General features: G+C 45.1%; 3 protein-coding genes and 1 long non-coding RNA gene across 12 annotated transcripts in view; 1 reads left to right on the top strand and 3 right to left on the bottom strand.

Annotated features, from left to right (window-relative positions):
• LOC142008887 (uncharacterized) overlaps nucleotides 1–4,278 on the bottom strand; it is a 4,615-nt gene extending 337 nt beyond the window's left edge. The window contains exons 1-2 of the long non-coding RNA XR_012644257.1: nucleotides 4,249–4,278; nucleotides 1,335–1,469 (exon numbers count right to left, since the gene is read on the bottom strand). This is a non-coding gene — a long non-coding RNA (uncharacterized LOC142008887). The remainder of the gene's footprint in view (nucleotides 1–1,334; nucleotides 1,470–4,248) is intronic.
• A 46,969-nt stretch (nucleotides 4,279–51,247) lies between these two features.
• On the bottom strand, nucleotides 51,248–60,246 carry TFPI2 (tissue factor pathway inhibitor 2). 2 transcript variants are annotated; one of them, XM_074984732.1, is made up of 5 exons: nucleotides 59,736–60,246; nucleotides 59,363–59,545; nucleotides 55,933–56,112; nucleotides 54,489–54,662; nucleotides 51,248–52,470 (listed from the first exon to the last, which is right to left on the bottom strand). In XM_074984732.1, exons 1-5 carry the CDS (start codon nucleotides 59,833–59,835, stop codon nucleotides 52,388–52,390), a joined length of 720 nt encoding a protein of 239 aa, XP_074840833.1. In that variant the 5' UTR covers nucleotides 59,836–60,246; the 3' UTR covers nucleotides 51,248–52,387. The 2 variants fall into 2 exon arrangements, with proteins under 2 accessions (XP_074840833.1, XP_074840832.1); XM_074984731.1 differs by having other exon boundaries at nucleotides 51,248–52,473; nucleotides 59,736–60,245.
• A 10,032-nt stretch (nucleotides 60,247–70,278) lies between these two features.
• On the top strand, nucleotides 70,279–271,461 carry LOC142007992 (putative acyl-CoA dehydrogenase 6). 8 transcript variants are annotated; one of them, XM_074984725.1, is made up of 9 exons: nucleotides 76,059–77,198; nucleotides 102,821–102,941; nucleotides 199,045–199,174; nucleotides 214,915–215,021; nucleotides 219,315–219,482; nucleotides 224,978–225,151; nucleotides 229,724–229,885; nucleotides 230,022–230,172; nucleotides 237,326–242,148. In XM_074984725.1, the coding sequence occupies exons 1-9, from the start codon at nucleotides 76,992–76,994 to the stop codon at nucleotides 237,408–237,410; spliced, it is 1,305 nt and encodes a 434-aa protein (XP_074840826.1). In that variant the 5' UTR covers nucleotides 76,059–76,991; the 3' UTR covers nucleotides 237,411–242,148. The 8 variants fall into 8 exon arrangements, 5 of the variants coding, with proteins under 5 accessions (XP_074840826.1, XP_074840827.1, XP_074840828.1 ...); XM_074984726.1 differs by lacking the exon at nucleotides 219,315–219,482; XM_074984727.1 differs by lacking the exons at nucleotides 199,045–199,174; nucleotides 214,915–215,021; nucleotides 219,315–219,482.
• Nucleotides 244,834–257,115, bottom strand: BET1 (Bet1 golgi vesicular membrane trafficking protein). Its single transcript, XM_074984730.1, has 4 exons — nucleotides 256,881–257,115; nucleotides 250,334–250,449; nucleotides 248,112–248,168; nucleotides 244,834–247,012 (listed from the first exon to the last, which is right to left on the bottom strand). Exons 1-4 carry the CDS (start codon nucleotides 256,897–256,899, stop codon nucleotides 246,857–246,859), a joined length of 348 nt encoding a protein of 115 aa, XP_074840831.1. The 5' UTR covers nucleotides 256,900–257,115; the 3' UTR covers nucleotides 244,834–246,856.
• Nucleotides 271,462–288,358: the final 16,897 nt, after the last annotated feature.

Below are 288,358 nucleotides of genomic sequence, written 5' to 3'. Positions count from 1 at the left end.
AGAACTATCGTAAATCAGAGGAAATGATTTATATCATGAATGGATTGTCTGTACAGCTATCAAAATGGACAACATCGGCTAACTAAAGTTAAGTTTGGAAGTCAACATACAGGCATCTAAGTAAGTGACCTTAATTTCAAACGATGTGTGCACCTACCACCTCTTATGGAAGCTCTGTACCTCTGAAAGAGGACTAAGACCTTGTTTAGCCTGGGTTTTTAGCTTGATGTATAGCTGGTACATGGAGTGTAGCCACATTTTACAGCAAGGCAGCATGATTGACAACTTATCCCTATTTGAAACAGGATGCAGATAGAGTATAAACTGGGCGAATGCAAACCACCCTGCATTGGTTTAAACTGTGGCTACAGGTTGAACCTCTCTCATCTGGCACCCTCAGGTCCTGACCAGTGCTGGATGAGAGAATTTACGAGACTACGGGAGGTCAGTATTGTCTAGCACCTTACCAACATTTCCACTGCTTGCTGGGCTTTTAGAAGCCTTGCAGGGGTAAATTACAGCTAAATAACAGCACAGAACACTGAGAGCCAGAACTCATAGCCATAAACAAACTTTATTGGACCACGGAAAACTTGGCCACACCCGTGATATGTGGTTGCCCGGCTAACTAAAATTATGCCAGATTGCGGATGCTGCCGGATGAAAGAGTTCCAGATTAGAGAGGTTCAACCTGTACTTCAGTGAAGCTACACCACAGGAAATTCTCTGTGCAGACAGCCCTCAGCTTGACATCTCTATTGAGGGCACGTTAGCTAGAAAAATGAATGGGAGAGACACCTCTTTGAGAGTGACTGTGTATGTGAATGAACAGTGCAGGCTAATGTTACTTGATGTCTTTTCTAGTATTGGTAGCAGTCACCATTTGGGATGAGGAATTCAGAAATCAATGGGTTCATTTTTAGTGGGACAATCAGCCAATGGGTCACATTATTGATTGACAGAACACATGACGAGGATGGTAAGAGTATTCTAGATTTCAGGACAACAGATCCCTAGGGATTGCACCCTTTGCCGGTCAAGATTCCTCATCAGTTGTCGAGCTATGGCTCCTGACACTTTTGGAACTGGCAAGAAGTTGCCACAAGGGCATTCAGATACTACAGACCTGATCTTTCCAAGTCAATAGATCTTAGAATTACGGAAAGACTTTCCTGCATTTTGGCAAGATACATGGTTTCTCCAATGCACTATGGATTGGCTGCATCCCCCAATATTGGCTCAGCTTGGTGGCTTGTTATTTTTGCTTCAAGGTGGCAGGATTTGTCATGCCTTGTCGAGGGTGGTTCTTGAGGACATAAAAGAGCAAGAAGCACCTGTAACCATGAAGATTTGGCAGGGTTGTTAGCCATTTTCCTCAGGTAGGCAGTTGTTAGAGGGAGGTGGTTCCATGTAAAACAGCTTTCGTTGGGTTCTATTTTTGATGTTCTTGGAATTAGTGAGTTTGTGACCTGGGGAGCAAAAGACAGCTGTTTATGAGCGCTGGGATTGGCAGATGTAGTTTTCACAAGGAGCAACATATTTGAAACTGAATAATTCCAGAACTCAGTACAGAGGGAGAGGAGCTAAGGAAATGCTCTGAGGAGCAGACAGGTCCCGTGAGCACTCTCTAAGCCTTTTTAGCCATATGAATCCAGCACATTGGCTGACTATTTGTACACAATTATGGCAGTTATCTGAACAGAGCCCATTTTGCCACAGTAATGAAAAAAGTCAGTGGCCCACTTAAGTCTCAATCTGACAAATATTGAAACTTGTTTGTGGATGACTGGGGCAGAGATATTGGCAGCATCAAAGATTTTTGGTCCCCAGAGTGTCTACACAAGAGGGTCTGGAAATCGGTTACAGCCCACATGGGTGCATCTGCCAGTAGCTTATTGGAGCCCATGAAGAATGTGAACTAAATTCATCTGTTTGTGACTGAAGGAGGCATCAGAGAATGTCTGGGACTGTGGGCACCACAGAGGGCAGCAACATTCACTGTAAACTGAGCACTTGAGCAGCAGCTGCCCAGGAGAGATTCAGGTGCTGCCCAGCTGATTAGCAGAGCACCTACAGCCCCCATAGCTGGTAGCTCATGTGCCTACTGGACTGCATCCACACATGCCTTAGTGCACTTAAGAAAACGTATTCCATCCATGGATGGAAAAAATAGAGGGAACGCTGGAGGGCAACCACATCAAAGAATGGCTCACAGCTGAACTTACGGCTGAGGCCATTCACCATAAGTGTTTCAGCAGAAGGGGCAAGTTTGGAGATCAGCTCCTGCCTCTTTTCTATGTCTTGGTGGGTGAAATAAACCTCCCAATTCTCCCATTATTCAGTCTGGGACAATCATTTTGGGGTGGCACTGGAGTAGGTGTGGTAGTTGATGTTCACATGGATATTGGGTGGATTAAAAATTCATGTCTGAGCAAGAAATTAGTTTGGTTAGAAATGTTCACGAGGTGAGTTTGGCAGGGAGCCTGCATGGACAGGACCAGAAGTATGTGAACCATGAGGCTGACAGTCTTCTTGGCTGCAGGTGGCTCAGTGATCGCACACAGGGATATTCAGTACAGTGTGCCAGAGCTTCGTAGGGACCATCCAGTAGATTTGTCAGAAACAGGGACTGTTTTGCTGCAAGAACCTTTAGAGTCTGGATTAGGCAGAAAATATGTTCAAGGCAGTGAGGGTGGGCCATGGGACCAAACCAGTCATTGGTGCCTGCAGTGGCTGACATCTGGATGAAGATTAAAAGGGTGTCAGGGACCATGAATCTTGAATGCTGCTCCACAGGGGTCTTTGAAACCAGTAAGAATCAGCCTGCCATCCAGCAATCCGTTAATTGCTGTCTGAATCACAGCTGAACTCTGACAGAGAACTGCACTCTTGGAATCCTACTGGCAGAAAGGTGGAGGTCCTGACTGGTTCACAGCTTCCATATAAACCCAGAACAGCAACAAGAAGTTACCCATGCACTGTGCTTTCCCTGCACTGGGCTGTTTCCCCTGCAATACCATCTCCTGCTGTTGAACTCCTGACAATCTGCCCCTGTCCGATGCCTGATTTCCAGTTTGCCCTCTGTCTTGGTATCGGACCTGGCCTGACTCCTGCTCCAATCCCTAGGTCACACCACCCTGCCCCAGCCATGACAAAGGGCATGTTACCAGAGTTAAATAAGGTTTGGGATTTCTTGCTGGTGGCCTTTGTGTCATAAGGGGAGCCCGAAGTCTTCAGGTTATCTTGGCATTCGAAAAAGTTCAGAAAAGGGCCACAGAAATTATTAGGGATTTGGAACGGCTGCCATAGGAGGAGAGGTTAAAAGAACTGGGGCTTAGATAAGGAGAGAGGAGACTAAGCGGGGGATATGATAAAGGTCTATAAAATCAAGACTGGTGTTGAGAAAGTAACTTAGGAAAAGTTATTAACTTTTTCCCATAACAAAGGAACTAAGGTCACCAAATGAAATTGATAGAAAGCAGATTTAAAATAAGCAAAGGGAAGTATTTCTTCATGAAACACACGGTCATCCTGTGGAACTCCTTGGCAGAGGAGGTTGTGAAGAGCAGGATTTAACAAGGTTCAAAGAAGAGGAGGTTAGGTTCATCAATGGCTGTTAGCCAGGATGGGTAGGAATGGTGTCCCAAGCCTCTGTTGGCCAGAGACTAGAAGTGGGTGACAGGGGAGGGATCATTCGAAGATTACCCGTTCTGGTCAGTCCCTCTGAGGCATCTGACATTGGCCACTGTTAGAAGACAGGCTACAGGGTTAGATGGATCTTTGGTCTGATCCAGTATGGTCGTTCTTATGTTCTTAACACAAGACTCCCCTTTGGTACTCACCTCTACAAGGAGGGAGGGTTAGAGGACTTGGCCATGAGCTGAATCCAGGGGAAGGTGAGTGCTCTACCCTGAGTTATTTGTGATACGATGGATGTACCGTACCCCTGCCATGGACCTCGTTAAAAGCCTGCTCTGTGAGATCAGTGGCACAACACAATGTTAATCTAATAAAAGTTGCGATCTGCTGTTTAAAATCTATTCCAGTGATTATTTTTTTCACCTGTTTGTCCTGTGCAAAGACGGGTGCTGTCTCTAGGAATGTGAGACTTTTGCTTCTTTTACAGCTTCTAAGTCAAAATATTTTCTCCTTATATTCCTGACCATACAGCACGATATGATAAACCTGCCTTTTTATTTTTGCTTTAGTCTGACTTTCTATTTTCTTAATAAATCTTGTAATCCATACCAGTACCAGAGTATCCTGACGTGAAGTCACATTGCTTCTTTGAGAGAAAGATGGATCCCTCCTGAAAGGGAATCAGAAAGAAACGGTGTTGATCCTGAGATAGAGGAAAGATGTGACGCAGAAGTGCTGATAAGAGACTGCTATTTATTTCTTGGCTCCACTTACTGGGCCTCAGTCAGGATTCTCCCCAAGTGATTGCAAGTGTCCATTCCACTGTAGGGACAACGGGTGCCTCATGCAAAGCTGCTGGACATTTGGCTTTCAGCTCTTACTTCCTTCAGAGTTCATTTGGCAGCTATCTCAGCTTTACATTCTCCTATGGATATGGGATCAATTTTTTTTCAAGCGCTATGCCTACAGATTATATCCACGTGTATGTAGTTCAGTTCCACCGTCATGTTTAAAGTTAGTTCTGTCAAAGCTGGTGGAGTCTCCTATTGAGCTTGCTAGTGATTTGTTCTGTTACACCTGCCTCTGAAGTTGGCTTTCTTGACTACTGTGATCTTGGCCGGGAAAGTAAAAGAGCAGAGGGCTTTAGTATCAGAACCTCCCTCTGCAAATTTTCTTTAAGGACTAGATTTTCTTTCGACCTACTGTGGTTTCCATTTTTCACATTAATCAGGCGAGTTATTCTCCTATGTTCCTCTCGAAGCCTCATTTGAGTAAATGCAGAGGCGGGAAAAGTTCTATAATCTGGATATTGGAAGAATTTTGCCTTTTTAACTGGACTGGACTAGGCCCTTCAGGTCTTTGTCTAAACTCTCCATGGATGCTTCAGACAGAGTGAAGAGCCGCCCAGTATCCTCCTAGAGGATCTCTTCCTGATTTCTGGCGAAATTAGTTTCTGATACCTATTGGCTGATATCACACTTCCGATTACAGTGGTAGCTCACCCACCCATGCGGCAGGCAGCTCCTGCAGCCTTTCTCACTCGTGCACCCAACCAGGCCGTTTGTAAGGTGACATCCTGGCCACCTGGCCATACCTTTGCCTCTCACTGTGCCACATCTCATCAGTCTAGTGCTGATGCCAGATTTAAGCACACAGTGCTAGGGGTCCCTGTTCAAGTAGACTCTGAGCTCACCTCCCGCTCAAACTGCTTGTGAGCCACTCACAGTGATATGGACAAGTGCAATCACTCAAGGAAGGAATAACAGCTACCTACCTTTCCATAACTATTGGTCTTTGAGATGTGCCGCACTTGTCCATTGCTCAACTTGCCCTCCTTTCCCTCTCTGTTGGCGTCTTTCTGCCAAGAAGGCATTGAAGGGATTCAAGGACAGCACTGCCCTTCCTACCGGCATGCAACGGTACAAGGCGCCAGTGGGCACTCATGGTGCCTCGATGGGTGTTGCCGAGGGAAAAATCTCCTAAAATTCTGCACAAGGCCGAAACACACCTCCAGGGGAATGGGCATGTGCAACACACCTTGCCAAACTACAGTTATGGAAAGATGAGTAACAGTTTTTTACCCAAGGTTAATATCCCAGTGGAAAGGCAGGTGGCAGGGACCGCTGACATTATTATAAACAGTGCAGGGCAATAATACATGACATTTTGGGTCAGGCATATGCTGTCCATTTAAAACAGGGAGGATTAGTATCCTTGGAATGTGGCTGCTCCAATCTAGCATTTGGTCAGGGCTCTGGGGTGGATACTGTCACGCTAGAGGACCAAATTTAATTTGAAAAGAAGATACCAACTGAATTTAAATGTACATTTGCCTTTTTAGTTTTAAAGGTCCATTAAAGAGACTTAACTCAGATGTCACAATCCAAATTATTTGCTGCCAACTTTTGAAATTTGCATTGATGAAAATAGTGGGGGTTCTATGACAAACGTGTTTGCACTGTGGTCTCAAGTCCCTGGGAGCTCTGACTCATCCTTCTGCCTTAACAGCCTGGAATGAGGTAGCAAATCTCTCCTGCTTGAGGAAAAAGGTTCAACTTTTTCTTACAGTGTTGTGTGACTTCTATGACCTGTATCATTATTCCAACGTGAACCAAATTCAAGCTGCATTTTTCTGAAGAAAAAAATAAAAAAATAAAACCAAGTATCTCCCACTGATCATCCTGAAAATCCTCTCAGAATCAGATACGTATCATCTCCTTGAACAGACTTTTTCACTAACACAAAAGTTCAGGCATTTTGTATTACTTCAAAAATTCATCTCTCAAGTCACCAGTCTATGCCCTGTAGAAGTTAGCAGTTCATTTGCTACAAAGGGAGCTCTGAGCTTCTGAGCCTCCTCATAGCTAATTCTGAGCCATTATCCCAGTAGGCAGACACAGATTTTTCTTTGACATTAATATTGGATTTTTTTGGGGGAAGGGAACAAGAATGATGTAGTAATGTTAAAATTAGTTTTCAGTGCTAGATTTGATTCGTACAATTTCTAAAGTGACGTGTGCATTTTCCATTGAGCTTTGTTATTGAAGGATTGTTGTGATTGCTCTTGACAGTTTGACAGTTGGAATGTCAAAGGAATACTAGTTGGCACATTTCTGTTTAAAGTGCAGCATCCTAAAATAACAGAGCAGTGCCATTTACACATCAGTGCTTAGAGGCAGAGCAGTATTTCCATTATGAATCCCTCGAGTCAGAGGCTTAAAAATTTACCAAAGACTGAAAGCCAAGAGCTAAAAGAGAAATATTTGTATTCTCCACCTCCACTGATCCTCTTCCACAAAGAGTCTTCCACTGTTTAATTAGCTGTACATTTTTATTGCATTCTTATGTCATTTTATATAATGAAGCTATTCACCTATAGACTCCTAAGATAGATTCTACAGGTTGAACCTCTCTAGTCTGGCACTCTCAGGATTTGACTGGTGCCGAAAGAAAGAATTTGCTGGACCACAAGATGTTCATATTGTCTAGCAGCATACAACGCTTCCACTGCTTACTGGGCTTTTAGAAGACATTTACTGGCAAATTACAGCTAAATAACAGCACAGAAAACTGAGAACCAGGACTGGTGGCTATAAACAAACTTTATGGGACCCAGGGAAACTTGGCCACACCCATAACTAACTAAAATCACGGTGGCCTACAAATGTTGCTGGACGAGAGAGTGCTGGACTAGTGAGGTTCAACCTGTACTTATTTTTTGTAGCATTAACTTCCTGCACTGGATGCTGATTTACCCCTTTAAATTGGATATAAAATGCCACTACTGATCAACTTGCACTCTCTTTTCAGAGGGCAGAGGAAAACATAAGGTACAAGACAGTGGAAACCTGGTGGGCATCACAGTAAATGGATGCCATGAGCATTGAGCCCATCTTAAGAGATGCTACAGGGGAGAATCCGTGGGAGAGATTGGTAAATGATCAGCAATTACACTGTCTCAAGGGTTTTCCTGAGGATCCACCATTTGTCTTGATAGTCATCCTAGCTCAGATTAGACTCTAATTACATTCACATATCCAATAAGTGGGCTCTGGCTCTCTTCGCACCTACAGCAGTACAACAGCACTGATTCCTAGTATATACTGATAGAAATATGAGGAGCTTGTCACTGACATTTTCACAGGTTTCTTCCCAAGAATTTCCTATCTTTGGCCACCTTTAATTCGGTCAAGGGCAATGTGGGTCCAGTGGAGGAAATCACACTTACCTAGCAGTCTGCTGGAGCTCTCTGAAGGTATATCGCTGGTTTGACAGACATGGAAAATTCCGTGAATTTTCCAAAAGCATTCAGCAAAATTCCACAGCAGAGGTTGTCTGAGGAATCACGAAATGCGAAGTGAAGTAAGGTCCTGGGTAGAAAGTTAGTTGAAAAGCAGAAGTCAATGGGTAACAAACTTTGCAAGCCTGGAAGAGGCTTCTGGGTGAAAAGTTGTCTGAGATCAGTCTCAGGACCACTCCCATTTTAAACTATGCACTGCACGAAGAGGATCACTGAAGATGCCCTACTCACGTCTGTAGACTTAGGTATGTTAAGGCACACGGGCTACATCTACACGATGAGATTTTTTTCAAAATAATTTACAGAATTTTCTAGAGGGGGCTATTCTGAACCTTCCGTTGCCCCTCGTACGACGAGGCGTACCCGACCCGGAACAGTGTGCCCACAACAGAAGCACTGCTTTGGGCACTGAGAAGAGCCACAGCATTGCTATTTTGGAATAACTTTGTATCGTGAAATAGCATCTGCTCTGTAGACGCAGCCACGGAGGGCCGAAGTAAGTTTGTAGTCACATGGTGGGGAGGAACAGCTTACAGCATGAATCTCACTAGGTCCGCAGAAAGCTTGGGGTGCAGGATTTTTAGTGAGTCTGAACATAAGGGAACGTCTTTTCAAAGGCAGACAAAAGTGATTGTATATGCAAGCTGCTATGCACGCCTAATATTTTTCAGTCGGGTATAAATGTGTGTTTGCAAATCAAATAACCCTCTAAGCACATGACTGGTCAGTACCTGTTAATACTTACAAAACATGCAAAGCAGGACATTCTCATAACAATAATTTAACAATAATGATTAAAACTCTGTAAAATTTGGTGCATTCAATTTTCAGGTTACATTATCAATGTTGGATGTTATGCAACAAACCCCTCTGCCAGGTTTGTCCGCGTATTTATTCTGGGGATACCAACGCTGGACCTAACCATGTTAGTTACAAGATCAAAGGCACATTCTCGTGCACTTCCAGCAACATTATGTGTGCCATTACGCGCCAGCAGTGCCCCGACACAGTGCACATTGGACAGACTGGGCAAACCTTCGCCAAAGAATAAATGGACACAGAGCAGACGTCAGGAAACCCAGTACACGTAAGCTGGTCAATGAACACATCAATGGAACGGGGCCATTCTGTTAAAGACCTGAGAATTTGTGTCCTGGAACACAAAGAATTTAACAACAGATTAGAGTGAGAGACTTGAGAGTCAGAGTTCATATTCAAATTCGACACATTAACAGGTAGTCTGAACAGAGACATCAACTATCTCATGCATTGCAAGGACTGCTTCCCTTCCTTTGACGTTTGTAATTATCTCAGACAGGCCAGCTAACATCCCCCACCCTTCACCCTCTTCCTTCAATCCTATTTGATTTGTCAGTTTTTATTGCAATTTTTTTTTTGGTCCTCTGTACTTATAAATGTCAGTCTGTATTGGAAATTAAATTGATCTGAAAAAGTGGGTCAGTGGGTCTGTACCACGAAAACTCATCATTAAATGACTCATTTTGTTAGTCTTTAAAGTGCTACATTTCTGCTGCTTTGTTCTGTTGGTTGTTATGGTTTACCTGGGCTTGAACATCTTGGGCCAGAGTCTTTATTCTAACCAAGCTGTGCTCCATGGAGGACAAAAGGGAAGAAAGGTGACTTTATGCCAATTTTTCATTCAGTCCTGGGACCAACTGGAAACCAGTTCAACCTGTGGTGTCATTTAGAGCAAAATCAGGGCTGTGCTAAGTTTCTCCTGGCTGTCCATGGCCCAGAGGTGTCCATGTCACCTTTCTCCAAGCATGCCACGATGTGTGTTTGGAAGCTTGGTCAGGGTGTGATGCAGAGCATTATGCTACTGTACACCGCTACAAGGATTGTCCTGCACAGGAGAAATCCTCAGAAAGCAAGTTAAGTTGGTGTTATTGCCACATTATGCCATCAGAGTACTTCCCAGGGGCCACAGCCATCCCAAGAACTTCCTCATAGAACTTTACTGGCTCCAGATATTAAAAATAAAGCAAAATTGAGCCAAAGTACTTGAGCTGTGTCTGATTTCACAAAAGTGGTTTAGAACTGCCTGCTTGAACTGTAAGCATAAATTCCTCCCAAACATTCACAGGCAACTCCCTCTATACACTCAAACTGTGACCCAGGTGTATTTAAGATACTTGTAAACCTGGGGACGTTTTAAATAAAACTCGGCCAAATTTTGGTTTAGTGTGAAACCCCGAACAGGCGGGCACCTCATTGTTTCAGTTTTGTAATGCCAAGTTCTCGCAGCTCTGACTCTGCAAATCTCAGGGGAAAGTTAAATAAATAGCTTCCTTTTATATATGTGTGTGTGTGTGGTACAAATAGGCATGTCCTGCACCTTATTGCCCAACTGAAAGAAAGAGATACAATCTAGAATATATTTTGGGGATGTCTGACAGCTTCTGCAGCCCTGCCAACCATGAGGGTGGGGTACAAAGGGGGCAGGTACCCCAGGGCCTGGCATTTCAAAAAGGGCCCAGAGCTCTGGCTGCCACCACTGCTATTTCAGCTGTCTGCAGTTGGGGCATGGGGAGAAAGTGCAAAGGGCTGACCGCCTTAGACCCCAGCACTTCTCTCTTTGGCCCCGCACCCTCTGGGGGCACGGAGCCAGCCCCCTCCCCCACTTTGCCCTGGGGCCTGCACTGGCTGTCGGCCCCACTGAGTGTCTGTTATAGAGCAGATTAGACTAGATGATTACCGTGATGTTCTTCCAGACGTGTTGCATGTGTCCAATCCACTGGATGGGAATTTGGACCTTGTGCACAGCTGTTGGCGATTTTTCCATCAGCAATACCTTCTGGCCGTGGAATCCATGGGTCACTTAGTCAGCACACTGACTCATGGTCACACTGAGACTTCAGTTGACCTATTGCACACAAGGCCATCCAAACAGCTCCTGAATACAGCACCTGCACCCCACTGCAGATCCAGTTAAAATGTTTTTAAGTGCTTTATTGGCTCCCATTTCAGAGTTTCAACTTTAGATGGCCTAGTAAGACTTATGACGTAACGTGCAACCCCCCTTGGTCCCCTTGTGAACAGCCTCATGGCACAGTTTATAGGAACCCTTTGGCGTGTTCTCTTCCTGACACACAGAAATAAAGGTTGCCTGGCAGTTTCTGTTTCTCCAATGTGATTGGATCTGACAGTCTGCTGGGACCAAAAAGTCAGTCTTGGCCTCTGGGTATGAAATGTCCTGAATCACTCAATAGACAGGTCAGGGTTTATTGCATGGTGCTCAGCAGGCATTAATAGGCAATATGCTAACCAGAACTGTGTACAACTAATAAAATGCCTGAAGTGCCATGTGTTTCCCTCACTCCCCTACCTACAGACTGGAATACAGACGTTTGTTTCGGAACTGAAAACTAAAAACCATATGTATTTAGAGGCATCTGGTGACAGGGACTCTGGGGAGGCACCAGCCATGTGCCCCCCTCCCAGCCCAGGGAAGGACCAAAACAACCTCCCTCCACCCCAAGTCCCAGCAGCATTGGTCCACACCATCCCCTGCGCTCACCAGCGGTCATGGGGGGAAGCATGGCAAAGCCACCTCAGCTCACGCTACTCTCCAGCCGCACTTTCCCCAGACCCACTAGTCCCCCCACCAGCAGCGGCAGAGAAGGCTCAGCACAAGATGGCTCCAGCTAACATTGCTTTCCAGCCAGGGTGCTCTGGGGGAGAGGCAGGACTGCCCCCACACTCCCCAGAGAACAGCGTGAGCTGGCTCCCCTTGTTGCCATGAGTGCAGGGAGGAGTGGGATCCCTGCTTCTGGCACTGGCCCTCTGGCCTCACTATTCTCCCCACTGGCTACTGGCTGGCCTCTCGCACCTTTGGAGCTGCATGTGCATCCTCAACATGTTGCCCAGTATGTATTTATAGAAGGACATCTGCAGCAGAGTTTACTAAGACCAGGGAAGTAAAAGAGGAGAAGACTCCATTAAGTCCACTGGGAACATCACATGAAGATATAATACAGTAGAACCCCAATTATCTGACCTAAACAGGACCAAAGGATAGCTGGATAATGGAAACGTCAGATAATATGAAATACTAATGAAAAAAACCAGGTACAAATATCTATCTAAGCTTATTACTAATTACAATGAAAACACAATACAATCATTCTTAAAAATTCTTATATTCATCATGTTGGGTAAAGCGGAGTGTTGGAAAATCAAAGGTTGGGTAATCAGGGTTCTTCTGTACCTCCAAGAGAGCATTTACTACTACCATAATGAAGATATAAAAAAGCTCAAACATACATTGATTTGAGAGCCTTCCCAAGGACAGATCGGTCAATGAGGTGGTAGGAAAGCTTAGGGCTTGAGAGGTGGAGACAAAGAGGAGTAATTTTTTCATCGGTCTAAAATATATGGAATAGTGAGGCTGGACATACATACCTCTAGCAAAATTCTCAAAGTCATCAAAGTGAGGTAGGAGACAAAGTTCATTTCTGAAAAGTGACTCCTGACATATAAGATCAGATTTTGAAGGTATCTAGGCATATAAAGATGCAGAAAGGTACCCATCAAATGAAGTTGTTAGCTTGGCATTTTGTCGTATTTGACCTGATTTTTTTCCCAGATGGTGAAAATTTAGTTCTCCATTTCATTTTGCTCTGAATGGGGATCAGCCCCAATTATCTGACCTAAATGGTACCAAATGATGGTTGGATAACAGAACTGTTGGATCATATGGAATACTAATGAAAAGACAGGTACAAATATGGCAAACTAGTAAGATGAAGCAAACACATACAGCTCCAAGCCTGCGCTTGAGCATCCATACTGCTTGGCAAACCTGAGTTTCCTTTGCTGGACCCAGGTTTCACAGCCATGCTAACATATCCATAGTGCAGTATGCAGACCTTTTGACTTGGGGTAGCAGCTTGAGCTGGGTCTTCACCGAAGAATGAGAGGGCTTGAACAGAAGTTCATTGGGGCTGACCCCCCAAATTGCAGCAGGACTCAGACTACTGGTGTCATTTTGAGCATCACCAAACCCAGTAAGGGATTTCAAATACATAGAGATATAACTATTTTATAGAACTGAAAGGAACCTTCAGAGATCATCAAGTCCAGTCCCATCCCCTGCACTCACAGCAGGTCCTATCACCATCCCTGGCACTTTTTTTTTAATCTATTTGCACCAGATTCCTAAACGGTCCCCTCAAGGATTGAGCTCACAGCCATGGCTTTAACAGGATAATGCTCAAACCAGTGACCCATCCCTCCCCACTGTAGCTAGTCTAGCCTGCCTGTATCTATGGAGTGCCTAAATGATGTGCTGCTAAGGCTCAGATCCCTGACTCCACTAGCCAGCCTCCAAGCACCAGATCTCACCATGGCACTCACCAGCCCTCCAGGGTGACAGCAACAGCCCTTCCAATCTTGGGTCTCCTCTGATCCATTGTCCCAGAGTTCTTCCATACCCTACCTTGGGACTGTTCCCTTTGGTTCATCACCCCAATTATCAATTCCCTTTGGTGCGCACACACACTCCGCACAACAGAGACCTGCTTGGAATGAAAACATATAAAATGTATTTAGAAGAAAAAGCATCGATTCAAAAGTGAACTAATGAGACAAAGCAAATGCATACGACTTACACAGGGAATGAATATAAAGATGCAGCATCGGCCTTCACACAATCCCTTTTCTGATACAAGTTACCTATTGACTTTGAACAATTCCCCAGTGCGCCCTCTAACCACAGGGGGACCTAGTGGATCATGGACAAATTCCCACCAGGAGGTGGTCCCTCAGTTCTGGATGCCTGCCACTTTGAAACCCTTCCATTAAAAAAGGCTGCGCAGTTATTTGTGTCTTCAGTCACTATAGATATTCAAAGCAGGGAGAACACAAGTGACTTGATATCTTCCTGTGGAGCCATTATTGTCTTTTCAGGGATTGTACAATGGAGCATTACTCAAGTCTGGTTTTGTATTAACACCAATCTTAGGAGCTGCTTCTTCCTGTCTGATGATTCACTGTCCTGATGGGAGGAGGAACCAAAGTTTATCAGCAAAATGCTCTCTCTATACAAATATTCAGGTTCATTACCATAGCCTGTTTGCATATCTCCTAGTGATAATGTTTAGAATGTTACAAGCTTTCATTACAGACCTCACCTGAGCTATTTTCATTGTTAGAGTTACCAACTTTCTGTTCGAATGAAACCAGACACCCTTGCTCTGCTCCTTCTCTGAGGCCCATCCCTGCTCGCTTCAACCCCTCACCTTCTGTCACTTGCTCTCTCCCATCACCCTCCCTCACTAGGCAGGGGAGGCTTGGGATTGTCCCTTTTCAAATGGGCGCTTGACTGAAAACCAGACACCTGATCACCCTATCCGTAGTACAACAATACCACGTGCCATCCATTGATTCAGGTGCTCTTTTTTTGAGACCTAAACCTTCTATCCTTCTCCTGAGATGGCTGGACCCTTTTTATCACAACTGTGCACTGCCTGGGTCCTCAGTGCTTGTGGATCCAAATCAGATTGATCTGTTTGTGGACAGAAGAGGGGGTTGAGTTCCAACCTCATCCAGAGTTGGGTGGTGTAGTGTGGCCATACTCTGAGACCCAAGTCCACAAAGGCGCTCAGGATGAACAGTCAATTGTGGGAAGGTGGGGGCGTGGATCTACCATGCACTAGCCTGCTGCACATTAGCTGTACATGTGGTCTCCCCTGATATGCATTAGCAGTTTGGCAAAGTGCTTTGATCTCGTTCCATGTCAGAGAGGATTAGATTAAAGTGCACAAACAGCAGAAGGGTCCACATAGGTGGTTAGTGGCAAGCTAGCACAGGGTAAATTCCCACACCACTAAAGCCCAAACCAAATTTTCAGATGTTCACAAAGACAGCTGGTCTGATGCAGGTTTATTCAAGGTAGATCTATGCCTCAGTTTGCTGTGAAGTAATTGTTCATATAGACAAGCTCAGAGAACCTTTGTGCACCATGTAGGCTGATCTTCTGTATACCACACAGGCCGTAAAACTTCACCCAAATAATTCCTGTATGAACTAGAAGAGCTCTTTTCTTTAAAAAATCCAATCTAGATATGAATGCCGGCTGTGATGGAGAAGCCACGGTAATCTTTGGTAAACTGACAAAAATAGTTCCATCTAGAAAAATAAAATTTAGAAATAAGCAAAGTAAGAAAAATTCTGCTTGAGAGCTTATTAGCATTTGATTGTCTGCCTGACCCCTCCTACCATCTCACCCACACCCCCAACCCATAGTCTCCTGCAACTGTGAAAATTTAAATCAATGAAAATTTAAACAAATGCTTAAAACTCATAATTTTGCACAATTGTACAATTAATTTGATAAGTTAAAACATGCTTAAAATGAATATTTATATTATCCATTAAAGTTATAAACAGAAAAATTAATTCTAGCTATTCTGCTTCATGTTCTTGCCCTTCTCCACTCTTTCTAAAATTAGTTTTTCTTCATCTTTAATTTTTCAGTTAAAAAAATAATAGCTTGAGACTGGCTTGTGTCAGCTATATGGTGTCTCTTTTACTACTACAGTAGCTGAAATGGAAAGTATCTGTAGCAAAGCCAAGAAACTCCATGAGGTTGAGCTCAGTAAACTTCCTACTCGTTATAGGTCAAAGTTTGCCCCACATGAAGAGGACAGGTAAGGGGGATCAAAAGCCCAGTGCAGAGCTAGCAAGAGTGGCTGTGTCTACTGTACACCTCCATTTAGAAATGATGGCTTTTGAAACTTAACATCAAAAGACGGCCTTTCGAAAGGGAGCATCCACACGGGCTAATGGGAGCAAAGGTTCAACCTGCCCTTTTGCATGGCCTCCACCACAATTTCTAAAGACAGCGTCCACACGTCCCAGGGTGCTGTTTCCAAAGTACCAGGGCAGGAAGTACCACAGGCAGGGCTGCATGGTGGATGAGCCATTCCATGGCTGCCGTCTGCCACCCCTTTAAAGGATCTGCCACTCCAAGCCTCAGCCTGCAGCTGTCCCCAGGCGTGCAGACCAATGGAGGGCAGAGGAAGCATCCTTGGCCCCCTGGACCCAAGCAGCTCTCCCTGCTCCATCAAGGCTGTGGCTGGCGCACTGGCCAGAGTCCTGGCCGCCGTACACCAGCAGCTCCGGGTGGCCACCCTACTAGCCATCCTCCTGGAGGCCGTCCTCAAGGTGCGATGTCCCCACCCGGTCCCCCGGGTCATCCACTGCCTGTGGGGCTTCTGCACAAGCAGCGACTGGTGGGACTGGCTGGTGCTGGAGTACGGGGGCGATGACCACTGGCTACAGAACTTCAGGATGACCAAGGGGACAGTCTTGGTGCTGGGCAACTGTCTTGCCCCAGCCCTCCAGCACCATGACACCCACATGAGGTCAGCACCCCCATTCCAGAAAAGGGTGGCCATCGCCCCCTGGAAAATGGCCACCCTGGACAGTCACCAGTCCATCAGCCACCAGGTCCTCAACAAGGTAAATCATACCCAGGTTATACCCACACCGCATTCAGGGGGCAGGGGGTACCCTGGCAGGGGGCACTGTTGAGAACCAGAAGGGTGGCCCCCACTGGGGACAGAGGTGCAGGAGGCAGGCAGGGATGGGGACAGGTGGGCACACAGGAGGCAAGGGAAGGGAGCCCCAGGGAGGCCTGCCCTTCAGAGAACAGGGGCAGGGGAGGGGATGGGGATGGGGATGGGCAGGCATTCCGCACCCCACCCCACACTCACTAGTGCACCTCCCCGACATCCTGCAGGTCATCCAGGCCGTGAACCAAGTGCTCCTGAGGCAGCTGATCCATGTCGGGGACCTGGATGATGCCATTCGGGGCTTCAAGGAGTTAGGCTTCCTGAACTGCTTTGTGGCCCTAGACAGCACACACGTCACCATCTGGGCCCCGGAGCACAGCGGCAGGGCCTATATAAACTTCAGGGGCTACCACTGCATGGTCCTGCAGGTGCTCATCGATACTAATGGTAACTTCCACGACATCTGCATGGGCTGGGCTGGCCGCACCCACACCACCAGGGTGTTCCGGAACTCAGGGCTGGGCCGCCGCATGGCCGAGGGGACCTTCATCCCTTGGTGGGAGCTCCCCGTCAGGGACACCACATTGCCCCCCTGCATCATGGCAAATGCAGCCAACCCCCTGCGGGCCTGGCTCATGAGGCCATACACAGTCCTAGCCAGGAATTTTTTAATGAGTGGCTGAACCGAGCCCACAATACGGTTGAGCGGGCATTCAGCTGCCTGAAGGGGCACTTTAGATGCCTCCAAACCAGGCTGGAGGTGGGCGTCCACACTGGCGTGGCATTGGTTGGGGCCTGCTGCACCCTGCACAGTCTTGTGGAGGAGAAGCACAAGCCCTTCATGCAGGGGTGGGCCACTGAGGCATGGCACAGGTCTGAACAGCCCCCTGCCACTCCCTGCCACCAGGCCCAGCAGGACACAGTGCACTTATGGGAGGCCTTGCACCAGGCCTTCGAGCGGGGGCCACCACCCTGCAAGTAACTGTCTGCCTCTGCATGATCGAGGGAATTATGTACAGGCAGGAGGGGAGCAGTTAATGGGGGGTTGGGAGGAACTATGTATAGGGGCATAGTGGCCCTGGGTGGGTGCCCTGCAAGACCCAGGGGGCTGAGGTTGAGGCGGGGAGTTTTACCCCTCAATGAGGGGGTCAATGGCCAGGATTCCTGTCACCTGTGCCTGCCCCGTCCCCCCACCAATATCTGGGGGCCCCATTGGTGCTAGGCTGGGGCCAGTGGCATGGGGAGGTAGGGGCGCGGCTGGGGCACAGTCCCTGCAGCCCCACTGGGGTCAGCACGGGGAGAGCAGGGGGTGGGGCTGAGGCCTTCACCTGGCCAGCCCTGGCAAGAAACATGTGGGCCAGCTGCACAAGGCTGGCTAGGGGGAGTTGTGGTGGGACCAGGGATGCAAGGTTGGGATTGCGGGGGTGGGTGGAAGGGGATCGAGGCAGTGGGGAGCTCGGGGGGGGGACTGGCCTGTGACGGAGGAATGAGGGATGGTGGGGTGGGGGCAGGAGGGGCAGGTGAGGGAGCAGCTCATGATGGGGTGGCAGCTGAGGCCAGGTGGCCAACCAGAGCCTAGGTCAGGTTGGCTGCCAACTGGTCCCAGGCCTGCCACTCCATGGTGGTGTTGGGGCTCCCCGGGACTGTGACGGGGCTGGTCCATTTGCAAGCTGCTGGAGCTGTGGAGACAAAAGAGGGGAGAGGGACAGGCCATTAGTCCTGAGCAATGACCCCTGTGAACCCCCCTCCCCCCCATATCCCGGGGGCCCTGCGGGGACCGCATCCTCAGAATTTCCTGTCTGGGTGCCGTGGTGCTGTCTGGGAGGTTCATAGAGCTGTCCCGGCTGTGCAGTGCTGAATGCCATGCGTTGGCCCTCTGAGGCCAGAGGAGCGGGGCCGTCCAGGCCCCATGTTCCCCAGGCAGGACTGCACACCTCCTCCCCAACCCCCACAGTGACTGGCATGCACAGCACATACCTCTGGGTCCCTCCAGGAACTCGGGTGAGGCACGGGTGGAGGGGGTGCAGCTGAATGGGCCAGACAGGGCGTTGATGACAAGGGCCCCTTTGCTCGAGCCCTCCTCATCGCTGATGGTCTGGAGCCTCTGTGGGTGCCTGGTGCTGGTTGCCAATCCTGGGTGGTCCTCCCCCAGGTCCCTCTCTCGGGCTCCAGCTCGGTGTCAGGGTCCGCTGTGTCAAGGCTCAAGGCCGGAGGACCAACCTCCTTGGGCACAAGGAGGTGATCCAGGTCTTTAAAGTAGGGACAGCTAGTGGATGCTGCCACTGACCTCCGGGCCATGTCCCAGGCCCTGCAGTTGGTGCTCCTTGACCTTGGACCTCACTTGGTCTGGGGTGTGGGTGAGGTGACCCTGGCCGGTGAGGCCCTTGGACAGGTGTTCAAATGCCACGGCATTGCAGCACTGTGCCCCTGTCTGGTGCAGGACCTCCTCATCTTCCCAGAGAGCTGGTAGGTATCATGAGAAGCAAGACTGAGAGGAAAACAATAGAGGAGAGTTGGCAGTTTTTCAAAGGGACATTATTAAGGGCCCATAAGCAAGCTATCCCGCTGCGCAGGAAAGAGAAAATAAGGCAAAAGACTGCCTTGGCTTAACCAGGAGAACTTGCATGATCGCAAAATAAAAAAGGAATCATATAAAAATTGGAAACTAGGACAAATTACAAAGGATGAATATAGGCAAACAACACAGGAATGCAGGAGCAAGATTAGAAAGGCAAAGGCACAAAATGAACTCAAATTAGCTATGGGCATGAATGGAAACAATAAGAATTTTTATAAATACATTAAAAGCACGAGGAAGACCAAGGATAGGGTAGGCCCATTGCTCAGTGAGGAGGGAGAAACAGTGATGGGAAACTTGGAAATGGCAGGGATGTTTAATGACTTCTTTTTTTCAGTCTTCACTGAGAAGTCTGAAGAAGGAATGCCTAACACAGTGAATGCTAGTGGGAAAGGGGTAGGTTTAGAAGATAAAACTAAAAAAAAAAACAAGCTAAAAATCACTTAGGAAAGTTAGATGTCTTCAAGTCCCCAGGGCCTGATGAAATGCATCTTAGACTACTCAAGGAGCTGATGGAGGAAGTATCTGAGCCATTAGCTATCATCTATGGAAAATCATGGGAGACAGAAGAGATTCCAGAAGACTGGAAAAAGGCAAATATAGTGCCCTTCTGTAAAAAGGGGAATAAGAACAATGCAGGAAACCACAGACCAGTCAGTTTAACGTCTGTGCCAGGAAAGATAATGGAACAAGTAATTAAGGAAATCATCTGCAAACACTTGGAGGCTACGTCTACACGTGAAGCCTACATCGAAGTAGCCTATTTCGATGAATAACGTCTACACGTCCTCCAGGGCTGGCAACGTCGATGTTCAACATCGACGTTGCGCAGCACCACATCGAAATAGGCGCAGCGAGGGAACGTCTACACGCCACAGTAGCACACATCTAAATAAGGGTGCCAGGCACAGTTGCAGACAGGGTCACAGGGCGGACTCAACAGCCAGCCGCTCCCTTAAAGGGCCCCTCCCAGACACACTTGCACTAAACAGCACAAGATACACAGAGCCGACAACGAGTTGCAGACCCTGTGCGTGCAGCATGAATCCCCCGCTGCAGCAGCAGCAGCCAGAAGCCCTGGGCTAAGGGCTGCTGCCCACGGTGACCATAGAGCCCCGCACGGGCTGGAGAGACAGCGTCTCTCAACCCCCCAGCTGATGGCTGCCATGGAGGACCCCACAATTTCGACGTTGCGGGACGCGGATCGTCTACACGGTCCCTACTTCGACGTTGAATGTCGAAGTAGGGCGCTATTCCGATCCCCTCATGAGGTTAGCGACTTCGACGTCTCGCCGCCTAACGTCGAAGTTAACTTTGAAATAGTGCCCGACGCATGTAGCCGCGACGGGCGCTATTTCGATGTTAGTGCCGCTACTTCGAAGTCACGTGCACGTGTAGACACAGCTGGAAGGTGGTAAGCTGATAGGGAACAGCCAGCATGAATTTGCAAAGAACAAATCATGTCAAACCAATCTGACAGCTTTCTTTGATAGGATAATGAGCCTTGTGGATAAGGGAGAAGCGGTAGATGTGGTATACCTAGAATTTAGTAAAGCATTTGATACGGTCTCGCATGATATTCTTATCAATAAACTAGGCAAATACAACTTAGGTGGGGCTACTATAAGGTGGATGCAAAACTGGCTGGATAAGAGCACTCAGAGAGTAGTTATTAATGGTTCTCAATCCTGCTGGAAAGGTATAACAAATGGGATTCTGCAGAAGTCTGTATTGGGACCAGTTCTGTTCAATATCTTCACCAACAATTTAGATATTGGCATAGAAAGTACACTTATTAAGTTTGCAGATGATACCAAGTGAGGAAGGGTTGCAACTGCGTTGGAGGATAGCATCAAAATTCAAAATGATCTGGACAAATTGGAGAAATGGTCTGAAGCAAATAGGATTAAATTTAACAAAGACAAATGCAAAGTGCTCCACTTAGGAAGGAACAATCAGTTTCACACATACAGAATGGGAAGCGACTGTCTAGGAAGGAGTATGGCAGAAAGGGATCTAGGGGTTACAGTGGACCACAAGTTAAATATGAGTCAACAGTGTGGTCCTGTTGCAAAAAAATCAAACATGATTCTGGGATGCATTAACAGGTATGTTGTGAACAAGACACGAGAAGTCATTCTTCCGCTCTACTCTGCACTGGTTAGGCCTCAGCTGGAGTATTGCGTCCAGTTCTGGGCACTGCATTTCAAGAAAGATGTGGAGAAATTGGAATGGGTCCAGAAAAGAGCAACGAGAATGATCAAAGGTCTAGAGAACATGACCTATGAAGAAAGGCTGAAAGAATTGGGCTTGTTTAGTTTGCATAAAAGAAGATTAAGGAGGGACATGATAGTGGTTTTCAGGTATCTAAAAGGGTGTTATAAGGAGGAGGGAGAAAAGTTGTTCTTCTTGGCCTCTGAGGATAGAACAAGAAGCAATGGTCTTAAACTGCAGCAAGGGAGGTTTAGGTTGGACATTAGGAAAAAGTTCCTAACTGTCAGGGTAGTCAAACAGTGGAATAAATTGCCAAGGGAGGTTGTGAAATCTCCATCTCTGGAGATATTTAAGAACAAGTTAGATAAATGGCTATCAGGGATGGTCTAGACAGTACTTGGTCCTGCCATGGGGGCAGCGGGCTGGACTTGATGACCTCTCAAGGTCCCTTCCAGCCCTAGCATTCTATGATTCTATGACTCCCCGGTGTCCTCGGTAGGGCGGGCCGGCACGGCTGCAGGTCCAGGGTGTTGGCTGTGGTGCTGGAGAGTAGGGCAGGTTGCCGGGGGCCTCACAGCTGGGAGCAGGTTCAGCAGCAGCATGGGTTCCCACCTGCCTGCACGCTCTCACCTTCCTTCCTGAGGCTTTGTGGGAGCCTGCTTTCTTAAATGCGGCCAAACGCTGGCGCCATAGAGCTCCCCGTGTGCTGTGAGCAGCGCTGCCGCCTGCCATCTGATCGCCACCATGGAGGACTCCCTCTTTCGAAATAGCCATCTATGGAGCATCTATACTTGCTCTCTTGTGAAATAATCTTCCGAAAGGGGATGATCTTCCCTGCATGGGAACGGACGACCAACTTCGATGGACTGGCCCCATTCTTTCAAAGTTACTTTTGAAAGATCGCGGAGTGTGTGTAGACACTCCATGGGTTATTTCGAAAGAAGGACATCTTTCAACCTCACTTTCGAATGTACTTACTAGTGTAGACACAGCCAGTGTGTTGCACTCTCAGGAGCACCCTAGAACTAAGAGTTTGTTTGGGTCAAGAGGTAGAAAGAAAAAGAGGTTAACTGCTGAGGCCTTCCCCCATGTTTGCTGACTCACACAGAGCCATGCTGTCATAGAACCACTGGCTGTGTCTGGCTCAAACAGCCACTCAGAAGAGCTTCGTATCAAGCCAGTTCTGAGAAGATCACCCATTCCTCTGCAGGTGTGGGCGGGTCATGTTGTGTAGAAAGCCAGTTCCATTGGCTATGTTAAACCAAGTTGCTACCGTGACCCTGGAGTCCAACGTCATGCAACTGAAGCTTCCACCACTCTCAGTCTGCACAAAATTGTCCATTTTCCCAGCCCTCCAAAAATTTAGTCCCCTGTATTTTATTTTTGTTCTTCGCATCAATCATTTATGCTTTACTGCATGCTCTTCACTGCACATATGGTGGTAACAGGTGTATCTTCCTGCTTTAAATTTCTCAGGTGTGCTTGCTTGTTCCCTCGCTCACCCATGCACCAGCTGGCAAGGAGTCTCAGCCTTGCTCGGGATTGCTTTCAAGTTTGGGGGTGGAAGAATAATTATTATGTATGAAAAGCCCAGCTCTGGGCCTGTCTTGGCCTACTCAGAGGACTTTTACCTTCAGGAGGCTCAGGGGGTGCACTAGTAAGCGTATTACTCAACCTCACCCTACTCAACCTCACCCACACCTGGAGTATTACTTAGAATCATAGTCTTCAGGGCTCAAAGGGACCTCAGGAGGTCATGGAGTCCAGACCCCTGCCCAAATCAGGATCAACCCCAACTAAATCATTCTAGCCAGGACATTGTCCAGCCAGCACTTAAAAACCTCTAGGGAGAGAGATTCTGCCCCCTCTCTAGGTAACGCATTCTAGTGCTTCACCACCCTATTAGTGAAATAGTTTTTCCTAATATCCAACCTCTACCTCCCCCTCTATAACTTGAGACCCTTTCTCCTTGTTCTGCTGTCAGTCACTACTGAGAACAGCCTCTCTCCATCCTCTTTAGATCTCCCCTTCAAGAAGTTGAAGGCTGTTGTCAAATCACCCCTCACTCTTATCTTCTGCAAACTAAATATATCCAAAATCCCTCAGCTTCTCTTCATAGGCCATGTGCTCCAGACCTCTAATCACTTTTGTTTGTCCAGGGCAAGTTTATAAACATCATGATTTTCCCCTCTGCACTCCTGAGTGACTTGAGATGGAAAACACACAATATGCTGTGCATGGTGGTTTCTTCAAAACTGATCAGCTAATATCAGTTACTAACTTAAAACTTTTATACATTTCCCTTTTGTCTGTGAAACTCTCCCTCAAACAACAGTAACAGAGAGATAGCCATGCTAGTCTATAGACTATCAAAACAAGGAAAAAAAAGCAGTCAAGTAGCACTTTAAAGACTAACAAAATAATTTATTAGGTGATGAGCTTTCGTGGGACTCACCCACTTCTTCAGACCATAGCCAGACCAGAACAGACTCAATATTTAAGGCACAGAGAACCAAAAATAGTAATCAAGGTTGACAAATCAGAAAAATATTATCCAAGTAAGCAAATACTTGGCTTTCTCTAGTTCTTGACCCCCCCCCCCGCCTCCTTCTGCCCTTCTACTCTCCGATTTGCTCACCTTGATAATATTTTTCTGATTTTTCAACCTTGATTACTATTTTTGGTTCTCTGTGCCTTAAATATTGAGTCTGTTCTGGTCTGGCTATGGTCTGAAGAAGTGGGTCTGTCCCACGAAAGCTCATCACCTAATAAATTATTTTGTTAGTCTCAAACGACAGGGTACTCTGTAAAAATGGCAACCCTGCTATAACACTTGTGGTCAGTCTAAGAAACTCTCTTTCTACCACAGCTCAGTGCCATCATAAAACTTGTCTTGTTTTGTTTTTTTCCCCAGGAGATAGTCATTTGAACTGTCTAAGGCCTGATCTACACCACAAAATTAGGTCAATCTAATTGTTACTCCGGTGTGCAAAACATCCACTCCACTGCAAGAAGAAGTTACACCAGACTAACCCCCAGTATAGACAGTGCTAGGTCAACAGGAGAAATCTCTCTTCAGCCTAGCTACTGCTTCTTGGGGAGGTGGCATACCTAAGCTAATGGGAGTAGATAGCTTCTTCACTGAAGCACTACAGTGGTGCAGCTTCACCGCGGCCACAGTGGATGTATAGACAAAGCCCCAAGGGTATTTCAACATTAGAAATGCTACTGTGAAACAGCAGCAATAGTGTAGCACTGTAGTGTAGATACTTACAGAAGTGATGGAAGAGGTTCTCCTGCCACTGTAGTAAGTACAAGCTGTGGTAGCCAGGGCAACAGAAGAATTCTTCCATAGACCTAGCGATATCAGGGATTCGATCAGCTTAAGTACATTGCACGGAGTGTAATGAGCTATGTAGCTAGGTTAACCTAACGGTCATGTAGAACAGACCTTAATCTGCAAAGGATCCTGTATCTGATGCAATTACACATTTCACTTCTGTGAGTAATATCCCCCCTGCATCTGAGCAGCAGAGCTGCTTGGCTCTGGAATGTAGGAAAAGTTCAGAGAACTGTTCTTGTGCAATATAAGGTCTATTTCAGTTCACGTTCTGGGACCTTCCTTTTGAAGAGCACAGCAGGCATCTGTGCACCAAAGTGTTCTTCTAGCAAAGCCCAATGACTCCAAGTTTAGGAGAATCAATGTTTCATTTTTAAAACATAGTGTTACAGGTTTCCATTGTGCTCACCTTTCTACCAAAATTATGAACATGTTCTGCACATTTACTAACCCAATTGAAGGATGCAGCAGAGAGAGAGAGGCACACAAACATTCCATACCTCTAAAGCATAATTAGCCCAGGACTGTCCTCAAATTAGTCCCCCATGGCTGGCAAATCTGGGGCTCTGAGCAATCCCCCGCAGACCCACTTCCAAGACAATTATTGAAAACTGGGTCAACCTGCTAAGAACAGCCACTTTTAACAATGAGACTGTTGAGGAAGGGTCAGATAGGGCCAGTCACCTTGACGTGGAGCCCAAAAGGACTCTGTGCCTTTCCTAGAGGCAGCCAATTCTGGTCTGCCCTTGTGGTGATGCAGAACCAAGTGGCTTCCTCCGTGGCTTTCATGGGTCCTACTCCTTTTCCTGCAGATGCAGGTGCAGGCAGAAGCCCTGCAGAAGCCACGTAGTAGAGCAGGACTGAAATTCAGAAGACCTGGATTCTGTTCTCAGCTTTGCCTCTGACTTGATGAGTGACTTCAAGCTAGTCAACTTTCACTTCTCCATGTCTCTTTTCCTACTCTGATCTCTTGTCTGGAGTGTCTACTCAGATGGTAAGAAAGCACTTCTGATTCCACTCCTACACCTTGGAGCATAGGCCTTTGATGACTATTTGCTAGTGTCCCCTGTCCTAAGCAATCTATTCTAGTTCTGACCAGATGTATCACATCTTTTTCAACTCATACTCCCTCGAGATGAGGGCCCTTTTTCTCCCAGGAATGGAATCTGGTAAGACCTGCTGTAAGACCTGGGGTCTGGCACACCTACTCCAGCTGTGAGCTTTTAACAGCTGGAGAGTGACTAAAAGTTTATAAATTATCCCTAGGACCTGTGATATAAGATTGTTTTTTTAAAAAATGCAAAAAGGAGACAGCAAGGCAATATTAATTGAAATAAAGAATTGTACTAAGACCTGTAGTAAGAACACAGCTGAACAAGAGGAAGGTGGAACCAAAAATTAGCCCTAATTGGTGGACAAAATGAGAGGATGGGTTAGTTTGCCCACCATTTATCTGGACAGTCCTTAAATACAGACTAGGAAGAGAAATGGAGAAGAAGCTTCTCCCACAACTGTGGCTGCAATGGAAGGATTTTTATCGTGACACCGAGACCTTGACTCTCTGCTGGAAATGCTTGAACCCAGCTTGGCAAGGGTCTCTTCTCCCTTCCCTCATGTGTCCCTTTCCATCCCCCTCTATCTTACTTCTGTCCTCTCTCTCTCCCTCTCTTTCTCTCTCTCTCTCGGCTTTTCACCTGATCTTGAAATCAGCTACACTGACTGGCACCAGCATAGCATGAGGTTGGCCAGAAAGCTCTGCTCAGCCTGAGAAGGAACAGTGAAGGAGATGGCCCTAGCTAAGGAAGATGGGGACCTGGAACAGTAGCTAACATGGCTGACCTGTCTGCCTGGAGTATCCTTCTGTGACTGACTAGAAACCTGGTACTCTGAGAACATCAACAGAAGCTATATCTTCCCCATCTTTACTATCCTGTCCATTCTCTCCATTCTCTATCCGTTCAGTTTGCCGAAAGCAGGAAAGTGACTATCATTTCTCTCTCCAAATTAAACAATAAAACTAATCCCTTTCCTCCCCACCAACAAGGATTGCTTGACAGAGTAAGAGGCTCTAACCAATATCCTCCTTCTGTGATGTTTCAGTTCAGCTGCAGTATGACCTTCTGACTTTGCAGCAGAAGGTGAACCTTCTGTTGCTAGTATGTGACAAGAAATAGAGATACAAATGTATCCTGCCAACCCTTGGCTAAGGGGAGATAAGCCTGTATATCTGCTGGGTGTAGATAGAATTGTGCACAGAATGACAAGTAAATTTTGATGCTATGATGTAAATTTGGCAACGTTTTATTTATTTGCAGACTTGATGATTGCCTAAGCAGATAAAGAATACAGGCACATGGACAGAAATGCCAAAAATCCCTGTACAAACTGTTTCCTAGTCCTGAAATACATATGCCTTGTTTGCACTACAAAAATAACTTCGAACTTACTTACTTTAAAGTACAACTTCAAAGTAACAGACTTCAAAGTTGAGCATCTACACATACCCTATTTGAAGTTAAACTTCAAAGTAGGGTACTACTCCACTCCTAGGAATGGAGCAAGGACTTCGAAGTTGCGCTCCCTACTTCAAGTTAACTTTGAAGTAAGAGAAAACATGTGTAGACTCTCTGCAGGCTATTTTGAAGTTAGTTCCCAGTGTAGATGCACCCATTGGCTACGTCTACACGTGAAGCCAACATCGAAATAGCTTATTTCGATGTAGCAACAACGTCTACACGTCCTCCAGGGCTGGCAACGTCGATGTTCAACTTCGACGTTGCGTGGCACCACATCGAAATAGGCGCAGCGAGGGTACGTCTACACGCCAAAGTAGCACACATCGAAATAAGGGTGCCAGGCACAGCTGCAGACAGGGTCACAGGGCGGACTCAACAGCCAGCCGCTCCCTTAAAGGGCCCCTCCCAGACACACTTGCACTAAACAGCACAAGATCCACAGAGCCGACAACGAGTTGCAGACCCTGTGCATGCAGCATGAATCCCCCGCTGCAGCAGCAGCAGCCAGAAGCCCTGGGCTAAGGGCTGCTGCACACGGTGACCACAGAGCCCCGCACGGGCTGGAGAGAGAGCATCTCTCAACCCCCCAGCTGATGGCCGCCATGGAGGACCCGGCAATTTCGACGTTGCGGGACGCGGATCGTCTACATGGTTCCCTACTTCGACGTTGAACGTCGAAGTAGGGCGCTATTCTGATCCCCTCATGAGGTTAGCGACTTCGACGTCTCGCCGCCTAACGTCGAAGTTAACTTTGAAATAGTGCCCGACGCGTGTAGCTGCGACGGGCGCTATTTCGATGTTAGTGCCGCTACTTCGAAGTAGCGTGCACGTGTAGACACAGCTATAATGTATAACAAAGGCATTTATAAGTGAATTTATTATCACCCTGGCAAAACAACATGCTGTAAATTTTCACAGGTGGCTACAGCAGATAACCAGATGTCTATATCTATGCTGGTGCACGATGATCCTATCAAAATTGGACGTGGACATTTGGAAGCTTTTCACAATGTCATTTGTACATTGCTAATCTAATGCTGGGAATTAGGCAGTTTATCACTATTCAGTTCTAAATCTTTTCTTCCACGCTGAGGAATGTTTCTAAGGCATGAATAATTATACACCATAGAAACAACTGCATCCTGTAAAGGCCTTAGTTGTGATTCTGAGTGTTCCCTGGATCACCCCAAAACACCTCTGTCGGGTTTAACTGCATCTGAGGGAGGCAAATTGACTTTCTACGTCCCATCTTCTCACTTAGCCTGGCCTTGCTTAATATTAATGCTTTTATAAGGAGATGAGAATTCCTACAGCATACCATGTATGTCTTCATCTTCAATAAGACGGGTAGATGGATGAGCCAACACAATCACGGCTCATTTAGAAGTGAATAAATCTCTATATTTACACTGATAAATTTACCAGCAACCCGAATCATATTTAAAATGCTTATTTAACTCACCTTTAAGAGTAGGAAACCCCACAAGCTCTCCAAGCTGAAATATGAAAGTATTTTATAGGTAGTTGGAGTCTTTGTCTCATCATATTCCAAATTCCAAAACAAGCAAGTCCGGGGGTCAGCAACCTTTCTGAGGCAGAGTGCCAAAATCTGACCTTTTGACTTCTACGTAAGGCCCAAGTGCCAGCGATACTTTTTAAAGTCCCTAATAGTCCCACTTACAATAGCTTCATTAATAAATAAATAACGATGCAGAGCTTGACTGTTTAGGTGGTGATTGGCCGTATCAGCTGGGCTTTTGTTAATCCACAGGCAGTATATGGCTTTGAGCAAGCCCATGGCTGCCTGGGGAAGGAGGAGTAAGGCCAAGCTCCAGCCTCATATGCTGATGAAAATGGGCTTGCACGCCACTCTTGGCACCCACGTTGGGGGTTGTTGACCCTTGGCATAGTCCATCAGGTAAAGGAAGCCAGGGCTTCCCCTGACCATGTCCATCGTTGGCCATCCCAGTCGATCCGTGTTATCTGTCATTGTCTTTCTCAGACCTCAGGGATGGTTTGTCCTGCATGTAGGTGGGGGGGGTTTAAGACTCAGTCAATAAATGTGTTCATGGGTGTCACCCGTATTGCAAAACAAAGTCTTAGCCTCCAATAAAGTCTACAGGTTCATGGGTGGAGCATGCCCTGTGATGGGATCCATCCTTTGTCCTCTTCAGTCCAGCGATCCTCCTGAAATAACAAACCAGTAAACATGGTCCATCAGCTAAAAGAAGCCAATGCTTCCCTGACATCATCCTCCATTGGCCATCATAGTCCTTTGTCATGGGCTATGTCCCAAAGTGTAGTCCACCAGGGAAAGCCACAGACGCCTCATTCTCATTATTTACTGGAAATGTGGCAGGAACTAGTTGCCCAATCATTGGTTAGGACCCCATTGTGCTGAGCGCTATACAAATAGAACAAAAAGAATTCCTGCCCTGAATAGCTTATTTCTCGCAGGCGCTCTCCCTTTCTCACCAACCTATTCAATTGTTCTAATCTATTCACTTGCATCCTCATTCACCCATCTCACCATGCAGAGGGGGGATGGGTTTGCATCTACATCCCTGTCAGCAGCTGGCTCAGTCTGGGAAAGCTAATGATAGAGCTGCCAGATCAAATTCAACCCTGCCTCTTGGCCCCATGCCACCTGAAGCATCTTGTGCCTATGCTCAGAAGAACGTTCACAGATTCATCCATTGGCCTCCTTTATGGTGCAGGCTCATGGAGTTACTTCCATTCCCTCATTCCACCAGAGCTCTTCCAATAGCCTACAGCCCTCCAGACTTGTCCTTCCTGGTGCACTAGCTCCACCCCTTTTGCTCCATCTCAGACCTAGGTATTCAAATTGCCTTTAATCAGAATCTGCTAGGCAACTCTGAAGCCTTTCCACCCCTTGTTCCTTCCCACGTGCGCTAATACTCTCTATAGTGCTTCTCCCCACCACACATTTCCTGTACCTTACTCCTGCACCCTCCCATTGCATCCAACCTACTGTCACCAACACTCACTCTTCCCTCCGTCTCCAGTTCTCCCTTCCTCTAGGGTTTTTAACTTTACCCAATGCTTCTGATTCTTCCATTCCTTCCATCGGCCAGCTCCCTGCCCTCTCCACCCGCCTCCAGTGAGAATGTCCCCAACAGTTATAAAGCAGATCAAATGGTTGTTTGCCACACAAGAAGGTTGTGTGAGGTGTGTTATTACACTCAACGAACTTGCCTTCCATTCCCTGCCAGTAAGATAATGCGAACAACCCCCAACACTCTGAGGCTATCTGACTCTTGACAAAACTTGTTTCTATTTTGGCTCTATGAGGAAGTGACTGGAGTTTCCTACAGGAACTAAAGTTACTGGAAAGTAATTAATGCAAAGGTTGAGCTATGTAAACATGCCAAGGAAAACACTATCTGCCTGGGGGTGATTGTGTCGCCTGGGTTGAACTGCTTGAGGAAGGATGCCAAATAAAGAACTGAGAATTGTAGGAAGTGACCAGCCTGTCTTAGGCATGAGGAAGTCAAGAAGGAAAGTTATCAGGAAGAAGTGAGGCTAGTGAAAGAAACTCATGTAGATACAATTTTTGTCATGGACTCAGACACAGCACTACAGACAGTTCTTTCTGGGTCACCAGCAAGGAACTCAAAACTAGCTGACTTACACCTAGGTTCTAGGATGTGCACGCTGATGCCAGCACTATCGACCGGCAATTTTTAGGATAGGGGTTCTGAGCTGCATGCCACCCCCCACTCACCTTACTCTGCCTGCACCCATCACCGCTGCAGGCTGAGGCCATATGTAGGGGTGGCTGCAGAGCCCCAGGTGTGGGACTGACAGATGGAGCTCCAGGCCCTGCAAAGGAGCTGCCATAATGCTGGGGGGCAATGGAGCTTCCAGGGGTTAGGACTCTGGGCCCAATAACAGAGCTTATGGGGCCAGCAGCCAGAATCCCCTGAAGTTGGGGACCAGGTCCCCTGGCAGCAGTGGGGCCCCCAGGCTTGGACCCCCACATGGGGCACAAAATCTGGGGGATGCTGCAGCACCCCTGCAGTCCAACTACCTGTGCCTATGCTGTAAACGGGCTGAAATTACATTTCAGAAAGATCTGGGTGAGAACCAGAGCATATGTAGTCCCATAAAGTGTGTTTACAGCCACCGGTCCTGACTCTCAGTGCTCTGTGCTGTTATTTAGTTGTAATTTACCCCATAAATGTCTTCTGAGAGCCCAGTAAGCAGCGAAAGTGTTGGTAACGCTGTTGGACGATATCGACCTCTTGTGACTTGGCAAATTCTCTCATTTGGCACTGGTCAGACCCCAAGAGTGCCAGGCTAGAGAGGTTCAGCCTGTACTGATATTTCATCTGTGATGTATCTGTCACTTTTCTGTGACCCTGCATAGCAAGTCTGAATCTCTATGCATAAAACATGTCTATCATCCAAAGTATCAGTTTTATGGGTCTTGCCTGAGAAGCACATTTCTCTTCAGTGCCCATATTAGCATGCTGTATGCCAACCGCAGTTCTAAGGAACAAACCAGAAAGAGGGGTGGGGGGTCAGGTGCTTTGCACAGTTACCTTACTGCAAAGCGTTCAGATGAGTCAAGAGGAGATACTATTGCTGTGCATCAATGTAAGTGGCAGAATAATTTGTCCCAAGATCTATAGTGCAACTGTGCTTCTTTCACACCGCTGCCTTTAGCACCTTAAAATGAAAAACAGCTTAATGTGAAAATCCATTCCGAATACATGGGTAATATGTGCACTGGGACAATCTCACGTTCTCTAGCTCTGGAAAGACTATTTTCCTGCACACCACTCTACTAAGTCCAGGGGTATTGTGTCTGGCCATATACTAAATTTCCAAAATTGTGAAAAAAAGAATTCATACTCGCAATGTTATCCTGAGGGTCAAAATTAATTCAAATTTGAGTGAACCACCAAATTCCTAACATTGGGGCTGGCCTGAGTCTTTTCTGAAATGCTATTGAAGTCTATGCAGTACCACTGGTGATGAAATTTTGTCCAAATGGTGTGTTAATCTTGGGCTGAATCAGCTACAGCTCCAAGCACTGCAAGGAATGAATTATATGGAAGGGCTGTAAATATCAAGGTCTTTTTTATAGTCACATATGCATTAGTGACTTCTGTCTTTGTAAGCCCAACAGTTTTCCTTTTGAACTCTAGAGCTCTCTTACTTTATCTATTTAATTTGAGAGGCCACCAGCAAGTTTGTTGTGCCATATTAAACTCATTGTGCAGCAATCTAATCCTACATGTAAAATCATCTATTTCCATTAAAAAGAAACCTCAGGCTCTAAAATTTTGACTCACTCATAATCTAAGCCTCCTGTTAGAAAATATACCTCTGTCTTTTATACCCTAAATCAGATTTTACATTAGTCATATTGGTTGGGATTGTCAAAGGAAAGTAAGGGATTTAGTTAGGCATCTGTATCCCATTCAAAGTCCATGGGAGTTAGGTGCTAAACTCTTTGGCCCTGTTGAGAGGCCCAGTTGTTATTCTTCACATTACTTAAACCCTGATTTCTGAGAACAGAATTGCTCCTCTGCCTCCATTTGCTCTAATAGTTCACAATGATTGCAATTTTCTTGTTGAACATAGCTCTCTCTATTGCTTTTAAAGAGGGCTGGTTGGAAAATTGAATTTTTAGCTGCAAAGGACAATATGTTTAAAAATGAATTTCAAAATAGAAAAAAATTAAAATTTTTGACTTGCTTGCAGCATGGAAATCCTGAAAAATGTTGAACGAGAAACTTAAATGTTTTGAAGATGAAGCTTGTTAAGTTATGAATAGCATTAGAACAGGTGGCCTGTGGTGGACAACCACTGGCCTATGATGGCAGGAGACTGGCAGCAATGATCTAAGAGGTCCCTTCCAGTCTCATGTTCTTATGGAAGCCTCAGAATGTTTCATTGTGATAAAGTTGGCATAATATAAATTATATCGATATAATATTAAATAGATGCTAACTAAGCCAAAATAGTTAATAGAAAATTCAAAATGAAAATTAAATGTTTCAGCATTAAACACAATATTTTGATGTTTCTGGATAAAAATGAGAAATTCAGAACAAATCCTTGAAAGTTTCCAAAAGAAAGTTTCGTCAAAATCCACATGTTCCTGAAATGTTTCAGTTTCAACAAGACTACATTTTGTGGCAGAAAACTCTTCTCTTGCAAAATTTTAGCCACCTCTATTTTTAAACCTTTTGAAGTGATGACATGTTTCCAATGTTCAATATTTCTCCGTGCTGAATCTGAATGATTGCACTGAACTGCATTTTGCTCTTGCATGTCTGCACTCTTTCTCTCATTCTAAGCAGACTTATATTTCTCTCATCTCTGCCAGCAACTCCCCATTAATAGTTCTAAATGTGCAGCTCTCCCTCATCATTCACTCATTTGCTGGCATGCATCCCTCTGCTGGTTGTGGTTTTTTTTAATAACTCCTCATAAAAATTGTGGCTGATATTTGTAGCATTGTTATTTTGTTTATTGGAAGCTCTCTCCAGATCTGGCAGTTAACCATGGCCCTACAAAATAATAGGATTTTTACCCAAACTTCTTCCTGGCTGAGTGCTCTCTTACTGTGCTGTGCACACACTGTTATGTGACCCAATAGCTGCCAGGTGTCTTCATTCTCAAAGGGAAGAACAAAAGGCTCATTACATGCTTCACTGATATCAAAGCATTCTTCCCTCTCCAACATCCCATTTGCTTGGGCACCTTGACTCCATATGATCACCTCCTTCTGATTTATCACTTTACCTGTCAGCCCATCATAAAATAATTTATTGAGAATCCTCTGCCATTAGTTCAGTCTGCTGGAAATTTTCTGTGTTAGAAACTATAACTGAATCAAATATAGTTAGCCCAAATATAAATGAAGATGCAAAGGGGATGTGATGGGGTAAGGCAGTTATTAACACACTAGTAGATTTACCAGGTAGGTTTGCTCGGCTTCTTAACTCAGTGAAGTTTCCTTTTTAGAAAATAAAAAGAAAATGTGCATGTTTTATTTAAATTAATGAATTTTTCAAACCTGAGGTGCATCCTTCACATCAAATGGCAAGACTTTGTCACAAATGAGGAGCTTTAGAACAGAGCAGGGCAAGAACCACTTGACATTCAAATCAAGAGAAGAAAGGGGGGATGGCTAGGCCACACTCTCAGAAAACCCTCATCCAGCCTAGTCCACCAAGCTCTCACATGGAACTTGCAAGGAAAACATAAAAGAGGAAGGCCTCAGACAACATGGAGAAGATCTACTGAGACTGAAGGACAACAACTGGGGTATTCCTAACGTCAGCTAGAAGTCTTGTCTTGAGACAGAGTGAAGTGGTGGAAGCTTGTAGATGACCTATGCTCCATTCAGAGTACAAGGGTTTAAATCAAGTCTTTTTTTAAAAAATACAGTGTTATTTTTATTTAGTTAATTTTTATTCAGGGCTCCTTAAAAAAAGCATTGTTAAACATTTTTCTGTTTAACATTTTTTAGTAATTTTTAAATGCGAATTCCATCAAATGTATTTTTATTTCATCCCTACAAAGTCTTAGTTATCATTTGCTATGTTTTAACAAAAAAGGGCTGTTGTCTATCTGTTTTCCAATAACTATTTCTGCTAATTTTTAACCTTAAGCATTGGTTCTGCATGCCTTTTGAGCCCAGAACTTCAGTATTCTACAAGAATTGTGAGAAATTAAGGCAAAGCTTAGAGAAGCTGCAAACAAGCTGTGAGTGTAAGTAAATGCTGATGGGATATTTCGAAGTGTCTTTTGTTTCCCTGTCCATATGGTGCCAGCTTTTTAGCTTGCCAGCCTCAGTGAAACTTCATCCAGCTTTTTAGGCACCACAATGATAGTAATTTTAGATAGAGTGATGATCATTTGCTTTGGGGACTGAACGCTAGATCAATTATTTCTTTTATTTAGTAAATTAATCATCTCCTTGGATTTAGCATACACTACAGTCAGTATATAGTTGTTTGTCACAAATCAGTTTAAGGTTCAGTCTAGAAGAAAATATTATGGTTCCAGTAAATTATATGTAATTATCTTGAGATGAACAATCATCCAATCATTTTTACAAGCTGTGGACTATCAACTGTGATTTTTTTTCTTTACTTTTAAGGACAATTCATGAGAGCTGTGTGTTCACTTTTAGAAAGCTTTCCTGTGATACACAGCCTTGGTGCCTTCACTTTGTGACTTTACTCATACGAAACACAGCAAGGAAAGTGGTATGAAAGCAGGGACAGAAGAAGAAATGATGGTCTTCTGCACTAATTCACATGGGCACCCAGGGAACATTGTAGACTGGAGCCCCTAAGTAGTGCATGAACACTACCAAAGAATAAAAAAAATAAGCACCAGAAACTGAAATATGCCACAAATATGAACAAAACTTCATTCTTCCTTTTATCTGAATGTTTTTGCAAGGGTATAACTCCACTGACTCCACAGGAGGAAGAGAGTACAAAATCAGGTCCACAAATATGTCCCTAGAGTAAGGAATAAACAATGGCTGCATCTACACTAGCAAGTTCTTTCGAAAGAGTTTCCAAAGCATCCCATAGAGCACCGAGACACAAAAAGTGCTCTTTCTAATATAAAGCGAAATAATGTGGTGCTTCTTTCGAAATTGCTCTTCCTTTCCTGTTTCAGGAAGCGCGCCCCCTTTCGAAAGCTTATTTCAAAAGAAAACGTGTGTAGACACTCTGCAGGGCCCTTCTTTCGAAAGAGCAATCCCAATGGTACCTGATTTTTCGATCCCTGGCCTGTTCTTTCAAAACAGCAGGGACTGTGTGGACACTCTCTTTTGAAAGAGCAGATCTCTCTTTTGATCCGCTTTTTTGTGTGTGGATGCGCTCTTTCGGAAGAGTTCTTTCAGAAGAGATCTTCCGCGGAAAGGCCTCTTTCCAAAGATCTCTGTAGTGTAGACGTAGCCAATATGCCCGCACTTGAGGCCAAATGCTCAAATGTGTTTAGGTACACAACTCCATGGATGTCAGTGGGAATTAGACAACTAAAACCAGCGAGCATCTGGGCCCTTGTAAATTTCTAATCCTCTTAACTTTCACTGCAGAAGTACCCTCTGTACAGTAAGCTCTCTTTTAACTGGCATTCAAACAAGCAGACTTCTTTATTAACCGACATTCCATCACGGTCAGTGGCTCCTCCACTCTCCCATCCACAGCGGCTCCCTACATGGCACGGCCATGCTCAAGCTGCCCAGAGCAGCTCCTCATGTCCCCATGTGCGAGCTGCCCATAGCGGCTACTCAAGTGGCATGGCACCCCACCCAGAGCATATTGAAATATCCCATATATCTGGCATATTGGAATATCCAGCAACTTCTTAGTTCCAGGGTTGCCAGATATCAAAGAGTTTACGTTAATTCTATTTTACTGCAGAAATCACTCAATGATTGGTTCAGCCTGTTCACTCCTGGCTGTGGAGAACCACCATTTGATAGTCTGCAAATCCGGATAGTCATATAGGCCCATACCTTGAGTTGCTTCAGTTTGGAATGAAGACACCACAACACAGAAGGGGCTCTTCAGATTTTAAAATATATTTGAGCTTGTAAGTGGGCAATTTGAGGGTTAACCCTGACTCCTCATAAATCTAAATGCAAGATTGTCATTACAGCTTTTTTTAACTTGATTGCTATGCAAATACTGTGCATCCAAGAAAAAAAAATAGTGTAAGACATACAGAAATCTTAAGCACCAAAAGGTAAACAGGTAATAAATCCTACACATTTACAATATACATCACAGATTTAGCACAGTGCTGAGCTTCTTCTTCCAGTTATCTTCTTGCTGCCGTGAGTAGAAGCAGGCCTGCAAGCATCAGCCCTCAAGGCAGAGATCTTCACTTCCCCTCTGCTGACTCCCTCCAGGACTGGCTGTACTAATTGCAAAGTTTGGACCCTTTTTTATTTATAGTTGTGAGTGAAATTGGCTCCCACCCTGGGAGATGCCTTACTGAGCAGGCTCTTGGTGTTCATGAACTTTTCCCCTTTGTTTACTTGTTAGTCCCAGGCTAGGTCTACACTAGAGAATTTCGCCAACAAAAAAATCTCACGGAGTGTCTACATGCAAAATGAATTTTGTCAACAGAACTCAGCACTTCTGCCAACAGCGTTCTGCCTCTCTGTGATGAGGAATAATGCCTTTGTCAACAGGTTCTGTCAACAAAATGCTGTGTAGATGCTCCAGGAGGCCCTCTATCGACAGACAGGGCGTCCCATTCACTGGGCAGCCCTGTCTGCTGAGCTTTCGACTGGCCGTTCTGTCGTGAGAGCAGCCAAGCAGTCTGGCCGCTCTCTGTCAACTGAGTGGATCGCTGTGTCAATCCACTTTTGTGTTTGGACGTGATCTGTCAAGAAGTTTTGCCAGAAGATCTCTTACAAACAGTGACTTCTGTCGACAGATCGCTGCAGTGTCGATGTAATCCCAGAGAAGCTGGAGGCAGTGGACTATTGCTCCCTTTCTGGGAAGAAAGAACTACCACCTACCACACTTGCCCATATATAAACTTGGCAACTACTTTTTAAAAGGAATAGGGACAGACGTGTGGATGACATACACATCAGTGAACAAATGACTGTAGCTTAATAGTGTATAGCTATGTCTACACTGGTATGCTACATTGAAATAGCTTATTTCGATGTAGCAAAATTGAAATAAGCTATTTCGATGAATAGCGTCCACACATCCTCCAGGGCTGGTGCCGTCAACGTTCAACGTCGACGTTGGGCAGCACTACATCGAAGTAGGCTCTGCAGGGAAGCGTCTACACACCAAAGTGGCCCAAATCGAAATAAGGGTGCCAGGAACAGCTGCAGACAGGGTCACAGGGCGGACTAGCACTTCCGGGGCAACAGCAAGCCGCTCCGTTAAAGGGCCCCTCCCAGACACACTCAGCCTGCACAGCACACGGTCTGCAGAGCCACAGGCACACATACCCCATGTAAGCAGCATGGACCCCCAGCAGCAGCAGCAGCAGCAGCAGCAGCAGCCAGAGGCCCACACACCCGCCCCTGCAGGAGCAGTGCTTGCCCTGCTCAGTGCCATGCAGGAGGCAGCTGACCATCTTTTATTTGAGGAAGATGAGCTGCCCCCAGGGGATGAGGAAGCAGCCCCAGACCTTGCTGCCCTCCCACCCCCCCGCCCCCGCTGCACACACCGCCAGCTGTGGAGATACCCCACGAGCAAGGACTGGTGGGAGCGGCTGGTGCTCAGCAAGTGGGACAATGACCACTGGCTCCGGAACTTCTGAATGAGCCGGTAGACATTCCTGGAGCTCTGCCAGTGGCTCACCCCTGCCTTACGGCACCAGGACACACCCATGTGATGTGCCCTCACCATAGAGAAACAGGTCGGCATCACTGTCTGGAAGCTCGCCCCTCCAGACAGCTACCGATCCGTAGGGCAGCAGTTCGGCTTGGGCAAGTCCACCGTCGGGGCTGTCCTCATGGAGGTAAGAGGACCTAGGGGGAGAAGGGAGAGCCCGGGGGAGAGCCCTGGGGGGAGGAGGGGAGCCTGGGGGAGAGCCCGGGGGGTAGCACCAGACACACCCTGCACACCCCTAACCGGTGCTCTCTCATGTTCTTCCCCTGCAGGTCGTCCGCGCAATCAATGCCCTGCTCCTCCACAGGCTCATGTGGCTTGGGGACCCGGATGCTGCCATCTCGGGGTTTGCCAGCCTGGGCTTCCCAAATTGCTTTGGGGCTCTGGATGGGACCCACATCCCCATCCATGCCCCGGAGCACAGCGGAGGACGCTTTCTCAATAGGAAGGGATGCCATTCCGTGGTCCTCCTGGCCTTGGTGGACAGCTGGGGCTGCCTCTTGGACATTTATGTTGGCTGGCCTGGCTGCACCCACGATGCCCGGGTGTTCAGAAATTCGGGCCTGTGCCGCCGGCTGGAGGCGGGGACCTACGTCCCCCAGCGGGAGATCCCTGTGGGGGACACCACCATGCCCCTCTGTGTTATCGCAGAGGCAGCGTACCCCCTCCGGCCCTGGCTCATGCACCCCTACACAGGCCATGTCACAGCCAGCCAGAAGTGGTTCAACACGCGCTTGAACCATGCATGCCAGGTGGTCGAGCGCACTTTGGCCGCCTCAAAGGGCGCTGGAGGTGTCTCCTCACCCACCTGGATGCAGGCCTCACCAACATCTCCCAGGTTGTGGGCGTGTGCAGCACACTCCACAACCTGGTGGAGCGCAAGGGAGAGGTCTTCTTCCAGGGCTGGGCTGCGGAGGCTGGCAGGGCCGACCTCCAGCCACCCGCTGCCCCCAGTCTCCAGGTCGACCCTGAGGGGATCCAGGTCCGGGAAGCCCTGCGGGCCCATTTTGACCAGGCTGCGGGGTGACTGCTGGCAGGGCCAGCTGCAGGTGAGCCACCCACTGCACCCCCCCATCCTGCCCCCTGCCCCCCACGCCCACACCACAGAGAACCCAAGAGCACACCCCACACACACACTTCTGTGCAATAAAAAAATGGAATTTTTTAAACAAAACCCTGCAACCCTTTGTATTAATAATATGAAAACAGAAGAATAAGGGGGGAACTATGTACATGGGGGGGCAGTTACAAAACAGGTGTAGAACAAAAACTATTTACACCAACATGGGGCGAATGAGTCCAAGGGAGGGAGCCTTGGGGGGCAACGTCCTCGGCCATGCACCCCTATTGTCCTGCGCCTGGTGTTGGGAGGCGCGACCCACGTCTCGGCCAGAGGCCCTGTCAAGGCTGGGTGGGGGCCGGGAGAACCAGCAGATACGGCCGGGCGGTGTCCGGAGGCCCATGGTCCCCCATGGTGGCAGGCCCCAGGACGGCAGATGGTGGAGGGACGGCGGGTGGAGCGGTGAGTGGAGTGGCAGGGGGGGCCAAGTGTCACGCAACGTCCTGGAACGTGCGCATGAAGGCCCCCCAAGCCTCCTGGTGCCAGGCCAGTGCTCGCTTCTGGAGGTGGAGCCGCCGCACCTCCACCTGCAGGCGCCGCTCAGACACCTCCAGCTGACGCCGTGGACTCCCACAGATGGCCCCGCCGCTGTCGGCCTCATACTGGGGCTGGTCTGTGCTCCGTCAAGGGGCTGGCCTGGTGGGATGGCCCCGGTGGGCTCTCCGGGACGACAGACTCCGTGCCGGTGCTCTCTGGGCACTCCGATGGTGCAGCTGCGGAACAGAGGGGGGAAGAAGAGTGGTGACAGCCGTTAGTCTGGGCCCTGACCCGTGGCCCTTGTCCCCCCACCCCTCTGCTGCTGGTTCCCCATCCCCGTTCCCCGGAGATGCTGCTGCTGCTGATGATGGGTGTCCAACCCCCCCCATGGGGGACCCTAGGTTCCGCTCCCTCCATCCACAGGGATGGGGCATGGTGCTGTCCTGCTGGGGGGCAGGGGCTGATGGACTCTTCTGAGGGACATGCCACTGCTGTCCTCGGGGCCATGGTCACCTGGGTGTGTGGAGGGCCCTGGTCATGTCTCTTGTCCCTGCCCCTTAACTCCAGGGGTGTGCACCAGGGGGGTGCATACCTGACACTCCGCTCCCACGGTCGGGGGACAGCCATCGGGTGGATGCCCTGCTGGAGCTGTGGGAGGGGAGGGCGATCTGGAGCCCCCCATCGCTGGAGGCCCCCTCCTCCTCCTCCTCCAGTGTCCCGGGGTGGGCTCCTGGGGGGGCCTCTGGGGTGCAGGGCTGGCCTCCAGGGCGGACTCCATCTCTGGGGCCTGCTGGGGCTTGTCAGCCGATGTGTCAAGGGTGGCTGGGGGGGAGGAGGTGTACCGGGGGCCCAGGATTTCTCTCAGCTCCCTGTAAAGGGGGCAAGTGGTGGGGGCGGCCCCAGATCGGCTGGCCGTGTCCTGGGCCCAGGCGTAACCCTGCCGCAGCTCCTTTACCTTACTCCTGACATGGTCAGGAGTGCAGGCAGGGTGACCCCGGGCAGCCAGGCCCTCGGCCAGCCGAGCGAACACATCCACGTTCCGCCTCTTGCTCCCCATTACCTGGAGCACCTCCTCCTCGCCCTAGAGCCCCAGCAGGTCCCGGATCTCGGCCTCCATCCAGGAGGGGCCCCGCTGCCTCTTCCCCCACTGGCTGGCAGGCTGGGAGCCCTGGGTCCCCTTGTGGGGGTGCCCTATGGGCGCTTGGGGGACTGGCTGGCTGCCAGGGGGTGCAGCGTGGTGTCTTGGGGCTGCCGAGGGACGTGCAGGCTGGCACATGGCTGTGCTGCTGCCTGCACAAGCTCTCAGCTTCCTGCACAGGAAATAAGTGGGCGGGGAGCTTTAAGGGGCTGCTGCATGCGGTGACCATAGAGCTCAGGGGCTGGAGAGAGCGTCTCTCAACCCCTCAGCTGATGGCCGCCATGGAGTACCCTGCTATTTCGATGTTGCGGGATGCAGATCGTCTACACGTGCCCTACTTTGACGTTCAGCGTCGAAGTAGGGCGCTGTTCCCATATCCTCATGAGGATAGTGACTTCAACATCTCGCCGCCTTATGTCGATTCCAACTTCGAAATAGCGCTCGCCGCATGTAGACGCGGCGGGCGCTATTTCGAAGTTGGCCCGGCTATTTCGAAATAGCCGGCTAGTGTAGACACGGCTTATGTGAAAGCATTTTTCTTTCTTTTGGTAAATCAACGTTCACACACGAGGGTTGCTAAGCAGTTAAACTTAGTTAAAGTTCACCTCTTCATTTCAAGTGCTTTTGCTTTGCCTGCTGACCAGCCAAACTCCCACTGTGGTACCTGCTTTGCAACCAGCAGGCCAGAACATGAAGGGTTTTTTTAAGTGTGATATTCATGTTGCTCCATTAATTGCCTTGTGGGTGGCAGTAACATGCTTAGTATCCTCTCTCCAAGGGCCATGTGAATCATCATGTTAATGTTCCTGAACTTCATTAGCCCGGTGAGCAGAAATCTGAAGATAGCTCTGAAATATAGACCTCCCACAGGATAATGCTGCAGGCTGCCATCATGCTGCCCAATGTAGCTATGTTTTTAAAGTCATAGAGCCACATTACTGTAGCAGCAATGGCACAATTCACACAACTGAAACTCTTTGCGGGTTCCTTTCTGACACTGCGAGGTCCAGTGTAATGATGCATCAGTGCTCCAAGGAAGACCGATCAGATGGCAAGCAACTTCCATTTGAAGGCCGCATACAGGCTTTTCTCCCATCTGGAGAAGCAGACCTGTGTCCTCCTTCCTGGTCAGCCCCAAACCGGTTTTAATGCTCCTCTCCCTACCTGATGTTGGCTGCTTATTTAGCAGGAGAGGGTCAAATGGGTCCTCAAGTTTTCCTTAACTCCCTCGTTCCCAGTGTGGGATCTCTACCCCGTCTCAACTTACATCTTTTGTTTGTTTTTCAGCTCAGAATAATGATTTTTTTTAACCAGTTTCTCTCCTTTTTGAACATACATTTATCTGGTCACTATGACCAGGAAAAGTCTGGTTAAATTCCAGAGGTGGAAAAAGTACCCAAAAAGTTACTTGAGTAAAAGTACAGATGCTGAGGGGGAGGGTCTGTGTGGAAAACTACTTGAGTAAAAGTACACTGACAAGCACACCTCACATCTTTACTGTATTCAAGTACCCAGAAATGAAAGCAGCTGCACTTTTACTCAGGTAACTTTTGGCGTACTTTTTCCACCTCTCAAATTCTATAGGTAAAAAGGAAATTGCAAACTGCCATTTAAACAGATGCAAAGCTGTTACACATTACCCTCTGCACCGCTCTGAGTAATGCCTCCAGTAAATGAGAGATTAACCAAAAGCACGTCGGACTTGTCATTCCCCACAAGAAAGGTCACTCTTCTTGTTGAATCCATGTATTCTTATTACCACTGATTCGGTTTCCTGGCAGGGGTTTACTGTTGCTGGGCAGTGACCTCAGAATTTTGTCATGGGACTATTTCAGAATAAAGCTAGACCTGACAGGAGGACTCCTGTTAGGATTTACTGTTGGATTAACAGGAGCCTCTTACCTTCTTACAGCAGGACTTGCTATTCATCGTCTCAGGGGGCAGTCGTGTGAGCCTGTAGCTTCACAAATAGCAAGCAGTCCTGCAGCACCTTAGAGATGAACAAATCTGTTAGATCATGAGGTGTCATGGGTAAAACCCACTTCCTCAGATAAATGGAGAGAAACAAACAGCATCCAGGATTTATATGCGGCAAGGAGGAAGAAAGGGGGGTGGGAAGGGTTACCTGTTGCTATTCTTTGGTATATCAAAAGAAATGAGAGAGAGACAGAGAGAGGGAGGGAGAGAATTAACCTGTGTACTGCCTGTTTTTGTGGCACTTATTTGAGATACGGGGTGGAGTTTCTCAGATTACTTGTATTTCACAGAAAACACAAATTCAGATTATTTTTTAGAAAAAAAAAACCCTGTGCCTATGATACGGTAGCTTAAATAATGTTCCAGACATTTAAACCTCCTAGTTTGGAAGAGTTTGAGATGGTTCATAGCAGATTACCCAATTCCTTGTTTTAATTGATTATTGAATCAATGAGTTATTGAAGTGGACTCAATGCACTACTTGAGAGCAACAAATGTTGTAACTTTGTTAAAATTAATAATGTCACCAAATCAATGAAGCTCTAATTGCTCTAATTGCTCTAATTGCTGCCAAACGACACTAGCTGGGGATCTGGACTGTTTACAATGACCATATAAAGCAGGGGAATAAATGAAAATTGGGGAATCATTGGTGTCTGAGGGTAAAGAGAAAAGTCTTTTTTGAAAAAATGAAGGAGGAAAGATTTGTGTGATTTAACTCATTTTTCTCCCTTTGAAAAACAAGCGTTCTGAGCAAACTCTGCTTTTCTGTTACTCTCACATAGTTTCAAGCAGCAGCAGATTTACAGTTCTCCAACAATAAGCAAAATGATACCAGGAGTGGGATCTGCCTGCTCCATGTTGCACAATTAGCAGCATGATGCAATAAGAAAAATGATCCTAGTGCCAGGGTAAGATCCGCTCCCTCCTCGACCTCCAAACTCCTCAGTTGCTCTGATTACCAGAGTGCGATGTGACTGGTTTAGTCAAACCCAGTCCAGCAACACTGAAACCCATTTTCAAGGAATGCTTAGAGGGGGTCACTTCCTTCACTGAGTCAGTTGCCAAAACTTAATGAAATAAAAATGAAATTTGAACCAGAAAAGCTGTGCTTCACAGTATTTAGAACAGTAGTGTCCAATAGGAATTCAAAGATCACTCCACTTGTGATTGTTGTCCTTCCATATGCACCACAGCCAACCTCCGCCCCCCCCGTGCTTTAAATAAATGCCCTCCCCCTTCCCCAAAGCCAGGCACCTCCAGCCCCTCTGTTCTAAATCAATTCCAGTGACTCATCAGAGTTGTTGGAGCTGCCGCTGAGGCTGCCACCACAGGAGGCACTGGGGCCAGGGCCGCCGGGGCCACCGCTGGAGCCGGAGCCACTGTTGGGGCTGAGACTGCAGCCGCCTCTGCTGCCATGTGCTTCTCCCGCCAAGCAGTGGGGCACATGCACAGAGCAGGTGGAAGGCACTCCCAGCGTGCGGCTCTAGGAAGAGCTGCACTTAACGTCTCCAAGAACTGCCTGTCACTCCCCAGCCGCAATCATCACATTTCGGTGCCCTGTTTGCCGCATGTGGCGAGTGGCAAACGTATTGGACACCATGGCTTTAGAACAAAGAAAACGGAGAACATCTGAAGTGACTTTATTTGACAGAGCAAGTTTTCTGCCTCTGAACCATCAACATGCTTTTTTTTATAAAGTTGTATTGAAAGAGAACAGTTTGACATATGGGCTACGTCTACACGTGCAGCCAACATCGAAATAGCTTATTTCGATGTTGCGACATTGAAATAGTCTATTTCGATGAATAACATCTACACGTCCTCCAGGGCCAGCAACGTCGATGTTCAACTTCGACGTTGCTCAGCCCAACATCGAAATAGGCACAGCGAGGGAACGTCTACACGTCAAAGTAGCACACATCGAAATAGGGATGCCAGGCACAGCTGCAGACAGGGTCACAGGGCGGACTCAACAGCAAGCCGCTCCCTTAAAGGGCCCCTCCCAGACACAGTTGCACTAAACAACACAAGATACACAGAGCTGACAACTGGTTGCAGACCCTGTGCCTGCAGCATAGATCCCCAGCTGCCGCAGAAGCAGCCAGAAGCCCTGGGCTAAGGGCTGCTGCCCACGGTGACCATAGAGCCCCGCAGGGGCTGGAGAGAGAGCATCTCTCAACCCCCCAGCTGATGGCCACCATGGAGGACCCAGCAATTTCGACGTTGCGGGACGCGGATCGTCTACACGGTCCCTACTTCGACGTTGAACGTTGAAGTAGGGTGCTATTCCTATCTCCTCATGAGGTTAGCGACTTCGACGTCTCGCCGCCCAACGTCGAAGTTAACTTCGAAATAGCGCCCGACGCGTGTAGACGCGACGGGCGCTATTTCGAAGTTGGTGCCGCTACTTCGAAGTAGCGTGCACGTGTAGACGCAGCTATGGTGAAGTTACAGAATCTGTGCATTTATGTGACTTGAGTCACTAGAACAGTGGTGTCCAAAACAAGTGTAATGGATCGCCACAGCCCCCCCTCCTGCCAGGCACTGGGCTCTCCCCCATCTGGTGCTGCCCACCCCCTCTCCCATCGAGCGAGGCACCCCTGTAGACAGGCACACCCCGCACCACAAGATTACTCACTGGAGCTGTCCTGGAGCTGAAGCCACACCACACGAGCCACCCCAGGTCTGAAGCCACACCGCGCCATGTGAGCCACCCAAGGGCTGAAGGCACACCCCGCCATGTGAGCCACCCGAGGGCTGAAGCCACACCCCGCCATATGAGCCACCCGAGGGCTGAAGCCACACCCCGCCATATGAGCCACCCCAGGTCTGAAGCCACACCCCGCCATATGAGCCACCCGAGGGCTGAAGCTACACCCCGCCATGTGAGCCACCCGAGGGCTGAAGCCACACCCCGCCATATGAGCCACCCGAGGGCTGAAGCCACACCCCGCCATATGAGCCACCCAAGGGCTGAAGCCACACCATGCCATGTGAGCCACCCGAGGGCTGAAGCTACACCACGCCATGTGAGCCACCCGAGGGCTGAAGCCACACCCCGCCATATGAGCCACCCGAGGGCTGAAGCCACACCCCGCCATATGAGCCACCCCAGGTCTGAAGCCACACCCCACCATATGAGCCACCCAAGGGCTGAAGCCACACCCCACCATGTGAGCCACCTGAAGGCCGAAGCCACACCGTGTGAGCTGCCCTGGGGCTAAAGCCATGGCACATGAGCCATCCCAGGACCTAAGCCATGCCACGCAAGACGCCCTAGGGTTGAAGCCACACAGTGTGAGCCTCTCCAGGGCTGCAGCCATGCCATGTAAGCTGCCCCAGGGCTGAAGCTGCGCTATGTGAGCTACCCCAGGGCTAAAGCCCACCAGGGCCAGAGGAGCCGCCTGCCCCCATGTGGTGGCGCATGTGCACAGAGCAGCTGGAGGAGCACCCCACATTCACCACATGTGATGACTGGGGAGCGTTTTGGACACCGTGGCACTAAAATAAAAATGAACAAGTAAATAACGGTTGAGGACAATACAAAGGGTTTTCGTAATTTTTGTCTCTTACAGCTCTAATGCTAGAAGTGTTTTAATGCAAATTGCATGGCTTTTTTAGTAAAGTTGATACCTTGTGTCTGATTTTGTACATGAAATGTAAATGGTCTAGTTATTAGTTAGTCCTAGTCTGAGTGCAGGTTCCTGAACTAGATGTCCTATTCAGGTTCCTTCCAGTCCTACACTTCTATGGTTCCATGATGGGAATAATTAAGTAATAAAGTAGATTAAGGTGCTTCTACAGTAAAGGCAATACATCAAAAGTTAACCGGATTCCAACAGCACAACCCTAGAACTTAGAGCATGTAAACTAATGAAACTAAGATGGTACATTTTTATGAATGATGTTGTTGTCTTATTTGGTCACAGTAGGAGATAGTTGAAGTCTAAACTGCTGAAGCAGATGGAAAAATCCATTTGGTTAAGAAAGGATTTTAAGCCAAGTCCTCCAGTGCTTAATTAGTCCATCAGCTAAAACTCCCATTGATTTCAGCAAGATGTTTGCATGAGAAATGCTGAAGAATTAGTCTTTTGCTCAGTACTTGAAACACATTTTTCGTTTCAGTGGGAGCCGTGTCTTTCATGGCCATAAAATAATAGACCACAAAAATCAAAAGCACAGATGCAAGTAAAATATAAACCACTGTTTAAAGACCCTTGTGCATTTTAATTTCTGGGAGAAATGCATCTTGGGATTGGGAAGCAAATGAACATCTATACTTTCTATAAATATCTTCAACAAGTTTGTAATTGAGTGAAAAAGACAAGAGTGAAAGGAGGCTGGCTTTCCACACCAAAGTACATTTCTTTCTTACAGAGTAAGATGACTGCTCCTGAAAACATGATACTCACAGAGATATTTAGTTTTGCTTGTCGTGTATTGTTTCCAGATTATTTAAAAGAAGAAAACCTTGCTAAGTTATTCAGAATGGCTTTCCCAGGGTGACCTGTGTTCAGTGCATGTACATTTTAGAACCTAAGATCTTTAGGGCCAGAGCTGTTTCCATTTGTGTGCGTTGTACAGCCTCGAGCAAACAATTGCTGGTAAATACAAAATGTTGGCAATATAGGAGTGATAGATAGAACACTGGGAAATGTCATAGAAATCTCTGCAGCTACAGATGTTCTTTTGAAAAATCAAAAAGAATCTTTCCTTGAATGTAGGAGTCAATTGTGGGAGCCCAGAAGGCATACTCGAGAGGAAGAAGCAGCATAAAAGAAGCCTGCAACCCAGTAAGGCCTGTAGTAGGGCCAGTTACAATATGTGATCATCCCAGCTACTCCACTGATGACTCGCAGTTGTTTGCCTTTCAAGCCAAAGATCCTATAACAGGACTCTTAGACTGCTGGTCTGGAGGTCATGTGTGGCCCAAGCACTTCCCCATTGTGGGCAGGGGTGCAGGCAGCATGCAGGGACTCATCTCACATACAGCTCCCAGCAGGACCTAGGCAGGGACCCTTCACATGGCATGTCTGAGGTGTCAATGCCCTTGTACGTACCTGGTGTGCCCATGATCTTCCCCTTATGGACACACAAATCTTTAGCAGAGTGCTTAGTGCTGCACAGAGGTGAATTTCACCCATTGTGTGCATTGGTCATTCCTTGACCTGTTGATGACTGTTAACGTTCTTCATTCCTTTTACAGTCCAGGGAAGATTTCTCCCCTCAATAACTATGTGTTTTCTCTAGAGATATTTCAGGTGTAACATGGATGACTTCAAGGAACACATTTTTGGTGGTGGAATATTTCAGGAGAATTGAAGAATAATCACCAGTTATACTATAGACTGCCTCAGTACAAAGAAAAACTTGCTTGCTGGGTGACATGGGGAATAATTTAATATCTGTAGTATTTCCAGTCACTAAAATAATTCAGAAAGTGGGCGCACCGACAAAGGACTTGACAGATACTCTGCATTCATCTTAGTCCTAACTCTGAGGTTTAGCAGGATGACACCAGGATGTGTGATGTGAAGGGGGACAGGGACAATATATTTTTACATCAAGAATAAAAAGTTTTAAAATGAGGAATTAAAAACAGCCTTTGTAGCCCGTTTGATCCTTTCAAAGCATTTAAAATTAAGAGCATTGTTGTGAGTAGAAATGGCAGTCCATCTTTCAGATTTTCCTTTCAGTGCCATGGCAAAGGCAACTTTAATTACAGATCAGAACTCACAACAAATCAACACTATTACCTCAGACAGTTTTGTGCATGCTTGTGTTATGGCTTTTTTAAGTTGACTTGACAATCTCATCCTTAGGCATTCTTTATGGCTATGGTCTGAAGAAGTGGGTCTGTGCCACGAAAGCTCACCTAATAAACTATTTTGCTAGTCTTTAAAGTGCAACTTGACTGCTTTTTGTTTTGATAGTTTCTTCACTATTGCTTTTTCTCTCACACTCTCTGTCTCTCACTCACTCACACACACACACACACACGGAGAGCATTTCCTAGTCTAAATGAATTTTAGTGGTCATGAAAAGGACTATACCGATAGTTCTATGGATTAGAGAATACTTTAAATGACTGTCACCTTCCATACCCAGGGCAAATAGGGTGCTTGCTCATTCCTTGTCCAGCAGTGATTAAAGATACCAATTAGTGCCAGTTGCAATTATGAGTTTGTTAAAGGGAAAACATTTGTTCTCTAGCTTCTAGGCTGAGGCCAACCAGTCGGCCGAGACAAGTTATCTGGTAGCCTTCACAGAGTAAAAACTTTCACTCACCCCTGACTTGGGCCCTATTTGCACTGGGGACTGGAAGGTGAAAGGCTGTGTCCCATTAATCTTATCTTAACTGTCCAGTCTCCTAACAAAATCTAGGGGGGGTTTCACATCCGTAAATGTGTAACCAGGACAGTTTTAAAGCTCTGTTTTTGCACTGCACCTAGCTCAATGGGACTTGTTCATGACTCAATGTTATGATAATACAAATAAGTAATAACAGAAAGCGCTGTAAAACCCATGGTCTAACACTTTGGATAGTGCCAACAAGAGCAGAAAGTTCTAGCTTGAGAGCTCTAGGTACTACATATTTGTGGGAGTTTATCTGTCTGTCCATCAGCGTGTTATTTATTTTTTAATCCTCCTCAACAATAAGAGCTAGGACCACCAAATTTGGTATGCAGTGGCCTCTTATGACTAAAGCAAGGTGAAGGTTAGGTTGTGCCAGGAAAATGGGATATGCCCAGAATGGGATTTTTTTCCCACAACCCCATACAGAAAAGAGGCAGAATCACCAGGCAGATGAAAGAAGCTGCCTGGGAGGGACTCCCCTGCACTCTGGGACAGGTCCAGCCCTAAACCTCCCCCTGCAGCCCTCTTTAAGGAAGGCAGGGGGCTGAAGTCCCCCCTCTCTGTGCAGGAATGTTGCTGGCTATTCTTCTTTGTCAGGCAGCAAAGGGGAAATGCACAGTTTGCTGCATTCCTTACTCTGGCTGCAGATGAACTTGGACGTGCCCCAGATGGGGGACATATACCCTCCCCAAGCTGTGCCTGCTGTAGCTGCAGTAGCCCTAGAGATGTGCTTGTTACCAGGCCCTAAACTGCTATGATGAGACAGTGCTGAGGTAGTCCCTTTCCCAGGGCAGCCTGCATACTGAACCCCTCATCCCCATCCCAGAGCAATGATTTAAATGAAGAAAACCAAAAATTAATGTAAAAACAACCATAAATCCTGTGGCGCCTTACAGACTAGCAGAATATTTGCAGCATAAGCTTTCAAGATCCAGCACGGTGCACCAGCTGTGCTTGAAAGGGCCTGGGGTTCCAGCCACTCCCACTGCTGCTGTAGTGGTGGCTAAGAGCATCTGTAATGCAGAAAGATTTTAGTTAGCCAGATGACCACTCACCATGGGTGTGGCCAAGTTTCCTGTGGTCCCATAAAGTTTGTTTACAGCCACCAGCCCCAGCTGTCAGGGTTCTGTGCTGTTATTTAGCCGTGATTTACTCCAAACAGCTTCTAAGAGACCAGTAAGCAGTGGAAGTATCCACATTGCTGATAGCCAATATTGACCTCTCATGGCCCAGCAAATTCTCTCATCCAGCACTGGTCAGGTCCCAAGTGTGCTGGATTAGAGAGGTTCAACCTGTACATGGTTTTCATCTGGGTACAACAGCTGGCAGCACTCCCACTACACAAATTGTTCCAGATCCTCTGTGCAGTTGGCTGCAGATCACTGTTCCCTGCCAATGGGCAGGACTGGAAGCAGTGGCCCCGTCTGTGCCACTTCCCACGTCTCCCATTGGCCAGGAACGCCTACCCATGGCCAATGGGAATGGCAATCACCCATGCTTGCGAAGGCCTGGTTAAGTGGTGGCAGCCCACCAGGTGCTAACCCCGGTGAACTGCCCCCATTTTATTGCCCACTCCTGCCATAGAGTCATGCCTGACATGTTTAGTTTGGCTACACACGTGCATATTTACGCACATTTATAAATCCATCTGAGGATAATTAATGGCATTAATAGACAAAATATTTCTTAAAAATAGAAAGATGTTTATTAATGAACTTACAATAAGAATCAGTTGTAATTGTAAAAAAAAACATAATTCATATTTGATTTTGTAAAACAGTCCACAAAAGAAAGCATAATAGCTGTTCTGTCAACATACTAAACACAACTATTACATAGTGACACAAAACACGAACAATGGGAAATGTTACTGAAGCTCCCATTTTTCAGTGCTCTAACAGCTCCCTTGTAAACTGAAAGGGCCAGACAGACCATCTTCTGAAATAAACTGGTTTAGATCCTTTGAAGCCTACTCCAGTTTAGGATGTGACCTAGAGTTCTGCAGCAATACCACATAGTGGAGTGGGAGGGGGGATGCAATTACTACATCCTCATTTCAAACACTTCCATAGTTTATGAATTGCCTTCTGTTAAAACAAGAAGTTGTCCAAGAGACACCGTGCCTAAGATTTTTGTGCAGGATGAGCCAGGTTTGAGCTTATATTATTTTGAGTGTTACCTATACCAGGACAGACTTGGAAAACCAAGGCTGCTTTCATTGAAGTTGGATTTTTTTTTTTTTGAAGAACCAGACTGCTATCTCTTTGCTACATTAATATAATTGTCACTAGTCTGATTCTTTTACTTAAATATGATTCCCATTAAGGGTTTGACTGTGTAAATTAGAATTTAAGAAGGATATACGAGAGTAGTATTATAGGTGTTTGTATGCAGTCTTGGAAGGCTCCTGATGTTCAGTTTAGTAAACAAATAATGTTGAAAAAATAAGGGCACAGTTCTAGTTTGATGCACGCGTTGGTTAAACAAACTGATGAAGGGTACTTTGAGCTTCACAGATTTGTAAAATTTAAACCATTTTCCAAAAACAGTAGTAATATTTCTCAGTAAAAACACAGAAATTCAAATATTTGGTTTTTAAGTAAAGAAAGAATTGGAGAGAACCAAACAAATAATTCACATTACAAATAACAGCCACTCCTCCTGTAAAACATAGTTAAAGAGTCTAGTTTTCAGACCAAACTCATTTGAGAAATTTAAATTGTGTACATACATATTACAAAAAGAGTAAAAGCGTATTGTAGGAGGTTCTCCAAGTCAAAGTAGTGCATTTAACATTGATGGGCTCTTGAGATTTAAAACATTTAGACTGATGATTTTTTCTGTAGTTTTCTCATAGTCTTCCAAAGTTTATTTTTTGATCTGTAGATGCTTTGCTTTTTCCTCCCTGCTTAAAAAATTAAAAAGTGGAGTTAGGAAAAATAGTTTGAGAGAGTATCATCATTCCTTACTTGTTTCTCCATCATGTTTATTATAGGAGTCACCCTGGTAGCAACTGTTGTAACAAAGGTTGCAGAACATTTTCCATCATACCTCCTTGTTTATGCATGTTCTAACCTTTCCAAAATATTCACCTTTGAGGCTGAAATTTTCTTGGACTGATCTTAAGTATCAAGCTGGAAAGAACTAACAAAATCTCTTCAGCTATTTTTAAGTTATAGCAGAAACAGATATTTTCCCCTTCAGAATATTTTTCTAACCACATTTCTTTGAACAGCAATGAAGCAAACAGAGCCAAAGATGAAAAGTTAACTCATGTTTTTGCCAAGTTAAAAAAAAAGTTTTGATTTCATACAGAGTTCAAGGTATTTGAAAACCACTTACTGTGTGCAGTCAATCTATTTTTGTTAATCCAGAGCACAGTAAAGGCTAGGTGCAGATCCCATGGGGGTATTATGTATTTATGTAAGCAGAGTTAACAGTTGAAATTAAGCAGGTGCTTTTTCTATACACTGCTTGAAGTGCCCCAAGGTCATAGGCCCATTGGAAGTACAGATACGTATTTATTCAAAGGAAATGAAACAGTCACAATTTTGGACACAACAATAAGATAACAGGAGAGTCTCCTGGGGGAGTGAAGATGCTTAAACTGCCTAAAAGTTGCCCACAATAGCACTCTCAGTCTGTACACTACAAACATGAAAATTCACAAGGTTTGGCAGTGTCTACTGAATCTCAAGATACAGTCTGATGAAGAAGCTGCTTTGCTTCTCTTGGGTTTTGCCAACTAGTGCCTGTGTGTTAGAGAACTTAGGATATTTCTATATTGCTCCCACACACACACTTTATTAAACAAGAAACCTGTATTAATTAATGCAGCATCACAGGTGCTGATGAGCTCTCAAATTGTATAAATTAAAGCTAAACATGCTACCTTACTGCTGTCTAACTGTGCATATCCATCATGACACTGTCTTACCTTCTGGGCATGCTGTTTTGCAAACTAATAAAGTATAGCTCAAACTCTTGTGTCCAGTAACCATACCACATGATTACAGACCATACCATGATGCACACAGATTTAGAGGCAATGTTGCATGGTGAGCCTTGAGGTCTATTCATGCACATACTACCATGAAAAAAAAATGATCCCAATAAGTAGTCCTACTGACTTCATGTTTACTTCCATGGACTATTTCTGGGGTGAAAGCTTAGCCCCATTGCAATCTGTCACAAAACCACAACCAATGTGAATGAAGTGAGAATTTCACTTCACGATGCTTACAAGATTAGATCTTTACTTTCCACGTTTCCTGATCTTGAGTCCTTCACTGTTCAAGCTACGTGTTATATAAACAGTCCTATTTGCATTAAATGTTTTAAAGGGTCAAAAACAATCACCTTACTGTTTACTTTTGCTCTCCACAAACAATGGCCTATGTAAGCCCCAGAGCCATCTTTAGACCTTCCCATTGAATAGAATATAGCATATGGAATCTGAACAGATTGTTGAAAGGTCTGATTCTGTGAACAACTTAGAGTCAGCAAATAATAAAATGCTACCATAATATGGTGCTTTTTTCAAAGATTTACATATAACATTAATGAAGCAAAATGGGAAATGTGAAAATCAAGTATAACATGTATGAACAGTTTTCTAATTTATTCTTACAAGTTTCAGTCAGGATAAACATTGGGTCCTTCTGAGAACTCCATAAAGTTATTTAACCATTTAGAGTTCACCTTCTATTGACTTACCCAATGTATTAGTCTCATGGACGTCAACGGGACTATTTTTAAAAGGAAAGTAGGATATGCCCTCCTGGGTCATTTTCACCCAGGGCACATTGGTGATAATACTGGCCCCAATCTACTGGGAGCGTGATAGTTTGTAAAGTCGGCTAGGATTGAAAAGCTTTGTACAAATGCTTCTTTACGAGCACATTTTAAGAATAAAATTATTACCTTTCCTGCAGACATTATCACAATCTTTTCTGCTGACAAAATTATTGGCATTTCCACCACAACCTGTATAGCTGAACTCCTCACACGACCGACTCTTTGGGTTGTAGTAATAGCGGGTCACAGAAGATGAACACAATCCTTCATCTTTGGGGCTATAGCATAATAAGGGACCAGCTTAAAGAGAGACAGACGGACAGACGGAGAGACAGAGAGAAAATTACCGTACTATTCAGTAGATCTTACTTGCCATATGCCAAACAAAACTTGGGGTCAATGTGCACCCATTGAAATGGTTATGATGACCATTGACTCAGTACTGACACTCCCCATCAACAAATCATATACTCATCTCTGATATAGCATAAAGAGCCCTCACACAATCACACGGCATGGGAGATTCAGCAGTTCTCTGTAGACATACTGTGCATTGGATAAATATGAATGATTTAGAGCCACATGCTGCTTTCTTACACATTTTAATAGGAATAACTTCAATAAGACTAGTCCTGTAAGGAAGGCAGAGTTTTGACCTTTTTCTGCTCAATGATTTGACAAGTACAACTAAATAAATAACTCCTATAAAATCTTTCAATTTACAAGAATTTAGTTAGCTTTTTTCTTATCAGAATTGTGTATTTGTTACTGGAGATATTTGCTTTTTCATTAGATGTGCAAGAGAAAATAAACTAGATACTTTTCACCCATTAAAATGTTGCCAATTCCAACATAAGCCAAAACTAATGAAGATGTCATAATGCTTGTTGTGATGGCTGCTTATTCATTGGATGTTAGCTTTATGCTTCTTGGATACTTATAGGGGTCTATTACAAAATTTAGACATAGTACCTGCTTACAGTAACTATCTTTTTCAGCAATGAAGCAATGAAGAGTCACCACTCTCAATTAAAGTTCTTTGCCTTCTGAGATCAAATCAATGCCAAAAGCAAATAACAAGGCTCTCACCTCTTTAACTTTACTATAGCGCCTGTTCCCTGAACTACAGGTGTCATCTATCTAATGCCCAGCAACATACTGTGTTCATTGAAGTGAGGCAACATGCATGCATGACCAAGTTTTGCCCTCAGTTACACCTCTACAGTTCCTCAGAAGTCAAAGGTTGCACGGGTATAACCATTGCACAGGACTCAGGCTGTAATAGAATATTGTTAGATTGGTGGCTGGGGCCTTTACAAAACAGGCAGTGGAGGTTGACCCTACCTGAAAATCTGTAGGCAAAAATTACATGCACAAGACATGTTCAGGAACACTTTCTAGCACTGAGCAAATATCAGATTTGACAGAGTAGAGGCAAAGCCTACTTTAAGCAGTCTTTATAGGCTATAAGAAAAATGACATTTGTATCGATAAACACCATCCTTTTTATTGAGGGCACTTTAATTATTATTTCCACATTCTACTAAAATAACTTATTTTTAGTCATTACTTTTTTCAGGTAAACAGTAGTCCACACAAGAATCTTCATCTTGGAAGATGTTATCATTTCCATAGCATCCACCATAGATAAACTGTTCACATTTCATTGAGCTCAGATTGAAGAAATATCTTTTCAGGTAACCTCTGCATGGTCCTGGATCAGCCTCCAGCCTGCATATTTTGGGCACTTCTGTAATAAAGAGGATTTAAGCAAAGCACAGTTAGGTTAAACTATTAAATTTTTTCTGATATGCTTTCCACTAGCAAAGATAGTTCTCAACTTATTTAACTTCTGCCAAAATGCTTAAGAGATATATCATTATAGATTATTAAAATACAATGGACTGAGCAACTAGTGAGTTAAATGAAGTCTTAACACATAATGCATTTCTTAAGAACACTGGGGATGGACCATGATGAGCTCCAAAAAGCAGCAGAGCAAATGACACTAAGCTGGAGAAGAGGTAGATACACTGATGGTAAGGATAAGGCCCAGAGTGATCTAGACAAACTGGAGGGTTGGTCCACAAGAAATCTGATGAGGTTCGACAAGGACAACTGCAAAGTCTCACACTTGGACTTGAAGAACCCCATGCACTGCTACAAGCTAGCGACCAATTGGCTAGGCAGCAGTTATGTAGAAAATGACCTGGGGATTACAGTAGACGAGAAGCTGGAGATGAGTCAACAGTGTACCCTCACTGTCAAGAAGAAATGGAATATTGAGCTGCATTAGTAGAAGTGTTGCCATCAGATTGAGGGAAGTGATTGTTCTCCTTTATTTGGCCCTGGTGAGGTCACATATGGATTATTGCATCCAGTTTTGAGGACCCATACTACAGAAAGGAGGGGGACAAATTGGAGCGAGTGCAGCGGGGGGCAACAAAAATGATTAGCATGCTGGGAAACATGATTTATGAGCAGAGGCTGAGGGAACTGGGCTTATTTATTCATCAGAACAGAAGAATGAGGAGGGATTTAATACCATTCTTTAACTACCCAAAGGAGGTTCCAAAGAGTATGGAGCTAGACTGGGGTGGGAAAGATATGATCTGGTGGTCGGATCCAGCCTAAAAAGTCTTGTAAGCTTCTATTCAAAGCTGCTCCCCGAGGCTCTCTGTGCTGTGGTTTCAAACCAATAGGAGCTGAGACATTTTGCTGGGGGAGGGACCAGCATGGGAAGATTCCCCCCTCAGCACTGAGAGGCACATGGAGTTGTCTAGAGCTGCTAGCAAGCCTGGAAGTTTGCCTGAGAGTGTTGCTGCTGGGAACTGCTTAGGTAAGAACCTCCTTGCCAGAGTCTGCCTCTGGCACTCCCTGGCCACCCGGACACACATACAATTCCCTCCCAGATACTGCACCGCCCCGACACTCCTCTCAAAGGCCAAAATCCTATTCTGCACCCATACCTCCCCCAGACCCTGCACCCCAATCCATTGCCCCAGGTCACAGCCCTCTCCTTCATTCACACTCCCTCTCAGACCCCCAACTTTCTCCTGCACCTCAGTTCCCTACCTCAAGCTCCCTTCTGCACCCAACCTCCAACCTACACCCCCTACATATTAAAGTGCAGTCCTTGACCACTTACTAAAATCTTGGAGTGGTCTGCCCTCATCAAAAATTATTGCCCACTCCTGAGCGAGGCTATTCTCAGAACAAGAAGCAGTGGTCTCAAGCTGCAGTGTGGGAGGTCTAAGTTAGATATTAGGAAAACTATTTCACTTGGGCTATGTCTACACTACAGTGATCCTTTGAAAGAAATTCTTTTGGCAGATCTCTTCCGAAAAAAACTTCTTTCAAAAGAGCGTATCCGCATACAGTAAAGCAGATTTAAAAAAAAAAAAAATCAATCTGCTCTTTAGATAGAATGCGTCCACACAGACCCTACTCTTTTAAAAGAAGGGGACAGGAATAGAAAAATCCGGTGCCATGAGGACTGCTTTTTCGAAAAAGAGCCCCCCGGGCATCTACACACATTTTTTTCTTAAAGAATCTGGAAGCGGAAGAGAGATGCCAGAAAAAAAGCTGTGTTCTTCCAATTTAATATTGAAAGAATGCATTTTGTGTGTAGATACTCTGTGGGATTTTTCGAAAGATGCAAGGTTTTTTAAAAAAAACTCGCTAGTGTAGAGGTAGCCTAGGAGGTAGGTGAGGCACTGGAATGAGCTGCGTAGGTTAGGGAAGTGGTGGAATCTCTATCCTTCTAGGTTTTTAAGTTGTGGCTTGACAGACCCTTAGCTGGAAAGATTTAGTTGGGGTTGGCTCTACATTGAGAAGGGAGTTGAACTAGATGACCTCCTGAGGTCTCTTGCAACCCTAATTTTCTATGATTTATGAAATACATCCACCCAGTTCAGTCTTCTCCTCAGTGGAACAATTTTAGTGGTTTAGCCAAAAAATTCCTATGAAGCCTCCATTCCGTGGGAGGTATTATAACAGTAAGGGTTGCAGTATCAGCCTGAGTACTACGGATGAGGTTACAGCTATCATTGGCAAAAAGAAATCCAGGAGAAAAAACAGTCAGCAAGATCCACTGAATAAAGAAGCTGTCACTTGATCCCAGGATCTCCTCAGTGTGGAAATTTGTGATGGTATCACATCTGAGAGCTATTGGTTAATGGATCACTTTGCTTCAAGTGATGAATATATATGCAAGCTTAATGTTACCATATTTGAACTTTCAAAAAAGAAGACCCCCAGAGAGGTAGTGTATCTGTATCAGTATCTAACAACTCAGGTTGTATTAATGTGTTATAGTATATATTGTACATTAATACAGCGTGAGTTGGTAAATCCTGATACAGATACACTCCCTCTCAGAGGGGTCCTCTTTTTTGAAAGGTCAAATATGGTAATCCTATGCAAGCTACAACTTTTATTAAGTCATGCAGCTGAAAGGAAATGCTTTTAAAATAGAATTGAGGGTGGATGTCTTAAACTGCTGAAGCAGCAAACCTGGATAGGATTCAACCTTCCAGGATGCTTTTAGTTAGGGTAATGAGTGTTGACTTGCATAGGAAAAGTTTTTAGTGGTACAGCCCTGTACAGGATGCATAAAAACATTAGGGAGACCCAACTGGTGCTGAGATAGTCCACAGAAACTGAGCCACTCCATACTGAACAGGGAAAGATAGAAGGAAATAGTGAGGGAGGCATCAGACACCAATGGGTGCTGACCCCATGGTTGTTGATGATGATAATGATGATGATGATGAACCCGGTGGGGCTTTCTGACCTCACAGTCTCCTAAGCCTCCCTCTACAGAGGGCACGCACCTCAGAAGGAGTCAGCAGGGACACTGGGGGATGTGCTGGGGGTAGGAGGAGAACTCAGCAGTCTGCTTCCCTTCTTGCCACCCTGGGCAGTGAACCTAAGATACCCAAGCCAGGTCTGGGGTGAGCCCTCCTGGGTCCAAAGAGCACCAAAGCGGAAGAACTTACTCCGGATCATCCAGCAGCTTTTCTCACATCTCTCCGAGCTCTCGAAGTTGTTGGCATTGCCGTGGCAGCCCCCATAGGTGAACTCCTGGCAGGTCTGTGTGTATCGGTCATAGTACCACCTCGGGAGCAGAGCGCGGCAGAGACCTTCCTCTGGAGGCAGCAGGCAGAGCGCTTGGTTTGGGGCTGTGGAGGGAGAGAGGAGCTGTCAGGGGCCGTCCCCGCTTTGGCGCGCAGCAGGGAGGAGAGCTGCGCGGAGAGGCGCAGGGGAGCGGCAGGGCTTTGATCCAGCGGGGGAAGCGCCACGGGATGGGGGAGCCGCAGTCCTTGCCCCGTGCCGCGCTGCTGCGCAGAGCCCCTTCCCCGCCGCGGTTACCTGTCAGTGCCCCGCGAGCCCCCTGGCCCTGGCCCTGCCCCAGCAGCAGCAGCAGCGCACCCAGCGCGAAGCAGCTCCGCAGCCCGGCAGAGGCGCTCATGGTCCGGAGGGGAGAGGCGGATCCGAGTCCTGGGCGCTGTGGCTGCAGGGCAGTGACGGGCCGGCGCGGGTCCCCCCGCCCCTTATATCCCCTCCTCCGGGGCGCGAGGCCGGGTGTGGCGCGCGCCGCGGTTCCCGCCTCCTTTGGGCAGGGGCGGCGATTGGAAGCTGGGCGCCCCTTCCTCCCGTTCGCGCCCACGCCGGCCGGCTCCGCGCGCAGCCAGGGGCCACGGGCGCGGGGCGCGTCCCGCTGCCGAGTAAGTGCGCACGGGCGGGGGCGGGGATCGAGGGGGAGGGGAGGAGAAACCCTGCTGCTCCAGGAGCGGCACACCGGGGGAGCCGGGCCGCTTCAACGCCCTCTGGAGGGGTGCGAGGCGAGGCTGCCCCACCGCCACCTGGCGTATCGGTGGTGAAGCCCCATGCAACAGGCCTGTCCCACCCTCTGCTGGGGAGAACCGGGGGCGGGAGGGTCCGATCTATCCTAGCGCGCTGATGACGCCAGTATGAAAGGGTACTGCCCCCACCCCACATCTCCTTACTTTTCCAGTCCCTGGTTACTCATTGTTTCATTGGATGGTGCCAAAGCGGTGCTCCTGCGGGACTGTAGGTAAAGCTGGCAATAGCCGCTAATTTCTCCCCAAACGGAGGAGTTTGTGGTGGCTGCGGTTTTTTAAGAAAGGAAAAGTTGAGTAAAAGTCCAGAAATACGGAAATTGGCAGCTGCTGGAGGAGCTGTTACAGGGTGACCGGTAGGCCACTGCATGGCCCGGCTGGAAGTATTGAGTTTGTTTTAAAAGCTTGGTGGAGGGGTGTGACTTTTCCACTGGTCACAAGTACTTACCTAGGGAGCGGAAGTTTAATAAGAGAGGATTCTTTAGTCTAGCAACAAAGCTAGAGAGATAGCCATGTTAGTCTGTATTGTGTCAAAACGAAAAAGCAGTCAAGTAGCACTTTAAAGACTAACACAATAATGTATTATGTGCTGAGCTTTCTGGGACAGACCCACGTCTTCAGATCATAGCCATACCAGAACAGACTCCTAACAAAGACAGCAAAAGCCAGTGGCTGGAAGTTGAATCCAGACGAATTCAGGACAGCAATGAGATGCATTTTTTAACCAGTGAGGACAATTAACCACTGGAACAATTTACCAAGGGTTGTGGTGGCTTCTCCATCAGGGCATGTTTTAAAGTCAAGAATTTGAGCCTCGTTGTAAAAGTTATATTTTTGTTCAAACAAGAATCAATACAGGGAAGTTCTACAGCATGTGCTGTGCAAAGGTCAAATCAGATAAACACAATGAGGCCTTCAGGCTTTATTGTCTTTGCAAATTACAGTGAACGTGACAATATAGAGAAACAGTTTAATAAGATGGAGCTGTTGCATCTGTGTTTCTCTGCGTTTCTCTGCAACATTTCAATGGACTTTGCAAATAAAACATTATAGTTGTGTCTGGTGAGTACTTTTTAATTTCAGAAGGAGGCCTCAGGGAACTTTTCACCCCTGTACATATACCTACTTACAGCTTTGAATTAAAATATATTCTATAACATGTTGAAATCTACCTCAAGGGACCCCATCCTGTCCTAGCAGATGATAAGCTCAATTGTCTAATAGAGCTTTTTAATCTTTAGAGCATGCTTTCCCAAACTGGGGGGCGTGCTCCCCGGGGGGGGGCGGTGAAGAAATTCCAAGAGATGGTGTGAGGCAACCCAGCCCTCCCCCATCATTCCCCACCCCCACCTGAAGAAAGATTTGGCCTTTGCTTCTGGCTCTCAGCCCCTGCCATTTTATGTGGATGAGCCGGTGCTGCCCAGCTAAGACCCACGCAGAGCTAGCTGCCTTCTGCAAAGATGAGTGAGTGTGGGTTGGGGGAGGGGGAGACAAGGATTAGGGTGGGGTTAGATGAGAGGCTGGGGGTGCCTGGCTCGGGTGAAGGGGATGGGGTAACAGTGGGGGGCAGGTGGTGCCTGGCTTTGTGGGATGGGAGGGGCTCAGGTGAGCAGCTCACAGGGCTCAGCCATAGGGTTGAGCTGAGCTGCCCAAGCACCACAAGTCCCGGCCGGCTTGTGGGACTTGTGGTGCTTGGGCAGCTGGCCCTGGCATCACAGGGTCAGGCAGCTCGGGCTGGCGGCTGGCAGCTGGCCCCAGCAGTGCAGGGCATGGGTGGCTGGGGCTGGCAGCTGGCCCTGGCAGTGCAGGGCTTGGGCGGCTCAGGCTGGCAGGTAGGTGGCTGGCTCCAGCAATGTGGCTGGCAGCATGGGGCTCAGGCAGCTCAGGATGGCAGGAGAGCAGCTGGGCCTGGCAGCGCAGAAATGGGGTGGGTGGGTTGGGCAGCTGCCCCATGCCTGGAGTGGGTGGCTGGTGGCTTGGCAGTTGGTCCCAGCAGGGCGGGGCTCAGGCAGCCAGCAGGCGAGCAGGCAGCTGGCCCTGGGCAACTGGTGGGTGGGTGGGTGATTGGCCGACCCCAGCGGTGCAGGGCTTGGGCGGGCGGCTCTGACAGTGCAGGTCTCAGGCAGACAGACAGCTCTCGCAGTCAGCTCTGGTGGCCCACAAGGGGCCAAGAAAAACTATTTGTGCTTGTTTATAATTTTAAATAACATTTTATATCAAGTTTTTGTGTTTATTTTAAATTACTAATTGAATTTTTTGTTAAAAGGGGGGTTGGATGATGTAAAGAAGAGGCGGGGGGGCATTGGGTTTCTCAGAAATCAAAAAGGGGGCGTAATGGTTTCGGAACCACTGCTTTAAAGTATGAAGCAGGTCTTTGCCCATGAAAGCTTATGCTCCAAAATATCTGTTAGTTTATAAGGTGCCACAGGACTGCTTGTTGTTCAACTACATTTAGACCTTTCATTAAGTGATATTTTCTCCAGATTTAATACATTAGTTGAGAGAAAAATCAAATTTTATATAATAATCTTCCTCTGTTGCCCTCATTCCCTTTTACTGTCATCCTTACTGTGCTACGTCAACCTAAAATAGCTAGTTCCTTGGAACAATGAGGACTTGTCATTTTTATTTATTTGCAAAGTGTGATGTATATGTACAGCCTGTATAAATAAAATATATACAAATAATTACAGAGGTTTTTTTTTATATTTTAATAAACAGCTTTCCTGCAGTAGAGTATATGCAACCCAAAGCCAATGCAAGAAGTTTTCCAGAAAAGGAAAAAAGCAAAGAAGAGAAGAAAATGTATACAGTGTCATTATTTGCTCACAAGACCCCTAATTTCTAGTACTCTCTTCCTTCCTATACTTCTTTCCTATATTTCTATCATCCATATATGTTGTCTTTAAAATATATCCTTTAAATTTCATATCTACATACACACACAGATTTATAATCAGATTGCTAAGGGATAATAAAATGATTTAGTGACACAGACCAAACTGCCTAAATAAATCTGAACTATTAACACTGTCATGTTCAGTAATCCGTTACTGAGACAGTTAATAACAGCTGTCCTGGGTTTTAGTTAGGGTTATCAGTAAGTATAGCTGTAATGCAACTTGGCTCCCTGAAGTACAAACATGCCTTTTCCATTTCTTGAAAAGTCAAAATGTAATCTTCCTACTACAATAAGGTCTCAGAGTACGCAACCCCAGAGTACATGATGCCGCTTTTACGCAGCTGACCTCGATTCCTACAGTAAACCCTGGAAATGCACAATTTCCAGTTGCACTTATCTTGCTCTCTCCCCCGGCTCCTCACGGCCCCAGCTCAGCTCCCCACCCCCCACCCCAGCTCCACTCACCACCCATGCATAGCTCTTGCCCACCCCCATCTCTGGCTCCAGCTCACCACCCCTCAGGCAAGACTCAGGCTCAACCTCCCAGGCCCTAGTTCAACCCCTCTGCTGGCTCACCACCTGCATGCAGCTCTGGCTCACCCCCCACCCCTGCACCCATTTGGCTCCGGCTCACCATCCCTCACAAGTGGCTCCAGTTCAATGCCCCATGCATGTCTCTGGTTCAAACACCCTCCCCCACCCTGGTTGAAACCCCTCGCACATGGTGCCAGTTCCATCCTCCTACCCCGGTTTAAACTCCCCATATGCAGCTCCAGTTCAAACTGCCCCCCACCAGCCCTGATTCAAACCCCCTGCGCATGGCCCTGGATCAATCCCAGCACACGGCTCTGGTTCAACACCTCCACCCTGGTTTAAAAGCCCCACACGCACCTCTGGTTCAAACCCACTGTGGCCTGGCTCACCACCTGAGCAGGGCTCCGGCTCACCACCCCCACACACAGCTCCGGCTCAACTCCACCGCTCTCCCCCCTGCAGCCCTAACCCACCCCATGCTTAGCCCCCCCACCCCCCGCCTGCCTCCTATGGCCCCAACCCACCCCTAGGCTTAACCCTCCCCAACTGCCCCCCCACCTCAGGACTGACCTTTCTGCTGATTCCTCAGCTGCAGAACATGTGTTCGGCTGGGGAAAAAGCCAGACCCCCACTTACGTGAAGGTGTGTGGAACCTACCCCTCGCATAACTCAAGGGTCTGCTGTATTAACAAAGTCTCAACTGATTTAAAAGCCACTAGACTGATGTTGCTTAGAATGCATATGTGGTTGGAACTGAAAACAAAAATATACTAAACAAAGAGCAAAATGAATGCACACACTTCCACCATCATGCACACATAAACAAATATTTAATTTAAACCTGTCTATCATTTTTGCAGTACAGTTCAATATTCAGTCCACTGCACTCTCTGTTCAAGAAGACAATAAACTTAAAATGTTCTTAGTAAGAAAGAAGACACTAATAAAATCACCATAGCAAATGGGTGTCTGTTTTAGGGTATTGTGTGATGAAATGTACAGGTGTGGTAAAATCTTAACTGTTTCACATTATTCCACAGAGTGTAAGGAAGCACTGATTGTTCCTTTAAGAACTCATAACACAATAACTAGGAGCCACTCAATGAAATTCATAGGCAGCAGATTGAAATCAAACAAAAATAAAGTATTTCCCCTCCACCCCTGCCCCCCGGTCAACCTGTAGAACTCTGTACTAGAGGTAGTGGCATCAACAGTTACCATGGGCTCTGGAGCAAGGCTGGCTCCACACCCTGGAATGGGTGGGGCCAAGTGCAGAAGGGACAGAACTTAAGGCATTTGGTCCTCAGTGCCACCCAGATCATGGCACTGCCTCCACCTTCACTCACACCTGCATGCAGCAGCGCTGCTGTGGCAATTCTTAAGGGTCCAGAGCTCCAGCCACTGCCTTCATTGCCAAAGGAGCAATGGCAGTAGCTGGAGCTCCAGATTCCTTTGAAATGCTGGGCCTGGAGGCTACTCCCACCTTTGTTTCCCCTCAGTGGTTTGAACCTTGGCCTGCTAAAGCCAGAGTTGTGAGCTCAGTCCTTAAGGAGGCCATTTCAGGCTCTGGGGCAAATAGATTTTTTTTTTTTTTTTAAAAGGGATGGTGCTTGGTCCTGCCAAGAGACTGGGGGACTGGACTCAATGACCTCCCAAGGTCCCTTCCAGTTCTAAGAGATGTGTATCTCCATATATTACTATTATTATTGGTGACCCTGACCAGAGGATGCTGTGAAGGCCAAGATTATAACAGCGTTCAAATAGAAGTAGGCAAGCTCATGGAGAATAAGTCCCTAAATGGCTATTAGGGAGCGTGGGCAGGAATCGAATACCACGTTTTGTATATCCCTTGCCTCTGTTTGCCAGAAGCTGGGAGTGGGTGCCAAGAGATGGTGCTTGATTTTACCTGTGCTGGTCATTTCCTCTGGGACATCTGACATTGATCACTGTTAGAAAACAGGATGTTGGGCTAGATGGAACTTTGGTCTGGTTGGTATGGCTATTCGTGTGTTCTTATGACATCAGTAGAACTAGTCATGTGCATAAAGTAGTAAGATTTTCCTTCATTATTGGAGTCATGGAGAATGGCAAGAACCATAGCTTTCTTGAACACAATTTACATGTGACATATCTATAAAAAGAATATTTTCATATCCCACTCCTGCTTCATGCAAATTGGCTTATGAATATGAATAACTCAAAGACACTTTAGGCAAAATGCATCATGTAATATGTTTTTAAAGATACAGTGTGCTGAATGTTTATATTCTATTTCTATGCATGTATCATTCTTGTATGTGAAGTTAGAAATATGAAGTGTGAATCAGTTTACAAATTTAAAATTTGTTGTGAAAGTCATTGATGGTACTTAAGAACTTAATGGCCTGACACTCAAGGTAATGATCTATAAATGGGTTTGTATTTCCTATCAACCCAAGCTGTGGTTGGTTCTCCAAAGACATGCATCCACGCCCCTTGATACCGAAACCCATTTTGGATCTTGTATTTTTCCTCTCAAGGTGAGAAAATCTTGAATTTAACACAAAGAATGCCAACCTTGAGCAAAACGGATATAAAGGTGGGAAACCAAACAATAGGGGTAGTGGCCAGATGCCAGGATACCCTGCTTTGCCACCCAGGATGCCAGCTGGATACACTTAATACTGAACAGGGGGAAAGATTGGGTCCAGCTAGGAGACTACCTACCTTGTGAAAGAGATAATCAGAACAACTGTTAGGGTAAGAATTTGCATTTAACAACTTTCTCAGTGTATTAGAATTACCTGATGTATTTAGTTTATTTTAGCTTAGTAACTTACTTTAATCTGTCTGTTTTCACTTGCAATCACTTAATTCCTAATGAAATCATGGCTGTGTCTACACTAGCTCTCAACTTCAAAGGGAGCATGGTAAGTAGGGTGTTGGGAGATTACTAATGAAGTGCTACAGTGCATATGCAGCACTTCATTAAGCTAATTCTCTCCCACAGCAACTTCAATGTGCTGGCTTGCGTGTAGCCAGGGCTAACCCACCAGTACTTTGAAGTAACCCAACTTCAAAGTAGCCCAGGTACTTCAAAGTACCAACAGGTTAGCTGCGGTTACACGCAAGCCAGCACTTTGAAGTTTGCTGCTTCAAAGTTGCTGCGGAGAAGAATTATCTTAATGAAGTGTTGCATATGCACCACAGCTTTTCATTAGTAATCTCCTGACACCCTACTTACCATGCTCCCTTCCAAGTTGGGAGCTAGTGTAGACATAGCCCATGTTTGTTTATTATCAAGCCCAGTGTAAATAAATGTTAGCTGGAGGGGAACAACCACTCTCTTTCATAAGGTCAACCCCCTTTACCAATGAACTTTCTTTATGTAAAACTTTTATGCAGAATAACATGGGTTTATTTGGGGGTTTGGTCCTCTTTGGGTCTGTGTCCCTGGCTGCTATCAACGGCCTTATAACTGAGCCTTCCCAGAGCTGAGCTGGTTCAGCATCTGTGTTGCTTTGCTGGGGCGGCTGTGCCTTGGCAAGGTGGGAGACCAGAGCTTCTGGCCCAGCAGGAAAAGGTGGTAGGGTGACCCAGAGGGCAGGTAGTTGGGCTCTGTGTCATGACCAGCACACTAGGTGACCGTCCCAAGGGGACCCCGGTGGTCCAACCTATCACAAAGATGAAATGAAATGTTTCACAAAGTCCCTACCAGTCCACACTTGCTTTTTACCTGTTAGATATGAGGGTAGGTAAGCAGAAACTCTGCAAGGTACAAAGTGTGCAGTAGTGATACAAGTAAGAAGAAGCACTAAGATACAGGCAGCAAGCATGGTAGTGGACAGTGTTTTGTAATGAAAAGCAGAAGCTTGTATTTGATTCTGAAAGCAACACATAGATGGGTGGTGAAAATAAGGAAATGAACACTGGGAAAGGGAATATATGTTAGCAGCTACATTCTGGGGAAACTGATGGTGGACAACGTGAAACAAAACAGGTAGGTCAGAGTGGGAGATTTCAGTGGCTGCCTCAAAAGGAGACTGAAGCTTTGAAAAACATTTCAGTGCCAGGATTCAAAAGAAAAAGGTGAAACTAGGGGATTTTTTTATAAGAGCTGATAGGAGCTGCACAGCAGGTAAGTGTGGGGAGAAGATTAAAGAAAACATGACTTCATAGTATTAAGCTGTCCTTGTTACATGTGGTCACTTATCACCTGTCAGATATATAACCTTATGGATATAGTAATGCAGCCTAATTCAGAAGCAGGAGACATGGCTATATGTATTAATTTGTACCGTATTATAGAAGCAACCAGAAGTCCCTACCAGGATCTTGGACCCCTTTTGTTAGACCCTGAACAAACACACTGACACAGTTTATGCACCAGAGAGTGTCAACTCTGAAGAAAAAACACAGGGGCTAGCGCTACACTCATCCCTAGTACCAGCAGCTTGATGCAAATGAGCAGTTTCAAAAATGTAAAATGGCTGCTTATTTGCATATCCGAGTGTATAATTTGCATATTTGGGGCATGAAACAAGCAGCATGCTAAAAATCAGGGACAAGGGGCTGCCAACATATGGGGTTTTTGCTGGCAGAACCACGTCTTCAAGGCTTGTTTTCTTCCATGAATATGCAAATGAGCTGCTCATATATGCAAATGAGTGGCCATTTTGCATTTTTGAGACTGCTCGTTTGTCTCAAGGGGTGAGTGTAACACTAGCCAGGGAGTATAAGAAATGGTGAAAGTTAGAAGAGAGGGAAAACAATTTCGCTTCTGAGACAGTCCTCACTCTGGGATGCGTTGGTAGAGTAGCATTTCTTAGTGGTCGGGGCTAAGACCCATGCCTCACACAGAGCACTTGGTAGGGGAGCAGGTGTCTCCCACTTCACCAAGCTCTGACCCAGGGCTCTTTCAGAACTATCAGCGATTGGGCAGCCAGGGCAATTTAAGGCTGCCATATCTAGACCAGTTGCTATCACTCCCCTGCAATCGTTCCTTGATCACCATCCTAGTATAGCCAGCTTGATGGTCGTCTGCTCAACACAAAGCACCTTCTGCCAGCACCTTCATGCATACAGCATGTTTGCTTTCTTCCTGGGGTGGCATCTGCCTCTTCCTGCATTATAGCCCACTCTCCTGGGCAGATCAGTCACAAGGCCCTCTCCTGCTGGGGTAGTCCAAAGAAAGAAAAGGGAAATTAACAAAACTCAAAGTCCACATCAGAGGGGAAGAGGAATGGCTCCTTCTCAGGCCATCTCTCCAGCAGCTCCTCCCTCTAGGAAGGACCCTTTGGCAGTTGTCATGGAGACAGATTCTGCCTTTCTTTGAGCTCTCCGCAGTTGACATGGAAAGTCACAAATCTGCTGTCCTCCCTGGTCTGCTCCCAAATGTGCTGCCCTGCCTTTTAACTCCTCCTCCAGTTGGAGCACTTCCTACTGGTGTGGGAGTGAAGGGCTGGCTCAGCCTAGAGTAGTTCTTCAACCCCTTGTTGCTCAGTGTGGAGTCTGTGTACCCCATCACACCTTTCTATTTCGAACCCAGCACTAACAGCAACCAGACAGACCAAACCACACTCATAGCTCCAGCAGCAAGCCTGATGGCATAGGGTTGGGCTGGCTGAGCTACATTCAGAACTGCAGCTTTGACTGGTTTAAGCACAGCAACCCCATGGCCTCAACCAGCAGCTTGTCCCACTGCTACCTCTTCCACACCTGGCAAAGGAGCTGCATGCATGTTGGACAAGAAAGTTCCTTCTGAAGGTGGGATGCTCCTGCCCTAAGCTTGCTGGGGCAGAGGACAGGGACAAAGTGGCATTTTTAATGAGACCAGGTGAGCGAGATACTATCTTTTACTGGAGCAACTTCTGTTGGTGAGAGAGACAAGCTTTGCAGCAAGCTCAGCTCGCCTCTCTCACCGGCAGAAACTGACCCAAGAGAAGATAGGACGGAACCCACCTCCTCCCTCTAACACCTTGGGACCACAGGGCTAGGAACGCGTTCAAGACAGAGTATTTTAATGCGCTTCGTGCCTTCTGGCTGAGTAACTGACCTGCTTGTGCAAACCGCTCTGCTGGGAAGGGGAGCCTGGCAGGAAAAGGGAGAGAGAGGGAAGGAGAGCAGGAGACGGCGACGGCCAGATGGTGGAACATTCCCCTCCATGACAGGAGTCACAGGGCGCAGCTCTGTTCGCAGAGTTCAACATCTCCTATTCGGAGCACTCAGCTGACCCAGGAGTTCTCAGTGTTTCCAGCTGGCTTCAGATTGACAAAAGGAAGAAACCATTGTCTAGGGCATTCCATAGCCCTTCCCAGAGCTGTTTGGAGCGGGGTCACCCTGCCTGTCTTTAAACCGCGCCCTTCCTCAGATGGCCTTGTAATCCGGTTCCCCCGCGAATCTGACCCACCAAAAGCCCCCGAAAGGTCATGCCCCAAACTACCTGTTAGTCTCTAGGGTGCCGCAGGGCTTCTCCTCGCTTTTGCAGATACAGACTAACGGGGCTGCCCCTCTGAGACAGAAAGATCGGCCATTTCCTCGGCAACCCCGCTTCCTCTCACACCACGTGCGCCCTAAACCGGGCTGGCTTCTTCCTTGGAGAGAAAGTACTCAGCGCTCACATCCTTTCCCCGCGAGCTTTTTCCCAGAACAGGCAGCCCGGCTCATTTCCGCCCCTGCCTCCGCGCTGCGCCTCGGTGGCAAAACTCTGTGCTAAAACCAGATTAAACACCCGGGGAGTTGGGTGGGTTAATCAATGATACCAGACCGCCCCCCCCCCGCCGCCCCAACTCCGTTACTGGCCGCCCAAGAGTCTATACAAGAGGTGATCCCCGTTTGTACAGCGCAGGAGAGGACCGAAGGTTTGAATGGAGGGAAGGGGAGGGAAAAAGCCATCGCTGTGAGTTATCGGACACGTGCCGTGCCGATGTGAATGTCCCCGCGGTCCGGGTGGAGGGGTGGGGGTCACACTGCCGGGTCTGAGCCGCTTAGGGGGCTTAGGCTGCTGACTTAAAGCCCGGGAGCCGCCAGCGCGAGCAGCCGGAGCAGCCTGGGGAAGGTGCAGGAGGGAGGTGGCTGGAGAGGAAGTTGCCACTTCGGAGAATCAGGTCCATCTCGGCCGGGACAACAGTAAGTCATGGCCTGGGAGTGGGGCGGCGGGGGCGGGTGTGCAGGGAACCGCCGCGCCCTCCTAGCGTGTAACGCCGCCTGTCCCCTTGTGACCCCCAGAACATGCCCGCCATCAACATAGAGGACCTGAGCGAAAAGGATAAACTGAAAATGGAAGTGGAGCAGCTCCGGAAAGAAGTGAAGTTGGAAAGGCAACTGGTGAGTCCCCCGCCCCCGCCCCGCCGCGCCTGAGCAGCCCCTGACCCGGCGTGAGCAAGTGCTTAGCTCTCCGGGGCCGCGCGTTGGAAGGAGTCACTCGGCTTCTGGTCAGCCTGGCCCGAGACAGCCCCTCCGCGCAGCGCCGCAGTGCAGCCGGCAGCGCGGAGAGGCGCTTCCCACGCCCCGCGGGAGCGCAAACTCCGCATGGGAGTGGAACGCCTGAGCGGTGCGGGCACGTTCCACCAGCTGGTTAATTTCACCTCCGCGCCCTGAAGGGGGGGGGGGGGGCTGCAGGAGCGCGATCCCAGCCTGTGGGGATGGTCGAGCCCTCGAGCTCTGCTCTCCCTCTTGCCAAGCGATCCACCTCTGTCCCAGCAGCAGAAAGGGCGACACAGACCCGGGGGCCCTGGTGTCTGTATGTGATTTAGAAGATATTTAACGCTCAGTAACTTTTAGTGGGTCTTAGCGTGGTTTCTCCCCACGTCGTTTAGTCTGGGGTGACTCTGTGCCTGCTCCCTCACTGAAATCGGAGGCAGTGCCAATGCCATAAAAGGAGGATCCGGGCGTATGGAGGTTAAATGTGAGTGACACAGCCAGAGAAATGTCCCTGTAATTGTAGAGGTGGGGTGGGGGGGAAAGGAGGGAAACACATTAAGAAGCTAATCACAGGGTGGCAGCGCTAAATGCGGCATTCTCTGCTGCTAAAACCCAAAGGCTGAGCGAGACTGGGTGTGGTGCAGTTGGCACAAGACATCTGAGCTGCCCTCTAAAGAGGAAATGAAAACAAGGGGCCATTCAGAATTTCAAACTGTGGGATAAAATATCCGCTGTGGGCCGAACATCGGAATCCCTGACCTCACCCATGGGATTTTTTTCTCCCACTGAATATGACAGGAAATTTGATGTTTTGGAGATGTTCTACAACAGAATAATCTTGCTGGCTTCTAGAAACAAAATCTTATCATTCAAAACAGCCTTGTACTAGCTAAAATAAAACCGTATAAACCACTGGTTCTCAGACTCCGGTCTTCAGAGTTTTTTTGGGAGAGGCTTGCAGGGCCACCAGGCCAGACACAGATTGGTTTCAGAGACTTGGAGGAATTCACCAGTTTCTGCTGTGAAGTAGTCCTCCCAAGTACAACAGAGAACTGCTATTATACAACTGTGATCTATAAGGACTGAATCAAAAGTTACAGGTGTTTAGTTTTTGTTGCTTTTGTTACTTGAGGAAGTACTATATACTCACCAATGTGCAATGTATTTTTTTACAACACACATTTTCTGTAGATGAATATTCATAATCAAGAGGTTTGGTATCTGTTCCTGCTCCTGCTCCCATTGGAATCATTGAGGAAACTCCTGTTTACTTTGGTGGGAGCTGGATCCATGATCCTGCCTCCACTTAAACAGCTGTATGACTTTACTCACATGCCAGTGGAACTATCCATATGAGTAAAGTTACAGCAGCTTAGCCTGTAGGTCCAGGGACTTTTTCAGAAAAAAAATATTGATGTCAGAGGTGTACTTTAGTACACAAAATAGATGTCGGTGTTTTTATTAGATTGATTATAGTTATTTACAACAGAACTCAGAAGCTTCAAGAGGAACCAGAAGCTGTTGCAATGTATAAATACATAAGGACCTCCTGTCCAATAGGTAAATGCATAATATCTGATCCCTTCCTCAGAAAGCAATGAAATTCTAAAAAAGACTCCATAGGATATACATAATCTAGTTTGTTTAAAAAGAAAGGGCACTATTTTATATAATCTGAGAGTGTGAAAAGTTTAGTAGAAGGCACAGATAGGAACCTCCATAATGCTTATACAGAGAATGTATCAATGTACAGTAAACTCTTTCATACATGGTAGTCCCAGGGCCAGGAGTTTGACAGATACTCCAATATTCTGGATAATAGAGAGGTATACCTAGCAATGCATAACAGTACAGAAAAACAAGATTAGCTATTAAGAAACAAATAAAAATGTATGCAGAGTACTTTATTTACCAACAACAGTAGTATTGTACACTGCAAACTTATACTCTATTTACTGTATTTATCTGCATTTATTTCACTATACTGTACTTATGGAAAATGTATCTAAAATATACTTATGGTTAAAATGTTGGTTATTTGAGAGTTCTGGGTGATAGAATGCTGGATATGAAAGAGTTTACTGTAACTAGTAGATTTCATTGTAATAGAGTCGAGTCTTTTATTTCAAGTCAGCCATGTTTGCCATTATCCATATGCATAAATCACACCATTTGAAATGAGACTCTTGTGGAGATGCAGAGCTACATCCCCTACTCTTCTCATGGACAAAAGCATATAAGCCTATTAAAGTCCTTTTGACTTAAACTGAATGTAAAAACCAAACAAAAAAACCTCCTTATCCATTTGACATCATGTAGTTAGGAAATTACCTTTAAAATAATTCCCCTGGGTGAATAAAAGTACACAGATTCATACTTTTCTCAGAAGCCAAAGTAATCTTCCTTTTCACGATCCAGACAAAATAAGCTTTAACTCCATGAACAGTCCAACTGAAATCAATCATGGTAGTAAAGCTAAATATGTGCAGAAGAGTTTGCAGGGTGGGGTCCAAGTTATTAATCACAGGTCTTATGTTTCTCCCTACTCTGACTTAGTTGTAAATTATTGGTAATTAGATCTTATTTGATATGCTCAATGGCAAATGGCAAACTCTGTGTTCTTTGTTATGGCCTAAGACAACTTTTCATGACCAAGTAGAATCTCTCTACTGTAAAGAGGCAGCTAGGCCTTCACTGTTCTATTTACATTTCTATTATAAACAAGTTCCTATACCATACTCCTCAACTTAGTAACTGAACATTTTCCAGTAGTGACTATGCACCTATCATTTGTTGTTTGTTTCTTCATTCTCTTTTCTACAGGGAGAGAAGCATGTGCTATGGAGTGTCCTTCTTAGGCAGGTTTGGGTTTGTTTGAGCAAAACACAGTAAATGAGGCAGAGGAAGTGCCCACATCCACTGAAAAGGGGGAAAAATAGTTAGTGTGTTAAGTTTTCGCCTTTCCAGAAACAATAGAAGTCCCTTCCTGGGGACTCCACCTAACTGTGCCTGTGCAGAGCTCTGTTGGAAGTGGGAAGGGGAAGACCTGGGAAAAAGCAACTCTATGCACAGTGCAAACTTTCCAAGTACCTGTGGTACCTGGGAAAAGCTGTTGCTTTTATAGACGAAGCCATGTTCTCCAGTGAGGAGATGTGCTCAGGCAAAAGAAGGATGGATAAGCAAAGGGGATCTACAGAATCTGTGGGATTTGCCCTGGGGTCTGGAGACAATACCCTTGGCCTTCTCTATAGGGTTTCAAATCTCTCCCCCTTGGGCAAACAGAGCACAGACATTTCTTTAGTTTTCCCCCTTCCATGGCACTCTAAATAGACAGGGAGAATACAGTCCCATTAATTTGTCACAAAACATCACACAGCATATTACAGTAGATGCTCATTAGTACAGGCTGAAATTCTCTAGACTGGCACCCTTGGGACCTGACCAGTGATGAATAAGAGAATTTGCCAGACCATGGGATGTCAGTACTGTCTTGCAGTTTTACCAAAACTTCCACTGTTTACTGGGCTCTTAGAAGACACGTAGGGGTAAATTACAGCTAAACAACAGCACAGAACACTGAGAGCCAGGACTGGTGATTGTCGACAAAACTTGTGGAACCATGGGAAAATTTGCCACACCCATATTAAGTGGTCATCTGGCTAACTAAAATCGTGCCAGATTATGGATGTTGACAGACTACAGAGGTTCAACCTGTAGCTGCATATATGTACCTTTTTGCTACGTTGCTCCAAAGCAGCAGTTGTTAAGGGGGATGTTGACAATTCACAGTAGGGAAAGTGCTCACAGGGGAAAAGCTGCTCAGAAGACGCAACAACTGCTCTTACAAGGTATTGCTGCAAACAAGCACCCATGGGAAATCCACTGTATGTTTGAAAGGACAACGTCAATATGTTTTTCATAACTTTTAGGATGTTATACTAACTGCTGTTTATTATAACCCTTTGTAACCGGCAAAGGAAATATGTTTCCTTGCTGGGTTTTTTTCTTCCATTCACAATGCTTGTTATTGTAGAACTATGCCTTGACTGTTGATGTTTGTTATAATAGAAACAAAACTACTGAACACATTGGAAAAAATGTTATATTGACTTTGGATTCAAATTCTATTGATTCTGCAGCATAAATTAAAGTCAGTTGTGTGGGAGCCTAATTTAATTAATCGGTCTGAGTTTTTTAATTTTGAAATCAGCAGAGGACTTTTATGTACAGTAAATGCAGGACAAGGCTGTATATTATCCACAATATATGTTTTCCCACATAAGTTTATGTGGCTGTGTGATACAATGTTAAATATCTTGGATGCATTTTTGCACGGTTCTATGCATATTTTTTAAAATACAATTTTTTAACCTTTCCTGCTTATTTTGAAGTGCAGCTTGAGACATTTACAAGTCTGATTTTCAGAAGGCAGACGCTCAGTATTTTGGAAAAACGAGGCTCCTAACGCATCTCTCAAGGTGGATACTGAAGTATCGCCATAGAAATGCATGCTTCAGATGAGATCAAACAGTTCACCAAATAAACCTTTTACTGACTGGTTCAGAAGAAAAAAAATACAGCTTACAAAACAGTAATGGAAAAATAACAGAAACTTGATTTTAACATACCTTCAGTTGTATTTAATATTAGAGATTGTTGTTACTCAAGTATTTTCTTTTGTTTCAAATGTAAAGCCTGCATTGGTGGTGCTCAGTGGTCACATGTAAACACTTGCAGCAGTGCATCCTTTACATATAGTGTAAATAGAATAAAAAGAATATCATGAACTGTTGACTTTTTGTTCTAAAGAGAACTGAAATAGTTATGTACAAAACAGAACTTTATTTCTTCTCTTATTTAAGGTGTCCAAATGTTCTGAAGAGATAAAGAATTACATTGAAGAAAGATCTGGAGAGGATCCTTTGGTCAAGGGTATTCCAGAAGACAGGAATCCCTTTAAAGAAAAAGGAGGCTGTGTCATTTCATGAAAGAAGAATCTCCTCCAACTGGAACATACCTTGTTATCTTTAGTAAATAACAGTTTGTCCTGAGTTCTAGAGGTCCTTGTTGAACAAGTACTGTCAATGGATTAAAAACAACCTTAAACAAAAATACAAAAAACAAACCTGTTTTATTTCTTTACCATTTTATATGACCTGATTATATCCCAGTACTTGATAATACTTTGTCTCCTAAATATTATTTCCCCAGAGGGGATTCCTGCTTAATGTACCAATGGGCATTTGCTTGTAGAGACTGTTTAGCATGTAGTTTCTTGACTTTTGCCTTTACTAGCTCGTTTTAATAAAAACTGACCAGTACCAGTGCTTCAGTGTTACCTGAGCAAAAGATATGCAAAGAGCCTGGCCAAAGGTTTGCATCAGCATTGAATGTGCATGGCACACCCTGACCTACCCTGCTCTCTTCTGCCACTAGAGCAACAGCTACGTCAGGGCCAGTTGAAGGCAGAGCAATAACAGGGTCAAAGTGCTAAAAAAGATGTTTTGCCCCCAAATTAAAGCACATGGGGCAGCAGGCTGGGTCCTCCCCACAGGCAGGGGGCAGATGCTGCTTGCCGCTAGGCCTAGCCTTAGGGCAAGGCAATTGCTTTAGACCCCATGCACCAATTGACAGCATTCACCACCCACCCTCCCAGGCCTACAAGCCCTTGCCTCGGGCTCCGGCTGGGCCCGCTCTGCTCGCAGTGCCTGTCTCAGACGGATAAACGCCCAAGCGCAGCTGACAGACTAAGTCCGGGTGGGAGTGCGCGCGTGCTACACTGTGATTTGCTCCCGCCCCAGGGGTGCCTCTTGCCGCCTGCTGGCTGCAGAGGCGGCCCCAGGCGCGCCTGACCCGCTCAAGTGACCCCCCCTAGCTGCGCCCTCAGGCCATGCTCCTCGTGGCGGGCGCCGGCTGCTGCTGCTGCGCATGTGTTGTCCCCTGCTCCCGGCCGGCCCCGCCATGGCTCGGTGCTGGGCTGGCTTGTGGGCTCGCGCAGCGTGGGCCAAGGGGCGCTTCGTGCTGGGCGGCCCCGCACGGGCGGGCGACTTGCGCCGGGCCTCAGGAGCCGCGCGGGCAGGAGCCCACTGGCTGTACACGCGGGAGCACTACGCCGTGCGGGAGTCTCTTCGAAAGGTACCACCAGGCAGCCCTGTGGTGCGGGGGGTATTTCCCCGCTTGGCTGCCGGCCGCGGGAGTCGCTGCTCGCCGTGCCGCCTACGTGCGGGGCGGCTGGGTCCTGCCTGAGGAAGCCAGAGTCAGGCCCCTGAAAAGCTCTGCCTGTGGCTGTGACCCTCCGCCGCCTGTCGCGCAGGGCCTCGTTTCTGACTGGGGGTTGGGTGAGGACAACTTTAACCATGAGTCCACGGGCCACTTAGACCTTGAAAACCTTTATTTTGGGGGAGATAACTTAGCCGTTTTAGCTGCTGATAGCCCTGAATCAAGCTAATTCCCGCACAAAAGAAAGATACATAGGAGACCCGCTCTGCTCTAACGTAGCTGATTTTAACATTTTTCAAAGTTATCAGACAACAAACTTTTGCATATTACATGTTTTTTAAATACACTTTTTTTCTTGGAAGGCTTTGTATTGACATATATTGGTCCAAATCTCCCCTGGAGTAGTTCTGGTGAAGTTAGCAGACTTACAATGGGGGCAAGATTGTGTCCTTACAGCAGTGATTATCAGCCAGTGTGCCCTCAGACCTGTCCAAGTTTGCCTTGAGGTGTCATCCAGTTTCCACTCACTGTGGCTCTTTGCAGTGCCACCAGAAGGAAATTGAGCACCCTCACTAGCTGCCCCTCAAGCAGCAAAGCTGCCTGAGTCCTAGGTGGTGTGGGGTTTGTCAGTTTTCCCTCTGTGCTGTCTCTGCAAAGAGCTACCCTGAGGCAAAATGCCAACCCTGCAGGACTCTGTGCTGGCGGCCACTTTCAAAATGTGCACCACCCATGTAGCCAGGGGCCTTTTGAAAGGACACCCTAATTTCAAAAGCCCCTTCTTCCTATTTGGTTTTAGGAAGAAGGGACTTTCAAAATCGGGGATCTTTTCAGAAGGCCCCAGCAACCTGGGTGGCTTGTGTTTCGAAAGCAGCATTTTTGAATTGCACGTGGCCACCATTATGCCAATGAGGCTCTGCATAGTCATGTCAGTGCCTCATTAGCATCATCTGAAATCCCTCATTAACATGCCCCTTCCAAAAGGAGGGGGCTAGTGTGGCCACAGCCTTAGAGTACGGAGCTGAAACCAGAGGTTATGACCTGCATAGATCTATGTGTATTGCCAGAGCTGCTCTTTATAATAAGAATGTTGTAAGTAGGGAAAAAATAGATTTTTCTGAGTTCCTTTTTGGTGGCCCAAATTCTGATATCTAGTTCAAGGCTGATTCCCGCCCCCTTCCCCATAGCTAAAACAAGGATAACTCAGGAATAATATATTGATGTTTGAAAAACAGAGTATTTTCTCAGTCTCCCTATGCACTCAATTACAAATACTTCCCACATTGATTTAGAAATCATACCATAGACTATACCACCTTTCTCATCCTGGAGCTATTTCAATCTTCTTTATATTGTAGGCTATCCAGAATATGCTGTTTGTGTCACTATTCAAAGCAGAAGAATAATTTGAAGAAGAAATCCTTGATATTTTCTTTACATTCTGTTGTCCTAAACACTTTCAGAACTAGGTGATGTTGTTATGCCTTTTACCTCTATATTTGTTTTTGGTAAATTAAATGTCACATTATATATTTGAATGGGATTGAATGGATGTTTTTGATCTTTTAAATATGCACAGGGTATACAGAGTACATTTTTAAACCAAACCAGTAATATCTTGGTCATAGTTGGTGTAATAGCACCTGAATTTAAATTCTTAGCAAATGAAAAATTCTTTTCGAACTCATTGAACATAATAAATGTCCAAGAAATACAGGATAGTCTCTTTTGTATATACATGTGGTGTTCTTGAGAGAAATGTTAAGGGACAGTGCAAGACCAAATAGTCCATCAAGACAAATTAAGGGAGGTAGTTAGAAGAGAATAAAATTGTAAATAAATACAAAGTGATAACATTATCTAATTATGGAATCAGTGATCTTAGCGTATTATCAAATCTCATGCTCATCACAGCCTGCTAGCTATATCTATATCACAAGTAGAAACTTTGACCACTTTCTCTACACTATGCCTTGATTTTTAACCAACCAACCCTGGATAAAACCTAATATTTTATTTTACAGGCCAGTTCTGATGCATATATGTAACTGCCTGAATGAGAACTTGATGTACACACACAAGTTTCCCTCATGTAACTTAAATCCATTTTTAAACTTATGTAGTTAAGCCTGTACAAAATCCTGTGTGGACACTGGTTCCCAGTTGATTTAAGCTAAATAATATCTATACTAGAGGAACATAACTGCTGTGCTGTAGCTAAGGTGGTATATCTCCATATAAAAACATAGCCTACAGCTTCAGAAGGGGTTGTTCATTTCGGGTGTGTCTACACTTGCATTCCTCTTTCGAAAGAGGTAAGGGAAGAAGGATTCTTTCGAAGATGGGTTTACTTTCGAAAGAGCAGCATCTACACTGGCTTTCTTCTTTCGAAAGAAGCTCTTTTGAAATTAGAATATGCAAAATATACAAATTTATACCTCATCTGCATTTTCAATTTACCTCATTTGTATACCCCTTTCGAAAGAGGAATGCAAGTATAGACGCATCCTTACTTTAGAAATCCATCTCTCTGACAGATGGTAACTTTGCTGATGAAATCATTCTTCCCCAGACCAACCTCTATTTACTCTGGGGGTTAGCGCCACATAGATATGTTGTTAGGGCATGTGAGTTCTGAACCTGTATTAGCCAAGTTTTCAGTGTAGAAGAGACTCAGCTGCAATAAATGACTGGCCTTTAGCCCATGTGGTAGAGCACAGGGCTTTAGCCCCTCTAATTGCAGGTTCAGTCCCTGGTGCCAGCAATCTGGGTCTGTCAGTGTTACACAGGGAAAGTTCGTGCATTGCCTCTTAACTTTGTGGACACTCTCTTATTTTATTCGTGCCTATTTAAAATAATATCTTTAGTTAAGTTGATGTGATTTTCTCCTGGGTAGACAAACTGTAACATTCACAGGAGAAGTTACAGAAATAACTATTTCTATTCCATTACTCAGAAATTATGTTTCCATTATTTTTTGCTCTAATCTATTTATTACAATGTTGTATTTTTATGATTTTCCAATTGTTTGAGCATGGAGAGGAAGAGCGACTAAAGTAATTCCACAGACCTGTTTTTAGCAGGGATATCGAAATCGTCATGTGAGTGGCTTCCTTTGTTACTTTTTAAGTCACCACCCTTCCTGTTGGAAATCTCTGAGAAATAACTTTTATCCTTATTGTACAAGTTCTTAGTGCAATAGTATTCGATAACTGGTTGCAATAAAGATTGATGACGTTCAGATTTAACCAAGACAGAGGAGACAAATTTTAATGTGACATATTTGAACTCAGCATTTTTTTTTTAATTTTGTCTTGGTGATTGGAGTGAGAGCCTTGAGATGTGAATCTGTGCAGTTCTGCATACATGTTTGACCAGAGCTGCCTCCACTGTAAATCAGCTTTCCATTTATGCTATGTGGTCCAGTTATGCTTATCACAGCCTTGCTGTTATACTATAATGGAAACACTGTAATAAAGGAGAACTTGAAACCCATGTTCTTTGTGGTCCTCATTGATTTGTAGCTTTGCTATAAGGATATCAATGTGGTAACCAGTTCTTATTTATGACTCTTCAGTTAGTATGGTTAAGGCCCTGTGTATTCTGTGGCATGCTGGACCTATGTTTGGCACAAAACCCTCTGATTTTCCTGCCTTAACACCAGTGAAATCTATAACATAATTATATTAAATAAATGGATATAACATCTGGCCATCAACAAGTTGAGGCTTTAAATTTAGATAAAGGTTTTTAACCATCAGAGGAGTGAAATTCTGTACCAGCATTCCAAGGGAAGTGGCGGGAGTGGAATGGGACGAGCTATAAAAGCCTAACTGGCTTAAAGACGGAGCTTGGCAAATTCATGATAGGGATGGTATAAGGGATGTTAATGTTTAATCAGTTAACTGGTAGGCGCTGGAGCTGCTGCAAGCAGGGGTGTCCCAGTCCAGCTGGGGCGGTCCTTGTCCATGGCAGCTGGGATGACTGGGGTGGTGATTGGTGCAGAGAGGGTTAGTCCAGGTGGGTGGGAGGAAGCATCCTTGGCTGCAGTATGCCAGGGACCAGGGCTGCTCTGGCTGTGCTGGAGTGCCCCTGACTCTGGCATTCCTGGGCTGGGCTGCTCCAGCTGCACAGGAGCATCCCCCACCTGTCCCCTTTTATTGGTTAAACCTAGCATTTAACCAGTTAAAAGGTATTTTATATCTCTAGATGGTATGATGAAACACTCTCTACAATGGTTTGTAGTTGATCTGTGATTGCTAGTAGCCAATGAGACACTGTGGGGGAAGGCTCTGAATTACAATAGAGTTGTTTTCCAGGTCTCTACTGAAGTGCTCAGGATCCATCTGACTGTCATATTTGGGGTCAGAAAGGAATTTCCCCCCAGATCCGATTGACAAAGACCTGGTGGGGCATGGAGCAGGGAGGGATGGGGTGTCGCCTTCCTCTGCAGCAAGAGGCATGGGTCACCTGCAGGCTTAACCAAGTGTAAATGGTAGATTCTCTGTAACTAGAAGTCTTTAAATCATATTTTGAGGACATCAGTAATTCAACCAAAGGCTCTTGGTCTATTATAGGTCTGTTTGACATTCTGTGGCCTGCAGTGTGGAGGAGGTCAAATGAGATCATCATGATGGTCTCTTCTAATGCTAAAGTCTGTGAGACATTTTCCCAGTGTAAAATAGAAAGCATTTAAAGAAATGTTTTCAGTGTGGTAAATATGAGAACACATGATCCTTGGAGAGGATTCTTTGCCTTCTGCAAAATACTGCAGCGTGCCTTCAATTCCCATTGAAACCACTTGAATGAAGTTAGTTATCTTTATCACAATCCCTAAGTCCATAGGACATCAACAGAAGATGACCGTATGTTGGGCTTTTGGTATTACAAATAAATCATTGGAAAATAAACACTTCGTAGCTTAGCCACGAGTAATAGAGAAGGAGGTGAGAGGTTGCAGTCTTGTTGGCATCAAGGGGGCTATTCATTGATTATTTATTTAGAGGGAGGATGTTCATTTATTAAAAGGAGAATGCATTATCTAGGAAGTAAATTATTGTACTTTTAAAGAAACAAATTAGTCTGTCATCAGGTTTCCTTTTGCGAAAATTTGCAGGAGGGAAAGGATTTAGAACACTAAACCTGCAGAGCCTCATCCGGGAGGCATTGTATGCCCTTCTAAGTAGGGGAAGTTCATTCTGGCATAGTGCTTCAGCACAGGCTGCATGGAACGCAGCATTCACAAAGAAAGTATGTAATATACCCACATATCCAGGGCTCTTTGTTCTCTTCTCTGACTGCAAAATTGCATACATATTATGTGGGGAATATCCTCAGTTAATTTAAATCAAGATGCTATGCAATACTGTGATAGAGAGGAAATTTTCATGATGCATCTTGCTGCTTGGAGTGGCAGTAGTGTTATGCACGTTTAACAAAAAGTTTTGTCCAATATGTTGTGAGTGCTGCAAGAGCAAAGAATTCTTTTAAGTTGTAAATTTGTTATGTGAGAAGTGTGGAAAAGTAAACTGAGCTTCAGGATGATGTAATAAGAGTTTGAAATTTTTTTTCTAAGATCACATCTGATATTGAGATGATTAACATGTAGCCAGAACGTAGTAGTGGCAATTTTTGTGTGTAGGTTCATGCCTTATGTTTTGCTTAGTCTCAAAGTATGTTACACAAATCTGGGATGACTGCAACTGTATATCCAAGTACTAGATCAGTGTTTTTCAGACTGGGGTCTGTTGACCCATGCTGCCCCACAGATCAATTGCTCCTCCTTCGAATGGCAGTGCAGTGAGGCTAAGGCAGGATGGTTGGCATGTCCCTAAGAATGTGGGGGCGGGGCAGCGATGGGGTGGGGGATAGCTTAGCTTTGCTGCTAACTGGGATCCACCTGAGGTAAGTGTTGTCTCCCACACCGAAAATTACTCCCAGAGCTGGCACTCCAAACTCTTTCCTGTACCTGGAACCCCATGCTCCAGCTCAAGCCCCCTTCTGCACCATTCACTCTCTTCTGCATTGTAATCTCCTGCCCAAGGCTCAGCCCAGAGTCCGCTCCCACACTCTGAACATCTTCGTCCAGCCCAGAGCCTGCATGCCCTTGCACATCCCAACCCCCGATGAGAGCTCTGCTTGGGAAGCCAGCAAACAGGAGGTGGACATTCAAATTCCCAGGGCTTGTAAAGAGGAGGGATGGATTATTTATGTGGCTGCAGGGCAGTGGAGTTCAAACTGCTGATTGGAGCAGACACCATAGACATTGTGGGATACTTCCTAGAGGCAAATTAAAATGATTAAAGCAGGCATGGTGTCTACGCTGGCTCTTTGTCAACAGTAAAGGGAAGGGGAAAAGAAGAAATTTCTTGTGGCGGTGGAAGTATTTTATCACAAAAAGCAGGTGGTTTTCCCAACAAAATTCACATTGCAGTGTGTACACATTCATTGTTCTATAGCCAGAAGGCATTTTTGGTGACAAAATTTGGTACTGTTGACAAGACCTTAGAATAATTCCTCCTTGTCCACAGAAGAGAGACGACACACCCAATCTATGGAAGTAAGGACAGCAGTGCTGGACAACAGGGTCTTCCTGGTCCATTCCTGGGGCTCCTAAATGCTACTGCAGTATAGATAAAAAGAGCAACACTTTGGGGCTCACTGCATATTTATCCTAATTCCATTAATGGGACTCCCAGTGATGCCAAGGGGAGTTTTACTTAAAGATACAATATGGTCAGAAAAGAGTGAAATCCTGACCCTATGGATGTCATTGGCAAAATTGATAGGCTGTTTCTACTAATGCTAATGAGGCATGGATGCAAATTTCCTGCACCTCATTAGCATAATGTCACGTGATTTGGAGTCCAGAAGACGTTCTTCCAGATTCCAAAATGCTGTTTAGAAGCACGGCCCCCCGGGGGAGGGTGATCTTCCAGAAGGAAGTCTTTCTTCCAGAGGCCCCTTCTTCCTGAAAATTTTTGGGAAGAAGGGGTTTCTGGAAGAAGGACTTCCTTCTGAAAGACTCCTGAGGGGCCACGCTTCTAAATGATGTTTTGGAGTCTGGAAGAATGTCTTCCAGACTCCAAATCATGTGACTTTATGCTAATGAGTATGGGGAATTTGCATCTGTGCCTCATTAGCATATTTGGGCTGTTTATTAGCATGTCACTTTATAGAAGCGGCCCTATTAACTTCTTTGGAGCTAGGATGTGATGCAAATTTTAACCCTTTTCTCCTGCCCCCCTAAAATTCTTAAAGTATATTTTATTTATTTTTATCATTTTAGATGGGGACAAAGAGAAATCCCTTACATTGGGAGGAGAGTGGGGGTGGAGGGGGTGGGAGGGCAGGAAGACAAACTGTAACAAGATGCTGTTTTGAATCCTTTCTTCCAAAAGCAGAAGCACAGGGAAACTCTTGTCTCTTGCTCTAACTTCCATTAGTTGACTAACTGAAGCCTTGGAGAAAAGTTACATGACAAGAGAGGAAATATTATACGTTTACTAATCCAATGAGCTAGGACTGATGGGTAATCATAAAGGTTTCTATGAACTCCCCCATACGTACAATTTGCTGTTGTAACAGTGGTGTACTGGGGTCTGTCTAGTTCTTGCAGGAGGAAGACCTCCATGAGTTGCACAGAAAAGTCACTGAGAATTTCCTGTAGTTGGATCAAATGATAGACAGTCCTACATTGGCTATAAAAGCTAGGAGCAGGCAGAAGCCAATCTGGATCCAGCAGCCCAGTTAAAAAACTGGTGTCTGCTTATTCCAGGGGCCAGTTCTGGTAGAAGTTGTGGCATAGGAAATCTAGAGTGGTCAGAGGCAACTGACTGCACCTTTTTGTTTGAGTCAACACAAGACTGGAATGTAAGGCCTAGGTTGGCCATTCTATTGTTAGTGTGTTGAATGTTAATGTGACTGCTATGGGATTAGGCAAAGTCATTTTCTGAGATGCTGCACTGGCTTATGTTAGGGCTGACAACTTTCTAATTGCACAAAACTGAACACCCTTCCCTAAGGCCCCTGCATACCCCAGCCCCACTCCTTCCATCCCTTGCTGTCCCCCACCCTCAGCCACTTTCATTGGGCTGGCGTAAGGTGTTGGAGAGCAGGAGGAGGTGAGGGCTCTACAGGGGGGTATGAACTCCAGGATAGTGCCAGAAATGAGAGGTTCAGGTGCAGGAAGGGAATCTGGGCTGGGGCAGGGGGTTGGAGTGTAGTGGCTTGTGTGAAGCCTGTGGGTGCAGGCTCGAGTTTGGTGCAGGTGGTGCTCTCTGTGTGGGACAGAGAGGTTCAGAGTATGTGAGTTTGGAGGATCAGGACTAAACCAGGTGATTGGGATTTCAAGAGTGCAAGGTCTGAGTTGTGCTTACTTCCTCAAGCAGCTCCTGGAAGCAATGGCATGTCCTCTTCTGTTTGGCCCCTTTGTAGAAGTTTAGCCAGGCAGTTTTTTCTGCTGCTTCTCTCCCCCCCCGCCGCCCATCACAAGCACTGCCCTTGTGGCTTCCACTGGTGGCAGTTCCCAGCCAATGGGAGATATGGGGGTGGTGCTTGGGGTAGGGATAGTGCATGGAGCCTTCTAGCTGCCACTTCAGGTAGGAGCCAGTGGTGGGGATGTGCTGACACATGGAGCTGAGCAACTCCTAACCCCACTGCCCTGTGGGAGCTTCATGGCCTGATTAAAATGGCTGATGTGCTGGATGCAGCTTGTGGGTCATAGTTGGCAGCTATGCTCTAAATAGAGGTGATGCTGGTTGAGGTGTGGGGGAACTTTGAAAAATGTATTGCCTGTGTACCACTGTCCTGCATGAAATATGCCCACTCCAGGATCATAAAATTAGCCACTATCTGGCAGCTCAGCCTGAGTTCCTCACTGTTTCTGGATACCCAGTAAATATACCCAAAAATGGGTTTTACATTTTGTTCCAAAAGCAATGAGATTTGCAGTCTTTCCATCCACTTCTGGAAATGAGTTCCATAATCCTGGATCCCTTAGCTAGGACCTTACCATTCAGGGCTTTGAAGAGAACTCTAAACTTGAATTTGACACTGTATTTGATAAAGAGACAGTGAAGTGAGTGAAGCTATGTGGTGACATGTTCTTGGCAGTTTGGTGGTAGGCAGACAGACTGATTCATTAGGAACCAGTGGGGCTCCTATAGGGCTTCTGCTTCATTACTTGTCATAGAGAATTACACTTAAGACCAGAATATGTGGTCACTATGGCAAAGTCTGAATCCAGCAGAATAAAGAGCTCAGTTTCCTGGCCTGTTGTATGTGGAAAAGGGAATTTTTGTGACCTGACTCTTCCCACGGTAACACTAAGTACAAAATAATACTGCTGACTGAAGTAGAGAGGGTGAAAAAGAGAACAAATTAATAACTATGTGGGGCACAAAATAGCACAGTGGTTGGGGAATTAGGATCTCTAAAGATTGGTGTTCCAGTATGTAAGCTATTATTCCAAAATCTTTAGGTTTTTTTTTTCACCATTCTCTTCCCCCTATTCTCATGTTAAAAATGTTTGACATTCAGAAAGACCTGAACTCATTTATTGTCCTCAGTATGTGTTGGGGGAATATTGCAGCAACATTGAAGTAACACTTAACTCTGCATTTATATGGAATATATCAAGCCTGTGTCACTTACCACATGCTCTCTCTGGAGACCATCGTTAGATCATAGTTTGTATAGTGTCTATGTCCATGAATACAGATATTATAGAGCTAAAGTGTGAATACAAACACATTTTCTGTATTCCAAGCAGAGTTTTCAATTTTACAAAATTTTAATCTTAATGATGATGAAATACTTTTGTCTGTACAGTTAAATTAAGAAGAAAACAATGTCACATGTTTTGAAAGTTGCAGACTTGACTACCACAGTGATGTAAGGAGAGCCTAATCTAGCTGCACGATATGTGTAACTTTGATCATTGTGGTCAGGTTTTGCAGAAGTTGTAATTGAATTTTACCATTGATGAGGTGGAGAAATTGCTGTAATAAAATATGTGTTGTTCAAAAAGGAATATTAGGATACTGTGTAGGTCATGAGCAAAATAGTAGTATTTAACAAATTGGTTGCCCTCAGGACATTTCGCAACTGGCTATTCCAATCTATGCTGCTTTTTATTAATCCTTTTTGTGTTTTTAGATGAACATCACTGGATCAAAGACAAAACATCTTTGATGTAAATGTGGATCTTTATATCTTCCTAACATACTTGATGCATTGTCAATAATTGTAATTAAAAGTTGGAGATTGCATTGTCTGCTCAAATGATCTTATGGAATGGCAGTATCTTTGCACACAAGAATGTATCCTAGATACTAGAAGTTAATTCATAATACAGGTTGAACCTCTCTAATCTGGCACCCTCAGGATATGGCTGATCCCAGATGAGAAAATTTGCTGGACCATGGAAGATAAATATTGTCTAGCCCAGAGGAACCCAACCTTTTTTCATGTGTAGGGGGACACATGGCAATTTTTTACATGTTCCAGGGGATGACATAAACTAGTCCCAAACCACCCCCCCTCCCCCAAACATCACGGCAGGGGCAGCTCCCTCTCTTGCTGAAATAATAGAACTCAATTTAATTGATTTAACAGCCAGATCCTGCCCGCTGGCCTTTAAACCAATTAAATTGAGTTGTATTCCAGTGTTTCTCAAGCTTTTTTTTTTTTAAATCTCCCCTTTTAAAAAGTTGTAAGTACCCCAGTACCCACAATTCTCAGACATGCAAAATTCCCCCTCCAGAGCCAGGCCACCGCAGCCCTCCACCTTAACACAATCCTCCCTCCCCCAGAGCCAAGCACCCCCCAATACTCCCCCAGCTCTAAATAAATGCCCTCTCCTTCCCCTAGAGCCAGGCACCCTCAGCACAAACTAAATGCAGCGACTTGCCAGATTCGCCGCCACCTCAGGAGCGGTCCATGTCCCTGTCAGTGCCCAAGCTGGGGCCAGCGTGAGCTGTGCCAGCCGCACCAGCAGGAGCCACACCAGCCAGAGCTCCGCCAGTGTGAGCACCACTGGAAAAGCTGTGGCACTTCTGGCAGCTTGGGCGAGATAAAAAGGCTGTGTGGGCTGCAGGTTGGACACCCCGGTCTAGCAGCGTTTACCAACATTTTCGCTGCTTACTGGGCTCTTAGAAGACATTTAGGGGTAAATTACAGATAAATAACAGCACAGAACACTGGGAGTGAGGCTGGTGGCTGGAAACACACTTAATAGGACCGCGGGAAACTTGGCCACACACGATAAGTGGTTGTCCAGCTAAATAAAATCATGCCAGATTATGGATGTTGCCAGACGAGAGAGTTATTACCTGTAGTAATAAAACTGAATTGACATTTGTAGTGCCTAAAGTCATTAGGGAGCTTTATTTGAAATTCATTATATTTATTTTTTATAATGAAAATTGGTTGATTGACCTATAGGAACAGGAGAGTTAGACTATTCAAACCTCTGAATTAGCATTCACAAATTTATTTTGTGTCCGGGGTACTGAAACATACAGAAGTAGAAGGGAAGATACTAAATGGTTTAAACAGAGCTCTGTCCACTTACTGCTGTATGAATGGAAAAGTATTACATAATCTTTGCTACAGGATCTGCGCATGTGCATGTCTGTTGAAAATGTTTTAATTTAAAAGAAAAAAAAGTGTATTACATTATGGGTTTGCCCTCTTCATTTTTCTCTTAGAATTAGAAAATAAAATTTCATTCATTAACAAGTTGTTCCAGAGGTTGCTGCTTATTGCATTTTGTTCAGTTAAGATATTGGTAGTTGACAGTATTTAAGGTGACCGTATTTCCCTGTGCTGAATATGGGGCACCTGATAAAATTCCCATTGAACTCACTTGAATATAAGTAATCAATCAGAACTGTGGATTACAAATGTTGAAATTAACATCAAGTTGACTGAGCCCCTATTTAAACAAAAAAAAGCCATGTAGCTGGAGTCTTTTTATTTACGTTTTTCACATTTAAGGTTTGTATGGGGAGATCGATCTCTCTCACTCACACACGGAGGGTGTGACTGATTTACTCAACCCAGTCCTTGCCACCCAGTGCTTTCCACCGTCCATGCAGGGATGGACCCGCCTTTCCTGGAACCTGGTGCCATGTCTTCTTAAGGGGTCCTGCTGTGAGTGAAGCAGGTTAGACTCGATGACCTCAGAAGGTCCCTTCCAGTTCTGTGAGATAGATATTTCTCTATATATTTATACGATGGAGAGGTAGCTCAGTGGTCTGAGCATCAGCCTGCTAAACCCAGGGTTGTGGGGTCAGTCTGTGAAGGGGCCATTTACGGATTTGCAGTAAATACATTTAAAAAAAAAAATTCTGTCAGGGAAGGTGATTGGTCCTGTTGCGAGTGCAGGGGACTAGAGTCAGTGACCTCTGAAGGTGCCTTCCAGCTCTGTGATATAGGTATAGCTCCATATATTTATTTAAGGTACTGTGGGGCGGGGTGTGCTGTCCACAGTGTCACAAGCTCTTCTGCCCAGATGTATGATGGGATTCATATCAACACATGACAAGGAGCAGCCTTTTGGCACTGTGAAGGAACAGTGCTTCCAGCTGGAGGGGTCGTGGGGATAGGAGGAGAGATGACCTACTTCATGTTTTTGCAGAGATCATCTCTGCCCTCCTGCCTCTGCTCCCATGTGACTACAAGCAGCTTGTCCCTTCCTGCCCACACCGTGCACAAAGGCAGCTAACACCTTGAAGCTACTGCCAGCTGTAGAGTGGGCAGAAAGAGATCAAGCTTTAAGGATGCATGGAGCACCAGGGCCCAGGGAAGCTGTCTGCAGGGGCTTCAGGGAACTGGGACAGGGAGGTCGGTCAGTAAGCCCCACTCTCTGTGAGGGGCAGGACCTAGGGCTGGGGCAGCATGTGAAAAGAGTGCTAAGTTCCCTTGCGTGAGGTCTTACAGGGTCAGGGCATAAACAGGCTGGAAATAGCTTTCTTCGTGCCACTCCACAGCTTAACTGAAAGGTAGAGAAGCTTCCCTGTATGAGTGCTGTGTGGAGCTTTGTCACGTGCAGGGGGCTTGTCTTCTCATGTTCAGTGCTCCAAGCCAGAGGCTGTTGAGCTTTCCTTGAGTGCCAGCCATCCAGAAACAGTGGGGGAAGGAAGGAGGGAAACGTAACAAAGGGATTAAAGATCTAGAAAATGTGATCTATGAGGAAAGATTAGGGGACTTGGGTTTCTTTAGTCTGGAAGACAGAAGACTGAGATGGGACATAACAGCTTTCAAGTTCCTAAAAGGTTGTTCAAAGGAGAAGGAAGAAAAATTATTCTCCTTAACCTCTGATGATAGGATAAGAAGCAGTGGGCTTAAATTGCAGCAAAGAGGGGTTAGGGTGGACAAGGAGAAACTCCATAACTGCCAGGGTGGCTAAACATTGGAATAAATTTTCTATGGAGGTTGTGGTATCTTAGAATCATAGAATCGTAGAACAACAGAGCTGGAAGAGACCTAAAAAAAGCCATCAAGTCCAGCCCCTGCCCTAGGCAGGACCAAACCCATCAGATCAGCCCAGCCCAGCCTGGGCTGTGTCGAGAGGAGACTTAAACACCTCCAGGGATGGAGACTCTACTACTTCCCTGGGTAGCCCATTCCAATGCTTCACCACCCTCCTACTGAAAAAGTTTTTCCTAATGTTCAACCTGGACCTTCCCAACCGCAACCTGAGACCATTGTTCTGTGTCTGCCATCTGTGACCACTGTGAACAGCCTCTCTCCAGCCTCTTTGCAACCTCACTTCAGTAAGTTGAAGGCTGTTATCAAATCCCCCCTCAGTCTTCTATTCTTCAGACTAAACCAGGCATGTCCAACCTGCGGCCTGTGGGCCTCATGCGGCCCTGGACAGCTAGTAATGCAGCCCCACAAGATCGTAAACTTTTAACATTATTATGTGATTTATATACATTAACTTTATTATATATTTTGTACACGGCCCAAGACTATCTTCACTCAATGCAGCCCAGGCAAGCCAAAAGGTTGGACACCCATGGACTAAACAGTCCCAGTTCCCTCAACCTTTCTTCATAGGTCATATGCTCCAGCCCCCTAATTATTTTGGTTGCCCTCCACTGGACCCTCTCCAGGGTGTCCACATCCTTCCTGTAATTGGGGGCCCAGAACTGGACACGGTACTCCAGATGAGGCCTCACCAAAGCCGAATAAAGAGGAATAATCACTTCTCTGGATCTACTCGCAATGCTCCTCTTGATGCAACCTAATATGCTGTTATCCTTCTTGGCTACAATGGCACACTGTTGACTCATGTCCAGCTTCCTATCCACTATAACTCCCAGGTCCTTATCTGCAGAACTACTACTAAGCCAGTTGGATCCCAGCCTGTAACAATGCTTGGGATTCTTCCGGCCCAAGTGCAGGACTCTGCACTTATCCTTATTGAACCTCAACAGATTACTTGTGGCCCAGTCTTCCAATTTGTCTAAGTCACTCTGGACCCTATCCCAACCGTCCAGCATATGTACCTCTTCGCCTAGCTTAGTGTCATCCGCAAACTTGCTGAGGGTGCAAGCCAACCCTTCATCCAGGTCATTGATAAATATGTTGAACAGAACAGGACCCAGAACTGAACCTTGGGGCACTCCACTAGAAACCAACCCCCATCCTGACATCAAGCCTTTGATCACTACCTCCTGGGCCCAACCTTCTAGCCAGCTTTCTATCCATCTTACTGTCCATTTATCCAATCCACATTCCTTTAACTTGCTGACAAGAATATTCTGGGAGAACGTATCAAAAGCTTTGCTAAAGTCAAGATAAATCACATCCATTGATTTTCCCCTATCCACAGAGCCAGTTATCTTATCGTAGAAACTAATCAGATTGGTCAGGCATGACTTGCCCTTCATGAATCCGTGCTTACTATTCCTGATCACTTTCCCCTCCTCCAAGTGCCTCAAAATGACTTCCTTGAGGAGCCCCTCCATGATTTTTTCCAGGGGCTGATGTAAGACTGACCGGCCTATAGTTCCCTGGATCATCCTTCTTCCGTTTTTTAAAGATGGGCAGTACATTTGCCTTTTTCTAATCATTCGGGATCTCTCCTGATCTCCACGACTTTTCAAAGATAATGGCCAAGGGCTTGTCAATGACGTACGCCAACTCCCTCAGAACCATTGGATGAATTAGGTCCAGGCCCATGGATTTATGTACGTTTAGCGTTTTTAGATAGCTCCTAACTTGTTCTTTCCCCACCAAAGGCTGTCCACCTTCATCCCACAGTGCATCACTTATCGCATTAGTCTGGGAGTTGTCCTTGTCCGTGAAGACAGAGGCAAAGAAAGCATTAAGGGCTGTCATTGGAGATTAAGAACAGGTTAGATGAACATCTGTTGGGGTGGTGTAGGTCAGGGGTGGGTAAGATGGGCCTCCCAAGCCTTTTAATTTGGCCTGTGGCAGGCCCCTGGGGCTGACGAGGGGGTGCAGCTTCAAGTGGTGCCTTTTGCTCTCAGGAAATTCTCAGCTCCTATTGGCTGGAAGCTGGCTAATGAGAGTTGAGAAATTGGGCTGTAGTGCACTCTCCCAGCAAAATCTTTCAGCTCCTATTGGCTGGATGTACAAAAATGGACCAGTAGCAGCTGAGGCTACGTCTGCTCTGCGAAATAGTCAAATTTATCAAAGTCGAATTTGTAACACTGGATTTTATAAAGTTAAAGTTGAGTGTTCACACCTGCCAACAAAGTTGACTTAGTGTGTCCCCAATAATCACCAGAGTTCATCTATTACCACAGCGCATTGTGGGAACATATCCCACAGTTCCCTGAGCCTCATTGCATTCTGGGTTTTTTTGTTGCTGCATTATGGGGAAAAATTCCCTGCAAATGGTTGTGGAGTGTGATGTTACCTTCCCACACTGCATTGCCCTCCAAACAAATTGCCATTTTTCAGAAGTCTCTTTTCCCAATAAGACATTGTTTGAGTTGTCTACATCATGGAACTTTTAATCATATGTGCCCTGATAGCGCCCCCTGTTATCTTCCAAGACTGCATTGCCCTCAGTCCTCTCCCTTTGAAATCAAACAGACAATTTTCAGAAGGAGATTAGGAAAAGTGGGGAATCCCAGAGGGCTTTGGTGTCCGGGAGTTAGCATCACTCAGAAGAAGAAAAGGTAAGGCAGAGTACCTCACTTTCTAGTGGTTAGACTCTCTTCCTCCATTGTAAATCCTGTGAATAGGCACCTGGTGAAAGAATACTCTCAATCTCATAGTGGATTAAAGCTGGATCACATGCAGCAAGATAGGGAGAGAATGCCAGAGGGCTTAGGTGTGTAGTAAAGTAACTGCTTGGGTGTGAGAGGGAAGGAAGAAAGAGAGCACACAAGCTCTGTTCAGAGTACAGCAAGTCAGGGAGTGGTCAGTCCCACACATTAGGGTATCTGTTCTCTGGGTGTCTGTGCCATGCTAATGAGAACCTCAGTGGTCCCGTCTGGTGAAAGAACACCTTTCACAGGGCAGAGCAGCAAGTCAAGGAGCTGTCATTCACATGTGTGAGGGTATCTGCTCTCCAGGTGTCTGTGCCATGCTGACAGGAATCTCAGTGATCCCCTGGGGAAAGAACACCTTGAGTGTGAGCGTCCTGAGAAAACTGTGCAGTAATCAGACAGAACAGTAAGGGTGCTCAGGCTACAATAATCTGTGAGCATTTCACAAAATGTGTCAATTTACTTATGCTCAGTGGTGCCGGACACCTGTTGTCCCCACTCAAGAATTATTCCGCCTGTGAAGAGCAAGGATGCTCTCTGCTCTGTGTGTGCCATGCTAACAGATACCTCAGTTCTCCCCCCAGGAAAAGAACACATTTCATGGGGCAGGGCAGCAGGTTAGGGAGCTGTTTCCCCTGTGAAAATGAAGCAAACCGCATGTTTTAGGAAGCAAGGGGCAGCCTACAATATGGCTATTTGCAGGGCCAGCTCCCCCAAACCTCAGGAGGTAGTGGCTCTTCTGAGGCTCCTCTTAGCATGGTGAAGACACATGAATATAGGGAAGGCCTTGCAGGGTGAGCAGCCTGGGGCTTCTGTTGATGATCAAGACGACAGCCCCCCCAAAATCTTTGCCATGAGAGGAGATGCTTCCCAGCAACAGCCTCCCTCAAATCTTTTGCACCTTTTGAGCCTTCCCTACACGTAAGCCAGGACATGCTGTTGTCTGGAAGCATGGTCCGCACTGCACTGCAGGCACGTGTTTTTAGGGGACTGGGGCTAGCCATGTGGTGGGGTGGGGGCTGGCCTGCTATATGGTGTCTGGGGGGTTAGCCATATGATGAGTTAGGAGCTAGACCCCCCCCCCCAGCTGCATTGTGTCTATGGGGGAGCGGGGACTCCAAGTACAAATGCAAAGTGCTGAAAAAATATCTCAGCCTCTCCTGCTATATCCTTTTCAGGGAAGCAGCCTTCATCCTGCATAGAACATGATGTCCCACTGTCTCATGTGCTGTTTTCTGGTCCTCACAGCCAAGCTGCCATGTGCTGTGTTGGGACGGGGACTAGCCCACCAGATGAACTGAGACCCTGTTTCTCCTGATGACTCCATGCTGATACTCTCTAAAGTGGCTAGATGTGATCACCACACTGATCGTAAATGAATTCAAAATGCTGGGCTTCCTATTTCCTGCTCACCTGGAGTGATGACCTGAAAGGACATCTCGAGGGGCATTGTGGGACAGTGTGTGGGGCTAATAAAATCGGTTTTAACCCTGGTTAATCTACACTGTTTTAGCTCAACATTGCAAATTTGATTTTTTGAGTAACTTCATTGGGAAGTCAGCAGTACAGAAGTTGGCATTACAGCCACTTAGAATCAACTTACTGTGCACTGGGGTGTAGATGGAGAGTTTTTAAAATCGACCATAGAGTGGTCAACTTTATCTCCTAGTTTAGACCAGGCCTGAGAGATTTTGCTGAGGTTAGGGACAGTGCAGCACAATTTCTCAGCTCCCATTGGCCAATGCCTGTCCAATAGGAACAGAGAGATTTTGCTGGATGTGGGAGCAGGGAGCCCTCCCCCCAGCGCAGAGACATGTGGAGCAGGTTTGGGCTGGGGCTGCTGGCATTCAGAGACGCCTGCCTGAAAGTGCTGCTGGCCAGGAGCTGCTTAGGTAAGCACCTTCTGGATAGAGTCTGCTTCTGACACTACACCCCAACTGTCTGTCAGACCCTGCATTCCCCTCCTATACCTCTCCCCAGATCAAAATTGTCTCCCATATGCCCTCCTGGACCCTGCATTCCAATACCCTGCCCCAGCTCACAACCCCCTTATTCATTCCAACTCCCTCTCAGACCTCCCATTATCTCCTCCACCCCAGTCCACTACCCCAAGTGCCCTTCTGCACCAAACCTCTGTCCCAGACCCCACACTTGCGCTATAAAAATGTGACCCTTGACCACTTACAAAACCTTAGAGTGGCTCCCCATTGAAATTTTTGCTCACCCCTGGGTGTATGGGACTGGACTCGACATCTTGTGGTGCCTTCCAGTTCTGTGATTGGGTGTGATCCTGAAGCCTGTTAGGCTGTGGCCACATTACCCCTCTTTTTCAGAAGGGGCATGTAAATTACGGCTGTTCGAAAATGCAAATGAGATGCTGCCATGCATATGCAGTTCCTCATTAGCATAATAGCTGCTGTGCAAATTTTGAAGCTGCAAACTTTGAAATGCTGACCAGCAGTCTAGCTGTGGGCACTTTGAAACACGCACCTAACTTGTTTTGGGAGTAAGGGAGTTTTGAAGTTGGGTGTGTATTTCAAAGGGCCCATGGCAGGACTGCCAGTCAGCACTTCAAAGTTAACAGCTTCAAAATTCACGCAGCTGCCATTATGCTAATGAAGTGCAGCATATGCATGGCAGCGCCTCATTTGCCTCTTAGGATGGCTGTAATTTACATGCCCCTTCTGAAAGGGAAGGGTAATGTGGCCACAACCTTACTAAGGTAAATGGCGTTGGAGCATTTGCGTTCAGTATATGTGCATGTATTGAGATGTCATTTCATATTTTTGGCAAAACAGATAAATATTATAAAATCATAGGCACAGATCAACTCCCTTCATTCCCATCTGCCTGATAAAAGGGTCTTCCACATGGGCATCTTACCTTTCTCACATACAGGACTACCATGGAACCACATTGTTTTACTGAAATCCCAGAGGGCTGTCTCCAGTATCTGGGAAGAAGCAGTCCACTGGGAAAGGAATCTGGGGGAGGTCACTAATTGTACCCTACAAGCTCCACAAATTTGCCTGAAATGGCCCATGCTGTTATTTTTTTTAACAGCTCCTATATACAAGAGGATCATTTTAAGGGGGATTCCAGGGAAAGCCATGGCCAGGGTTTAGATTTGCGTGATCTGGGACCTTGGTACTCTCTGGTACCTGCGCAATCCTTTCTCTCTGGAGTTTCTGAAGCTGGAATCTGCTGCTTGTTTAGTAGGAAGGCAATCTTCCCTCAGAGAGCAAACCATTTAAAGTCCATGAAAGCTCAAGAGGCAGATTCTTCCTTTCACTAGACAACCTTCCATGAGTATGTCAGGTATAGTGATGCTCTGGGTTATAGCTTCACTGCCTGCTCCATCGCGCTGCTAGTGCAACCCATCGATACAGTCTATATTCCAAGTTCAAAATGGTAGTGCTGCTCCGCAGAACTTTTGTGAACATTCGGGGTTACCCTGCATATCTGAGAAAGGGAAGTACTATGTATGCTGTTTAATCAAATCCACAGGAAACACTTTCGTCGGTGGCTTTATATCAGTTAGTAGTGGTCTGGTCTAATAAAAATGATGATTGCCACCTAGGAAGCTTTTCTGAGCCCTTGATGCATGTGTGAGTACTTTCTACATTTAAGACTGGTAGCTATAGTGTGAGTAGAACAATTATAATGCATTAGCAGCTCTTAAAATGTTTCTAAGTTATGTAGGATGTGACAAAGAAAAACATTACATTATAGAATTAAAATTTGTTTAATTATTGTCCTTAAAGCATGCCCAGTGCTAAAACTGAAGGGCTCTGTAGCTTGTTGCCAAACCTACTGAACTAGCCAGTTCAGTAGATTTACTTGTTTGATATTTTTCTAAGTCAGTAAGTTACTAATAAAAATGTTTATTAGTTTAGTTTGTTGTTTTTCTATTCATCTGGATTTTTCAGTAATTAAGTTACGGAAATGTCTTTGATTATGTTGCACTAACAGGAGAGCTTTTTTTCTAATCAAGTTTCAATCATTCAGCTATAATCTGTTAATATCAGAACTAATATGGTACAATTGTGCTGCAGCACAGAATGCAATTAAATAGCCTATTAAATCATACAATATCTCCTAGCTTTCAAATTCTCTCTTATTTTAGTTGAACAGTGCTCACTGGAAGACTTAATGATATTCCTGAACGTGTGTAAGAGTTATTTTGCATTCAGTATTTTTATGTGAGAGTTCTACTCAATATAATGTTATCCTGCTAATCACGGACAAAAAATGCACTGTACAGTAATAGTATAAAATGAGGGATTAGAACTGGTAAAATGAGGGATAGGAAGTAATAAGGACAATGCTTATAAAGATTGAAAGTTATGGTTTATAGATTGTTAGGGTTCTGAATTTAAAATTGCTAGATGGAAACGGTGGTCGCTGGTGACACACAGGAAAAGATCTTTAGTGACTAAACAACGTTTATTTTTACTCAAGTGCACAAGTTCATTTAATTACTTTTTTGCTCTTGTTGGAACAGTATACTTGTTTCACAATGCTGTGAGAATTTAACAAAGAAAGTTGAATAATTTTTCCTAGGAGTTGCTGGGATTGCAACAGAATGGTTTGAGTTTATTTATTTATTTTTTTTCAGTTTAAGAAATACACTGTTGAAATTTCTGAGGAAAAATTATTTTCATATGAAGTTTTGGCAGTGATCTATACTACATTATCTTAAAATGCTGGATTAAGGTTTCCTCCCTTGCTCCCACAGTCATTGCCGTATTTAGCTAATTTTGAGCCTGAGGCAAGAACATAAAATTGGACTTCCTCATGTTGCAGGGTCTGTGTCACATTATTGCCACCTTTACCCCTGCCCTGACTGCGGAGCTGGGCTTCCAGAGAATGCTGGCTGTTAGTTGGGCACCCAGCTCTGAAGGCTGAGCCCTTTCAGCAGCAGTGCAGAAGTAAGGGTGACAATACTATATCATACCATGCCCTCCGTTTGTCTGCATTGCTGCTAGCGTTGATTCTGCCTTCAGAGCTGGACTCTATGCCAGCAACTGCCCCTCTCTAGCTCCTCAGCTCTGAAGGCAGCATTGCCAGCAGCAGCAATGTAGATGGGTCACTGTGCTACAACCTGTTTCCTGTAAGTTGGGCAGCTTCCCAGTAACCATTGCTCTGGGATTTAGGGCTGCAAGGGGGAGAGATCTCTCTACCTAAGCCCTGAAGCTGCCAAGGCTGGTGGAGGGGGGCAGCCTTCCTCACTGGCCACAGCTGGCAAGAGGGGAACCCTTCCCTGCCAGCCCCTGCAGACATCTGCCCAGGTAAACCTGATCCCCAAACCTTACCCCACCTAGTCCTGAGCAGATATCTTAAGAACAAGCAACCCCTTACAAATGAAATGTGTTACAGTGTACATTACTGTCAATGACTCTTTCCATTTGTAATGTACTGGTGTCTAAGAATCATAGTAAATGATCTGGCCGTAGAAGCAATTGGCAGCTGGGGAGAGACCAACTAAAATGCCATTAATTCCTGAGCTGCTGCTTTTTCTGTAAGTGGCACATTTCATTGCATGGCCTAAAAGGTAACACAGACAAGATTCCATTACCTGCAAGTAGTCATCACCTTGTGTGTGCGATGGAAGAGATTAGAGCGACGCTTTTACCTATAAAGTGGCAACCATGTAATCATTTTTTTTCCTAACACAGAAATGCCTGTTTTTAAACACTCTGGAAAATAATTAACTAATTCCCCATTAGCATAAAATAACAATGAGTCCTTTTTTAAGGCTGCATCTACACTAGCAAGGTCTTTTGGAAAATTTGGCTGTTTGTCAAAAGAACATGTGGCGTGTCTACACACAAAGGCTGTGTCTACGCTATGTTCCTCTTTCGAAAGGGGAATGCAAGTGAGGGAGATCCAAAATGCAAATGAAGCACTGATTTTCAGATCTCGTGCTTCATTTGCATAATCTCATGTGATCACATTTCTGGACGATACCTTTTTGAAAGCAAAAACAGCCATGTAGACAGCATTCCTTCAAAAATAAACCCTGTCAGGAAGAAGGGTTCTTTTGAAAATAGGGTTTATTTTTGAAGGAACCCCATCTACATGGCTGTTTTTGCTTTAGAAAAAGTCTCTTTCAAAATAGTGATAGTGTGAGATTGTGCAAATGAAGCATGAGATTTGTAAATCAGTGCTTCATTTGCATTTTGGATCTCCCTCAGTTGCATTCCCCTTCAAAAGGGGAATGTAGTGTGCACATAGCCAAAATGTGCTCTTTCGATTTGAAATTGAAAGAACACAGCTCTTCTTCTAGAAGCCCTTTCATCCCTGGATCAGGAAGAGCACCTTCGTTCAAAAGATTCTTTTAAAAAAAAAAAAAAAAAGCATGTATAGATGCTTCATGGGCCCTTGTTTCAAAAGAGCGGTCCTCGTGGCACCTGATTTTTCAATTACTGGCCCGCTCTTTCGAAGGAATGGGGGCTGTGTGGACACTCTCTTTTGAAAGAGCAGATCACTCTTTTGATTTGCTTTTTTTTGTGTGTGGATGTGCTCTTTGGAAAGAAGTTCTTTTGGAAGAGATCTTCTGGTAGGACTTCTTTCGAAAGATTGCTCTAGTGTAGATGTCGCCTAAGAGTTTGAATTAATAAATATCTGCCATTCAGTAGTAGTCCCAACCTGCAAAATGAAGTGTCTTGTCTTAACTGTCTTCACTTTCTAACCAAAATGGTAGATTTCACTGCAAAAAAATAAATGTAGAAAGAACAGCACATACCAAAATATGGCTGTGTTTAACAGCAGAAATAGTATAATATGGAACAGACTGCCTCCAAGTATCAATTGGCCAGTAAGGGTGACCAGCAAAAGGCATAAATTCTAAAGGTGAATATAAAGCCCCACCACAGATGCATCTGTTTTTTTTTTTACCACTGAAAGCATATGCCCAAATAAATCTGTTTGTCTTTCAGATGCTATTAAACACGCACAGTTAATGTCAGTATAGTAATATAGAAACTGTTACTCTTCCAGACCTGAGGTCCATAAAGTCCAGCATCCTATTTGTGACAGCAGTTGTGCCAGGTGATTCAGAGTGCATTTGTTGTTGTGTACTTTGTGATATCCCACCACCCTTGCAAACAACCTATTGTGTGTTGATCAAATTAAATTTCAGGTGGATTGGTTTAAATAAAGGTAATTTAAATTGATTTAAATCACAAAAAATCATTGATTTTAAATCAGGTTGCCAAAAAAGCTAAGAGTGACTATGCTTAGAGTGCACTTACTACAAAGTTAAGTCCCACTGAACTCGCTGGCACTTCTGTTTTGAGTACACTCATCCCTCCTTAAACGAGTACTTTATTTATGAGTACTTGCTTAAATGAGGGACACACATACCTACCCTAGTTCACTCAACAAATGAACTTCCCCTGGCACACGCCCCCCCCCGCCGCACCCAAACTTCTGAGACTTAAACTCCTCCGCTGGCCCCGCACACCGGGACTACCAAAATTTAACCCCCTTGCCACCTCCATGCACCTGAACTGCCAACATTTTAACCCCCGTTGGCCCTGCGCACCCCAAACCGCCGATATTTAAACCTCCCCACCGCCCCCTGAACTGCTGAAGTTTAACTCCCCTGCTGGCCCCACGCACCTCAACCACTGAGACTTAAACCCCTTGCCGGCCCCGTGCATCCGAACTGCCAAAACTTAACCCCCCCCCGCCAGCTCTGTGCACCCTGAACTGCCAAAATTTAACCCCCCTGCCACCCTCGCACACCCCAAACTGCCAAAACTTAAACCCACCACCGGCCCCATACACCCAAAACGCTGCAGCCTTAACCCCCGTGCCAGCCCAAAGACCCAACCTGCAGCAGCCTGAACCCCCGCCTCCGCCCCAGCCTCACACCGTGTTTAAACCCTCCCTCCCACTCATGTTCGCAAACTGCCCTAGCCTGTAACCCCCCACAACCCTAGGCTCACTTACCTTTCAGAAGCAGCGCCATCTGCTGCCACTCTGAGCACTTGGAACCAATCAGAGACTTTTACAAGTATTTCAGTAGGAATTTAGTGTCCCTCTTACGAGTTTTCGCCTACGAGCAAAAAGTTAGGAACCAATTGTGCTTGTAAAGTGAGGGATGAGTGTGAACAAGCATAGAATGGGGATCCTGTGGAGAGGCTGAATTATGCTAAAGTAAAACAGGGAATAGACTAATAACATCGCCATTATGGTCTGTGGCCATGGTGTTCCAAAATAAGGGGAATGTAATATGTAGTATAAAGTAAGAAAATGACACTCAGTGCAACTGACAACTCTAGATTTCTCTTACTGCAGTTTTCTGTGCTTTATACTTAGGTGATAGATTCTAAACCTAATTACAGTTAAACAAACCATAAAGATTAGCTAAGCTAAACTTTTTTTTTTTTTTACTTTTTTCCTAGTGACATCCAACACAGCAAACAGCTTGGGAATTTTCTTGTCAAACCACACTTATGTAGGCTACAGTTATGCTACAGTGCTCTGTTGATAGAAGTCACTGTCAGAAGAGGTTTCCTGACAAAACTTCTGTTGACAGAGTGCAGCTGCGCAAAAAAGCCAATCGGAAGAGCGCTTCACTCTGTCAACAGAGTGGCCAGTCTCAATAAAACAGGCATCCAGAAGCACAGCGCCTGATGTCAATCAAGAGAAGGCACCCCATCCGCCCCCAAAGCATCCACACAGCTTTTTTGTCAACAGAATCTGTCGACAGCAGTGTTTTGCCTTACTGGCTGAAAGGCCGAACACTGCTGGCAAAAGTGCTGAGTTTTCTCTACAAACTGTCGACAAAACTGGGGTTTTGTTGACAAAGCTCGCTAGTGTAATCATAGCCATAGAGGGAGTATTGAAGAATGATGCATTACAAAGTGAATTATTTGTTACTAACTAGTCGATCCACTTACCTCTTCACTCTTAATCCGTCTAATCTTCTTCCAATAAGCAGTTTTCCTTATGATGTTTATTCTTGAAACTAAGCCCTGCATCTTTCTTGCATTTCTTACACTGGGTATGTTTTCCCTTTCTCACTAGGGAGTGAATTTCTTCAAAATATTCCCAGAAACAGTATATCTTATGCGTAGAAGCCGTGACAGTTTTTCTGTGGCAAAAGTTGGGGGGAATATAGGAAGCGGTGTGTGTACATTTGACATATTTTTATCCCTTTTTATTATTTAAAGCTAAAAATAAAAACATTTTAAAATTATTCTCCAGAGCATTTGCAGTTTCTATAAAAATCTCTTTGATTTAAGAATGCTTTTATTTGTATTCCAAATGCAGATTATTGACAAGGATATTAATCCATTTGTGGACAAATGGGAAGAAGAAGGACAGTTTCCAGCACACAAAATATTTAAAATTCTAGGACAAGCTGGATTCCTTGGAGTTAACAAACCAACAGGTGGGAAAATCTTTACATTCATTTTAATAGATATTGGCCAAAACCAAAACCTGCATCTGAAATGCTGGGTAAAATTTTCAAAAGTGTCTTAAATCTCGTTTTCAGACATATTTTAGGCACTTTGAAATACAGCTCGGTCAATTATTTTGGTTGAAATTTTTTTCATTGTACAGGTTGAACCTCTGTAGTCCGGCAACATCTGTAATTGGATATTATTTTAGTTAGCTGGATGACAACATATCCTGGGTGTGATGAAGTTTCCCATGATCCCATAAAGGTGTTTTTGGCCACCAACCCAGGCTCTCAGTGTTCTGTGCTGTCATTTAGCTGTAATTTTCTCTTAGATGTCTCCTAAGAGCACATTAAGCTGTGAAAGTGTTGATAATGCTGCTAGACAATATTGACCTCAGGTCGTCGAGCAAATTGTCTCATGAGGCACTGGTGAGGTCCCGAGAGCTCTGGAGTAGAGAGGTTCAACCTGTAGAATGCAGATTGAGATTGATAAACATTTTGCAAATTTGTGTCAAATGTAATAAGATATTTTAATTGAAAATAAATCCTTCAGAATGAAACAAATCATTTTTTTCAAATTGAAATGAGTTCCTATTTAGAAATTTTCTTCAATTTAAATTTAATTTTTAGTAAGTTTCAAAAACTCAAAAATTAAACATATATTTCCTTTGACTCTAAATTAATTTTTTCTAGTTTTTAGTTTTGTGGAACATTTGAGAAAACTTCATTTTGGGTTGACTCACAATGCTTTTTTTTTTTCCCCATTTTTTTCAGAACACCCAGTAAATCAAACAATCTGTTATTTGCATGGCTCTGCTTGGAAAACTAAGTCCCATTGATTTACACATTTGAAAATGGGCCTCCAGCTCCTAAATCACTTAATTTCTGCCTCTCATAAACTGAATCTGAACTTTCTCTGAACACCTTGACTTTGGGAAAGTTCAGATTCAGATACAGATATTGTATCTGTGTTTAGTCCCTACTCTCACCACTCTCCCCAAGTTGAGGTGTGTTCAGATCATCCGGAGATTTGGTTTTGCCTGGTATGGAGATACTAAGTTGGGATTTTGGTTTAGGTCCTTGAAGTGTTATAATATGGAGCAGAAACCCTTAAAGTTAATTCTGATACTAAGGATATTATTCATTCTAGTGATTATTCTACATATTTAAAATTGGAACTGGTAATATAAATGAATGTTTAAATGCACCTTATTGTACATGTTGAATGAACAGGATATACTAGGAAATCTGTATGTCTGTATTTAGTGTAACAAGCTCTCTGTGGATTGCTGGAAGAAACTATCTTAAACACAGAAACCTGGAGCCAAAATATTCAGATGCAGGTAGATAAAGTAAGGCATCAAAGTCCACACTAAGGAACTTCAATAAAAATTAACCAGTTTTTAAAAGGCTTGAGTAGGTCAGCAGTTCCACTAAAGTTATTAGGAGTTGAGGCTTCTCAGTATTTTTGAAAATCAACCTATATTCTGTTTAGGTTTCTAAATATAGATTTAAATGCTTAACTTTTGAGTATTCACATGTAGAAATGTTGGCCTTTATATACAGTAAATTGTTTTTTCTCATACATTTAGAGAATAAAATGAAACGAAAACTTAGGAATTAGTATACTATGTGGGGTTTATTTTTCTGTTGTCACTTCTAGGGGTCCCAGCTTTTAGCATAATTTAAATTATATGATTCATAATGCATCTTACATTTTAAATTACACAAAATTGAGATTGAATCATTCTGCTTCTGAAGTAACATTCAAGTGACTAAAGGGATGGCAGGAATTCAGGAAAGAGGCATATATTGATAAATGCGCTATGTGACCACTCCTGCAGGGGGGAAACATTTTCAAAAATTGTGAAGTTGCTACTCTTTGACCATCAGTGTAATTTGTTTATACTTATTCTCCATATGCATGCTATGTCATAATTTTCTGTGCTATTTGCCAGCTTGATTCCTGTTTTCAGGCAGTAATGTGAATGTTATATTGTTTTCCATTCTGAAATTCACAGTAAGCAAATGCTTGTTTTTTGCTTTTTTGGCTGCATGCAGATCCTATGCTTTGATTTTTCCGTACAGCATCCACAATTGGGACTGTTACTCACCAGATGCACTTCTGCTTATGTACAGTAATCTCTCCTTATTAACACTGCTTCTGCTTCTGAGAGATATTGAGTATTCTCAGTCTTCAATTCATTTTGAGGGTGCTCTATACCTTACAAGGTTGGACCCGTTATAGCTACCTATACAAATACTTTGAGTGACACGTATAACATTCACACTTATTTTACCTGCACCACTTAGAGTGCATCTATACTTGCATTCCTCTTTAGAAAGAGGTATGCAAATGAGGTATACATTTGCATATTTAGTACCTCATTTGAATATTCTAATTTCAGAAGAGCTTCTTTTGAAAGAAGAAAGCCAGTGTAGATGCTGCTCTTTCGAAAGTAAACCCCATCTTCGAAAGAATCCTTCTTCCCTTTATTTAATGGGAAGAAAGATTCTTTCGAAGATGGGGTTTACTTTCGAAAGAGCAGCATCTGCATTGGGTTTCTTCTTTCGAAAGAAGCTCTTTCGAAAGTAGAATATCCAAACGAGGCACTAAATATGCAAATGTATGCCTCATTTGCATTTTTGATTTACCTCATTTGCATGCCTCTTTCGAAAGAGGAATGCAAGTGTAGATGCACCTTCAGTAGAAAAGATAGGTGTTTCAGTTGGCAGCTGTGGCTGTGTGTACACTAGCCAAAAACTTCGAAATGGCCATTTGCATGGCCATCTTGAAGTTTACTAATGAAGCGCTGAAATACATATTCAGCACCTCATTAGCATGCGGGCGGCCAGAGCACTTCGAAATTGATGCGGCTTGCCGCTGCGTGGCTCGTCCAGACAGGGCTACTTTTCAAAAGGACCCGGCGTACTTCGAAGTTGCCTTATTCCCATCTGCTCATAGGAATAAGGGGACTTCAAAGTAGCTGGGGTCCTTTCGAAAAGGAGCCCTGTCTGGACGAGCCGCATGGCGGCAAGCCGCATCAATTTCGAAGTGCCATGGCCGCCCGCATGCTAATGAGGCGCTGAATATGTATTTCGGCGCTTCATTAGTAAACTTCGAAATGGTCATTTGCATGGCAGTTTCGAAGTTTTTGGCTAGTGCAGACGTAGCCTGTGTGTTTAAAATTCACTCCTCTGAAGATTCCAGCTCATGGATAGCAGTACAAAGTAAGCACTCGGTGATCTACATAGCAGATACAGCAAAAATTCCAAGCTGTGCCTGCATGATCATCATTATTTTAAAAAAAATTAAAATAGCTCATAGGAATAGGAAATGGTGTATTCTGTTTAGTTTTTTAAAAAATATGTATTGTAAAGGAAGTATAGATACTGCGATTGTACACATTCTTCTGGCTCAGATTTTCTGCTCTGCCCTTTCTTTCCTGAGTGCAGTACAAGAGAATTGTCAGGGATTTTTCCATCCTTCGGGCATTATCGCCCCCGTGGGTCAGGGGAAACAGGCCTTTGGCCATTTAACAACATTGCGGGCACAGGTATAAATCAAAAACCCCATAGGCTGCCTTTAGCAGCCCCTTGTAACGGTCTCTCTGAGTCAGTTGGTCTCCTTGGTAACCCTGAACTCATACACGCTTCAAAACTAAGCCTCTGATTGGACACTGGTAAAAACCTTCCAGAAACATCCATAACCTGAAGGACCTGATTGAAAACCAGGGGCAAACTCATGAATATTTAAATAAAATCATGAATAAACATAAGGACACCAGATATAAGGCGGCGCAGCGCAGCCCTCGGGGGCAGTCTGGGGGGTCTGGCTGTAGACGAAGATCTTTGCGAAGAGCTCCAGCTTTGTGAAGGGCTCCAGCTTTGCGAAGAGCTCCTGTCTCACTAGGAACTCCCGACTGGCCTAGTGCCGCCTCCAGTCCCTAAACAAAAAGAGCTGTTAGGCCAAGGGCGAGGCAGTCAGGTGGCGAACTGGCCTCGCCTTAGAAGGCGAGGTACTGCGTACCTGACAAGCCAAACCCAGGGGGCCTCTGTGGAGCAGCAGCCGAGTGTCGAACTGGCCTGCTTTAGCAGGTACTGCGCGCTTGGCTGCTTAACCCAGAGGCCGCCATCTTGCCTTCCCAGAGCAGCACCACCGCTCCGTGACGTATCCGTACCTGATTGGACAACCAAACGCGACCACCGCACCCAACTGGGCAACTAGACACAACCTCTACGCCTGATTGGACCACTGGACACGACCATAAAACCTGACTGGACCACCGCTCTGAGACACGTAAAAACCCCTCTAAGCCCTGGGTACAACCTGGGACACAGTCACCAGAACTTCATACTCCTTTAAATAATTCTGATCTTGTAAAAACTGTAGATCAAGCCACGGTTCTACTGGACCAATTAAGGGCTGTAACTCGGAGCTGAAATTGTTCGCTCCAGGCTGCACCATTGATTAATAAGCCCCATAGTCAGGGCTTAAGTAGGTAATTGTTAATTATTATTATTTGTGTAAAGACCTAACCTTTCTATCCCCTTGTCTCTCTCTCCCAACTTCAGGGTCCCTCTCTCTCCAATCCCCGCTGGAAAAATTTGTCATTTATTGACCCAGTTGGGAGGAGGCCTTGGTAGGCTGGACCTCTAGGTCTCCAATAGGGTGGTTTAACTAGCCATCTGGAGCATAAAGGGGATAAGGCTAGTCTGCTTTCCCTAGCTCGGAGAAATATTTACCTCCAAAAATCTTTGGGACTCTCTTAACTATTTCACTTTCTCTGTTCTGTAAGAAAACCCTCACATAGACTCCCTTCATGGAATTCCTGTTGCTAATGAGTGTAAGTGTTTAAATAATGTATTCTTTAGGATAAATAGGTTTAGTAAAGTTGGTTGTTCATATTTCTTCTAATGTTATAATGAATAGTTGTATGAGTTTAGTTTATATGCTGTGTTGTTTGTTTGTATGTTGGTGTTTTTGTTAATAAAAACGGTTATCATTTGATTTATCTTCCTCTTCTCGTCTCACCCTTGCCTCTGTCGAGCGAGTCAGCTTCCTGCCCGCTGGGAATTAGGTTCTCTCCAGCCTTCCCCCTCTAATACAGCGCTAGTCTCTAGGCCCCCTGCCGGAGGTGGGTGGGGTTGGCCTGCAGAGGAGCGGAGCGGCCTTTGCCTGTCGGCGGGTTTCTGCCGTCTCTTCGTTACCCTCGTCCGAGGCCCCGTGGGGATCCGAACGGGACGCTGGTGCGGGGTCAGCGGGGGGTTTTTTCCCGCGACTCTGCCCGCACTGACAAGAATGTGTTTGTGGGGCTGAGGGAAGAAACAGAAAAGGTGGGTCCTCTCATGGAGCTGATGTTGAAGCCCTAGTGGAGTTTAGAGCAGCCTGCTCAATGGATGACAACTCCAAAAGAAATATCTGCTAAGGATAGTCCAAACTATATTGCCTTGGTATCTGATGCCAACATGATGCTGATTGGTCCCCTTTCCTGGGAGCTTCAAGAGGGATGGCGTAGGAACAGCTATTGCAACTTTAGACGAGCCAGTGACTCGCCTTGAACTGAGGAAATCTTTAGCAGTGAAAGTGCAGGCAGTTTCTATTGTTTCTGCGTATCGGAGCAACCCATAGGCAGCAAAGTAGAATTAGAGAATCTGGTCCTGCATCTTAAAAATAGGATGAACATATTTCCCAAAGAGGAAAAATGAGATATGGTGCAAGGCTTAGTGAAACCTCTTCTCCCCGGCACCAAGCTAGCCCCATGTACTGTGCTGGACTTAGGCCCCCCACATCTGCACACCAGATGGCCCAGGCCCCCTGTATCACTGCTTACCTGAGCCTCGCTATGCTGGGGTGGTGTTGCTACTTGCCCTCACCCCTTTGAACGTTCTTCAAGGCCACATGGAATGTGTGGGGGAGGGGAGGGGCTATGCCGCGTTTTGCCAAACCAAAAAAAAAAAAAAAAGGAATGATGGCGAATGGTTCAGCCAAAACAGGCTTCATGGTCTTATTAAAAAGGTAATTTATGTAAGAAGAAAGGCAGAAAGTTAATTTATTTAACAAAGCACAAGATTAGGAGACATGAGGTCTAGGATCTGATCCTATCTCAGCTACAGATTGTACCTCTTTGATCCAGCCCCTTTGGAACTTGAGTGATTGCTGAATGAGGGAATTTGCCGGACCAGGGGGAGGTCAGCCCTCCGGGCTCACCCGGGAGGAGAATCCCTCCTGACTGCCACCAGCTCTCCACCCCCAGGCTGCCTAGGGGCTCATCTCCTGGCAGGGCTCCCTGCTGCTGGTCTGTTGGAGGGCTTCCAGCCCAGATTCTGGCTGCTGTAGTGCTGCCAGCAAAGGATACCTGTCCCTTGCCAGGTTTTTAGCTGTGGGGCTGCTGGTGGGGTCCCTGCCTTGGCTGGGCTCTCCAGCTGGGCTCCCTTAAGGATTTCCCACTGCTGTGGGGCTTATGATGGGGCTCCCCATCCCTGGCCTGGCTTCCTACTGCTGCAGAGCTGCCAGTGCGACTCCCTAGTCCTCGTCTGGCTGCTTTCCCTGTGGGGATCTCCCAACCATGGCTGAGGTCTTCCCAGGGCTCCCTGCCACCATGGGACTGGCAGGGCTCCCCTCCATCAGGGCTGCTAGAGTTGCTCCCTGCCAGCAGAGGTAGCAGCCTGTCAGTCAGTCCAGCTCTGGGCAGCTGGGGTTCTTTAGTCCAGGCACTCTCTGGTCTAGCAACATATGTGGTCCTGCTGGACCCTGAATGTTGTTGGATGAGAGAATGCCAGACAAGAGTTTCAACCTGTATAGTCTTCATGCATTTTCTAGGAAAAAGTCCTTAAACTTTTTGTACCTCTATTGTCCCTGGTATTCTAGGGATAATAATTACCCTGTTTTAATCCCAGTCTTAAAAGGCTTTAAAATCTTCCTGCAGAAGGCACTACAGAAATGCGAACTATTATTATTATAATTAATTAAATAGGTATATCCTAGGATTATATATTGGCCCCTTTCATTAAATTATATTTTTACATTTCTGTCACGACAGTTACAACTAAGAGATCACATTGTCTTTTCTATCAAAGTGCTTGTAAGAACAAGAGATATTGAGCCCTAGATCTTTGTCAAGTCAACGAAGAGTGAAGAATTTATTTTTCAAGGGTAAGGTGAAATTACGTGAGACTCAGTTTGTGATTTAACTGAAATTGATTGATCATCTGCACAAAGATTTTATATATTACCTCTCATCTTAGCTACAAACATCACCTCATTATGTAGCTAAGAAATTGGGTTTGAATCATGGAACACATTTTTTCACAAAAGACTTTTAGGAGGAAACAAAACAGCAGAAATGTAGCACTTTAAAGACTAATGAAATGATTTCTTCGGTGATGAGCTTTCGTGGGACAGACCCACTACATCTTGGAAATAACATCTGCGCTGTAATATATTTTAACCAGAAGGTCTTTCTGTAGCTGTTCATAGTTGTTACAGTTCACGAAACTGTTAAGCTCTGATCGTTTGACAAATCCAATTAGTTCTGAGCTGCTGCTTCTTTGTAAAATGCTGACAGTGTGAAGAGAACATTTAAGATTAACATTAAAGGAGAAATAGGATTATTAGGTGCAAGAAAAATGCAAAGCAAAAAATCCCTCCCTGTAAATGAGTGTGATGAGAAAAACTGAAATATCCCCAAAAGCTATTTCCACACAAGTTATTTCTTTCAAATTTCCAATATTAATATTGCATCTTCGGTAGTGACTGTATATTTCATTGCAATCAAATTATACAATCTCGTTATTTGTATTAAAATAGTGTAGACAGACACCAGTCAGAGTTCCATTGTGTTGGTTATTTTCAAAGCATAAAATAACACAGCCTCTGTCCTATGCATTTTACAAACTACATAGGAATAAGACAAGACAGTTTGGTGTGGAACAAGAGGAGGGAGCAAGGTAAGGAGGGGAAGGTAGGACAAAATGGTTATATGTATTTTGAGTCAGGCAGAGAAGTAAATTTACACCTTGATTTGAGGAGGTTACCCCGTGCATAAAGGCACTAAGATGCTTGTGGGAGAGACAGAGAAAGGGATGATGGAGGCTGCTATTAGTGGAGTGAAACAGGCAGGTCATGAAGTGTTATTTGCATTTTTCATATGGTTTTTTAATATTTATTTTCTCCAGTATTACTGTTCCAGGAAGTACTCCTGCAGTCCTTTCAGATAGGGAGGTCCAAAGAGAAAATGTTTAAGGTGCACAAAAGACACCCTCAGTATGGGTGATATTTATGGCACCTGGGTTTATAGACTTTCTGTAGGGAAACTAAAGCAAATGCTGGGTAGGGGATTGACTCCAACCTTAAGCTATAGGGCAGTAGTGCTGCCCTCTGCATCTTTCAGTTGAGATTATGGGCTAATATAGCAGCTGTTGTTCCTCCAAGCCAGATAGAATGACGTGCCTGGCCCCTGAATCCATGTAATTGTAGATCCAATGACCACTCCTCTAGCTCAGACTCAGGACTCCCCTCTGTGTCATTCAGAGATTCTCCTTCCCAGATCCTGCAGGATTTCTGTAGCATAGAGAGCCTTGAGAAGAACTCTTCCAACAGACACTTCACCCCAACTCCTGGCAGTCAATACAAGTCCTAGTGACAAATGGTAAATATTCCCTTGGAAACAACCTTCCGGGAACAACGCCAAGAAATGCCTTGTGACGTATGCTCATCACTCGAGTTAAGAATTCTTCTGGTGCTTGGGCCTCAACTCTTGAAAAATATAAATTTAATTATAAATGAGACATAAATACTAGTGCAGAGAATCTCACTGTCGCCCAGTAGCACTGAAATCTTTAGTAACATTTTGAAAAATAACCAGGGTGAGATCCTCACCACTGCACCAACCCCTTTGTGCCAGGTAGAAAGATTGAGTTGGCATAAAAGACTATGAAAGCCCCAGATCTGCCTGCTAGAGGGTTCCTCCCATACCATCACGGTAAAAACAGCTATAAGGCTGCCCTCCAGGGGCTGTCTTCCAAGGACCTGTGCAGAGGGTGTGTTGGGAGCTGTGGTGTGTCTGAAGCAGGGCTCCTGTGCAATGTACTGTTGGAATTCTGGGTACCACTGGAGCCCCTACAGGTGCGTCTGTGCTGTACTTAAACACCTGTGGCTGGGCTGGGCCAGCTGACTTGGGTACAGACTAAGGGCTTGTTCAGTTGTGATGTAGATGTTTCGCTTGGACTGTGCTCTGGGACCCTCCCCCCTTGCTGGGTCCTGAAACCCAAACTCCAGCCTGAACCTCTACACTGTGGTTAAATAGCTCTTTAGCCCCAGGCCTACAAGCCATTCACTGGTCCTGGTCAGCCACCAGTTTTTATTTGCAGTGGAGACATACCCAGTAAGGAGCAGCATGTAACCCTCCCTCTTACTCCTCTACTTTAAAAATGTCCTGGAACAGGGGTCAGCAACCTGTGGCTCCAGAGCTGCATGCGGCTCTTTAAGGAGTCACTTGCAGCTCCAGATCCTGCTGCCACTGACTTCTCTTGTGGCTCTGTGCCCTGCTGTGCTGACACAGGCTGGCTAACATAGTGAGGAGGGCTTTAATCTAGGTTCGACGGGGGCAGAGGAGCAAAGCCTGCAGGTAAGTGGAGAGCATGGATACCTGGGAGATGAACTTGAAATGGGAGGGAGTATGGGCTACACTGGGAGAGTAAAAAGAGGGCCAGGGCAAAACTGGGAGGCAAGACCAAATCAATGTCTGAGATGCCTATATACAAATGCAAGAAGTATGGGAAATAAACAAGAAGAATTGGAAGTACTAATAAATGAATACAACTGTGATATCGTTGGCATCACAGAAACTTGGTGAGATAATACTCATGATTGGAATGTTGGTATTGAAGGGTACAGCCTGCTTAGGAAGGACAGACAGGGAAAGAAGGGAGGAGGTGTTGCCTTGTATATTAAAAATGTACACACTTGGACAGAGGTGGAGATGGACGTAGGAGATGGATGGGTTGAAAGTCTCTGGGTTAGACTCAGAGGAGTAAAAAACAGGGATGAGGTCCTACTAGGAGTCTACTACAGCCCCCCAGCCAGGTGGAAGAGGTGGATGAGGCTTTCCTTAAACAGCTAACAAAATCATCCAGGGCCCAGAATTTGGTGGTGATGGGGGACTTCAACTATCCAGGTATATAGTAACAGAGAGTAAGCCGTGCTAGTCTATACACTATCAAAACAAAAAGCAGTCAAGTAGCACTTTAAAGACTAGCAAAATACTGAGTCTGTTCTGGTCTGGATATGGTCTGAAGAAGTGGGTCTGTCCCACGGAAGCTCACCTAATAAACTTTTTGCTAGTCTTTAAAGTGCTGCTTGACTGCTTTTTATCCAGGTATATGTTGGGAAACTAATACAGCGGGGGAGAGACTGTCCAATAAATTCTTGGATTGCATTGCAGACAACTTTTTATTCCAAAAGGTTGAAAAAGCTACCGGGGGGAAGCTGTTCTAGATTTAAATTTAACAAATAGGGAGGAAATTATTGAGAATTTGAAAGTGGAAGGATGCTTGGGTGAAAGTGATCATGAAATCATAAAGTTCACAATTCTAAGGAAGGGTAGAAGGGAAAACAGTACAATAGAGATAATGGATTTCAGGGAGGCAGATTTTGGTAAACTCAGACAGCTGGTAGGTAAGGTCCCATGGGAAGCTAAACTGAGGGGAAAAACGGCTGAGGAGAGTTGGCAGTTTTTCAAAGGGACATTATTAAGGGCCCAAAAGCAAGCTATCCTGCTGCGTAGGAAAGATAGAAAACATGGCAAAAGACTGCCTTGGCTTAACCAGGAGATCTTGCATGATCTCAAAATAAAAAAGGAATCATATAAGAAATGGAAACTAGGACAAATCACAAAGGACGAATATAGGCAAACAACACGAGCATGCAGGAGCAAGATTAGAAAGGCTAAGGCACAAAATGAGCTCAAACTAGCTACAAGCATAAAGGGAAACAAGAAGGCTTTTTACAAATACATTGGTAACAAGAGGAAGACCAAGGAGAGGGTAGGGCCATTGGTCAGTGACGAGGGAGAAACAGTAACAGGGAATTTGGAAAGGGCAGAGATGTTTAATGATTTCTTTGTTTCGGTCTTCACTGAGAAATCTGAAGGAATGCCTGACATAGAGAATGCTACTGAAAAGGGTAGGTTTAGCAGTTGAAATAAGAAAAGAACAAATTAAAATTTACTTAAAAAAATTAGATGTCTGCAAATCACCAAGGCCTGATGAAATGCATCCTAGAGTCCTCAAGGAGCTGATAGAAGAGGTATCTCAGCCTTTAGCAATCATTTCTGGAAAATCGTGGGAGACGGGAGAGATTTCAGAAGACTGGAAAAGGGCAAATATAGTTCCCATTTATAAAAAGGGGAACAAGAATAACCCGGGAACCTACAGGCCAGTCAGCTTAACTTCTGTGCCAGCAAAGATAATGGAGCAGGTAATTAAAGAAATCATCTGCAAGCAGTTGGAAGGTGGTAAGGTGATAGGGAACAGCCAGCATGGTTTTGTTAAAAACAGATCATGTCAAACCAATCTAATAGCTTTCTTTGATAGAATAACGAGCCTTGTGGATAAGGGAGAAGCAGTGGATGTGGTATACGTAGACTTCAGTAAAGCATTTGACACGGTCTCACATAATATACTTATCAATAAACTACGCAAATACAACTTAAATGCGGCTACTATAAGGTGGGTGAACAACTGGCTGGATAACCGTACCCAGAGAGTAGTTACTAATGGTTTTCTATCCTGCTGGAAAAGGATAACTAGTGGGGTTCCGCAGGGGTCTATTTTCGGACCGGTTCTGTTCAATATCTTCATAAACGATTTAGATATTGACATAGAAAGTACACTTATTAAGTTTGCAGATGATACCAAGCTGGGAGGGGTTGCAACTTCTGTGGAGGATAGGGTCATAATTCAAAAGGATCTGGATAAACTGGAGAAATGGGCTGAGGTAAACAGGATGAAGTTTGATAAGGACAAATGCAAAATGTTCCACTTAGGAAGGAACAATCAGTGTCACGCATACAGAATGGGAAAGGACTGCCTAGGAATGAGTACAGCAGAAAGGGATCTAGGGGTTATAGTGGACCACAAGCTAAATATGAGTCAACAGTGTGATGCTGTTGCAAAAAAAGCAAACATGATTCTAGGATGCATGAACAGGTGTGTTGTGAACAAGACACGAGAAGACATTCTCCCGCTCTACTCTGCGCTGGTTAGGCCTCAGCTGGAGTATAGTGTCCAGTTCTGGGCACCGCAGTTCTGGAAGGATGTGGAGAAATTGGAGAGGGTCCAGAGGAGATCAACGAGAATGATCAAAGGTCTAGAGAACATGACCTATGAAGAAAGGCTGAAAGAATTGGGCTTGTTTAGTTTGGAAAAGAGAAGACTGAGGGGGGACATGATAGCAGTTTTCAGGTATCCAAAAGGGTGTCATAAGGCAGAGGGAGGGAACTTGTTCTTCCTTGCCTCTGAGGATAGAACAAGAGGCAATGGACTTAAATTGCAGCAGGGGAGGTTCAGGTTGGACATTAGGAAAAAGTTCCTAACTGTCAGGGTGATCAAACACTGGAACGAATTGCCAAGGGAGGCGGGAGAATCTCCATCACTGGAGATATTTAAGAAGAGGTTGGTTAGATGGCTTTCAGGGATGGTCTAGAAAGTGCTTGGTCCTGCCATGAGGGCAGGGGGCTGGACTCGATGGCCTCTCGAGGTCCCTTCCAGTCCTACTCTTCTATGAAGTAATGGAACTCAATTTAATTGATTTGATGCCTGGCATGGCCGCGGGAGAGATCCGGATGTTAAGCCAATTAAATTGAGTTCCATTATTTCAACACAGCAGGGCAGGGAGCCACCTGTGCTGCAGGTGGAGGAAGTGAGCAGGAGAGTTGTGGGGAGGGGAGGCTGAGGTGCCCCTGCTGGAGCCATGCAGCTCTGCTGAGAAGGAGGCAGGGGAGGAGCAGCGGAGGGCAGGAGACGTGGCGGCAGAGTCTGCCCTGCTGAGAAGGAGGCAGGGATGGGAGGAGCAGTGGCAGCGCATGCACAGGTGCAGCGGGAGGAAGTTGTTGGATGAAGCAGGTTACTCCTGGGTTTGGGGCTAAGAGAGGGGTTAATCTTGGGGAGGGTAGGGGGCAGGTTTGGGCATAGAGGAGTTAATCCTGGGGATGGGGAGTGAGGTTTTGGGCTGAGAGGGGTTAAGCCTGTGGATGGAGGTGATGGGGGGGCAAGGATGTACCTTAAACTTTCTAACTGGTACAAATTATTGTGTGTGCACTGCTCTTAAAATAGGGGTTACAAAAAGTATGATTTGAAATTATTTAGTAAGGACCATCTCGTATTCACACGCATTGCGGCTCTTGAAGTATTAATTTTGTAACTGAATTTGAAAATATGGTTCTTCTTGCTGTTTTGATTGCAGATCCCTGCCCTAGAGTATAGCAAGCTGGTGTGTATGTATTTATATAAAAATCCAAAGCAATTGTAAAACAGTAATATCATTTATATTAGAGCTCCATTGTGGACCTGATCAATGTTTGTTGAAATAAGTGGAAAAAAGAGAACTTGAACAGAGAATTTTAATTTGAGTGGATGCACACATACTGTATATTTCATGTGTCTTTGTCATTAGCCACGCACCATTTTTTTCCAGCATGAACCAGAAGTGTAATTTTCATGTTACATCCATCCTAATCTAGGTTTAAGTTTTCATTCAGACAGCATTCATCACAAAGTTAAGCTCTACCTCTATCAGAACAAAGAGGCTGTCCTAAGTTGGTTTAATTTTTTTCCGAGTTATTTAGTTGAATAACATTTATTTTTAACAGACCTAACTTTCAAGCATTTTTGGTAGGGCAAAGAAGTGGTTCATGTATCAGGCATGTACTTGTTTTGCTCAGATAATAGGAAACATCTGTTAAACTATAGATATTTAGTGAAACTGGCCTTTATTTCCTTTGTAAACACTGTCCCATTTGTGAACAATGAACTGCTTAATGGGATCAGGATTTTACAGTGCATGTTCCCTACAAATGTACAGCAATTGCCAGTACTGGAAATAACTTTCTGTGTACAGAATTGATTGCAATAGCATTTGTATTGTAAAGGCACTGTCAATTTTCATCTGATATTTATTTCATAACTGATATTTATTAGCTTCTCAATATCTCTTTGGTACAGTATTTTCTGTTCATCTGGATATTTCTTATTTTAATTCTGGTTCTGTTGTGGGAACTCAGTGTTAGTGAATGGGTCATGTGATCAGGGTAGCAACTGTAGATAACCGGATAATTCTAAAAATAAATAGTCGAAGTAGCATATCTTATTTACTCCCTGTTCAGAGAAGGATTTTCCCTTGCATTATGTTTTTGGGGTTTTTTTGCCATGTTTGGTTTTACCTAGCTCAAGCCGTGGGGCTTTGGCCATATCCATTTAAAAAAGATATTCATTCTATTGTAGCACTGTAAGAAATTTTTTTGTATATACAATACATAGTAAAATTTTGATACTATTTAATAAACCAAAATAAATTCATTTTTTCTGACATTAATTCTTTAAGCAAAATCTATTTGTGAGATTTACTCAGTTCAGTCTTAAACAGAATAAAAGCAGTGAGAACATCTCAGTGTAACTTATTGCATAATTGTTCTTTTCATTTCAGTTTACTGTGAGACTCTCAAAACAACTACAGTGTTTAGATTAATGTGATATTAAAACTCTCCCTGAAACTAAATCAGCTGTCCCCAGAACTACAGATAAAAAATATTAGGTTAGACCTCAGGAAATATTTAACCATTGTGGGAGAAGTGGTCATTGGAGTTGGTTGCCAAGGGAGCAGCGGGCAGTAGTCAGGGCACATTCTTTGCCAGTTTTCATGTGCAGATTAGAAACTGGAGTGAAGTTTGAAAAGATGTAAGAATAAAAGATTCATGTGATTCTTTCTGGCCGTATGGTTTAGGAACCCAGGTTTAAACGGCTAAATTTTCTCGAAAGTTTGCTTAAGAGGAGTGCCTAAAATTACCAGTATTGCATGTAATTGTGCCTGCCAAACACACCTCATCCACTTACTGAAAATGGTGACTAGAAGAAATATTACTACATGCCTCAATTAAGGCAAAGAAAGAGATGTGGACAGGCAGAGGGCATGGACAGCTAGTGCAGAATGCAAAGGAGAAAAGCACCCTGGGTAGAGGGGCAGCTGACTGTAGACTCCAAGTAAATCTCACTTCAGCCTTATTTTGAAGGCTTAAATGAGCCTCCTCTTGGGATGAATTTCTCTTGGAAGGGTATAGTTAGTAAATGTAATTAAAAACCTAAATGAATACCTATATTTAGGTGATGTGTTTGCATGTGCAATTGATGGACATGTAAAAGTTTGTACAGTAGAAGCTTGATTATTTGGCAGACAAGGGGACAAGGCATTTCCAGATAACCAGATTTTCTAGTTCGCTGAGTGAGGCCACTGGACTTGCTCAGCTGACCCTTGGGTGAGAGCCCACTGCTGCCATCCCTGGCTGGGAGGCTGGTTGTACTCTGCCAGCTCAGCCAGGAAGGCACCCCTGCTCTGCTGGACCCCGGTGAGGGGCTTTGGGAGTGCAGTGCTGAGCACTGCCATCCCCAGCTGGGAAAGCTGGCCCTGCAGCAGCCAGACCCAGCTGGGAAGTCAGCCCTGTGGCAGATACTCTGAGCTCTGGTTAACAGAATATGTTGGTTATCTGAGTGCTGTATAACACATCTTCTACTGCATTGCTTTGTTGTACATTACATAAAAAGTACCATTTTCTTCAGTTTTTAGATAATTTCAGGAATCGTTCCATCTTCTATCTGCAGTCTCAGTCTCTCCATTAGTGTCGTCATCAGCACCTTGCTTAGATGACTTATTAGGGCAGTCGTTCTGTAGTTCTTGCATTCCAAAGCACTTCCTTTCTTGTGTATTGCCACTAGCACAGATCTTGTTTATTCCTTAGGTGTCTTCACTTCTTTCCGTGCTATGTTACGTAGTCGCTGTATTTCCTGAATCATAGCAAGAGAAATGTAGCACTTTAAAGACTAACAAAATGATTTATTTGGTGATGAGCTTTCATAGGACAGACCCACTTCATCAGATCAATCTCATTTCCAATACAGACTGACATTTATAAGTACAGATGACCAAAAAAAGATTGCAATAAAAACTGACCGATCAAATAGGATTGAAAGAAGGAGGTGAGGGGTGGAGGGATGTTAATTGTCTTGTCTAAGATAATTACGAGCATCAAAGGAAGGAAAGCAGTTCTTGTAATGCCGAGGTAATTGATGTCTCTGTTCATACCATATGTTAGTGTCAAATTTGAACATGAACTCCAACTCACAAATTTCTTGCTTTAATCTCCATCGAAGTGTTCACTGACCATCTTATGTGTATTGAGTTTCTTGATGTCTGCTCTGTGTCCCAGAATAAATATGTGGACAAAGTTCGGAGTGAGGTGTGTTGTCCACATATTTATTCTGGGAATACCATCACTGGACCTAACCATGTTAGTTACAAGATTAAAGGCACGTTCTTGTGCACTTCCAGCAACCTTATATATGCCATTATGTGCCAACAGTGCCCTGCTACTATGCACATTGGACAGACTGAGCAAAACCTTCACCAAAAAATAAATGGGAACATCTAGAAACTCAAAACACGTAAGCTGGTCAGTGAACAGTTCAGTGGAGTGGGCCATTCTGTTAAAGACCTGAGAATTTGTGCCCTAAAGCATAAAGAATTTAAAAACAGATTAGAGAAAGAAATTTGTGAGTTGAGTTCATATTCAAATTCGACACATTAACATGTGGTATGAACAGAGACATCAATTGCCTCACGCATTACAAGAGCTGCTTCTCTTCCTTTGTGCTTGTAATTATTTCAGACAGGACAATTAACATTCCCCCACTCTGCACCCCAGCTTCAATCCTATTTGGTTTGTCAGTTTTTATTGCAATTTTTTTTTTTTTTTTGGTCCTCTGTACTTATAAATGTCTGTGGAAATGAGATTGATCTAATGAAGCAGTCTGTCCCATGAAACCTCATCACCAAATAAATCATTTGTTAATTTTTAAAGTGGTACATTTCTTCTGCTTTGTTTTGTTGGAGTACAGACTAACACGGCTACCTCTCTGTTCCTGAATCATACTTTCTCTGCAATATTTGATCGTCTCTCCCACGATCTTATTTCCAGGGCTTTTGTTCTTTAGTTGTTTCACTGCTCGCTCTTCTTCCTCCTTTGAAACTAGGGTTTGGTAGTTGGTAAATCACTTCTGAAGAGGCTTCTTGTGGTGCTCTCTCTTGTTATTGGGGGTGAAAGGACAAAGGAACTAGGTGGGCAATGGGGGAAGCCTATCACTATGGCACTATTTGATTATAGAGATGGGATGGAGCCCCCTGGCTTGTCATTGGGAAGCTAATAAATTGAGAACTTGTGCATTGCAGATTCATCAGCCATGGGAGAGTACCAAGTTAAAGAGATGCTGCCTATCCCATGTCACAGTAGAAGACTTTTCTAGGCTAGAAGTACAGCCCCTAACTAACCCACTCTTGTAACCTGGGAATGGCCACACAATGTTTGTGTTTGATTTGGCAGTTCTAAACACGGCCTTCTGAATTATTTGCTCATCCCAAATACATTGTGTATAAAGATGGCCTGTTTTCATGCTGTCTGGAATTGGGCAACCCATTTTCTGTTCTAGGCAATAGGGGTACATGGTATCGAATTTGTAAAAAACAGCTCTTGAATGTCCTCAGGTCTCATGGAAGTGCTGCAGAATATAAGGAGCCCTGCCAGTCAGCTACAGAGAGCTGCATTTAGAATTTGAGTACTAGTTACCTGCTAAAGTTTAACATAAAATTGGCCATTATGCACCTTTTAAGAAAGCTAACTTGCTGGTTTGTTGACAGTCTTAAATATTTGCTTATTATGTGTTGCACCTGTTATAAATCAACAAATGAGCCTAGTAAATCACTGAATAATTAAGTCATTGATTCACTATTTTGTAGATGTAATTCTCTGAAAAAATTCTTGAGTATGAAGAATTCACAGAGTTAGTTCAGATAATTATTGAAACGTTTGGGTGCTGCTTTGAACCCCATAATCTGAAGAAAGAAAATGGACCAGATAGCTCAGGAAAATGGGCTTTTTAAATTAAATTTCTGGTATTTCCTGTTTCTGTATGAGCTGGAAATATCAAGAAAGTAGTAGTATTCTGATATTTTGGCATAGTGACTTCAACTCCTGCCTAAAAGGTAGAAGTGTATGAGGCATATGAAAATGAAAAATCATAGGGGAGAAAATATATTGCATTTGCTGTACATTTTGAATGTCATGTTTTATTTCTTATTTGTAGTAAAGAATAAAATGATTATTTTCACCTTTCTTGATTGCACTGTTTCTGTAGGATGCTCAACTTAAGTGAGTGCTGGAGTGTCTTTGAGTGTCATAGGAGTCACATCTGCATTTTATGAGCAAAGTTCAGTTCAGTTCTAAACAACACATTTTTAAAAGCTTCTTTAGAGATGGGATAATCTTTTAGAGTGGAGAGATATGAGATTGTGCGTGATGAGGTAACCTTGGTTATAAATAATGAAGGTTAGTGATAAAAGGATCACACTGGTCCCTAAAGGTCTGCTTTTGGACTCGAGACTGTAGTCCTTACATATATTATTTTGATTATTATTTGCATAACTGGCAATGTCTCAACCTAGATTGGTGCCCTGTTGTGCTAGACACTGTGTAAACATTTTATGTGGTTATACAGTTCTGTTCTATAGAGCTTACAGCATAAATAATCAAGATGGACAAGTGGGTGGGCATACAGTGCCTGAAGAGGTACAGTGACTTCTCCAGTGAGAGGCAGAATTAGATCCCATAACTCCTGACTTCCAGACCTGTTCTATAGCCTTTGTATTACACATTCTACATTTTTCTACATGTGCAAATGTTTCAAAGTGCAGGACATAAGGTCAGCATCAGTAATAGAACAGTGACCAAAGCAACTGGAAAAAATTGGTTCAGGTTTGGCGTGAAGGCTTAGGGGAAGGCTGACTCCCATTGGCTGCACTTCCTGGCCATTGGATGTTGTGGAGTCAGTGCTGGGGACAGGAAAAGCGCATGGGGCCTCCTGGCTGCCCTAAGCTTGGGAGACGTGCTGGCTACTTCCAGGAGCTGCACAGAGCCAGGACAGACAATGAGGCTGCCTTAGTGTTGCCAGAGCATCAATTGGAGTTTAGCAGCCCAGACAGCCCTTTTCAACCTGGCATTATGCTCAAAAACTGGATGCCTGGCACCCTAGTTGGAATTTAGTTCTACTGCTTCTAATAATCCAGTGATGTGATAATTGCCCTCTTGCAGTTCTAACTTGTGTTGGAGTGGGACAATTGAAATTCAGAGTAGAAATGGAGAAAATGGAGCACGGGCATGCACCTTTTGGGTACACTCCATGATGCTTTTTGAACTGTTAATTAATTGCATTAGATACCAGTGATGGATGCCTTAGAATAAATTTAGATAATTAATATATTAAGTGATCACTAATGTTATATTTGAAGTCTGCTTGGATTTCATTGTTTACTTTATCATATTGACAGCCACATAAGAGGTGATAGCATCTTCTACAGTAAGAGAAGTAGGAAATGAAAAGTAAATGTATTTTATGCTGAGAAGTTTTCAGAAGTCTTAAACTCATCAATAATAGAAATACTTGGTGATTGTGTTCAGTGTTAAGTTTATGTTAGTCCTTAACAATTTTCATGTTGAAAGTGCTTTATAAATTTTCCCTAATTAACCCACTGAAGTTTGGAAATGCCACATAATTCCTCAGGGGAAAGTAGAAGACTACAGTGTCAGTTGGGTCTGGCAATATTGGCAATATATACTCTTCAGGGTTATTTTAACACTTATTCTTCACGGTAAATGGTGGCTGAGGATTTTTCCACCTTGATGGAAACTTGATGCTAGAAGGGAATGAGTACTGTATACCAAAGCTATAGTGTTTATAACTTTGTATATAATTTTGTATTAAGTTTTTTATTCACTGTATAATTCTTGCTTAGCTGTAGATATTATAGTTGATTCAAACACAGTAAAAATTGAAAGTAGAATTGATGTTTCCTGTTCACTTTCTTCTATTATAGTATTACATCCATCCGTAATATTTTATGTATGATATTGTTTCTAGCAACATGGTTAGGGCAGTTTTACTAGTTTTATTCTAATTAGTACACTTAGTAAGATACTTCGTTGTTATAGGAAAGCTTATGATTCAGAGGACTCAGGTAAATTCAGAGTTTATGATTATAAAGGCTTTTTTAACTTTTAATTGCATTGTAAAACTTTACGATATTGGAAAATCATTTCTTTTCTTACAGATTTTTAATCTTTTTCATTCATAAGATTTTTTCTGTTTAAAAAAAAAAACTCCATAAAGCTGGAATTAACATTGCTGTCATTAATATTAAGCAAAAATGACATTTAGCATATAAAACACCTTGGCTACGTCTACACTAGCCAAAAACTTTGAAATGGCCATGCAAATGGCCATTTCGAAGTTTACTAATGAAGCACTAAAATACATATTCAGCACCTCATTAGCATGCGGGCGACCACAGCACTTCGAAATTGGCGTGGCTCGCCGCCATACGGCTCGTCCAGACGGGGCTCCTTTTCGAAAGGTCCCCAGCTACTTCAAAGTTCCCTTATTCCCCTCAACAGTTATTTCAAGTTCTACCCAAGTCGCTGTCCCCATTTTTCTGTTGATTATTTCACAGTATCCACAGAAGTTCAGTTTCTCATTTTAAGGACATTTTGGCTATGTCTACACTTAGAGAAAACTGCAAAATGGCCATGCTAACGGCCAAATTGAAGAATGCTGATGAGGCGCTGAAAAGCATATTCAGCACCTTATTAGCATGCCGCTGGCTGTGGCACTTCAAAATTTTTGCTTTTTGCTCCCACACGGCTCAGCCAGACAGAATGGAATAAGGGGATTTTGAAGTTGGTGGGGTCCTTTTGAAAAGCCCCATTTGGATGAGCCGCGCAGGAGCGAAGAGAGCGCAATTTCGAAGTGCAGCAGCTGGCAGCATGCTAATAAAGTGTTGGATACGCATTTCAGTGTCTCATTAGCGTTCTTCAATTTGGCCATTAGCATGGCCATTTCAAAGTTTTCTCTAAGTGTAGATGCAGCCTTTGTGACAGTATTAGACATCTGGGTCCTTTATAGAGATTTAAGAGTCATTGGGTTCAGTCCACCTGTTTCCAAGTTCTGAGTGTGCTGTTGGATAGTCTGTGTCTCTCCTGTTCCCTTGTGACTTCGGTATCTAGTAGTTTAGAGTGCTGGATGATTGAAACAAGTTAAAGGAATGTGGACTGGATAAATGGATGGTAAGATGGATAGAAAGCTGGCTAGAAGGTCAGGCCCAGCAGATAGTGATCGGCGGCTTGATGTCAGGATGGCAGTCGGTTTCAAGGTTCGGTTCTGGGTCCTGTTCTGTTCAACATATTAATCAGTGACCTGGATGAGGGGTTGGCTTGCACCCTCAGCAAGTTTGCGATGACACTAAGCTAGGGGAAGAAGTAGATATGCTGGAGGGTAGGGATAGGGTCCAGAGCGACTTAGGCAAATTAAAAGACTGGGCTGCAAGAAATCTGATGAGGTTTGATAAGGACAAGTGCAGAGTCCTGCACTTGGGCCGGAAGAATCCCAAGCATTGTTACAGGCTAGGGTCTGACTGGCTCAGTAGTAGTTCTACAGAAAAGGACCTGGGAGTTATAGTGGACGAGAAGTTGGACATGAGTCAACAGTGTGCCACTGTAGCCAAGACAGTTAATGGCATATTAGGTTGCGTCAAGAGGAGCATTGCGAGTAGATCCAGAAAAGTGATGATTCCTCTTTATTCGGCATTGGTGAGGCCGCATCTGGAGTACCGTGTCCAGTTCTGGGCCTCCAATTATAGGAAGGATGTGGATACACTGCAGAGGGTCCAGCGGAGGGTGACCAAATAATTAGGGGGCTGGAGCATATGACCTATGATGAAAGGTTGAGGGAACTGGGACTGTTTAGTTTGCAGAAGAGAAGACTGAGGGGGGATTTGATAACAGCCTTCAACTAACTGAAGGGAGGTGGCACAGAGGCTGGAGAGAGGCTGTTCACAGTGGTCACAGATGGCAGACACGTAACAATGGTCTCAAGTTGCAGTTGGGAAGGTCCAGGTTGAACATTAGGAAAAAGTTTTTCACTAGAAGAGTGGTGAAGCATTGGAATGGTCTACCCAGGGAAGTAGTGAAGTTTCCATCCCCGGAGGTGTTTGTCTCCTCTCGACAAAACCCTGGCTGGGCTGATCTGATGGGTTTGGTCCTGCCTTGGGCAGGGGGCTGGACTTGATGGCTTTTTAGCTCTCTTCCAGCTCTATTGTTCTATGATTCTGTGAAAGGGCTGAGAGGGTTTTCTGAAGGAGATGTGTGTTTTATGTGATATGGACATATTCCTCTGATTGTTTTGTATATTAGAGGCCAGGAATTGCAATCTATAGCACTCAGAGATTGAGTGCAGGGCAGGGGAACACTGGTACAATGTACTCTTTTCAGCTTGCTTAACCCACATGCTTCCTGAATATGGTGTTCTGTCCCATCTAGTGGCACCAACACCACTTAGAGAGAGAGGTTAGTGAGCACTCTGCAGCCTTACGTAAGGGCTACATGGCTTTTAGCTTATTCAGTAGAGGTTCACACACTAAGTTCCAGAAGTCTCAGGTTTGATCTCGCCCATCAATGATGAGGGTCTGTTGGGGTTACACTTGTTCTCCTCGGAAAATGGGTACCAACCTCTCTCTGGGTAGTGCGGGTGTAACAAGTCCAGAGACGCCCAGCCCCTTGGCCTAGGGTGGGCGGCAGCAAAAAGGGGGTTAGAGCACCAGCCCGTACTCAGTTCGGGCGGTCAGCGGCTTACCGCTACAACACCATACAGGCCCCAGCCCTCAATCTAGGGCGGGGCCGCAGTTCACAAGAGTTGTATAGTTCTGGGCCCAGCCCTCAGTCCAGGGCAGGGCAGCAGTTCACAGGTAATAGTACAACTCTAGGCCCGGCCCTCAGTCCAGGGTAGGGCAGCAGTCCCAAGTACTAGCACAGTTCTGGGCCCAGCCCTCAGTCCAGGGCAGGGCAGCAGTCCCCAAGTACTAGCACAGTTCTGGGCCCAGCCCTTAGTCCAGGGCAGGGCAGCAACACAAGGGTTAAACACAAGCCCAGCCCTCAGTTTGGGGCGGGGCAGCAACCCAAGGGTTTAAGCGCAGGCCCAGCCCTCAGTTTGGGGTGGGGCAGCAACACAAGGGGTTTCGCACAGGCCCAGCACAGGCTGGCCCTGTCAAGGAGGGGGGTAGGGGGTCGCAGGCCCTCCCACTCCACTGCGACCCGGCCCGGGGCCCTGGGGGTCGCTCATACGCAACCACGGCAGTGGAAATCCAGACCTCAACACACTGCCATGGGTTCGTGAGCGTCATTCCCCGGGCCACTTCCTACCTCGACCTTTGCTGGCGGAAGGTCCCAGTCCATCTGGTCAAGGGGTCCCCCTAGGTCGGTCTCCTCCAGGTCATCCACCTTCGGGGGCTCCGGCCAGTCGTCCATAACAATGTCATTAGGGTAGTCGGGCGGCGGTAATACAGGAGACCCAAGGCGATCCTGGGCCTGAGTGCTGTAAGGATCCGCTGGGACTCTGGGGCAGCCCGCTCCTGGGGCTTCTTCCAAGGCGGGGGGTCTCCGCCGGCGTGAAGGTCCTGGTAGGTCTCGGAAGTCCGGGTAGTCCCCTTGGGGCATATGGACCCGGGATTGCTTGGAGCCGCTGGGGGCTTGCTCCTCCGGCCTGGCTGGGCAGCAGCAGGCCCTCTCCCTTTGGCGCTGAGGAGCTCGTGCAGGCACGTCCTCCCTGCCCGGAGGCCCAGGCACAAATGGGTCCTGAGTCCCGCCTTTGGCTCTTCTAGCCCTTGGCCCCGCCCTCTGAGGGGCGGGCCTCTGGTCTCCTGGCTCCGGCCCCGCCCACCAGGGCCTCTGCATAGCCTCCACTGCCTCCGGGTCTGCAGGAGGCCATACTGACTCACTACAGCGGGATTTTTTTTTTTTAAACTTTGAGAGCACTACAGTAGTTTAGCTTGCAGGTGGTGAATACACCTATTACTCTGGTTAGTGCTCTTCTCAGAGGAGAGGGTAGAACCTTTACTGTAGTCAAGATGGAAAAACTTTGTGAACTGCTGCTGTTTGGTTCTGCATAGTCAGCAGAATTTTCAGCATGACCTGCAATCTTAACTACTGCAGCATGTTTGGCTTCAGCTGAGGTTTCTTGCTTCTGATTATCGTGACCTCATTTTTCCTGGATTTAGTTTAAGCCATCTAGGTTTCATCTGTGTTATAATCTCCAAGACACTGTGTTATCTGTGGGACAGTTTGCCTGCCCTGAATTAAAAGACTGCGTAGATCTGTTACCAGCACACTGTTCCTAGCAGGTGCATGTAGGTATTACACAAAAGTAGGTAGGGACACCACATGTCTCAATTCTAAGGAAGTAGTATCCGCCCATTGGGATTCTGAGATTTCTTGGGAAAGAATGACTTACGTCAGCTTAATGAAATTCCATTGACTTCTGCCTAGATGCATAGATGAGTGAACAAGTACTTCATGATCCAAAGCAGCTGGTAGATTGAGTAATTTGTGTAATTGTCACCCAGGAGGTCTTGTCTACATTTACTGTAAGATTGATGCAGTGGAGATCGATCTCCTTGGAGTTGATTTAGCGAGTCTAGTAAAGGCCCACTAAATCAACCACTGATCATGTTCTCATTGACTACAGTAGTCCACCGCAGCGAGAATAGTAAGGAGAGTTGATGGAAGTTTCTCCCGTCAACCTCACGTGGTGATAATGTCGTGGTAACTCAAACTAAGATACAGTGACTCTCACTCACACATAGCTGGAGTTGTGAACTTTAGTTTGACATTGCCCCCTAGTGTAGATCAGGCTTCAGTCTTGTCTTTTGTCTTGAGGCAGTTGTCCATCAGTACGACTAAGAAGGAGTTTCTTCCGTGCCCTTGGCCAAATCTTACTGTTTTACATGTACTTGTTGAAGTTAATATAAAGCATTATTCAGTTGAATAATCTTACTGACTGCTTACATGAGGAAGGATTACTCATGCAAAAAAGAATTTATAGACCAGGCTTGAGTTGCATTGGTTTATTGGCATATTGTGGCATGAGTTAGTTACTGTGTGATGCTAATTAGGTAATGCTGTGGAGCTACTTTTCCAATTATCACTAATAATCCATTGCAAAAAAAACCAAAATAGAAAATGGTATTTCCTGAAAATAAGAATCCAGTACAACACATCACAGGGATAGGATACAGTAAAGCCAGCTGTTATTTTTCGTAAACTTTTAGATATAAGCAACAGTAAATATTTTGAGCAGAATGTGTTTCAACATTTTTTTTTTTTCAGAATTGTACTGCTCTGGGCTACTGTATGCGTTTCATCTGGCTCTGTTTAAAAAATACTCTGTGCAAAGGATATCCATCATCATACCAGCCATTTCTTTTTGGAGGCCTTGGATTTTTTCTTTTGCATATTTTAAAAGAATTATACAAATCCATTCTTTAGAGAGAACTGCATGATATGAAATTTCATGGCAAATTAAATCATGTACTGGTATAATTCCAGAGGAAACCATGCACAACAGGATACAAAAACTATATCTGGAAAATCAAATAGCACCAAAGCAGTAAAAAAACAACACACGTCTTTCTGATAGGGAATACTGTTGAGCTGGGCCTCCAGTTTTGGGGGGCTAGTTAGGGTACAGTTTGCTGTAGGGTCAACACACCTCATCAGGAAATACAAGCTAAGTGTTTCATGAGGTCTGATTAGCTACTCAGGCTTTTCTGGAGCTGCTGCTGCTAGTGTTGTACTTGGAAAAAGAAGAGTTTTAGTTTTCTTGGGTAAGAAGGAGAGGGAAAATGGAAAAAAAATAAATGCAGAAATAAATTCAGGAGAAGGCACTGGGAGTAAAATAGCAAAAGCATTTGTTTTATATTGTTTTCCTGGTTTGTTCATTTTTCTTCTGCCTCCTTTCTTGGCCCAGTAGGCAGACATTGTCTGTCTGAAGATTAGGCTTGCCCTACTTTCTGATATGCAGACGGATGCAGCATTCATTGATTGCCAGTAACAGGAGTATGTACATACCTTAAACTCTTTGATATCTGGCAACCCCTGGACCGGGAGGTTGCCAGATATGCAAATATGCTGGTTAACAGAAAGCGCCACCAACTCTGGGGCTGGGAAGCTGGCAGGGGCTGGGGGAATGCACCGGCAGCTCTGGAGTGTGTGGCAGCTCTGGGGCCGGGAAGCCAGCGGGGGCCAGGGGAATGTGCCGGCAGCTCTGGGGCTGGAAGCCGATTTGGGGCCGGGGGAATGTGCTGGCAACTCCATGGCTGGGAAGCCAGCGGAGGTTGGAGGAAAGTGCCAGAGCTTCATGGCATGTGGCAGCTCTGGGGCTGAGAAGCCAATGGGGGCTGGAAGAATGCGCTAGAGCGCCAGGACGTGTGGCAGCTCTGGGGCTGGAAGCCGATTTGGGGCCGGGGGAATGTGCTGGCAACTCCATGGCCGGGAAGCCAGCGGAGGTTGGAGGAAAGTGCCAGAGCTTCATGGCATGTGGCAGCTCTGGGGCTGAGAAGCCAATGGGGGCTGGAAGAATGCGCTAGAGCGCCAGGACGTGTGGCAGCTCTGGGGCCAGGAAGCCAGCGGGACGAATAGGTCAGCAGCTCCAGGGCCAGGAATACGGTGGGGGGCCAGAAGAAAATGCTGACAGCTCTGGGGCTGGGGGAATGTGCCAGCAGCTCCAGGGCCGGGAAGCTGGCCAGGGCTGGGGAACATTCTGGCAGCTCCGGGGCTGGGGGAACATGTTGGCAAGCTCTGGGGATGGGAAGACAGCTGGGCCAGAGAAATGCACTGGCAGCTCTGGGGCCGGAGGAATGTGCTGAGGCCGGGAAACTCCAGCAGTTCCAGCCCCGGGGAGCCAGGACTGGGGGAACTCAGGCATTCATGGGGCTGGAGGAACTAAGACAGACCTGGGGCTGAGAGTTATTTCCACACTGTGGCGTTTGTGCTGGATATCTGAGAGTTCCGGTGATTGAATACTGGATAAAAGAGAGCTTACTGTATAATGAAAAGAGAGATCTGAGATAAAACTTTAGCTACTACATAAACAATACAGTACCACTATATATAGCCCTCCTTTGCTCTTACTGCATATGTTTTCCACCTAATTCTTTCCACCATATATTTCCTTCCTAATTTGTTTAATTTTTATGAGGAGCTGGGAACAGTTGCTAGAACTATACATGCAGCATTCTCAACACAGAAATATTGATTCAGGGATCAGGAATGTGTGGTAAACGAAAGGTCATTTAAAAAACAAAACTATTGTAGTCTGAAATTTAGTACTCATGTTTTGTTCTTTCCAAATCTACTTTGTGATCACGTCGTCACTGTCCGCTTTAATTTAGTTTTCTTTTATTAGAGAAAAAAAAAGCTAGTCTCCCTCGGTCCTGCTTCCTCTCCTGTCATTTTACTGTGTGTTCACCTGTCCTCCTTCCTTTGTGAAATTCTTTGTCAAACCAGTAGTACATCCAAGTAAAATAATAAACCCATGAAAGTTCATAATCTTGGCCAGATAAAATAAAAAAGTACATTCCTGTAATTCTTCTTCCCTGAGGGTAGATGTTCTGAAGAAACTGTTGTTTTGTTATTTTAACTGCTTTCCTTGGCAGTTTCTTTAACTCTGAAGTTGCAACATTTTGGGGTAGGAAGCAGAAGAGAAAACAAATTGATAGCTTTCTTAGTAGGTTCGCTCTTCTGGAAAAATCTAGTCATTCGTTATCTACTAATTTTTGCCATTTGTTCTGATATTCAAGCACTGCTTATTATTTATCTCTAACATGCTAGCTTACATCATTTACCTCTTATACTAAAAAAAAGTTCCCAATATTTCACAGATACTTTATATTCTGGTCATTGCTACAGATGAAACCAAGCCACAAACATACATGTTCTCCAAAAGAAAAATGAATGAGTCATAGGTACAGAACACTTCTTTTTCTGGAGAGAAGGATATGTTTTGGGTAGTATATTGCAGCTTTGTCATGTTAACGAAAAACCTTAAGTGAAGTCAGTTTAGATAATGACATCTTGAGACTCTACAATTTTGTAGCTTAACACTTTGACACCAGAAGTCATTGATGTGCCTCTTTCTGGTGGCGTTCTCCTAGTCCTGTCTGTGCAAAAATGTCTATAGCAGAGGTCGGCAACCTTTCCAAAGTGGAGCGCTGAAATTTGACCTTTTGACCTCTGTGTATGTTCTTAGTGCTTGTGATACTTTTTAAAATCGCTGATAGCCCTACTTACAACAGTTTCATTAATAAATAAATTAAGATGCAGAGCTTTACCATGTAGATGGTGGCTGGTAGCATGTTAATCCTCAGGTGGCTTGGTTCTGAGCAAGATCCTGACTGCACAGGGAGAGGAGGGGCAGGGCTGAGCTCCTGCCTCAAGTGCCAATGAAAATCCACTCACATGCCACTCTTGGCATCTGTGCTAGGGGTTGCTGACCCCTGGTCTACAGAATTCAGTTTTTTGTTAAAATTGCACTTCCCCATCTCTAGCAAGTATATACATGTATGTGCTTGGAGGTCAAGGGAAAGAGGGACTAGTCTTGTGACTAAAAGAACAGGACTGAATGTTGGAGAACCTTGATTTTTGTTCCATGCTCTTTCACTGACTTCCTATATGCAAGTCACTTCATCTTTCTCTAGTCTTATCTATACTGGAAATTTGGTCAATGTATAGCAATCAGTGGCCAGCTATTGATGCAATCTGAGTGGTACAAAACTCACAGATAATCAAGAAAGTTGTGATTTGGACCAATGGAGCTAAGCCCTGCTTGAAACTAGAGTAAGTGCCACTGGTAAAAATAATGGCTTAGTTTCTCTATTTTGAGTTAAATGTCGGTCCACTATAAAGTGAAATTATTAATAAATTGTGCATACTTCAGGAAGTAAAGAGATGGGAAGAAGTCATAGATCTTTAGAAGCTCTTTAATGACCTGGAAATCAAAAAAGAATCCTTCAACAGAAGAAACATGGACATGTTGCTGAGGATGAGTATACAAAATAGCACAAGAATGTAGGGACAGCTTCAGAAAGTCTAAGACACAAAGGCTATGTCTACTCGAGAACCTTTTCCCAGCAAAACTGGGCTTTTGTCAGGAAAAAACAGGGAGCATCTACACGCAAAATGCACTCTGTCGACAGTTTGTTGACAAAACCTGGCACATCCGCCGGCAGCATTATACCTCTCTCCCTTTTCTGGTATATTGCCTCTCTTGACAGTGTTCTGTCAACAAAACAGCCATGTGGACTCTCCAGGGCCCTTTTGTTGGTGGACAGGGCTCTCAGTTCACCGGGCAGCCGTGAATGCTGAGCTCACAATCAGCAGTTCTGTCCATAGAGGGCCAGGCAGTCTGGCTGCTCTCTGTTGACAATGTAGGTTGCTCGTTCAATCTGCTTTTATATGTAGATGCAATCTCTTGACGGATGTTTTGCCAGGAGATTCCTTCCAACAGCAACTTCTGTCAACAGAGACTTCTTATGTAGATGTAGCCAAAATGAGTTACATGTGGCAAGGGACATGAAAGGCAAAAGAAGCCCTTTCATCAACACAGTGGCTGTGTCTACATGGGCACAAATCTTCAATAGCCATATTTCAAAGGTTACTAATGAGGTGCTAAATTGAATATTCAGCAACTCATTAGCATTAGGACGCTTCCGACCGTGGTGCTTCGAAAGCGCCGCTTTTGAAAGCGCGTGGCTTGGTGCGGCTACACGGGGGTGCTTTTCGAAAGGGTCTGTTCCTTTTGAAATCTCCTTATTCCAATCAGTGAGCAGGATAAAGGGATTTCGAAAGGTGTGGGGTCCTTTTGAAAAGGACCCCTGTGTAGCCACGCCGAGCTGCGCGCTTTCGAAAGCGGCACTTTTGAAGCGCCATGACCAGAAGCGTCCTAATGCTAATGAGGTGCTGAATATTCAATTCAGTTCCTCATTAGTAATCTTCGAAATGGCCATTAGCATGGCTATTTCGAAGATTTGTGCCTGTGTAGACACAGCCAGTGTGAGCAAGAGAAAGATGAAGGAAAAGGTAGGCTCAGTGTTTAGTGGGGGAAGAAAACCTAATAAGAGATGACACGAGGAGGCTGAGGTGTTAGAACCAAAATAGGGTTTGATCTTCATGAAGAAGTTTAATGGTGACCAGAAACTTAACACAATATTGACAAGAAAGAAGGAACACAAAAACAGGGAAAGAACCAAGTAGTGAATGTTTAGATGAATTAGATATATTCAAGCCACAAGAGCTTGACGTAATTCATCCTAGAGTACTTAAAGAGCTAGCTGAAGCAATCATGGAATGATTAGTAAATGATTTTGGCAAATCCATGGAGGATGGTTGAGGTCCCAGAGGCCTGGAGAAAGATAAATATAGTATCTGTCTTTTTAAAGAGAAGCACAGAAGGTCTGGGGAATTTTAGACCAGGCAGCTTAACTTCTATATCTGGAAAGATACTGGAAGAAATTAAGGAAAAATCAGTTTGTAAGCACCTAAAATATAATAGGGTAATAAGTAAGAGCTAACAGATTTGTTAATAACAAACGATGCCAAATCAATCCAATTTCCTTCTTTGACAGGGTTACTGGCCTAAAAGGTGGGCAGTGGTGTCAGTAGATATAATATAGGTTGATATTTAGTAAGGCATTTAACGCAATTCAACATGACATTCTTATAAGCAAACGAAAGAAATATGGTCTCAAATTTCTGTAAGGTGCTTTCCAAATAGATTGAAAAAAAGGCAGGCTCGAAGAGCGGTTACCAGAGATTAACGGTCAGATTGGGAGGAGATATCCGAATAGTTTCTGTAGGAGGTCAGTCCTGGGTCCAGTACTACTAAATGCAGAAAAACATGAAAAAACATTCAAGTAAATGTTATTCTATTATTAACCATGTGATTAAAACTGATTAATCATAGTTGTTTGTTCTCATTATTCGTCTTTAATATTTTTATTATCTTGCAATCTCTATTTTTAATGCCACACAGAAAAACCTGTGGAATTCACTGCCATAATATATCACTGAGACCAAGAATTAGTAAGGTTCCACAAAGGATTAGATTTTTATATTCGTAAGAGGAACATCCACAGTTGCATTAGAATAGTTTAAAAGCTGAGAGTTAGGAATACTTACACTATGAGAAGGTCTGTAGTTATTCATTATAGGATTTCATGTACCTTCTTCAGTATCTGTAGTGAACATGTCAGAATCAGGGAAATAGATTCAGATAGACATCTGGTCAAATTAAATTTCACCCAGGAGTGGAGAAAAGTCAGTTTGTTTATTGTAGTGTAATGAAACCCCTGTTTTTAAAGTACCGTCTTAGTTTAATATAAATTTTTATTAGGACGTGCCTTAGTTTAATACATTTTTTTTATTAGGGTGTATACTTTCCCAGGCTTCTAAAAATTCTTTTTGTTTTCCTCTCCTTCCTGGCTGATTGTGAAAGCACAACTCACCTTCTGTGTAACTTTTTCTAAGAGAGGAGGGTTTGCAAGGTGTCCCGACTCAGTGAAGACAAACATTCAAAGTTCAAGGGTTTGAAAAACACAGCAGGTGTTTTAAACATTTCAGTCTCCACCTAACCACCTCCTCCACCCCGTCCCCCTCGTAACCTCTGAGAGGAAGCTTTTGAGCTATGCCTCTGTGCGCTCAAGCCCCAGGAAATCCCTCCTTTTTGATGTACTTAAATAATAATTTAATACTGAACCACTTTTAACAGTCTGCCGCTATCAGCATAGGTTGACCTCTGCTTCCTAATATTACTAACATTCTTCAGACATAACTGTCTACTTTAATTAGATAATTGAATCCCTATGCTGTTTTCTTACCTAATTGGTTTTTAGCATTGACGTTGTCCATTTGTTGTTCCTTGAAGAACAGGTGTTTGCTTTTTCTCTTTGTTTTTGTTTTTTTAAATTTCTCTTTGACATAAAAATACTTTTGTATTACCAGTAAAATTACAGTTCCCAAAGCACAGAGGCAATAAGCATGCTCACCCTGTGTTTTGTTTCCTGTGGCTGGCATTCTGTGGAAAAAAATGTAGAGAAAATTTGCACTTTTCATTTTAGGAAAAAAACCAGAACTTGCAATTTTCATGGTAGTTTATATTTGGGGGCATACCAAAAACCTAATGCTTTTGAAACATATTCCTCTTTCTAACTACCTACTTGCTAGTAAATCATGTTTCTTCAACGTCAATGAAATTAGCAGTGGTTTCAAATAGAGATGTTAATGTTTAACCATTTAACTGGTAAGCTTCACCTTGAATGGATGAGGCTTACAAGGTGTTGCTCCAGCCCTGCACTCAAGCTGGGCCAGAGTATTCTCCATCTGTGGTGACCCTAGGGGGCAGAGAGGCAGGAGGTGGCTTGGGAGGCCTGTGGTACTCCCAGGCCAAGCTGCTGCGGACCGCCACCCACAGTGGTGCCACGAATATGGATGCTCCAGCCTGGATAGAGCAGCCCTGGTCCCTGATGTGGCACAATCAGGAGTGTTCCAGCCTGTCTGGAGCCAGACCCTGTGCACAGCAGGCTGGAGAAACCTCCCCAGCTGCCCCTGCACCTGTTTATTCAGTTACACATGGCCTTTAACCAGCTAACTAATTAAACAGGATTTTACATCCCTAATTATAGACAGATTTAGACAGAAAGACATACGTACCCTTCTGTTTATGAGGAAAGCATATTAAAATTAAATAATTTATACACATAATGACTTCTTTACCCATTCTTCCTTTATTTTGGAGTTCAGTAACTTAATCAGGGATTTCTGTTTTGCAGGGTATATAAAGGAATTCCCTTCTTAGAATGCTAATAGTGGATTCTTCTTCTTCCCTGTCTCTCTCATCGTAGCTCTGAGAAGTTAGGATCCAATCCTGGGGTCAATGGAGTGAATATTAACATTCTCTCTGATCTTAATAGGATTAGGATTTGTGAATTTTTAAAATTATTTTACCTGAGAAATTGACATTTGCTTTTTAGTAGGAAAATGAATGGAGAGTAGACACAGGAGGAGAACTACTGTCACTTTTCCTAGGGCTTGTCTTAAAACTTCCCTAGTTGGGGGAAGGAGAGTTTCCACAATTGCTATAGGTTGCCCTGTATTCTGATTTGCACTCATAGAATTAATTTTAAATTATGAATAAACAATGTATGTTTTTGAGGATGCCAGACTGATAACATATTTCCTTATTTAAAGATAACCAGTTACCTTTAAATTTGAATCTAAATCTATCGGAAACTAGCTACCTTACCTAAAACTTGCAGGGCTCTTTTCAATAAGGGTTAGACCTGTGCAGTGTGAAGGGGATACATTATTAGGTTTCAAGTGAAACTCTTTCAGCTGCAAATCATGGGGCTGATGCAAAATGACTCTCTAATAAATCAGTCAGATCCACAAAAGTAAGGGAAGCTTTCATCCTCCACACATTCTCCACTTGTTCAAAACTGCACAGATAGTTACAATATAGCCTCAGCAAAATCTTTGTGCCACTGGTGACAACAGCAACAAGGTCTCGGTTCCGATATCTAGGGTTTCCTCTTCACGGTACAAACCAGAATTGGCTCAAGGTCTTACCCAGTAATTAACACTGTGTCTGTGTGTAGCCAAGAAAAGGATTAATAAAAAGGGAAGAGGAATCTAGCATTAATTTGGGAAGATACCACAATCTCGATTCAGGAGTGTGCAGCCATGAGCAGACACCCGTGCCAGAGTACATTGGGGACATTTCTTGCCTCAGTTTCTCACTTTGCAGTGTGAAAGTTCAACAAATAAATCTTCCTTGAACATTCCATTCCCCTCTCCCTTCATAGCATCCCATCACAGTTGCTGTTATTGGTCAGTGAAGACCCAGAGTTGAGAGTCATCTCCCACCCAGCAGGAAGGAAAGCATCAAGCCTCTGAAACTGGTTCACAGTTGCCATCATTCACTGTGCCACAGCTGCAGCTCTTGTTCACTCTGCTGCTGTTGGCCACTGCACTGTCCTTTGCTGCTGCCACCTCTGTGTCTGTTCTTCAGCTGCAACGTCCTATTATGAGAGTCTACCACGTATCCCAGCTATCAGTGATTTCAGCAGGTAGCAGGACACCTCACTGCTACTGCAGGCTCTTTCCTGGTTGAGAGGTCCCATAGCAGGTCCAATTTTCAATAGCTGGTTATCAGTGATTTCACTTCTAATCATCACTGAATGAAACAAGGGCTCTCTACCGATTGTAATCAGTTCTGTCTTTAAACAGTGGAGAGATGGTCAAATGGTGTCTAGGACTCCCCAGGCAGAATGCACACTACCAGAAGGTGAGCACCTCTCACCACCCTTTTGCCCCTACAGTGGAGTTGCCATCCTCCCATCTGCTACATAATGAGTGAGGTTCGATTTAGGGTGACCCTCTCAATCAAGACTGATTCTGTACAGTTCTGCTGCCCTTTTCTCCTATGGCAAGAGTATTTTTTCAATCCCCTGCATTCAGTACTGAAGAGATTTCTAACATAGCACCAGCACAATGATCATATGGGTAAATCCATTCCATAATGTAGCCCACCTAGGCGGAGAGTGTGTAACTAGGTAAACAAGGATGGCTCTTGAAGTCCTTTTCCCCAGCTCACAGTGAGATGTCAGTGGGGGCTCATTCTGATGTAAGAATCCATTACAAACCTTACAGTTGTCTCTTTCTTTCCTTTTGTTATGAAATGAGGGCAGAAGTAATAGAACTTTCATGATGTTTTCCATCAGGCAGAATGTGGTTTCTTAAACAGGATGAGACTAATTCCTGGAATACCTACCTTGCATAAAGAAGGAATCATTTCCACAGGAAATGTTCTGCTTTTTTCCATCAGAGTTATGTCATAACGATCTTCAAACTCCCAATTTTCTTTTCCGAATTAAACTTCTGCTTACTGATGAAGAGAGTCCAATTTTTTCTCTCCTGATGCTTAAGCTAAGAAAGACAGAGGTTTCATTTTAGCTAGCTGAGTTGTTTGTTATATCATCGTAAGTCGTCGGTTTTCTGGGGAGGAGGTCCCGTGAAAGCTCATCACTAATAAATTATTCTGTTAATCTTTACAGTGCTCCATGACTGCTTTTTTGTTTTGATAGAATACAGACTAACACGACTATCTCTCTGTCCCTATTCTCTTAGGCCATAGCTACACTAGCACTGCCGTTTTGAAAGGGGGATGCTAATGAGCCACTTCAGCAGATGCTAATGAGGCCCTACCATGTATATGCAGCGCCTCATTAGCATAATGGCGCCCAAGCGCGTTTTGAAAGTGCCGCTTTTGAAACGCATGCTGCCAGTGTAGACAGAGGCCTTTCAAAAGGACCCTTGGACTTTGAAAGCACCTTCTTCCCATTTGGTCCCTTTCGAAATGGGGGTGCTAGCGTAGCCAGGGTCTTAGTGAGTTGAGGAAAATATTTCATCAGTCTTCTGTGTATGGGAAAAGTATGGTGCTGAATAGAACAGCATAAATCATATTTTCTCAGTGAATATTTTTTAAGCAGATAAGTAAGCTCCCAAAATACACTGTGCATAAAAGTACTGAATTTCGAAATCATTTGACGTCTTTTGTTCCTGTTAAAGCTTTAACTGTTTTTTATTTGTCCTGGCCTAAGGAAAGTAATTAAGATAAAATCCTCACAGTGAAAAATAACTTGGTGTCCAATGTCACTACAGATAAATCTAGGAGGTCAAAATTTAGAACATGAAATTGGTGTACAAATCCTGAGGATTAATACTCTAATAACCATTAATTGGTTTTACAATATAATGAGAGTGCTGCAGTTAAATACGTTGAAAGTGTGCAGCCAGAAGAAAGCAGAGGAACAGTCACACAAAAACCACTTTACAAAATTTACCTGGCAGGACTGCCACATCTCATGTTTCCAGCTTATAGTGAGTTTTGGGGAATTCAGGCTGAGTACTGTATGGAATATAACATTGTGATCTCCTGGAAACTTGACTGTTAATGTTTCTCTGCCTTCCTACTCTGTGAATGGAATCCCTTCTAGGGGAGTGACAGTTCATCATAAAATCCTAGGGCTGGAAGAGACCTCACAAGGTCATGAATCCACACCTCTGCCCACAGCAGGACCAAGCCTAACTAATCCAACAAGGACTTTGTCAAGCTGGGACTTAAAAACCTCTAGGGATGGAGATGACCCCAAAGGAACCAGACTGCTAAGTAACTAGAACTTGGAGGACATTGAGAGCCCCATGGATATCAGCAGATCATTTGTTTCTAGGGCTCTACCAGACCTCCTCCTTCAGTGAGGAGGAAAGACAAACTCTCCTGTGGTGGAATTCATGGAAAGCTTTGTGAATGGAAATTTGCCAACTTCTACAGGGAGTAGCTGTTATAAGGCACGATAGGGTCCTTCATCCTGTCCTAAAAATAACTGAAGTGTCTTTTGAGTGAAAAAGCAAATAGCTCTGAAGGGAAAAATATTTTATGAAAATATCATGATTGAACAGAAGAGGTCCATGTTCCGAAAATGTCTTTGCACACTCTATAATCTCATACTCCATGTGGGAGGGTAGAGTAGATTTTTGAATGCAATGGATTGCCTTTAACTATGGCAATAATTATACAAAATTACCTTCCAAAGGCAGATTATAATATAGCACATTATTTTTGAAAGTGTTATGCTGCTTTTAATTTAATACTCTGTACAATCAGTGACTATTTAAATATAACTACAAAACTCTGTGGTTTAATTACTAGGAATGAGCATATTAATACTGAATTGTTCAAGCATAATAATAGTTATAGAGAGGAAACAGAAGTTAAAATTCAAGCACAATCAAATAATAAACATAAAGATTTAATTTGAATCACTGAACTTTTGTCACCGTAGGGCATTCTAGACAAGGATCAGGTTCCACAAATATCATTCAGAACCCCAAACTTTGCTCATTTTCTGGATGTCTCTGTGAAATCAATCATCAGTGAAGAAGTTGATAAAATTAATAGTTAAAATCCCGATATTTACACAAGTGGTTTGAAATTTAGTTTAATGATGCCATTACAATGTACTTTTAAAGGGAGGTAAAGAAGCAGTCTCGTGTAGAAAACAATATGAATTCGAGTTAAATTTGGCTAATAGAGAAATGACTAGTTCCCTGATTATGGAGCCGCACATAGAGAGTGTTGTTATAATTTGTTACAGAAGCACCTAGAAACAAGGCTGTTTTGTGTTAGGTACTGGACATACAAATAAGCTACAGCCTCTGGCCTGAAGAGTTTAAAGTCTGAACAGACATGATGATAAAGGGCATGAAAAAACAGTATTATCCCCCTTTTGCAGATGGGGGAACCAAGGCACAGAAATTAAGTGATTTTCTTGAAGATCACACAGGCAGTTTGGCAGAGTAACACTGAACCCAGATTTCTGAATCCCGGTCAAGTCCTCTCCAGTGTTCCCTTTAATTTATTCCATCTATGGGTAGAATACAGAGTCAATGTGTTTCACCAATAGAAGCACATGCTTTTAGCTGTGAGTAACTGTGGGTGCTCTGCTAGTTAGCTGACATGGCATCTGAATCTTTCCTGGGTGGCCACCCAAGCGCTCACATTACAGGGAACTCTGGTCCTCATGTTTACGTCATGCTCCATAACTATTGATTCTGAGGATTGCCTGTTTGTGCTCTGTGAGCTGCAGAGCCTTTGGGAACTACTTTTACCCAAAGCTGAAATGAATCCCATGGGTGGTTGAGAGAGGTGAATAGGCTTGGAACCCCAAGAACACATTTAAAAATACTTTCTCCTTGCTTATGACTTTTTCCAGTAGATGAACTTTATCAGTTTCAGAAGTGAGAGATTATTTTAGCAGAGCAAATATTAAACTGCATTCTTATTGCTTCACACTAGAATCCTTGTTTAATAGGTCTTCTATTTTATTAGTGAGGCTAATCCTAAAGTGTATTTGATGGTCAAATATTAAAATAGTATTTAGTACAAATTAGCAGAATCCAGACATCATTGCAAAAAAGTCATGGACCAGTTGTTTTAAGATGTAATTTAAAAGGTTATGCCAGAATTGCCTTTCTCAGTTCAACAACAGGTCTGTACAGAATTTGAATTTATGTTCCCTAATACTGATTATACCACGTGCTCAAGTTTTGCAAATGTAACAATTTATCAATCTTCTATATAGAAAATATTGAAGCACAAGGGATTTTTGTAAATTTTATTTTCCATCTGATAATCTGCATCAATCATAGGCAAGCATCTATAGTTTATATTCTTAGCAGTGCCTTAAATACTCACTATATTAGATCTATTATTGCATAAAATTAGTATACAATCAATGCACACACACAAATGCCACCTTTATGTTATAAGATCCATGTGGGGAAATTTTCAAAGGACTCAGGAGACCTGCGTTCAATTCTGAGCATGGCTGTTGGTTTTCTGGATGATCTTGGGCAAGTCACTTCACCATCCTGCACCTCAATTTCCTCATATGCAAAATAAGCTAATATTAGCTAATGATACTAGCTTGTGTTGCAAAGCACTCTGAGATGTACCGATGAGAAGCACTATATAAGAGCTAAGTTTATTACTATGAAATGGCACTGGGGTCCCAAAGTCATGGGCATCAACCTCCTAATTGCAATTTTTTTTTTGAAAATCTGTCCCATGATAACATCAAGTGATGTGATAAGAAGAGCGTCATGTACAGTCTTCAGAACACAATATCCAAGCATATCCATAATTCCACCTACATTTCACAGTGACATTAATTACTAGATTTCATTTTATTCCAATAGATATATTATGTGTCACTTTTTAAATAAATATCATGGCATCAGTGCCTGAGGTATGGTGAGTATGTCAAGCCTGACAAAAGTTGCTGATACAGAGTGTAGTGAACACAGATAGACTTCTGTGTCACATCATCCCAGCTTGTGTCCCCTCTGTGAGAATGTGGCTCCCCACCTAGCCCGTTCAGGGCTCTGGCTAAATGCCCTATTCTACCAATTTTCATCTTGCTGTGCTGCAAGTCAGAGTAAGGACTATTATCCCTGAGAAGAAAAGCCAAACATGCTTTAATTATATTATGAGCCAGTGACAGCTGTTACCCATTTTGTATATTCATCATAGCATCCAATGTTATTTTGCAGTGTCTACTTCTGCAGTACGTTCATATGATTGCAAGAAGTGGAAATTCTCTAGACAGGATTTTATTGAGTGGGGTTTTCTTTAGAAAGATTGTTAAGAAATTATCTCTTCAGCTCTTCTATAAATGTGAATGCTTGCGTACATATTTAACGTAGCTTACATTGTTACAAACTCACAAAAGCAATTAATCGGAGTTGATGCAAGCAACTAGAAGTCCCCTGGGCTTTAGGACTAGAGCTCAGAAAGATCTCTGTCGATGCTTATTCTCACTTAAGGTTTTAAAATTTAATGAAAAGCCTTATTTGCTATGCTCCTCAGTAATTTTAAAAATGATTTAATTTGGGGAAAAAAAAGTGAAATAATGCACCTTCTGGCAATTATCTGTTCCTAGCCTACTTAGAGAAGCAAAGATACACTATCAGCAGAAATGTTCTCTGTCTGAACATGAAGACATGGGGGCTGCAGCTACACTAGTAAGTTTTCTTGGAAAATCAGGCCCTTTTATGAAAGAATGTGCAGCGCATCCACACACAAAATACACTCTTTTGATCTGAAATCAAAAGAATGTGGCTCATCTTCTGGAAGTTGTCTTCCACTCCCAGATCAGGAAGAGCGCCTCCTTTTGAAAGCTTCTTTCGAAAAAAGCACATGTAGACACTTTACAGGCTCTTTTTTCGAAAGAGCAGTTCTCGTGGTGGATTTTCGATCCCTGGCCCATTCTTTCAAAAGAACAGGAGCTGTGTGGATACTCTCTTTCGAAAGTGCAGATCAGTCTTTTGATCTGCTTTTTTTGTGTGTGGATGCACTCGTTCAAAAGAAGATTTTCCAGGCGAGAGCGTCTGGAAGAACTTTTGAAAGATCGCTCTAGTGTAGACGTAGCCTGGACGTGGTCCCAAGGTAAGACCACAGAACTGGGAAGTTAAGATCCAGATTCACAAAGGGACTGAGGCATCTAAACCCCTGCCGTCACTCCATCTGTCCTCCCTCTGTCACTGGGTCTCCCCACCCTCACTCAATCGCTCATTTTCACTGGGCAGGGGCAGAGGGTTGAGGTGTGGGGTAGGTAAGGCCTCTGGCTGGGGATGCAGGCAGTGGTGTAGGGCTGGGGATGAGGGGTTTGGGGTACAGGAGAGTGCTCCGGGCTGGGACTGAGGGGTTTGAAGGGCAGGAGGTGGATCAGGACGGGGGCACCTGGTGTGGGGGCCAGAAGAGAGCAAGGATTCCCAGTCAAAGGGAGCTGCAGAGCTGACACTTGGGCTGGAGGCATTCTGTTGAACCCCCTGGCTGATCCTATGCCTGCGAGCTAGAGGTGGGGATATGTTGTTGCTTCCTGAAGCTGTGTGGAGCCCAGGCAGTCAGGAAACCTGCGTTAGCCCTGCTGTGCTGTCGACTGGACTTTCAACATCCCAGTCAGCAGTGCTGACTGGAGGCAACAGAGTCCCTTTTTGGCCCAGCATTCTGGTCAAAAACTGGACATCTGGCAACCCGATCTTGCCTGCAAGGCCCAATCTTCTAGGTGTGGATCCAGACATTTAAAAAAAAAAAAAATCTGTGGCTGATGTGATTTTGAGCAAGGCACTCTACCTCTCACTATGCCTCACTTTAGCTTTCTGTGAGTGAGAGGCAATAATATTCAGACACCGATGTGAAGTATTCTGGGATCATTGGAGGGAGTATGCTGCATAAGTGCCAAGTGTCATAGTTAAACCAAGTTGTCTAAAACCTACTTGTTTGCAATAAGACCAGTCACTACCTTTAAAAGGAAAATCAAGGGTACATTATGATTGCTTATAAGAGAACATAAAAAAATCTCCCCTTGCCACGTAACTTTATTTAAAAGTAGATTTTAAATTTATGCCCACAGGGATGGATAAGAATGAAAAGGCAATTATTGGCTATTATTTATTACAACTAATCAAAACGTTTTGCTTTGAAACACCGCTCAACATCACCTTTTAAAAGACTTCTTTGATTGAATAGATTTGTTTCCCTGCAATATGCCTGTTTTTGTCAGAAATGGTTTGGGATTTTGTCAAAAACAAAACCATAACACCCACATTTTTGCATTTGGTTGCATATTTTTCCTCCTAAAAGAAATATTTAGATGAACTTCTTTCCATTTTTTTTCCCCAGGGAAAAAATAAATCACTGACCAGCTGTGTTATTTCTTTAGTATCAACATTGTGCTTGGCACTGCTTCTTGTGGATCATCATAATTCCTCTTCCAGTCTTCTTTTAAAGGTGTTTCCACATTGGGATGCTCTGCGTGGAAAGGTTGTATTTTACTGCTATCAAACTCTCTTCTTTTGTTCAGGGAGCTGCGAGTGGAGGTTACTTGGGTCTCCTTAATTAGCTATTGTGATTTTTATGAGAGTCACACTAACTAGGAGGATCCAGACTGAGATTGTACACCAGAGGTTCTGCCAGTGTAAATTGTCATAATATTGCAGTCACTAGAATTATCATTGTTTTCATGAGCTACAGATCTGCCCCAATATTTGTAGTGAAATTTGATTAACATGAACATAAGATACGTGCTAGTATTTTATAGTTTAAGCATTTCTTTAGCAAGTTTAATGAGAATTTGCGATGTAATAGTACAGAACCTGACTCTCACTCACATTTATTTGGCAAAGGTAAGATACCAAAGTGAGATAGCAACCATACTTTAAAAGGTAAGTTAGGATTTTCTATAACTGTTTATCTGGCAAAGTAATGAGCCTTCAAGTTTGCCCTCCTATCACTCTGGATCTTGTCTTGTGACATTCTTCCAAAGCTCTTTCCTTGTGCTTGTGGTTTGTAAACTGTTCAGAAATTATTTACTAGAACTAGATTGGTGAACGCTGGCCATGGTGTTGCTACATGCTGTATGACTCTAGCAGGCTAGACATCTATCCTGCTTAGCTGCATCAGTGGTTTTATTGCTATAGGTGAGAAATAGAATGGTAATCCACAGCCAGTCAGCAGTGAATTTTGAAAATTTCCTGCTGTTTGATTTTATCCAATATGGAAGGCTTCTTTTCTTATTTTGTTTAGTTCTGATGTTAATACTGTCTAGGCTTTTGAATAATTATAATAGGAATTGTGTTTTTTTGGTGAGGAGAGTGTAGTGGCAGTGGGTGATGATATAAACTTCCCATTAAATTAATATTGTTTGCATAATTTGTATTGTTGGTGTGTTGGTTCTAGGATATTAGAGCAGCAAGGTGGTTGAAGCATTCTCTTCTTTGGAACAACTTCTGTTGGTGGATGGGGTAAGCTTTTGCGCCTACAGTAGGCTAAGTCTACAATTAAAATGTGGCATCATTTTAAAGTGAAAGTATTGCCATGGCTCCATTGCTGTGAGAGCGCTCTCCCAGTGCTCTGTGTAGACCACCTAAACGAGGGGCATAGATCCCAGCACTGGGAGGCCATTTTTCAGGCCTTTTCCACACTGTAACTGGCACTTTTCAGCACTGTAACTTGCTGTGTGTGGGGGCAGGAATTTCACACCTCTGAGCCAGAAAGCAGGAGCACAGTAAAGTGGCAGTGTAAACATCCCTGGACCATTTTTTTAAGATCCGGGGAAGGTACTCAGGGTGTAGACACAGCAGACCAGATTAAGTGTCTGGGCATAACATGTTCAAGAGACCATTTAATGTGAAATGAGCAGTCAACACCTCTGCAGTTATGCAACAAAGGAGGGCCAGTGTTACAAATTGTTGTAGTCAGCCGCACATCCAGTGTCTCCTCTGAGTTCATGATTGTAATTACCTCGCAAAGTTAGGAGTCTGAGCTTGTCTTTTGATGGTGTTATAGAGGTTTCCTTTGAGGATGAGAAATACAAGGAATAATAGAGAGTGACTGTTTAATGAAAAGTGTTCACACATGCATATATTTTGTCTTTTAGCATTTTCCTGTGTGAGTTTATTCAGGCATATAGTGATTTATGTTGTTTCACCCACATTGATGCTATTGGGGTGTTCGCTGTGTTGGATTAGCCACATCACATTTGCCTTATGACTTCAATGACACCTGTGTGCTTCACCTTGAATGGTCATTCACAACATGTGTTAACTATTTGTGCTTAACAATCTGTTCACCTTGTATATAGTCATGACACTCTGAATACCTTTCCCAGACCTAAAGAAGAGCTCTGTGTAAGCTTGAAAGCTTGTCTCTTTCACTATCAGAGGCTGGGCCAGTAAAATTTTTTACCGCACCTGACTTCTGTATCAAATTAATAGTAAGGGTAATGTATCTTGTATGTCAGATCCTCAGCCGGTACAAATCAGAATGCACTCATCCCTCATTAAATGAGTATTTTATTTACGAGTCCTCGCTGAAACGAGGGACACACATACCTCCCTTAGTTCACTCGATGAGTGAACTCACCCCACTTATATGAGCATAACACCCCTCCCTGCGGCTTCAACCCCCCATAGCTTGACCCCCCTGCTGGCCCCGCAGCCCCAACCCACTACAGCCTGACCCCCCATCAGCCCTGTGGCCAGACCCCTTCTCTTGGCCCCGTACCGTGGCAGCCTGAAAGCTCTGCGGCCCCACAGCCTGACCCCCACCCCCAGCCCCAAACTGCAGCAGCCAGACCCTGCTGCTGGGCTCACAGCCCCGTACTGTGGCAGCCTGAAAGCTCTGCGGCCCTGCAGCCTGACCCTCTCCTTCATGGCCCAACAACCTGACCTTCCCTGCCACCTGCACCCCCCCCGCAGCCTGACCCCCCCCCCACCTCCCCGCTGGCCCCGTGGCCCCAAACCATGGCAGTCAGACTCCCTTACTGGCCTCGTAGCCAGACCCACGCCCTGCTGACCGTACCGCCCCCCCCCGTGGCCCTGCAGCCAGACCCCCCTGCCGTACCCCCTGTGGCCCCAAATCATGGCAAACAGACCCCCCTGCGGTCCTGCAGCCAGACCACCCTGCCACCTGTAACCCCCAGTGCCCCCAAACCGTAGCAGGTAGACCCCCGCACAGCCAGATTCCCCTGCTGCCTGTACCCCCGTGGCAGGCATACCCCCCCGCCCATGGCCCCACAGTGTGACCCCCCCCAGCTGTCTCATGGCCCCAACCTGCAGCAGCCTGAACCCCGCCCCCCACCAGCGGACCCAATCCACTACCAGCTCTTAACCCTCCCTCTTACTCATGGCTCCAAACTACCCCCAGCCTTTAACCCTCCCAAGCCCAAGGTTCACTTACCTTTCAAAAGCAGCGCCACCTGCTGCCACTCCTTCCCCGAGTTGGGAGCCCTAGGAACTAATCAGAGACTTTTACATGTATTTTAATAGAAATCTACTGTCCCTCTTATGAGTTTTTGCCTATGAGCAGAAAGTTGGGAACCAATTGTATAGTGAGAGATGAGTGTAGCTCATTTTAAGGACCTGCTCTCTATAGTTAATATTATAAGCTCTTTTCATTTCTCACATTTCTATGACAGCTCTAACTATAATTGTCATACAGCTGAAGGGAAGAAAATGAGAAGGGATGGCCAGCCATATGACACTTGAAATGTGTAGACTGTTATTTGTGGTATCCTGTGAGTCTACATGCTTCCTTCACTTTCAGTATTGGAGGGATGTCAGCAGGACTCGGCAGCAGGAACTGAAACTCCAGGGTGATTAGGGCACCTCTGATTGATCCGCTTTCACCCTGAGAAACAGGGTCAGTGATGTTATTTTCCTATAGGAAAACAAATAAATATGATAATTTCATCAGTCACACTAGTCACACTCCTATCTAGTGAAGTCCTTTCTGGATGAGGTAGCTCTTTGCTATAAAATATATGCTAGGGAACAGCCACATAGATTTCACATTGCTACATGTACATCAGTTTGGTCCTGAGCAGTTTTGAATCTGAAACAAGCAAAAATGTTTTCTGGCCTGTCTCAAGTCTAACCACTATTAAAAGAACCTTAGCTCTGATTTAAAATGCCTTCTCGTTTCTGCATGTCAGATTATTAATCTTGGATTTTTGTTTCAAATAAAATACAAAGAACATTTCAAGGTGCACTCACAGGTAGGGTACCCCAAAGTGTGACATAGATTAATAGTATTATAATCTTATTGAGACTGTCATCTTGATTTTAAATTGCTTTTACAAATCACCATTCTGTCAGCAAGATATACATTTTCAAAGTTGTTCCGATAAGAGTGATGCTTGCAGTATTTTTATTCTATAATTGCAAAGCATAGCCATTCTGCTGGTAGAAGGAATATAAATCTGTAATAAATACTGAACCATATTTTACTCTCATATTCAGTTAAACACTTCTACTGCATGTGTGTCAGTGAGAGCAGAATTCTATTTTGCATTTATTACATAGTTGATTTATGTTCCTTTTCTTGGCTTGATGGCTGCTCTCTGTATCCACCACAGATATTGAGTTTATTATTATTATTATTATTATTATTATTATTAATAACAATAATTAAATCAGAATAGTAAATAAACCTGTTCTAGACACCCAGATCCAGAACTCTAGCTCCAAACGCAGAAGATGATTGTGGATCTGGCATTCAGAACATAAATACCTCCAAAGTTGACAAGCATTTGAAATTGGAATTCCTGTGGGGCTATATCTGCTTGAAAGATATAGGCAAATTGATGAGAGTTCAAAAAAGAACAAAGTAATTATAACTGAAAGAATTGATTTATGAGAAATGATTAAAGTGCTAAATAACATTTAGGGTAGTTAAGCAGTGTCTAAGAGAGACATGATTACAATTTACAAATATCTGAAAGGTATGAGCTGCAGGTTGAACCTGTCTTGTTCGGCACCCTCGAGACCCGACTGGACAAGAGAATTTTCCAGGTGACAGGAAGTCAATATTTTCTAGCACATTACCAGCACTTCCACTGCTTACTGGTGCTCTCAGAAAAAAAATATGAGCAAATTACAGCTAAATAACAGCACAGAACACTGAGAGCCAGGACTGATGACTGTAAACAGACTTTATGGGACAGTGGTAAACTTGGCCACACCCATTATAAGTGGCCATCCGGTTAACTAAATTCATGCCAGATTCTGGAGTTTGCAGGATGAGAGAGGTCCAGATTAGAGAGATTCAACCTGTAGATGAGAGAGGTCCAGATTAGAGAGGTTCAACCTTGTTGGTCTGCTCTAGACCTTCTCCAATTTCTCCACATCTTTCTTGAAATGTGGTGCCCAGAACTGAACACAGTACTCCAATTGAGGCCTAATGAGCTCTGAGTAGAGAGGAAGAATGACTTCTCATACCTTGTTGACAACACTTCTGTTAAGGCATCCCAGAATCATGTTTGCTTTTTTTGGCCACATCATCACACTGTTGACTCATATTTATCTTGTAATCCACTATGACCCCTAGATCCTTTCTTCTTGCAGTACTCCTTCCTAGACAGTCACTTCCCATTCTGTACGTATGAAGTTGACTGTTCCTTCCTAAGTGGAGTACTTTGCATTTGTTCTTATTAAACTTCATCCTTTTTACCTCAGACCATTTCTCTGGTTTGTTTAGATCATTTCGAATTCTGCCCTTATCCTTCAAAGCAGTTGCGACACCCCCCACCAGCTTGGTATCATCTGCAAACTTAATAAGCACACTCTCTATGCCACTATCTAAATTGTTGATAAAAATATTGAATAGAACCAGTCCCAAAACAGATCCCCTGCAGAGCCTCACTTGTTATGCCCTTCCAGCATGATTGTGAACTGTTAATAACTACTTCCTGAAAATGGTTATTCAGCCAGTTATGCACCCACCTTATAGTAGCCCAATCTAAGTTGTAATGCCTAGTTTATTAATAGAAGATCATGCAAGACCATGTAAAATGCCTTACTAAAGTCTAGGTATACCACATCCACTGCTTCTCCCTTATCCACAAGACTTGTTTTCCTATTAAAGAAAGATATCACATTGGTTTGATGTGATTTGTTCTTTACAAACCCATACTGGCTGTTAGCTATCACCTTATTTTCTTCCAGATGTTTGCAGATGAATTCCTTAATAACTTCCTCCATTATCTTTCCCAGAATAGACGTTAAACTGGCTGATCTGTAGTTTCCTTGGTTGTTCTTATTTCCCTTTTTATGGGACTAGAATAAACTAGGACAAGAATGATTTATTTGAGATGGTATTAATATTGATCTGATGGAAATTATAAAAAGGAAAATTTAGGCTAATACAAGGAAAAACTGCAAACAGCAGGTCTGTGATACTGTCAAATAATCATCAAAGGAAATTTTGGAAGATAAATATTGCACATTATATTGTAAAAGGCATTAAGATACAAGCAGAAGGGAATCATCCTGAACTCGTGGAGTTCATCTCTAATTTCTATGACTTTTTTTAGATTGAATCCAGTACAGGTTGAACCTCTCAAAAGGAGGGCTGTCTGGTATGACTGGTGTCTCTGGACCAGAGAGGTCCAGTGGCTGTGAATCTGGCGGCAGGAGGGCCAGTAGCTGGGAGATATGCAAGGGTGAGAAGCCCAGCCAAGTCAGCACTTGGGGAGGGGAGAGGAGGCAGCTGGGCAACAAGGCCAGAGTCTGGCAGCCTGGCTAGGATGGCAGCAGAAGGGCTGGTGTCCTGCAGCAAGGTCAGGCTGGTGACGTTTGGGGCAAGAGGCCCTGCCAGGCTGATGGCAGCAGGGTTGGCATCCAGAAGCCCAGCTGGGCTGGTGATAAGGGGGCTGATACCTAGGGGCACAGCTGGGGCTGGAAGCCCAGCCAGACTTGCAGCAGGTGGGGCTGGCAGTGACCTCCCCTTGTCTGATTAATTCTCTTGTTTTGGACCAGTCAGGTACTCATGTCCAGCCTGTCATGACAAAGGTTTTAAGGCCAGAAGAGGCCATTATGAGCCTCTGGTCTGACTTTGCATATAACATAGGACATTGAATTTCATATAGTAATTTCTGCATTAAGGCCAATAACCTGTGATTGAAATAGAGAGTATCTTTCAGAAAATCATGTAACCTTAATGTACACACCAAGCAGTGAAGAATTAAATCACCTGGGAAGCTATTCCAATGATGAATTACCTCAGGCTGTGTCTACGCTACAAAAATAACGTGAAGTTGCTTAACTTGAAGTACAACTTCAAAGTAAGCAACTTTGAAGTAGAGCGTCTACACATACCCTACTTCGAAGTTAAACTTTGAAGTAGGGCACTACTCCATTGCTGGGAACGAAGTAAGGACTTGGAAGTTTTTTTAACTTCGAAGTAAGGGAAAATGTGTGTAGACTCTCAGCTGGCTACTTCGAAGTAGTGCTTAACTTCAAAATTAACTTCGAAGTTAGTTCCTAGTGTACACATACCCTCAGTGTTTAAAAACTGTCTTATTTCAAGTTTACATTTTTCGAAGTTCTGTGTCCAGCAACTGGATGTTGTAGCTGCCCATCTGTTTCTAAAACATTGGACAAATTACTGTGGCACACAGACACAATAGAGAATTTGTCTCCTTGGTGAGGCTGGCTGTCCAAAAAGCACTTCATTATGTGATGTCAGACACTTTGTGGACCTGAGCATTTCGAACAAATAAACCAACGATATCAAAGATACTCAGAACTGTTTGACTTGAATTCCTTAGCGAGGAAACCATGGGACTGAGGGAAATGCTTGTGAGAGAGATCAGAAAGAAGCAGTTTCACAGCTGGAGGGAGCTGATTGAAGTAACAGACCTTTGCTTTAATAGGAAAATAGCCTGGACCACTGTTCAGAAGCTGAACCCCACAGTGGCTCCCAACCAAGTCAAATACCAGTTCATCCAAAATGGTAAACCAACACAAAAAGCAAAGTGCAAAATGAAATGAGTAAAGCAAGAACTTCACTCTCTCCTCAGAGATAGGACAGTCAACAATGAGCTCAACACTGACATGCTGACAATAATTATGAATACCCTAACATGCAGAAAAGCAGCTTGGCTCAGTGCGGTATCTGAGGAACCATGACTGCCCTTTGGGATAAGAATATTGAAGTTCCTGTTTGACTTGTTTAATTCTTAAGATATGGCAGATACACAGGCTGTGGAGACTGTTCAGGTCTCATAAAGACTCTAAGGGTGTGTCTGCACGGGCACAAATCTTTGAAATAGGCATGCTAATGGCCATTTTGAAGATTACTAATGAGGCGCTGAATTGCATATTCAGTGCCTCACTAGCATTAGGACACTTCCAGCCACGGCGCTTCGAAAGCGCGCAGCTCGGTGCAGCTACACAGGGGTCCTTTTCGAAAGGACCTTGCACCTTTCAATATCCCCTTATTCCGCTCAGTGGAATAAGGGGAATTGGAAAGGTGTGAGGTCCTTTCGAAAAGGATCCCCGTGTACCCGCGCTGAGCTGCGTGCTGGAGCTGGAACCGTCAATTCAGTGCCTCATTAGTAATCTTCGAAATGGCCATTGGCATGGCTGTTTCGAAGATGTGTGCCTGTGTAGACATAGCCTAAAGGTGTGTCTACACTTGCATTCCTCTTTCGAAAGAAATATGCAAATGAGGTATACATTTGCATACCTGGACCCTCATTTGCATATTCTTATTTCGAAATAGCTTCTTTTGAAAGAAGAAAGCCAGTGTAGATGCTGCTCTTTCAAAAGTAAACCCATCTTCGAAAGACTCCTTCTTCCCTTTATTTAATGGAAAGAAGGATTCTTTTGAAAATGGTGTTTACTTTCAAAGGAGCAGCATCTACACTGGCTTTCTTCTTTCGAACTTAGATTATGCAAATGAGGCATCAGGTGTGCAAATGTATACCTCATTTGCATTTTTGATTTACCTCATTTGCATACCTCTTTCAAAAGTGGAATGCAAGTGTAGGCGCACCCTAACTTTGCAAAGAGTTACCGATCTATACCCTTATTCTGCTTAAGTTATGTTATGTGAGTGAATGATGATTGGTGCAGTGGTGCCAGTGAAAGAGAAACAGATTTATGACCAAGCCTTTTCCCATCCTGGACATTCATGCTGTGGTCAAGTTGCACACCTAACTCAGTACATCAGAGATGGCTTCAAAATTTGCATAGTCAGAGGGAGTATCTGTCAGGTGTCTGTGATACTGTAAAGCATTGCATATGTCTGACAGTCACAAGAATTTTGAGAAATAGTAAGATAGTTCCAGTATCTTTTCCGTGATTGAGAATCATTGGCTTCATCAGTGAGGTGGATGGTCAGAAAAGTTGATGGTGTTCTCAGTGGAATAATTTGCCCCAACTTTCAACTTTCATGTTTTATGTCCATGAAAATGATAAACCAGAATTCCTTAACATGCATAGATTCATTCATGCAGATGGGCTTTGTATTCCCACCCAGTTAGAAAGATCTGAGAACACTGAGCATGTTTTCATAGACAATTAAAGTTGGAAGAGACCTCAGGAGGTCATCTAGTCTGACCCCCTGCTCAAAGCAGGACCGACCCTAATTAAATCATTCCAGCCTCCTCTTTGTCTCACTTAGCTTTAAAAAATGCTATAGAGATTCCATCACCTCCCTAAATAACCCATTCCAGTGCTTCACCCCCCTCCTACTGAAATAGTTTTTCCTAATACCCAATCTGAATCTCATCACAGAAGGCAGTTAGATTACCCAGGCATAACTTGAACTTGGTGAATCCATGCTGACTGTTCCTGATCACTTTCTTCTCTTCCATGTTTCAAAATGGATTCCTTGAGGATCTGCTCCATGATTTTTCTAGGCACTGAGGTGAGGCTGACCTGTCTGTAATTCCCTGGATTCTATTTCTTCCCTTTATTAGTGATAGGTAGTACATTTGCCTTTTTTTCAGTCAAGGACTGATCACCACTGGCTCCCTGAGTGAAGTTGGAGAATACTGTCTGTCAAACATGGTTCCTGAATGCAATGCCAGAAGTAGGGTAAAACTGGATTAGTATTGCAAAAAACCAATGTCTGTGAATATTCATGGAAATAAATGCAGGGAACTCAGTTTACTGCTATTCATCTCAGCATTTTATGAACTGTTCACAAAGCTTGAATGAGTTTTATTTTTCAGAATTTTAGGGAGAAGTTCAAATTTTCATCGTTATACTTATTTGTCTCAGGAAGTGTGAAACTCAGGATCATCCCAGTCAAGGAATGGAAACAATCCCATATTTCACAATTTAAATAATGCCAAATCAACACTGATCATGAAAAAGTTGTGCAGATTCTAAAAACTGAAATTTGTTTTTAGAAGGTGTTCATTAAATAATTGCAAATAGTGAACAAATACCTTATAATTAATTATTTTATAACATGGCAAAAAAAGAGGTCAATTTGTTAAGTTATTTGCCATGAAGAATTAAACTAGATCTAAATTCAGGTATATAGAATCAGCAATGGCTTTCTATTCCTCTTGTAAATTTCAGAGCTTTTTCTTCTTTATTTTGTTGTCTGTAGTGTAACAGCAGTCAGTTCAACTTATCAGTAGAAGTAGTAAAGAATATAAAGTAATTTAGCTATTAAACTAATGTGAAAGTTATCTCATTCAGCTTTAGAACATCAATCTTTGGCTGCATTGTTATTTTCTCTGGAAGACTTGTGTAGTAAAATACACTTTACGGACAAACAGGATGAAAATGTATTTTTTAATGAAACTTTATATTGCAGGAGACCACAAATGCATTTAAAATCTAGCTATTTTCATTTTTTAGCTCTTTTTCAATTTAAAATGGCCAAGTTGATCTTTTTTTAAAGAACAGTTGGAGTATGTTGGGATACGGTACAGAATGCTAAGTGTGTCCATGGAACAGATTTTTTTTCTGTAGCTAGGTCCTGCAATCTATATTCAGGTTGTACCTTAGCTATAGCTAATGAAACTTCCTTTGCACTGCCTAGGTTTTCACTCAGAAACACATGAAAACAGAACTATATGAAAGAAACAAACATACCACTGAAATTCTTGTGAATCCTACTACAATATTGTAAATGGCATTATCTGTGTAGCTTGACTTTTCAGGTATTTTTTCCTATCAGAATTAAAAATAAGGGTCCAGCTAAGTTATGCAAAAGAGGGTGACAGCTGAAACTTGATTAGCCCAATTGAAATTAAGCAATTTGTCTTGAAGGGGGAGATTCCTTCTGTATCACTTGATACCTACATTTCTAATCTATTCAGAGAAATATTGTGTCCAGCTTTTTATGGATGTGCAATGAGAGGGAAGTGGATGCAAGAGAGGATTTCCTTTGTGTAGGGGTCAGGATATTAGCAATCTGAATTTTTCTGCGTGCTGAGTTCCTTTTCTGCATCTGGGGTACCTGACTGTTTGGGTGGAAGTTTGCTGCTCCTTGTCAAAGAGCTTCAGAGTGGCCAAAAGGAAATGAGAAAAGAAGGAGCCATTGTTCTTTAGCACTTATTGTTGAAGATGTAAATAATTTTCAGTGTTGTAAGGCAGTAAAAAAGGTTACTGCTGTTGTTTCTGTGCCCTCAGCTACTCACTCTGGGTGAGTGGAAAATGAAGTCAGGTGAGCCTGGTGGGCAAGCTGCAGCCTGACTGCCTGTAACCTAAAGGTCCAAGGGGTAAAAATGGTGCTGCTTTTTCCTTCTTCCCGTGTATGATTGACTCAGTATGCAGGTGGTGGAAATCAGGAGCTGTTAGCTCAAAATATCAGTGAGATCTGACTAGCCAAGGACCCAACCAGCAGAACATCAGGCAGGCAGGGAGGGAAACAAGCCAAATGCCAATTTCAGACTAGCAGAAGCGGAGTGAATGGACTTAGTATGATGGTGGGCAGCCTGCCTACACTGGAATTATTGTGAGGTGGGCGTAGTAGCTAGAGACAATATCCTGAAAATGTCATCTATTCAGAGTCTGAGTCAGTGAGGAGATTTCTAGGGTTAGCAGCATTCAAGACATATTTTCATAATTTTTCTTACATTCCTACTTACCTGACACATAGAAAATATCTGCACTGTAAGGAATGGACTGTTTCGTACGTAGATGGCCAATACTCCCTTAAAGTGCAGATAAGAGGTTCTGGCTCGGGAGTGGAATTGCTTAGGTCACTAGCATACTTTGGCGCAGTTAGTGCAATTAGTGCTTGTGAGAGTGGTGAGGGGATATATTTTTCAAAAGCTGTGTGTCGTTGATCGGGGAATGGGAATTTGGGTAGGATTATTGTTTTGAGTAATGGATTGCCAATATGACCTAGAAATTTTTAGGTTCACCCTTTAACTTGGACCACAGCTGTGAGGTGCTATAAAAGCTCTTACCTGGAAGCAGGTCACAGGACCTGCAGTGGTTGCATGAACACTGCAGATAATGTAATAGTAGCACAGAATTTATTACACTTAATAATGGAGTTTACAATTAAATATTTAGAATGGGTACATACACGTTAATGTACTTTGATTAGTACATAAAACGGTATCCAAGTACAAATATGCCGAGGCTAACACCATACTCACACTCTGTCCTGATGGACTTGAGGAGTTGAGGGACCAGCCTCACTTCAGAAGTGGTGAGATGTGAGGCAGTGTTAGAGCAGAGGACACTTTAAAGAAAAACACTACTAAAGAAAAAGAAAATGAACAGAGAGAACCCAAAAAGAAGACTAGACTAGACATTCCATGAGGTGTTACAGATTTTCCCATGTCACTTCAGCCCAACTTTTCAAAGCCAAAACTAGGCTTTCTGACCCTAAAATTTTTGAGGGTACACATGCCTGAAGGGGACTAACGGCACTAACACCTCCCCCTTTGAATATGTGTAAGATATCACATTGCAGCCTTATTAACAACCGCCAAAAATGGGCGTGTGGGGCAAGATACCACCTAGCAACCTCAGTGACCTTGGCCTAAACTTTGCAATAAACAGGATGGTTGATCTGATGGGACGATAACATCTTGGCACTACATAGGATTAAAAATGCTGTCTACTAGCTAAATTAACATTCAGGAATGCAGATGCACTCTCCCTTATCTGTATCTTCCTAGAACTGTCCGGATGCCCATACCTACCTAGCTTAAGCTAATGTTTTACAAAGTATGACTCCTGTAAGCCTCTTGCATTATTGCTAAAATGGAATAAAACAGTAAAAGGTAGAAGGAAATAGTAGATGATAATAATAACAAACAATATGTAATATTGGCTTAGGCTACGAGAATAAAATGTATGATGTGGGTTATCATATCCTTATTGGCTACAACGTGTAAGGTGCTTTGTGTAGTCTGCTTTTTCACCAGTGTTGACTTAAAATGGCCAGGTGAGCGAGGTAACCTCTTTTCTGTTGGTGAAAGAGATGTGCTTTCGAGCTTGTGCAGAACTCTTTTCCCCCATGAGAAACGCACTCGGAGCCACATCTGACAGTCAGTTATGGCCCCTTCCCATTTTAATTCTGGTGAAAGAGGTCCATAAACCAAGTGTTCCCTGGCCTGCATTTGCTGCAGCTCAGTGTTTAGGCGGGGTGGTATAGTTTGGCGAAAAGAAGCACAGGCAGAGTATCGCTACTGTGCCTAGCACTGGTCTCCTGTTGCCAGAACGACTTAGTTTGAAATCTAGCCCTAAATTAGAAATGATGGCACAGCAAGTGATTGCAACACACAAAAGGAGGAGAAGAAGGAGAAAATTAACAGTGTGTTTAATATTACCTGTACATCTTGTGGATCCTGTTTTGTGTCTCAATAATTTCATGTTAACAGTTGGATACTTGAGTAGGATGTCACAAGTCGGGTTGCTCCAGAGCACCCCCTGTAGGGTCAAGAGTTGTATTGCAGGTATTCTTGCCTTAATCCACCAGTTCTAGCTGCCGGGGCGGGGGGCTTGTGCCATAAGCTTGACATCGGTCTGTACACAGCTCAGTAAAAATAACAAACTTCAAATTGTCTCTCTGAGCCTTGAAATAAACCTAATTCCAAGGCAAATGCTGCAGTGGTTGAGGGCAAGGCCCTGACCTAGCCCTAGGCTGTTGGTGAGAAGCTCACTCTCAGTCTCAGTCTCACCCTGCACTGCCCAGAGGAGAGGCAGACAAACATTAATTGACATGTTGGCTTCTAGTTGATCTCTGGCTCCTTCCAGCACATCTAGGCCTTTGAAGGACCAGATCTGGTTGGTAGACAGGTAGAGAAGGTCTGATAGATCCCATCATGTAGGGGTCTGGAATAGCATCTGTATGTTATAGAAACCTCATGTTGCAGGTGAATAGACGGGAAAGAGGGGTGCCAATAAAAATGTTAAAATACTGGCCAGATTTCTAAAATAGTATCTCTGTAAAAATATTTGGCATGAACGAAGTACATAATGGAGAGGAAGACTACATGCCAGGGAAACCTTTTATATAACACTTTGCAACCAATACTGGATTTCCATTTAGGCACAATAGATGTATGGCAGTGGGCGCTGGTTTTCAAGAGACATCTAAAAGTTAAAAGTAGGTTAAAAGTTAAAAAGTGAATACATACAGTTCTCCTATGTGCAGCTGGACTCCTGGGATGGGTTAAACGCTGCCCAGCGGTCAGTTTGGCTGAGGGTGCTGTGAGCCGTGGTTATGTGAGGCGACTGCAGAAGGTGCTGGGAACACCTCAGCCACTTCTCAACCTTGGTCACTCTGTGCTGGGGAGGGAGAGGATGTGTTGTGACTGGCACCTTATTCAGTTGCACAGGCAGAGCCAGATCACGGCTATTGTACAGGGCTCCAAGAGGGACAGATGCTCCCGGGGGAACTCACTTGAGGAAAGTGGGCTGTAACCATCTTGGGCTGGGAGCATGGGGCATGGCAGAAGGTCTCATTCCTTCCTGGGGAGGTTGTGTTTATATTTCTTTTTGTTTAATTTTTTAATGAAAACATGGTCATCTCTAGCCTGAAGGGAGGGGCACTGAAGATAAGACATTGTGTGCACTCTCTCTCTCTCTCTCTCTCTCTCTCTCACACCCCCGCCCCCCCAAGACTCAAAAGGAAAGTCATGGTCAATTTCAGATGATTCATTTACTAGTTTGTTTCTCAGATGTCTTCCACAGGAAATGACTGGTTTCTGGAGAGGAAAATATGTTTTTATATGTTTGTGATTTTTTTTCACTTATTTTTCTTTTTAATTTTAAACATCTTGGCTACGTCTACACTACCCAGAAACTTCGAAATGGCCATGCAAATGGCCATTTCGAAGTTTACTAATGAAGCGCTGAAATACATATTCAGCGCCTCATTAGCATGCGGGCAGCCACGGCACTTCGAAATTGACGCGGCTCGCCGCCACACGGCTCATACAGACGGGGCTCCTTTTTGAAAGGACCCCGGCAACTTTGAAGTCCCCTTATTCCTATCTGCTCATGGGAATAAGGGGACTTCAAAGTACCTCATAGGAGTAAGGAGCCCCGTATGGACAAGCCGCGCCAATTTCGAAGTGTCGTGGCCGGCTGCATGCTAATGAGGCGCTGAATATGTATTTCAGCGCTTCATCAGTAAACTTTGAAATGGCCATTTGCATGGCTATTTCGAAGGTTTTGACTGGTGTAGACACGGCCATTATGTCACAGCTTTCAGTACACTTTTTAAGAATCATCTTGATCGATTAGTCCATCACCTGTTACGGAAAGAGTGAAGATTACAGCATGTCATTTTAAGAAGTTAAAGTAGTATGAATTGGATAAATGGACTGTAAGGTGGATAGAAAACGGATTCGATTGTCGGACTCATCGGGTTGTGATCAATGGCTTGATGTCTGGTTGGCGATCAGTATCAAGTCGAGTCCCCCAGAGCTTGGTCCTGGGACCGGTTTTATTTAACAACTTCATTAATGACTGGGATGAAGGGATGGATTGCACCATCAGCAAGTTCACGTATGACATTAAGATAGGGTGAGAGGGTAAGCTGGAGGGTAGGGATAAGGTCCAGAGTGACCTAGACAAATTGGAAGATTGGGCCAAGAGAAATCTGATGAGGTTTAACAAGGACAAGCACAGAGTCCTGTACTTAGGAAATAAGAATCCCAAACACTGCTATAGGCTGGGGACCAACTAGATAAGCAACAGTTCTGCAGAAAAGACCTGAGTCAACAATGTGCCCTTGTAGTCAAGAAGGCTGATGGTATATTGGGCTGCATTAGAAGGAGCATTGACAGACCATTTCTGAAGTGATTATTCCCCTTTATTCAGCACTGGTGAGGCCACGTCTGGAATACTGGGTCCAGTTCTGCCACCTCCCCCCCGCCATCCCCATTACAAAAACGATGTGGATGCATTGGAGAGAGTCCAGTGGAGGGCAACCAAAAAATTAGGGGGCTGGAGCACATGACTTACAAGGAGAGGATGAGGGATTGAGGCTTAGTCTACAGAAGAGAAGAGTAAGGAAGAATTTGACAGCAGCCTTCAACTACCTAAAAGGGGATTACAGCGATAATTGAGAGAGGCTGTTTTCAGGGGTGACAGATGATAGAACGAGGAGCAGTGGTTTCAAGATGCAGTGGGAGAGGTCTAGGTTGGATATTAGGAACAACGCTTTTACCAGGAAGGAACAGGTTACCTAGAGAGGTTGTAATGTCTCCATCCCAAGGGGTTTTTAAATCCCAGCTTGACAAAACCCTGATTGGTGCTGCTTTGAGCAGGCGGTTGGACTTGATGATCTCCTGAGGTCTCTTCAAACCCTATGATTCTATGATTTGTGCTGCTCTATCTAGTCCTTCAGCCACCTACTGGCCAGGCTGTCAGTGGCACTGGGCACCTGATTGGCACAGCCCAAAAACTGTGAGTGATCCACCAGCCTCAGCCCCCAAATAGCTGGGAATACAGGCATGTGCATCAACTAACAAAATATATTTGCAAATTACATTTATTTTCAGAAGTGCAGTATGGCCCTAACTTTAGGGTATTAAAGCTGTAGCAATTCAAACACATACATGATCGATGCATTTTAATTGTTTTATTTTAATAGAAATAATTAAAACAGAATTTGTTGCACATCTACCAGATGAGAGAAAATGTACATAAGCCTAAAGAACAAGATTCTTACACACTTACTCCATGATGTCCCTGAGGTGTCTCGTGAAGTGAGGAATTATTCCAAATGAGGAACAATGTTAGACTCAAGCCTAAGTATTTACAGATTTGATAACATTATCACTGTTTCCTAAGATATTTTCATTCAGTATTTTTATTATTGTTTTAAAGTTTTAATGAAAAGGGTGAAGGAGTGAGAGGAAGGAGGTGTGGAGAACTCCAAAAGACATTTGTTTTATAACTCATTTTAGTTCTTACACATCAATTTGACATTGCACTGTTTTTTTAAAGGACACTGTTTTGGCCTAATTTATTAAGTGTGATATTATCAGTCTCAAACTGCTGGAATGGTGATTATGTATTCTGCAGCTTGGTGTACCGTTCAGAGATAAATCGTATTATAATTGTGCATGGCAGGACTGCTGTAGTTAAGTGGCTGCTGACGTTCCCATAATAAAATCCTGAGTGTTTTGTGGTTTCTACCATGGATTGTGTGTACACTTTTTGTTATTGATGTATATAATGATGGAATGGGAAGAAGACTGTGCCCAAGAAACTTGCCAAAGACCCACTATCAGAGTGTTTCTTAATATAATCAAATCGCCATAAAACTCTATAGGGGATTTTTTGGTGGAAACACCTCTTGAGGAAAATAATTTGCAGTCATGGTGGGTGAAATCTGTTGCTGGGTTTCTTATAAATTATAATCCCTCCACCCTTAATTTGTATCCAGGAACTCCTATCCTAAAAACATCACTCCAACAAAAGAAAATTGGCAATGGTGCGTAAAAGAAAAGTTGTTAAGGTGAACACCATAAAAGCAGGAACCCAAAATTCTTTTTTAAAAAAGGAACAAGCAGCTAAAAAGTTGAGAAGCAAAAATTCCACGTATCAATTACAATAAAAATTATTATAACATATAACAATAATTCTTCTTTGAGTGACATCCCTTTGGGTGCTCCGCTGTAGGGGTTGGTCTCATCCTGCATCGAAGATCAGAGATTTCTCACAGCAGTGCGCAGTGGGGCTGCGCGTGCACAATCCCAGCACACGCAGTTCGCGCCACTGGGGGTCATGTGGGCAGCCCCGGTCTCCTGTGTTCCTTCATTGCCACCCCCCTCTGCTAGAATAGAAGAATTACTCTTTTGTAGTTAGTTGTTCATTAGATAGTCTCGTTAGCTAGTAGACAAAATTAAAAAAAAAAAAATTGAGTGACTTCCGTTCCTTTGCCAGATAGAACTTAGGTAATCGATCTGTGGAGGCCGCATATACTCCCACCTTTAAAAAAAAAAAAAAGTCCCTCAGCAATACCAACTGTGTCATCCTCACCAGGATTTAAAAGGTGTGCAAAATGCCACGACCCTGTGCTGACCTCAGATGGTCGTGCTGAATGTATGTTGCCTTGGAGAGGCTCACAGTCCTCAGAAATGTTCACATTGTAAGAGGCTCACAGCTGGGGCCAGCAAGGACAGAGAGCGACATTTAAAAATGCTGCTTTTTGATAAGGCTCTTGAGTCTCTGCTAAGTGGACAGACTAATGTGGAGACTGCCCCTTGTGATAGGGACTCCACTGACTCCTCAGTAAGATCGAAAGCAAAATCAAAGTCTTCCCGTGATGCTCCCTCCTGCCTAGGGTGAGCATGGGTGATAAACCAGGCACATCAGTTAGGCAAAAACCCAGAACTACCTCTGACTCCAATCAAAAAAGCCGTATCTTGTATAAAGCAGCTTCCATATCAACAACACCAAGAGCGCCAGAACCCTGTGCATGCTCTGTAACACCAGCAGATCAAACAGCAGCTACAGGGCTGAATGTACAAACAGCACTGACTGAACAGACAACGTTCCTGGCACCAGAGCAACAAATGGTGCCATGTTGCCCAATGGTACTGGAGACAAGCCACACTCCCCAGCACAGACATCGCCCCACAGCTCACCGTGACGTTCCATGGCACCGTGGAAGGCTAGAGCAAAATAGTAAAGTTCCCTCATGGAACCCCAGCCCATGTTCCACCATGCGATCATTGGCACTGAGACATCGGTCACCATTGCCTGTATCATCTTATCATCCTGATGCTCATGCTAGTCATCACCATTGTCATTATTGGGCACTGAGATTTCACAAATCACTTCAACTTCATTATATCCCTGCACATGGCTCTCACTTATCCAGGACTTCTAGGCAACTTCCAGGTGTTCTCACATCACCTGACTTTTCCAGAATTGATCAACATTACAACAACAGAAGTGTTTTCTTGTCACAGCACTCATCCCCAAGTATAGCTCATGCATAACATTACTACCTAGATCATGATAAATGTCCTTATGGGTCCTATGTCCACATGGGATAGGTCTTACTCTTCTAGATATTGATCACATTGATTCCCCTGTCACTGCTGGATCCCCATTGGGGATCACTCCAGAGCATCCTCCATTGCACCACATCAGCCTCCATCCCCCAATGTACCCTCCTCTCTCCACACTGTGAAAAGGAGTTGAAGTTGTATGATACCCATGTCTGCTGATCTTGAATCACAATTGCTTCAGGACTCACCAATGGTCAAATCCTCATTTCTCCAGGGGAAGCAGTCATACCTATTGACCATTCTTCTCCTGATGACCTAAAATGATTTCAAGACCTTTTTAAAAGAGTGGCAATTAGCCAGCAGATTACCCTAACATAAGTTCCAGAGAAACAACATCAGCTAAAAAAATCTAAAACCACTACTACAAAGTAGGCTTACCTCTTGACGAAGCCATAATGAAAGCAGCTGATGAAATTTGGCCAACCCCTGCCACAGCTATACCTACAAACAAGCAGGCCAGTAGAAAATACATTGTCTCTGCAAAGGGCATGGATTTCCTGTACTTAAACCCTCATTCCAGTTCTCTGGTGGTAGATGCAGCCAACCAGAGAGCAAAGAGACTGCAATATAGAAGTATCCTTTATAATAAAAAGCACAAACACTTATAAGTATTTGGTAGAAAAATGTACTCATCATCTACACTTCAATTGTGCATCTCCAACTACACAGTGCTTCTGGCTTATCATGACTTTGATAACCATTCCAAACTTACTCAATTGATTCACCATCTTCCTGAGGATAAGAGACCTATTCTTAAGTCTATAGTTCAAGAGGATTGCACTACCATTAAAACAGCACTACAGGTGGCCCTTAACTTGGATGACATGGCAGCCAGAACCACAGCTATTGCCATCATCTTAAGGAGATCTTCATGGCTGCAAGCAGCAAGTGTCCCAAAGAGCTTCAGGTGAAAGCAGAGGACTTGCCATTCGATAAGACTGAGTTCTTTGTGGAAAACATGGATGGATCTTGCACTTTGTGCAGAGGCCATAAAATTATGGAACTGGTGTATTGTGCACAACATTGTCCTCAATGCATCATACCTACCAGCATGAACAATATAATTACAGGCTCCCTCAGTGGTCATTTTTCCCCGGATCATGACCCCAGAGTGACCCGATACCTCTTCCAGGCATGGGGTCACCCAGACATAGATCTCTTTGCGATGCCAGAAAACTCCAAATGCAACCATTATAGCTCAAGAGTGGGCAAAAGCCATAGATCTCTAGGTGATGCCTTTCTCGTCTCCTGGAATACTTACCTTCTGTACCTTCCAGCCTATTCTGCTGATTGCCAGAGTCCTTGGGAAAATCCAGACAAACAGAACTCACGTGATCCTCATACCTCCAGCTTGGCCCAGACAGATTTGGTTCCCTTTACTCTCACCTGTCTCTTCATCCTCCTTATCCTCTTCCCAGCCATCCAGACCTACTTTCTCAAAACATGGGTTTGACACTCAATCCCAGATTGCATACTCTACATCTGACAGCCTGGTTTCTATGTGGCTCCCAGAAGAGACACACCCCTACTCCTAACAAGTGAGAGAGGTTCTGTTGCAGAGCAGATGAGAAACAACACATAAGATCAACCTCTCCAAGTGGAACCACTTTATGGCCTCGTGCTCTGAAAGGGGAAAACAACCTCTAAATGCCCCACTGCACATGGTTCTCGATCGTATTATCTGTCTAAAGGATATTCACCTGTCACTATGCTCACTCTGAATCCACCTGTCTGCAATAACAGCTCGCCACGCACCTTTAGGCAGTTTCTCGGTGCTCACTCATCCAGTTGTAAAGAAATTTTGGAAGAGTGTACAAAACATTAAGCCTCTGCATAAGCCCATACCTTCCACTTGGGACTTGGAACTTGTCCTTCACACCTTAATGAAACTACCATTTGAGCCAATGGCCACATGTTCTCTCACTGTGTTAACAGTGAAAATGCTGTTCTTGGTCGCTATAACATCAGCTCGTAGAGTCAGCAAGAGAGCTGTCCTGACTGACTCTCCACAATGTACAGCCTTCCACAAACAAAAAGTAGTATTATGACCTCACCCCTCCTTTCTTCGAAAAGTATGTTCACAATTTCACATCAATGAACCTATAGTTTTCCCTTCCTTTTACCGTAAACCTCACAGCTCTCACACAGAAGCCAGATTACATGTGCTGAATGTCAGAAGAGCCATATCCTTATATATAGACAGAACTCGATTGTTTAGGAAGTCACAAAGACTATTTTCATCCATTGCTGAGAGATCAATGGATTGCCACTCTCTGCCCAACATATATCCAGACTTATATCTGCATGTATAGTGTAATATTATTTCATTCAAAATAGACATCCTGACAATGCCTGGAGCTAGAGCGACCATATCTCCCTGTCCCAAATACGGGACAGGGAGATATGAAGAGGAGGGGTGGCTCCTCCAAGCCCTGGGGAGCTGGGAAGGAGGCAGCAGGTGCGGGTCATCCATGGGATCCCTGGGGAAGCCGCAGCTGCAAGCCTCCCTGGGAGCCATGGGGAAGTGGCTGTCCCCGGTACTGTCTGAGCCCTGGGGAAGTGGCGGCCGCTGGCCCTCACCCAGACCCCTGGGGAAGCGGCAGCTGCCCACACTCCCCCCTGCTTCCCCAAGGCTCAGGGAAGGTGAGCGGGGGGTGGGGTAGGGCGACCTAAATACAGGACGATGAGTTTCTTTTAAAAAATAAGTCAGGATGCCTTTTTGGTGTCCCAAATACGGGATTGTCCCACCCAATATTGGACGGGTGATTACTCTACCTAGAGCCTAATATACAAGGGTGATGGTGACATCAGCAGCCTTTTTAAAGGGAGTCCCATTATAGGACATAGGCCATGTGCACATTTGGTCCTCTAACCACACTTTCATGACACAGTGTATGGTACAGTCACACACAGACAGAGATATAGCAGTAGCTAAAGCAGTACTGTCTTCAGTAGCTGCACCAATTCAAATCCCACCATCCAATTAGAGGGTACTACTCTACAGTCACCTATAATGGAGCACCCACAGGGACATCACTTGAAAAACAAAGAGAAGTTACTCACTTTGTGCAGTAACTATGGTTCTTTGAGATGAGTGTCCCTGTGGGCGCTCCACAACCTGCCCACCTCCCTCTGTTCGGTGCAATATACATAGTTAGGGCATCCATGAAGTAACTGAGGAGAGCAGGACTGCATGCACGATCCCCAGTGGCATGAATGGCGCACGTTGTAATTGCATGTGCACAGCCCCACTGCATACTGCTATGAGAAATCTCCACTCTGTGGTGTGGGATGAGCCCAACACCTACAGTGGGCCACCCACGGGGGGACACGCCTCAAAGAATCATTGTTACTGCACGAAGAGTAACTTGTCTTTTTCTAGAGCCTCCATTTGTGTTTAGTGTCATACTGTTCTAAATGCTGCATAAACAGATTAAGCTGATCTACATGGGGGATTAATCCACAGTTTTTTGCTGTGTTTTGGGTAACGTGCAGTACGCAAACTGCAGTAATAGTGTGCATAGGATGTTATGACTTTGTAACATTGGGCCTCATTGTTTACATGTCAGTGGTTTGTTGCGAACTGATGGCTTGTGTTGGAACAAAGTCTGGACACCAAGTATGAAGCAAGCAGGAGGTTTTATTACACACAGTTCTGGCAGAGTGTCACTTCTCTTGTTAGGCTCAGTGAACACTGCCAGAAAATAGGTTACAATTGATTATATAGGATGCTGATGGGAGGTGGAAATAATGGTGTGGGTGTTTTCCAAGCCTGGATAGGTTCTAGCAGCAAAACAAAATGAGCACAATAAGTCAATAATCTAAAAAGGTTACATAGTGTTTCCGCCCATAGTTTACAGAACACCTTGTCTCTGGTATGCGTGGTTTTCCTTAACAAGCTACTTAAACAAAGCAGACATTTAGTGACAAGTGTGTGTCTAATTGGATTAACGATGCGTCTACAGGAGTAATGATGGCGCCTTCACACGGGCATATCCAGGGGTGCATTATCTAGAAGAAGACTAAAGCAAAAGACAGTAACAGCATATAGCACGTGCACATTTGTTTTTATATACCAGTCTGGGATAGCAAATGGGATGATGCCATATCCTGGTTCTCACATGCATGACTACTTCTTCTGGGCTGTGGTTGCTAAGGCAACTGTCCCTCCCTCCAAACTCCAATGCCCTGTTCAAGTTGGGACGACCTTCCCTGGGTCTTGTGAGCGAGATGAGGGGAGGCAAGCGGGGGTGACCTTCCACTCGTGCTAACTGGGTTTCTGAACTATAGGATTATAGGCCTCCAGACTTTAGGATTCGAATAAGAGGGTATTCAGCAGAATACCATAAGCTGTCTCAGAAATTTGCATTCTGCAGCTTGGCATTCTCTTGCTCCTTTGCTTTGCTGCTCAGCACTGTATGTTCTGGGACATTTTTCTTGCTGTGCATTGTGCAATGCATAGAGGAGCCAGACTAGTTCACATTTAAAAAAAAAATCCCATGATTCGTTTGTCTCCACCCTGTGCTTTCTTTTTGGATAGGCTAGCACTGTTTTGAAATTGGTGCCAGCCAGCATGGACCAAACAGTGCTCCACAATGTCGCATGTGTATAGGCTGGGGTGTATTTCAGCTCTGAAAGTTAGATGAATTCCGTTTGGAACTTTGCTTGCTACACCACCAAAGGGGTGATGTAGCAGCTGCAGCAGTTTCTCCAGGAGCAGGAGAATCATTACCAGTGGTGGAACTGGACACAGGCAAGGGAGGCACCATGTTACAGACAGTAAAGGACCAATTCCCAATTCTGGGAATGGCTTCCTGGAGTGCAGTGCCATTTCTGAGAGTGGGAACCAACACAACTGGGAGGATTATTCTGCCGATCAAGGATGACCAGCACTGGTGAGAGAATTTCAAGGTAGGGATGTCAACCGTTTTTGGAGATATGTGTTAAACTAACCACAGATTTACAGCATTCATGCACCAGCATACAGTGCCACGTGCCTGTGGAAAAGTGGGTCATTGTTGCCATCTAGCAGCTGATCATCCCTTTTCGGATGAGCTCTTGTACTTTGTGCAGAGGCCATACAATTATGAAACTGGGGAGATTGACTTTTAGGGCTATATTCATGCAGATATGTAATACCATGGAAAAGCTACTGTTACTCTTGTCTACAAAGCTCAGTAATGCGCAGGAGGTTCTGACGGTTTTACATGGGGGAAAGGGGTCACAAACTTTACTGGGGCAATTGATGGGATCCATATGTCTATTGTTTTTCACCCATTCTGAGGTGTTTTTCACCCATTCCTAGTCTGGGCTCAGAATTCATAAGCAGAAAGGGGGATTTCTCCATGATATTCCAGTGGCTTGTTGACAGCAATAGAAGTTTTACAATCGTAAATTGTAGGTGATCTGGAACGGGTCTGCAAGGCTAAGATCTTTCAGAACTCAGTTCTGTTTAATTGAGAAGGACTGTTTGAACACTATAGATGTTACTGGTGTAGACATTGCTCTAGTTATTCTAGGAGACTTGGCTTATAACTGTGGAGTTTTGCAGCGTTGCAATCCTTCTTTTCCTTCTGTTTCCAGCCAGCAACTGATGTGTTCAGGCCCTGCAGCTCATTTTAACTGAGCCTGCTGTACTCTGGCTGCTTCCCTGCAGCCTCACTCAGCTTTTCATGGGATGATGTGGTAGGTCCATGAGGCCTTCAGCAAATGAGTTGGTACCATCTATCTATATTTTGAAACATTTATAAATATGGCATTAGCATTACAAGTTATGATCACAATACTGTGAAGGCACTTAAATTGCTCTGGGAACAATTGGAGAATTGTAATGGTAGTTCCTTTGTGTGAACTGACAGTTGTATTACTTCCACTTCTGCAAGTGCTGTCATTTTTGAGGACTCTGGCTGTCTGATGACAGTGAATGAAGTGGTTACTGAATGTGCAGAAGAAGCAGGGGAATCTACAATCAGTGCATTAATTTACAGAGGTCTCTCTAGTGATTTGATTTTGCCCCAGTCGCTGTAACAGTCAGAATGATGTGCTTATGTAGGTTGTGACTTAAGATCTTCTGGGAAAATGTGTCAAGTATCGGAGGGGTAGCCGTGTTAGTCTGGGAAAATGTGGTCACCTTATATTGCTCAGGTTGCAGATACTGGTCCAGGTGCAGGAGCATTCTCTAGTGGTTCAGAATTGGAGTGTTATACTTGACATTGAGCCTTATGCAGGACCTTACCATAACAGCACTTTGGAGCCAAAGCAGTACCCATGAGCTCTGACAAGGGTACCTTGGAGGGCAAGATGGCTCTATGATCATCATTAATGGTAAATGTGCACTGGAATTTAATCAAGAAAATCTAACCTTGTTGCGGTGATAGCTTAAGGTAATTGGAGCCAGTTCCCTTTCCTGTGTCAAGCAACTCTGGATCTCCAGTAGGTAATTCACCATCATGGAGTGGACTAAAAGAGCTTTTGAGTACAGGTAGATGAGAGTTTTATCTGTTGAGCAGTGAACTTTCACACCAAGCATTAGAACACCAATTTCAAAAGATCTCACATAAGTACTTGGGAACCAGAATAGAGACTGGAGCTTTTTGGATAATGGTTGTAGCTCCTGCTGCTCTCATGCAAAACTTTATTCCAGAAAAGATAAAAACCAAGTCTCCTTTATGTGATAAGATTCCAGGATTGTCATTTGTTTTATGTCACTCTGCAGCCTACAGTGTCCATTCAATCAGTGTGAAGTGAAGGAAACAGCTACACACATGGCTGTGAATTCTTTTTGTTCAGAATAGCACCGGGTTCAGTCATCGCAAGGTTGTTACGATCTACTGCTTTCCAGTTTTCAAGTTCTCTGCCACTTTACAAATTATGCCCCTAGGACAGCAAGGTATGCATCTATGCCATGCCAGAGTCCTAAACCATTGTGATAACAAAGTTTGCATGCATCTGTTTCACTGGTTGAATGAGGGAGACAATATGGTTGGTGAAGTACTTAGCCCAACAACCACATCTGTGTAACGGCATAGGCTTTCAGCTGCCTATAACCCATAATTTGTATGTGCATGTGTGTGTGGAGAGGGGAGAGAGAAGGATTAGTGTGTCTCCAGCAGTACAATATTGATAGACTTGGAAGGATTAGATTTTTTTCAGTAAATATCAGTAATCATCAATTTCACCACACATACACAAACCCAAGAAAAGTATTTGCATTAATAATTTTTTTTCCAATAGGGCAAGTAAGAAAAATGCTGCTGGAGAATTAATAGCACTTGAAGTAAACTTATTTATTTAATAAACTGGAATGCATCAGAGTTTTTATGTTAGAAGTTTGAGAAAGCTACTGGAAGGGAGCTGTTCTAGATTTGATTTTACAAATAGGGAGAAACTGGTTGAGACTTTGAAAGTGGAAGGCAGCTTGGGTGAAAGTGATCATGAGATGATAGAGTTCATAATTCTAAGGAGTGATAGAAGGGAGAACTGCAAAACTAAGACAATGGATTTCAGGAAGGCAGACTTTAATAAACTCAGAGAACTAGTAGGGAAGGTCACATAGGAAGCAAAACTAAGAGGGAAAACAGTAGAAGATAGTTGGCTGTTTTTCAAAGGAGCAGTATTAAAGGCTCAAGAGCAAAGTATTGCACTGCATAGGAAAGACAGAAGCACTGGCAAGAGACCACCTTGGATTAATCAGAAGATCTTAAATTACCTAAAAATCAAAAAAGGTGTCATGAAAAGTGAAAACTAGGTCAATGTACAAAAGTTGAATATAAGCAAAGAACTTAAGCGTGTAGGGGCAAAATTAGAAAGGCCAAAGCACAAAACAAGCTCAGTCTAGCTAGAGTAGGCATCCTTCAGTCTGCATAGACTATGGATCGTGCCCTTTATAGTTTCAATTGAGGGCTTCATTTACAGCGTCTACTGTGACTATGAAGACCCACATGAGAGTGACAGTCCTTGCTGCACCTCTTGCAGATGTGGTGGGTGTCTGGCAAGTCCTTATTGTGCTTTCTGTGCGCTTGCTTCTCCTCTGCTAGCTGTCTGATCCTCATCTCGCCCTTCTGAAGGCCCTTGTGTAACCCCTGCCTCCATCTGCCACGGTTGTCTGCTAGTTCTTCCCAGTTGTCCAGCTCGATGTCTACCTCTCTGAGGTCTCTCTTGCAGACATCTTTGTAGCACCACTGGGGGCGTCCAGGAGGTCTTTTGCCAGAGGCTAGCTCACCATACAGGATGTCTTTTGGAATCCTTCCATCATTCATCCTGTGGACGTGGCCAAGCCAGCAGAGCCGACGCTGCCTGAGGAGGCTGTGCATGGTTGGGATTCCAGCTTGCTCGAGGACAGCGGTGTTGGTCACTCTGTCCTTCCATGATATTCCAAGGATGCGCCTGAGGCAGCGCAAGTGGAAGACGTTCAGCTTCTTTTCCTGGCGGGCATACGGGGTCCAATCTCGCTGCCATAAAGGAGGGTGCTGAGGATGCAGGCTCTGTAGACTTGCGTTTTGGTGTGAGTGTACAGCTTGTTGTTATTCCACACTCTCTTGCTGAGTCTGGACAGAGTTGTGGCTGCTTTTCCGATCCTCCTATTTAGCTCAGTGTCCAACGACGGGGTGTCAGTGATGGTGGACCCAAGGTAAACGAACTCGTGGACGACCTCTAACATATAGTTGTCAATGCTGATTGATGGGGATTCAGCAACATGCTGACCGAGTACATTTGTCTTCTTTAGGCTGATGGAGAGCCCAAAGTCCTTGCACGCTTTGGAGAACTGATCCAGAGTCTAGCTAGAAACATAAAGGGTAACAAGTGAACTTTCTACAATTACATTAGAAGCAAGGTAGTAACGTAGGTAGCAAGAGGAAGGCCCAAGACAGGGTAGGCCCATTGCTCGCTAAAGAGGAAGAAACAACAACAGAAAACCTGGAAACGGCAGAGGTACTTAACAACTTGTTGGTTTGACTTTTCAACAAGTAGGTTAGTGGTGATTGGATGCCTAACATAGTGAATGCTAGTGGAAATGGGGTAGGTTTAGAAGTAAAAATAGGAAAAGAACAAGTTAAAAATTACTTAGACAAGTTAGATGTTTTCTAGTCACCAGTGCCTGATGAAATGCATCCTAGAATATGCAAGGACCTGACAGAGGAGGTATCTAAGACATTAGCTATTATCTTTGAAAAGCTATGAAAGTTGAGAGATTCCAAAAGACTGGAAAAGGGCAAATATTGCACCCGCATATAAAGAGGGAATTAAAAACAACATAGGAAACTAGTATCGAAGGGGTAGCCATGTTAGTCTGGATCTGTAACAGCAACGAAGGGTCCTGTGGCACCTTATAGACTAACAGAAAAGTTTTGAGCATGAGGTTTCGTGAGCACAGACTCACTACATCAGATGCTGGTCTTGGAAATCTGCAGGGCCAGGTATAAATAAGCCAGAGCAAGGGTGGGGATAACAAGGTCAGCTCAGTCAGCAAGGGTGAGGCTTACTACCAGCAGTTGATCTGGAGGTGTGAACACAAAGGGAGGGGAAGCTGCTTCTGTATTTAGCCAGCCATTCGCAGTCTTTGTTTAAGCCTGAGCTGAGGGCATCGAATTTGCAGATGAATTGTAGCTCAGAAGTTTCTCTTTGGAGTCTGGTCCTGAAATTTCTTTGCTGTAGGGTAGCTACTTTTAAGTCTGCTACTGTGTGGCCTGGGAGATTGACGTGCTCTCCTACGGGTTTTTGTATATTGCCATTTCTGATATCTGATTTGTGTGCATTTATTCTTTTACGTAGAGACTGTCCAGTTTGTCCGATGTATATAGCAGAGGGGCATTGCTGGCACATGATGGCATAAATTATATCGGTAGATGTGCAGCTGAATGAACCCACGAATAACCCTGTCTGGTTATGTGGACTCTCTCCTCAGACTCTATGCCACCAGCACTCCCGACTATCTCCGAGACACAACTGACTTCCTGAGAAAACTGCAAGACATTGATGACCTACCGGAAAACACTATCCTAGCCACCATGGATGCAGAGGCTCTCTATACCAACATCCCACACAAAGATGGAATAAATGCAGTCCGGAACAGTATCCCTGATGATGCTACAGCACATCTGATGGCTGAGCTCTGTAACTTTATCCTCACACACAGCTATTTCAGATTTGGCGACAATATATACCTTCAAATCAGCGGCACAGCTATGGGTACCCGCATGGCCCCTCAATATGCCAATATTTTCATGGCTGACCTGGAACATCGCTTCCTTAGCTCTTGTCCACTAACACCCCATCTCTACTTACGCTACATTGATGACATCTTCATCATCTGGACCCATGGGAAGGAGACTCTGGAGGAATTCCACCGGGACTTCAACAACTTTCACCCCAACATCAACCTCAGCCAGGAACAGTCCACACAGGAGATCCACTTCCTGGACACCACAGTGCTAATACACGACAGCCACATCAATACCACCCTGTACCGTAAACCCACTGACCGCTACACCTACCTTCATGCCTCCAGCGTCCATCCCAGACACACCACACGATCCATTGTCTACAGCCAAGCACTAAGATATAACCGCATTTGCTCCAACCCCTCCGACAGAGACAAACACCTACAGGATCTCTACCACGCATTCTTGAAACTGCAATACCCACCTGAGGAAGTGAAAAAACAGATCAACAGAGCCAGATGTGTGCCACGAAGCCTCTTACTACAGGACAAGCCCAGGAGAGAAACCAACAGAACACCACTAGCCATCACCTACAGTCCTCAGCTAAAACCTCTACAGCGCATCATCGGGGATTTACAACCCATCCTGGACAATGATCCCCCACTTTCACAGGCCTTGGGAGGCAGACCAGGCCTTGCCCACAGACAACCTGCCAACCTGAAGCAAATCCTAACCAGCAACTATACACCACACCACAGTCACTCTAACTCAGGGACCCATCCATGCAACAAACCTCGTTGCCAGCTCTGCCCACATATCTACACCAGCAACACCATTACAGGACCTAACCAGATCAGCCTCACCATCGTGGGTTCATTCAGCTGCACATCTACCAATATAATTTATGCCATCATGTGCCAGCAATGCCCCTCTGCTATATACATCGGACAAACTGGACAGTCTCTACGTAAAAGAATAAACGCACACAAATCAGATATCAGAAATGGCAATATACAAAAACCCGTAGGAGAGCACTTCCATCTCCCAGGCCACACAGTAGCAGACTTAAAAGTAGCTATCCTACAGCAGAGAAATTGCTGAGCTACAATTCATCTGTAAATTCGATGCCCTCAGCTCAGGCTTAAACAAAGACTGCGAATGGCTGGCTAAATACAGAAGCAGCTTCCCCTCCCTTGGTGTTCACACCTCCAGATCAACTGCTGGTAGTAAGCCTCACCCTTGCTGACTGAGCTAACCTTAACGAAGGGTCCTGTGGCACCTTATAGACTAACAGAAGAGTTTTGAGCAAGAGCTTTCGTGAGCACAGATTCACTTCATCAGATGCTGGTTGAAGTGAGTCTGTGCTCACGAAAGCTCATGCTCAAAACTCTTCTGTTAGTCTATAAAGTGCCACAGGACCCTTCGTTGCTGTTACAGATCCAGACTAGCACGGCTACCCCTCCGATACTTGAGCTAACCTTGTTATCCCCACCCTTGCTCTGGCTTATTTATACCTGGCCCTGCAGATTTCCAAGACCAGCGTCTGATGAAGTGAGTCTGTGCTCACGAAAGCTCATGCTCAAAACTTTTCTGTTAGTCTGTAAGGTGCCACAGGACCCTTTGTTGCTGTTATAGGAAACTAGAACAGTCATCTTAATTTCTGTACCAGGAAAAATAATGGAGCAAATAATTAAGAAGTTCATCTGCAAGCATTTAGTAGATAATAAGATGATAAGTAACAACCAGCCTGGCTTTATGAAGAACAAATTATGTCAAACCAGTCTGATAGGATAAAAGCCTTGGGAGGCCGAGTTCATGTCTTCTATGAAGTTTGTCAGGCACGGAGGTTGTCACTAAAAGATGCATTCAGCCTATAAGGAAAGGGCGTTTATCCTGGTGTTGCTTTTGTGGTGACTCTGATGACTGACTCAGAATGATGTCAACAGTGATTGGTATCAGAGAGGTAGCCGTGTTAGTCTGTATCTTTGAGAACAGCAAGATGTGATTGGGTGTCTTACCTTTCTGTTCAAAGACTGTTGCTGCAATATATGCCTTTTTGTCAGAAGAACAGCAGGCTCCTGGCTGGAGAGCAGTAATTGTCCCTTCTAGCTAAACTTGTTCACAACAGGGAATTCAGTGGAAAAATGGTAAATGAAATATGGACAACTTTAGGAAAATAAACCATGACAATGCGCCTTATGCTCATCATGAGACACTGCAGTAATTGCTGGTTGTCAGACTTTTAGTCTGGAGGTTTGTATTGAAAAGCACGGGAAAGCTAAGATATGGACTTGACGTTTCTGTTAGCCTGCAGAATTGGTTGGAAACCTCATTAGAACTGATGTTACATTACAATGAGAACTGAAGGTGCTCTCACAGGTTTAGGAGGGACTTGGTACTGTGCACTGTGTTGCTCTCAAATTTCTTGATATCTTCCCTGTTCTTTCTGTCCCTCAAGTAGAGTTTAATTGGATTTTAATTTGGTTTTATTATTCTTAATAACTGAGATCACATTCTCTGGTACTGAAGCCTCCAGGACATTAAATGTAATTTATGGCTAATCAAAAAACAAACAAACAAAAAAATCTTAACTAACCCCCAACAACATCAACAATACTCAAGTTGATGAAAAGCAGAAAGAGGATGTGAACTCCGGATTCTAGAGATTTTCATTAATGCACATATTGTAGGTATTAGTTGGAAGAGTATTGATGGGTGGAGCAAGTTTCCATTTTCCTTCATGTGGAGTTTATACAGCTGGTGGTTCATAAGATCATTTGCAGTACAGGGGGTTTGAAAGTTTGCTGAATCTCCTCCTAAGCTGTTTTTATTGTTATGTGCGCTTTTTACATTGCTTGTAGCGTTGAGCTTTCATTCTCATAGTGTGGGTTACAAGACAGAACTCTGCCAAGCATTTTATCATCTGGGAATGCTAAAACATTCTCTTGGACATGAGGATTTGTACAGTTGTGATTGTTCTTAGGTATGGATTTAATCACATTGTGTTGTGTCTGTTTAAAGATCCTAATGAAAATGTAGGGAAGGCTACTGAGAATGGGAGGGTAGCTAAAGTAGCTATTTGCAAGTGATGTAGTTAAACATCTGAAAAGTGTATGCCTTAATTTTTTATTTTTTTAAAATACATTTTTGGTCCTTACCATTGTACAGAAAACCTTCAGTATACTTCCAAGTACACAACTGTCTTAATCTGAAACAATTTTGAAAGCTCTAAGCTACTACATTAAGCTCAGTAAGTTAATTCATAAAGCCTGACAGCATCATAATATCCACATTTCTGATAATTCGGGCACACCTAATTTGCAGTTACCCTAGGTGGACATATACAAATAGTCAAACAAAGTACAGAAGTAACAGTGGCTCTAAAAGTGCCCTCCACTAATTTTTCTCTCGAAGTCATATTAAAACTTTGTTAATAATTTTAGTTGTCCCATAAAGAGCCCTTGGCCTTTGTGCAAATTATGCATTATCGGGGAGATGCAGTGAGGGATGTATGTAGCTCTGGTTTTGTAGCCCTAGCCCTTAGATAGGCTGCATCTACACTACAAGAATAACTTTTAAGGAGAGCGTCTACACACACCCAATTTTTAAGTTAAACTTTGAAGTAAGGTACTACTCCATTCCCAGGAATGGAGTAAAGACTCAGAAGTAAGGGAAAATGTCTCTAGACTCTCTGCTGGCTACTTCAATGTAGTGCCTAACTCCAAAGTTAAAGTTGAAGTTAGTTCCTAGGGTAGATGGTACCCATAGTTTGATGAGCATAATATGTTCCTCTCCATAGTAGAGAGTTTCACATGTGTTTTTCTTTAACATTTTTTGTGGACTGATCCATATATATTACTTTAGCAACATATCTATGGATCCAAAGATAAGATGAATTGGTCTCTAACAATGTGTTCCACTCTGTCCAGTGAGATTTTTTGCTGTTAGCATGAAGAAACAAGTGACCAACAGGGATAAATTAAGAGACGGTGGGGGACTAGCTGTGTTTTAATTTTGATCATCCCAGAATGTAATGACTGGGTTTGTGGGATTTTGAATGTGTGACAAAACAAGGGCAGTTGAATGTTCTTAAAGTCTCTCTGTTTTTTATGTTAAACAGGAAGGCTACATCTGCACTACAGCGTGATTTCAAAAGGCTATCTTTTGAAAGCCGCCTTTCGAAAGCATATGTCTACACACAAAAAGTGGATCGAGATTGTGATCTGCCCTTTTGAAAGACTGGCCCACTCTTTCAAAAGAGAGCATCCACACAGCTACAGGCACTCCTTCAAAAGAACAGGCCAGGAAACACAGCAGATGGAGTTGCTTGGTGGACAAGCCCTTCCAGGCCCTGCAGTCAGCCGCTCGCTTAAAGGGCCCCTCCCAAGCACTCTCACCCTGCACACGCTGAGGGCTGCTTTGCCACATACAGCACGGCAGACCTAGTGCAGGGTCCAGACGCCCATTCCACTGTCAGATGGAATGCTTGCATGTCCCCAGCGGGGATCTCTTCTGATAGCATCAGCCTGCTAGTGACGGTGCTCATGGCCATCTTCCAGCGGCTCCAGGGTGCAACCCTCATAGCCGCCATCCTGCAGACCGCCCCGTGGGGCATTATACACCCCACCCTCAGGTGATCCAGTGTCTGTGAGCATATCCCACCAGCACCAAGTGGTGGGACTACCTCATGCTGAGGGACTGGAACAACGAATGCTGGCTCCAGAGCTTCTGCATGGCCAAGCAGACATTTCTGGAGCTATGTCACTGGCTTGCTCCAGCACCAGGACACCTGTATGTGGTCCCCGCTTTCCCTGCAGAAGGGGATAGCCATTACCCTCTGGAAGCTGGCCATCCTCGACAGCCACTGGTCAGTTGGCCTCCAGTTCAGGGTGCGCAAGGCTACCATCAGGGCCATTCTCATGGAGGTAAGCCAAGTTTGGGTCAAATACCCACCACAGGGAGGGGGCTCCCGGTCAGGATGGACCGTTGGGGCCAGGGCAGGGGAACCATGGGGGGACCGGGGAGGGAGGTGGAGTTGGGGACGGGAGGCCTGGAGCACCCCGCCATACACTCAAGGCACATTTGCCCTCTACCCCATGAAGGTTGTCAGGGTGATCAATACTGTCCTTCTTTGCTGGGTCATCTGTGTCAGGGACCTCGACATTGCCCTCACAGGATCTGTGGAGCTGGGCTTCCCCAACTGCTTCAGGGTGCTGGAAGGGGTACCACTCTGTGTTAAGAACATAAGAATGGCCATACTGGGTCAGACTAAAGGTCCATCCAGCCCAGTATCCTGTCTGCTGACAGTGGCCAGTGCCAGGTGCCCCAGAGGAAGTGAACCGAAGACATTGATCAAGCGATTTGTCTCCTGCCATCTGTCTCCAGCCTTTGACAGCACCATACTTTACCCTTGGCTAATAGCCATTTATGGACCTAACCTCCAAAAATTTATCAAGCTCTATTTTAAACTCTGTTAGAGTGCTGGCCTTCACAGCCTCCTCCGGCAAGGAGTTCCACAGGTTGACTGTGCGCTGTGTGAAGAAAAATTTTCTTTTATTAGTTTTGAACCTACTACCCATTAATTTCATCTGGTGTCCTCTAGTTCTTATATTATGGGAACAAGTAAATAACTTTTCAATATTCACTTTTTCCACACCATTCATGATTTTATAGACGTCTATCATATCGCCCCTCAATCTTCTCTTTTCTAGACTGAAAAGTCCCAGTCTCTTTAGCCTCTCCTCATATGGGACCCTTTCCAAACCCTTAATCATTTTAGTTGCCCTTTTCTGAACTTTTTCTAACGCCAGTATATCTTTTTTGAGGTGAGGAGACCACATCTGCACGCAGTACTCAAGATGTGGGCGTATCATAGTTTTATATAGGGGAAGTATGATATTCTTAGTCTTATTTTCTGTCCCTTTTTTAATAATTCCTAACATCCTGTTTGCTTTACTGACTGCCACTGCACACTGCGTGGATGTTTTCAGAGAACCATCCACTATAATTCCAAGATCCCTTTCCTGATCTGTTGTAGCTAAATTTGCCCCCATCACATTGTATGTGTAATTGGGGTTATTTTTCCCAATGTGCATTACCTTACACTTACCCACATTAAATTTCATTTGCCATTTTGCTGCCCAATCACTCAGTTTGCTGAGATCTTTTTGAAGTTCTTCACAGTCTGCTTTGGTTTTGACTATCCTGAACAGCTTGACATCATCTGCAAACTTTGCCACCTCAGTGCTTACCTCATTTTCTAGATCATTGATGAGCAAGTTGAACAGGATTGGTCCCAGGACTGACCCTTGGGGAACACCACTAGTTACCCCCCTCCATTGTGAAAATTTACCATTTATTCCACCCCTTTGTTCCCTGTCTTTTAACCAGTTTCCAATCCATGAAAGGATCTTTCCTCCTATCCCATGACCACCTAATTTCCATAAGAGCCTTTGGTGAGGGACCTTGTCAAAGGCTTTCTGGAAATCTAAGTATATTATGTCCACTGGATCTCCCCTGTCTGCATGTTTGTTAACCCCTTCAAAGAACTCTACCAGATTAGTAAGACACAACTTCCCCCTACAGAAACCATGCTGACTTTTGCCCAACAAATCATGTTCTTCTTTGTGTCTGAAAATTTTATTCTTTACTATTGTTTCTACTAATTTGCCCGGTACTGACGTTAGACTTACCGGTCTGTAATTACCAGGGTCTCCTCTAGAGCTCTTTTTAAATATTGGCGTTATATTAGCTGTCTTCCAGTCATTGGGTACCGAAGCTGATTTAAAGGATAGGTTACATACCACCATTAATAGCTCTGCAATTTCACATTTGAGTTCTTTCAGAACCCTTGGGTGAATGCCATCTGGTCCTGGAGACTTGTTACTGTTTAGCTTATCAGTTAGTTCCAAAACCTCTTCTACTGACACTTCAATCTGGACAGTTCCTCAGATTTGTCACCTACAAAGGACAGCTCAGATTTGGGAACCTCTGTAATATCCTCAGCCGTGAAGACTGAAGCAAAGAAATCATTTAGTTTCTCTGCAATGGCATTATCTTCCTTGATTGCTCCTTTTATATCTCTATCATCCAGGGGTCCCACTGCTTTTTTAGCGGGCTTCCTGCTTCTAATGTACTTAAAAACATTTTACTATTGTTTTCCAGAGGGTGATGGCTATCCCCTTCTGCAGGGAGAGCGGGGACCTCATTGATTCCAAAGGCCAGTTCATGGATGTCTACGTGGGCTGGTCAGGCCAGCCCCATGATGCCTGGATGTTTAGGAACTCGTGGGTTGGATGCAGGAGGGAACCTATATAACCCCATGGGACCTTCCAGTCAGGGACACCACCGTGCCCCCCTGCATCATGGCCAATGCTGCCTATCCCCTGCATCCATGGCTCATGCAGCCCTATATTGGACATACCAACCCCACTTAGGACATTTTCAATTAACACCTGAACTGAGCCCGAAACACCGTGGAGTGGACATTTGGCTGCCTGTAGGGGCACTTTCGGTGCCTCTTCACGTGTCTGGAGGTCGACCTCCCCAACATGCTGGCAATGGTGGGGACGTGCTGCATTCTGCACAGTATTGTGGAGAGTAAGTATGAGCCTTTCATGCTGCAGTAGGTTGGGTTGCCCAGACTGGCCTTGACTGAGCAGCTGGCTGCTGCCCCGTGCCGCCAGCTGCACTAGGAAAGGGTGTAGGTCAGTCTGGCCCTCAGGGAGGCCTTCACGCAGGGGCCCCATTGACTCTCCCCTAGGTACCCTCCACCACAATCCCCTTGCACCACTCACGGCTGCCGTTCACACCCACCCACCCCTCATTACTGGTGCACCAATCACACAGGATGGAGGGGTGATTGAAAATAAATTCTTTAACTAACTCTTCAAACTGTTATTTAAACCATGAACTATACAAAGGGGGAACTATGTACAATAGGTTGGGTGGGGGTGGGGGCTAAGAACGTGGAGGGGGGTCAGGGGTTAGGAGTGGGGGGGCATTAGTCCTTGGCAGTGATAGAGGGCTGTGACCCTCACTGGCCACGGGAGCCCCTGCTGCCCTGGTCCAGGGTCCACATAGGGGCTGTGCTGGGGCCAGGACTATGGAGGGGGTAGGGGTGCTGCAGCTACAGGCTTGGGAAGGAGGGGCTGGCTCGCACTGGCCTGCACGGGGCAAGTGCCAGCCAGACTGCTGGGGGTAGTTCAGGCAAGAGCAGGGTGGCCAGGTCAGCGGGAACAAGGGAGGGGATGTGTAGGGAGCTGCAGGCGTGGCTGGCGTGGGAGTGGGAGGCTGTGGCAGGCAGCTGGTCATGGCCGTGGTGAAATTGTCCAGGGTGTCCTCCACCTGATCCCAGGCTGTTTGTTCCAATGCCAGTCACTCCCTCAGGATCCCATTTTGCTCCCACCAGCTGACCATGTGGGCGGCAGCCTCTTCTTCATAGTGGCACCGGTGTCTGCCCCAAAGCAGCCCCGCAGGAGGTGGAGATGCCCCACCCCCCGACTGGCTGCTGCAAGTCTCTGCAGCCCATGGATGGGGAATGGCTGGCCCCTGGATGGTGGAGATATGGGGACAGAGAGGTGACCCATTAGTCCATGACCTGGCCCTGAGGGCTATGCTCCCCCACCCCCGTGGTGCTCCCCTGTCCCCCTGTTCAATGGCCCAGGGGCTGTGGGGGATCCTGGGCACTGGGGGTCCCCGCATGGGTGCAGCATGGATGGCCTGTGGTGCTGTCTACAGGGGCGGATGCTGAGTGGCATGTGTGGCCCTCTCCAGGGCCTGGGGAGTGCAGCTGCCCGGGGTGCATCCAGACTGGGGCTGGTGGCTGTGTGGGCAGTCTGTTGCCAGTTGTGGTGGAGTTGAGTGCCCCTTCCCCACATGTCAGGGCATCCAAAACGACTGGGATCTACCTGAGGGTTTCTCCAGGAACTCGGGGGAGGCTCGGGTGGAGGGGTGTCATGTGACTGGATTGTTATATTGAATATGGAAGCCATTTTTATGCCCGGTGTATGTATTGGCCCCAAATATTGTGATAGGGGACCATGTGAGGTGTGTAATGAAAGCTGATGGTGCCCTAAATCTACCTATGCTACTTACAGTAACAGAGAGGAAGCCGTGCTAGTCTATACACTATCAAAACAAAAAGCAGTCAAGTAGCACTTTAAAGACTAGCAAAATAGCTTATTAGGTGAGCTTTCGTGGGACAGACCCACTTCTTCAGACCATATCCAGACCAGAACAGGCTCAATATTTAAGGCACAGAGAACCAAAAACAGTAAGCAAGGAGGACAAATCAGAAGAAGTTAATCAAGGTGAGCAAATCAGAGAGTGGAGGGGTGGTGGGGGGAGGTCAAGAATTAGATTGACCCAAGTATGCAGATGACCCCCTATAGTGACTCAGAAAGTTCCCATCACGATTTAAACCATGTGTTAATGTGCTGAATTTGAATATAAAAGCCAGCTCGCTGTTTCCCTTTCCAGAACGGTGCGATAATTCTTCTTCAGTAACACATATACCTTTATGCTACTTATCTGTCTGTATCATGTATGTAGGTAAAGTTATAGATTTTAGCTATGTAGCTGTAGTAAAAAATATTTTAGTGTTAAGCTTCCCAATAGGTGTGAACTCAGCCCCAGCCAGAATGAATGGACTATAAACAAAGGCTCAGACAGTCTAATACACGTCCCAGATGCTTGGGACTTGTCAATGGAATGCAGCCCAGTGGTCAGGTGACCTGGACTGAAACAAAGGAACAGGCCCACCTGAGAAATTTGAGACTGTCTCCTGGGATTCATCCAATGGCAGTTTGCCACAACAGCCCACCTGAATCAGGTGGGGGTGGACCGTAAAGGGACTATGGGAAGAAGAAGGGGTTTGGTCCCTGAACACAAGAGAGAACTATGGTGTGGATTTAGCAGTGTCCATCTTGGATCTTTTGTCTTTTGGTACCTGTGCCTATCTCCAAGGGTCCATGCCTACAATGTGGACCCCAGCAGGCCAGATCTACGATGCTCGAGTAACTGAAACTATATAAGCTGAAATGAGACTTTCAAACTGCTGGCCTGCATCAGTAGTTATGATTGATGTATGTAAAGTGTTGCTTTCACAATTCTTTCTAACCCTGTTCTTTCTTTTTTATTAATAAATCTTTAGACATTTAGATTTAAATGTTCGGTGAGGATGATGATTTGGGTAAGATCCAAGTATATATTAACTAGGAAGTGGGACTGGACCCTTTGGAGCCCAGAAGAATCTCTGTGGTGTTGGGTGAAACAGGTTTAATAACTGCTCACCTTAAGTTGGGGGATGTTTGTCTGAGCTGGTGTAGCAGCTGGGAAGTCTGTGGGTTGGCTTGTATGGCTTCTGGCTGGCCAAGGGGCTGACAGAATTGCTGTGGTGGCTGTTTGGATTTGCCTGAGTGAGAAGGAAATCCCAGCCTGGGGCTGTAAGTAGCCCAGATTTTAAGCAACGGTATGTGGATTGATTTCTCTAGCTGTGCTCAGAAACCCCGTCTTATTACAGTGGCGGGATCCACAGTACCTGGTCAGTCGAGCTTGGGATCAGGACCCCACACTATTCGGAATTTGAGGTTTGGGTTTGGAGAGTGTTTTGGTTAAAGTGTAGTTGCAAGGGATTCACAACAGTGTGAGAGGCTTGAAAGACAATTTCTGCAAGAGATGTGTTTGGGAAAGAAATATCTCCTTTATTCCTGAAGCTACAGAAGGGGAACTTCATTCTTTGTCACGGGTGTGGTGCCGTGCAAATTTAATGGGTGATGAAGAATTTTTCAAATTGAAAGAAGAAAATGTGGAGTTGGAATATCAGGGGAAGCTAGAAGACCAGTGTTTAAACTTAAAGGCCAAATGGGAAAAGAAAGAGCATGCCTGAGTTATGGAGAACTTAAGGACCGAACTTAGAGCCACGGAATTGCGATCAAAAACTTTGCGGAAGAAGCAAGAGCAGCAGTCCTCTAGAAATCCAGTGTGTAGCTATTCTTGTATAGGCTCTAATTGTAACACATTGGGTGTGTCTGAGAATGAGGATCTGTGAAACTCTTCTTCATCTGTATTGCCTGTATGTAACAGGGAGAATAGTAAAGGGTGTGTGTGTAGCTCTGAGCAGTTTTCCATAACTAATCTGAATTGCTGTCGCCAAGGGGAAAGTTCCTCTGAATGTTTGGCTGAGGAAGTTAGCTGCTTGTCTGTTCAGGAAAGCAGTGTGTCTCTAAGCGATGTCCCTGCATGTGAATTTAAAGTGTCAAAAGGTATTCTAGAATTACACCAGAGACAGGAAAGGTTCAGGCAGTAGGTGAAGGTTTCTTTGATGCAGGTTGAAGTTAAGAATTAGGTTAAAATTCTACCTAAGAAAAAGGGTAAGGGTTGCATTAAGGAAGAGTTTCAGGTTAGTAGGGTCCCAGCAGAGGGAAATCTGATCCATTTTCTGCTAGAGGGAAGAAATGACCTGTGAGTGATGTCCTGGGCAGAGGACAGAGAAAAGTTATTTGTTTAAAATAGCGCAAAATGATCAGTCATTTTTTGTGCAAAAAAGTAGTTTGTCTGCTAAGGGCAAGGACATGCCTATGGAAAATATTTCCAGGCCTGGCTGAAGAAAGGGTGCCTGTGTGTTTGTGCAGAGAAGCAGCTTGGCCGCTGGGAGTGGCAAGTTGACTGAGAAGGAAGGTGCCATGCCTTCCAGGTATGTGTTTGAAATCAGCCCTGGGGGCTGGGACAACGGAGAGAGTGTATCCAATAGTCTGTGTTGAACAGCAGGAGCATGCCTGGGGAGATGGAGCCTTTGTTTAAGCCTGCATTTGAAAAAGGTACCTATGAGGGATCCAGTCCTTTGTCTGAGGAGGACACCCTCCAGCCTGGGGTGGCTGGAGAGGGGACTGCAAAAGAGCATTTCAGGTCTGATTCTGAATCTGAATTTTTGGGTCCATGCGGCTTTAAATGCAGCCAGAAGCAGAGACTGTTGAGGTCCACTGGTGATGGCAAGGGTGTCAGCATGCTCCAGCTAGCTGGCGCCATGGAGGATTGCTCTTTCGAAAGAGCTGCCCATGGAGCACATACATACATTTTCTTTTGAAAGAAGGTGCGCTTCCTGAAATGGGAATGGAAGAGCAGTTTCGAAAGGTGGTCTGCCTTCTTTCCAAAGTCCTGTCAAAAGACCGCATTTTGTGCGTAGGTGCTCCATGAGCTCTTTTGAAAGAGGCCCTCTTTTCAAAAATTATTTTGAAAGGACTTGCTAGGGTAGACACAGCTAAAGAATATGATGGCCAGATTTATGCACTTGCTTAGTAATGAACACTAACAGCTGTTTAATCACAAGACCTTTTATAGTCCTAGAGTTGTTATTCTTAGGCTATCTTTGACAGGTGACTAAAGCTTGAACATCTCAGTTCTGTGTCTGACTTAAAATTATGTGTTCTGGTGAAAACTGTCAGTTAATTCTGATATTTTCTTTGCACCACTATAATATTCTCTCAGACCCAAGTTTGCAGGGAGGGGTAAATCACCTAATTTTTCTTCTTGTTTTCTGGAGTCATGAGAAATGAGTGAGTTACAGGATGTGCAAATACCAGAGATGATTCCATATAATCTCATTTTTAATGACAGCTGGTAAATGTGACACATTTTGGATGGGCCGGCTGCTTCAGCCCTGAAGCTAATGGTGCAGGCTGACTACCCTGGACTCCCTTTTCATGAAGTCGAACAGGACAACTAGCTGGGGCTAGATGGCTGCTCTAGCCCCACATTCAGGACTCCCACCCCACAGTGCCAGGCAGCCAAAATCAGCAGAATCAGCATTTTCAGGCCCATAGGCTGGACTTTACCATAGAGCCTAGCTGAGCTGGGCCATAGCTGTGTGCCAGGGGTTGAGAACCACTGATTTATAACCTATTAACAACCTCCATCCCACTTCCCAACCTGTTTCCACACCTTCCTTTATTCCCTGTGACTGGAAAGGTGTTAACAGGCCACTTCACCTTGAATAGTCCCTTGAAATATGAGGTTAATTACTTATGCTAAACAATCTGTTCCATCTTGTATTTAGCTGGGATACTGTGGGTCAGTTTCCTAGACCTGAAGAAGAGCTCTGCGTAAACTCAACAGCTTGTCCCTCTCTGCAAAAGAAGTTGGTTCGACGTAAGATGTTACATCACCCACTTGGTCTCTTTAATATCATGGGACCAACTTGGCTACAACAACACTGCCTGACTAACATCTGTCACATATGATTCTTTGACCCTTAATTTTCCTGTGGCAGTGTGGTAATAGTCTGTGATATTTATTATTCTGCTGTCTACTGTGCAGTGGGCATCCAGTATTGGGGGGAAAGAAAAGTGATGCATTGACCCACATACTTCCTCAATCTGAAATGTTGTTATTGACTTTTAAAACAGTATCTCAGGTGGAAGCATATCAAAGCAATTTTTGAGCAGCCAGTGTATTGCTAGCCAGGAAATCATTTTTGTTTTTAACCTTTGCCAGCTGGTCTCTTCTTTGTTCGAGCTGTTGTAACACCAACAGTGATGCATGGTACAGTAAACTCTTGTTTAACTGCTATTTGATCAACCAGCACACTCGAATAAGTGGCATAACTTACAGCCGAGCAGTTCTGGTCAGTGGACACCAGGCAGGAGCACAGAAAGAGCAGAGGAGCCTAGCCTTATAAGGACTGCCCATTAAGAGATAATGAATGCCAATAACCATGTACCAGAGGGGTAGCTGAGTTAGTCTGTGTCTTCAAAAACAACAAGTCCTGAGGCCTGTTACAGACTAACAGGTATTTTGGAGCATAGGCTTTCGTGGGCAAAGACCCGCTTCGTCAAATGCATTATAGATAGTAACAGAGAGGAAGCCGTGCTAGCCTATACACTATCAAAACAAAAAGCAGTCAAGCAGCACTTTAAAGACTAGCAAAATAGTTTATTAGGTGAGCTTTCGTGGGACAGACCCACTTCTTCAGACCATATCCAGACCAGAACAGGCTCAATATTTAAGACACAGAGAACCAAAAACAGTAAGCAAGGAGGACAAATCAGAAAAAGATAATCAAGGTGAGCAAATCAGAGAGTGGAGGGGTGGGGGGGAAGATCAAGAATTAGATTGAGTTAAGTATGCAGACGAGCCCCTATAGTGACTCAGAAAGTTCACATCCCGATTTAAACCATGTGTTAATGTTCCGAATTTGAATATAAATGTCAATTCATCCGTTTCCCTTTCTACAAAGGAGCGATAATTTCTTTTCAGTAACACACATACCTTGAGGTCATTGACAGAATGGCCCATTCCATTAAAATGTTGACTAACTGGTTTGTGGATCTGGAGTGTTTTAATGTCTGTTTTGTGCCCGTTGACCCTTTGTCTAAGGCAGTTAGAAGTCTGTCCAATATACAAAGCATCTGGGCATTGTTGACACATGATGGCATATATGATGTTAGTAGAGGAGCATGAGAAAGTGCCCGTGATTCTGTGAGTAACCTGGTTAGGTCCAGTAATGGTATTTCCAGAGAAGATATGTGGACAAAGCTGGCAGCCTGATCAGTACCACACTGTACTGAAAACCTACTGATCGCTATACTTATCTGCACCCTTGTAGTTTCCATCCTGCACGCGTGACTAGATCCATTGTTTACAGTCAAGCTCTTAGGTATAATCGCATTTGCTCTGATCCAACTGACAGAGACCAAAAACTACAAGAACTTTACCAAATATTCATAAAGAGAAGTTACTCACCTGTAGTAACAATGGTTCTTTGAGATGTGTCCCCGTGGGTGCTCCACAATAGGTGTCGGGCTCGCCCGGCGCCGCAGATCAGAAATCTTCCAGCAGTTTCTCATGGATCACGCATGCGCCAGCGCGTGCCGCTCCCCTGCGTGCCCCCGGCCACGTATGCGATCCAGTCCCCGCCAGTTCCTTGACCAACCGCCTCAAATACTCCTGAAAAACACGAGACAGAGATCCGAAGCGGGGAGAATGGGCGGGTGGTGGAGCACCCACGGGGACACATCTCAAAGAACCATCGTTACTACAGGTGAGTAACTTCTCTTTCTTCTTCGAGTGGTCCCTGTGGGTGCTCCACAATAGGCGATTACCCAGCAGTAACCCAAGTGAGGAGGTGGGTAATCAGTTTATGTGCAGCTTGCCCCTGAGAGGACTGCTGTCGACAGACGGGTATCCTCTTCGAATACCCGATGCAGGGCATAATGCTTGGCAAAGGTGTCGTAGGAGGACCAGGTCGCCGCTCTACAGATGTCTTTTAACATGATGCCCTTGAAGAAGGCTGTTGACGCCGCCACCGCCCTGGTCGAGTGAGCCCTGGGCGGGGCCAGCAAGGGAGTCTTTCGAAGTTCTTAGCACATTTTTATACAGGACACAATGTGCTTTGAGATTCTCTGTGAAGAGAGACCTTCTCCTTTTGACCCAGGAGCGAGAGAGACTAGAAGCCTGTCCGTTTTCCGGAAGGACTCAGTTCTGTCTATGTAGAAGGCCAACACCCTCCTCACATCCAGGAGATGCAGGCATGCCTCCTTGCTGGAGCTGTGAGGCTTCGGGTAAAATGAGGGTAAAACTATTGGTTCGTTAAGATGGAACTCTGAAGAAACTTTTGGAACAAAGGCTGGGTGCAGCCTTAAGGTTACCGCCTCCTTTGAGAATACTGTGCAGGGCGGCGTTGCCATCCCTGCTGCGAGCTCACTCACCCTGCGGGCTGACGTAATTGCAAGGAGGAAGGTTGTTTTTATCGTAAGGAGACGTAGGGTAACTGTGGCTAATGGTTCAAAAGGTGGACCCGATAGTGTGCTGAGCACCAAGTCCAAATTCCACGATGGTGGAAGCGGTTTCCGAGGGGGGTACAGGTTTACCAGCCCCTTCAAGAACCTGGTAACGATAGGACGGGCGAATACCGTGAGCCCTTCCTCTGTATGCCGAAAGGCTGATATAGCAGTGAGGTGGACCTTTAGCGAGGATAGAGAAAGCCCGCCTCTCTTGAGGTCCAATAAGTATTCTAATATTACAGGTATAGGAACGTCAAGGGGAGCTAACTGCTTGGCGGAACACCAGGCTGTGAATCGAGTCCATTTCTGCTTGTACGTCCTCCTGGTGGAGGTCCTTCGGCTACATTCCAGGACTTGTTGTACTCCCTCTGTACACGTGCTCTCTAAGGAGCTGAGCCATGGATTAGCCATGCTTGTAGACGCAAACCCTGAGGGTGCGGGTGCACTGTGGACCCCTGAGCCTGCGTGAGTAAGTCCGGTGCCACCGGTAGAGGGAGCGGTGGGCGGTCCGACATGCACAGAAGCAAGGGAAACCATTGCTGCTGATCCCAAGTTGGGACTATGAGTATCATGCGAGCTCTCTCTGGCTTTCTGCAAGACCTGGTGGATAAGCGCTGTAGGGGGAAACGCATAAAGTAGGGGGCCCCTCCATGAAATCATGAATGCGTCCCCCAGGGACCCCTGCCCCACTCCTGCCCTGGAGCAGTACTGGGGACAGGGGACACTTCTTGTTGTACTGGGTGGCAAACAGATTGATCTGGGGAAACCCCCATGTACGAAAAATGCGCCGTAGCAGATTGGAGTGGATCTGCCATTCATGCGTGAGTGCGAAGCACCTGCTTAGCTGATCTGCTTTCATGTTGTGAGTGCCCGGTAAGTACGAGGCTTTCAACATTATGTTGTTGGTGATGCACCAGTTCCACAATTGGACTGCTTCTGCACATAGGGCACGGGATCGTGCTCCTTGTCGATTGATGTAAAACATAGGGGAGGTATTGTCGGTATTGATCCCGACTACTATGCCATGTAGGTAATCTCGAAAATGTTTGCAGGCGTTGAACACTGCTCTGAGCTCCAGTATGTTTATGTGCAGTGTCTGTTCCGCAGGGGACCATAGCCCTTGCGTCACCCTGTCGCCGATGTGCGCTCCCCATCCTATGTGGGAGGCGTCGGTAGTAAGAAAAATAGAAATTTGTGGTTGGTGAAAGGGCACCCCTACTAGCAGATTCTTGGGGTTTTCCCACCACACCAGGGATCTGCGCACCTCTGTTGTGGGCGACACCACCCTGTGGATAGTGTGGGATGCCAGTTTGTAAACACTCGCCAGCCAATGCTGCAGGCTTCGAATGTGCAACCTGGCGTTCTGTACCACAAACATCACTGCTGCCATGTGGCCCAGCAGCTGTAAGCACGTTAAGACCAGCACCGTGGGGCTGTATGTGATGACTTGCACCAGCGAACTGATGGCGCGGAAGCGGGCGTCAGGTAGGTACACCCTTGCTGTGATAGAGTTTATGCGTGCCCCTATGAACTCTATATCTTGTGTGGGTTCGGTCTTTGACTTTGCGAGGTTGATGACTAGGCCCAGCGAAGAAAACGTGTCCGCTGTGACGCGTATCATGCGTAAGACCTCTGCCTTCGAGGCCCCTTTCAGCAGGCAGTCGTCCAGATATGGGAAAATAAACACCCCCTGTCTGTGCAGGTAGGCTGACACCACTGCCAGGGTTTTGGTAAAGACTGGGGGCCGAGGAGAGGCCGAACGGAAGAACCCTGTACTGGAAGTGTTCCTTGCCGACCATGAAGCGGAGGAAGCGTCTGTGTGCCGGGTGGATTGTTATATGAAAGTAAGAATCTTGTAAGTCGAGGGCTGCAAACCAATCTCCATCGTCCAGTGCCGTGAGTATCGAGGCAACTGTGATCATCCGAAAACGTTGCTTGCGCAAGTAGCGGTTGAGGCCCCAAAGATCTAAGATGGGCCTCCAGCCTCCTGTTTTCTTCTCTGTTAGGAAGTAGCGTGAATAAAAACCTTTCCCCTGGAATTTTTCCGGCACTCTTTCCACCGCCCCTATGAACATAAGGTGATCCACCTCCTGCTTGAGCCTCACCTCTTGGGCAGCGTCCCGGAGGTGAGGCCTGGAGGGAGGCTTTGTCGGTGGGAGCGACTGGAAGGGGATCGCGTAACCCGTGGCTATGATCTCCAGCACCCATTTGTCTGTGGTGATCTTTTGCCATTGGGAGTGGAACGGTCTGAGGCGATGATGGAACATGAGATGAGTGGCATTGCGCGATGGTATTGATAGTGCAGCCCCCGACATACCCATCAAACTTGTTGCCTTTGGGCCTGTCCCGAGGGTGTACGGCTTTGTTGAGAACGTCTCCTGGGAGTTCTGTACTGTTGCTGCTGTTGATGGCGCCCTTGGTCATAGTCCCGTTGATATTGAGCACGCTGTGGTTGGTACCGGTAGCGTCTTTGCTGAGGATAAAATTTTTTCTTCCTGTATGGAGGAGTATAAATGCCCAAGGTTGTAAGTGTAGCTCTTGAGTCCTTACTGGAGTGGAGGACCGAGACGGTTGAGTCTGCAAACAGCTTTTGTGTATCAAAGGGAAGGTCCACGATCTTCGCCTGTAGGTCCCTTGGGATACCCGATGTCTGGAGCCAGGATTCTCTACGCATGACCGCTGCTGTAGCCATTGAACGTGCCACCATATCTGCCACGTCCAGGGCAATCTGGACTCCCGTCCGCAATGCTGCGTAGCCCTCTTGCACAATTGCCTTTACACCGGCTTTTTGTCTTCCGGAAGTGAATCCATGAGGGGAGTAAGCCTGGAGTAATTATCAAAATTATGGTTTGCTAGGTGTGCTGCATAATTTGCCATTCTCAATAGCAGGGTAGAAGAGGAGTATACCTTCTTGCCAAATAGCTCTAGCTTCTTAGCATCTTTGTCCGATCCCCCCGATTTGTACTGAGAAGCCTTTGACCTCTGCTGGGACGACTCGACACCAAAGAAATTGGTTGTGGGTGACTGAAGAGGAACTCCATGCCCTTTGCCGGGACGAAGTATTTCTTATCTGCTCTCTTGTTCGTAGGCAGAACAGAGGCCAGAGTCTGCCATATTGTAGTGGCTGACTCCAGAATGGCTTCATCCAGCGGAATAGCAATTTTGGACGAAGCCGGGGGTCTCAATTTTTCAGGAGTTTGTGATGTTTCTCCTGCACCTCTGCCGTTTGAATGTCTTGCATGAAAGCCACCCTTTTAAACAGCTCCTGAAACTGTTTAAGGTCATCCTGGGGAGAGACATCCCCGGGGGCCATGGCCTCATCTGGGGAGGATGAGGAGGAACTACTAGGGTAAACCTCCCTCTAACCCTCGGGCTCCTGCGGTCGATGATACACTTTGCTCGCTGGAGGACAGTGAAGGAAAGTCTCGGGGTTCTAAATTTAACTCCCCTTGAGACAACTGTGTTTCCGTCTCCGATCGGGAGTGTCCACGGGGGTGTTGAGCGGCTGGGGAGGGACGTGCCCCTGGGTGTAGGCCTGCGGTGTCTGTGTCCAGCATGATAAGGACGACCATGGTAGCACGGGCAAGGGTCCGGGGTTGGAGACCTAGACCACTCGCGGGGTGTGTACCCCCGATGTCTGGGAGAGCGAGACCTCCGCGACGACACAGATAGAGGTTAAACTGGTTTGTGATAATACTCCAGGGGGTCCAATCCCAGAAAAGGTGAAGGTGGCCCAAGCCATGGTGACATTGGTTGGAGGAACGGAGAAGGAGGTTCTGGATAGGCCGGTGGAGACCCAGGCCTTCGGTGCGGCGTGTGTATCACAGGGGGAGGGCTTGGTGCTAACAGCAGCGCAGCCCTGTCCGGAGATGGGCTGCGGTGCCGGGCTTTTGATTTTGCCTTGCCACTCCCCTGTGGGGCTGGCACCTCCCCCTCCCGTGCCAGGGATCTCGGCCCCACTGTCAGTGCTGCGCTCGGCACAATCAGCTGCGGTGCCGCACGGGTATCTTCCTGCGGTGCCTGCAGGCTCCATGCCTGGCGCCCCTGCATCGTTGGTGCCGCAGGGGCCGGTGCCGCCTGTGGCAGTGCCGCCAGGTCCAGCGCTTGCCTCGCTGACACTCTAGGCGCTGTGCATGCCGGCTGTTGTGTAACCGGAGGCTCAGCCTCTGCCACGTGCGCTGCCGCTTGCCTGAGTATGCGGCTGGGGGCTGTGTGCTCCGCTCACTGAAACTGCTGGCAAGGATCGAGCTGGGGAGAGTTTCCTCTGTTTCTGCACCGAGGGGGTCAGAGAAGCTGCCTTCCTCTTATGCAACCCAGAGGGCCCTTCTGGTGAGGCTTCTCTGGCAAGTCTGGCTGGAGACCCTTGTCAAGCAAGAGCATTGTAAGCCTCATTTCTCTGTCTTTCCTGGCCCTGGCTGTGGGCTTAGCACAGTGAGAACACATCTGGGTAACGTGTGATTCCCCCAGGTAGCGGATGCATTCACTATGCCCATCAGAGGCCGGCATAGCTTCATGGCATGACTCACACTTTTTAAAACCTGAAGAGGCCATCGCGGTGAGTCCTTTGCTGTTAATAGGGTACTTTGCACTTAATCCGTGCCTTTTTACCCGAATCGCGGTCACCGGCCTGCGGGGCAGTGGGCGGCCTAACTGGCCTTCATGTCCACTCTTCTCTTCTCCGCTCCTCTCTTTTTTTTTTTTGGTATTCTCTTTGTCTTTTTTTTTGTAACCGAAAAAAACAATTTACACGTAGAAAAACACTATCTAATCTGACTCTGGCCTTAGCCTGAGCGGATTCCGTCTGCAGCCGATGGCGGTTGAGAAGGAACTGGCGGGGACCGGATCGCGCACGTGGCTGGGTGCGTGCAGGGGAGCGGCGCACGCCGCTGCATGCGCGATCCAGGAGAAACTGCTGGAAGATTTCCGATCTGCGGCGCCGGGCGAGCCCGACACCTATTGTGGAGCACCCACGGGGACCACTCGAAGAAGAAACCAGGAGAAGTTAAAAAACAAATCGACAGGGCCAGACGCATACCCAGAAACCAGCTACTCCAAGATCAGCCCAAAAAAGCCAAGAACAGAACACCACTGGTCATCACTTACAGCCCCCAACTCAGACCACTGCAACGAATTATTAAAGACCTACAACCTATTCTTAATCAGGATGGTACACTCCAGAAGGCCCTGGGTGACATGCCTGTTCTCTCCTACAGACAACCTCCCAACCTCATGAGGATGCTTACTAACAGCCACAGTCTATACCCCAGGAACACCGGTCCTGGAACCTTTCCCTGCTGGACTGTAGGGGCGTGGGGCCCAGGACATGCCCCCCACCCCTTTGTATATATTCCCCCCACTTTTACGTTGTTTTTTTGATGTAAATAGTTTGTATTTATTTGTGACCCCCGTTTTCCATCGCTGATCCTTACTCCCCCATGTAAATAGTTCTCCCCTTCCTTGTTATCCCTGTTTTTATAATATATACATATATATAAGTTAGAATTTCCATAATTAATAACAGTTCAAAAGATGTTTGATTTGACAAACAACTGTCTGCTTTTATTTTTCAAGAAAAGTGGCGGGGGGTGCTCTTGGGTGCTCTGTGGTGTGGGCGTAGGGGCAGGGAGTGTTGTGGAGGATGGGGGGGAACAGTGGGGGCCTGCCAGCGTTCACCCCGCGGCCTCGTCGAACTGGGCCCGCAGGGCCTCCCGGACCCGGGTCCCTTCGGGGTCCACCTGGTGACTGGGGGCAGCGGGTGGCTGCACATCGGCCCTGCCGGCCTCCACAGCCCAGCCGTGAAAGAAGGCCTCCCCCTTGCTCTCCACCAGGTTGTGTAGGGCGCTGCACGCACCCACAATCTGGGGGATGTTGGTGGGGCCCGCATCCAGGCGGGTGAGGAGACATCTCCAGTGCCCTTTGAGGCAGCCAAATGAGCGCTCCACCACCTGGCGTGTGTGGTTCAGGTGCAGGTTGAAGCGCTCCTGGCTGGCAGAGAGATGGCCCGTGTACAGGTGCATGAGCCAGGGCCAGAGGGGGTATGCCGCATCTGCGATGACACAGAGGGGCATGGTGGTATCCCCCACAGGGATCTCCCGCTGGGGGATGTAGGTCCCCGCCTCCAGCCGTCGGCACAGGCCCGAGTTCCGGAATACCCGGGCGTCGTGGGTGCTGCCAGGCCAGCCCACATAAATGTCCAGGAAATGGCCCCGGCTGTCCACCAAGGCCTGGAGGACCACTGAGTGGTAGCCCTTCCTGTTTATGTAGCGTCCTCCACTGTGCTCCGGGGCGCGGATGGGGATGCGAGTCCCATCCAGAGCCCCGAAGCAATTGGGGAAGCCCAGGGTGGCAAAGCCCGCGATGGCGGCATCCGGGTCCCCAAGCCTCACGAACCTGTGGAGGAGCATAGCGTTGATGGCACGGACGACCTGCAGGGGAAGCACATGGGAGAGCACCAATGAGGGGTGAGCAGGGTGTGTGTGGCCCTCCCCTGCCAGGGCCCCCCTCCCCTCCCCTGCCAGGGCTGCCTCCCCCGCCTCCCACCGTGGGTCCTCTTACCTCTATGAGGACAGCCCCGACGGTGGCCTTGCCAACGCCAAACTGCTGGCCCACGGATCGGTAGCTGTCTGGAGTGGCCAGCTTCCAGACAGCGATACCGACCCGTTTCTCCACAGTGAGGGCATGCCGCATGGCGGTGTCCTGGTGCCTGAGTGCGGGGGTGAGCCACTGGCATAGCTCCAGAAATGTCTGCCGGCTCATGTGAAAGTTCCTGAGCCAGCGGTCATCGTCCCACTCTCCGAGCACCAGCTGCTCCCACCAGTCGGTGCTCGTGGGGTAGCTCCACAGCCGGTGGCGTATGAGGCGGGGGGCAGGGGGAGGCGGGGTGCTGCAGGGTTGGGGATTGCGTCCTCCTCCCCTGTGGGCAGCTCCTCCTCTGTGGCAAGGAGGTGCTCAGCTGCCTCCTGCATGGCATGGAGCAGGGCGAGCACTGCTCCTGCAGCGGTGGCTGGGTGGACCTCTGGCTGCTGCTGCTGCTGCTGCTGCTGCTGGGGGTCCATCATGACTGCATCGCTCGAGGTGTGCATGCCTATGGCTCTGCAGACCGCGTGCTGTGCAGGCTGAGTGTGTCTGGGAGGGGCCCTTTAAGGGAGCAGCTAACTGTTGCCCTGGAAGCGCTAGTCCGCCCTGTGACCCTGTCTGCAGCTGTGCCTGGCACCCTTATTTCGATGTGTGCTACTTTGGCGTGTAGACGTTCCCTCGCAGCGCCTATTTCGATGTGGTGCTGCGCAACGTCGACGTTGAACGTCGATGTTGCCAGCCCTGGAGGACGTGTAGACGTTATTCATCGAAATAAGCTACTTCGATGTAGGGTTCACGTGTAGATGTAGCTTGAGTCACTATAGGGGCTCGTCTGCATACTTAACTCAATCTAATTCTTGATCTCCCCCCCCACCCCTCCACTCTCTGATTTGCTCACCTTGATTATCTTTTTCTGATTTGTCCTCCTTGCTTACTGTTTTTGGTTCTCTGTGTCTTAAATATTGAGCCTGTTCTGGTCTGGATATGGTCTGAAGAAGTGGGTCTGTCCCACGAAAGCTCACCTAATAAACTATTTTGCTAGTCTTTGAAGTGCTACTTGACTGCTTTTTGTTTTGATGGCATCATAGATATTTCTTCAAAAAGATCTAGACAGGCGATCTTCCAAGTAGCCTTCGGGCAGTCACTTTTAACAACCGCCATTAACACTCTTCTAAACTATTTAGTCTCCCCCTTTTGGGAAACAGTTATAGTCTGAAGTGCAGCCCACAGGTTCCTCTGCTCTCCCACCCAGCATGAGCTACTCACACTGATCACAGCTACTCAGTTGAAGCCGTGTCCTGCCGGCAGGGAGTAACAGTTTTCTAATGTAAGTGGGTGCTTGTGGAAAAAGACTAGGAAAAATATTCTGTGTACATTTTTGTTTATCTAATATTTAATCTTGCTTTTCTTTAGTGTTAAGCATTGTAAAATATATCTCTCTATTATCCAGCATATTTAATAATCTGGCAACCTGTCAGTCCCATGGATGCTGGATGTCAAAGAGTTTACTGTATCAGAGGGGTAGCCGTGTTAGTCTGAATCTGTAACAGCAACGAAGGGTCCTGTGGCACCTTATAGACTAACAGAAAAGTTTTGAGCATGAGCTTTCATGAGCAAAGACTCACTTCATCCAAGTGAAGTGAGTCTTTGCTCATGAAAGGTCATGCTCAAAACTTTTCTGTTAGTCTATAAGGTGCCACAGGACCCTTCGTTGCTGTTAAAGAATTTACTGTAAATTCTGTTGCAGGCATGCCCATATGACTATCATTTCCCTGAATAGTTTCAGCTCTTCATGGAAGGGTTTTTAATTTTATCAGGGTGCAGGCTGAACTAAGATTTGAAATACATTAATTACTGTATGCTGAACATCCTGTCCAGTCAGGCTATATTATGCAGATGCACTACCCAAAACCAAAGTTCAAACTTTTGCCTTTTGAATTTGTGGCTTCCTCTCCTGCAGAGAGAGGATGTGATGTACAAAGGCACTCCCTGGGGTATGGGAAATAGATAATAGCAGGTAAAGTCATATGTTTATATGGGCTGTGTTGTTTTTCATTTGGCTATTAATGTTTTAATGCAAACTTCATGGAAGTTCAATTTAAGGGGGAGCTCAGATAATCTGTGATGTCAACGGGCATAACTGGGAACAGAACACAGGTGGCTGAGCCACATGATATTTTTTCCATACCCATTTGCTTTAAATTTCCTCTGCTGGGGCAAGTTTCCAGTGAGTTAATTAAAGTAGTAAAATGCCACCTAATCAAACTGTTCAGTCAAATTATATCATAGAAGAAGAATAATTCATTTTTATCTCAATTGCATGTACATCCTCTCCACTCTACATAAACTCAGCTCTTCTCAAGTGTAATACACAGCTGTATATTAGTATTAGGCAACAGCATATAACCTGAAGAGGAGATGAAGAATAATATCCTCTCTAATTGAAACTTTAGTATGAAATGTGGGGGGATACAATGACCCACAGTGGAATTTGTCCAAGACACCAGAGACATTGTCTGTGTTCTAGTGAAAGGTGCTTTAATAACCATAAAGAGTTAGGACATACAAGCATGTACAGCTGTGCACTAACTACTACCTGACATTGTTCTTGGGTAGAGCCTCAGCTCTAATTCAGAGGGAATACATCACATACTAAATCACCATTTTCCTCAGTTTCCCATGGTCTTCTCCCATTCAGCTATTGTCAAGGGTTGATTCTGCTTAGCTTTTGAGATCTTTCTATGTCCTGCAGTAATGTGCAATATGAATGGAATGATATAGGAGTTGTAATTTGAAACTCATTTTTTAAATATCTGTTGCAGCACTATGCTGGAGTAAAAATCATTGTTAAATATTTGGATGTCAGATAATAGCCCCCAGATTTTAGACTATAATTAAATAGGTTTTCTTTTCTCTTATTGCTAGGAATATTAATATGACTGCTTTCTCCTTGCCAGAGTACGGTGGCATGGGTTTGGACTTCTCCTATAGCATTGCAGTGGCAGAGGAACTGGGAAACATCCGGTGTGGAGGTGTTCCTATGGCTATTGGAGTGCAAACTGACATGGCTACACCAGCTCTAACAAGGTAACTTCCAAAAGAAATCTCAATTCCTGCTCTTCTTTTCAACTTCAGATTTGTTAGGAAATGATATACTCACCACTAAGAAAAACATTGTTGACTAAATTCACCATTTTTTAAAATTTTTCTGAGAAACCCAGGGAAGCTCCTCTTTACTCTAACCTTTAAATAATTTAGGCCATGTCTGCACTAGCCAAAAACTTCGAAATGGCCATGCAATGGCCATTTTGAAGTTTACTAATGAAGCATTGAAATACATATTCAGCACCTCATTAGCATGCGGGTAGCTGCGGCACTTCAAAATTGAATAGAGGTAGGGCAGTGGTGCTGCGGCCATGGGCTCAGTGGGGGAATGCCAACCGCTTTGGGGCTGGGAAGATTGCAGCTCTGGAGCCTGAGGAAAGCTGCCCATTCCAGGGCCGGGGCACGCTGAGAAGCCAGCAGCTCCAGTATGGGGAAGCTGGCTGGGGCCAGGGGAATGCCAGCAGCTCCAGCCCCAGGGAGCCAGGTGGAATTGGGGCAGAAAGGGGCATGTTTGTGCCAGATATCTGAGAGTTCTGATTGAATGAATACTGTATGAAAGAGATAGAGATTTACTACCCAAAATCCACAAGCCTGGAAATCCTGGACGCCCCATCATCTCCGGTATTGGCACTCTCACTGAAGGACTGTCTGGTTATGTGGACTCTCTCCTCAGACCCTATGTCACCAACACCCCCAGCTACCTCCGCGACACCACTGACTTCCTGAGAAGACTGCAATACGTTGGTGACCTACCAGAAAACACTATCCTAGCAACCATGGATGTAGAGGCTCTGTATACCAACATCCCACACAAAGATGGAATAAATGCTGTCCGGAACAGTATCCCTGATGATGCTACAGCACATCTGGCGGCTGAGCTCTGCAACTTTATACTCACACACAACTATTTCAGATTCGGTGACAATATATACCTTCAAATCAGCGGCACAGCTATGGGTACCCGCATGGCCCCTCAATATGCCAATATTTTCATGGCTGACCTAGAACAACGCTTCCTCAACTCTCGTCCACTAACACCCCGGCTCTATTTATGCTACATTGACGACATCTTCATCATCTGGACCCATGGGAAGGAGACTCTGGAGGAATTCCACCGGGACTTCAACAACTTCCACCCCAACATCAAGCTCAGCCTGGACCAATCTACACAGGAGATCCACTTCCTTGACACTACCGTGCTTATACACAATGGACACATCAGTACCACCCTGTACCGTAAACCCACTGACCGCTACTCCTACCTCCATGCCTCCAGCTTCCATCCCAGACACACCACACGATCCATCGTTTACAGCCAAGCACTTAGATATAACCGCATTTGTTCCAACCCCTCCGACAGAGACAAACACCTACAGGATCTGCACCAAGCATTCCTGAGACTGCAGTACCCACCTGAGGAAGTGAGAAAACAAATCAACAGAGCCAGACGTGTGCCACGAAGCCTCCTACTACAGGACAAGCCCAAGAGAGAAACCAACAGAACACCACTAGCCATCACCTACAATCCTCAGCTAAAACCTCTACAGCGCATCATCAGGGATCTACAACCCATCCTGGACAATGATCCCCCACTTTCACAGGCCTTGGGAGGCAGACCTATCATTGCTCACAGACAACCTGCCAACCTAAAACAAATCCTAACAAGCAACTATACACCACACCACAGTCACTCTATCTCAGGGACCCATCCATGCAACAAACCTCGTTGCCAGCTCTGCCCACATATACACACCAGCAACACCATTACAGGACCTAACCGGATCAGCCACACCATTGTGGGCTCATTCAGCTGCACATCTACCAATGTAATTTATGCCATCATGTGCCAGCAATGCCCCTCTGCCATATACATCGGACAAACTGGACAGTCCCTACGTAAAAGAATAAATGCACACAAATCAGACATCAGAAATGGCAATATACAAAAACCCACAGGAGAGCACTTCAATCTCCCAGGACACACAGTAGCAGATTTAAAAGTAGCTATCCTGCAGCAAAGAAATTTCAAGAATAGACTCCAAAGAGAAATTGCTGAGCTACAATTCATCTGCAAGTTCAGTACCCTCAGCTCAGGATTAAACAAAGACTGTGAATGGCTGGCTAAATACAAAAGCAGCTTCCCCTCTCTTGGAGTTCACACCTCCAGATCTACTGATGACAATACAACTCAGCCTGCCTGACTGAGCTAACCTCGTTATCCTCAGCCTTGCTCTGGCCTATTTATACCTGGCCTTGCAGATTTCCAGGACCAGCATCTGAAGAAGTGAGTTAACTCACGAAAGCTCATGCTCTAAACTTTTCTGTTAGTCTATAAGGTGCCACAGGACCCTTCGTTGCTGTATGAAAGAGAGTTACTGTATTTGCCTACCATATAGTGCATTTTTAACTCTTCTGGAGCAGGGGCAGGGGGAGGAGCAGTCAACAGGGAAGGGAAGAGAGTTTAAAACAGCGTGGGAAGGGTGGTCCTGGCACGTTTTGCTAACAACTGTGAGTTTTGATGTTTCAAGAGAAATTAATGTTTTGTAGCTGAAATTCCCTGTTGAGTGCAACAATTTGAGCAAACTAGGGGAGGAGAGGGAAAGAAGCCAAGGAGGCAGAGAGAAACTCCCAGTTGACACCTGCCCAGGATGGCAACACTTTGATGGTACCAGGAATAAAGTAGTTTAAATCTCCTTGTGCATTGTAATATAAAGCACATAATGCTCACTGGAAGAGTTCTCCTCTAACCCCCACCCCCTCCAACAGAGATTCAGGGTCTTCAGGTGTCCAGGGTTGTTTCTGTTGTGGATCTTGCCTTGGAGGATTATTATTTGAGGCAATTTCTTCCTTCTCAGAGTTCTGGTCAACATCCATGGGAGTGTCTAGTGTCCACAGTATTCTGGAGTTCAGTGGTAGCCTCCCTTGCAAAAGTCCAGTCAGGATCTTCATAGTAGACACAGGTCTTTCCCATGAGATCACATCTGGAATATTGTGTCCCGTTCTGGGGCCCCCATTACAGTGTGGATGCATTGAAGAGAATCCAGCAGAAGGCAACAAAAATGATTTGGGGTTGGAATACATGAGTTATGAGGAGAGGCTGAGGGATATAGGATTATTTAGTCTACAGAAGAGAAGAGCGAGTGGGGGGAGGGAAGGGTTGATAGCAGCCTTCAACTCACTAAAGGGGGGTTACAAGAGAATGGAGAGAAAGTGTTTTAAGTCATGGTAGATGAAAGAATGAGGAGCAATGGCCTCAAGTTGCAGTGGGAGAGGTCTAGGTCTGAACTAACATTACTGAGAAGTGGTTAAAATGTAGTCATACCATTTATGTTTATTACATTTGTACACATGGGCCCCATGAAAGGTTAGAGCTCATTGTGTTAGGAGTGCCAAACCAGTTACAAAGGTCAGACTTCTCTTTTCCACATTGACTACTAGGAGACCATATATGCTACTTGACTGTGAATGAGCAAAATCATTTAAGTCATTTTTATTGTTACATGTTGTGGAATAATGTAGATGTAGCTAAGATTTTCTCATCAAAGTCTATTTTTCTGCCTTATATTGCCTTAGATAACAAGTTACTAAAAGTAGCTATGTCATTCATGTCAGGATTTGGTCTTTTAGAATCCACTGATACCCATTCACGTTTAGCTGTTACAGTTAATCTCACAAGTATTGCTGTACCACCTGTGTAAGGAGCAGTACCTTATCCCAGAAGACTTCATCTAACCCACTTCAAACTAGATATGATCAACCAGTTGAGTATATGAGCTCAAAAACAAGAAAGCTTGATGTGTTTTAATTAAATGCCGAGTGTAGTGTAAGAACCAAATGCAGCTGTTCATGCTCACAGCTACAGTTTGCAGATAACAGTATGTCAGAAAGTGTCAGTCCTAATTAGAAATGTTCCTTCCTTACTAATTAATCAATTCACTTCAGCAAAGCGTTTTTCCCTTGGAGTAGGAGAAACAAGAATGAAAACTGTCAGCTTTTCTCTCCCACTTTTGGAGGATGATCATCAGCTCTATTATACCAGAATGAGATGCACAGCAGACATATTTTCATTCAATGCAGCAAGAATCACATCTGTCAAAAAGTAAATTCATTGCTATTTAAGATGAATTAAGAGGGCTTTCAGCTTTTAAATGAGCGCTCCTAAACAGAGCTAAGAAGTGGATAGAGGAAACGTGGTGGGATTTGGATCTTGCTGTGGCTTTTTTTATTTCACCCCACTTAGCATCATCTACAATATAATATGTAATCAGAGCTTCAGTATTAACAGTAATATTGGTGGAATGTCCTGAAGACCATTTATGGGGAAAAAAGAATGGATAGTTTCCATGAAGCTATGTTAATATTAATGATTGATGTGCCGCAGTTGGAACCTATTAGCTTGTACAGTGGGTCAGGGCAAAAATGTTCCAGCAAGGAGTTTTATTTTAGTATATATACCTGGTATTGTGCGTGTGTGTGTGTGTGTGTATTGAGGATATATATTATATATTTAGGATATATAGTCTATATCCCTGGATTTATGACCATAAGTTCTTCATCGAGTGGTCCCCATGGGTGCTCCACAATAGGTGTCGGGCTCGCCCGGCGCCGCAGATTGAAAATCTTCCAGCAGTTTCTCCTGGATCGCGCATGCGCCGGCGCGCGCCGCCCCCGGCCACGTGCACGATCCGGTCCCCGCCAGTTCCTTCTGAACCGCCATTGACTGCAGATGGAATCCACTCAGGCTAAGGCCAGAGTCAGATTACTTAGTGATTTTTTTCCACGTGTAATTTGTTGTTTTTCGGTTATTAAACAAAAAAAAAAAAAAAAAAGGAAAAAGGGAGGAGCGGAGAAGAACAGAGCGGACGTGAAAGGCCATTAGGCCTCCCGCTGCCGCAGGCCGGTGATCACTCTTTGAGGAGGAAAGGCATGGATTAAGTGCTAAGTACCCTCTTAACAATAAAGGACTCACCACAACGGCCTCTTCAGGTTTTACACAGCGTGAGTCATGCTGTGAAGCTATGCCAGCCTCCGTGGGGCATAGCGAAGGCATCCAACGCCTGCAGGAATTGCAGGCTACCCGGCCGCGTTCTCACTGTGCTCTGGACGCCCCCCCCCCCAGTGCAGAAACGGAGGAAACTCTCTCTGGCTTGATCCTTGCCGTGCATCTCCAGCGAGCAGGACAAGCGGAGCACACAGCTACTGTCCGTCTTCCCTCCCTGGCTCGATCCTTGCCGTGCATCTGCAGCGAGCACACAGCTACCGGCCGCATACTCAGGCGGCGGCACCGTCACAGGCGGCACAGACCCCCCGCGGCACCAGCGGTGCAGGGGTGCCAGGCACGGAGCCTGCAGGCACCGGAGGGGGATACCCGCGCAGCACTGCAGCTGACGGTGCTGAGCGCGGTGCTAACAGCGGGGCCGAGATTCCCGGCAGGGGAAGGGGCGGTGCCGGCCCCGCAGGGGAGTGACAAGGCAACATCAAAAACCCGGCACCACAGTCCATTTCTGGACAGGGCTGCGCTGCTGTTAGCACCAAGCCCTCCCCCTGTGATACACACACCGCACCGAAGGCCCGTGTCTCCACCGGCCCATCATGGGAAGAAGAAACAAAAAAAAAAAAAACGCCTTCTCCGTTCCTCCAACCGATGTCACCACAGCTTGGGCCACCTTCACCATTTTCTGGGATTGGATCCACCTGGAGTACTGTCACAAGCCAGTTTCACCTCTGTCGGTGTCGCCGCGGAGGTCTCACTCTCCCAGACATTGGGGGCACACACCCCGTGAGTGGTCCAGGTCTCCATCTCTGGACCCTTGCCATGCTGCCATGGTTGTCCCTATCAGGCTGGACAAAGACAAACCACAGGCCTGCACCCAGGGGCAGGTCCCCACCCCTGGCCGCTCAATACCCCCGTGGGCGCTCCCGATCGGGGATGGAAACACAGTTGTCTCAAGGGGAGTTAAATTTAGAACCCCGAGACTTTCCTTCACAATCCTCCAGCGAGCAAGTGTGTCATCGCCCATGGGAACCCGAGAGTTCAAGGGAGGTTTACCTTAGGGGTTCCTCCTCATCCTCCCCAGACGAGGCCATGGCCCCCAGGGATGTCTCTCCCTGGGATGACCTTAAACAGTTTCAGGAGCTGTTTTAAAGGGTGGCTTTCACGCATGACATTTAAACAGCAGAGGTGCAGAAGAAACATCACAAACTCCTGAAAAATCTGAGACCCCTGGCTTCATCCAAAATTGCTATTCCGCTGGACGAAGCCATTCTGGAGTCAGCCATTACTATATGGCAGACTCCGGTCTCTGTTCCGCCTACGAATGGGAAAGCGAATAAGAAATACTTCGTCCCGGCAGAGGGCATGAATTTCCTCTTCAGTCACCCACAACCAAATTCTCTGGTGGTCAGGTCATCCAAGCAGAGGTCAAAGGCTTCTCAGTACAAATCGGGGGATCAGACAAAGATGCTAAGAAGCTAGAGCTGTTTGGCAGGAAGGTATATTCCTCTCCTATCCTGCTATTGAGAATGGCAAATTGTGGGCACACCTAGCAAACAATAATTTTGGTAATTACTCTGGGCTTACTCCCCTCATGGATTCACTTCCGGAAGACAAAAAGCCGGTATTAAAGGCGATTGTTGAAGAGGGCTATGCAGCATCACAGACGGGAGTCCAGATTGCCCTGGACGTGGCAGATATGGTGGCACGTTCAATGGCTACAGCAGCGGTCATGCGTAGAGAATCCTGGCTCTAGACATCGGGTATCTCGAGGGACCTACAGGCGAAGATCGTGGACCTTCCCTTTGATACACAAAAGCTGTTTTGCAGACTCAACCGACTCGGTTCCTCACTCCAGTAAGAACTCGAGAGCTACACTTAGAAGCTCGGGCATTTATATTCCCCCATACAGGAGGGAAAAATTTTATCCTCAGCAAAGACGCTATGCTTACAACCACAGCGTGCTCAATATCAACAGGGCTATGGCCACGGGTGCTATCAATAGCGGCAACAGTACAGAACCCTTAGGCGACGTTCTCAACAAAGCCGTATGCCCTCGGGTCAGGCCTCAAAGGCAACAAGTTTAATGGGTATGTTGGGGGCTGCACTATCAATACCCTCGCTCAATGCCACTCTCATCTCATGGTCCATCATCGCCTCAGACCGTTCCACTCCCAATGGCAAAAGATCACCACAGACATATGGGTGCTGGAGATCATAGCCACGGTTGCGTGATCTCCTCCCAGTCGCTTCCACCGACGAAGCCTCCCACCAGGCCTCGCCTCAGGGGTGCTGCCACGAGGCGAGGCTCAAGCAGAAGGTGACCTATCTTATGTTCACAAGTGCGGTGGAAAGAGTGCCGGAATAATTCCAGGGGAAGGTTTTTATTCACGCTACTTCCTATCGGAGAAGAAAACGGGACACCGGAGGCCCATCTTAGATCTTCGGGGCCTCAACCGTTACTTGCGCAAGCAACGGTTTCGGATGATCACAGTTGCCTTGATACTCATGGCACCGGACGATGGAGACTGGGTTGCAGCACTCGACTTACGAGATGCTTACTTTCATATAACAATCCACCCGGCACACAGACGCTTCCTCCGCTTCACGGTCGGCCAGGAGCGCTTCCAGCACAGGGTTCTTCTGTTTGGCCTCTCCTTGGCCCCCAGAGTCTTACCAAAACCCTGGCAGTGGTGTCAGCCTACCTGCACAGACAGGGGGTGTTTATTTTTCCCATATCTGGGCGACTGCCTGCTAAAAGGGACCTCGAAGGCAGAGGTCTCACGCATGATACGCATCACAGCGGACACGTTTCTTCGCTGGGCCTGGTCATCAACCTTGCAAAGTCAAAGTCCGAACCCACACAACATATAGAGTTCATAGGGGCACGCATAAACTCTATCACAGCAAGGGTGTACCTACCCGGTGCCCACTTCCGCGCAATCAGTTCGCTGGTGCAAGTCATTACATACAGCCCCACGGTGCCGATCTTACTGTGCCTACAGCTGCTGGGCCATATGGTGGCAGCGACGTTTGTGGTACAGAATGCCAGGTTGCACATGTCAAGCCCGTAGAATTGGCTGGCAAGCGTTTACAAACCGGCATCCCACACTGTCCACAGGGTGGTGTCGCCCACAACAGAGGTGCGCAGATCCCTGGCGTGGTGGGAAAACCCCGAGAATCTGCTAGTGGGGGTGCCTTTTTACCAGCCACAAATTTCTATTTTTCTTACTACCGACGCCTCCCACATGGGATGGGGAGCGCACATCGGCGACAAGGTAACGCAAGGGCTATGGTCCCCTGCGGAACAGACACTGCACATATCCATACTGGAGCTCAGAGCAGTGTTCAACGCCTGCAAACATTTTTGAGATTATCTTTATGGGAAAGTAGTCAGGATTCAATACCGACAATACCTCCACTATGGTCTACATCAATCGATAAGGAGGAGTACGATCCCGTGCCCTATATGCAGAAGCACTCCGATTGTGGAATCGGTGCATCGCCAACAACATAACGTTGAAAGCCTCGTACTTGCCGGGCGCGCACAATGTGAATGCAGACCAGCTGAGCAGGCACTTCGCAATCACGCACGAATGGCAGATCCGCTCCGATCTGCTACAGCGCATTTTTCGTACATGGGGGTTTCCCCAGATCGATCTGTTTGCCACCCAGTACAACAAAGAAAAAAAAAAAGTGTCCCCAGCACTGCTCCAGAGCAGGAGTGGGGCGGGGGTCCCTGGGGGACGCATTCATGTTTTTCATGGAAGGGCTCCCTACTTCACGCATTTCCCCCGCAGTGCTTATCCGCAAGGTCTTGCACAAAGCCAGAAGGGAGAGAGCTCACACGATACTCATAGTCCCGCTTGGGATCGGCAGCAATGGTTTCCCTTGCTTCTGCGCATGTCGGACCGCCCACCGCTCCCTCTGCCGGTGGCGCCGGACTTAACTCCCGCGGGCTCAAGGGTCCATAGTGCACCCGCACCCTTAAGGTCTGCACCTACAAGCATGGCTAATCCATGGCTCAGCTCCTTAAAGAGCACATGTACGGAGGGAGCACAACAAGTCCTGGAATGTAGCCGAAGGACCTCCACCAGGAGGACTTACAAGGACAAATGGACTCGTTTCACAGCCTGATGTTCTGCCAAGCAGTTAGCTCCCCTTGACGTTCCTATACCTGTAATATTAGAATACTTACTGGACCTCAAGAGAGGCGGGCTTTCTCTATCCTCGCTAAAGGTCCACCTCGCCGCTATATCAGCCTTTTCGGCACACAGAGGAAGGGCCCATGGTATTCGCCCATCCTATCGTTACCAGGTTCTTGAAGGGGCTGGTAAACCTGTACCCCCCTCGGTAACCGCTTCCACCATCGTGGAATCTGGGCTTGGTGCTCAGCACGCTATTGGGTCCACCTTTTGAACCATTAGCCACAGTTCCCATACGTCTCCTTATGATGAAAACAACCTTCCTCCTTGAAACTATGTCAGCCTGCAGGGTGAGTGAGCTCGCGGCAGTGATGGCAACGCCGCACTGCACAGTATTCTCAAAGGAGGTGGCAACCTTAAGGCTGCACCCAGCCTTTGTTCCAAAAAAAAAAAAACCAAAAAGTCTCTCCGGAGTCCAATCTTAACGAGCCAATAGTTTTACTCTCGTTTTACCCGAAGCCTCACAGTTCCGGCAAGGAGGCACGCCTGCATCTCCTAAATGTGAGGAGGGCGTTGGCCTTCCACACAGACAGAACTAAGTCCTTCTGGAAAACGGACAGGCTTCTAGTCTCTCTCGCTCCTGGGTCAAAAGGAGAAGGTCTCTCTTCCCAGAGAATCTCAAAGCACATTGTGCCCTGTATAACAATGTGCTTCGAACTTCGAAAGACTCCTTTGCTGGCCCCGCCCAGGGCTCACTCCACCAGGGCGGTGGCAGCATCAACAGCCTTATTCAAGAGCATTGGGTTGACAGACATCTGTAGAGCGGTGACCTGGTCATCCTATGACACCTTCGCCAAGCATTATGCCCTGCATTGGGTATTCTGAGAGGATACCCATCTGTCAACAGCAGTCCTCTCGGGGGCAAGCTGCACATAAACCGATTACCCACCTCCTTACTTGGGTTACTGCTGGGTAGTCACCTATTGTGGAGCACCCACGGGGACCACTCGAAGAAGAAAGAGAAGTTACTCACCTGTAGTAACGATGGTGCTTCGAGATGTGTCCCCGTGGGTGCTCCACCACCCGCCCATCCTCCCCGCTTCGGCTCTCTGTCTAGTGTTTTTCAGGAGCATCCGAGGCGGTTGGTCAAGGAACTGGCAGGGACCGGATCGTGCACGCGGCCTGGGGCGCGCAGGGGGGCGGTGCGCATCGGCGCATGCGCGATCCATGAGAAACTGCTGGAAGATTTCCGATCTGCGGCGCCGGGCGAGCCCGACACCTATTGTGGAGCACCCACGGGGACACATCTCGAAGAACCATCGTTACTACAGGTGAGTAACTTCTCTTTGTTCCATGAAAACTGTTTCTAAGGTGAAAATTCATAAATCAAAAATAAAATTCCCATTAATTTCAATGTAAAAAGTTCTGACTGGAGGTTCCCGATTCCCAGAAAAATCACCCAGTATTTTTCCCATATATGTTATAATACTATACAGTCATAAAAGTAAGAACAATATTTCTTTATATACTTTTTTATCACCCTTATTACCATTAGTCGGTTCTTAGATAGCGGTGAAGAAGGTGGTGTTGATATGAGTTCCATGGGATCATCTGCATCACCATCAGAAGACAGCTCCATGGTTACTTCATCCTCCTTAATTAGGGTTTTATTTTCAGCTTTTGAGGTTGAGGGTTGAGGATCAGCTGATGGTGTTGAGGGTTTAGGCAGAGATATGATGAGGCTGAAGGTTGAAAAAATGATAGAAATGAAGTTTGTACTGAATCTTTCTTTTTCCTGTAGTACAACTCCTGATAGCATCGAATGGCTTCATGAATTTCTCACTTGCATGCTGAACTCTGCATCCAGCTGAATTAATTCTTCATTAATTAATTAATTCTTCACTGTATGACAGTAACAGGTCTTGAACATCATCTATGTCTACCTCATTGAATCCTGCTTGAGTTGGCAGTTGCATGATGGAATTTGAAAGTATTTCACTTCACTCTCAAAACCACAGAAATCATGAACATATTTTGGCATTAGCTTTTTCCAAACACCATTTAGAATACTTTGAGTAATTTTATTCCACACAGCTGTGATATTTTCTATAGCCATCTTGATGTTGTAGCTCTTCCACAGCTGCTTAATTGTTGGTTTGTCTTCACGTCTGATGCAGATACGAGATACCTCATCATGAGTTGCAGATAGTAAATTTTAAATGTATCAGTGACACCATGATCCATTGGCTGAAGGATGGAAATGGTATTTGGGGGCAAAAAACACTCAGATATTATCACCATCGTCTTCAACATTGATAGGGTGACTGGGAGCATTATCGAGGATCAGCAGACATTTATTATCCAGATTATTTTCAGCACAATATTTGGAGATGAATGATGAAAGATAGCTTGTTACGTAATCAGCAAACACCTGCTTTGTCATCCATGTCTTTCAGTTAGAATGCCAGACCATGGTAATGATGCCTTGTTTAAGCCTTTGAGTGCTCTCAGATTTTCTGCATGATAAACAAGGAGAGGCTTCAGTTTCATGTTGCTTTTGTTTTATCCCTTGAAGTAAAGGTTTCAGAAGGCACTCTTTTCCAGAAAAGTCCCATTTCGTCAACATTAAAAATTTGTTTGGGAGAATATCCATGTTCATCAATTATTCATTGCAACGCAACTGGGAAAATGTTAGCTGCCTGAATATCAGCAGATGCAGCTTTGCCTGTAACACACAGACTATGATAATGTAAATGCACTTCAAAGCGCTCAAACCAACCGTGACTTGCTTTGAGCATTACTTCAGCAGTCCCAACTTGCCTCTCTTCTTCAGCTTTCTTCTTCAGATCCTCAAACAAAGACAGGGCTTTCTCCTTTATGATGAGGAAGCTCAAAGGCATGTTGTGTTCATTATGGCTGTCAATCCAGTGTATTAAAAGCCTTTTGAGTTTATTGCATCCCTGGCCTTTGTTTTTCGATGAAACTTTTAGCTTCACCAACATATGTTTCCGCCATTTCTTTTATCTTTTCTTTCTGCATGAACATCTTACGAATTGTTGATGCCACCAAATTCATTGCCAAACATGTCTTTTGATTGCTGGAGCTCTTCAATTCTTTTAATGACCTCAACTTTGTTAGCCATGGATATTGCTTTCCTTGGTTTCTTGGCTTTAGTGACAGCTCCTGAAGAAACGTTTTCACATCTAGGACCCATGATGATCACAAATAGCAAAGATATTAGCAGATTAATATCAGAGAGGTAGCCATGTTAGCCTGTATCTTCGAGAACAACAAGAAGTCCTGTGGCACCTTATAGACTAACAGATATTTTGGAGCATAAGCTTTCGTGGGCAAAGATGCATCTGATGAAGCAGGTCTTTGCCCATGAAAGCTTGTGCTCCAAAGTATGTGTTAGTCTATAAGGTGTCACAGGACTTCTTGTTGTTCTGGAAGATTAATATCACTCACAGTCAAGATGACACAAAGACAACGAAGCGCACGAACCTACTGGGAAGAGCTGAGGGAAATGTCAGCCTCCCACTGCATTCTGCTGTATTCCTCTGCATTCATTACTTATGAAGCGGATGCTTGAATGAGGGTTGGTTCTTCTTTGTAATGACAATATGTCCATAAATTGAAAAAGAGGTGTAACTTTACATGGTTTGTTGTAGAGAAAATTCATAAATCGAAAGTTCATAAATTGAGGGATAGATGTACTACACATTAGGGCTATGGTTACACTAGAGATATTTGTCACCAGAATAGGGTTCTGTTGACAAAACTCTCAGTGCGTTTATACACAAAATGGGTTTTTTCGATAATGTGTCAACAAAACCCAGCACTTTCACCAGCACTGTTCTGCCTGAAAGCAGCTGTGTAAAGGCCCCCGGGGGCCTCTCTCGACAGACAGGGCATCCGCAACAATGAGCAGCCCTGTCTGCTGTGCTTCCAGGTGCCCGTTTTGTCAAGAGAGCAGCCAGGCAGCATGGCTGTTCTGTCAATGGAGCAGACTGTCCTCCTGATTTGCTTTGTGCGCACACTCGATCTCTCAACAGAGGTTTTGTCAGGAGAACTCTCCTGACAGTGACTGCTGTCAACAGATTGCTGTAGTGTAACCATAGGGAGGACATGCTTAGTTGCTCTGTGGGAATGGGGCAGGCACAGTCAGCTCAGGGCTAGGAGCCAGAACAAGTTAAGTGAGACTGGAATTTTTTGGAGATTTTTAGGTTCTAAAATACTAAGTTTCTAATGAAAGTGTGAACTGAGATTTTATAAGGACTTATTACTTGGCCAATTGTAGATAGATTTTCACAGAAACAGCAATGGTGACATCCCTGACACAAACATCAACACCCTTCTCCTCCCACTGCCAAATTTCAACTTCCTTTTTCAAAGCATGGATGCATGAGAGTTTCTCAGAGTTTGCCCATTTTTTTATAGCGAAGTACTGTGCTTTCCCTAATCTTTATCTCAGAAACAGCTGAACTGTTGTGGCTGAAACTTTCAAAAAAAAATCATGCCCAAGGGAGACAGTTATGAAAAATACCAGCCCAAAGCAGTTAAAGTTTGGTAAATTGATAAGCAACTGTAAACCAGATCTTATAATGGGGATGTTGGGCAACTTTAGTAGCAGATAATGATGCCAGCCCTGCTATAACATATATATACTCTTGTACAGTAGAAGCCCAGTTAGTCAGCATTTAGATAACTGGCACCTTTGGTTAACCAGCATACCCTGTCAGGGCTGGCTGCTGCAGGACCAAAGTCCTGGCTGGGGGTGGCTGCCTGTTGCCATGGAGACAGCTGCCTGCTGCCCAGCCAGAGGGAAGAGTAGAAGAACCGGGCTGGCAGCTGGCCTCAGCTCTAATAGCCAGCGCATTTTATCATGTTCTGTATTTTGTTTGATGCATGAACAATTAAATGCATTTGATCATCTCTGCCAAGAAAGTCATACTGGGGTCTCCAGAGAGCTCTTTCTGCTTGAATAAGACCAACTGAACATAAACCCAATATATAGAGAGCAAAGATTCCAGTCTGTTTCTTGGTGTTCCTATAATTGGGGCTGATGACATCATCTGATATCAACAGACATAGTATTAATGAAGTGCAGCTCACTGATGAACCAGCATAGTGAAAGCATCAGCAAGTACTCAGATTAGGCCTAAGAGATTCTCCTCCCCATCGCACTCCTCTGATTGAAGGGCAAATCCTGTTGGTGTAAAACTCAGACCTGCCTTGAAGTCAGTGTGCCAATATTTAAAAAAGGCAAGCTGTCTGAGCTAGGTAGCTATAAGCCAGTTAACCTTAAAAATTATGGAAAGTCTGGTATAGGATATGATCAGAAAAGAATTAACAGGCGGCAGTAGTATAATTAGTGCCCGTCAACCTAGTTGTATGGAAAACAGCTTTTGTCAAACAAACTTGATTTCATATTATGTTGAGTTTACAAGTTCGGTTGACAAAGGTAGCTATTGATAAAATAAAATTCTGTAAGGCATTTGACTTAGTCCCACATGATATCCTGATGAAAAAAATAGCTCTCTGAAAAATCCATATAGCCAATATTAAGTGGATTGAACGCACGGTAGCTGATAGATCACAGAAAAACAACCTTTAATGGGGAGTGGTAATCCAGTGGGAGGAGTGATTTGAATGAAAGTATAATTGAATTGCTGGTAAAAATTGAAAAGAAAACAAAAATTGGTAGAGCAGTATGTAATAAAGGGGGCAGATGAGTTAAGCTGCTTGAACAACATACATTTTTTACATAGTCAACATGGTGGGAGTTTAGCTTGAAAAACTGAATATTTATTTCTCCTGACCCATGTTTTAAGGCGGGAAAACAAGTAGTTTATTTTTTCTTAAAACCAATTTCTTTAAAACGTAGTTTAACTTCTTGCAAGTTAGCAGAATTTTTTCCTTGGATATCATTCTATAGAAAAAGTTGCTGAACTGTCACAACAGACAAAGTCGAGAGAGAGAGAGAGTGTGTGTGTGTGTGTGTGTCCTGTCAGTGGTTTTGCTTGCTTCCTTTCTTACCTTTGCATGGGTGGGGCTGGAGGGATATCTGAGGGGAAGAAGCAAGAATGAATTTCCCTGCATGTTTTAAAAATCAGTTTAAAAAGCACCCTATAAAACAATTACAATACTACTGTTCATGGTGGGTAAACATCAACTGACAAGGAACAGTCTAGCCACAAGACTTTTCACACCACCAAGCCCTGTTTAGAGGGTGTGCCGTTTGAATGGTAGTGTGGAAGACATACTGCAGAAATGGTCTCCATACCAAGCCAGCATAGACTGGCCCAGAAGGCAGGAGAAGGGCAGCCGAATTTCCATTTACACAGATTTGGACACCCCCACACAATGGGTACAAAATAGCGGTGGCTGCTGTTCCAGCCATATGTTGGAAAGTGAGCTTAAAGAATCTCTAGATTCTTAGGCTTGGACAATAGGTCTAGCTCTCTGAACGCCACCCAGCTAAGTGTTGTGTGGGTGGACTGTGTTTCACCAAGATCCACTAAATCTTATAATTCCCCTTCAAAAGCCTCTAATATCCTGTATTCCCCATTCTTTCATTGCAGATTTGGTTCTGATGAACTGAAACGAGAGTTCCTTGTTCCAACTATAGCTGGAGATGTAGTGGCTTGTTTAGGAGTCAGTGAACCTGGAGCGGGGTCAGATGTTGCAAGTAAGGAAACTGATTATACCTAGATTTGTAACGCTAACATAGTGGTACTGATTTTAGATGACATGGTGATTAAAATGCAGATAACCAGTTTATCATGAGTACCCCCATCATTGCTACTACCATGGTTGCACTGGTAGGAAATTTCTAGGAAAAATGACTAGTGTGGCCAAGATTGGTCCAGGGGGACAGATCAATAAGACCATGGAAGTCTCTGAGCCAAATTCAGCAGTGATGTAAATATTAGTGTAAAATTATACTTTCTCACAAACTGGTCAGAAATGGGTGTAAAGTGGTGTGATTTGCATTGATTTACTTCCTAAGGAGAGAATAAAAGGAAGCACAGCTGATGAGATTATAAAAAGTGGAGGGTGCCATTGTTTACCTCAGTGTTTCTTAAAATATAATCCATGGCACACTGATGTTCCATGAATAACTTGCAGGTGTGCTGTGGCAGCACAGATGAGGCACATGTATATATTTTCTGTCATTAAAACCAGATACAGTGTTACTTCTTCATTGCTATGATACCTAATTTAAATCACTTCTTTTTGTTTTTGCTGTATCTATTGCCGTTTGGGGCTGGGTAGGAGGAGGGAGTCTGACAATTTTTAAAGAAAATGTTCATAGGCATTCCGCATAAAAATATTGTTTGGTGTTCCATGGTCTCAAGAAAGTTTAAAAACACTGGTTACATCACTGCTGAATCTTGCCCACTGTTCAGAGGAAAAGTATTCTGTGCCTGAAGAGACTAAGTTATCTCCATGTTGCAGAAAATAGCCTTAGACTAGCAATGTTTACTGATGTAGACATAACACTTGCAATAGATGTCACTGTTGGCAGAGATTATCTGGTAAAACATCTCTCGACAGAGTGAGGCTACATGGTAGAGCGGATTGCTATAGCGATCCGCTCTGTTGACAGAGAGCATCCACACGAGCTGGCTGCTCCGTCGACAGAACTGGCCCCATAACCCTGGAAGCATGGCACGCTTGGAGGGCAAGCCCTTCCTGCACTGCTGGCCCTGCATGCCTTTAAAGGGCCTTCCCCCATGACCTATGCTCTCTGCCCATGCCAAGGCTTGCATATTCCTCCTGGAGGGACAGCAAAGCTAGTGCAGGGCTCCATAGCTGTTTGAGTGCGAATCCATTCTTGCCAGACTGCTACCGTGCCAGAGCAGCCCATGGGCTTGCCCTGGACCAAGGGCCAGCAGTAGCAGTAGCTGGCCTTGCCTCACCTTCTGATCAGTCTGCTGTACCACATATGGGGGGATGACCCCGAGAGGCAGCCTGTGGAGCATGGCCATGGTGCCCCACCTGCCCTCACCCCCTCGGGAGCTCAGGCAGGTTTGGCAGCACCTCACCAGCTCTGATTGGCTGGACCAGCTGGTCATGGGGCAGTGGGGCAACCAGCAGTGGACTCAGAACTTCGTGGCCACCTGTTTGTGCCCTATACAACCTGGTGGAGCACAAGGAGGAGGACTTCCTCCAGGGCTGGGCAGCAGAGGGCAGAGGCCCCTATGAACAGCCCAGTGTGGCCCCCAACCAGCAAGTGCATGTGGACGGGGTGAGCATCTGGGAGGCCCTGTGGGAGAGCTTTGCCAGAAGCCCCCTATTACCCTCCCCACGGCATCCCTGGGGGGGCTCCCAGCCATGCACCCTTACCCCCAACACCCCTCCCTTCCACCACCCACTCCCAGACCCCCACCAATGAGGAGGGATGCAGAGTTGATGCATAAAAATAAACTTTTACTTAAAAAAAAATAGAACTTGTTCAGAAATAAACCATGGTCAAACAACTATTTACAAGTACCAATGTGTCTGACTATGTACAGTGGAGGGGGGCAGTAGGGGCACCTGAACTGGGAGGGGGACCTTAATCGAGGTAGGGGTGGAAGGCCACAAGCTGCATCAGCCGGGGGATCCCCTCCCACCCCGTGTGTAGACTCCCCCTCAGTGTTGGGTTGTGACTGGGAGCACAGGGAGGCGGGAGGGAGCTGTGGGGTCCAGCTTGGCAGGGGCATAGAGGGGCCCTCGGGGGGAATGGTGCCAGACATATCCATTGCCCACCGTAGGCCCTGGAGGAGGAGGAGGAGGACATGGGGCATGGGGTCAGGTGGCCCATGGGCGGTGGTGGGAGGGGGTGCACCAGCTGTGTGGGGGAGGGAAGCAGCAGGGTGCATGGGCAGGGTGGTCCGGGCCGGCCGGGCCTCCACCAGGTTTATCAGGTGGTCAGCCCAGGCCAGCCACTGGTTGGAGGTCCACACCCACTCCCAGTGCCACTTCTCCTCTCACTGCAGCCGCTGCTCAGCAGTGTCATTTTGCTACCGGAGGGTCACTGTGTACACCCATAGGCTGTCCTCCAGGCAGCAGTGCCTCCTCTGGATATAGGCATACTCTGCCAGTGGTGGGCTCCCATCTCTCAGGGCACCGCTCCAGGTTCCGCTGGCTTAGGTCCGCTGTGAGGATGCCTGGCTCTCAGATGGTGGTGCTGTGGGGAGAGAGGGTGAGTTCTTCATGCATCATGCACCCCAGGCCTTGCACCACACCCCCAGTAAGCAGCAGCCCCCAGCCTTGGGTTGTGGGATGGAACTGTCCCAGGTGCATGTAAGTCCAGATCCCCTGCATGGTGGGCCCTGCCAAGCAGGGGGCATGTGGTGTCATGGGGACCAGTCGGACTGCTGCCCTGCCCCCAGCCTAACAGATGGACCGTGGAGAGGTCCCTGTGTGGCCCAGGTGCAGCCATGCCCTCCGTGGCATCCCCCCCGCACTTGTGCAGCTCACACCACTATCCCCAGGGCAGGATGCTACGCATTGCCTGAGGTCGGGCCATTAGCCAGATTGCGGTCCCGCTCCCAGCCTTGGCAAGGGCTGGCTCCTCCCCCACCAATGGGACTCAGGGGGTTCTTAGGCTCCCTGTGCATGCCCCAGGGGCTGTCTGCTGGGTGTGGGTGGGATGCACTGCCAAATCCCCAGTGTGGATTTCCACTTGGGCCCCATGGCAGTTCCTGCGTCCCCCTTCCTGACTCCAGGGCTATGGTGAGAGTGCCCTGCCTGGACTCAGGGTCAGAGGGTGGGTCATGGACTGGCTCCAGCAGGGTTCCGGGGATGGGGTCCACCCCTTCCGTTGGGGGAGCCTCCTGCCTGGTGTCCATGGTGACACTGGTGGAGGCCCCGTCATACCTCCGAGGATATGGTCCAGTTCCCAGTGGTAAGGGCAGTTGACCATGCCTGTCCCTGACCTCCACCATGCATCCGGGGCATGCACATAGCCCTGGCGGAGTTCTTTCACCTTTGCCTGCACCTAATCTGCCAGAGCACCAGCAATGCAGGCGTAGCCTGGGGCATTGTGGTGCTTGGCATTCATGTCCAAATAGACTGGCTCTTTGGCCCAGAGTACCAGCAGGTCCTGGATCTTGGGACCAGACCAGGATGGGGCACACTTTCTGGTGCCCTGTGGTGCTTCATGGGCCTGGGAGAAGTCAGGAAGGTCTTGGGCAGCCTGAGCCATTTTTAATGGCAGCTGGGTGTGGCTGCCAGGGTGTGCGGCTGGCTGTGTGCAGCAGGGCTGCAGACACATCTCCAGCTTCCTGCCTGGGGCTTCTGGGGCTTCCTGCCCCCTTTAAGTGCAGCCAAAGGCTGCAGCCATAGAGCCAAGCCTGCAGTGGGGAGGGTGTCTCTCGGCTCCGGCCAGCCAGCGCCAGAGAGGACCTATTTGTTGACAGAAGGGACCTGGGAGCATCTATACGGCACTTTTGTCAACAGGGTTACTACAGTGCTGTACTGTCAACAGTATACTATCAACAGAGGCATCATACATCAATGGGCAAAGGTATAACACTGTCAGCGGCTGTGCCTGCTTCTGTCAGAAAACTCCCAACAGAGCACGTTTACCATGTGGACAGTCAGTTGAGTTTCGTTGACAAAACCCTGTCAAGTAGATGTTGCCTTTGAGAACCACTGGCCTAGATGATCTGGTTACCCACATTTCTCATTAGTTTAATTTAATTCATCTTTTCCTTTAGATTACTTAAAGTGCAGTGGAGCAGAGTGGTCATTCAAAGAGGAAGGTCATGTGCACATCCCTATTGTGGAGTATGGTGTTTTAAAATCTGAAATATGACTTATATTATGGTGTCTCCAACATTTGCTTCCATAACTCTCAACAGTTGTTGAGCATTGAATGATTGCTAGCTGTTTGCCTGTGACTGTAGGTCTAATGCTATCTGACACACCTGAATCATCTGGTCTTGTCCAAGTGAAACGAATCTCTTGTTTCACTTTTGTTTTTAAATAGGCATAAAAACAACAGCAGTAAGAAAAGGTGATGACTATGTCATAAATGGTGGCAAGATGTGGATTACTTCAGGATGTCAAGCTGACTGGATGTGCCTGCTGGCAAATTCCAGTGAAGGCCCTCCCCACCAAAATAAATCTCTCATATGCCTACCATTGAAACTGCCTGGTAAAAGCACTGAATTATTTTTCTTACAGGTTTCTTTTTATTCTGTATTAGAGTATACAATGTAAATTCTTTTGGAGACAATGTAATGTCCTTAAATCAATGTTACATTGTGAAGTAAAGTAACCAAGAGAAAATTCCCTTGGATGGAGTGCTTCCAAAAGGAATCTGGGGACCATTGTGGATCACAAACTAACTATGAGTCAACTGTGTAACACTACTGAAAGCAAACAAGTTAAAAAACATAATTTTGAGCTATATTAACATGATTATTGTAAGGAAGACATGAGAAATAATTCTTCCACTCTACTCCATGCTGATTAGGCCTCAACTGGAATATTGTGTCCCGTTCTGGGCACATTTCAGGAAGGATGAGAGAGAATTAGAAAAAGTCCAGAAATGAGCAATACAAATTATTAAACATCTAGAAAATATCACCTGTAAGCACAGCATGAAAAAATTGGTTTTTTTTAAGTCTTTTCTTGAGTTTTTTTTTAGAGAAGAGAAAACTTAGAGGGAACATAACAGTTTTCAAGTTCATAAAAGGTTTTTTTTTTTTTTTTTGTTCCCTTTACTTCTGAAGCAAGGACAAAAAATGATGGACTTAAACTGCAGCCAGGGCAGTTTAGATTGGAAATTGGGAAAAACTTCCGAACAGTCAGAGTGATTAATTGCCTAGGGAGGCTGTAGAATCTACATCACTGGAGATTTTTCAGTGCAGGCTCGACAAACACCTGTCTGTGAGTACAAGGTACTGGACTAGATGTCCTCATGAAGTCCCTTCCAGTTCTATGATTCTGTGTCACTGTGAAATATCAAATGATAGGTACTTAAGTGCATCCACAATTCAGTGAATCAATGGATAAACAGAAAGAGAAAAAGGAAGATATTGAATATATTGCGCATCAGCTTCTTATGCCAAAGCTACTGTTACTTAGGCTACATCTACATTTACCGGGGAAGATCAAACATTTAGGTTCAATCTTCCGGAGCGCCGTTTTGCGCATGCGTGAAATGGCACCTTCCAGGGTCAGTGCTGACCCCTTAACTCCTTGCAAACTGCAAGGATTAAGGAATGCTGACAGGAGGAGCACTCCCATCGACATTCTGCAGTGAGGACAGGGACCAATGTCGACACCTGCAAAATCAATTTTAGGTATGCAGTTGGTGTACCTAAAATTGCATAGCTGCGATTGACATTCCCAGTACATGTAGATGTAGCCTTAAGGGGTTTCTCTAGACAAAATTATTGTTTAAATAAGTCTATCAAACGTCTATTTTGGGAGTAAATTATAAGCTGTTATTGAAACAGATACATTAAGCAAATGACAAGGACAAAATTAATACCTCACAAAACATCATTAAAAGAGATTGAAGCAAAATTTTGAACAGTAACATAATACAGATTGAACCTCCTTAATCCAGAACACTCATCCAGCAATATCTGTAATCCGGCATGATTTAAGTTATCTGGACTGCCACTTGTCGTTGATGTAGCTGAGTTTCCCATGATCCCATAAAGTTTGTTTACAGCCACCAGTTCTGGCTCTTACTTTTCTGTGTTGTTGTTTAGCTGTAATTTGCTCCTAAATGTTTTCTAAGAGCTTCGTAAGCAGTGGAAGTGTTGGTAATGCTGCTAGACAATATTGACCTCCCATGATCTGGCAGATTCTCTCATTTGGCACTGGTCAGGTCGCAAGGGTGCCAGACTAGCAAGGTTCAACCTTTCATTCAGTGTTTTAATCTTGAAGAGGGTCCACAAGAGCTGTCCTGGATTCTGGCTCTCCCCACCCGTACCTCACTCCACCTGACAAAAATGGTGTGCAGCTACATCCATTCTTCAAAACATATTGGCTATGTCTACACTAGCCAAAAACTTCGAAATGGCCATGCAAATGGCCATTTCGAAGTTTACTAATGAAGTGCTGAAATACATATTCACTGCCTCATTAGCATGCGGGCGGCCGCGGAACTTCAAAATTGACACGGCTCCAAAGTAGGCGGGGTCCTTTTGAAAAGGAGCCCTGTCTGGATGAGCCGCGTCAATTTCGAAGTGCCACGGCTGCCCGCATGCTAATGAGGCACTGAATATGTATTTCAGCACTTCATTAGTAAACTTTGAAATGGCCATTTGCATGGCCATTTTGAAGTTTTTGGCTAGTGTAGACATGGCCATTGTGTGTTGTTTTATCTTCATAGATCATATGGAGCTTTGGCAGTAGAAACTGTAAAATTCTATGTTTACTTTTTCATCTTCCCAAAACACTGTTAAATTCTTTCCTTAGCAAGTGAAAATTATAGCACAGAATTTATACTTAATGTATATGATACTTATTAGAAAATTATCAGTATATTAATAGATAGATAAGTTACAAATGCTTCTTCTCCAAAAGAGCATTTAAAACACATATACATTTCCATGGGGTAAGTATTTAGTTTTACCAAGTAAATCATTTAAAGATGAAGTAGTTTTGAATCATAACTGAAGAAACATAGTGACTGAAACTATGTATGTTAGAATTTTAAATATATGGCCTCTTATGTAAGCACATTTTATTCATTGCTATATAACAATGTATAATGTTTCATTTAAGGTATATTCAGATATTGTATCATGCAATTTCAATAAAAATTATTTTTGTGGACTCTTTATACAAGCAGTAACACATAATAATGCAGGATTTTACATATATAATAATACATTTATGTAATACAGGATGGTAATGTATGTATTTGTTATATAAAGAATACACAAGAGACAGTGTTTGATTGATAGTGTGTAATTGCATAAATAAAGATTGTGTATTAATACCTAAGAATCATAAGATGCAAGCATTAAGGTAACACATTCAATTTTAATGTTACAATTTTAAAGCTTTGCTTACTTAACCATGCAGTTTTACTATTGCGTTACCATGATGTCTGTCATTTAATGTTACACAAGCTATTGCTTAATGCAGTAGTTGGAAGAGCACATTTCATCCTGATTTGACATGTTTGTTACGGAGATGGAATGCTGATAAAAGTATGGATTTGGACCCACCTCCTAAAAGTAAAGCTCATCCACTCTCCCTATTTGCCAGAAAAGGAGCAGTTCTCTTGTTGTTTAGTTTTTGGATCTCCTTGGCTGTGTATACGCTAACCCGCTTCTTTGAAGGGGGCATGGTAATCAGCCTGATTGGAGAATACTAACGAAATGCTGTGATAATATGCAGAACTTCATTAGGCTAATTCTCCCTGTGGCAACTTCGGAGTTGCAAACTTCAAAGCACTGGCATGCTGTGTAGCTGCAGACACTTCGAAGTACCCGTACAACTTCATAGTGCCCTCACTCCCCAAAATTTAGGGAGTTAGGGCACTTCAAAGTTGCACAGGTACTTCAGAGTGCCCGTGGCTCCATGGCATGCCGGCACTTTGAAGTTTGCAACTTCAAAGTTGCCATGGGGAGAATTAGCCTAATGAAGTGCTGCATATTCATCACAGCACTTCATTAGTGTTCTCCAATCAGGCTGATTACCATTCCCCCTTCGAAGAAGGGTGCTAGTGTAGACACAGCCCTTGTTGAACTGAGTGAATGATACAGCCTGTTGAAATACTTTAGTGGTAGAGAAGCTGCCATTTAAAATTAGATTGTGTAAGTCTTATGTATGTTGGGTGAAATTCACCACCTACGACGTGCACATCTGAAAGTGGCCCATCTGTGCAAGTATAAATTTCACACCTTGATGAGCACATGAGTAATCTCTCAAACTTCAGTGGGATCACCTTTATGCTTGTTTACCAATAAAAACAAAGGTTTCAATTCAGTCCAAACCACATTTTCCCCAGCATCTTTCATGAAAACAATTTAAGCATCAGAATAGTTGAATTAAGAGCAGTGTTCTCAGGAGGGTTCAGTAATGTGCAGTGTGTATTTAGATGCCACTACCTGATTCCAGAGGCAGAAATGCTCTTTTTCTTCCCTTATGTGAAAAGAAGGGGAAAAATAAAAACAAGTATTTCCTCTGTGCCTTGGACACCATTTGGGGATTAGTTTCAAGTGACTGAAATCTACCTGTAAAATGGTCACTGTTCGCTGTCAGAATAAAATGAGAAAATAGCTGGTGTTAGTTGCTGAATGTCTCCATTGCATTCCAGGGCTACATCTAAACAGGAACCCTACATCGAAGTAGCCTATTTCGATGTGGCGACATCGAAATAGGCTATTTCGATGAATAACGTCTACACGTCCTCCAGGGCTGGCAACGTCGAAGTTCAACATCAACGTTGCACAGCACCACATCGAAATAGGCCCTGCGAGGGAACGGCTACACGCCAAAGTAGCACGCATCGAAATAAGGGTGCCAGGCACAGCTGCAGACAGGGTCACAGGGCGGACTCAACAGCAAGCCGCTCCCTTAAAGGGCCCCTCCCAGGCACAGTTTCACTAAACAGTGCAAGATACACAGAGCCGACAACTAGTTGCAGACCCTGTGCATGCAGCATGGATCCCCCGCTGCAGCAGCAGCAGCCAGAAGCCCTGGTCTATGGGCTGCTGCACACGGTGACCATAGAGCCCCGCAAGGGCTGGAGAGAGAGCATCTCTCAACCCCCCAGCTGATGGCCGCCATGGAGGACCCCGCTATTTCGATGTTGAGGGACGCGGAGCGTCTACACGTTCCCTACTTCGACGTTGAACGTCGAAGTAGGGTGCTATTCCCATCCCCTCATGGGGTTAGCGACTTCAACGTCTCGCCGCCTAATGTCGATTTCAACTTCGAAATAGCGCCCAACACATGTAGCCGTGACAGGCGCTATTTCGAAGTTGGCGCCGCTACTTTGAAATAGCATGCACGTGTAGACACAGCTCATATGTGACTTCCATATCTGTGCAGTACAGCTTTTTATTTTAATTTCACTGGAGGGAGAGTCAGTTTTCAGCACATAAGTACACACTCCTGCAAGAAAAATGCTATCATTGCAACATAGTACACTGAAACTGGGCAAGCAAAATCTTGGAGATAATTTTGAATTTCAGAACTGCTCATATAATTGAAAGATAACTCAGAGGTTACAAAATACACGGATAAAATATTTGTATTCTTAAATATCCATTAGTGCTTTTATTGCAGTGCTATCACTCAAAAAGTTACATTAATTTCAGCATTTTACACAGTGTACAATAACATAAAAGCTAACCTGATACTGCTGGATTTCTAGACATCCATTAAAATAAATGCCATTTCTACTAGCAAATTATTCATTTTTTTGGATTATGAAAACTGATCTGTAGGATTATGAGAATTCTAATTTCCCATTTAAAGATAGTAATATTCTAACACATAGAATAGAAATGCTATGGTTAAATTTAAGACATTTCTGTGTTTTCTTAAACAGCATTTTATTGTAGCTTAAGCAAAGAAACTTTCAAATTTGCAGGCTTCAGTACAGAACTCTTTCTTTTGTTAAAACACTAGACACTTATTCCACATATCCTCCCCCACTGTTTTTATTTGTAGGTGTTCACATTGCTAAAAAGATAGACAAGATGGGCATGAGGTCATCAGACACAGCACAGATCTTTTTTGAAGATGTCAGAGTTCCCAGCAAATACCTCATTGGGGAGGAAGGAATGGGCTTTACGTACCAGATGTTGCAATTCCAGGAAGAGCGTTTGTGGGCAGTAGCGAACAGTAAGTCATCAGCCATACTTCTGGCAAGAGATAAGACTCACTCTTAAAAAATGACTAACAAAATTTACTTTTCTAGTCATGGTATGCAGCTCACTCTTGTAATTTATTTTTGTAAAATAGGTCATAGGCTAGACCTAGAGAACTTTCTATAACTGGAATAAAATGAAATGGAAAGAACATAACCTTTGGATAATACTAGTGAGGCACTTTGGCATTTTTGTTCTTTATCTTTTGGTTATCTGGTGTGGGGTTGGTTTGGAGATTGTTTTTGCTGGAACTTTCTGATGACAGCATGAGGAAAAATCAAAATGCAGTATCCTGTGGGGGCTGACAGTGGACTACAAAGATTATCATAATACACAGCAATAATTGCAAATATGGATTTACCATAAAGCTGCCTTCAGAAACTGCCTGTAATGGAGAAAATACCATTTTCTGATTTCTCTTAAGTGAATTTAGTGGCTATATATAGGTGCTCTTCTTCAATAGTTCTCCATCGCAAACCTTCTGTTTCATCTGGATACAGGGTGAGCAGTGGCATGGCAAATATCCCCATGTTGCTTTTACATTTGTGTCCCAACCTTGAAGTGGAGGAACTCTTCTTTGGGAGAGAAAGTGTGGCTTAATCTCTAGATCCACTTAGAGCTTGCTCCTGCTCCCTTTGGAGTCAATGGGAATTTTGCAGAATTTAAGACGAAGCAAATGAAGGGCTTTTTTGTTTGTTTAACTGCTTTTTATGTGGTGCCTCCTTTAAACTTTGTGGTGGTGGTCTTGTGCTGCAGATAGGCTGAAACTGGATTGTGACAGCAAGCATAAGTTAGTACTTTATTAGTGTATAAAGTACTACACAAGTGCCAAGTGTTGTTAATAATGAACTTAACTTGGACTACAAAATAGTAATCAAATGATATCAAATTTCAGTCATTGCTATTGCAGGACAGATTCAAACCCATGTCCCTTCAGCAACATCCTGAACCATTCACTCTTTGACAATAGGGGGTACATACCTGTCGGTCCACTCCCACGGTCTGGAGATCCCCGGGGGGCGGAGGCCCGGCTGCTGCTCCAGGATGGCAGGAGGAGGATCTGCAGCCCGGATTCTGCAGAGGAGGAGCCCCCCTCCTCCTCCTCCTGCCGCGATGTCCCGGGGGTGGGCTCCGGGGGGGGGGGGGGGCCCGGGGTGCGGGGCTTACCTCCGGGGCAGACTCCGGCTGCAGGGCCTGCTGGGGCTCGTCGGCCGAAGTATCAAGGGTGGCCGGAGGGGAGGAGGTGTGCCGGGGGCCCAGGATGTCCCTGAGCTCCCTGTAAAAGGGGCAAGTGACGGGGGCGGCCCCAGATCGGCTGGCCGCATCCCGGGCCCGGGAGTAACCCTGCCGCAGCTCCTTCACCTTACTCCTGACGTGATCAGGAGTGCGGGCAGGGTGACCCCGGGCAGTCAAGCCGTCGGCCAGCCGAGCGAACACATCCGCGTTCCGCCTCTTGCTCCCCATTACCTGGAGCACCTCGTCGCTCCAGAGCCCCAGCAGGTCCCGCAGCTTGGCCTCCGTCCAGGAGGGGCCCCGCTGCCTCTTGCCAGCCTGGCTGCCCGCCTGGCTGGGCTGGCTGCCCTGACTCCCCTTGGGGGGGGTCCCCTGGGGGGGCTGCCAGGCAGCCATCGCAGGTGGGGTGGCTGGTTTGGATGGCTGAGGAACGTGCAGGTTGGCCGCGTGTCTGGGCTGCCGCCTGCACGTTCCCTCAGCTTCCTGCACAGGAAGAGAGGGGAGGGGACCTTTAAGGGGCCGCTCCATGCGGCCACCATTGAGCTGAGGGGCTGGAGAGTGCGTCTCTCAACCCCTCAGCTGATGGCCGCCATGGAGGACCTCGCAATTTCGACGTTGCGGGATGCGCAACGACTACACGGTCCCTACTTCGACGTTGAACGTCTAAGTAGGGCGCTATTCCTATCCCCTCATGGGGTTAACGACTTCAACGTCTTGCTGCTTAACGTCGAAGTTAACTTCGAAATAGCGCCCGACGCGTGTAGCCGTGATGGGCGCTATTTCGAAGTTAGTGCCGCTACTTCGAAGTAGCGTGCACGTGTAGACACGGCTCAAGTGTGTCAAAAAGACAAGATATTATCAGTTATCAGGATTTTCCAGATCTGAGGAAGTGGGTCTGTCACACAAAAGCTCATCACTTAATAAAGAATATTGTTAGCCTTTAAGGTGCTACAGGACTGCTTTTTGTTTTGTGAAGATGCAGACTAACCCAATACCTCTCTGAGACAGAACAAAAAAGCAGTCGAGTAGCACTTTAAAGACTAACAAAATAATTTATTAGGTAAGCTTTCATGGGACAAACCCACTTCTTCAGACCATAGCCATACCAGAACAGACTCAATATTTGAGGCACAGAGAACCAAAAAGAGTATTGAAAGTTGACAAATCAGAAAAAAATTATCAAGGCGAGGAAATCAGAGAGCAGAGGGGTGGGGTGGGGTGAGTCAAGAATTAGATTAAGCCAAGTATACCAAAGAGCCCCGATAATGTCCCAGAAAATTTGCATCCCAGTTCAAACCACATTTTACTGTGTCGAATTTGAATATGAAAGAGAGTTCAGCAGCTTCTCTTTCTAAAGCAGACTGGAAATTCTTCAGAATTTTCCTCAGAATTCAGAAATTTTCAGAGGTCAAGTAGGCTGTGTACCATTCCTGAAATATCAAAGGTGGGGAAATTGCCTTTGCAATGCATAAGTTGAGATCTCTGTTATAGATTAATTTAAATGGGTCAAATATGCAAATGGCAATTCCATTTCCAATGTCTTTATAGTCTTGTGGCAGAATTCTTTGGTAGAAGAATGTCTACTTTTAAATCTATTATTGAATGTTCAGGGAGGTTAAAATGTTACCCAAAAGATTTATGGTATTCCAATTCCTGGTGTCAGATTTATATCCATTTATTCTTTGGCACAGGGACTGTCTGGTTTGTCCAATATACATGGCAGAGGAGTATTTCTGGCACATGATGGCATATATCACATTATTGGATGCGCAGATGTACAAGCCCCTACTGGTGTGGCTGATGCGGTTAAGTCCGGAGATGGTGTCACTAGTATAGATATTTTGGAGCATAAGCATGCATCTGATGAAGCAGGTCTTTGCCCACGAAAGCGTATGCTCCAAAATATCTTAGTCTATAAAGTGTTATAGGACTTCTTGTTCCCGAAGATACAGACTAACACAGCTACTTCTCTGATACTAGTATAGATATGTGGACAGAGCTGGCAACGGGGTTTGCTGCAGGTATAGGTTCCTGGATCAGTGTTTCTGTGGTACAGTGTGTGGCTGCTAGTGAGTATTTTCTTGGGGTTGTGTATCTCTCTGTCACCTAAGGCCTGTGAGAGTGAGGGATCATGTTCCAGTATAGGCTGTAGCATTTTAGTGATGCACTGGAAGGGTTTAAGCTGAGGGCTATTGGTGATGATAAGTGGTGTTTTGTTGTTTTCCTTGGTGGTAGTGAACACATATTTCAAAGGAATATTTAAGTTGAAGTTGCCTGTCTGGCCTCTGTTCAGTCTATGACTGCGTGTAGCAAAGTTATGAAATGAGGCTCCTAGGATTATCATTTGAAAGTGGTGTGAAGATTTCCGTCAATAATGCAGACTGGGAGGTCAAACATAGAATCTTTACTGTCCACTTATTTGCTTTCAGGTTCAGTTCTTGATTTTTTTTTCTCTCCTCTCCTTCCATTTTGATCAGCAGAAACTGCCGGCTAGTTTTGGCCTTGCTTCTAAACGTCTGCTTTCAGATTGTTCCAATACTATGAGATGTTGTGTTTTATCAATTCTTGGTGGCTGAATGCACATACTATGGTTGCAGTTAGCCTGCTCACATTCTGGGGAACACACACACCCTCAAATCCAGAGTAACACTGTAGATTTCTTACACCATCTTTTGAGGCTACAGGCCTCTAAGGACTAATGGTCTCATTGACTCTAGTAATTCTTATGTTCCTATATATAGTTCAGAATTCTTGGTTCCTTTAGGTTGTCCTAACATGTGCACAAGGTTATATGAATGTGATAGGTGACCATCCATGAGACAGAAGCAAAGGAGTATCCTTGAAAGTGATGCAGAAGAGGATGGAGAGTCCATGAAGGGATGCATTAAAAACTGGTGACGAGGCAAGGAAGCTAAGTTTGGCAGCTGTGCTATGTGGATGGTCTAGACGGAGTGAGGTGGATGAAGAGAAGAATGTTACAGTAATTGAGATGGGAGAGTACTGAAGATGGACAAGGGTACAGGCTGTAGGAATGGAAAAAATTGATGTTCTTAGTATTCCAGATTATACATACATATATTCTAAAGCCCTTCTTCAAGACATATGGGAATGACCAATATCTGTAGGGAATTGAAACTATAAATACTAAATGAGCCCTGTAGAATAGTTTATTTTTAAATAACTAATGTGTTCATTGTACTTATTTTAAACAAGCTGGGAGAAGAAAAGAATCTTCCTTTTAACAATCCTCATACGCACACATACATAACTCTTGAATAAAAACAATTGCTGTTCTGCACTTTAATTCCTCTAGTCCTGGCACCAATGGAAAATGTGATACAAGAAACTATTGACTATACTCGCCAACGGAAAATATACAACCAGCCCATACTACACAACCAAACAGTTCACTTTCGCCTAGCAGAACTAGCAACTGAGGTGGAACTTCTCCATTCTCTGCTCTACCAGACTGTTGGTAAGATTTCCACATTTGGTTCCAGGAATATTTTCTTAATATCAAAAAGCTGTCATGATTGGAAAAAATGTGGGGGCTGTGATTGAGATTATATTATATCCAGTGATTTATTATAAAACATGTGCTCTTATTTTAGCTCTCTATCTAAAAGGCAATGATGTGACCAAATTTGCTTCCATGGCTAAACTAAAGGCAGGTCGTCTAGCCCGTGAGCTGACTGATAGTTGCCTCCAGTTCTGGGGAGGAATGGGATTTACCAATGAAGTGCTAGTGAGCAGACTTTACAGGTGAGCCGTTGTGTGGGAATGTGAAAGGTTTTTACTTTGCTTTAAGTAACTTAGATCAAATATATGGAGTATTAAAAACTCTCTGAATGCTTGCTCTTTCCAATTTTGCTGCAGTTTAAATAATCTGGAACAGACCCTCAGTTGATGTAAATAATGAATGGGTCACAGATCTGATCATTTGATTGTATCCTGCAGTGAGGATCTGCAAGCACAAAGGTTCACTGGCTCCAGCGTGTCTCTGCCCAGATGAAAAGAAACACTTTCACAGAATTACAGCATTAAGTCATAATTGTGTGGTTTTATCTATGACAGGCTGGTCTAAAACTCAAGTGAAGTGAGTTGCCACTGGTGACCCCATATCCTTCTATAGTTCTCCATTAGCCCTATCTGTCTCTCAGGAAGTAGATCCAAAGAGGAAGACACCTTATTGTCAGGACTTTTCTCTGTTAGCAAAGGGGAGCCTGTCCAAGATCTTAGGTGCTCCTGACATAGTTACAGAACCAAAGTAAAAATGAAAGAGCAGCAAAACTTGAGCACTTCACAAAACATAAAAATGAACTTAGGTGTCTACCTTTAGGCAGCTGTTTTTCAAACACAACCCTCCGCACAGATTCGACAACCTTTCCCTTGGTCTACCTTTCGCTGGTCTTGCTTCAAGAGCATCTCCAGGATATGTAGAGAAATGAAGTTCTTCCTCCCCTCCCACAAAACAGAGGGAAAAGCAATACTGACTATAGAAAATGAGCAAAATTATAAGGAGAGTATTTTCTATGAGGTGCCAATATCCTTTCAGTGGAATGCTGGCTCCAATGCTCTGTATTCTTTTGGAGGAAGATTGTAGCGTATATGCCACATGAAGTTATTTCTGTATGAATTGTTATGTAAACAAAACATCGATCTTAAAGTCTCCTAATTATAGCTTTCCACTTCCTTATCAACCCTCACAATAAGGCTGTGTCTGCACAGGCACAAATCTTTGAAATAGCCATATTTTGAAGATGACTAATGAGGTGCTGAATTGAATATTCAGTGCCTCATTAGCATTAGGACGCTTCCGGCTGCGGCACTTCGAAAGTGATCGGGATAAGGGGATTTCGAAAGATGCGGGGTCCTTTCGAAAAGGAGCCCCATGTAGCTGCGCCGAGCCGCGCGCTTTTGAAGCGCCGTGGCCTGAAGCATCCTAATGCTAATGAGGCGCTGACTATTCAAGTCAGCGCCTCATTAGTAATCTTAGAAACACGGCTATTTGAAGATTTGTGCCTGTGTAGACACAGCCTAAGATGCCTAAAATAGTGTTGACAGAATCAGGGTTACGTCTGTCAAGATATTAATAAATATACCATTTCTGTGTAATGTGGCAATAGGAAAACTGAAAAAATTGAAGTCATGAAGTTTACTCCTTTATAACCTGTGACTTTGTTTCTAGAAATAAAGCTCTTGAAGTTCTCTTACTAAAAATTACAGTAGAGCAAGGAATAGAAATTGTCAACAGTTCCATTGCTAATCTCTTAAACCAGTGCTACACAGGAAGATGTTGTGTGAAAACGTCTAATTTAAAACTGCTGCTGTCCCTTTGCTAGAAAGGCTGTAGCTTTGGAGAGGCCAGGCTGATGTGGGCTGGCTGAAAGAGAGAGCTCGGATGTGTTGACCATGACCACAGAGTAGCCATGTGGCCATTTCCTCAGCTGGGAGCAGCGTAAGTGCTTCATTACCCAGAGCATCTTTCGGAAGGCTTCCTGACCTTTTCAGGTCATGCAGCTGTTGGCTGCAATGCTGTAATATATTTGCGTAGCACATAGGTTCCCAAACGGGGTGGTGGTGAAGAAATTCCAGGTGGGGCTTGAGGCAATCCAGCCATCCACCCATCAGTCCTCCCAACCCCAAGAAAGAGCCCATGCTGGCGTTACCTCCTGCAAACATGGAAGTAGTGGTGGCGTCCTGCAGCATGGAGGTGGGAAATCCCACAGCTGCATGCCAGAGCCGGTGTCTCAGGAAGTGTGTGTGCTGCTTCCCCTACCCACACAGCCCATGCATTTCCTGAAAAGCTGGATCTTTTGCCTGCCTTTCTTCCACCTGCCATCTTCCTTGGTGGGGGGCAGGAGAAGCCCCAGGTCTGCACCGACTGCTCCTCACTGCCCACGGCAGCAGCATGCTGCCCAAGCAGTTGGAGCCTGTGCCCACTTACTGGCAGCCTTGTCCCACACACTGGATCCCTCATTTTGGCCCCATTTCAGAGTATTGGGGGTCCCACAAATTCCACTAACTCTGGAACCCCAGAAGAATTAATCTGGCGCAAGGCTTTGAACCTATCTACCCTCCCCCCATGGGACTGGAGTGCCAGAGGAGGGAGGTGTCTCAGGGCCACATCAGTGGGGCATGGTTAATTTTTTTGTTTGTTTGTTTGTTTGTTTTTGTTTGGGGTTTGGTTTTTTTTTTTTTGCATCTCACTTGGTGGTCCCTGACATTTTTCAGTGGGTCAGTGACCCCTGGCCCAGAACATGTTTCCCAACCTCCCATAAATAAAGACAGTCCTGAAATGTTTGTGTTGGACATATTTTATTTAAAAATGAAGCCTGGCCAACAAGCTCCCAATCATGGTCAAGCCCCCATCTGGCCACAACATAACACCCCTGCATCCCCACACACTCCTGAATCCTGAGCATATCATACACCAGAACCCCCTGTCCTGAGCCTCTCATATCCTCAGTCTGCCACAACACTGCTGCACAGTCCACACACTGCAAATCTGTGCCCTGAGCCCATCATACTCCCCAGCTCCCTGCCGTGAGCCCCTCGTACACCCCAGCCTGAACTCCTGCACCCTCACATCCACAAGCCTGTGGTTTGCTCAGCACCTCAACACTCCATCTGACCCCCAACACTCTCTAGCCTGGAGCCCCCTCCCTTGCCCAGCAGCCCCTTCTCCACCTCTTCCTGCACCCAAATTCCCTTCCAGAGCTTGCACCTTTCACCCATTCCCACCCCAGAGCCCGTACCTCCTGTCTCACCCCAGTGTGAGTAAGGGCTGGGGACAGCAAATGACAGGGAAGAGGGGAATGGAGAGTGCAGGGCCTCAAGAACGGGGTGGGGTCTTGGGGCTTACCATGAGATTTAAAAAGTGATCTTGGGTGTAAATAGATTGGAGACCACTTCCATAAAAATTTTTAATTTTCAAATTTCATAGCGCAAACTGCAAATTTTTTTTTGCCTTTTGATGTGTGGGGTACAAATTGACTTTTTGTTAAAAGGGGGTTGGAGGCTGGTAAAGAAGAGGTCAGGGGGCATGAGGTATTTCTCAAAAATCAAAAAGGGGGCATGATGCTGTAAAGTTTGTGAGCCACTGGTGTAACATATACCACAGCAGTAGGATTTATATGGAGGATGGAAATAAATCTCATACATTCGTATTGGTTTCATATGTCCTCTGAACTTGTGGTTTTGGCACTACTGCTACTTCTTGGAGCACCCATCTGACTCTGTGACATGGCTTTTCTGGTCCCAGTTCAAAATCATATATAAGCAGACTAGCGTAGTTATGTATTTACTCCCCAGCTGGCAAATCCAGCACATTTCCTATAGGTATCCAGCCTGTGCCTGCCATCTAGTACGAAAGAAATAAAGCCTTGCTGCCTCCAAAGAAAAAGCATTATAAATTATTTAAATAATGATCTTCACACTTCAGAATTTTGTTATGAATTACAGTTCCATGGCTGGATAATCATAGTCACCAGAGAGGTGAAATAAAAATATCATCTGAAGGAACAAACACAGGTTTATTGTGTGATCCCTTGTAATCTCTAGTTAGATGCAAAGCACCAAGTCTAATACCAGCTCTTTCTTTTATTCAGACTTTGCTGTAATCAGTTCACATCACTATGACATTTGTACAGCATCAAGCAGCTGTTACTGTAACTGTACGGCATGTCCGTTCAGTCATACCATAAGAATTAGTTTGCAGAATAATACTTAGGAAGCAGAGTTAATGCCTGACACATGGGTCAGTCTGTTGTTGTTTTAGCAAATATCATGCACTGTAAAAACTGTTGACTAAATTCTGCTTTGAAATTGCTTAATAGTGTTGGAGGGAAGTTTTAACTAGACATGGTACAAATCTGACTGCCAAGTTGTTTTAACACTTTAAGTTAAATAGTCCTCAAGTCATTCTTCTACAAAAGTATTTCTAAAGTATGGAATTTTTAGAAAAAGGAATTAATGAAGCTTAGTGACCATTCCCTCTCTTCTCCCCACCCCTGCCACCAGACACATCCCAATAATTTTATATAATGCATTTCTTAGGTGTTTCACTTTTTTATTAACTAAAATAGGGAGAGGATTTTTCTTTTCTTTTGGGCCATTTTTACACAGGCCACTTCCTTTATGGAGCGAAAGATGCTAATGAGGTGCAGATGCAAATTCCCCACGCCTCATTAGCAGAATGTCATGTGATTTGGAGTCCGGAAGACTGTTCTTCCGAACTCCAAAATGCCCTGTAGAAGCCTGGCCCCGGGGGCGGGGGGGAAGCTTCTGGAAGGACGTGCTTCTTCTGGAGGCCCCTTCTTCCCAAAAATTTTTGGGAAGAAGGGGTCTCCAAAAGAAGGACTTCCTTCCAGAAGCTCCCCCCACTTCTCCCCCCCCGGTGGCACGCTTCTACACAGCGTTTTGGAGTCCGGAAGAATGGTCTTCCGGACTCCAAATCACGTGACATTCTGCTAATGAGGCATGGGGAATTTGCATCTGCACCTCATTAGCATCTTTCGCTCTGTGTATTAGCATGCCACTTCCTGTGGCCTGTGTAGAAATAACCTTGGGGAGGGGGAGGAGGAGAAAATTAATTTCACTCGCTGATTCCAGATAGTTGATTATTTCATTGAAACACCCCCATTTTTTATATGCAGGCATCTTTCACATATTACATAGCTTGATAGTCCAAAAACTTAGCTTTCATTTTAATATGACATTTTTATTTTGTCTGCTGCTAAGTAATTTACCTTATAAGACACTATTTAAATTTGTAAAGGGTGGGATCAACTTTAAATCTAGTAATCACCAAAAATAAGATTTTTACAGTAACAGAGAGAGAGCCCTTCTAGTCTATATACTGTCAAAACAAAAAAGCAGTCCAGTAGCACTTTAAAGACTAACAAAATGATTTATTAGGTGATAAGCTTTCGTGGGACAGACCCACTTCTTCAGATCATAGCCATATCAGAATAGACTCAATATTTAAGGCTCAGAGAACCAAAAATAGTAATCAAGGTGAGCAAATCAGAGAGCTGAGGGGCAGAAGAGTGGGGAGTCAAGAATTAGATAAAGCCAAGTATGCATAAGAGCCCCTAGAATGACCTAGAAAATTCCCATCCTGGTTCAAACCACGTTTTCTAGGTCATTCTAGGGACTCTTATGCATACTTGGCTTTATCTAATTCTTGACTCGCCCCTCTTCTGCCCCTCTGCTCTCTGATTTGCTCACCTTGAATTTTTCTGATTTATCCACCTTGATTACTATTTTTGGTTCTCTGTGCCTTAAATATTGAGTCTGTTCTGGTATGGCTATGGTCTGAAGAAGTGGGTCTGTCCCATGAAAGCTCATCACCTAATAAATTATTTTGTTAGTCTTTAAAGTGCTACTGGACTGCTTTTTTGTTTTGATAAGATTTTTACAGTAGTTTTAAATATTACAATCTTCTGTCAACTGTTATGATACTGCAATCTCATGTTCCTGAGTTTTTGTTGTTTGGTTTTGGTTTTTTTTCCCCTAGTTGCTGCATGTAAACCCTAGAAAGCAATATGGGAGACTGAATATATTGGCTATGCATATGAAACAGATTAAATTATTGCAAATCATGTTGTCAAAACGGGCGTAAAACCAAAAGATTGTTTTTTCTCAAATACCTTTTAGTTATTGCTAATGAAGTTTTAAAGTAATAAATAAAATTAGAAATGTGACTTTAAAGTTGTTGCTTTGAATAACAAAGCATTTGCTGCTGCAATATTTTTAAATTTTTTAGAAAATATTTGGAACAGTGTAACTTCTTGTGCTGTTTTCAAATAGACCATAAAACATATGGAGCTGTACATCCGATTTAGAATGACTCTTGTTCTCTGGATGTGTGTCTGATCACTGCAGTGGCATTACTGAATGCCACTGGTAGTTTAGCAGAACCATTTTTCCTCCCAGGGAAAAACAAATTTACAAAGAAGATAGGAAAGGGTGTGAGGGGGAAGGAGGTGCTTTATAGTCTGAGTATCTATGAGATTTAAGCATCACTGGTGGAACTGGCTCAGTGGCATAAAAGGCCAGATTTTGAATTAATATTGCTGAAACCACTCAAATGTAAGTAGGGTTAGAATGGCCCTTCTAAGTAACTAAACTGAGGCCTTACAAAATAAATCAGATCAGATCTGGCTGGATGTTGAAGGCCAGGATGTATATTAAGAAGAGGTATTGAGTCTGAAGTCACGTGGAAAAAATGCACTCCCTCCATTGTTGTGCAGAACCCTTGCTGCTGGTTGATTGCAACCCTTTCCTTGAGGCATAACTGAAGTTCTTTGTTACAGCCTATACTGAATTTCTGACAAGTTAAGGGATGCAAGATACCTTTTTTGGGAAACTTTTCTCTCTACCCTCCACCCCCAGTCTACACATTTCCAGAGAAAATATGGGCCACCACTCCTTTTGTAAAGTGCAGCCTTCATGATGGTGAGCATGGAGGTTTCAAGCATCAGCATAATCAACTTAGACAGTCTTTCCAAAGTGTCCACAATGGAAAGCAAATCAGCTCTTTAAAGGTTTCTCTGGCAGATTTTTAGAGCTGCAGGAAGATAACAAGGGGGTAAATCCTTCCTAAAATGTAGTTTGAAGGGGAAACATGACTGAAATTCAGAACTGATTGTTACAGTTGAAAAAACCTGGCTTTCCAAACTTTAGGCTACGGCTGAAGCTGCATTTTTCTTTTCAAGCAACCTGCAAAGGTTCCCTCACGCTGGGTATGCAATGCTAGCTAAGGTTTTGTTTAGGAAGTTGTGCAATAAAAAACGGAGGAAAAGAAGCTGTGTAGTATTAAATCCATGGGGCGGGCAGGAAACATTTCAGTTCAGCATTTATTTTCTGCTGATGTGGCAAACATGTTTTCAACCATTCTTTCTCTCTGCAGAGATTCAAGATTACTGTCCATAGGGGCTGGTGCAGATGAAGTCATGCTTTCCATTATATGCAAATATATGGGAACTCTTCCATAAAAGAAGTAACATCCAGCAAAATCCCATTTCTTCATTGAAAATTCTTGAGAGATACAGCATATTGATTACATATTGAAAGAATAAACAATAAATGTAAGGTGGCAAAGTGAAATTTTCTAGCATTTATACCAATGGCCTGCTCGTTGGGCCTATGTATAACATTTCTTGTATCAGAACTTTGAAACTAAATATTGACACTTTAAAAAAAGTAATTTGAAAAGATGTATCCTCTTGCAAGATTTTTTCTCAGTACAGATTAGTTGCTATCTTAGAGTAGTCTAGTACATTGTTAAGTAAATGGAGTGTCTACTCATATAAGCAAGGTGCATTCACCTTGGAAAAAAAAATGAAACCATGGTAAAACAGAGGAGTGCATTGACATGCCCAGTGCAAGAGAGAATGCTGGTTTATTTGCTTAAAGAAATGTAAATGTAAAACCACACTGAACACCACCCGTAGCATCTGCTGGAGGCATCCACTTTATCGTAGGTTGTTCGTAAGCTTTTTGGGGAACAGATTTTCTTTTTGTTCACTGGTTGTGCAGTCTGGAGCACAATGGAATCCTGGTCCACAGTCAGGGCTTTGAAGCACTACAGTTTCTCATGCCTTATTTTTTGAACTCAAGTACTACTCACCTACCAAAATAGTAATTCAGCTCTCCTTAATTCACCTGTAACTTTCACTTTGTAATATTCAATGAGCAGTGAAGAAAGTGGATCTCATGTAGATCATTCATTTTGAACAGTGGCCATAAGTCTGGTAATACTGTCTTACAATACCTAGTCCTTAGCTAAATTGTTACAGTCTGCAAACAAACTGAGGAAGTTCACCACCGCTGTTACACAGGCAGGCAAACTGGATGATGCCAGAGCCTTGCAATCTGTGATTAATAGCAGTTTACATTGGTTAGAACCTAAATACCAAAAAGATAACCTTTTTCTTGTTTTCTCTAAATATTCGTCCATTTGTATTTGTCACTTTAAATATTGATTTACCAATGTCAGTTATACACACTGAAATGGTTTAAACTTAAATTTGTTTCACAGTACTCAGAGAGGTAGCCATGTTAGTCTGTATCTTCGAGAACAACAAGAAGTCCTGTGGCACCTTATAGACGAATAGATATTTTGGAGCATAACCTTTTGTGGGCAAAGACCTGCTTCATCAGATGCATTTGTAATTGCCTTAAAGCACAAATATTTGACAAAGGAAATTTGATTGGCCGAATTAGCATAGTTTGTTACAGAAGTCCTTGACATGAAAGGTAGAGCTGCTTGCAATAAATGTAAAGTTAGTTTTACATTATACTTACATTAACTCAAAATGGGTCCTTACATTTTTCACCTTTAGCTGTACCTTCAGAATTGGCTTTGATCATTCGTCACTACTTTTAGATGAGAACAAAGCCTTTTAAATTGAAACGTGAAAAACAATCTCAACTGTCAAAACCATCTTACTTAAAAATAAAATCTTTTGATGGGATAATGCCTCATTAACAAAGAGACTATTCACAGGTTAGTGATAAATCACAAAGTTTGTCTTAAGGAATCTCCATGGCCAGAGCAGTGTGGGGGTCAATTGTGTAAAGGATATATTTCCTTTAAGCATCATGGCAGCTAGTATCAAGGTACACCGCAAACTGAAAGTACTTGTCTTGCTGGTATAATAAAGTATTATTTGCATTAAGTGGGAGACCCATTTTAAATTACTAATTAAAAAAAACTGAATACAACAGCAATTAAATTTATAAACCAAAAGCAAAGATAACTGCAATATACTTTAGAACTGTGTAAAAATAACAGACATTTTGGTTAGCTGGCAAACCAATTTTAATTAGAAAACTTAAATCATTGACTTGAATCAAACATTTGTTTGACCCAGAAAAAATATTGCATTTAACATTTGCATTTTAATAAAATTAAAGCAAATTTCAAGTGGTTGTTTCAAATCAAGATGTTTAGTTTCACAAATGTCAAGAGTGTGGGTTTTTTCCCCCAAAACAATTTGCTGAAATCAGTGCAAAATTAATTATTGACCCAAATCTGCACTTTTCACCAAAACAGTAAACTCTTTCATATCTGGCAGCCCTGGGACTGGGAAGTTGCCAGATATTCAAATATTCTGGACAACAGAGAGGTACACCTAAATGCATAACACTAAAGCAAAACAAGATTAGATATTAAGAAACAAATGTATACAGAGTACTTTATTTACCAACAATAGTAGTACTGTACACTGTAAACTTATACTATGTTTGCTGTATTTATTTGCATTTACTTTCACTATATTGTACTTATGGAAAATGTAACAAATTTATTTATGGTTACAACACACCAGTTATTTGAGAGTTCTGGATAATAGAATGCCATACAGGAAAGAGCTAACTGTAGTGTTGGTTGAAAAATGTTACTCAGCTCCAATATTGTGCATTTGACAAAACACATACTAAAGTTTTGCTATAACATCCATCTTGGTAATGAGTAAATGCAGAGTATTTTATGACCGTTAGATTAAATCATATAGCACTCAACTGTTTGCTGCTATATGAAGAGATGTTATTGGTGCAAATTGTAAAGTGTTTAAGAAATTATATTTTGTTGTATCTAAAACTATCGAGAGGTCAGTGCTTATTTCTGAGTGGTATTAATTTCAATGTAACAAATGGGCCCAGAAAGTCACAGGTGTTTCTGATCTTGTCATTGTACAACACACAACAGTTGAAAATGGTTTAGACCAGGGATTGAGCAGAGACCATAGCCAGCATGGCAGACCAGTACCATTAAAAAGTTAACCTTTTATTAAAGGAAAAGGAAATAAGAGATTTGAAATGTATTAAGTGGGGTTTTCATTTAGCACCATTTTCAATGTAGCTGCCAGCAATTTTATAGAGAAAGCACCAGGCTTGACAAATTTTTAAGTGGTATTAAAGACTAACAACTGTACTTTTTTTTTAGGGAAAAGAGGAAAGGTTACTTGAGATGAGGATGGAGCTCAAGTATGTTAAGGGTTAACTGGTAAGCCTCACCCTAAATGGATGTGGCTTAAAGGTTACACTTAACCAGTGGGGACTGAAGCAGCACCTACTTGCCTCAAGCATAAGATCTGTTGTGGGCAGGGGCTTCCCAGCCCAGCTGGAGAAGCTCTGGTCCAGTGGCCCTGGGAGTGCCACTGGAGCGGGGCCATGCCAGCAAAGCCAGAGCAGCCCACACCAACCCCCTCCCCCACTCCATTTAATTAGTTAATTGGTTAACTCATTAAGGGGATTTTACATCCCTCATGGAGCTGTTAAGTCTGATCACACTTTAAAACAAAACATACACAAAATGAGAAAAACAGTGACAGAAAATATACCTTCTGTCTCTAGAGTGGACCCTGATTTGCAACTGTGCTGCAGGAAAAATACAAGTACAGCACAGGCTTATCAAGATACTCTGACAACTTTTAGCAACATCAGACTATTAGGGCATTTTTCTTCTCTCTAACTTTACTGGAACGCAACAAAAGCTGCCGTTGCCTGGCTGACTAAGCCCAACTCTTTTTAAACAAAAGGTGGAGAAAAGGACAAATGTGAAGAAATGCGAGCAGGAGCTCAAGAATTACATTCCAGCTGGTGCTCAGGCTTTCGTCAAAGGTAGTGGTGGTGACAGTATAGTCTGGGTTGATCAGGACCTCTCTCATGCTCAAGTTGAAAAAGACTGATTGTTATCACAAATGAGGTCCAAGAAGTCAGTGAAGACGGCATCCAGGATGGTAAAGCATGCTCTATTCAGTCCACCCAACTTCCACCACTGGATGGAAAATTGATCAAAATCTTTAAGGAACCCAAAAGAGGGTAAGGGGAAGATTCGCCCATCTTTATTTTGTCCACCACCAAGACCTAGCTTTTGACACAAATTTTAATCCATTAATTTTTTGCTGTATTTGCTTTTCCTTAGTAAGCCTTGGGTGGTACAAGGATACCCTTTTGTTTGGACTAAGTCAATCTAATGTCTGCTGCCTTTCCAAAATAATTTAACAGGCTGAGTTGTACTTTTGTTACCTTGAACAACCTTTGGGTTGCAAAGCACAGTATCCCCAAATAGTCTCCTTGCATAATGAAATATTCCTCAAGAAGGGGTATTCTCTTTCTACAGAATTTGTCTCAAATTTTTCCAAATGAATGACTGGAATTCTAAATCAAATCTTCACATTTAACAGAAGTAAATGTGTAAAGATCAACACTTCATTAACTGTTGGTATTTATAAATTTAAAATACATTAGTAAAACCTACTGAAACACAATATTTATAACTTGCAGCTCTCCATTTGAGTTACACTATTCCTGCCTAATAATTTCAGGCTATCAAAGTAACAAAGCCATTACAGTTGAGGCAATTAAAAATAAATTTACCCTTTTCACACCTTGTTTCTCAGGAATTCACCCATTTAAATACCCCATACTGATGTTATGGGAGTATAGCAAAGGTTGAACCTCCCTCATCCAGCACCCTCAGGACCTGACCAGTGCCAACCAAATTTGACCACAGGAGGTCAATATTGTTTAACACATAACCAACTCTTCCACTGATTTCTGGTCTCTTAGAAGACATTTAGGAGTAAATGGCAGCTAAATAACAGAACAGAACAATGGGAGCCAGGACTGGTGGCTGTAAACAAACTTTATGGGGCCATCAGTCACGTAACATGCTAAAGACTAATAAAATAATTCACTGGGGCTGCGTCTACACGTGCACGCTACTTCGAAGTAGCGGCAGTAACTTCGAAATAGCGCCCGTCACGTCTACACGTGTTGGGCGCTATTTCGAAGTTGAAATCGACGTTAGGCGGCGAGACGTCGAAGTCGCTAACCCCATGAGCGGATGGGAATAGCACCCTACTTCGACGTTCAACATCGAAGTAGGGACGTGTAGACGATCCGCGTCCCGCAACATCGAAATAGCGGGGTCCTCCATGGCGGCCATCAGCTGGGGGGTTGAGAGATACTCTCTCTCCAGCCCTTGCGGGGCTCTGTGGTCACCGTGGGCAGCAGCCCTTAGCCCAGGGCTTCTGGCTGCTGCTGCTGCAGCTGGGGGTCCGTGCTGCATATACAGGGTCTGCAACTAGTTGTTGGCTCTGTGTATCTTGCACTGTTTAATGAAAGTGTGTCTGGGAGGGGCCCTTTAAGGGAGCGACTTGCTGTTGAGTCCGCCCCGTGACCCTGTCTGCAGCTGTGCCTGGCTCCCTTATTTCGATGTGTGCTACTTTGCCGTGTAGACGTTCCCTCGCTGTGCCTATTTCGATGTTGGGCTGAGCAACGTCGAAGTTGAACATCGACGTTGCCAGCCCTGGAGGACGTGTAGACGTTATTCATCGAAATAGCCTATTTCGATGTCGCAACATCGAAATAAGCTATTTCGAAGTTGGGTGCACGTGTAGACGTAGCCTGGGTGTGTTTAAAGTGCTACATGACTGCTGGTTTGTTAGAAGGCAGACTAACATGGCTACTTCTCTGTTACTATTCATTTATGAAATCATGGGAAACTTGGCCACACCAATGATCAGAGGTCCTCCAGCTAACTAAAATCAGGCCAGATTATGGATGCTGCCAGATGAGAGAGTTCCAGATTAGAGAGGTTCAACCCAGGCCAGAAATCTCCGGTAGGTGAAAGGAAAGATAAAGAGTTCTCATATATTCCAAAGAATCAGGCCATCTGATTCAGCATATTTAGGAGTTAGAGAACCATAGCTGAATAAAGGAGTCTGTTTTCCCCACCTTCGCATTTTATTGTTCCTTTATGCTTAAAAGTAGCCTTACTTTTCTCCAAAGATTGTGTCTGAAGTTGAAGTATCAAATCTATTTTTCCTGGAAAACAATGCGGTTGTAACATCAGTTACAGTTTTCCCAGACATCAAGAGATAAGAGATTGAGTTTTTCATAGAAATACCTTTTAGTGAACTGTTGAGGTTTAACAACTACACCTCAAAATCCTGTGAGTTTTAAACAATCTCAGAATAAAATGGAGGTGGATTTTATTACCTGACCATTCCCAGAAAGGCTGAGAAAGGGCAAGAATAAATGTAAAAGCTGTACTAACGCATACAAATGTTTTGGTATAATACTTTTGGCCAGGGCAAAAAACAAGTATACCCACATTCATTCACGTGTAGTTCAATTATGCAATGTTGCAGTGAATCCCTACCCATGTAGCATGCACTGGTCCATGGGAGAGGAAAAATAAGTTGTCTATGCAGTGAAACTGTCAACATACTCAGTTTGATAATCAAAAAGAGAAGCTGTGGTAACATGAAGACAGCACATGTAGAATTGTGACATGCAGGTTTGACAGTGGCAAGAGAATGGTGGAAGGGCTATACTAGTCTTAAATGATTAAAGTCCTTTTCCCTATAAATTGAAGGGTTACCTCAGTGCAACTGGTAACATCTTAGTCCAATAAAGGGCTGCCAGAGACATTTAAAACCCCTCAAAGAGGGGACAGAAAGACAAGTTGTAGGGCTAGTGCCAGCAGGCAGAAGGCTTCTCCGGAGTGAGGTTGCTTAACTCCTGATGGGGAAACAACAAACTGCCTGCCTATTTTTGGGAAGGATGGGCACTCCAGCCAATAATGGAACAACACCCTCCCTAGAGATGCAACAGGAAAAGGTATCCTCATTCATTGTACCTTTGATCAGACCCTGAAAATCCTGATAAACAGGGAAGGAATGACAAAGCACTTATGTTAACGTGAAGGGCTCCTTGGACACAGGGCCATTGCAATATACCTACAATGAAACAAATGGAAACCCTTTCAAGGAGGAGAATGTGGTACACTGGAGTAAGGGTTCAAGCACATTTTGTATAAATTTTTTTAGATGTTTGATAAAAAATTTTTCAAGTCTACAGCAGATTAATTATTTTGCAGGAAGGCTATTTAGAATTAAGTCACAATACATAATCAAGTTGCTGAATGCAGAAGATAAAAGTAACTACACTAGGATCGCAACATTCGCAAGGATTCCATGTTCACAACCCTTGCGAATGTTGATTTTTGCAAATACGGGGGCCCCAGGGAAATGGTGGCTGATGGTGCTCCAGGCCCCAGAGCCCCAAGGAAGTGGCAGCCATTCCCTTCCCGGAGCCCTGGGGGAGGCAGCATTCACAAATGTCGCACTCGCAAATGTCAAGACCTTACTGTATTAATTTGGTGGTTACTTGATATAAATATTCAGAAGTACCTCAATTTAGCAGCTTTTTTTAATAATTACTTGTTTTCAAACAAGTGTAATTGCACCATTAAATGCTGGTGTTTAAAATACTGGATATTGATTCTAACATTTTAAAATGACCAGTTATGAAAACCCTCTTAGTATTTATGCTAGGAAAGGCTATATAAGATGGAACAAACTTGCGCTCTATTTTCAGGAATAAATCCATATGGCTAAGAAACATATTGCAAACATTCTTTATTTTTTACACTTTGTAATGGGGCAGTACAAGGCAACATGTTGCATTTAATAGCAATTTTCAGAAATTCAGGCCATATATAGGTTGGGGGGGGGTGTTTTTTGGGTAAAGATAACACTTCAATCTCTAGAAAGTGGGTTCTGTTTTGCATGCTGCAGTTAACTGTGTAACAGTCACTAGTCAACAATTTACCTTTATGAATAAAAAAACTAAGGATTGAAACCTTAAACACGAGTACCTCTAATAAAAGAGGTAGCTAGTGGAATCTTGCATCATAATACTCTCCAGTATAAAAGCTTATACATCTGGCTTCACATTTCAAAACTATGCTTTAAGAGATCATGAACTGACAAATGTACGAAAGGCAAAAACCACCGCGACTCTATAGAATCACTTACGTTTTAAGTACTTGAATATAAATGTAATAGAATGACACTATGCAAATATCTGCATCTTCTCTGAGCTGGTTCCCCAAACTGTCAAAAGACATTTGATTATACTAAATACGTGCCTTAGGGCTTGTCTATATATGAAATGTTGCTGCAACTGCATCACTGTATCAGAGGGGTAGCCGTGTTAGTCTGTGTCTTCAAAAACAAAGTCCTGTGGCACCTTATAGACTAATAGATGTTTTGGAGCACAAACTTTATGGGCAAAGACCCGCTTCATGAGAGGCATGAGTGCCCCCCACACCCCTCACTCAGGCATCTAACAAAGCAGGTCTTTGCCCATGAAAGATTATGCTCCAAAAATATCTGCATCACTGCAGGACTTCAGTATGAACACAACTTGTGCAGATGCAGTATCTTCTCAAGTAAGCATAAGTAATCCATCTCCCCAAGAGGCAAAAGCAAGGTCAACAGAAGAATTCTTCCACCCACCAAATGGTATGTAAAGCCAGCGTAAAGGTGGCACAGCTCTGTCTTTCAGATATGTAGATTTTTCCACACCTCTGTGGGACACGGCTTTCTCAATGTAAGGTCCCAGGGTAGAGCAACCCTTAGCATTACTTGGTCTCAAATTAAAATTAACCAAGATTCATTCGGTTTAGGTCAGCTAATTCCTCCTCCACCACAAGGTGTTTTTGTTTCTGTTTTTTTAAAGTTTCATTATTAAATGCTAAGCCATGATACTTACAGAAACATGTCTCCCCCTGCCCCCACTCCCCCAAATGCATTACAACAGCACTTTTTTTTTTTTTTTTTTTTTTTTTTTTTTTTTTTTTTTTTTACAGTTTCAGGTGATTTAGTCTAGATTACAATAACTTTCTCTTGAAAAAGCACAGGCCCTTTTCAAAGTTATACAGCCAGCAAATTGGTACAGGCTTGATCTTGAGGTCCTGGCTTAGGATCAGGCCCAAATTTGGTTTATAATTTTACTTTATTTAAAAAGTGAAATATATTAAAAACTAACAGAAACTAAGGGAGATGCCCTAAGCTACTGCTGGGGATGCCAGAAGAAGGCCAGGCTCTGTGCCAAGGGGTACGGCTGGACGGACCCCAGGCTGTTCTCTGCTGCTTGCCCTGCATGGCCTTGCCAGCTGCAGCTGTATCGTTCCTGCTGAGTCACTGCCCTGCTCGCAGGCCCCTACCAGCTACTCCCCGGCAGCAGCCCACAACCCTGGTACCTCCGAACTCTGTGGCAGGACCTCTGGGGCATCCAAAGTTAAAAGTTAAAATTTCTAATTTTGTCCTGGCAGGAAATTTTTTGAATTTTTATTTTTTTTAATTTCTGAAGATAATTCCCCGAGAAACATACTGAGTGAATATGTTCTCTGCTACCTTGTGCATACATACACTTGGGAACCCCAGAAAATGAGATATAAGACAGCTTCTGGAATGGTAAACATTAAGACAAAATATGCATAATAAATGCACTAATAGCTAATCTATTATACAATAACCATATTTATCAACAGAATATGTAAATTTAAGATCTGTCCTCAAAAATTAAAACCATTTTGTATTTCCATTGAAGGGGCACAAAAAATGGGATATAATTTGCATCATCTCAGTTTAATAATCCAGTAAATTACAAAAAAGACAAACAATGAAAAGAGCATCATGTAGCACAACAGTTTTGTCTGGCTCCCTCTGGAGAGTGTTTTCAGTCTGCCCATAGTGGCACCTAGAATTCCACCTGCAGAATCAAAGTCAGAGTCCTATGAAGGAGGAGAACACAGAGAATCACTCAGAAAATATCACCACTTTACAGTGGACTTCTTGGGTTGTATTTTCTTCCTATATTTAGAGTATTAAAGACTTGTCAGACCCAGTATTTCACAGGCAGTGGCACCTAACTAGCCTATAATAAAGGGAAGTCCTCCTTTCCTTCCATTCCTATTTTCCAGGTACAAGACCATCTTATGCAAGTAACCAATTTTCTTATTTTTGCTTCTTTCTGGCATTTTTTAAAATTAATTCTAGCACTGACGCTCCTTCTGAACAGGTCTGTCAAAGCTATATTTTAAATCCTATTGCACATTTAAATGCAACAGAAATAATTAGACTTATCTGGGACCTACAAACTTGACTGCTCCTGAAGATCTGCTAGAAATTGACCACAGAGCATTCTCTGGTCCACTGCAGTAAATCACCAGAACAAGAAGTAAGAGATTAGAAAGATGACCTAAGATACCTAAGTTGGAGTAGCATAACCTACCCTGGTAATGTGAACAAGGCAAAAGTGCTTATACAAGAAAGCACAGTTGCTATCAAAATAACAACTAATGCTCAATTTGGAGGACAGAACAACTGTTCCTCCCTTTTGTCCTGATAATGTTAACAACATTTTATGGTATGATACAAGAGATCATGCAGTGCTTAGACCTCTCACTACAGGTTGAACCTCTCTAGTCCAGTACCCTTGGGACCTGACCAGAGCCAGACGAGAATTTGCCAGGCTAATGGGAGGTCAATATTGTCTAGAAGCATTACCAACACTTCCACAGCTTACTGGACTCTTAGAAGAGATTTAGGGGTAAATTACAGCTAAGTACCAGCACAGAACATTGAGTCAGGACTGGTGGCTGTGAACAAACTTTATCAGACTGCGGGAAATTTGACCACACCCATTATAAACGGTCACTCGGGTGGCTAAAATTATGCTGGATTATGGACATTGCCAGACAAGAGAATGCCGGATTAAAGAGGGTCAACCCATTCAAGTTTCTTGACATATACATAAAAGAAATCCATCTGTAAACAAACATACGTATGTCTCACTGTAAAAACTCGTAACATTTGTTGGCACATACTTACCATGTCTGACAACATTTTATTTTGATTTTTAACTTCTGTTCCAATTTCAATGGAAAGCTATAAAAGAAGTAAGCATTACCATTACTCATCATTTGAGTCATACAAACCAAATTTGACTATAATATACTGGGAAAAGTCATTCTAAAAGGATCTGTCACCTCTCGTAGTTTGTCTAGCTGCAGTAACATGAATGATATACTGTGAAAGAAGTTGGAGAAAAGCATTTATGAAATTGTGCATAAGTGCAATAGCTAAGTGTCTTGGGACACTTGTTACTTTACACCATTCCCCTATGGCAAAGCAGCTCTAACCTGAGGGCATATCTGCCAAGCACAGATGCAGTGGCACCACAACATCCACATGGAGGTTGTATTAGTTTATGATAAGAACACATACAGCCTAGGACTGGCGTTGTTTTATGGTGTGCATTTTACTCAGGTGTTTTAGATTCTCTCTGAAGAGTGATTCTGGAATCAAATATTCAAAATAGAGAGAAGGTGTGTATAGCCTTTTTCCTAATTTTCTAATTTTACTAAGAACCACTCTTCACAGCAGAAGGAGACCTAGTATGAATTTCAAGGAACTTAAAAGACAGGGGTCAAATGTATGCACTTATTAGGCTGTTGGCACACTGTTTGGATGGATGAATGTACTGTGTGTGTGCAGGTGCTATAATGTACCAATCTCCTAATTAATGAGCACCTTGGAGCGGCTCATTCCTACATTAACACCACGGACAAATTTACAGCTGAATTCAAACCTTCCTACCTGCCTTTCCTGAGCCACAATCCCACTCAAATAGTCTTCGTTCTAGTTTTCTTGTGTTCGTGTTAGAGTACTGTGCACGTAAGTAGCACTTACCAAGAATACAGCATGATGCTAGCAGTAACAAAGGTGATTAGGAGAGAAAAGCTTTGAGAGCAGGAATCAGAGCTTCTTCTTCTTCCTCTCCTTAGGTCTTAGCAGTCACTGGCTATGGCTACATTAGTGACTTTTGCCACCAAAAATCCCAGTTTTGTCAACAAAACTCGTGGAACGTCCACACGCAAAATGCATTTTGGTCAACAATATGACATAAGTCAGCACTTCCGCTGACAACCTTCCACCTCTCCCAAATGAAGAAGAGCGCCTTTTGTTGAAAGGTTCTGTCGACAAAAAAGCTGCATGGACGCTCTGGGGGGGCCTTATCTCGACAGACAGTGCAATGGGCAGCCCCGTCTGCTGTGCTTCCAGGTGTCTGTTCTGTCAAGGGAGCAGCTGGGCTGTCTGGTAGCTCTCTCAACAGAGCAGAGCACTCTTCTGATTGGATTTTGGGTGTAGCCACACACTACTGCCAGAAGTTTTGTCAGGAAATTTCTTACAACAGTGATTTCTGTCAACAGAGTGCTGTAGTGTAATCGTAGCCACTGGGTTTTGGGGACTTTACTTCAAAACCCCGAACAATCTGCTTTTACATTTACTTAGTTGGAAGTGAACAGCTTAATCATGAGCAACAGCCTGATCAAGAAAAATGTAAGGGCTCTGATCCTGTAAAATTAATTTCCTTGTATTATAGCTCTAGAACCAGCATCTACACTGAAGGCTCTCAATATTTAACAGGGCTTAGAATGGAGTAACTGTTGGAAAAATGGAATTTCTCATGAAGGGACTCACAGGGTTCTGGTTAGAAAAAAATCTATTTTAAAACTGCCATCTGCAGTTTCTGGATAGAGTTAAGATTCCCGAGGTAGGAAACCAAAATGTTACTTCTAAAATAATTATCACATATTACAAATTTATAAAAAAGATGTAGTAAGAGTTGTCCAGACCACAACTGTGACTGTTCTTCAACTACTGTCTGTGCTAATTACAAGACATCAAACTCCTTAAACTACAAGAAATAAATAAGAACTGGCTGCCTGGTTAATTATGGCTCTAAATCTAGGCTTCTTGTTTCACCTGACTAATGTAATTCATATCCCATCAAATGCTGACTCCTAGAGCTGCAAATAAGCAGTAAGTATAGATTCTGCTGTGGCTTCATGTTTAGCTAAAAAGGACAGCTGGAGCTACAATCTAATTAAAGAGAAAGCTACATGAATGAATTCACTTTTTTTAATTGCAATATTTTTCCTTATATTCAGTTCTAAGCTTGTTGCACTCAGTTGCTGCTTCCCTGGGCTGTAAGATTTGGTACTCTTAATTCAATCCAAGTGATGATTCCACAATAATTATATACTTACCGATTTTATGGCAGTGACTTTTGTACGCAGACTTTCCGTTAACCTTTCATTTTCTTCCTCATGTACACTATACCCACTATTGGCATAGCCATAGTTACCAGCAGCTGCTCCTTCACCTAAAACCAAAACAGTAAATCAAGTTTATAGACTGAAAATATCACTCATCCCATATATGGTATCTTGGAGCTCCCAGTCAATGCATGTTTACAAATGCATTTCTTTGTGATCCCTGCAACATCCTCAAAAATGAGCAAGAGACATTAACACATTCAAATGTTCTCAGCCATTCAGAGCACTCAGATTAGCTTTCAATTTGCAAATCAGCAAGTTACCCAATTTTGCCTTCAGATACAGCACATTTGTGCACCCTCCAAGGAAGGCAGCCTGCATGTTTAAAGCATATCAGGAAGTAGAACTGAGTTCACTGACTCTTATGAGCAACAAGAAGTCTTGTGGCACCTTGTTGTTCTCGAAGCTACAGACTAATATGGCTACCTCTCCGATACCTGACTGTTATGACACATATTCCAACTATGTCACATGTGGAATGCTGGAATTAATGTTAGTTGTAAGAGCATTCATATTTTTTGCTTTATAATATCTACATTAGTAACCTGTTCTACGAAATATAGAAGGTTTTAATGCCCATTTGCTTTATAAAAAAAGTAAAGGGTAAACATACAGGATTTATACAGGATGCATAATCAGAGCTTTACTTGTGTTTCTACAAGCAAAAGACCTCTGCCTTGTGGTAGGATGCTGCACTTGGCAAGCCATCTGCTAGTTGGATATGAGTCTTAGCGCTGCTACCCAAGTTGCCAACTGGCAGATGACTGACCAGCTGACGAGAATCAATGCCAAAATCATACTAACCCTTCCCCCGCAACGCCTCTCTAAAAAGGCTGTCCAACCTACAGCTAAACAGCAGACTGGAAGGGGGTACACCAAGAACCCTGCACCTCCCTCCCTCAATTCCCAATACTCAAAATAAAATCAGTCTAGCTTTGCAGGACTAGGAATAGCAGGGTGAAGCTGGCCACATGCAAAAGTCGTATCAAGGAAAGTAGATTGGCAAAAAGACTACATAGCTAGGACTGAAAAAGAGATTGATTAAATAAAATTAACAAAACAAATACCACAACCTGCACTTTAGAGTAGAGACTATGTTTCTTTCAGCTAGCAATCCTATCATCTTTTATCAGATAAGTAGCTGAAAACTTCAAACTGTACTAAAACTATTTAAATCCTCTCAAGTTAATTCTCTTTTTCATCCCTGAAAAGTTTGAGAGGAGATAGCAGTCAGATCCACAAAACTAGAATAACAATACTAGAATAACTGATAGTGATACTTCCTGCCTATAAACCACAAAACAAGAATAACTGATACGGTGGACTGCCAACTTACATGGGGGTTGCAACCGCAACCCCCACGTAAGTCAAATTTCCCACACAACACTGGGGAGCCAGGAAACTGATGAGGGCACCAGCCCTGGTCAGTTTCATGGCTGGAGTGGAGGGGACCTGGGGGACCAGGTGGTAGCAAGGCTCTGGGCACCCACGACTGGTCAGTTTCCTGGATCCTGCCAGCAGCAGGGAGCCAGGCATGGCTTCTCCCTGGCTTCCCCCCAGCTGGGAGAAGCCATGCCGGGCAGACAGCTGTGGCAGCTCAACTTCTCCCAGCTGGGTTAAGCCAAGGAGAAGCCACAGATGGGGGAAGCCAGGCGGACAGACAGACATTGCACAACAGCTTTCTGTCCGCCCCACTTCTCCCACTTGAGGGAGCTGGGTGGACAGACAGCTGCAGAGCAGCTTTGAGTTGCGCATTCGGGGGGCTTACTGTGCAATCTTCTGACTGATTTCATACTGTACCTTATATAGTAAAGGCTTATACAGGAAAACTGAATAACTGATATTACTAATTTATCATATTCCATAATGTAGAAGGTAAGAGTTTTTTGTCTGACAGATGCAAAAAAAATAAATTCCACAAGTTGGCCTGATGACAAGTTTTCAGTGAGGATACATAAACTGGAAAGCTTCCATTTCACCATCATGGTAGTGAAAAAATGGAAAATGGATCTTTTTTATTTTAGTTTTCCTTAATTTTTTCCAGGGTCAGATTTGATATACCAAGTATGGAAAGTTGGCCTAAAAGAAACACTTTCACAGAATTACAAGCATGTGCAAAATATATAACTGAAGTGACCTTACAATATTCCTTACTAAGTGAATATTGTAGTAGGGATGTGTGCACAAAGGTCTTTGACAATCTGTAACGTACAGCCCAACTCCAATAGTTGTATGTCAAAAGTTATTGCAAGAGGGAGACTTTACAAGTGGAACACAACATAGTGGAGCCTTTTTTCCAAGTCTTTTTAATCAGAAAAATTTATATTTACATAAACCCCAACTCCAATTGGGAATGAGTTTGTTAGGTATGGAAGTACACAGAGAAGACTTTTGAAATTCATAGAAAATCAGTGTACCGTGTGTTCTGTTCCACAATACTATCAGTTACCATATGATAACAAGCAGAAAACACAACTTTGTAATATACAAAAAAGGCCCAGGGTGGCTAAAAACAGAGGCAAAAAGTGCACATTCATATGAAAGAAACAATAACATTTCTCAATGGGCCTCTGTCTGAGGGGAACTAGGTAGGAAAACAGAACGTAACTGTAACACGTAAGTTGTCAAGAGTTAAGTAGGAAAATTGAGGATTTATGTTCATCTTAGAGTGTACAACAGTTAACAGAGAAAGCTGTGCTAGTCTATATACTATCAAAACAAAAACGCATCTGCGCATTGTTGTATATTGGACAGACTTCAAACTCTCGTAGACAAAGAATTAATGGGCATAACAGACAGACACACTCCTGATCCACAAACCCGTCAGCCACCACTTTAATGGAGTGGGCCATTCTGTTAACGACCTCAAAGTCTGCGTCCTACCAAAGAGGAATTTTCACAACACTTTGGAAAGCGAGGCTGCTGAACTCTTTTATATTCAAATTCAACACATTAACATGTGGTTTGAACCAGGATGGGAATTTTTTAGGTCATTATAGGTGCTCTTTTGCATACTTGGCTTAATCTAATTCTTGACTCCCCCACCACCACCCGCCCCTCTACTCTCTGATTTACTCACCTTGATAATGGTTTTCTGATCTGTCAACCTTGATTACTATTTTTGGTTCTCTGTGCCTTAAATATTCAGTATGTTCTGCTATGGCTATGGTCTGAAGAAGTGGGTTTGTCCCACAAAAGCTCATCACCTACTAAATTATTTTGTTAGTCTTTAAAGTGCTACTGGACTGCTTTTTTGTTTAGATTATACAAAAATTGTTTGTTTGGATTCTATTTAATGAAAACCGTCTATTGAAATGACAGCACAAAGAAACCTGATAAACAAGCAAGAGATTTTAAATGCCATCGTAACAACAATGTAGCTGCATGATACATTTAAATCACTTTATCTGACCTATCAGCTTTTTTTCCCCCCCCATCACCAGCTTCAGGCTGGTTCCTGGCTCCCCTCAACTTGCGTGAAAATTCGGGTTACATGGGGGTTGCAGATATGCACCACTGCATAACTCGAGGGTTTAATGTATTAATAGGGAGTGGCAGCTGAAGGAGATGGAGATCAAAGACAAGAATAACAAGGTGCCCCTCAACAAGGAAAAGGTTGTGCATTGATGGGCGAGATATTGTACCAATTGGTACAATTCAGTTAGACCCAAGCATCTCAGAGAGACTGACTGAAGAACTAGAAGAGATATCCCCACCAATCATCGAGAGCAAGACTGATATTTTGAATGAGGAAATAGAGCAGTGAAATGACTAAAGAACAAGAGCCCTGAAAATAAGATCACAGGAGAGATGATCTAATACGGTGGAAAAAGTATGATTCAGGAAACACACTGACAATGTAATAGAGCATGGAAAAGGGGAGGGCACCTAAAGAACGGACAAGATCCGTGCTAGTGACAAGACACAAGAAAGGAAGTGCTTTGGAATGCAAGAACTACAGAACGATTTCCCTAACGAGTCATCTAGGCAAGGTGCTGAAGATACTGATGGAGAGACTGAGATTGCAGATAGAAAGACGTCTAGTAGACGAGCAAGCAGAGTTTAGGAAAGACGGAAGTACCATACAGCAGATATTGGCACTAACATTAATAGTGGAGAAAGCTCAACATCTACATTGCTTTGTCAATTTTCAGAAGGCATTTGACAGTATAAGTCAGAAAGTGACTGGGGTGGTGCTGGAGTTGTATGGAGTGGATAGCAGACTGATACGGGTATTGAAGGGTATCAACCACAACATGGAGGTATGAGTAGAGATACAAGACAAGGAACTCCGATATCACTGATTATCTTCATCACGCACGGGGAGAAAGTGATGGACAAGATCAGGGAAGAGGTAGATGGGTATCAGTGCACGGGATGAGAATTTACAACTTGAGGTTCACGGATGATATCGTTATCATTGAGGAAGATGAAGAGGAGCTAGCAAGAATGGTGCAGGTGCTAAATGAGGAAGAGAAACAGTGTGGCCTGATTACGAACATCAGTAAAATGAAAACAATGGTATTCAGAGATAAGGAAATAAGAAAGATCAGCGTAGACAGGATTGAACTAGAGAATGTAGAGAAGTTCACATATCTGGGGAGAAACATGACACATGATCTAGATTCTAAGCCAGAAATATTGATTAGAATAGCAAGAGCAAGTTGGAAGGTGATGGATAAGATATGAAAAAGTTAAGCAATTAGCTTAAGAATGAAGCTGAGCATCTTGAAAATGTGTATTCAGCAGCATGTTGTACAGATATTAGACATGGGTTATAATGAACGAGGCGAAGAGAAGAAGATTGGCATTTGAGAGGAATTGTTATATCCTGAGAATAGGTTGGATGCAGAAGGTCACCAATAAGGAATCATATAGGAAGATACAGCCAAAAGAAAACCTACTGCAGAAGGTTATACAACGGAAGTTACAGCTATTCGGGCATGTTTGCACAATGAATGATGAACGAAAAGTCAAGACTCTGGTATTCAGCATAATGGATGGTTCGAATAGGAGAGGCAGACCCCAAAGAGAATGAGTAGATGATATAAAAGACTGGTGCGGAACTAGTCTATAGAAACTAAGCAACTCTACATTGGACATGGAAAAATGGAAGGAAATAGTGAGGGAGGCATCAGACACCAAAGGGCGCTGAGCCCCGGTTGTCACTGAGGATCTTAATCAGGAGTGTGTGTGTTTTTTTTTCCCTGTAAACTTAGTGACCTAGCCATGCAGACAAAACCCCCACTGTATATGCAGCTATGCCAACAGAATAAGGATTCACAGCAAACGTAAGGTTATGAGGGAGGTGTTTCCATTCAGAATTCATGTTTGGCGGTATATGGCGAGTCTATTCTAATGGGCTGTGCTGCTGTGGGATCTGGAGCATCACACAGCTTATATAACAGAACCTGTTTTAAAATATTCTGAATGGTTTTAATTCTCTCAGTTGGGACAATGTTTCTTTCCGCCCCCCTCATTTACTTTACTATCCATCATCTGAAAAAGAAAATCACAACCTTCCACAGTAGCAAAAGGACTTAACTCCAAAGTGCTTATAAGTAACAGAGTTCCTGCTCCAGACAGCAGCATAGTCATAATTCCCACACCCCTTGTATATAATTCTTTCCATGGTCAATATTGTTGATACCAAACATTTAAAGACAACAAGAAGTCCCATGACACCTGACTAACAGATTTACTGGTGCATCAGCTTGTGTGTGCAAAGTCCCATAATGCATCTGCTGAAGTGGGACTTAGCCCAGGAAAGCTTATGCCCTGATAAATCTGTTAGTCCATAAGGTGCCACAGGCCTTGTTGTTGTTTTCGGGCACAGAGACTAGCACAGCTACCCCTCTCATACCTGCCACCATGCAAAACATTTAACTACTTCCAAGCCACACTCCGGGCACATCTGGAAGTCTGATGCCAGCTGCAAAACTAGCCTGTCCTCAGGCACGACGTGAAGGGCTAGAGATGAATTGACAAACAAGTCTTTTGAGTTTCCAAGTCAATGGCTCCACAGCGGAGTCCACGAGCTTGGTTCTAACCATACGAAGAAACAAAAGTAGGGAAAAAAATCCCCACAGCGCGTAAGCGCATCTGGTTCACTTCCTGGCACCCTCGGTCGGGAGGATCGTTTTCCCACAGCCTGACGTGCCGGTCCCGAGGTGGCTCAGGCCTCCCGCTGCCCGTACATCCCGGCGGCCGGCGGGGCTGTACACCCGGGGAGCACAACTGGCAAGTCGGAAGGCGGGGGGAAGGGGGGGGGCAGCCGCGGGAGCCGCGATCCGAGAGGTGGGAAGAAAGGCGGCCCGGCGGCGCCCTGAAGAAGGGGCTCAGCGCTGGAGGGTGTCTCGCTTCTGCAGCCGCCGCTCGCTGCCCCCCTCCCCGCCCCGGCCGGGGCCTGCCCTGGCGCTCCGCACAGGGCCGCTCAGCGCACGGGAAAGAAGCCCCAGCCCGGCCGCTCCCCGCTTACCCAGCCCGGCGCGCCTCATCCCCGCGGCGGGCTGGGCTGGGCTGGGCTGGGCTGGGCTGGGCACCGGCTCCCCCACCCGCAGCGGGTCAGAAACAGGCTTCGGCCCCCGATGGCCGCGGCCAAGCTCCAGCTTCCGGGTCCTACTCGGCCCCGCCCCGCTTCCAGGCGCCACGACTTCGCTTCGCCGCCCCGCGGCCCTCTGGGTAACGGAGTCCCGGCGCGCGCGGTGCCTCCTGGGAAACGTAGTGCCCGCGCGGCGCTGCTGCGCGCACCCCGCTCTGTCGTGGTCGCCAATACGCGGGCCCATGGGGCGAGTCCTGCCTCGGCCCGCACGCGCCGTGCCCGCGCCCGCGCCTGCGCCTGCGCCTGAGGAGCCTGGCGGGGGCTTGGCCGCGGTGTGTGGAGCTCGCCCTGCCCCGTCCCCGCCTCCACCGCCCAGCTGCAAGCGCGGGGGCCGGGGCCGGGGCCGGGGCCGGGGCGGGCGCTGGCTCGTGGTAGCTCTGGCCAGCGCCGCTGTGGATGGACGCGCAGCTGGCTGAGCTGGGCCGCGCCCCGCCGCCTTGGGGCCCCCTTGCCCGCTCCCCTTGGGGTCCCCTCTGCTATCGGGCCGGGCTCCAGGCCTCAATCTCCGGCCGCAAAGCAGCCACCCGCCGCTGCAGGATGCTGGCGGGGCCGGAGCGGCCCATACACTGGTGCCTCCGGTTGGCCTGGGCTACACTCGGCATCTGTGTCGATCCCAGAGACAAGTAGCAGAGAGGTAGCCGAGTTGGTCTGTAACTTCGAGAACAACAAGAAGTCCTGTGGTGCCTTGTAGATGAACAGATATTTTGGAGCACAAGCTTTCATGGGCGAAGACCCGCTTTGTCAGATGCATGAGTGGGGCGGGGTCAGAGGGGTATTTAAAGAGTGGGGTCCCAGTAAGAGGGAGGGCCAGGGCTGACAAGGTCTGTTCAGCAAGGTGGAAATGGACCAATATGAACAGCCCTTATCAAAAGAGGAAAAAACAAGGCAAATCATACGGGGCTGTGAGCCTTTCTCAGAGTCTAATGGGGAGCTATTAGCACCCAGAGCAGAGAAACTGCCTTTGCAAACTGCAAGCTGCTCCCAGTCTTTGTTTAATCTACGGTTAATGGAGTCAAATGTGCAAATGAATTGCAGCTCAGAGATTTCTCTCTCCATTTGATTTTTAAATTTTTTTTGTTTCAGAACTGTCACCCTTAAGTGTCCCCCAGCAGCTAAGCTTTTCGGGGGGCTTGCTGCCTCCCTGGGGAATTTTCCCCGGCAGCTAAGACTTGTGGGTACTTGCAGCCATCAGGGCAACCATTTCAGCTGTCCCTGAAGCCAGAGACAACCCCCAACTTCCAACTCAAAAAGATTTTCGGGGACCATGTCAACTGGCACTTCATCTTCTGATCCATCCAACCCCTTGCCACATGGGATGAGGGGTCCAGCACCCTTAGGCTATGTCTACACGTGCCCCAAACTTCAAAATGGCCATGCAAATGAGCTCATTGGAATAAGGGGACTTCGAAGTAGGCGGCGTCCTTTCGAAAAGGAGCCCCGTCTGGACGCGCCGTGCAGCGACAAGGCGCGTCAATTTCGAAGCGCGGCTGCCGCCCGCATGCTAATGAAGCGCTGAATATGCATTTCAGCGCTTCATTAGTAAACTTCAAAATGGCCATTTGCATGGCCATTTCGAAGTTTGGGGCACGTGTAGACACAGCCTTACAGTCAATTGGGGCTGGGCCCCTCCCTGAGCAGCACCCCCGCCACCACGTTGGACAACTGTGCAGCATTGCAGGAAGCCCTAAATCTTTTTCCTAACCTTTTCTTTCCTCTTTCTTCAAGCTTTGGGCCCCTTAACACAGGGAAGAGTGGGTGGAGGGCCAGTTAAGAAGACACAGACGCAGACACTTTGCTTCCCTTTAAGCCCATCGCAGACACCTTCTGCTTTTTGTAACATTTTTGATATTTCAGTTATGTAAGCAAGAGATTTCAGCCCCAACCCATTTTCGACAACTGCAGTGTAGTGGGAAGCCCAAAATCTTTTCACTAAACTTTCCTATCCACTTTCTTCAAGCTTTGGGACCCTTAACACAGGGAAGAGAGGGTGGTAGGCCACTTGAAAAGACAGAGTGCCGAGTGATCACAGGGCATGGAGGCTGTGTAATGGACTGGGAATCAAAAATCTTGCCTCATAAAATCTCTTTTCAAAACCTTTACTGTCCTACTCTTTCTTCAAGTTCTGTATTGTTCCTGTATTATTTTCGGGGATCATATGTAATTAAGGGAGGCCGGGCAGTGGCTCGAGGGCCAGTTGAGAAGACTGACACCTGCTGGTTTTGTAAAATCTTTGATAATTCAGTTACAGCTACACTTACAAAAAGCAATTCAGTTATTGAAGCAACAGATTTCAGTTAATTTGGTGATCTTTGTTGATGCCCTACCTTTCCTTCCTTCCTCCTGGAAAAGTGGCGGGGGCTTCCTGTCACTGAGAGGAAGTCTCCTTCTGAAAAAAAATATACATTTGCTTTCCCCAAGAAGGGAATGAGGGCAAATCAATGTGGGAAGGTGATATCACGTACCTACAATCACTTGCAGTGGGTGTTATTTTTCCATACTGCACCAGTTAAAAAACCCAGGCTACATCTACACTACAGAGGTCTTTTGAAAGAAGCACTTCCGGACAATCTCTTCCAAAAGAACTTCTTTCGCAAGAGTGCATCCACACACAAAAAAGTAGATCAACTGAGGGATCTGCTGTTTCAAAAGAGAGCGTCCACACAACCGCCACTCCTTCAAAAGAACAGGCCAGGGTTTGAAAAATCAGGCCCCATGAGGACTGCTCTTTTGCAAGAAAGGGCCTGCGGAGCGTCTACACACGTTTTCTTTAGAAAGAAGTTTTTGAAAGGGGGTGCTCTTCCTGAAATGGGAAAGAAAGAGTGATTTTGAAAGAAGTGCTGCATTCTTTCAATTTACTTTCAAAAGAATACTTTTTGTGTGTAGACACTCCACTAGATCTTTTGAAAGTGCACCCTTCTTTCGAAAAATCTTTGGAGTGAATGTTCTAGTATAGACTCAGCATCAGAATGCTACAGGGCTGAGGGAACTGTGGGATAGGTTCCCACAATGCACTGCTGCAACAGTTGATTTTTGGTGATTAGGCTATGACGACACTACAAGATAAATTTGAACTTATTAAAATCAATTTTGCAACACTGTTTTATAAATTTGAATTTGAGTATCCTCACCACCCTACAGGCTCCCCACAAAGTCAACTTATTGCTGCCACACTCAATTGCCAAACACTGACTATTGCAGCAGTGCATTATGGCAACCTATCCCACAGTTCCCTCATCCCCATGGCATTCTGGGTATTTTCGATGGTGCAACATGGGAAAAAATGCCCCACAAGTGGTGGTGGGTATGTGATGTCATCTTCCCACATTGCATTGCTCTCATTCCCCTCCGTGGAATGCAAACAGACATTTTTTCAGAAGGAGACTTCCCTGGGTGACAGCCAGCCCCTGCAATCTTTGCTGTGGGGAGAGAGACTTCCCCTGGTGACAGCCAGTCCCCAAAAATCTTTGCCATGGGGGGAGACTTCTCCCCTGTCCCCTGGCAACAGCCAGCCCCCAAAATCTTATATTCACAATCTTCCTGTTACCTGACTTCCTGCACGCTATGTAATCGGCCAGAATGGGCAAGTGGGGGGCATTGTGGGATACGCATGGGACTCCTCTGGAGGCCAATGAAACTGGTTCAAATGGAAGGTGCTTCCACACCACCATTAATCCGAACACATTTGAACTCCCTATTAATCCCACTTGGGTTGTTGGAGTATTTGCTGTAGCGCCCCCTAAATTTGAAATAATGGTATTTGATATGTGAACAGTCACAATTTAAAATCAAGCTAAGTGCCCTAGATTTGAATTTATTAGTGTAGACGTAGCCGTAGATTGGAACTCTTCGAGCTTGCACCAACATCCCTCACTCCAAGTGGCAGCGTGGAATACCAGGGTCAACAGACGAGCCTGGAGAGATTGATTTTGCTGCGTCTTCACTGACCTGGCAAAATTGAACTCTGGCGGATTGATCGCAGCATATCAATCCCCCAGTAAGTATAGACATACCTTCCTTACCAATGTACCTCCAGCTCCTGGCGGCTGTAATGCAGCAGCGACACTCAGCCTGCTTTGTGAGGTACAGCAGCAGTTGATCTGCGGCACTCCAGGAGGGAGCAGGGCTGGATTAACAAAGGGCTTTAGGGGCTGAAGCCCAGGGCCACAAGCTAAAAAGGGGTCCTACAAAAAGATATCCAGGGGGCCAAAAAACCCAGATCTTTTTTCAGGCCCCACTCTGCCCAGGGCCACTGGTGGGCAACCTGCAGCCCGCATGCAGCCTACTGGTGTTCTGTGTGGCCCACCAGGCATTTTATTTACTGCTGCCCACATGCTCAGTTGCCAGATTCCACTGGCTTCTGTATTTCTTTTTCTTTTCTTTTTCTTTTTTTACTGGTATTACAGAAGTGACATATACATACAGCAAGGGCTCACGAAATGAGGGGCATGCTGACAGCACACAGCATTGTGACAGCCTTGTGCTACCTCTGCATCCATCCATAATGCTGCTACAGTTCAGTTGGCACTCCCGACAAATTCTAGCTGTGCAAGTGCTGTGAGCAAAACCACCTTATCCTGGGAGACTGTCTTGGTTACAACAATCTTCTGGTCCACAGAGATGAAGGAGGACCACTCATGCAGCCCATTCATTAGCCTTGGTTGCCCATTGCTGGAGCCACTAGAGCCACTGCATTAATTGGGGTGTGGTGTAGGTAGCTCTGCATGCTGCTACTTCCCCTCCCCTCTGCTGGGCCAGTAGACCCTCACCATTCATGTGTGTCAGCACTGTACTCACCAAAATGATGCTTCAGTGTCTTTGCTGCTATTTAAACCTGGGGGTAGGAGTCTGAGGAGGGCTACCTACACGTACTCTACACATCATCAACAGAAGCATACAATGCAGATATAGCCTTAGGTGTTGCTGCAAAACTAACAGGAAATAATTTTTAAAAGCTGTACAACGTTCAACTGATCTAGGACTTTCATTTATTAAGATAAGCACTAATTTCTGAATCACATGCCTTAAAGTATTTTGAGACATGATCATTTCATATACTAATAGACAGGCTCTCAGTCTTACAGTTGCAAAAAGATTTCAGGTGATCCTTGAATCATGAGCATCTTGGTAGGAAGCATAAATTCAAAAAAACATTGTTTTTTGCTGTGGTAAGGTGGAATCACAGGATTGAAAAGGGTAAGAACCACTGTCCTAGCGGAACCCCTTTTTGGCAAGTGTTAAAGGAGCCTTTGCAGCAGGCAGCTGCTTAAACTGGGAATCTCAAGATCTCACTATTACCAAATCTTTAGTGCTAGGAATAATTCACATTTCATTTATAAAGGTAATTCATCCTCTACTGTAATCCTTCAGCCCTTTCGAATGCTTTGTCAAAACTGGGCTTCATCTCCTTTTATTAAGACTGCTATTCACTCTATATGCCACTCTGTATGCCATTTAATTTTATTTCCAAGATGATAACCCTATTGCTAAAATGTGTCTGAAAGCTGTACATCAATCCTTTTCCAATGCATTTTTCCCCTGGTCATACCACAAGTTCTTTATAAAACTATCACTTTCTGGACCCAAAAGTCACTGGATTGTGGTATATGGTGTAGACAAATATTCTAGTTTTAGAGTTGGAAATGTTAATTTTCATAGGAAATTCGTTATAGAATTTGTCAAATACATTAATCGATAAATATATTCATGAATTATCTATCCAAAACTTTATATTTGGATGAATTTAAAAAAAATAAAAATGGAGTCGCCTGAAATGGGCCTATTCAGTTGAAGTTGTAAGAAACTATTAGAAAATCTGAAATCCTAATGTAATCATAAAAAAAAGTATAATTGAATAAAAAGATTGAGATGTCTTGGTTACATAACGTCAAGTATCAGGGGGTAGCCATGTTAGTCAGGATCTGTAACAGCAACCTAAGGGTCCTTATAGACTAACAGAAAAGCTTTGAGCATGAGCTTTCGTGAGCAAAGACTCACTTCATCAGATGCTGGTCATGGAAATCTGCAGGGCCAGGTATAAATAAGCCAGAGCAAGGGTGGGGATAACAAGGTTAGCTCAGTCAGGAAGGATGAGGCTTACTACCAGCAGTTGAGCTGGAGGTGTGAACACCAAGGGAGGGGAAGCTGCTTTTGTATTTAGCCAGCCATTCACAGTCTTTGTTTAAGCCTGAGCTGAGGGTGTCGAATTTGCAGATGAATTGAAGCTCAGCAATTTCTCTTTGGAGTCTGGTCTTGAAATTTCTTTGCTGTAGGATAGCTACTTTTAAGTCTGCTACCGTGTGGCCTGGGAGATTGACGTGCTCTCCTACGGGTTTTTGTATATTGCCATTTCTGATATCTGATTTGTGTGCGTTTATTCTTTTACGTAGAGACTGTCCAGTTTGTCCGATGTATATAGCAGAGGGGCATTGCTGGCACATGATGGCATAAATTATATTGGTATATGTGCAGCTGAATGAACCCACGATGGTGTGGCTGATCTGGTTAGGTCCTGTAATGGTGTTGCTGGTGTAGATAAGTGGGCAGAGCTGGCAACGAGGTTTGTTGCATGGACGGGTCCCTGAATTAGAGTGACTGTGGTGCGGTGTATAGTTGCTGGTTAGGATTTGCTTCAGGTTGGCAGGTTGTCTGTGGGCAAGGACTGGTCTGCCTCCCAAGGCCTGTGAAAGTGGGGGATCATTGTCCAGGATGGGTTGTAAATCCCTGATGATGCGCTGTGGAGGTTTTAGCTGAGGAGCTAAAGTGTTTTTAAAACACATAAGTGTTTTTAAAACAATTTTTTGCCAAGCTTCTTGAATAAAAGACACTACTTTCCAGAATCACAAGCTGTGATAATAATCTAATGGATCACAGTATTTCACTGCCATATTTTGACATCATTAAAGAGCTATAAAGCTGGTTCTGAATGACGTTATGTGTTTTTACCTATTTGTTTAGTCACTGTGGTTTGCTGTTAAAGTAGTTACCTTTTATTTCTCTAGAAAAGCCTGGCCAGTGATCCAATGGAAGACCCATCAGTGCAGTTAGATGACAGTTGATTGAGGATATTTATAAACAGAATCCATTGCATCAGCCACATAAAAGATAGACTAGCATCATACAGTCTTTCAAGTTAACAGTATTTCCAAAAGGGGTAATGTAACCATCTTTCCTCAGCATCCTGCCAACATCTTGCACCCATACGAATTACATTCTAGGGAATTCTGACCCCCCAAAATGAAAAATATGCATATACCATTTTAACTTCTGCTAAATTCTACATATTTTAGTTGTTAAAATAACAGAAGATGGTCTGGCCAGTTTCAATTATTTCAGTAATTTATTTCAGAATACCTGTCAGGAAGTATATCTATAACAATACAGACAACAAAAGAATCAGGAAATGTTTATTTTATATATATATTCTTTAATACAGAACTTTGACAAATAATTCATTTAAACTGCAATGCAAGAACATATTTCCTGCATCCCTCAGAAGCTGTGCAAAAGCTTGGGGAAGCCAGGTTTAATGGAGGAGCTGAGGGAAAGGGAAGTAATTGTTGAGAGGGATCCTGGGAGTGAATCTGGAGAGCTGCTGGGTGTGGGTGGGAAAAGTATGGGACAGGTTTTTTGTGGGGAAGGCAGGGAAGAGATTGCTGGGGAACCTCCCCTCTGTAGACCCTGGCTGATGGCTGCCCTCTCTCATGCAGTCTGGCACATCTGTCCGTGTTCCCATGTGTTCCTGCACCTCTCTTTCCTTATGCGTTCCTGCAAATCCTTTTGTCATCCCATGTGACTCTGCATTCCCACTCACATCCAGCCACTTGTTCAATGTTGTCACCCCACTAGCTCCTGTGTCCCGATACCAGCCTATCTTTCTCCACTAACCCTTCATAACCCTAGATATGTGATTCTCCCCAAAATCCCTACTTTTCCCACTCTGTCCATGTCCCTCCCACATATCACATTTCTCCTCACCCCATCCCACAGTCAGGATGCTGTGAGAAATACAGCCTCCCTTCCCCTCCTGCAGCCTCTGCCTCTCTGCAGTTGATTGCTCTAGACCTGTCTGCTGACCTGGTTCACAGAAGCCCCCAGTAGGTGAAAGATGTAATGTATTTTCTGCACAGAAAAAAATCTGCAGAGGCAAGAATTCTGCATATATATATAGAGGTGAAGAATTTCCCTTGGCATGAGTAACGTTACCGACAGTTACGGATACACAAATTGCTTGGGTCAGTAAAATGAAATTAATAAAAAATGCTGTCTCCTCATCATCTTGCACTTCTTTTCTGGCAAAATTCTCACTGAGGATGGTTCCTTTAAGCAGATCTGTATCCCTCCCCTTATTCCGTCTTCAAGAGTACCAGGTGTGGTGGAAGAATTGTTAGTGTTGTAAATCTTTAAATTGTTGAGGCAGTGTCCTGATGGCTGCCATCTGTGACTAGCTTAAAGGAAAGGAAAACAATCTAAATGAATTCTATGAAAAGCATCCTAAGAGGAGAACAAAACATTTAAAACTTTTTAAAGTAACTTCTTGTCCTACAGTAACAGCTATTTTAAAAGTAGGATTGAGTGCTTGCTTCTCCAGAAAAGATAGCTCCTTTAATGTAGCCTAGATTTTAAAAAATATTTTCAGATTTATTTTTTAATCTATTTACTATTTTTTTAAATGTTATTGTAAAACAATCTGATTTTGATAGTTTTAAGCATTAGTTCAGGGGTCACAAACCCCCAGTGTGGGTGCCAAGAGTGGCATGCAAGCTGATTTTCAGTGGCACCTGAGGCAAGAGCTCAGTCCCACCTGCCTTTCTCCATGAAGCTGGGAACTTGCTGAAAGCCATGCCACCTGTGGATTAACAGACTAGCTAATTGTACCAACAACCACCTAACTGGTAAAGCTGTGCATCTTCATTTACTAATGAAGCTGTTGCAGTAAGACCACTAATGACTTTAAAAAGTATCACCAACACTTGGACCATACATAGAGGTCAAAAGGTCAAATTCAGCACTCTGCCTCAGAAAGGTTGCTGACCCCTGCATTAGTTCTTTGATATAATTTTTTTTAGGTTACATTCTTGAGGCACGTCTTGTCTGGTTCATCAGCGTGTAACCAATGTCCTCTCTCTGCTTTTCTCTTGTAGATTTATTTTCAGGACTATCAAATTAATTTAGAATGGAGAACACATTGTTGCAGGTACATTTTCATGCTTCCCACCTAAACTCACTACTAAAAGGCTTAGTCCAAAGTTCACTGAGATTAATGGGGATATTTCCATTGATTTCAGTTGACTTGGATTTGCTTGTAAATCTTTACAACAAACTAACTCAGTTGATTCTTTGTCTTCTATATAGTGAATGCTGTGTAATTTATGAATAATGCCAGTCACATTTTCCCTCTGTAGATACTATTTACAATGTCAACTCTGACTGGTTAATAATATCAGTTGAGTGAATGAAAAGATCTCAGAGCAATTGCAGGACCCTGAACATTGATAAATGTCTGAAGAGAAGGAGAACAGAAGTGATTTAAAGACTAACCCATTTAAAAGCAGAAGCTGAATTCAGAAGTGGCTTATCTCAGGAAAACAAGAATGTGTAATAATAATGAGTAGAACACACAGCTCTAACATTTTCTAAGAGGTAATTAAATAAAGATTTGCAAAACATGGTCTCATAAATATTCTCCTGATCGTGCCCGTGTTACTTATGAAAGGTTACTCTGAGCCTAAGTCATGTCTGGTTTTGGAGGACTGCCCATATAGCCAACACAGGGCTTCAGTTATCCACATGGGGTTACAAGTCCAAATAATTAAAACTTACCAAGATGGAACTTGCGGAAGGCAGACTGGAAAAACTACACAAATGCTCTAGAAAAAAAGTGTTGTTGCTATACCTTCACTTATTGTCTCAGTCAATGAAGCTTTTAGTCAATTTTGAGAGCTATCTTCAAAGTTGCCAGCCCTTCTGTACCATGTAGCCACCATCCAATTTACACTCCATGCGTGGATGCTGAATATACCAAACTGCTCTGTCAGTATGAATCTTCTGGTGACCAGATATTGCTGGCCACTATTCTAGGCGACATTGTTGCTGGGCAGGCATGATGGGATGGGATGACTTGGAATCTTGACATCAGTCACTCCAGCTAGAAATGCCGGAATTTGATTTTTCAGTTTGATGCAGTTCAATAACCAATCCAAGGCCAACCATCTCTTATGCCAAAGCAAGCTGCCAGCCATCTGCTGAATGTGTCAAAGGCCCCAAATGAGACTCATGTCAGACAATGTCTAGGGCAAATGGTGTCATTTCCATTGGAGAAAAGCCACATGGCAATATTTAAAGCCATTCGCAGCCACCAATTTAGACAACATTTGGAGTGATATTAAGAACAGCATTGCTGCTTCTTGTGACATTGTCAGAGTTCTAGAAGCACCTCAGGACTCCTTCTTACCAGTGGCTGACACTGTCCTGCATGCAAGTCACCAGTGAAAAGTGATGCTGAAAGACTAGCTGCAAGATCATACCCAGGCCCCTAGGCCTCACTGAATACTGACAATGCTCCTTGCATTCATTGCACTTGTAATATTTGTATCCCGTATTATAAATTAATATTTAAGTGTTTGCTTTATAACCATAAAAATGTTTGCTGTGAGACAGAAACCCCCACACGTACGAGATAAGCATTACCAAGTGTGCAATACTATCCCATATTATAAATTAATATTTAAGTGTTTGCTTTGTAACCAGAAAAATGTTTGCTGTGAGACTAGAAACGCTCACATTTACATGTTAAGCATTACCAAGTGTGAAATACTAGCTTGTCATCAGAGAGTCCATCTTCTGCCGAGCAAAAGAAGCCTGGTTGACATTGGACAAAGCATTGTGGAACATTGGTGGACCAGAGATTTTGTTGATTACAGCCCTCACACAACGGGGGACATGCAAAAATCTCATCATGGTTTGAACTTTGGGAGAAGGGTATAAAACTTCCTGACCAGAAGGAACTATATCACAATGGAAATTAGTTTGGAAAGGGCAACATTTCTAAGCTTAACAGCAACTTGTTAGTTTTTGGAACCTAAGAGTGTAACTCATTTGTGCATAGGTTTATCAGCTTGAACCTTACAAATAACTCCCTTTTTTCCTTTTCTTCATTAATGAGTGTAGTCAGCCCTGTAATAAACTATTTGTCTTTGGTATGTGATCTAAGGTGCAACTGACCTGTGATTTTGAGTATGATTGAGACTGGGAATAACCTGAATATTGTGATTTTTGGACTGAGGGAGTATCTATCACAAAGGCAGAGTGTCTGTTGTTACATGTTACGGCTGTTCACACTTGATACTTGGTTGGTTAAATCTAATTATAGAACACGCAGGCAGTCTGGGTTTTGCACCCTCGCTTGTAACAGTCTTTCCTGAAGTTGGCACCCAGGTTCTTGAGCCACTCCAGACAGCTTAGCAACAATGAAAAGTCAGAAGTCATTGCTCTCCTGAAATGGGAAAGACCCACGTAATGTTGAAAACTACTGAGTGGTATCTCTGTTGTCTGTGCCAGTCAAGGTGTTGGAGCATCTCCTTCATTGCATCTCTCTAGAAGTGGAATCTATGTTCAGCGTCCAGCAATCAGGCTTTCAGAGGGACCCAGAGCACTTGACGTTTCTGATCATCTGCTTGTTTTGACAACATTAATTAAAAATGGTTTGCAAAGGAACCCTGAAGAGAGGATCCATATTCCTGGAAGTGACAGCAGCCTAGACCACAGTCTGGCAGATGGAACTCTTGTGCCTGAGTTCTCAATGTTGTTGATGTTCTCCTGTGCAACAGATTTTTCTGAGTGCATATGGGAGACAGAGTTAAAACATGGACAAGGCAGACTAGTGGTCTAACCCCAGGCTCTGTGCTGCCATTAGCATTTTTCAACCTGTACAGGAATGACCCTCCACTCATCCAGTCCTGCAAGTTCATGTATGCTGATGACATTTGCTTGGACATCCAAGCATGGTCATTCTCAGAACATGAAGATGCCTCCAACACCAACTTTTGGCATTTACAACCAGGTGTGACCAAAACAATTCCATATTTACAACATCCAGAGCAGACCAAGAACTGAATTTTTCTCAGTGGACATCACTTGAAGCATGAATCGCATCCAGTCTACTTCAGCGTAACACTAACTAGATCTCTCACATATCCTACCCATCTGAGGATATCTGCTGCTATGGTTAGAATGCGAAACAACCTTCCAAGTAAATTGGCTGGTGCTCCATGGCAAGCAAAACTCAAACTGTCCAAACATCTAGGTCAGGGGTAAACAAACTTTTTTACATTGGGCCTCAATTTTCATCCCTGCAATTATCAGGGGCTCCCCCAACCCCCGAGCAACACCAGAAGCGAGCAGAAATGTCCCAGAAGTGAAGTGCTGTGCTCTCGCAGCGACAGAGTCCATGAGGGAGTGTGGGGAGGCAGTGGAGGCCAGGGGAGGCGTCCCCTGGTCTTCACATTGGAGCCCCACCACTATCCCTGCCCTGCTTTTACAGTGATAGCTTGCAGTTCCAAAACAGTCTTCACTACACCACACAGCGAACTCTTGCAAACATTATTTTTTGCAGTATGTGTCCAACATGGCAGAGACCAGGCACCACTGTATGACAGACAGTATGAATGTACTGTGATGGATCCCTCGCCCCACCCCCAGCCATTGTTTATGAAAAATGGGTTAGGAATATAAATATATGTAAGTCAGAAATGCTTTGGATGAGATGTAGCTTATGACCTATCATTTTTAATGTTATAACCCACTGGATCTGTAAATCCTGTTTTTATGCACATAGCATTTTTGTAGTTGAAATTATAAAGAGCGTCTACATCTTTGCATTCTAAATATTGGCTCTATGTAGACTTGCACCAGGAAGCGTAGCTATCCTATTGTGAGATTATGGCTTGTGAAGGAATAGCAGTGCTTAGCAAATTTAATCAGTGCCAGTCCACATCTGGGGATCTTGACTGCGAACAGGCAATCCAGCAGACAGGCAATGGTTCATTGCCCACAGAGAACTCGGACAGGTGACCTGCTCACATGACAGTCTCCATCCAGGAGTACACTCTTACACAAAGAGAACAATGGAATGCCCTCCACGGGGGAGAGGTAAAAAGAGGACACTGGGATTCCTCCATTTTTTGTCTTCAGCCTGCCTTGGAAATTGCCTGAGACACCCTAAGGCTATGGCCACACAACCAAATTATTTGGAGACAACAGCTGTTATTTTGAAATAATGTTGTTGTCATCTACACTACTCGCACACTGCTCTGAAATAAACTGGAAATAGTAGGTGCCTTATTTTGAAACTGGTAAACCTCATTGCAGGAGGAACAGCACCTCTTTTGAAATAGGCGCTATGTGGCCAGACAGCGTATTTCACAATGCATTTCTGTGTGCAGCAGCCCTGGTTCGAAATAGCTATTTTGGAATCTTATTTCAAAATACGGCTGCTGTGCAGAAGGAGCCTAAAAAAGACAGAGAGCTTTACTGGAGATCCAGCTCAGGATAAGATTTTTTCTGACCTGAATATTTCACCTGCTACCAGTGCAGCTGGTCAGGGTAGGAACTCACAGGGATAGCATTAGTTGCACGCTTCCCCTTCTGTTAGATTTGGTAACTCTTTTTGATCCTCTTGTCCTGATCTACAACCAATTAGATCCTACTGTTTTGCTTAACAAATCTCCTTTGTTTATAATCAAATCCAGTGTAAATTGTTATTACTTAGAAGCTGTGGCCACACTAGCCCCTCCTTTCGGAGGGGCTATGGTAATGTCACACTTTGGGATATGCTAATGGGGTGTGTCCATGAATATGCAGCACCTCATTAGCATAATGACGGCCATGTGTGCTTTGAAACTGCCGGTTTCTAAAAGCAGTGGCCCGTGTAGCCGGGGGGCCCATCTAAATGGACCCCTGATTTCAAAAGCCCCTTATTCCTAAAACCAGATGAGAATAAGGGGCTTTCAAATCAGGGGGTTGTTTCGAAAGGCCTCGGCTACATAGGCAGGTGCATTTAGAAACCGGCAGTTTTGAAGCACGCATGGCCGCCATTAGGCTAATGAGGTGCTGCATATCCATGGCAGCGCCTCATTAGCATATCCCGAAGTGCTACACTACCATAGCCCCTCCGAAAGAAGGGGATAGTGTGGCCACAGCCAGAGTGGGCTACCAGATGCATATCTCTTTTTCATTGGTGAAGGGGGCTTACCCCAGCTTTCCCTGTGCAAATCTTTTGTACAGAGGGAGATACATTTATGAGGGGGGTTTGATCCCTTCTGGGGATTCATTCCCTGGGTGCTGTGCCCTAGAACTGCATCCATGCAGGGCTGTAGTTAAACAGTGTCTGTATTCCTCTGCAGGAGGGCCGTAACTCCAACTCTGTGTCTTGGATGGGAGAGACCAGTAGAACAGGCTCAGCAGGACAAGGTGATGGGGGAACCCCAGAAGCTGAGAAGGTGGGTGTTGGTGGCATGATCAGCACACCAGGGAACATCTCACGGGGTCTTCTGTGACTGCACCCTGTCACGCATATATGGGGTGAGTTGCAACATGAGATTTACTGTACTTATCACTAAAAGAGGGTGACGATGTGTGTATGTGGTGGGCGGTGTGCGTGTGTGTGCAGAAGTCCCATACAGGCATGAAGTTGTTGTTTAACATTGTGTAATCCCATAGTTTGAATGAATGCTGAGCCCTCTACCTCACCCTGTTAGAACTCAACATCCTGTCTAATGCTTATAGCATCACAAAGTGTTATACTAACATTTCGACAGCTGCTCTTTGTTATAGCTAACAACAAATATTTTATGTATATTAATCTTAATCAGTTACCTTATTAGGTGAGGTGATTCATAATGAGATAATTGGTCTTAGGAAGTGCACGGATTTGCGTGAAGAAGTTTGTAATAAATGGCCAGCTGTTTTTTTTTGTCACTGAGTTAGAGCAGTCCAGAGTGGAATTTTGTCTGAATTGTTTTCTATGTTTTTTCTTTGCCTGTTTTTTTTCAAGCATGGCTGCTGTTCATAAATGAATTTCACAAAAGCCTAAACAGCTGGACTCCCTGCAGGGAATGAAGCAGCGCAGGAAATTTAAATCAGTCTCCCAACCAGCTTTCCCTCTATTTTTTCCATCCACGTGCAGAACAAATTTTGTTATGTACATAAAGGCATGTGCAGATGTGTATCACCAGGAGAAACACATGCTGCCACCTGTGGGCGGCTGTGGGCACTCTGCTAATCAGCTGGATGGCACATGAATCTCTCCTGGGCAGTCACGCAAGCACCTCCTACCTGCAATCAGGCCATGGAACTGAAGTGGAGCCACCTGTGTTCATAGCACTGCCTTCCCCTCTACTGCTTCTCTGTGCAAGTTTTGGGCCACTGGATCTATACTTGCTGATGAGAAAAAAAATATCTTAGAATCCTAGAGCTGGAAGAGACTTCAGGAGGTCATCAAGTCCAACCACCTGCTCAAAGTAGGATCAGCCCCAGCTAAGTCATCCCAGACAGGACTTTGTCAAGATGGGATTTAAAAACCTCCAAAGATGGAGTTTCCACCACCTCTCTAGGCAACGCATTCCAGTGCTTCAACACCCTCCCAGTGAAACAGTGTTTTCTAATATACAACCTAGGCCTCCCCTACTGCAACTTCAGACATTTGCTCCTTGTACTATGCTGTCACCACTGAAAACAGCCTCTCTCCATCCCCTTTGTAATCCCACTTCAAGAAGTTGAAAGATGCCATCAAATCCCCCCTTGTTCTTCCCTTCTGCAAACTAAATAAGTCCAAATCCCTCAGCTTCTCCTTATGTCATGTGCTCCAGCCCCCAAATCATTTTTGTTGCTCTCTGCTGGATTCTCTCCAATGTGTTCAGATCCTTTTTGTAATTGGTGGAGGGGCGGAGCGCAGAACTTGACACAGTATTCCAGATGTGGCCTCACCAGTGTTGAATAAAGGGGAATAATGCTCCTACTACTGCAGCCCAATATGCCATTAGCCTTCTTGGCTGCAAGGGCACACTGTTGACTCATGTCCAGTTTGTCATCCACTGTATACCCCAGGTCTTTTTCTGCAGAACTACTGTTTAGCCAATCAGTCCCCAACCTGTAGTAGTGTTTGGGGTTCTTATGTGCTAAGGGCAAGACTCTGCACTTCTCCTTGTTAAACCTCAGTAGATTTCTGTTGGCCCAACCTCCAATTTGTCTCGTTTACTCAGGACCCTATCCCAGCCTTCCAGCACATCTACAACCCCCCAGATTTGTGTCATCCACAGATTTGCTGAGGATGCAATCCATACCCCTGTCCAGGTCATTAATGAGGATGTTGAACAAAACTGGCCCAAGGATCAACCCTTGGTGAGCTCTGCTTGTTATCGGTTGCCAACCTGTTGAGCCCAACAATCTAACCAGCTTTATATCTGCCCTACAACCCGTTTATCCAACCCATACTTTTTTAACTTGCTGGCAAGAACACTGTGAGAGACCGTATCAAAAGCTTTGCTAAAGTCCACGTATATCACATCCACCACCTTCCCCATATCCACAGAGCCGGTTACTTCTTCACAGAAGGCAGTCAGGTCGGTCAAGCGTGATTTGCCTTTGGTGAATCCATGTTGACTATTCCTGATCACATTCCTCTCTTCCAAGTGCTTCAGAATTAATTCATTGGGGATCCCCTCCATAGTTTTTCCAGGGACTGAGGTGAGGCTGACAGGTCTGTAGTTCCCAGATTATTCTTCTTCCCTTTTTTAAAGATGAGCACTACACATGCCTTTTTCCGATCACCCGGGACCTTCCTCAATCACCAGGAGTTTTCAAAGAGAATGTCAAATGGCTGTGCAATCACACCGTCCAACTCCCTCAGCACCCTCGGATGCATTATATCTGGCCCAATGGATTTTTGTCTAAATGATTCTTAACCTTTTCTTCCCCCACTGAGGGCTGCCCACCTCATCCACATACTGTGCTGCTCAGGCCAGCAATCTGGGAGCTGAAAGAAAGAACACACTGGCCAACTTGTTATTGGAGACCACAGATCAAGGTCTCACTTCACAAGTGAATTTAATAGCTGATACAAATTAGTAATCTGGAAACTAGTATTCATCTAGGGAGACAGAGCTGAGTCCTTGTACTTTCACTGCTGTTACAGTGAGGGGTTTCAATTTTGTGACTAAAGCTGAAGAAAACAGGTCAGATTCTGGGAGCTAGCATAATCTCATCTCCTCTTTTTCTAGTCAGCATGGTGGCTTAAAAAGGCCTACTCTTGCTCCACAGGTCTGCTTCCTGCTACCTGGATTCAGCAAAGCGCTTCAGCATATGCTTAATTGTAAGTATCTGCAGAAATGCTTTGCAAAAGTGGAACCCACATATCCTGTCTCCTTTTCTTGATATAGAGGCAAAATAATCTCACAGTTGTCAGCACAGTGATTATAGCTGCTGCCTCTTAGGCTGCACTGGGTTATGCTTCATGTATCATCACCAGTTACATTACCTGCTGATGACCTTTGACGGAGGATGTTGTGCATAAATTAGAATTGGGCTTGGTTTTTTTCCAGAGTCCCTGTAGATTATGGAGGTCTGATAGTTGAAGCAAGATGTTTTCTTAGAAATTGAGCAAACTTTGAGACGAGTTGCCATGGACATAAGATAGCAAAACTTGAACTCGTTTCTAATCAAGAAATGTCTCTGTTTGTCTGGTTTTCCCATTGTCAAACTGACAATTAATTATCAAAGCCAAGACAGCTCTGATTTTATCATAGCTCCCAGTTGCCCTGTGCCTTGTGGCACCGGGAACAGGGCACCTGCCTGAGCTGCAGGGAGCCAGGAACCAGGCAGCAGCCATGGCACCTGATGGGGGGAAATGGACAGCTCAGCAGGACACCCAAATCTGGGGCAATTAGTTGTTTTGTTAAAACAAATCAGGACGCCTTCCTGGTGCCTGAAATACGGGGCTGTCCAAGCCAGAATGGAATGGATAGTCACCCTAACTGCAGTACATAGTCAATCCAGTAAGTTCTGTGAAGATGTTTAAAAATCTTTGGTATAGTGTTAATCTTAAAGGTCTGGTGATTGTGTAATCAGATATTTTTTGTTAATTTGACTGAACCATAGCCAAGTAGACAGGACATACAGGGGAAGGAGGCAAGAAAATAAATGAAGACCAAGAGTCTCAGTTCCAAAGCATGGACAGCACTGTGTCTGGAAGAAATTGACAACACCCTGAACTTGGTTTCAGTAAGGTAGTAGTTATCTACTCTCGTTAACACAGACAGTCTGGCTTGCTCCAGTGAGAAAAGAGAAGGAGTGACTTAAACATCCCATCGCCATCTTTTACATGTCAGACTTACTCTCCCAGAGTAACCCTATAAATTTAAAAAGTACAAATCTGCAGGAGCCAAGAGATTCCTGTACTTGGACACACAAGAATTTCTGAACATCCGAAAACAAGCATATACACAACAGCCTAGGTCATGTTAAGCTCCTCAGAGATATCTACCCAACAGTTTGTCATAGGAAGTGAAGAAAATCATATTCATTTGGCTGCAGGGAGTATTTGAGTGGAACACTAACCAAAATAATTATGGGAGTGGCACTTGCTGTGGAATCTTTAATGATTACAACTGGTTAAGGCTTTTCAGATCTTTCACAAACCAGCACCCCCGGCAGATAGCACAATGCCTTAAGATGGGGCCGGCAGTCATTTTTGACAGCTGGGCCATTACAAGATGTTGAAAAGAGGTATAGGGCTGCACTTTTCTATGGAGGATATGTGGGGTTTGGGATGGAGGTTGGGTGCAGAAGGGACCTCCACCAAGGGGGTTTGGGTGAAGGAAGGGGTTGTGACCTGGGTCTGGGTATTGGGGCACAGGTTCTGTGAGAGAAATGTGACTTAGCTGGTGGGGGAGGAGGATGCCAAAGGTTTGCATGGTGACCTGGTGCAGGGGATTGGGGTGTGCAAGAGGTGGGGGCCTTTACCTAAGCAGGTCCTGGCCAGCAGCACTCAGGCTAGCTTCCCTGCCTGCCAGCAGCCCCAGCGCACTGGCCTTGCCATTGGGAGAAAGGGGTTGAGGGCTTTGCATGCTGCCCCTAACCGCCCCCGCCCCTCAGCAAAATCTCTCAGGTTCTGTTGGCCAGAAACTAGCCAATGGGAGCTAAGAAATTATGATGTGCTACCCTCACCCACCCCCCTGCAGGATCTCTCAGCTCCCATTGGCTGATTTCTGGCAATGGGAACTGAGATTTTACTAGGGGTGGGAGCAGTGCCTGAGGCTGCAACAAGAGCAGCAAGGAGAGTGAACTGCTGCTTTGAGTGGCGCTGCTCCTTGCTGCAGGGGTGGGGCATGGGCTAGATTAAAAGGCTTGGTGGTCCAGATCTCTTCTGCCCTGGCCTTAAAATAAACTGGGGACAGCTGTTCAGTGTCAACTCAGCTGGAGGAATTGCCCTCCCAATTGCTAACACCCTCCTGAGATTGCCTCTTCTTTACATACTGACACAAATTAAACAGCTTCAGCTCAGAAAGGTGCTATGATTGTATGCCCCAGTTACAATTCTGTTGTGTTGTCCTATGTAAGGAGGGATGGGGAGAAGGAATTCTGCAAGAGGTAGGAAATGACTACTGAACACAAGGAAGTTTTCAAATGATCCTGTCTTTCCCCAGTCATGTAGTAACATGCCAGACTCAACGGATGGAAAGACAGGGCCCCGACTGTCTGACAGAGAGGCTGTGTCTACACTAGCCCCCTCCTTTCAGAAGGGGCATGTTAATGAGGGAGTTCAAAAGATGCTAATGAGGCACTGACATGAACATGCAGTGCATCTTTAGCATAATGGCAGCCAGGGCTATTCAAAAGTGCCGCTTTTGAATCGAGCACCACCCGTGTAGCTGGGGGCCTTTCAAAACAACCCCCCATTCTTCAAAAGCCCCTTCTTCTCATTTGTTTTGGGAAGAAGGGGCTTTCGAAGACTGGGGGGGGGTCGATTCAAAAGGCCCCCGGTTACACAGGCAGCACATGATTCAAAAGCAGCACTTTCAAATTGCCACGGCTGCCATTAAGCTAATGAGGCGCTGCATATTCATGGCAGCGCCTCATCATCTTTTGAACTCCCTCATTAACATGCCCCTTCCGAAAGGAGGGGGTTACGTAGACACAGCCTGAGACAGAAAAGTGTTCCTAACTGCATACAAAGTCCACTGCATTTTAGAAGTAGCAACTTCTATGATGCATGGTGGGTGATTCAGGATTAATGCAGAACAGTGGGGTGCTGTATTGCCCTATTGCACCATCAGTTGGTCAAACCGTGTGTTACTGATGATGATTTCGGCAGCAGATCAAAAAGCAGGAGCATGGAGGGAAAAAAAAATCACTCCACAGATGTCTGGTGTGATAAGGGCCCCTCTTAGCCAGGCCACTGTTTAGTTCCTTTTTCCCTCAGAGGCTGGGGCTTGCAACAGGTCTCCCAGGCAGGGAGCCCAGCTGCTACTCCAGGGACTCCCTCCTCTACAGTCCTGACTCCAAGCTGCTCTGCCTTGTTCTCAGTTTCTGCTCTGTCACTTTCTCCATTACAACTGTGGAGGGTTTTAAAGGCTTTCATTAAGCCAGCAGTGGAGTCAGCTGGCCCCGATCTGCCTGTGCCAGCTCCCTCCCAGCTGCTACTGATTACCCTGCTGCCTTCTGCTTGTATTTAGCCAGCCTTTTCTCCCTCTTTGGGCTGCTTTTGTCCCCCCCGCCCCCCCCCCCCCCAGAATGAGTCACACTGGGAAGAGCCTGTTAGGGTGAAGATAATCAAATAAAATATGAATGTTCATAGAGTGGTTGAAAATTTTGTGAAGGAAATGACAAGAAGTCCTTTGGCACCTTAGAGATTAACAAACGTATTAGGCCAAAACCTACTTCCTCAGATGGAAAATGGAGAGGAAGAACAGAATCCACAGTTTGTATGGTGAGGAGGAGGAGAGAGAGAGAGAAAGAAAAGCTTATCTGTCATTAGTAGGGCCCGTTAACTTAGCAAATTAAGTAGGATGGGTTTCATTCCTGTGAATATCAAAGGTGGGAAAATTGCCTTGTAATGCATGAGATAGTTGAGATCTCTATTTAGGCCCAGGTTAAAGGTGTAAAATTTGAAAATAAATTCCAATTCAGATGTCTCCCTCTGTAATCTTGTGGTAAAATTCTATTGTAGAAGAATGGCTACTTTTAAATCTATTATTGAATGTCCAGGGAGGCTAAAGTGTTCTCTGATGGGTTTATGTGCATTCACATTCCTGGAATTCAGGCTGTGGGTCCTTTCTGATGGTAAGACTGCCTAGAGCATAGGCATTGCTTGGAATTCAGTATCTGACCAGTGCAGGCCCCAAATCAGGCTAGGCTTCATCAACTCATATATGTCCTGATTCTCTGCCTATGAAGATGAGAAAATCAACTGCCGTATCCTGGCAAAATCCTCCCCGCACACCTCCATGCACTATATTTATATGCACATCCTGTGCCCATGAAACACATTGGGTACTCATATGAGTGAATTTTGAACAGTTTGGGATCCTTCTGTGAAATACACTACTGTACTTTATATAGTGTAGCATTTTTACTAGCATTATACTTGTCATGTAATGTACCAGAGACTATAGCAATAATAACTTCCAGCCAAATTTTTAAAATCACTTTATCTGTTAACCTTCAGATTTTAAGAGCTTTATTTTCTTGAACTCCTCAGACTATAACCTACAAGTCAAATAAGAAAATGGTTTCTTATGTTGGAACAGTCAATGGAATGACAGAAGATTATTAAGAGACCTTAACACACTGATAAGTACGATTTTATTGCATGGAATTCTAATGTGGAGCTTAAATGACATTTAAAAAGGGAATAAAAAAATTGTTTTCCTTCCATAGCTGAATTATTAGCAGGCTCCTACTGAGTTGCAAGATATCATTATTACTTTTACATCAGTAATGTCTTTCTAACCTCAGTTAGCAGGAGACCAGAAGCATTGTTATGAATCTGTCACTGGAATGCAGTTGTGAGCTATGTAAATGGCTACATAAATATGTCTTGAAAATTGATTTGATTTATGTAAATGAACCAGTACTGCAGCCGGTAGTGTGTAAAATACAAGAAATGACAGAGTAAACTCCGTGCAATTCTGAGGCATTGTTGGGACCTATTTGAACAAAAAAGGAGTTCACCTGAGGATAGCCAAGAGCTTTCACAGGTGGAAAAAAGCATGTTATCTAACCAGGCTTTCACAAGCATAGGGCAAGTGAAAACATTTAACTCATTTCCTTCACCTGTAACAATCGCAGCAAATTCACAGATTGTATCACCTACTGCAAACTAAAGTGGTTGTTTTATACTACAGTAGACCCCCAACTTATGCGGAGGTTGCATTCTTGCAACCCCCCATGTAAATCAAGTTTTGGGCAACTCGGGGCAGCCAGGACACGGACCAGGGCAGCAGCCCTGGTCACTTTCCTGGCTCCAGGGAGTGGAGGGGAGCTGGGAACCAGGCTTTTCACACTCCTGTCAGTCACAGCAGCTGAGAGCCTGACACTTGGCTGCAACCACTAACAGGAGTAGCTGTCGCCCCGACAGGAGTGAGGAGAGTCAGGTTGCCACTCCTGACAAGAGTGGCTTTTCCACTTCTGTCAGTTGTGGCATCTTGGTTGCTGCCACTGACAGGAGCGGAAAACTAACCACTGCAGCAGTAGCTCGGGGGTCTACTGTACCACGGTCAGCAGGAAAAGCCATAATATAAACATATGTTTAAAGCACAATTTAATAACCCAGGTCCATGTACTGTATTTCCCCATTCTTATGAAGGCAAAACTCAAATCAATGGGAGGTCTGCCTCAGTGAAAACTGTAGGATTTGTTCCTCAGAGAACTTACATGCCTGGGGTTGAATTTACACCCTATCGCTTCAGGTATTGGCACCCTTAATACTGGACTATCTAGACTCCTATCTAGACTCCTTCCTCAAACCCTACACCACCAGCACTCCTAGCTATCTTCGAGATACCACTGACTTCCTGAGGAAATTACAAAACACTGGAAACCTTCCTGACAGTACCATCCTTGCCACCATGGATGTAGAGGCTCTCTACACCAGTATTCAACATAAAGATGGACTACATGTGATCATCAATACCATCCCTGATCTTACTATAGCAAATCTGGTCTCTGACCTATGTAACTTTGTTCTCAACCATAGTTATTTCCAATTTGGGGACAGCTTATCCCTTCAGATTAGCAGCACTGCTATAGGCACCCGCACGGCCCCACAGTATGCCCACATTTTTATGGCCGACTTAGAACAAAGATTCCTCAGTTCTCGGCCTCTATTATCTCTCCTTTAGTTACACTATATCGATGACATCTTTATGATTTGGACTCCCAGTATAGACACTCTGAAAGAATTCCACAGAGATTTTAACAACCACATGAGAGATACATTTTCTGGGCACTACAGTACAAATCACTGCCACATCAACACCAGTCTCTATCAGGAACCCACCGACTGCTACACTTACCTGCATGCCTCCAGCTTCCATCCAGCACATACCACATGATCCATCGTTTACAAACAAGCCCTAAGCTACAATCACATCTGCTCTGATCCTACTGACAGAGACTGAAAACTTCAAGATCTCTACCAAGCATTCATAAAACGTAATTACCCACTGGGGGAAGTAAAAAAACAGATTAACAGGGCCAGATGAATATCCAGAAACCAGCTACTTCAAGACAGGCCCAAGGTCAATGGCAGAACACCACTTGTCATTACCTAGATCCCCCCAGCTCGAACCCCTGCAACGCATCATTAAAAACCTACAATCTGTTCTAGATCATGATGCTACACTCCGGAAGACCCTAACTGACAGGCCTGTTCTTTCCGATAGACAACATCCTAACAAAGAAGGATTGTTACTAGCAATCACAGGCTACACCACAATAATACTAATCCTGGAACTGTTCCGTGCAACAAACCCTGTTGCCAAATTTGTCCACATATTTATTCTGAAGATACCATCACTGGACTTAACCAAATCAATAACAAGATCAGGGGCTCATTCTCGTGAACCTCAACCAATATTATATATGCTATCATGTGCCAGCAATGCCCCCCTACAATGTACATTGAAGAAACCGGACAAACACTTTGCCAAAGAATGAATGGACACAAAGCAGACATTAGGAATCTCAATACACATAAGCCTGTCAGTGAGCATTCCAATGGAGTGGGCCATTCTGTTAAAGACCTCAGAATGTGCGTCCTACAACAAAGAGACTTTAAAAGCAGATTACATAGGGAGATTTGTGAACTGGCGTTCATACTCAAATTTGGCACATTAACACTTGGTATGAAAAAAGATAGCAATTATGTCACACATTACAAGGACTGCTTCCCTTTCTTTGATGTTCATAATTATCTCAGGCAAGTCACTTAACATTTCCACCCCTCACACTTCAGCTCTATGTATTTGATTTGTCAGTTTTTATGGCAATTTTATTTATTTATTTATTTATTTATTTTTGGTCCTCTGTGCGATATAACTGGGTCTGGACTGGAAATTCCATAGATCTGAACAAGTGGGTCTGTCCCACAAAAGGTTATCACCTAATAAATCATGTTGTTAGTCTTTAAAGTGCTACATGACTGCAGTTTTGTTTTATTAGAATACAGACTAACATGGCTACCTCTCTGTTACTATTGTAGTAAATTCAATTATTTTCATCATTAACTTCAGTGATGTCAGGATTTCATCTTTGTAATCAGAGTTAACGTTTAACAAAGAAGGATCAATAAGCATAGAAAGCTCCCTCAAAGGTAACAGGCCAAATCATTGTATTTGATTTTTTGTGTGTGTGTAATACTATAATTTTATAATTCACTGTTCTCCACTCTAAAGCCGTGTCTACACGTGCACGCTACTTCGAAGTAGCGGCACTAACTTCAAAATAGTGCCCGTCACGGCTACACGTGTTGGCGCTATTTCGATGTTAACATCGACGTTAGGCGGCGAGATGTCGAAGCCGCTAACCCCATGAGGGGATGGGAATAGCGCCCTACTTCGACGTTCAACGTCAAAGTAGGGACCGTGTAGTCGTTGCGCGTCCCGCAACTTCGAAATTGTGGGGTCCTCCATGGCGGCCATCAGCTGAGGGGTTGAGAGACGCTCTCTCCAGCCCCTCAGCTCAATGGTGGCCGCGTGGAGCGGCCCCTTAAAGGTCCCCACCCCCTCCCTTTCTGTGCAGGAAGCTGAGAGAGCGTGCAGGCAGCAGCAATAACACGCGGCTTGCCTGCACACTCCTCCGCAGCCACCCATACCCCCACCCAACGCGATGGCCACCCGGCAGCCCCCCCAGCGCCCTGAGGGAACCCCCCTGAAGGGGAGCCAGGGTTCCCAGGGCAGCCAGGGCAGGAGCCAGGCCGGGAAGCAGCAGCGGGGCCCCTCCTGGACGGAGGCCGAGCTTCGGGACCTGCTGGGGCTCTGTGGGGAGGAGGAGGTGCTCCAGGTAATGGGGAGCAAGAGGCGGAACGCAGAGGCGTTCGCTCGGCTGGCCGAGGGCCTGGCCCGCCGGGGTCACCCTGCCTGCACTCCGGACCATGTCTGGAGTAAAGTCAAGGAGCTGCGGCAGGGTTACGCCCAGGCCCGGGGTGCGGCCGGCCGATCTGGGGCCGCCCCCGTCACTTGCCCCTTTTACAGGGAGCTCAGGGACATCCTGGGCCCCCGGCACACTTCCTCCCCTCCGGCCACGCTTGAAACCTTGGCTGAGGAGCCCCAGCAGGCCCCGGAGCCGGAGTCCACCCTGAAGGCAAGCCCCGCACCCCGGGGGCCCCCCCGGAGCCCACCCCCGGGGCACTGGAGCAGGAGGAGGAGGAGGAGGGGGACTCCTCCTCCACTGAGACAGGGCTCCAGATCCTCCTCCTGCCATCGAGGAGCAGCAGCCGGGAGTCCGCCCCACGGGTGTCCCCCGACCGTGGGAGTGGACCTACAGGTATGTACCCCCCCGGTGTACACCCCCGGGGTTGAGGGGCGGGGGTAATAGATATGTGGCCAGGGCCCTCCACATGCCCAGATGACCATGGCCTCAAGGACAGCAGTGGCATGTCCCTCCCAGGAGTGCCTCAGCCCCTTCCCCCCGCAGCATGACAGTGCCATGCCCCATCCCCGGGGCAGGGGGGAGTGGAACCTCGAGGGTCCCCCGGGAGGAGGGGGTGGGACACCCAGCAGCAGCAGCATGTGATGGAGTGGGGGGAGTGCAAATGCGAGTCTCAGGCTAGATATGAGCAACAAGCTGAATAGCTCCCAGTGGCTAAGGATGATCCTGGGGCTACAACTGGCAGGTTACACCTCTGCCCTGAACAAAGAGGAGGGAGGAGCTGAGCTGGGTTTGAATTGGGGGTGGCAGTTAGAGGCTAGGGGAAGGGAGAGCTGGAAGGCAGCCAGCCTGAGGAGGGGGAAAGCTACACCCCAGAGGGGCACCCCTTGGGGTCTTCTCCCCAGGACGGGTTGGAAGGACTGTCTCTGACTGCTGTACTGTCACTTCTGGGAGAAACTGGGCATCTTTTGTCTAAGAAACCTCTCCTGTCAGACCCTGCTGAGTGAAGTGAGAGTCACTCCTGCCGGGGGATGGGGTGCAGTGCAGGGGGACCCTTGAACCCCATCACAGCAGCATCTCCCGGGGATGGGGATGGGGAACCTTCAGCAGAGGGGTGGGGGGACAAGGGCCACGGCTCGGGGCCCACACTAACGCCTGTCTCCACTCTTCTTCCCCCACTTCCTGTGTTCCGCAGCTGCACCATCGGAAGGACCGGAGAGCGCCGGCGAGGCATCAGTGGTCCTGGAATCCCCTCCGGGGCCATCGCTCCAGGCCAGCCCCTCGGCGGAGGACCGACCGGCCCCACGGCGGGCAAGACGGTGGACTCAGCACCAGCCGTCGGCGACGGACCCCCAGCTGCTGGCCCTCAACTGCCGGCAGGTAGAGGTCGCAGAGCAGCACCCGCGGGTGGAGCAACGCCGCCTCCACCTCCAGGAGCGGGCACTGGCCTGGCGCCAAGAGGAATGGGGGCCTACATGGAGACATTCAACCACATAGCGGACTACCTGGCCCCCCATGCCATGCATGCCGCCGCTGCGCCTGCCCTGACTGCTCCACCCGCCGTGCCACCCGCTGCTCCGCTCGTTGCCGCGCCATCCGCCGTCACCCCGCCACCCGCCACTGAGGGCCGTTCTGCCGAGGGAGACCTGGGGCCAGCTGACACTCGCTGGCCATATCTGCAGGTCCGCCTGGCCCCCATCCAGCCCTGGACAGGGCTGCGGCCGAGGCAGGGCTCCCGGACGCCCACCCCCAGTGCCAGACTATAGGGGCGTGGGGCCCAGGACGTGCCCCCCCCTTGTATATAGTTGGTATTTATTTATTTGTGCCCCCCGTTTACCCAGTCCCCCCCCCCATGTAAATTGTTCTCCCCTTCCTTGTTATCCCTGGGGTTTTTTGTTAATATGTACGTGCACTTTTCAAATTTAAGTTAGTTAGAAGTTCCTATATATAGTTTGTATTAGTTAGTTATAGAACAGAGTTGAAAGTAAACCAGTTTGATTTCACAAACAAGTGTCTGCTTTTATTTGTGCAGGAAAAGTGTGGGGGGGGTGCTGTTGGGTGCTCCGTGGTGTGGGCGTAGGGGCAGGGAGTGTTGTGGAGGATGGGGAGGGCGCAGTGGGGAGCCTGGCAGCGTTCACCCCGCGGCCTCATCGAAGTGGGCCCGCAGGGCCTCCTGGACCTGGGTCCCTTCGGAGTCCACCTGCTGACTGGGGGCAGCGGGTGGCTGCACGTCGGCCCTGCCGGCCTCCACAGCCCAGCCCTGAAAAAAGGCCTCCCCCTTGCTCTCCACCAGATTGTGTAGGGCGCTGCACGCACCCACAATCTGGGGGATGTTGGTGGTGCCCGCATCCAGGCGGGTGAGGAGACATCTCCAGTGCCCTTTGAGGCGGCCAAATGAGCGCTCCACCACCTGGTGCGCATGGTTCAGGTGCTGGTTGAAGCGCTCCTGGCTGGCAGAGAGATGGCCCGTGTACAGGTGCATGAGCCAGGGCCGGAGCGGGTATGCCGCATCTGCGATGATGCAGAGGGGCATGGTGGTGTCCCCCACAGGGCTCTCCCGCGGGGGGATGTAGGTCCCCACCTCCAGCCGGCGGCACAGGCCCGAGTTCCGGAAAACCCGGGCGTCGTGGGTGCTGCCAGGCCAGCCCACATAAACGTCCTGGAAACGTCCCCAGCTGTCCACCAAGGCCTGGAGGACCACTGAGTGGTAGCCCTTCCGGTTTATGTAGCATCCTCCACTGTGCACCGGGGCGCGGATGGGGATGTGAGTCCCATCCAGAGCCCTGAAGCAATTGGGGAAGCCCAGGGTGGCAAAGCCCGCGATGTTGGCATCCGGGTCCCCCAGCCTCACGAGCCTGTGGAGGAGCATGGCGTTGATGGCACGCACAACCTGCAGGGGAAGCACATGGGAGAGCACCAATGAAGGGTGAGCAGGGTGTGTGTGGCCCTCCCTTGCCCTCCCCTGCCCTGCCCTGCCCGGGCCCCCCTGCCCTGCCAGGGCTGCCTCCCCCCCTCCCCCCATGGGTCCTCTTACCTCCATGAGGACAGCCCCAACAGTGGCCTTGCCGACGCCAAACTGCTGTCCCACGGATCGGTAGCTGTCTGGAGTGGCCAGCTTCCAGACAGCAATGCCAACCCATTTCTCCACAGGGAGGGCACGCCGCATGGCGGTGTCTTAGTGCCTGAGTGCAGGGGTGAGCCACTGGCATGGTTCCATAAATGTCTGCCGGCTCATTCTAAAGTTCCTGAGCCAGTGGTCGTCGTCCCACTCCCCAAGCACCAGCTGCTCCCACCAGTCGGTGCTGGTGGGGTAGCTCCACAGCCGCTGGCGTGTGAGGCAGGGGGTGGGGTCGGGGTGCTGCAGGGTTGGGGGTTGAGTCCTCCTCCCCTGCGGGCCACTCCTCCTCCTGTGTGGCAAGAAGGTGCTCAGCTGCCTCCCGCATGGCATGGAGCAGGGTGAGCCCTGCTCCTGCAGGGGCGGCTGGGTGGACCTCTGGCTGCTGCTGCTGCTGCTGCTGCTGCTGCTGCTGGGGGTCCATGACTGCGTCGCCCGAGGTCTGCGTGCCTATGGCTCTGCAGACCGCGTGCTGTGCAGGCTGAGTGTGTCTGGGAGGGGCCCTTTAAGGGAGCAGCAAGCTGTTGCCCTGGAAGTGCTAGCCCGCCCTGTGACCCTGTCTGCATCTGTGCCTGGCACCCCTATTTCGATGTGTGCTACTTTGGCGTGTAGACGTTCCCTCGCTGCGCCTATTTCGATGTGGTGCTGCGCAACGTCGATGTTGAACATCGACGTTGCCAGCTCTGGAGGACGTGTAGACGTTATTCATCGAAATAGCCTATTTCGATGTCGCCACATCGAAGTAGGCTACTTCGATGTAGGCTTCACGTGTAGACGTAGCTTAAGGCCGTGTGTACACTAGCCCAAAACTTCAAAATTAACGCGGCTCGCCACCGTGCGGCTCGTCCATATGGGACTCCTTTTTGAAAGGACCCCGGCAACTTCGAAATCTCCTTGTTCCTAACAGCAGATTGGAATAAGAGGATTTTGAAGTTGGTGGGGTCCTTTCGAAAATGAGCCCCGTCTGGACAAGCTGCGCGGCAGCGAGCCGCATCAATTTCTATTAAGTGGGCTATCTGAGATCACTATGAATCTCAAAGATGGGGAAACTGTCCTTGTAATGCATAAGGTAATTGGCATCTGTGTTGAGACCAAGGTGTAAAGTATCAAACTTGAGAATAAACTCCAATTCAGATGTGTCCCTTTGTAATTTGGTGTTAAAGTCTCTTTGTTCCAGAATGCAGGCTTTCAAGTCTTGAATGCTATGGCCTGCTCCATTGAAATGTTCACCGACAAGTTAATGTGTGTTCAGATTCCTAGTGTCCGATTTGTGTCCATTCCTTCTTTGGTGAAGTGATTGTCCAGTTTGTCCAATGTACATAGCAGAGAGGTATCGCTGGCACATAATGGCATAGATCACATTGGTGGAGATACAGGAATATGTGTCCCTGATTGTGTAACTGACGTGGTTATTAGGTCCTGTGATGGTGTCTTCAGTGTAAATGTGCGGACAGAGTTGGTAAGGGTGTTTGTTGTGGGGAAAAGTTTCCGGGATTAGTATATCTGTGCTCTGGCGTGTGGTTGCTAGTGAGAATTTTGCTGAGGTTAGGTGGTTGTCTGTAGGAAAGGACAGATCTATCACCCAGGCCTGTGAGAATATAGCATCATGTTCCAGTATAGGCTGTAGATTGTTGATAATGTACTGGGGGTGGTGTTGAGCTGGGGGTTATAGGTGATGACAGATAGTGTTCTGTTATTGATCTTCTTGGGACTATCTAGAAGTAGCTGGTTTCTGGGTATTTGTCTGGCTCTGTCAATCTGTTTTGATGATTTTCCAATGGAAAAAAAAAGCTGCCTCTGTGTAATGCAGTTGACTCAAACAATTTCTCTCACTGGGGAAAGAGACTTCTGAAAAATGTCTGTCTGTTTTCAATGGCAGGGGAGGGGAATGAGGGCAATGCAGTCTGGGCAGATGACATCACACACCCACAACCACTTGCAGGGCATTTTTTCCCATAACGCACTAGCAAAAAAAAAACAACAAACCCTGGAGTGCAGTGGGGCTGAAGGAACTGTGGGATACGTGCCCACAATGCACTGCTGCAACAGTCAGACTTTGGCGATTTAGTGGGGACTCACTACGTCAACTTCGTGAGCAGGTGCGGGCACTCAACTTTGACTTTATAAAATCTGGTGTTACAAAGCAGCCGTTAATCAATTCAACTTTATTTTGTAGTGTAGACATAGACGTGGCTAGAATTCCATATCTAAAATCAACTTTAATGCCTGGAGTAGACCCTCAGCCACATGGTACTTTCTGACACAGTTTGTGAGGGGGTTTGCAAATTGTGTGCTCAAAATTAGGGAAGTGGGTGAAACAATAGCTGGGTGGAAGTAAAACTAGGGAGCAGCAGCATGCTTCATGTGGGAGAATAGGAACAGATTTCTAATCAATATTAACTCCCCCCTTCCTTTCCAGAGACTGAACCAGCAATAATTTCCTCATTGCTGGAACTGACAGCAATAACCAGATTCATGTCATTTACTGCACTACAAACTGAGGGGAAAACAGGCTGGAACCAGAATTAGAAGTGAATATATTGTATTGCTAATATTCTGAGATAATATTGCCAACAACAACGTATATTTTTAAAAAATG

This window comes from Carettochelys insculpta, chromosome 2 (assembly GCF_033958435.1).
Source record: "Carettochelys insculpta isolate YL-2023 chromosome 2, ASM3395843v1, whole genome shotgun sequence".
Classification (NCBI taxonomy): Eukaryota; Metazoa; Chordata; order Testudines; family Carettochelyidae; genus Carettochelys; species Carettochelys insculpta.
This window is presented reverse-complemented; position numbering and strand designations above follow the sequence as displayed.

Excerpts from the sequence above, each read along its gene's own strand:
- TFPI2 (XM_074984731.1), bottom strand. The coding sequence starts at position 59,835 with ATGAGCGCCTCTGCCGGGCTGCGGAGCTGCTTCGCGCTGGGTGCGCTG. Across the intron at positions 56,113-59,362 it reads AAGCTGCTGGATGATCCGGA|AAGTGCCCAAAATATGCAGG; the intron begins GTAAGTTCTTCC and ends TCTTTATTACAG. Across the intron at positions 52,474-54,488 it reads TGATAATGTCTGCAGGAAAG|CAGGGAGGAAAAAGCAAAGC; the intron begins GTAATAATTTTA and ends TAATTTTTTAAG.
- BET1 (XM_074984730.1), bottom strand. Across the intron at positions 248,169-250,333 it reads AAGTCACTGCCATAAAATCG|CTTTCCATTGAAATTGGAAC; the intron begins GTAAGTATATAA and ends CTTCTTTTATAG. Across the intron at positions 247,013-248,111 it reads ATAAAATGTTGTCAGACATG|GACTCTGACTTTGATTCTGC; the intron begins GTAAGTATGTGC and ends CCTCCTTCATAG.
- LOC142007992 (XM_074984725.1), top strand. The coding sequence starts at position 76,992 with ATGTGTTGTCCCCTGCTCCCGGCCGGCCCCGCCATGGCTCGGTGCTGG. Across the intron at positions 219,483-224,977 it reads CCTACCATTGAAACTGCCTG|GTGTTCACATTGCTAAAAAG; the intron begins GTAAAAGCACTG and ends TTTTATTTGTAG. Across the intron at positions 225,152-229,723 it reads TTTGTGGGCAGTAGCGAACA|TCCTGGCACCAATGGAAAAT; the intron begins GTAAGTCATCAG and ends TAATTCCTCTAG.